This window comes from Marmota flaviventris, chromosome 11 (genome assembly GCF_047511675.1).
Source record: "Marmota flaviventris isolate mMarFla1 chromosome 11, mMarFla1.hap1, whole genome shotgun sequence".
Lineage (NCBI taxonomy): Eukaryota > Metazoa > Chordata > Mammalia > Rodentia > Sciuridae > Marmota > Marmota flaviventris.
The window spans coordinates 27699957-27977404 of NC_092508.1; the positions used below are offsets into that span (position 1 = coordinate 27699957).

At 39.9% G+C, this 277448-nt stretch overlaps 2 protein-coding genes, 1 non-coding gene and 1 pseudogene across 4 annotated transcripts; 2 read left to right on the plus strand and 2 right to left on the minus strand.

Annotated features, from left to right (window-relative positions):
- Nucleotides 1–10370: 10370 nt before the first annotated feature.
- On the minus strand, nt 10371–11764 carry LOC114097697 (chorion-specific transcription factor GCMa pseudogene; annotated as a pseudogene).
- Nucleotides 11765–52500: 40736 nt separating this feature from the next.
- Plekhm3 (pleckstrin homology domain containing M3) lies at nt 52501–228108 on the plus strand. Of its 2 annotated transcripts, none has more exons than XM_027941632.2 (8): nt 52501–52625; nt 71034–71947; nt 96669–97604; nt 121523–121668; nt 134759–134952; nt 154795–154858; nt 201615–201772; nt 221902–228108. In XM_027941632.2, the coding sequence occupies exons 2-8, from the start codon at nt 71338–71340 to the stop codon at nt 222077–222079; spliced, it is 2286 nt and encodes a 761-aa protein (XP_027797433.1). In that variant the 5' UTR covers nt 52501–52625; nt 71034–71337; the 3' UTR covers nt 222080–228108. The 2 variants fall into 2 exon arrangements, with proteins under 2 accessions (XP_027797433.1, XP_071474955.1); XM_071618854.1 differs by lacking the exon at nt 221902–228108 and adding an exon at nt 211096–211159.
- A 20370-nt stretch (nt 228109–248478) lies between these two features.
- On the minus strand, nt 248479–248555 carry Trnaa-ggc (transfer RNA alanine (anticodon GGC)). Its single transcript has one exon. It is a non-coding gene; the product is annotated as a tRNA-Ala (tRNA).
- A 17969-nt stretch (nt 248556–266524) lies between these two features.
- Fzd5 (frizzled class receptor 5) lies at nt 266525–273760 on the plus strand. The gene is made up of 2 exons (XM_027941885.2): nt 266525–267142; nt 267435–273760. Exon 2 carries the CDS (start codon nt 267696–267698, stop codon nt 269451–269453), a length of 1758 nt encoding a protein of 585 aa, XP_027797686.1. The 5' UTR covers nt 266525–267142; nt 267435–267695; the 3' UTR covers nt 269454–273760.
- Nucleotides 273761–277448: the final 3688 nt, after the last annotated feature.

Consider the following 277448-nt stretch of genomic DNA (forward strand, 5'->3'; position numbering starts at 1 on the left):
TCCTAGTTTGTAAAAATGTGGGGGTAATATACTTTTCACCTCATGAGGCTTAAAGGTAGATGAAAAGAGCTACTACTAGTAATTCTCTTACAATGATGCCACAAAGTAATTACTGTACAATAAGGATTTATAACCTTGCTTATTATTATTTGGATTGTATATTAGTGTTTTTCACAAAGTATCAATAGTGGGTTAAAGATCAACTGCATCAGAATCTTCCCCCCCACACCCATGCTTGTTAAAGTTCAAATTTCTAGACCTCCATCCCAGGTAATTATTATGCAGATGACATTTGAGAACCACAGTTCTAAATCACATGTTTGTAATACAGAATTACATCCAAAAACATGCACACCCCCATTTACATACTGCACTTTTCACTGGGAAACAACAGTGATCAGAATGGCACACCTGAGAGCTCATAATGGGAGAGCTGAAGATCCTATAGAATTTGTACAATAATTATCCCAGTAACAGACTAGCAGCACGTGGGTCTAAAGAGTGGTGGGAGCATGAGGACAGGAACCCAAGACACTAGGCAGTCTTCTGAAGTGCTCCAAATGCAACCACAGCTAGGATCCACTTTGAATGTTCCCAAGACCATGCAGATCACTGCACACAAGTATCAAGGATGCGGCTCCAAAACTGATTGGTAAAATGTCTAACATTTTCTAGAAAAAGAAATTGAAACAGTCATCACGCTGACATGACAGGCAATACCATTAAGGGATTGGAACTCTAAAATGTGATTGAAATCTGAGTGGTAGGGCTTGACTCTGAACTGTACCTTGTATTACAAACAAGAATCTCAAGTAGGGTTTCCCCAGACACAGATCATGAACCAGTGACTCAGGGGGAGGTGATTTATTACTAGGGAAGTGCTTCCAGGGGAAAAGATGAGGGAATTTGGGAAGCAAGACAATCTTTGGGAAGAAGCTGGCTGGGCCTGATCTTGGGAGAGCCCTGGGACAGAATTGCAAAGGTTCCAGATGCTTGAATCCCACATCAGTCTCTTCTGTCATGGGAAAGGAGGACACAGGACTCTCAGAGCCTTCTAACTCTCCTTACTAGTGAGGGGCAATCTGCAGAAGATTGCAGGGCAAGTTTAAGCAGCAAAGCCTACAGAAGCCAGTCTGAGCTCTGAGAGCTGCTAAAGAGGTCCTGTGGGGATCTGGGCAGATCAAAGCAGTAGGAATGAAGGGTCTACCTTGTAAGGTATGGGCTTAAAATGACATAATGACCATATGAACTTCTCATCAAGTGTCTGCTACTATTACTATTAGGTTCTGAAGATTTGGGTAATAAAAATGTCGTGAACTGATTTTGTCCTGTAGAACCATAGAAAGAAGGCATGACACATACCAGGGAAACACTGAGTAATTCAAGTTGGCAGAGACATGAGGGAACCAGAGTAGAAAGATTAGAGAGAAAGTAGTCAGGCAATGAGGCAACATTGATGTAGGATAGAAGTAAAACAAACAAACAACAACAACAAAAAAAAGTTACAAAGGAGACAAAAGGAAGCACAAGGAGATATACTTTTAATTTAAATTTCTTCGTGTCTTTCCACGCCTGTCATTCTCCAAGCCAGTCTCGGTTCCAAGGCCTGCCACGAGGAAATCTGTAAATCTTAGAGTTGCCATAGGTTTACTCACTTATGATAATTACCTTGTGCACTGCTAACTAGCCTATGCAATAAAAATATTAGGCAAATTGAGGTATAATATTTTTAAAAATCTATAATTTAGGGGGATTTCCAGTATTATCTGTTCATCAAATAATGGAGACCGTGTCAGCTTAAAGAACCCAAGAACAACCAGACTACCATAAATCAGACTGATGCCATTCCCACATACCTTCCCATGCCCACGTATCACCAAGTTTCTTTTTTTAAAAAAAAAAAAAAGCTGGGGACCCCAAAAGTGCATTCTCCTCTTGAGATGGCCCATATTCTCCCTTGAATGTGTATCTGCTTTTCTAAATAAATCTCAGTCTCTGACTGATGTGTGCTGAAATTTTTTCCCACCATCTGTATCAAGGACCTCAGGTGTCCTGAGTTGAGGAGCCCCTCTCCAGGAATTCCTCTTCTGGTGCCAAAATCTAGAAGGGAAGTGGCATTACTGATCAGTTTAAACTGAGACAGAATGATGTCATTAGAAGGCTAACAATGGGTGTCTGGAACCAGAGTTCCAAAGCAAAAGAGACCAGGAAAATGATGGAACAAGCAAAATCATTTCAAGCTCATAGAAGCAGAAAAACATTAAAGAGAAGCATCAGTATAAAACATTAGCCCTGCTTCTTCTACTCCAAGCAAGGCCACCATATTCTCCTCCAAAAGCTGCAGCATGTGGGCCATGTGGACTCTGAATCTGAAGAGGTTGTTGTACAAGAATCAACACAAGCTATTTAAAATACTTCCATTTTCCTGCTGCTCCTCTCATTTCCCTCCATCTGAATTATTTTAATGACTTCTTAACTTAGTTACCTATATCCAGACCTTCCAGCTTTTGTAAAACAATTTTTCCTCTAAAAAGAAAAATTGTAATATTGAATACAGTTGTTATTGTTTAGATATAAAGTGTCCCCCCAAATGCTCATGTGTTGAAACATGATCCCCAGCAAGGTTCAGAGGTGGGGCTTTTAAGCAGTGATTACTGCTCTGATCGCATCAGTGGATTAATCCATTTGCTGGGTTAATTCATTGACAGCTCAATGGACTCCTGGATGTAATTGGAGGCAAGTGTGGCATGACTGGGGACTACATATTGTCCTGTCCCCTTCCTGTCTTTTTGCTTCCCAGTTGCCATTCTCTTCTGCCGTGATGTTCTGCCTCACCTCAGATCCAGAGTAATGGAGCTGGCCAGCCAGGGACTGAATCCTCTGAAACCTTAAGCCCAAAATAAACTTTTCCTCCTTTTAGTAGTTATTGTCAGATATTTTGGCCACAGTGATGAATAGCTGACTAACACAACAATGTTTTATAATATGGGTTATTTTAGTTCTATTGTCTGCTAAGTTTATTTAAAGAAACTTTTATTTTAAGAGAGGAAGAGGTGAGGAAGAAAATAGTGACCAGCTGGCAATTGCTGCTATCATTCAGGCAAGAGGAGAGGGTGGCACTGGTAAAGGTGCAAGAGGCAGGGTATTGGCACTGGTAAAGGTGCAAAGTGGTCAGACTTCTAATATATACTGAAAGTAAAACCAACAGAAACTCCTGATGGGTTAAATGGGGTGCAAAAGAGATTTGGTCCAAGCAACTAATTAAAAGGATAGAACTGCATGCAACCCAAATAGGAAGGGCTGCAGGGGAAGGAAGAGTTGGGGAGGAAAGTGTCCTATTTTGGATAAGAAGAGTTTGAGATACCCATGATCATCCGAGAGAAGTTGTTAACCAAGCAACTAATTACATTAGACTGGAGTTCAAGTAAGAGGTGTGGGCCAGGCTCTGTGTCCCAGTGACTCAAGAGGCTGAGGCAGGAGGATTCCAAGTTTTGAGTCCTGGCAATTTAGTGAGACTCTGTCTCAAAAAATAAAAGGACAAGGAATGTAGCTTAGTGGCAAAGCGCCTCTTGATTCAATCCCAAGTAGAAAGTAAGAAAGGGAGGAAGGAAGGAAGGAAGGAAGGGAGGGAGGGAGGGAGAAAAGGAGGGAGAAGTGTGTGGGCTGGGTATAAATGTTTGCAAATTATTAACGAGGAGATGGGATTTAAAGGAGATGGGATTTAAAGTCATAAGTTTGGATAAGGTATCCAAGGTGGTATGTGTGTATGTGGAGAAGGCCCTGGGGCAACCCAGCTATAAGAGCAAGGCAAAGAAGAATAAATGGGGGGGGGGGGCTGGGGATGTGTGTATGTGGCTCAGCAGTAGAGTGCCTGCCTAGCACCACATAAAAATAAATAAATAAAATAAAGATATTGTGTCCAGTTATAACCAAAAATTAAATATTAAAAAATAAAAAGAATGAATGGGTCAGGAAGGCTACCTGCTGTAACAAAGCCTAAATAAATAAATAAATAGAAGAAAAAGAAAAAAAAGTACTTAAAAGTTAACTTTAAAGTAAGTTAACTTCTAAAAATAATTTTTGAAAATGATAATGACTGTTAACTAATTATTTATATAAGTCTGGGATCATTGAAGTCAGCAGGAACAATGTAGTATAATCACAGAAGTGGAATAAAATTGTTTTGTATCACTTTTTATCCCCCCCCCATTATATTAGAAAGTACTACCTACTGACTCATTAAGGAAAATTTAAAAACTAAAGAAAAATACCATAATGTCCATGTACTCATATTTGGTTAAAAGAGAGATTGAGACTTTGAAGTTCTAATAAGCACAGCAATAGGAACCAGGTGCATAATGAACTCCCTAGATTAAGTGAGGACAGCCACCCAACAGTACAGGGCATGCCCTGAGCTCACTAAAAAGGCAGAATCTTGGGATGCACCTCAGACCTGCTGCATTTTAATGAGCTCCTCAGCTGGTCCTTATATACACACAAGTTTGAGATCCCACGGCTAAAGAGTGCAAGTATATCCTAGAGTGATAGTGTCCCCCCACCACCAACCCCCCCTGCTGGGAGCCATTAGCCAAGTAGGTATGAGAATTTCCTTGCCAGCGTACCCCATGTTGCTTAGTGGAAGGACTCGTGGAAATAGGACATTTTGCAGTGACATTGCAGTTAGGTGACCTTGCTCAAGGACCAGGGCGGATCCGGGATTAGGGTGTTCCCGGTTTAGGATAATCGGGTTTAGGGCGTTCCAGGTTTAAGATTATTCCTGCTGGGAATAGGGCGTATCCTGCTGCCTGAGTTCCCCTTGAGTTCTCACGGGATTCAGACAGTATTTTGGGGAGAGAAGCCCAGTGGAGGTGGATTTGGGCAGAGAACGTGGATTTCCCCAGAACGTGATTGTAGACTGCTGGTGTGAGTTCGGGAATAAAGAGTTGCTGTTTGAATCTACAAGCTGTGTGGTGGCTCGTGATTGTGTGCCCAGCCAGACTGCGGCATTTGTGCCCAGCCAGACTGCGGCATTTGGCGTCCCGTGCGGGGAACTTCTGAAGCTTGGAGGTAAATGAAATTGTTCGCCCCTGAGGAAGAGCGAAAGAATGGGTGACCAATTCAAAAAACAATGTGTTCTTGTTTTGACTTATTTTGTTTTTATTTCAAGTTGCCTGTTCCTAGAACTTTCTCAGGCAAACTGGGGAAAATGGTTGACTCAAAGTTTGAAGTTGTTCTCCTCCGAGGAAGAGAAATTGTTAGAGAAAGGAGGCACCCCAGTAAGACCAAGAACAATTAGGGCATATGTTGATACAATACAAAAATGTAGCCCATGGCTTTTTAAAGACGAGTTATTAAGTATATCAATGGGACCATCATGGTATCCTGTAGAAGGATTTTTCTTCAACAAGAAAGAGATGGCTAGTTCTGTTTACTACATTTGTCTAAGATCTTGGTTTTTACAGACATCTAATTAATTTACAAAGCTAAAGTGTTAAAATATCAACCACTAAATATAAAATCAAGTACTCTTTACTTAACATGTGTGTTTTCATAAATTGGTAAATGGAAAAAAGGTTTAATATTGCTTTGGTCTGTGTCTTGAGTAAAGTAGATCTCACATCCTTGTCCAAATATTTCCTCCATTTTACCTTCAAGCCCAATCCTTATTTATTTATGATTTCTCTTAAACAACTTTTCGATATGCACTGTATTTTTTTCTTATCATTGTATATGAATACTTTTTCATGCAACTCTTGATTAATCTCCTTTAGAAAAGGAAAAAAGAAAAGATATCTATTCCAAATCTTGTTGACTGGCTTTTGCTCTTCTATCCCTCTCTCTATATCTATAGATATATAAGGATGCAGTCATCCCACTCATCTTAAAACATCTTAAATAAATCTAAGTATATTCAGAGATAATGGCAATGTTGTTCCTCTGCTGCCCTCCTTGCATTTGAAAGCCATAGCCCTGACCCTTAAAAAAAAAAAAAAAAGAAAAAAAGAAAAGAAAAAACACTAAGCAAGGCATCTCTAGGCTGCTTTGAGTAGCTGACTCCAAGATGTTTGTCTTCCTGCCTGAGCCCTTCTCTTTCCGGCTTCTACTGGAATATATAAACTATTGATATGGCTAACGAATCTAGTTGGTGTTCTCACACCCTTTGGACTTTGTTACACATTCCTGGAAGCCCCTCCTACCAGCACAGACCCCTGCCAATAAAACCAGATCCCAAAGCCCTTCACGGATCCACCAGATTCCAGCTTTACCCTCTCCTTTTCATTCTGATTTTGAAGCCACCTGCCTTACACTCTCCGGTCCTGGATTGGAAAACAAGATAAACCCTTTCTTAATTCATCATCTTTTTCATCAATGAAATTACATTAGTCCCTTAACTAAGTCTCAGCATCGCTCTCCATAGAAACCCACCATTCTCCACATTTCAGATTGTTCTCTATGTTCTATGGTTCCCTTTTTCCCTTGCAATAATCTTGTTGTATAGTACGTTTCTTCTTGTTAATCAAGCTCCACTTAAACTTTTTCTATTCCTCCCTCGTCTTCCATTGTAAACCTCCATTCGAGGATTCATGGTACATCATATTGCATTTAAAAAGCAGAAGTAACAATAACAAATTCAACAAATGACTACCAGAACCTTTAAAATAAGTTAGTAGTCACAACTACAGTTCACTAGACCGGTCCAGCTGGTTTCTTGCTGGAGGCATTGCTCCTGTATTCTCAATAGCTTGTGAACAAGAGACCTAATTCTGGAAATCAAACTGAGATTCCAACTATCATGAACTCATTGTGATGTGCTGGGAAGCCATTTAACCTCTCTGAGCTACAGTGTTTGTATTTGTGGATTTTTGTAAGTTATCATGAAGTCCAAATATTAATGAAGAGTGTCTTAGGTATAAAGCAGTTTAACTACAACTAATGCCAATAAAAGTGTATTTATAGACTTACAGTGCCTGGAATACAATAAATAAATAAATACTGTTCTTCAAACTCATCAAATAAATTGCTCAGTCTAGGCAATGCATTGTAAAGAGATTATTCCTAAAATGTTCTATTTTCTAAAGAAGACATCAGGATTGTGAGGGTCTAAGAACTATCCCCTTTCAATAGTTAAAGACTAAAAGAACCTCACATACATGATGCTTTCCAGTTAGTGAAAATATTTCTCACAAGGGTGCGCGTTACCAATCTTGAATTGCTATACATGCATGTACAAATAAGTAAATGCATTATAGTTAATGAGTAGGAAGATATAAATAAGGAAAAGGGAAGGCTAAAATGGACATTGGAGTGTTGGACTAAAATCTAAGGTTTCAATGCAAACTCCTGGCTTGATTGACAGATAGATATTAATATGTGTTTATGTGAGTTAGACATACACATATTTTGTAGTTCAGTCTGCTGAGAAAGTCTAGATACACTGATATTCAAGGCAATAAAAACACTCCTAGATCTTGGTCTCCAATTTTATTCTATTTTATTTTTTAAATTAATTTTTTATTTGTATATGGCAGCGGACCGGAACATTTTGCAATTCTTATTACACATATACAGCACAATTTTTCATATCTCTGAGTGTATTCAAAGTATATTCACACCAATTTGTGTCTTCATACATGTACTTTGGATAATAATGTCCATCATATTCCACCATCATTGCTAACCCCATGCCCCCCCTTCCTTTCCCACCTCTCTCCCCTATCTAGAGTTCGTCTATTCCTCCCATGTTCCCCCTCCCTAGCCCACTATGAGTCAGCCTCCTTATATCAGAGATAACATTTGGCATTTGGTTTTTTGGGATTGGCTAACTTCACTTAGCATTATCTTCTCTAACCCCATCCATTTACCTGCAAATGCCATGATTTTATTCTCTCTTTCTTAATATTTATTTTTTAGTTTTCGGTAGACACAATGTCTTTTTATTTTATTTTTATGTGGTGCTGAGGATCCAACCCAGCACCCCACACATACCAGGTGAGCGCGCTACCACTTGAGCCACATCCCCAGCCCCGATTTTATTCTCTTTTATTGCTGAGTAATATTCCATTGTGTACATATATGTCACATTTTTTTATTCATTCATCTATTGAAGGGCATCTAGGTTGGCTCCACAATTTAGCTATTGTGAATTGTGCTGCTATAAACATTGATGTGGCTCTGTCCCTGTAGTATGCTGTTTTTAAGTCCTTTGGGTATAAACCAGAGTGGGATAGCTGGGACAAATGGTGGTTCCATTCCCAATTTTCCAAAAACCTCTATACTGCTTTCCATATTGGCTGCACCAATCTTCAGTCCTACCAGCAATGTGTGAGTGTACCCTTTTCCCTACATCCTTGCCAACACTTATTGTTGTTTGCATGCATAATAGCTGCCATTCTGACTGGAATGAGATGAAATCTTAAAATAATTTTGATTTGCATTTCTCTAATTGCTAGAGAGGATGAGCATTTTTTCATATATTTGTTGATTGATTGTATATTATCTTCTGAGAAGTGGCTGTTCTGGTCCTTGGCCCATTTATTGATTGGGTTATTTGTTTGTTTGTTTGTTTTGATAAAAGGAAAACAAGATTCCTAGAATGGTTCATCCCAGGACTAGAGCAGAGAAAATACAAGATGGGTCTGGGGACCTTATGGTGCCAGAAAGTAAGGAAATGCTTAGAAAACAGAAAGGAAGGAAGGAAGGAAGGAAGGAAGGAAGGAAGGAAAGGGAGGGAGGGAGGGAGGGAGAAGGAAGGGAGGGAGGGAGGGGAGGGGAGGTTGAGGGGGACAAAGGGGACACAAGAGCCCACTTGATGATGCTCCTAATGATGAAAGCTGAAACAACTTAAATTGTTCTAGCTCAGCTTGTCCAGGGCTGATGAGGATTGATTGTAACTGCAGCCCTACAGGGAACTTTAAACTACCATGAGCTAGAGAGAAGAGGCTTCTTCCCTATCCCTTTCCTCACTGGAGCTATTGATGGTAATACATCTATTAACTCAAAAACAAAAAATCTCCCCCCGCCATGTAGTGCAATACACATTGTGATCGATTTAGAGATAAAGCCTAACCTACAGTGTTTAGATGATTCTCCCCTGAGGTTTTACTGCACAGGACATACTAAAATTATTTAAGCATCTATTTCTATATATCTATTTCTGGCTGGTTGGCACTGTGTGGTCTAACCCACGCATTGTGAGCAATGACAGAGCAGGTAAGAAGGACAGCAGTTCTGGGAGGCTGTCCTTCCACATTTACCACATGTCTTTCTGCCACACAGCCCATAATAATAATTGACATATATAGCCTGTTTCTGGTGTGTCAGGCATTGTGCCAGTCACATTCCCCTTGTTTGATTATTGATTCTTTTTTTTTTTTCTTTTTTACTTTTTAATTTTATATCATGTGCGTTTGTTACAAATAAAAAAAAATCATCTATTTTTAAAAATACTTATTTGTTTGCATTAACACACTTCAGCAAAGAGGAGGAACTGGCATTCAAATATGGCTAGCTAATCATGACCATGTTAATTGTACAGACTTTTCTTTCGTATTCTTCGGTACTGAGGATTGAACCCAAGGACTTGTGCGTTCTAAATACACCTCAGCATTGAGCAACATGCCCAGTCCCCAAAGATACTTTTCTAAGCAAACAGTTCTTACATATTATGAACTTGGCACTGAGCTAGGTGCCATAAAGAATAAACATAAATCGGACAGAATCGAATCCCTTTAAAAGGTGTAGTCAGCGAGGAGGAGGGAGAAGGACGTGAGTAATGTAGGAGAACACTGGAATTCTCTTCATGTGTCCATTTAGTTTTGCTGTCCTTTATGGAGTTAGTTCATGCTTCTTGTCTTGACAAGTCTTAGAAATCAACTAGAAAATATATATTTTATAAATGAATTTGATTACTAAACAAAGTATTAAATATATCAATTCTAGACTATCTTTATATACTTCTGCAGCTCTTTCTACCCTCTGTTTCTGGGTTCTGTCATTTTTTGTTATGAAAAAGAAGGCATGGAGGAGATCCTAAGCAGGTGGACTCTTCACATCTTTGCTCCATTTGATATGTGTCTGTGACAATGAAACCCAATAGGTAGCAGAGGTGCTAAAAGCCCCAAACAATGAGTGTGGGGTGGGGAGATCAGAGGGCATTTCACACAGCAGGCTGGGTAAATTTCTAGTCCTTACTGAGGATGGAAGCATTAGGGTGGAGGAGGCAAAAAGATTATTTGCATGAAAAATGTTTTGCCTACCACTTGTTGTGATTCCCATTTATCTGTAGTTATGTTTTAAAAGCTGCTTCCTAAGGAAATTCTTCCAGCCATTTCTCAAAGTAGTTTTTGTTTATTTGTTTGTTTTGTTTTTGTTTTTTTTGTTTTTTGGGGTTTTTTTTTGTTTGTTTGTTTTTTTGGTCTTTTGCAGGAGGGAAGGGATTGTCGAAAAATTTAAGTCATCTTAAAGGACAGAGGTTTAGAAGCATTTCATTATTGCAATGATCCAAACCCATATATGTCATTTCTTCCTCAAAATCCCACTTGGTGCTCTTGCCTGGCAGGGAGCATTGCTGGTGAGGATGGGGGGTGTAGGTGAACAGAAAGGGGTCTTCCTGTGGTGGATGGTAAGCGAGAGAAGGAACGTAGCTGTTGAAATCCGCAGGCACTTTCTCTTCATAAAGCTCGCCCCCTGGATTTGGCCATAATGGGTGGCAGCTAGTTTTGGCAGCAGGTGGTTCCAGGGGAATCTGCTGGGGAAAGTTCTCCAAAGAATTCTGGGAAGGAAAGAAGTCACAAGGCCAGCTGGTCAGAGGAAAAGGATAATTGGGACAATAGTTGTCATTGAGAGGGCTTCTCCCCAAAGCAGCGTTTTTATTCCATGCTTGCAGATTGTCATAATCTGAGTAGACTCCAGAGGCAGAAGGCTGAAACAGGTCTCCACTATTGTAGATCCTATTACTGGAAAATCTGCATTTTTCATACAGCTTAGTGGGGTCTAAGGTGGAAGTCGGGTCTGCCAGATCAGTGGTTCCCCCTGAACCATAACTCTTGGAGAAGGATAAGCAATCATTCAGTGAATTCGGCTGGGGAGTGTTAGCTATTAAATGTCCACTGTAACTGCCAGGCAATTGGACACCTTCCTGGAATGACCAAGTTAAAGGTAAACTTCCCTGACTTTGTGTTTCACCTGGAAGAGACTTGGATCCTGGGTTCCCCTTCAGCTTTAGGGAGACAGAGGCAGGTGCCCCATGCACTTTCTTCATTGCTCTTCTTGCCTCAGCTTCTAACTTGGTTTCTGGCTTTGGATGATCATGCTCTCCCTTTGACTGGAAGAATATGAAGCGACCATCGTGTCTCCAGAAGTTGGTGACGGGGAAGCCCCCATGGCCTCGGCAAGGAATCAGCTTCAAAGGCCCATTACAGTTGGGACAACTTTTCTTCTGCTGCTTCTGCCGGGCTTTGTCACAGATCGCAGGTCTCAGGTAGACCTTGCGCCCCTCCTTGGTAGAGCAGTTGTGGCCGCACACCACCACACCCAGACAGGACTTCTTGAGGATGTGAGAGTTGTGGTTGTTAGTGTTGCGCATGGCCCAGCTGCTCAGGTGCCGCTGTGCATTCCTGTCTTCTGAGCTGTATATGTGCTTCACATAGGAATCTGGCCACTCCTGGAACCAGTCGGTCTTTTTCACATTCTGTGGCAGTTTCATGTCATTAATGTCCCAGTTTAATACCTCTTTGTCTTCAGAATCAAAGTCTTCAGGTTCCATGATAAAGTCAGGTCACCCACACGTTTTCCTCTATTCAGTTTCCTTCAATTTGAACTTGAGAATTTGCTCTCAAAGGTTCTTGATATAGGTGGATCAGCCTTCTGACTTCTTATCCAGATGTAGACAATATTGTCAAGAACTCATCTCCCGTTCAGGTCCCAGTAAGTTCTGGTCATTTTCCTGTTCCCTATTCCAGGTCAGGGTACACTATGCTAATGAGCTCTGGCAACAATCCAATCAAAATCTAGATGCTCTCAGCTCAGGATAGGTAAAAGCAGCCTGTTTCTTCTCAGCAGCCAACAATGTAATGAATATTCTAAGGTGTGCTTCTGAACTTTCCCCTTCTTTATGTTGAGGACCTTGTAACTGAAATGGACATTGAGAAGAACCTTGTGAAGAAGTACAGATGTCTTCCTTCTTGTTTCACAGGGTAAGCCCACACAGATTCAATCACTGTAGATCTTCATTCTCTTATCATTTATCCAGCCTGTAATCCCAGTGACTCAGCAGGTTGAGGTAGGAGGACTACCAGCCTCAGCAATTTAGTGAGACCCTGTCTGAAGGCATAAACTGAACCAGGTGATTGCCCAAGACCTCTGCAGTGGGGGGCGGCCTGATCGAGGAGCAGGCAGTATGTGACACCGATTATTGATTCTTTTACAACAACCACATGAATCAGATAACAGTAGTCTCTGCACTTAACATGGGTACAAATTCAGAGATTAAAGGGTTAATCCAGTCTACACAAATAAAAAGAGCAGAACCAGATTTGAAGCAGGATTTCTCGGATTCCAGAATCCCCACATTTCACCCATAAATGATCTGCCTCTGTGCCAATAAGAAAACCATTGGAGAGAGGAAGATGGAGTAGGGGACGTGCATGTTATTCCCTGGACGTGGCATCTTGTAGCAATTTTCTCAAAGGCTGTAATTTTCTCATCCAAAGAAGAAACGACCCGAGGGAGAGGCAGGAAAAGTTCGCCATCTACTGGACTGGAAGCAGAGAGCAAGGAAGACAGGAATCCAACTCAAAAGTGAAATCTACTTGGGAGACTTCAGGCCTGGGAAACCCAAGATGGATACTGTCACTTCTGTCATTTCATTTAAGGTGGCCAGAAAGACCAGGAAAGGCATGATCCATGGAAAATCAGGCAAGAAATTAAAGCCAGGGAAACAAAATACTATTCCCATTAGAAGAGTGGGCAGGCTGGTAGACAGAAGTAGCTTGATATCAAGAAAAGAATCTGGGGTACTGTATACCTCTATTGCTTTGAGAACACTGAGTATAACACATGTGGGTAGTAAAAGCCCCCACACCTGAGAGTCAAGGTTCCTTCATCTTAACAAGTAAACTTTCTCTTCAGCTTAATGATCAGGTCAGAACCTGAAGGTAACAGGTATGGCTGATAGCTGGGTTGACGCAAGCCATGAGGGACTAAGAAGGATACTAGAACAGCAAGGCTATATATGGCATGAAACACGGGCTAAGAGATGATATACCAGTCACAACAATCAGATCTGAATACTGCTGAGTTAAGCAGAGAAATTTCACAGAGGATAAGTCAGTCACTGCCATTAAGGAGAAGGGGAAGGAAATACCACTGGTTGAGTACTTGCTCTGCACCGATCATGATAACAGGTTTGGGAATGCAAAGAGGAATAAGATGGGCCTTTCCTCTTGGGGAGCTCAGAGTCTAGCAGAGGAACCCAGCTCACAATTATCTCAGTGAGGTAAAAGTGTGTAGGAGACAAGGATGTGAAGGGCAACCAAAGCACCCTCCGTGGGTAGGTAAGGAGAATTCCAGAGCAGGATCTTCTATCTCCTGAGGGGTTGACGCTTGATGGGTTTTAAATTACACATAGGAATTTAGCAATTGAGAAAGAAGAAGGGGATTGTTGGCACATGAGCAACGTGAGGCACAGCGTAGTGTGTACATGGGAAGCTCCTCTCGGGAGCGCAGGGCAGAAGGGATGGGTGGAGGCAAGAGGTCAGAGCAGGGTATGAAGGACTTTCAAATAACAGGGCACCATGGAAGTCTTCCGTTAGCCCAGGTTTCCCAAGAACTGGCAAAGCTGAATATCAGGGAGCCACAAGAGTGTTTGCAGAGAACTGGGCCAGCTCCAGGTGGACTTGCCACGTCAAAAGAGGCAACTGGACTTCACTCCTGACCCCATGCTGTGGAAATGTGGACCCAAGGTGGCCAGACCTTCTCACTATTGATGAAAATCTAAAGTGTACTTTCAAATGCTACTATCCATCCCCACTCTGGTTCTTAATGTCTCTTAAATGTTTTGAAATCATCACAAAGAGAAAGCAAAACATACTCAGTTAAATTTCTGCACATTTAGGAATAAAAGAGAGACTTAAAATCCAGACAGTGTAATTTGGTTATTAATCCCTGGAGTCAGTTCAGCCTGGGTTTGAATTCTGGTTTTTCCACTAACCAACCAGGAGGTCATGGGCAATTTAGATAGCCTCTCTGAGTCTCCTGATACAAGACGGTTAGCATGGTTTCTGTGAAAGATAAATATAAATTGAATAATGTATTTAAGCATTTAGCACAGGACTTGGCATACAGTAAGTGCTCAATATATAAGCTTCTGTTGTATCTGTTGTATTATCTTGTACATTGTGCCTTGTATTATTGTCTAGTTTTTTTTTTTTTTTAAAGATAGAGTGAGAGAGGGAGGGAGAGAGAGAGAGAGAATTTTTAATATTTATTTTTTAGTTCTCGGTGGACACAACATCTTTGTTTTGTATGTGGTGCTGAGGATCGAACCCGGGCCGCACGCATGCCAGGAGAGCGCGCTACCGCTTGAGCCACATCCCCAGCCCCTATTGTCTAGTTGATGTGTCATTCTCCATTGTATAAATTAGACTTGACTTTTTCTTTATAGTTAAAGCACCACAAGTAACTATGATAACCGAAAGAAAGAAAGAAAGAAAGAAAGAAAGAAAGAAAGAAAGAAAGAAAGAAAGAAAGAAAGAAAGAAAGAAAGAAAGAAAGACCCTGTCTTCAGTTTTCACACCCATGGTAATAAAAAAGATATAAAAAGTCTAACTTTTTCAGCAATGGATTTTTGTAGACATTTGTAATAGCCTAACCTGAACTTATAATTAAAGATAGAATTGACTGCTTAAAGAAGATGCCTGAATGAACAAGTAACTCCATAGCTAAAGATAAGATGCTTTACACTTAATCCCCAAACCCTTGAGATCCAACTTTGCTTAGGGAGCATTTAACAGAAGATTAGCAGCTCCTGTTGATCTATCCTTAGCTCACATTTCTGTCTTCTAGCAGAATAGGAAAGGTAAGATTAGTCTATGTGGGATCAACATACAGAGAGTCCCAAATGAGATCACTGTTTTAATGTATTGGGAAGGATTCTCAATTTTAAGTGAGTGGAAACTACCTCAAGCTTGGTGCAGTGCCACATGCCTGTGGTCCCAGCTATGTGGAAGGGTGTGGCAGAAGGACTGCTTGAGCTCAGGAGTTCAGGGCCAGCCTGGGTATCATTTCTGGGTATGCCGGAACTGAGTAAATTCCTTGGGATTTAGAATGTTTTTTGGGAAAAAAAAAATTGGAAGGATTTAGAACTAGGTAAGAGCTTCATCTTGGTAAGGGTGAGAAGATTCTGGAGTGAAATTACTGTGTAAAGTCACAAGATTTTTCTACGTTGAACTGTCTAGAAAATAGAGCCAATGCCCAGCTATCCCTCTCCTCAGTTTATACCCCAAAAGACTTAAAAACAAAACAGGGACACAGCCACATCAATGTTTATAGCAGCACAATTCACAATAGCTAAACTGTGGAGCCAACCTAGATGCCCTTTAGTGGATGAATGGATAAAAAAATGTGGCATATATACACAATGGAATTTTACTCAGCAATAAAAGAGAATAGAATCATGGCATTTGCAGGTAAATGAATGGCGCTGGAGAAGATAATGCTAAGTGAATTAGCCAATCCCAAAAAAACAAATGCCAAATGTTTTCTCTGATATAAGGTGGCTGACTCATAGTGGGCTAGGGAGGGGGAGCATGGAGGAATAGATGAATTCTAGATAGGACAGAGGAGTGGGAGGGAAAGGAAGGGGGCAGGGGATTAACAAGGATAGTGGAATGTGATAGACATCATTATCCAAAGTACATGTATGAAGACATGAATTGGTGTCAACATACTTTATATACAACCAGAGATAGAAAAATTGTGTTGTATGTGTGTAACAAGAATTATAATGCATTCTGCTGTCATTTATTTTTAAAAAAAAATTAATTAAAAAAAAGAAAGAAAATAGGGCCAATGAACTTGCTGAACTCTTACAGGCAAGTACTGGAGTGATCTACAAGAAGTCCCATCCCTTTCAACGGCAAAGTCTCCCCATGTATTAGGATTCTTCAGAGAAACAGAACCAATGGGATATGCATATAAAAGATGAACTATGGGAATTGGCTCATATGATTATGGAGGCTGTGAGATTAAAGATTAAAGAGGAATCTTTCTTGCAAGCAGGAAAGCTGGTTGGTGGTGTGATCTCATGGGAAGACAGTCTGAAGGTTTGACAACCAGGAGAGCTGATGCTGTAAATCTCAGTTGGAACCCAAAGGCCTGAGAACCAAGAGTACTAAACGTGTTGGCAGAGAAAGATGGATGTCCCATTCAATGGCTGCATTCACCCTTCCTACATCGTGTTATTCTACTGGGGTCTCAACGCACTGGCTAATGCCTGCCTGTGTTAGCTTTTCATCTGTGAGGATGGCCTTAAGCTTGAGCCTAAGCAACTCCATTTAAAAAACTCCAGTTTGAAACCTGCAGTCTCACCAGGCACGGCTAACTGAGCCCTCCAGTATGCCCCTCAAGCACACTTCTCCCCACCCTGATAAACTCAGAGTGAAGCCTCTGTCAAGCTACCCTGGCTGATAAGAGGGAAAGGGGAAAAGATCAGGGTGGGGACCACCAGACCAGATGTTTTAACCCCAGGATAAATGATGTCACTGAGAAATCTGGTGGCAGCTGATAAGGATTGAAAGGAGGGGTCAAAAGCCCCCAAATTTTGTATTAGTAATAGAGCAAACGAACAGATATTCAGCCAGCCGATACTGGTGCCCTCACACTGGGAGCCTGTTGCTGATCCTCTGCATTTTCCTCACCATTTTCGAACTCTCCAGTCACATTTTGACCCTGGTGAGAGCCACAACTTCTCCCTAAGACCTTCTCCTCAACTGGCCGTCAACTCCACCCCAGGAGGAGCCTGCCTTGGTTCCTGATGGATCACCATGGTCTGAGTGAGTGTGCATCTGCTGGACTTAGAGCCTAAGGCTTGAGACTTTTGATCTAACACTTGAACTTAGCATGCAGAGGGAATATCTGTCATGATTAAGTGTGTCTGCAGTGCTTAGAATTAATTAATCTAGAATTGTTTGCTGTGAATTGATTACGTCTATTGCAGTGCCTAGCATTAAACATTGTCCTTTTCTTGATTAAAAACCTATAGAGTAAAATTGTATTGAGTGAATAAAGCAGAAGCGCGTGGACATTCTTTATTTCTGCCCCTTGACTGCATACACAATTTTTGACCCTCGAGATATCACTATCACATATGAAGATAATCAACTCAATAAGAAAAAGGGTTTATCTTGGCTCATAGTTTTGAAATTCCAGTCCACAATTGGGTATAACCATTGCTTTTAGCCCTCTGGTGGGGGAGGCAGCAGGTCGTGGCTGGAGCATGTGGTATAGCTAAGCCATATACCACATGGCCAGGAAATGGGAAAAAAGAAGAGGGATATGCCAAGGTCCTACTGTCTCCTTCAAGGGCACACCCCAGTGATCCTAGACTCCACCTCTTTAAGTTTCCACCACCTTCCAATGGTGTCAAGCTGAGGCCTAAGCTGTTAACAAATGGGCCTTTGGGAACATTCCAGATCCAAACTGTATCACATGTCAAGGTGGCGGCAGAAACTGGGAGAAAGGGGCACATAAATCATCCATTTAAAGCAATCTAACAAGTGTTTCAGAAGGAATACATAAGGACAAATTGCAATGACACCCCAGAGCTTCCTGGGTTCAAGCTCACGTGTAAATGTGTAGTCCAGACTCTTCTCAGAACTTTAAGTCTATTAAAGGGGGGGGGACAGGGACAAGAGCCATTAGGAAGTTATTACAATAACCCAGGCAAGAAACGACAGTGCTCAGAGGCGGATTCAGAGCTCATCATTACCCACTGGGATTACTGCCACAGCCTTCTACTTAATCCCTATTCCAACTGATGGGGTGTAGGACATGTTACCTCAAAACATGGCACCTTGGCACATTGAATATTTTAAGCCAATAGAATGTTCTGAGTAAATGGCAGAAGCAGGCAAGTGACTGTGGCCTTCCATTCGCCCTGTTTCCCAGAGCAGGTCAGAAAACCTAGCAAGCATTTTCTGACCTTCCCTTAAGGGTTATATGAGAGGTATTCCCTCTCCCTGTATCCAGAGGAAAGGAACATCTTATCTGCAAAGATGAAAGGTCACAGAGAAGAATCTGAACCAACAGGCCTGCTAAGTTTCCCTGGTTTATTACCATTAGATCTCACTCTTTAGGTGACTATCCATTCTTCACCAAACCTACCAAAAAACATTCATTTTTAACTATTTGTGTCTTTATTTTTTTCAATTATTTTATTTTTTAATTTAGTGATATTAGGGATTGAACCCAGGGGGCACTCTACCTGAGCTACATCCCCAGTCCTTTTTATTTTTTATTTTGAGACATGGTCTCACTAAGTTGTTGAGACTGGCCTCAAATTGTGATTCTCCTGCCTCAGCCTCCTGAGTAGCTGGGATTACAGGTGTGTACCACTATGCCCAGCTGAGTCTTTATTTTCTTATAAAGTTTTCTATGTCATATAAATTTGTAGTAGATAAATTTGCATGTTTTTTTTTTTTCTTGCTAATCTATCTTCTGTTACAGTACTTCCAGGGAAGCACTCATTTCCTGAGCAAAGAACTCAGTAAGGGTAAAGGGAAATTATTTTGTTCCTCCTCTACATGACTCTGTAGCATAAGTATCAGCACCCTCATTTTAACAGATGAAGCTCAGATAGTGGATGACTTGCCCAAAGGGCAGAAATTGTAAATGACTACGTACAAACTCAGCTCTAGTTCTTCTTTCTTTCTTTCTTTCTTTCTTTTTTCTTTTCTTTTTTTTCCTTTTCTTTTTTTTTTTTTTTTTTTTTTTTTTTTTTTTTTTTGCTACTGGGGATTGAACTCAGAGGTGCTTTCCCAGTGAGCCACATTCCCAGCCCTTTTTATTTGAGACAAGGACTTGCTAAGTAGCTGAGGCTGGTCTTGAACTTGTAATCCTCCTGCCTCATCCTCCCAAGTTGCTGTGGTGGCCCATGCCTGGCAAGTCCTAGTTTGTCTAACCATAAGTTTAGTGTTCTCTTCACCTTCACACAATCACCTCCCCAGAGAAAAGGAAGTTTCTGTACCCTCTCTATGTGGAGAGTGGAGTGGTCAGGTTGAGTGAGCATCGTCTGTGCTATATTCGTCATCTGTCCTATAGTTGTGTAGCCTTCAGGCTTTTCCAAAGAGCATCATTCACTTTTTCTGTACATCTTTATCAACACCAATACATTGAAATGTGTCTTTACACATTTCAGATTTGTTAAGGAAAAATAAATGGGTTGCAAAACAGTTTCCCAGATTCAATTCCTTTTACTATTTATATAATTTTTCACCTTCTTCCCTCAGACCTCAAAGCACTCAACTTCACACTCCATACCCCAATCCACCTATTCACCTCCAAGCAGGAAAGGAGCACGCACACACACACACACACACACACACACACAGCAGAAGAAGCAAGGAAGTCAAAAGATTGGAAGATACATAGAAAGAAGCCAATGTTCATGGAACCCAGAGATGGGAGTGGACATCAGAGCAGAATGGACTGCGGACTAGGAGACAACCCAAAAGCATTGTGGACTAGGAGAGAAACAGCCACACAAGGTGGAATACAACAAACTGCAGAGAGGAGCTGGGCAGCTCTGAGTCACTGCTTCAAGTCTCAAGTTCATCTTTAGAGCTTGCTTTTCTGACTGACCAAGCAAGATTATGCTCAGTTTAAGAGACATTGTGGGCTGGGGCTGGGGCTTAGAGGAAGAGCGCTTGCCTGGCACTGGGTTTGATCCTCGGCACCACATAAAAATAAAATACAGGCATTGTGTCTATCTACTAGAAAAAGTATTTCTTTTTAAAAAGAGACATTATTAATTATCACTTAGAATAATTGAAACAGCTTTTTCCCATTTTAACACAAATATAATTTGGGACCTTTGGAATCACTATTTAAAAAGCAATATAGACAGCAACATGGATGAAAATGTAATACACAATGTAATCACAAATGTAATATTGGGCAAAAAAAGATAAAAACACACAAATGGGTACATATTGTACAAGTTTATATTTTATAAAATATAAAAGCAGGAAAAATGAATACATGCTGTTCAAGCCACAACAGTGGTTACCCTCAGGTAGGGTAGGGACCAGAAAGGATTCTGCATTTCTGAGACATTCTGTTTCTTGATCTGTATACTGGTTGCATGTATGTGATAATTTTTGAAAATTTATTGAAGAGTATATACACTAAAATTTGTGCACTATTCTATATGTATGTTATATGAATAAAAATTATTTCTCTAAAATTAAGTAACATAAATTTTCTAAAGAAAATTTCCAGCACAGATGTTTTGAACTTACTTTTTTTTTTTTTGATACTGGGGATTGAAGTCAGGGGCACTTGACCACCGAGCCACATTCCCAGCCCTATTTTGTATTTTATTTAGAGACAGTGTCTCACTGAGTTGCTTAGTGCCTGGCTATTGTTGAGGCTGGCTTTGAACAGTTTCCTCCTGTCTCAGCCTCCCGAGCTGCTGGGATTACAGGTGTGCCCCACTGCACTGGGCTAAACTTACATTTTCTATTACTCACTGCAGTTAGCTAGAGGGAAGAAGTGTTAAAGACTCTGGACATTCAGCCCTTTAACATATATTTATTGCAGAATGATGCCAGAGAAACAGTCCCTGCCTCAGACAAAGTACAACTTGTAAAAGGGGAGGAGATAAATGCCACTCAAATAGGCACACAAATCAATATACGAGGGATAGGGAGGGGGGAGTTGAGAAAGGGGAGGAGCCATGTCAATCAAATAACCACACAAATCAATATGCAAGGATGCTGAGGAGTAGGGGTGGAAAGAATGCGAGAAGTCTGAGTCTAAAGGGTGAGTTGAAAAGGCTCTGGTCCAAAAAGATTGATACGTAGCTTTACCAAAAAGATTGATAAGTAGCTTTAGACGTTAGGCGAATGTGGTCCACTAGAGGGCGATCACAGACAGGCATTTATGGCAATTCCTAACGAGATGAAGTTTGCTTAGCCTCATCTTTCTTTGATAGTTTTGGAGGAGCACAAATTACTCAACAGAACTTCAGAATTCGAGGGCAAAGTTAGAAATGTAGATGCTGCTGGTTAGTCCGCCAAACAACAAAATGCAGATTCTTTACCAAATGCAGAATGACCTTAAAAAGAAAAAAAAATTAAAGGTTATTAAGGCCTGATTAAAGGAATCTATCTAAAGAAAAGCTTTTTCTTGACTTTCACACATTCTTAGAGAGCAGACTGCAAGACGGAGACACTCTTTTTCTTACTTATTAATACCTCCCCTCCACTACCAGGCTCCTTACATCTGCTGCACCCCAAATTCCTTACAGAAAGTATTCCATTGTGGATCTGGTATATGACAGTAACAGTTTCTCATTCAGGCAGCTAATGAACTAGTACAATTTTATATGCTATAGACAAACAGAAGGTAGGTATGCTGTGTCACCCTAGTGTAGCAAAAGTGTTTTGCTCAAAAACTTGAAGATGAAACGTCAAAAACAATTAGCCGAGAAAGCAAATCTAGTACTGATTCTGAATATAAGATGGATGAAAGCAGTTACACTGATTCAGGTGCTGAACCTGGAACCAGTTTGTATGTTCTATAAGATGATGTATTCATGGCAATTTTTAGAATAAGAAAAATGATAAGATTCTTTAAATTTTGTCTAATGAGAAATTCTCTTTTGCAACAAAAACAATAAAAAGGAAACTGTGTGTCATTTCAACTGCAAAACACTAAAACATACACAAGAAAATAGTTGAAAAATTTTTAAAGACCCTAAATTGTAATTTAAAAAAAATTTTTTTTTTCCTTATTAGAGATTGAACCCAAGGGCACTTCACCCCTGACCTACATCTCTGGCCTTTTACAATTTTTTTTTTCTTATTTTGAGACAGAGTCTCACTAAGGTTGCCCTGGAAGTTGCAGTCATCCTGCCTCAGTGTACCAGGTAGCTGAGATAAAATTGTTTTATAACCACTGAAGCTGGCTCTGATGGAAGAGAAATGTTATGAAATTGAGAGAGATGTTAAATTGCTTAAAATCTGTTTGATAGTAATTGAAGCATTAAGTAATCATGATGCAAATCTTGTTATCAAAAACAGACTTCTGTTTTGAGCAGTCTGCTTTTAAAAGACATTATAATCAAATTGCTTAATGCATAGAAATGTAATAGCTCATTAAATATTTAAGCAATGTTAGTAGTTGATGAGGTAGAAAACTTTTTTGCCTTGGCAAACAAAAATGGAATAGCTCAATTAGCAGAATCATTAATGGAAAGACTTTTGTAAAGGAAAATATGCTTTATCAGAAGAAATACACTGGCTGGAATATAGCTCAGCGGTAGAATGTGTGATTACCATGTACAAGGTCATGGGTTCAATCCCCAGCACTGGGGGAAAAAAAATAAAAAGAACAGTGAATGTCACCGGGGACTATTCCACCATGAAGTCAGAAATTGATCTAAAATCTGAATTAGCAAAGGCAAATATTGACTTTAAAAGAAAAATCAAAATCAGATTGGAAAGACAATTTTTTTGTTGTTGTTGTTACCAGGGAATGAACTCAGGGACACTCAACCACTGAGCCACATCCTCAGCCCTTTTTTGTATTTTATTTAGGGACAGGGTCTCAATGAGTTGCTTAGCACCTTGCTTTTTGCTGAGGCTGGCTTTGAACTCATGATCCTCCTCCCTCAGCTTCCCAAGCCGCTAGGATTACAGGCATGCACCATTATGCCTGGCAGAAAGACAATTTTTTCATCATTATAAAAAGAGAATGAGCTTATGATAAGTAACATATACCTTAATTTGAAGATGCTTCTAGACATGCTCTTAATAATTTAATTAACTTTAGCACAAAATTAAAGAAACATTCAACATATGGAATATGTGACATGAAACAAAGACCAAGACAATCAGCACAATTCATTCTTTTTTTTTTTTTTAGAATTTTAATATTTATTTGTTTTTTTAGTTTTCGGTGGACACAACATCTTTGTTTGTATGTGGTGCTGAGGATCGAACCCGGGCCGCACTCATGCCAGACGAACGTGCTACCGCTTGAGCCACATCCCCAGCCCTACACAATTCATTCTTTCTGTTTTTTTTTTTTTTTTTAACTTCTTTTTTGGAGGGAAGGTTTTTATTTTTTAATTAAATGAAGACTAGAAACTATCCCTTGACTGGTCAATCTTGTCTTAGAGATTTCAGAAATCTCATTTTTTAAATAAAATTTTAATTTTATTTTTAATGTTACATTAAAAAATTTAAATTGTACCTATTAATGAGATAACATACATGATGAATAGTATAATGAATATATAATGATACAATGAATGATTGTATAATATTTAAATTAGTTTAAATATATGCATTTCCTCAAACTTTTATTATTTCTTTGAGGTAAAAACTTTCAGAATTCTGAATCTCTGGAAACATACAGTAAATTACTGTCATCCAAGTCACCGGCTGTATGGTGGTACACCAAAACTGCTTTCCCCTAACTGTTGTGGTACCCATTGGTAAACTGGTCCCCATTCCTCCCCCTGCTCACTCTCCCAGCCTCTAGTAACCACCACTCAATGGTCAACTTCTATGAAATCAGCTTTCTTAGATCCCTCTGAGTAAGATCAGGCTGTATTTGTCTTTCTGTGACTGGTTTATTTCACTTAACATAATGATCTCCAGTTCTATATGCTGTCTGTCACAAAAGATAGGATCTCACTGTTTTAAGGCTGAATAATATTCCATGATACATGGGCCAAATTTTCTTTATCCATCCATCAGTTCATGGGCACTTGGATTGCTTCCACTTCTTGGCTATTGTGAATAGGCTGCAATGAATGTGGAAATGCCAATGTCTCTTGGAATTTCGTTTTAAGAAAAGATAACCTTTAAATTTTAAATGCTATTATCTTTCAATTGCTTAAATCATTTTACTTGGCATTTACTGTGAATTAATGTTCCCTTCTTTTAATATTTTATATTCTCAAATGCCAATATCAAGTAGAGATCATCAAAATGTACCATAGGGGCTAGGGTTGTGGCTCAGTGGTAGAGCTCTCTCCTAGCATGTGTGAGGCCCTGGGTTTGATCCTCAGCACCACATAAAAATAAATAAGTAAAATAAAGGTATTGTGTCCAACTACAATTGAAAAATAAATATTTTTTTTAAATGTAGCATAATCTTGTCCAAATATATTTGCCTATGGTAATAATAAACCACACAACTCTAGAATTTATTACCAATGTTTTAGTTCTTGAGTTTTGCTTGTTTGTGTGTTTTGTTTGGCAGAAAAACCTCAGAAACTTTTAGTATAACCCCATCACAGAAAAATGGCTCCTTGTTTACTTCGGTATCCAGTCCTTATTATTTTGAAACATACAAAGAAGGTGTTCTGGAGAAAGTACAGAATGACTTAAAATTTTGAGGACTCCCTGAGAATTCTAATTTCTTGTTCCAGAATCTTAAAGATTGATATCTATCAGGAATTTTCAAACACGGGGTACAGTACCTGGCATGAGAGTAGCTGCTCCACATACAGTTAGAATGAGTGGGTGTTATTGTGTCTAATAGTCATGGCGGTTCTATGCAGTAGATGTGAATGTGCCCACATTACACACTGGAAACACCAAGGTTTCCCTTGAGGGTGATGTGGGACAACTGCTTTAAGTTTCTTAAAAGTTCTGCTGTTTACTGAAACGGTCTATGAGGCACAGTCTTGGGATTCTCTTTTTTTAAATTTTTAATTAATTATTTTTTTTTAGTTGTTGATGGACCTTTATCTTATTTATTTATATGTGGTGCTGAAAATCGAACCCAGTGCCTTACTAGGCAAGCGCTCTACCACTGAGCTACAATCCCAGCCCCACGGCCTTGGGATTCTAAGGCCTGCACTTACATTTTTCTAACATAACCTCTTTCTTTTTTTTTTTAATTTTTTAATATTTATTTTTTTTAGTTTTTGGCGGCACAACAAACATCTTTATTTGTACGTGGTGCTGAGGATCAAACCCAGGGCTGTGTGCATGCCAGGCGAGCACGCTACCTCTTGAGTCACATCCCCAGCCCTCTAACATAACCTCTTGATCTTAGCTCTGAAGCTCCTTTTCCTCCTTCTCCTCCTTTTCTTCTTCTTTTTTTTTTTTTTTTGTACTGGGGATTAAACCCTGGGGTGCTTAACCACTGAGCCATATCCTTAGCCCTTTTTATTTTTTTTTTATTTTGAGACAAGATCTCACCAAATTGTTTAGGGCTCACTAAGTTGCTGAGTTTGGCCTCAAACTTGCCATCCACCTACCTCAGACTGCTGAGTCACTAGGATTACAGTCATGAGCAGTGGTCAGCTCCAAAGCCACTTCTTATGCGTGAATCTTTTTTTTAATTTAAAGTATTTTTTCAATTGTAGGTGGACACAATACCTTTATTTTATTTATTTATTTTTAGGTGGTGCTGAGGATCGAACTCAGTGCACTGAGCCACTACCCCAGTTGCTGTGTGAATCTTTTGATGGGAGAGGCTGAAACGAGCTATAGTTTTGTTTTAGAACCCAGCAAATCCTGGTGTCCCTGTAATTCCTTCCAATTCTGCTAAAAACTTGGACAATTTATTCTTTAGAGCAAAATCAGTTCACGTTATTTATTGCTGTGTCATAACTTAGGGGCTTGAAACAACAATTTATTATTACTATATTCCAAAACGGCACAACAAGGGACAACTAATTTCTGTTCCAAAATGTCTGGGGCTGGCTGCACCGTGCTCTCTCTCTTTCCCCTATTTCCACAAACCCTCTTCCTGCAGCAGCTTAGCTTCCTCCTTTGCTGGCCATCTACCCATAATCAGACTTCTTACCTGGAAGCTGGGTGCTCCAGTCAATGTCCAAGCATCAGCAAATGGAAGCTACCAGACTTTAAAGGCCAAGCCTGGGAACAGGGCTGGTGCCACTCTCACAATATTCTGCTGGCCAAAACAGAAGGGGAGGAGTCATAGGCTCCTTTTTCTCAGTGAGAATAGTGTCAAATAATGTGTGGTTATCGTTCATCCCCTATGCTTTTAATACCATTATTCTAAAATACAGTAAAGCTCTGTGATACAAAGATTTAGATGTGATTTTACTTCTGCACAGACCCATTCTCACAAAGCGGGTGGCCTCAAGTTCTTGTGATCATTTTGACGCTCAGTTCGGCACACAGAGCCACTGGGTTTGAAATTACTGACATGTGGCTAATTTCCCTTTCGTTTCTCCAGGGACTGTCTTTACTCTGTTTCACTGCTCCATGCCCCAGGAAGCAGATTCCTATTTTCTGACTCTGGTACTAGCTGAAGTTCACTGGAAGCAGGTGAGGATGAGTGGGGTCGCTGTGTTTGGTCCCCCACCTCTTTCTCAGCGGAGTCACTGTGGTTTGGCTTCATGATGCTACCTTCTCCTTTTGTTGACACCATTTTCTCTCTGAGTTTGCTCAGGCCTAGCATGGTAATGGCTTCCTGGTCCTTGCTAACTCTAGGGTACTGTACCACTCTCGTTTATTTCCCTTAACCTTGACTCTTGATTAAATTCTCCTAGTAGAGTATTTTCTTCTATTAATAGAAGCTGGGTGCGGTGGCGCACACCTGTAATCCCAGTGGCTTGGGAGGCTGAGGCTGGAGGATTACAAGTTCAAGGCCAGCCTTAATGAATTTACTGACATGTGGCTAATTTCCCTTTGTTTAGTGAATCCCATAGCAACTTAGTAAGAGAGACCCTGTCTCAAAATAAAAAATTAAAAAAAGGAATGGGCATGTAGCTCAGTGAAAAAGTGCCCCTGGTTTCAATCCCTAGTACCCACCCACCCCCACTTCAAAAAAACTAATGGAGATTGATATAGATGTTCTATTTCTTAAAGTGACAAATTGAAAATCCCCCCCTTTCCTTATGAAGATTTTCTACCAGTGTGTAGTTAACCCATTTTTCTATCAGGTTTTTGGTCTAATACCCCTCCATTTTTAAAAGTTCTTTACATATTAAGAATAGTCTATCCCTGTACATATTAAAAATATTTGTTTCCAATTAACTCATTTGTGTGTGTGTATGTGTGTGTGTGCATGTGTGTGTTCTGGGGATTGAACATAAAACCTTACACATGCAAAGTGTGTACTCTACCACTGAGCTATATCCTCAGCCTTGCTCAATGTTCCCTTAAAAAACAAAACAAAACAAAACTTTGTTTGTCATGTGTTTTACAGTGGACTTGCTCATGGGTAAGCAATAAATTGATTTAGGAAAAACTGACATGTCCCCTAAATCTGATGACTTTAAACTAGATATTTTAAATATACACACACATGCACAACAGATTCTAAAAACTCATCCCAGATGTGGAAAGGACCAATTTCATTCAATTCGGCAAGTATTTTGTTTCACCTACTGTTTGTAAATTACTATCATAGAATATAAGATGATTGGGTCGGTCTCTGTCCTCAAGAAGATAGCCACCTGAAGCAGGTGAGAAGCACTTACATAAATGATTGTAGCGAGGCTTCATAGCTTTCAATACAGCATCTTTCAGGTTAGCATCTCTCTGAGCCACTGAAATCTGCAGTCCAAACATCCATGTGCAGTATTTGTAAACAGCCCATGGTGGAAATGTAATTTGTTTGCACTTCATATTTCCTCTGGCATGCTGATTTATAGTCTTCAGGTATCCTGATTACCTCTCACATGAAGCCTCATTCTCAAAATAGTTATGGAAGAAGAAAGGATAATGATGAGACCATTTATTCATTCTACAAATATCTGAGTGCCTTCTACATGTGAAGCACTGCTCTGGAGCTGAGCACAGAGTGGATCACAAGAAAGACCACATCCCTCCTTGTGAAGATGGCGTGCTGGAGGCTGAAACAGAAAACAAGTTAAATGATAGAGCACAGTTCAAAATATAATAAAATTTTTAGAAAAGGGAAGGAAGGAAGAGAAAGAGAGGGCTGCCATGAGGGAACACCTTCCTGGGAGAGCCACTTAGGCAGACTTGAATTGCATTGATTAAACCACAGGAGGTCCTTGGAGGATCTGCAGAGCAACGGACATCATGGGTGCCCGCACAGCTAGAGGAGAAAGCCAGGGAAAGACATGCAGAAAAAGGCTTAAAGTCAGCTGAGCTTAGATCAGGGAGACACTCTAGATGAAAAGGATTTGGGATTTTGTTCTATGAAATGGGAAACCTTTCAGCAGGGGGATGACATATGTGATCTGATTTACATCTTGCATCTGGCTGCCATGGAGAAAACAGATGGTAGTGAGGGTACAAATGGGAGACCGGTTAGGAGTCATTTTGCTGATCATGCAAGAAATGACCAGAGCTTGAGCCAAGCTTCTTCTGGGGAGAGGAAAAACAGCAGAGAAATGGAGGAATGTGGGAATGTTTTGAAGGCCAGCTAACAGCACTTGCTAATGGGCTCAATTTGGGAATGAAAGGAAAAGAAGAATCAAGAGTGGCTCTGTGGCTATTGAGCGAGCACCAATACAGCAGATCAGGAAGGGCTGATGAGTGGAGAAGGAGCAGGTTTGGAGTAAAAATCGAGAGATCTCTTTTGGACTCCTAATTCAAGATACTTGGTTCCTTCCCACTAATTTTCTAATGTCCCAGCATAAGCTATGTTTTTCATTTCTGTTCTTCTCTCATCTCCAATTAGAGTTGTTCCCAGTAAGATGATTATTAAGTCAGGTGTCATAAGAAGTTATGGTAAATAATTATTTGATCTTTTCTCAAGGTCTTAAACATTATCATTATCATTCTATAAAAATGATTAAATCAATACTATTGTTGACGTTAAAAGCTGTTAGAGGGCTTAGTGATAAAGCACTTGCCTTGCATGCACAAAACCCAGGTTCAATCCCTAGGACTAAAAAATAAATAAGTAAAAGCGGTTAGAATCTAGCCAATTTCAACTGTAATCAAGCAAGGAAAAAAGCTCATAGAGGTCAAACTATGTTGTCTGCAATGGTTCACATGGTCAGGAGATGAATTTATAATTTGCAGCCATCTCTGTTCAGGCCAATGGTACAGATCACAGTGCTTTGGTTAACTGGTAGGCTGATGCCTCAAGATATAACCAAGCCCTGGTGTGATCTCTGAACTGGAATTGTGGAACATTTTCCTGTTGACAATACCCTGTGCCAGGGATGGTCACCGCTTCGTATTGTGGCCCTGCCACTGTGGGTCTTGGACACCACTTTATTCCCAGACAGTATCCCATAATTTCTTAGGTCAATTGATGGTTTGGGTTTTGTCTGTGGAACTGTGAAGTCTTTCAAACCCATCATGTACTTGAATAAGACCATAACAGGCTAAAGCCTATACAGTGTTTTACGATGTTCAGGTCAAAAACGTGCAAGAGTGCCAATTAATATTATCATTTACTTAATATTACCTTTTACTTAAACAAGACAATAAACAAAATATAAGTTTTTAAAAAGCTGTGAAGTTGGGCTGGGGATGTGGCTCAAGCGGTAGCGCGTTCGCCTGGCATGCGTGCTGCCCGGGTTCGATCCTCAGCACCACATACAAACAAAGATGTTGTGATCGCCGAAAACTAAAAAATAAATATTAAAATTCTCTCTCTCTCTCTCTCTCTCTCTCTTAAAAAAAATAAATTAAAAAAAATAAAAAGCTGTGAAGTGGATGTACTTTATAAAGTCCTTAGGATCTGCCATCAATTCTTTCCTGGATAATGAGAACCCTGATATTTTGTGAATGATGAGACAGCACAACACTCTGGGCCTCAATAGTGGGGAATAGGAGATAGGGGAAGGCAGAATGTCTACAGCCACTGTGAATTGTGTATTGTTTTGCATTTTGTGGAAAAAGAACAATGAGATTAGACCAAGTATGAATGATTTATGTTTTAAAGCATCATATATGAAATGTTTTCCTCCAGGAAACAAAGAGATTTTTTCTTATAAGAAAAATAATGCACATATAAACAAATTAAAAATACATAAAATGATCTTTAAAAGAACATTTAAATTAGCTATAACCACTACTCAGAGACTATCTGTTAATATTTTTACTCATATACTTCAGATATGCATGTATGTTTATGTGAATATATTTATATAGAGAAATCACCTTTTTAGGACTACTGACTTCTACGAGTATTTTCTTTAAAAGAACATGATTTGAAAGTTGAAAGATCAACTTCTAAAAGAACTTTAAAGTTATAGTGAAAGGTTGTCTAGCATAGGCATACCAATTACTTAGATTTTATAGCCTATCAGACATAAATTATCTCTTTAAGTATCAGTAGTAGCTAATGTCATTAACATAACAATAACCTTTAGTGAAATATTAGTAACAGAGGAAAGAACATCTTGCTGAGAGGCCTAAGTCCTAGCTCCAAGTTATGATTAGACACAAGACGATAAACTACTTCGAGTTTCAGTTATGTGCCCAATAAACATCTTGGACTAGATGAAGTCTGAGACCTCTTCCAATTTTAAAACCTTGTCCAAGTCTTATTTTGGAATATGGGCATTTGCTGAGATACATTTTCTGAGATGCAAATTTTTTACTTTCAAATATCTTATCTGCAATGCACCTGTTTTCAAGCTAAGGAAAATGGATCACATTTTGAAGAAAATGTGAAGTCTTTGAAGATGAGGCCTATTTACAGAGACCAATTTGTTTCTCTGCATTATTTTAGCATGCAACTCTATTCCAGAAGCCTCCCGACTATCCCAGGCTTCTAAAAGTGGGGGTAGAGGAAGCTTATTACCATGGAGACAGATGGGAGCAAATGGTCACATCATCAAAAGCAAACTAGGGATGTACAAAGCTTTTGTGATGCTGATCCTTTTTCTTTTTTTAAGTAAGAAGAAGAAGGGAAAAAAGGCACAAATAAAAGGACAGATCTCTCTCATTAAATCCAACACTAATTTAGTAATCAGCGAAATAAAGGTACCCTTGAAAGCTCGCTGCCAGAAAATACAGTACAACAAAGAAGCACAAAAGGTTGCTGGCTGCCAGGTGTAATTTCCAGGTACTCCAAGTGCATTTGGAGTCCCTGTTCTCTAGCTTTTCTTTACAGATTGGCTGTCTTCGTGGTAGATTTGAACTATCCATTTAGTCACCCTAGTGTGTTACCCAAATATTTAGAAGGAGAAAAAATTGCAGAAAAATAACCTTTAATTTTATGATTCTGTAAGGGAAACTTCAAATTTATAAGGTATGAAAAGCTACTGTTTATTGCCTATCACTTCGGATAAACTGGAAATAGTTTTGACAGCAGGATAAGAGTTAAAGTCAGGGTAAGAGTCCCAATTTATATACAGTAGCTCATATCAGAATATAACAACCATCAATTGGATTGCTTTTATAGATATCTTCATCTACCTATCTATCACTCCTCTCTCTCTCTCTCTCTCTCTCTCTCTCTCTCTCTCTCTCTCTCCCCGTTTTCTATCACACCCATCCATTACTCTATCTTAGTCTTGTAGAAGCTGCCAAAAACCTGAAGGAAGAAAAGATTTACACTCAATTTTTCATAAGTGCCCCCCAAAAGACATCACTTAAGAATGATTATACAAAAGGGAAAATTTGGTCAAGATTCTGTCTTGAACTTTCAGTCAAGGCATGATTATGGGATGTTTTAGAAATTAAAGTGATGTTTTTAAAGTGTTCTGTGCTATTTAGAGGAAAGTGTGATAGATATAGATAGATAGATAAATAGATAGATAGATAGATAGATAGATAGATAGATAGATAGATGGAATTTTATTTTTGTGGTACTACAGATAGACCCAAGGAGTGTTTTACTATTGACCTACAATTTAGCCTATTTTTTTTTTTTTAATTTTGAGACAGGGTCTCACTAAATTACCAGGCTGGTCTTGAACTTGTAATCCTCCAGCCATGGCCTCTTGAGTTGCTGAGATTACAGGTGTGTGCCACTGCACCTGGTTATATTATATTTTAAAATGTAAATTATGAGGAAAATTGTTTTGTTTTTAAAAATCTCCCTCTTTTTCCTTTTCCTCCTCTTCTTCCTTTTTTTTTAACATCAAATTTCTCCTCTTGGCCTACAGCACTGAGAGAAGACTATTCATAATAATAAAGACATTAATTTTCTTAATTGATCTATCAGTTCAATGCAGAGTCAATTAAAACACCAAAATGAACCTAAAAAAATACTAAAATTCATCAGGAAATATACATGGTGAATTATAAAAATTCTGAAAAATAAGAGTAGTGAGGGGCAATTAATTTTTAATGGTAAAATATTTTATTCTAGAGAAGAATGAGTCAGCTAAATAGAATGACCAGAAATAAACCCAAATATATGTACAAACTTAATGTGAGAAAAGGCAGATGAGTCAAATTTATGTGGGGTTTGATGGAGGAGGGAAGTTGATAAGTAGTGATGGGTAAACTCTCTAGGAAAAATAAAAAAAAAAAAATCAGATTCTTTATATCTCAAAACTTTCCAGAAGCTTCAAAGATTGAATTGTAATATATAGATAAAGAATATACATAATTCAAAACTTTGGTGAATTTATTTATGCATAATCTTGGTGTATAAAAGGACTTTTTAAGTAAGATACACAATCTCAAATCACTTAAAGAGGACAAAAAAAAAAAAAACTGAACATATAAAACTGGAAAAAAATGCATTATATTTGGCAAATAAAGAGATAAAGGCATTAGTGTAGGCCATCTTGTACAACTTGAAAAGTTGAAACAAATCAAAAGGAAAATGGTCAAATGCATTAATATCTTCATCTTATTCACAATTAAATAATGATAACTAAAAACAATTAATATATCCATACAATGAAGTTATCTGGCAATAAAAATCAGTATTATTAATAATAACCCAAAAGTATAAACAACCCAAAAGCTCATGAACTGGTGAATGGACAAACAAGATGGGATCCCACTCATTAACACATGGGCTATTATTCAGCCATGAAAGGGGGTGAAATTTGGATGCAGGGACCTTGGAAACATTATGCTAAGTGAAAGATGCCAGACACAAGACCATTGTCATATGATTCCAGTTACATGAATTGTCCAAATAGGCAAATCCAGAGGACAGAAAATAGATTCATGGTTGCCTAGAGCTGGTATAGATGGGAACTGAGGGAAGACTGGGAGTGATTGAAAAGGGGTAAAGAATTTCTTTTTGGTTTATGTATAACTCTGTGATATGCTAAAACCATTAAATTGTACACTTTAAATACATAAATTGTCTGGTATATGAATTATATATCAATAAGGTTATTTTTTAAAAGTTTATCTAAAAAAAACCATAAGGTGTGTTGAATTTGTTCACTATATTACAAAGCTAGTTAATAATGAATGTTGTAAAGTATATTGGATACAGATTTTCTCAAACTCTGAAGGTAGAAATGCAAATTGGTACAATTTTTTAAAGGACTATTTAGTAATATCTTTCAAAATTTAAACATATCACATCCTTTGATTCTTCATTTAAATATGAAAAAATTTCTAAATAGATGTACTTGCAAAAACTTGCAAAGATGCCTATGATAGTACCTTGTTTGTAATAGGAAAATTGGAAAACATGTAGATAGCCATTAAGGGAAGCTTTATACTGCCTTTAGTAAGTATTATAGGCTGCAAATATAGCTCAGTGATATAGCACATGCCTAGCCTGTGTGAGGATCTGGGTTAAATCCCCAGTACCAATAAAAAAATATAACAAAATAGTTATATATATAATAGTTATATATGAGATAACTATATGAATTGATATGAAGATATCTAAGGGGGGAAAACGAGTATTTATTGAGCATCTGCTATGTGACACTCTTCTATGTGGTTTACATGAAATAATACAAATAACTTACCTACTCCTCTTTGCAATCTTATATTTTTTTGTATATTTTTACCTCCAATTTTACAGGTAATGCTGCTGAGAGGCACAGAGATTGAAATAACTTGCCCAAATTGCTACTTAATGGTAGACACAGAATTCAAACCCATTTGATTACATGAAAAACTATAGCTGTACAGAAATGTGGCTTCATGGTTAATTATTCTTTCTAGAAGCTTATGTAAGTAACTGGTGAAGAGAGGGGACTGAACTGCCTCCTCACTGGTTGATAGAAAGTAAACTAACAAAAACTCCAGAGTGAGGTGGGATTGGTGAAGGGAGCTGGTTTTAGTTTGTTTGAAATGTTTTAGAAGAGAAAAGGTTTATTTGGCTCATGATTTTGGAGGTTCCCCTACAAGATTGGTTGAACACATTGCTTTGGGGCTCTGGTAGGAGTGTCTGACGGCAATGGTGGGGAGCATATGGTTGAGCAAATTGCCTGTATCATGAGCAGGGAAACAGAGCAAGAGAGGAAGAAGAGACTGGGGTTCCACAATCCCCTTACGAGCATGACCTCGATGACCTTCCATAAGACCCCATTTCCTAAAGGTTCCACAATCTTCCAGTAGGGGGAAGCCTTGGAGATGGTGATCCTGGGGACCAAGACTTTAGTACATGGGCCTTTGAGGGACTTCAAGAACCAAACAGTAGCATATCTCTATCTTTTAATGTCCCCACTACTGATTTAAAGCAGAATACTAAATTCATAATCCAGTTAAACGAACAGAATTTGTATGACATTCTTGGATATGAAAAATCAAAGGTCAACTCAACATGCCTAAAACTAAATGGCTAATCTTTTTAACTTTGATTTCTTCCTTAAATGAAATAGTGAGCATACAAATCTAATTTGCCTTTCTCAGGATGTCTAAGACATGACTATGTTTTCTGTCTATTTATGCCTGGCCTGCTCATAACCAGATTGCGGTCCAATCCAGCAAAAAACATCGTCCATGGTATTTGTTACCCACTGGTTTCATCATACCACTCCCTTCCTTACACTATAAAAGCCTGTAACTCTTCCAGGGAGGAAGACTTCATCCTTAGATCAAGTTTCAAGCCTGGTCTGGCTGAAATCTTTCTTTCCAGTATCATTTCCCACAATTTCACCCTCCACACCAGCTTTATTGCTTGCTGTGTAAGATTTTTGTTATTCCTAAATCAGTCAGTCTTCTTCATCTCTGCCCCTCTCTATCATAGTCTCTCATCAAGGTCTGATTTACTACCTATCCTTACCTACAGCCTTTTCCTGACCACCTGTTTAGGTTGGATATTGAATGTTCACCAAAGGCCCGGTGTAGGAGTCTTTGCTGCCAGCCTGTGGTGCTGCTGGGAGGCAGTGGAAGCTCTAGGGGGTGGAGCCTAGTAGAAGGAAGTTAGGTCAAGGAGGTCATGCCTTTGAAAGAGATATTGGGACACGAGTCCCTTCCTCTCTCTCCTTTGGCTTCCCAGCTGCCATAAGCTGAACAATTCTGTTTCACCATGCCCTCCCTACCATGATGTTCTGCATTACCACAGGCCCAAAGCAATAGGGCCAAGCAACCATGGAATGAACTATCAGCCAAAATATATCTTTCTTCCTTATAAGTTATTTATCTCAGGTAATTTGTAACATACCACCCCAATTTACTAAAGAAATACAATTACAACTTATTTCTCATAAGTGCATCCAGGAATACATGTCTTCATGGTTTACTTCACAATGGAATAAATGACAACCCCTCCGTACAAGCTCTGGATTCCTCTTCTCTCCAGGAAGCTCACACTATAGATTACTCTTTCTCACCCCTGTATCTTTTATTTATTTATTTATTTTTGCACCCCAATTAAATTTTTTTTAAAATTTGTTCTTTTTAGTTATACATGGCAGTAGAATGTATTTAAATATATTATATGTACATGGAACATAACTTCCCATTCTTGTGGTTGTACATGATGTGGAGTTACACTGGTTGTGTATTCATAAATGACCATAGTAATGTCTGATTCATTCTGTCTTCCTATTCCCATTCCCCCTCCCGTCCCTTCATTCCCCTTTGTCTAATCCAAAGTACTTCTATTCTCTGTCCCTCCCACCCCAACTAGTCTTACTCTGTGTTAACATCCGCATATCAGAGAGAACATTCAACCTTTGGACTTTTGGGATTGGCCTATTTCACTTAGCATGATAGTCTCCAGTTTTGTCCATTTACTGGCAAATACCATAATTTCATTTTTTATGGCTGAGTAATATTCCATTGTGTATATATACTGCATTTTCTTTATCCCTTCATCTGTTGAAGGGCACCTAGCTTAGCTATTGTAAATTGAGCTTCTATAAACATTGATGTGGCTGCATCACTATACTATGCTGATTTTAAGCCCTTTGGGTATATGCAGAGGAGTGGGATAATGTCACCTCTGTATCTTTAATCTCTCACTCCTACTGGTTCCTTCCCATCTCCATATTAAATTTTCCCCCAAATCTCCAATTACACATGATGCAGAAAATGTATAGCACAAAGAAAGTTCTGGTCTCTGTAAGTAAAATGCTGAGAAGGGAGTAAAGAGAAAGAAAGCTGTGGCTGTCGTTATGAAGAACAGTGTAGAGTTTCCCCCAAAAACTAAAAAATAGATCATTATTTGATCCAGTTATTCCACTTTTGCATATATCTAAATGAAAAGAAATCAGTATACCAAAAACATACCTACACGCCCATGTTTATTGCAGCCCTATTAAGAATAGCTAAGAAAATGTGGTACATACACACAATGGAATATTATTTGACCTAAAAGAAGACTGAAATCTTGTTACTTGCAGCAAAATTGATAATACTGGAGGGCATTACTCTAAGTAAAATTAATAGACACAGAGACATATATGGAAACTAAAAATAATCAACTTGAATAATGATTACTAGAGGTCATGAAGTGGGGGTGGACAAAGGTAAATTATAACAAACATTTTGGAAAAGAATTTCACATTAAAAAGTTGAAGATTATTATCTCCTATGTCCCAGAAATTCCATTCTTAAATGTAGACTACAAAGAATTTCTTGAATATGTGCACCAAGAGACATATATAAGAGTACCCAGGGTAGCATATTTATCATAGTCCATGGACTCAACTCAAATTTCTGTCAAGGGTAGAGAAAATAAGTAATATATGATCGTATCCTAATACACACATAAATGTATTATGGTACATATGATATGTTGAACAGTATCCTATAAAATGGAATATTTTTGAATATAATAGAACATTACTGAGTGGCAAAATGAATAAAACATGGCTACAAATAACAATGTGGATGAATCACATCTATGTTTGAGAAAGAGAAAAGCAGCCCCTGCTATCCAGGAGCAGCTCTGGGATTATCAGATGTCCACTCATGGGTAGACTTGGTGTTCCAGTGAATGTAAATAATTTCACATGACATAACACAAGACAAGGCCGTTCTGTTGCCTGTGATAGATGAAGACAAAAACAAGACTTCTCTGTAATCACAACTGACCACAGACAAAACATGGATAGTGTCCAAACCACAAAAAAAAATGACCAAATATTCTCTTATCTTAGCTGATATGATTGACTGCTGCTTCTTTTCCAGTTACAATTTTTGCCTTGGTCTAACCTTCCTTTCTTCTAAATAAGATTTAGAGTGATATCCAATCTAAGAATTACACCCCCGACTTCTTGACAGTATCCAATACCCAGCACAGCCTGCTTCCTTAAACTCTCCCCCAAACCAGTTAACAAAAGCCCAAGGCCTCTAAGTCCTAACACCCTGTTCCTGAGATGCTTCCTGCTTCCATGTTTCGCATCCCCTTCATTGTGATGAGTAATTAAATCAACTTGTTCAACTGCAGGCTAGTTCTTATTGGACCGGACTGTGTGGATACATTAAATTAAATGAAAAAAGCAAGTCCCCCAAATATAAAACCCCATTTAAACAAGGCCAAGAAAAGGTAATTCAAATTAAATTGTTTAGGAACACATTACCACGTAGGTGATAAAAACTACAGAAATAAAAGGGAAATGATTATGTCAGGTGTTGGTGTAGGGTTCGTTCTAAGGGGAAGAAAGGGACGGCCTGAGCTGAGCTAAGGGGTATTCACAGAGTGGATGCCTGGGAAGGATGAGCACAGGGGAAAGCCAGCTCCTACCCACAAATGGATCTGAGGGTCCTGAAGGCGACCTCTCCTTCAAATATGTCTGGGAAGAGGATCCAAACATTCTTCCATTCAATGGGGAAAGAACAGATGTAGGGAGAAAGCTTCCATCCAGACAGAGCATACTTTATTCCAGGATGGGTAAGAGAAGAAAGTACTGCAGCCTAGGAACGCTGTTGCCCAAGAGGAGGAAGGGAATAACTTCCAGATGAGTCCAGGGGAGAGCTTGCCCCCGGAATCCATCTACTGGAGGATCCAGAAGAAAACCACAGGGAACTGGTAGTCTTCATAGGATCTTTTTAAAAGGAAAGTATTATGAGTTATTAAAAGAGGGGAATAAAATGGGAAGACATTAGGATAAAATAAAAATACAATGTATTGGTCTGTGTGGGTTGCTATAACAAAATATAATTGATTAGGTGGTTTATTAACAATAGAAATTTGTTTGTAGTAATTCTAGAGGCTGGGAAATCCCAGACTAAAGTTTTAGTGTGATAGCGTGAGAATGATCCACCAAGAACAACGCTAACTCTGGTGTGATAGACTAATTGCCATAGGCCAAAATTATTTCATGTTGGCACTTTTTGTATCTTAATGTTTTTCCACTTGTGCCATTTTTCTTTTTTATAACCAAGCAGTGTTAAAATAGTTCATTGCCATATTCCATCACCATGAATAAATATCATAAAGTCCAGAGACTATCAAAACCAGAAGCAAGCCACTCCAAAGGCAAATATTGACTCTATTTTTTTTTTTTCACCCACTTGTCTCTCAAGTTCTTGAACCTACTTAGAGTTAAAAGCAGCAGTGGCCCAGTAGCAATATTAACTATTTACCATTTACTTAGTTTTTTTTTTTTTTCTTCCCCAGAAAATCTGATATCCCCTAGAGGAACTGTCCTCCCGAAGTACTCACATTCAAGGGTCCCAAATACATTTATTTTCAAAGCCAGAGCCCAGAAAATGTTCTGGAGCCTGTAGTAGTGGAATAGACTGTTGCAAACTCTTATATAATTTTTGTCCTCTCTCAGTTACTAAGAAAATGTGCAAACCTGCAAGCCCCAGTTAACATGCATCCCATAAACATCTCTTGGCTCTCATCCTGCAGAGGACACAGAAGACAAGGATCCTACTCTCAAGGAGCTGACAATCTAATGATTTGTGTTTCATAAAATCAATGAAACCACAGAATGAGTCTTAAACTTTTGAGTCCTGGATCCGTGCCACAAGCACCAACACTATTTGAGAGTCCTATTGGAAACGGAAACTTTGGGCCCTGCCCCAGTCCTACTGGATCAGAATCACTGGAGAGTAGAGAGACAGGAAATCTCTGCAGGGGGTTTTTATACACACTGACCTTTGAAAGGCATTATAAAATTGAGAAAAGAAGAAGTTGGAGTAGACTAGGAACAGGGGGAGGGAGAGATTCAAGGAGGCCCTCGAATTGAAGCTGAAGTGCAGGTAGCTAGAGTTTGGAGTAATAAAGGGCTCTCAGGAGAGCATTCCAGGCAGGAGGAACAACAGGAGGAAAGGCAAGTAGAATGCAGGTGGCATGCAGGTGGCAGAAGGGAACCTGATTAAGCTGAAAGCCCAGGAGGGCAAGGCCGGATCTTGTCAGGAGGTGGATTCAGAAAACATGTTCCCTGTAAAATATGAATATGAATATGTGTATATATATATATGCTCTGATCTCAAAGATAATTTATTTCTGTATGAAAGTATAAAACGCTAGAGAAGCAAATTATACAGCAAAATGTAGAACATTTCTCCATGATCTCCTTCCCAGCAAAAATTTTAAAAGGGTAGCATTTCGAAAATATTCCCCTAGAATATTTTTTTGTTCTTAGTCTTATCATCCTATTCCCACATACGCTAAATAAGATTGTCCTTTATTCTCAGCTTTGAAACTTCCTTTGTTTACATATTTTTGTTAGAGGTTAATAGTTCTCCATCGTAGTTGGGTTCATCCTGACATAATCATACATGGATGGGGTTTGACTTCAGTTCCCTTTTCTTCCCATTTTCTCCCCCTAACCCCTCCCCTCGCCCGTTCTCCTTCCTCTACTCTGCTAGACTTCCTTTCACTCTTGTGTTTATTTATATTCGATCAGTTATTTTTATTTACACAGAAAGGTGAAATTCCCTGTGGTATTTTTATATATGCATATAACATTATTTAAAAAAATAAATGCCTATTGCCTCCTCTTTCCCATTCCTCCACTCTGCCTCTTGATCTCCTTCTTCTACACCACTGATCTTCCCTGTATCTTTATGATATCTATTCTTCCTTTCTCCTTTCTTTCATTTTATTCAGGCTTTCACATAGGAGAGGAAACATTCAACCTTTGAGTTACTGAGTCTGGCTTACTTCATTTAGCAAGATGTTCTCCATTTCCATACATTCTTCTCTATGCTGAGTAGAACTCCCATTGGAAAAACATATTCTTATAATAAGACTTTCTTTGGTTTTTAGACTGTCCCCTAGATTGGTGGAACCCTGAGGCTGATGGATACAACTTGATTGTAATAGAGTGGTCTAAATCTAGGTGACCATGGTAAGTGTGAAATGCAATCCTGAAACTGACTTGTAGCTTTATTTTTGTGGTGCTAGGCACAGGACTGGGGCCCCTGCACATGCTAGGCAAGTACTCTTGCACTGAGCTCCAGCTCTAAGCCCTAACTTTATTTTTTTAAACAAAGAGGGGATACATGAGCTAGTCAGCACTCTGTATGAATCCCTGGCCCATTCAGTGTGAATCGGGTGTATCAGCTGGCCTGATGGCCTTCTCTGCAGGACAGCCCAAAGCCACAGGACACACACCTAACGCATGCTGTTAGTCTACACCCACTAAGGCCCATCCTTTTCGTTCCAACCAGTATATATAGAGAGATGTAGAGAGAGAGAGAGAGAGAGAGAGAATTTTTTAATATTTATTTTTTAGTTCTCGGCGGACACAACATCTTTGTTTGTATGTGGTGCTGAGGATCGAACCCGGGCCGCATGCATGCCAGGCGAGCACTCTACCGCTTGAGCCATATCCCCAGCCCAGTCCCCAGTTTTCTTGGGGACCACAGACAATGGGTCCACCCTTCTCTGTGCAAGCATGCCTGGAGCGCTGAGAAAATGTAATCATTGACTCCCCTCTTTACATAGATCCTCCATTCTCCTTCCTATGGGGTCTTGAGCATCATTAAGGCCTGTGTGTGTTCGTTTGAGATACTGTTTAAAAGTTGGCTCCTTAGGAAAATAAGAATGTGCTTCTAATTCTACCTTGAGGACTAGAAAAGTAGTCCTTAATCCTATAGGGAATGAAACTGAGCCCTTTACATTGATACAGGGAAATATAGGATATAAGTGGTCTCCAAATACAGCAGTCATGGGAAACTCTCAGGGAGCAAACTTTGGTTGATAATGAAGGGCTGGGGGTGTGGCTCAGTGGTAGAGTACTCGCCTAGCATGTGTGAGGCACTGGGCTTTATCCTTAGCACCACATTAAAAAAATAAACACAATAAAGTTATAATGTCCATCTACAATTAAAATTTTTTTTTTAAAAAAAGAAATGAGGTTTAGTGCTTTAAATCACTATCCACACACCACAAATATTTACTAAGCACTCAGGTCACAAACATTGTCTTGGGTACTGAGGATGTAATGGCACACAAACACAGACATACTTATTATTTATGGAGCTTATGGTTGTTATCTTGATGCTTACAATTTCACAGGAAGGTTACAAATCTAAACGCATTCTGATAAGTATAAAAGCTTAATTATTATAAGTGATGTAAAGAGGAACATATGGTACTTGAAATAAAAAGATGAGACAGAAGTCATCAATCTAGAGAGGCAGTAAGGGAAGACTTTACCGAAGGTCTGACACTGAACTGAGAGCTGAAGGATGAGTGGGGATTGCCAAGGCAAAAAACATTCTAGGCAGAAAGATGTGCAAAGGCCCTGTGGCAGGAATGTGCATGGCATGTTCATGGCACTGGAAGAAGGTCCCAGTAACTGAAGCAGATGTTTGCAGGCAGGTGTTAGTAGTAAGATGTTGCTGTAAAGGAAGAAAGGACCAGAGTATGTGTGGGGCTCCTAGCGCACAGTAAGAATTCATATGGGCAACAGGAAGCCTCTGAAATTCTGAACCAGGATTCTGTTTTGAAAGACTTGTCCTGACTATAATAGGAACATGGATGAGGAGGGCTGACCTTGCCTCTGGGAGACTTTGCAGGAACACTGCAGAGGAGAGCAGGTAGAAGCTTGGTCTGTGGTTGAGCAGCGGAAACGAAGAATCGTACCGTCTAAAAGTTCCCTGGGGTGCTGCAAGCTTTCAAGAGAGCTGGGGGCTTGCCACCCCTGTTCTAAAGCTGGCTGATTCTAAAACAGCAGTCTGTATTGAGGTGGTCATACTAAATTTGAAATGTGAATGTGTGATTGACTTCCAGCTTTGTGTTTTAAAGGAAAAATGGGGCAGGCAGTTTTTCTAGACAAGTGAATCCTAGAAAATGAGTAGAAGCAGCAGAAGAGAAATTCCTTAAGAGTGTCATTCTGCTTTATGACCACTGAGTGCTGCTGTTTCCAGTGACAAGTTCCCAAGAAACCAAAGGGGGAGCACCAGTGAGAGAAACTGGGCGGGGTTGGGGGGTTAGGGGAGGAGGGTAAGGGAATCACCTTAGAATACAAGAGAGCCAGGAAGACAAAGAGGTTTCCTAATTTTGACAAATCCGAGTCCTAAGCAGCAGGGGTCCACACCAAGTTTTCGTGAAGGTCATTTTGCAGTATGGTAACTTCTGGCTTTACTGTCAGCATCTCTAAAGACAGTCCAAGTAACACAGGGGCCAAGAAGGGGCTTTTTTAGAACCATTAGCGTCCTTCCTCCCCCACAGTCCCATTAGCGGGCCTTATTAAACCAACGCAGACAAAGAGCAAAGATGCCCTAGTTAATGGAGAGTCTCCGATAATTACTCTGCTCAGCCGCTTCTTTTAGGGTCTGAATGGTCTTTAAATAATGTTTCTCTTGCTGTGGTCATAGACAATGACCTAGCAGTCTGCTTTAAGCAGTGCCAATCCCATTAGCCAAAGAATAGCAAAGCTCTGGGTGAGTGTGCAGCGTGCCAAGGAGAGAGAGAGAGAGAGAGAGAGAGAGAGAGAGAGAGAGAGAGAGAGAGAGAGAGAGAGTGTGTGTGTGTTGGGGAGCTTGGCTTATGGCAGGGATCAGGTATACGTGTCCTTTCCTCCCTTCCTCTTTGTACCCAACTCTCCCAGGAATCAAACACACCCCTGTGTCTATTAGATTATTAGATTATCTATTGCATGCCACCCAGTCTTTTCTGAAAATGGCAAGGAACTCCCTCAAATACTTGACGAAGATGACGCTTATTCACTAAACATTTTTTTTCTGGAGGATATGATATCAAACATGTCCCTGTCCTCTAAGAAGTTCAAGTCCCCAAATCACGAGATTACATATCATGAGACACCTCCAGTGAATGCCTGCCACCCAGAATTGGAAAATGAAGAAAGTTTCACTGTAAAGAAAAAGAGTGGGGGAGGGGCAAATGTTGTAGGGGGAACCCCAAGGTCCTTGGGATGTCTTCCTCTCTAGCCCTCTTGGTACTGGCAACTCTTTTCTTCTGAGACTCAGAATACTTGGTTATATTTAAAGACAATTTATACCTGGGAATAGGCATCTGAATTCATCCAGGAAGGATCAAACTTTGCAATATGAAAGCAAGTGAATTCAGTCACGAGCTGCCCTGTCATATAGATGTACAAAATGACAAAGTCACCGCAGGAAATGGAACCTGCTTTTGCCCACCTTTGGAAAAGTTTTTTTAGTATTCTGGAGTGGTCTGAAGTGACAGTTTTTGAACAAACTAGGTGTGAAAAGAGGTTAGCATAGGAAGTTGTTAACTCTCCTTCCACAAATACATAGAGTGAGTTATGTGCACATCAGTGAGAACCACAGGCTCTGCAGCCACCAACATACATATGTCACCTGCCAACTCCTGGGAGAAATGACAGACTGCAGCCACAGGATCAAAGAGACATTTTCTGGTTCTGACTTCTAGAAGACACCATATGCAAAGAAATATTCTACTTGGCAAAACTAAGAGGCTACTCCGTTCAGTTCTCATACCCTTTAACTTTGATCTGCCTGTCATTTGAATGACTCTGATCAGCTTATGCATGGGGCTCCTTCAGTATTATTTAATTTAAATTTCTGATGTTATTAATTTTCAAAAGCATGAAATCACAATTATTTGAGAATTGCTGGCTTCCTGTATAGGTACCATTAACAACCTATCTGTGGGGTAATAGCTTTCATTACTATAATAATTATTTAAATAATTAAATAATTAAAGGTGCAAAAATAAGGAATAATCAGTAGAAATGAACTCAGTGATTTTGTTTGTTAGTTTTTTTTCTGGTGCTTTGTTGTTTTTTACAGTAGGGGGGTGGAACCCAGGGCTTCACATGAGCTAGGCAAGTGCTCTACCACTGAGCTATGTCCTCAGCCCTACTCTATTCTATGCTTTTGTGTCATTGATTCCGGTTCTGGGGCAAAGAACAGAATAATGGTATAAGTTTACCTGGACCTTAGGGTGATACAGGGGGAAGAATTTTAGATCATATGGGAAAAGGACAAAGAGATTTGGCTTTTAAGAGTAAGATCACTAGGACTGGGGATATAGCTCAGTTGGTAGTGTGTTTACCTTGCATGTACATGGCTCTGGGTTCAATCCCCAGCACCACAAAAGAAGAAAAAGAAAAAAAAGGATCATACCTTGGGTTAGATTTTAAATATGAAAACAAAAGCAAACACAAAAGACAAACAAAAAGCATCCTGAAAGCAACCTTAAAAATCACTTTTGAAAGCCAAATGGAATTCTGGAATCATGGCAGTCTTGAGTATTATAAATATAAATTGCTCATTAAGTCTTACTGTGGATTATCACTGTGCTTGGTGTTTGAAGAATAAAAATATAGCAAAACCTTTCTTATGACATAATTATCTTATCACAGCATCATATGTGCTAAAGATGAAATAGGATGAATCTTCAGTAGAACCTCCAAGTACTGCCCTTAGACCTGGAAAACTGGGTCACTGACCTGGGTTCTATGCTCCAGGGGGTCCCTGTAGACATCCTCTGGCTGCATCTGTCCCTGGCCAAGCAAGCAGCACTGGTGCTCCTGCCTTCTCAATTAGGTATCTAAGGTCTCAGAATTTCTTGACCCAAAGTTGGGGGGCTGCTCTAAGAGTTGCTAGGAATTTTCCCCAGGGCTTGTCCTCCTGGGGGTCGATCAGCTGTCAATGTATCTTTGTCATGGTTTAAAGGTATCCCTCCAAATTCATGTTTTGGAAACTTTATTCCCAAATTCATTTGTAAATGGTATTTCAAGGTAGGGCCTTTGGGAAGTAATTAGGATTAAATAAAGTCATGTGGGAAAGGCCTGCAGAATGACATTCGTAACTTCTTGTAAGAAGAGGAAGAGAGACACTGGCTAGCACTCTTCTGTCTCTCCCTGGGATGCCCTCTGTCATGTTATGATGCAGCAAAGGCCCCTTCAGATGCTGTCACCATGCTCTTGGACTTCACAGCCTCTAGATCTGTGAGCTAAATCAATCAATCTCAATCTCTCTCTCTCTCTCTCCCCCACCCTCTTTTTAAAAAAATTTTTTTTTATACTGGGGACTGAACACAGGGATGCTTAATCACATCCCCAGCCCTCTTTATTTTTTATTTTGATACAGGGGCTCACTTAGTTGCTGAGACTGACCTTGAATTTGGGACCCTCTGCCTCAGCCTCTTGAGTCGCTGGGATTTTAGGCATGAGCCACCACTCCTGGAATAAACCTCTATTCCTTATAAATTATCTGGCCTCAGGTGTTTTCTAAGAGCCACAGAAAATGAACTAACACAGTGCTCACAGCCTGAGGAGGGGCTGCAGCTCTGAAAATAGTAAAGTTTGGACATGGCAGTTAAGGTACTTACATATAAATGTGAGTCCTTGTGGTGCAGGACAGGGTGTGGGCTGGGAGACCGAGGGCAGCCAATCATTTTTTTTTTTTTTTTGTCCTAGTCCTTGTAAATATCAGGGTGTGCCTGCCATCAAGGACAAGTTGTAATGAAATGAACTTTTGCTTTTTGAAACTTTTTTGGCAATTGAGTTCTGATCACATGTCAAAGTTTTGTTACACTCTTGCTGCTAGGACAGGCCAATTCCACGGTTCACTCTTTTTTTTTTTTAAAGAGAGAGTGAGAGAGAGAGATAGAGGTAGAGAGAGAGAGAATTTTAATATTTATTTTCCAGTATTTGGCGGACACAACATCTTTGTTTGTATGTGGTGCTGAGGATCGAACCCGGGCCGCACGCATGCCAGGCGAGCGCGCTACCGCTTGAGCCACATCCCCAGCCCCACGGTTCACTCTTGTTAGGACATTTTATAGGAAAAGAGAATAGTTCATCACTTCTGGTTAAAAGCCATTATGGGGGCTTTGGTTATTATTATTTTTATTATTATTGTACTATTATATTTTGCTGCATGCAATAATATTGGAGACCAATATTACCAAGCACTATTATAAGTTCTATTGTGAACTAATTGATTCCTCCAGCACTTTGAAGTAGTTATTATTACTATTATTATATTTCTATTATTATAACCACCCCAAATGCCCCATGGGGAAACTGAGGCAAAAGGAATTAGTTTGTTCAGGGCTCAAGAACTCAATGCTAGAGCCAAGATTCTAATCATAATGCAATGCTGCTTTTATTCAATGTCCTCTGCTTTTCTATTTCAGTTCTGTTTATCCTTCAAGGCAGGCTCACACCCTGGCTCTTTCGAGTCCTATTTGTGCAGCTCTGTCTGATTTCTTGGAATTCTGGAGTGCACTCTGCCCTTGTTACTTCATGGGTATTTACTGTTGAAACTGGTGTCACTCAGCTTTTTTTTGTCGCTATGACCAAAATACCTGACAAGAGCAACTTAGAGAAGAAGTTTATTTTGGCTCACAGTTTCAGAGGTTTGGTTGGCTGATTTTATTGCTCTGGGCCTAAGATGAGGCAGAACATCATGGCAGGAGAGTGTGGTGGAGGAAAGCTGCTCAGCTTATGGCATCCACAAAGCAATGTACCAGGGACAAAATATAAACCCCAAAGGCTTGCCCCTGGTGACCTACTTCCTCCAGTCACACCTTACCTGCCTATAGTTATTACTCAGTATAAAAGTCCTTTCAAATGATTAAATGATTAATCTACCTGGTGGATTAATCTACTGATTACAGTTCTCATAATCATGAGCTTTTGTGGGATACCACATATTTAAACCACAACAGGACAGCAGGGAAGCTTCCCTATGTTTACATACTAGCTCTATCATCTAAGAGTGGAAGATGACTGCACTCTTGATTGAGTGGGAACATGACTATTTTTTCAGAATAAGTATGGTGGACTCTTTGGTGCAGCTATGCAAATCCAAAAAGGAGTTGCCTTGGCAACTGGGAGTACTGTCAGCAGACTGTCCTTAAGTGGTCATCCCCTTCAAGAATTGTGTCAGCTGCAGAGAACTGCCTTGTCAAAGGCTGTGACACCTCCCAGAGAATCCTATATCCAATTACTGAGGGATGTGGGAGCATAAACTCCTGACTTTCTGGGGAAATCACATGCTGGAGCCAGCTTTTCCTGACTCTTGAGGCCTGACTGTATACTCTACACTATGTTGTTCTGTGATGGTATGTCTAGATTCTGAAATTAGATATGATAGAGGTATTTACATCATGGAAATTGGTAAAGAAATTGAGGTTTTTGCTTTTTCAGAGTTGGTTTATCAGCACACCACTGTTCTAGGCCCAATCCAAGATTACTCTGCAGCTCTGAAGGATCACTCTATCTCTGAGATCTTTGTGGGGTTAGCTGAGGCTGTTTTGGGGCCTCATGGCTGTGTCTCTTCCCCTAATTTGACTCTCTTTCCTCCCTTAAACATATGTTGATTCCAAGGGCACTCCTTGCATGCCAAACTCTATCAAAGTCTGCTGTCTGAAGAATCCAACCTGCCAAAACAACTCTCAATGATTTTAAACTTTAAACTTTGCAGATTACCTAGGCATTTTATCAGGAATGCTGGACTTTTCCAAGAAGAAAGTAGAAAATATATCATACAAAAAGGTTCTATTCCATATCAAGATTAAGACAGCTTTCCTTTTATAAGGTTTTAAGTTTCTGGATGATTCTCTCAACCAGTAAGCTCTTAATAAAGTTTCCTGGTTAGTAGTAACCATTATACAAGCTACTATGAACCCATGAGGACAATAAATTTCTGCAGAATATGCTTGTTGAATGGCCACATTCAAATCTCCTGATGAAAGAATCTTTCTGTAAATTCTATCACTTATTCTTGATCTTTCTGGTTGAAAAGGCTTTAATAGGTGATAGTAGGGGGACTCATTGAATATTTTGCTTTGCTGAAAGCTTTTTAGTATTTTTGTTAATCTACTTGTAGGATTGATCATCCAAAGATTATGAAAAATGTATGGCTTGGCCACTGACTAATCAGAAAGAATCCTGGCTATAGATCAAGAGCTGGCTCTTGGAGAGTCCCACCATCCCAGCCAAAGAAGGTTAGGAATTAATCTTTAGGTGTTGGATGTGGAAGTTTCCTTGGAAAGAAATCTTAGATACCTAGAAAGCTTAGGGAAAAAATCTAGTTACTAACTTGTAGGGAGCAGTTTCAATATTTTAACAATGGGCGTGGCCTTGAAGGTGCCTGTCCACTGAATGGCAGGCTCAACGATTTTTTTCAGTGAGTAATTCCATTTGTGACTTTAAATTTTTCATCTCAAATAGTTTCAATTTATCTAAGGATAGAAATTAATTGTTATATTGCTCTTAATGAATACCCTAATTGTCTTTGGGCATGTTTGGGGGGATGGATGAGGTATATTTTGTTTGTTGGTTGGTTTTGGTACTGGGGATCTAACCCAGGGGCCTTTTACCATTGAGCTACATCCCCAGCTCCCTTTTATTTTTTATTTTGAGACAGGGTCTCAATAAGTTGCTGAGGGTCTCGATAAGTTGCTGAGGTTGGCCTTGAACTTGTGATCCCCCTGTTTCAGCAGAATATGCTTGTTGAATGACCACATTACTGCATCATGCATCACTACATGGCTTGCTTTTATTTCTTGAAAGACAGCATTGCTTTATTGAATTCTGGCTTGAACATTACTTTAGTAAATGAAAACTAAAAGGAAAAAAATTCTAACAAATGAATAGAATAATGGCATCTTCTTACCTGCCATTTGGTTTCATTTTAGCAAATATTTATTGAGATCATTTGCTAGACTATGATAAGTGTCATGGTAAATGAAAATATAAATATGTTAATATATCTGCTTTTTAGATGATAACAGAAGGAGATATAATGGATGAAACTCTGTCAATAAATCTGAAACCTCAATAAATCTGAAACATAAATAGGGGAATCTGAAGCAGGATAATAAGAAATGAAGTATGTCCAGGAGTTGTTTAAAAAAAATTGTGTCTGAAGTGTGGACTGGGAAGGAGGGAGTATGTGGAAGGTAAGTCAGGAAAGGTGGAGTGTCAACCAGGACACTTCCAGCTGTAAATGACAGAAAGCAATTCAAATTACCTTGAGCAAATGCAGACTTAATTGTGATGTAATTGTGAGGTCTAGAAGGTGGAGTTGGCTTCAGGCCTGAGGAGATCATGAAATTCAAATAAGGTTATTAGCTCTTACACTCTCTTTCCTCCACCTTCCCACTCTTCTCATACAAATTTTTCATCCCTTCTTTTATAGAAAGCTTTGGAGATGTCTAGGAAAGATGACCACTGGAAGCCATCAATGCATGTACTTTCTAACCTATGACCCAATACACAAATCACTTTCCATAATTTCAAACAGAAAAATTCCAATATATGATGACTGACTGATTGCCTGGGTTATGTGCCTGTTCTTGAAGCAACCATGGAGACCAGGGTACCATAGGTAGTAGGATGTGCCTAGCATTGATGACATGCTTATCCTGTTATTTAGAGGCAGAGGCAGTTTTCCAAAGGAAGTGGGAGCGCTGAGTAGAGAAAAACAAAGTCATGTCTCCAACATGTAGGATGCCAATAAGGTAGAGAGCCTCAAATGTGGAGCCTTAGGCTCTGGAATATGAACTCCCTTCTGGCAATAATAAGGTAAGAAAGTGGCCTTGGATCATGGCTGGAGTAGATCATCTTTTGAGTTTCCATTCTGTGTTGAAATTATTCTGAATTTGAAAAAGATGGTGGTCCTGATGTAAACTATAGACTTTAGGTGATAATGATGTGTTCATGTAGGTTCATAGATTCTAACAAATATACCACTGTGGTACAGAAGATGATCTGGGAGTTTGTGCAGATGTGGTGGCAAGAGTATATGGAAACACTGTACTTTCTGCTCAGTTTTTCTATGAATCTAAAAATAATCTATTAAAAAATGGTGGTGCTGCTGTCAACAGACAGCCTTTTGAATGAAGTCAAGAACTTAACTATTTTAAACACAGAAATGTAAAATGTCCCCAATTGACAAAAAGACCCACCAGTCAGCAGCTGCCTAGCTGAGATTATTCTTGATCTTGAAAGTTTCATCTTTTCTCCAGAGATCACCACTTAACTCTGATGCTGAAGATCTACATTAATGGTAGTAAGTAAAGTTAGTGATTTTGCAAACATGGCTTCTTTAATGCATTTTACTTGCCAAATCTTGTGCTTTAATGCATGGTGCACAGACCCATCAAAGTGTGGTCCATGAATGGCCTACATTATAAGTACTTGGTACTTGTTTAAAAAAATCACATAATTCAGGATCATATTGCAGGTAGACCTTCAAAATAATTATCTGCAGGTATATGACTTAGGAATTTTGACACTCAAAATGTGGCATCACCTAGAAGTTCACTAGAGGTGCTGAGATCCCAACTCAGATATACTGAATCAGAATCTGCATTTTAAGAGGCTCTCCAAAGCTTAAAGTCTGAGAAGCATCATCCTAGAAAATTCTGTTACACTAAATTTTGAGAATTACTCATCTAACCAAAGGCTAATGAGTGTAGAGATGATTACAACACAGTGTGATGAGTGTATTTACAGAGGAATGTGTGATTTCCTCTAGAAGTGCACAAAAGTAGTAAGCTCCATGTCAGGGAAGGTTTCCAGGAAAGGTGTGATAAAACATCACAAGGAGACGTCAGCCAGGCTAGGGGGCTGGGGAATCTCATCAGTGGGATCCACAAGTACAAAGTCCTGAAGCAAAAGAGAATGCTACAAGTTCAGGTAACAACAGCAAACAGTACCTCAAAGTGAAGGGTTTTGTAAAGAGTTTATTTAAATTCTGAACACCAACTAAATGAGATTAAAAAAAAAAACTCAGCAGTTAAAGATTTGCTTAGCAATCTTTGGGAGGAGGGGGTTGGAATCAGATTTTTAAATTTCTATGATGTCACTTTCTCTGACCCTTCTGACGATTTCTTTTTGCATCCTTTATTGATTCACCCATCCATTCAAACATATATACATGGGCCCTGTATTAGGTTCCTAGGATGTGGTGGTGAATGAAACCAAACTGTTCCTGCCCTCAAGGAATAATTTATAGGTGAGACTAGGGTGGAGTGGAGAAATTAATAACAGTATGCTGTGATGGAGAATAAATCAGGAAACCACAAGGAAGACCTGTTCCAATTAGACCTGAATATCCCTACTAGTGGCTAAAGTCACTAGAGCGAGGTGGAGGGGGTTCTATGAGAAGCATCCTGTCCCCATCCCATCCCCCAGTGTGTACACACACTTCTGTTTTCCTGGGAATCTTCTGTGGGGTGGAAGACCTCCTCTCAAAAGTACTCACTTTCCACAGGCTGGAAACAAGAGGAAAGAGCAGTAAAAACTGACTTTCATCCCAGCTCCAAACACAGTACTACTTTGGGAAAGAATTGAACTGCTCAAAACTGACCCGGTTCTGGTGTGTTCCAAGTGACACTTTCCAATTGCAAACATCCATCTTGGCGTTGGGAGGAGCAGTGAGGAGACTCTACGGCACGCGCCACTGCTTTTACAATGATTAAAAAAAAAAAAAAAAAAGGTGTATTTGAAAGTAAAGAGATAAGGAGGCCCCAGGGAGTGCGGTAGGGCCCTTCCCGCCCAATCAGTCTTCGCGGCCTGGAACCTTGTGTGTCGGGACCTGGCTGCCGGGCCTCCGGGGGAAGCATTTGGGAGTGGGACCGCGAGCAGCCGCTTGTAAACAGAGCCGGGCTGGGATGGTCAGCGGCCGGACCGGCTGTCACCGTGCGGCGGGCGGGCTGCCCAGGCCGGGACCCCGCCAACAGTAGGCTGCAGGCCCCGCCGCTGAAGGGAGACGAGCCACCCGGTGAGCATCCGCCTGCTTATGTGCTGCCTACCGGAAACGGGGAGGGCCAGGGATGGGGATGACAGCGTGGTAAATACCGAGCAGCTCCCCGGGGTAGCGGTGATGTTGCTGTTTCTTCTCGGCACACCGTTTTTTTTCGTGCGGGAGACTGCACTCCATGGCAATGGATAATGAGTGAAGGGAGATTACGTGATGCTCTGTTGCTCATTTTTTGTTTTTGTTTTTGGTGTGAATCAGGTAAATATCTGAGTCGAAAGTAGTTGATGTAGGCGGTCTTGCTCTGTGCGTTGCTTTTGGTCCCCTCTCTCTAAGGGTCATGGAAACCAAGCCTCAACAGAGCTTTTAGTCACATCAAGCCAGGCCACCCCGAGAACACAAGGATTGCTCTTTCTGACGACTCTGCCCATTTAAAATGTATAGTAAATGACACCACATGACTGATGACAAGCATGGGCTGGTCTTCTATGAAAGGATTACTAAGCTAAAAAAAACATCAACATAGGGAAATCTCAGGCCCACTTCTTAAATAAAATAAATTACTACCGAGAAATACTACTGGATGACAAATTGAGACTGCTCTTTATGTATATAGCTCGCAAAGTAAGATCAGTTTAAATTTACTAGGTTAAACTGAGATGGAGCCATGCGGTTGTAAACTTATTTGGAAGGTATTTTTCCTCTTTTTATTTTTTTTCTCATTGGAAGAAGTTAAAGGGAAATAATCCCCGTGTTTTAAAATTTCAATAATCACAGTGTATTGTGATTTGTATTTTTAAGATATGTTATTATAAAACATCACATGTAAATTATAATTGGTTTTCTTAAAATACTAAGTAGTGTTTGTCTCATTAACTTCAAGAAAATGCCTTAACAGAGACCAGGCTACATATATCGTCTCTAAAAGGTCAATAGACATGTGTCACCTTGATCGAACAGTCTAACTTTTAGGAGACAAATATTAGGTTAAATTGCACACAGAGACATGTTTTAAAATCATGCACCAAGAAATAATATTAATGCCTGTTGAGTTTATTTTTACAATGAATATTATCATGATGTCATGGTTCATAGCAAGAATTATATAAAGTCAGACTACTTCAGTTTAATTTTCTGCTTGATCACTTCCTACTTGTGTAATTTGGGCAATTTACTTAGCTTTGCTGTGTTTGTATCTGTAAAATAGAAATAATAACTATACTGACTTCACTAGAGTTTTTATGGGGATTAAGTTAATTTTTTAAAGTGCTTAGAACAGGGCCTAGGATATAGTAATTACTATGTACATATTTGTTAATAAATATATAAAGTAAGTACATACCCATGTTGAAATGTAGAATGGTGATTACCAAGGGCTGGGGGAGGGAGAGAATGGGGAGTTGTTCTTTAATTCAGTTTCACTTTTGCAAGATGAAAAGAGTTTTGGAGACTGTACAACAATGTGAATGTACTTAACTGAATGGTATTCTTAGAAATGTTTAAGTGGTAAATTTCATGTTATAATTATTTTACCATAGTAAAAAAAAAATCACAGTTGACAAAGTTAGGCCCTCGAGATCTTTATTGACATCTTTATCCCATCCACAGTTGCCTTTGCCATTGTGAAAATGCAGCTTCCAAGTAGTCATCAGGAAGATGAATTTATTTAGTGGATGCATGTAATTGGGATTCATCATAAGGAGTACAAATAAATTATATGAAACACCACCTAAGACTCTGGGGCAGGCACAATTCTAAAAATGCCTCTGCATCAAGATTGTTGTCCCTAATCCTTGGAACCTGTGCATATAAGATATCACTCCCTTGATTGTATTCTGCTATATGGCACAGTTGAATTTAAAATGAGTAGATTTCCTAGGTGGCCTAATCTAATCACAAGTGGAGGGCTTTCTCTGGCTGGGAAATCTGAGAGATTTGAAGAATGAGAAGGCTTAGCATGTTGTTGCTGTTTTAAAGACGGAACTGTATAGTTGAGAATGAGTTCAGGCAGCCTTTAGGAATTTAGAAAGTCTGGAATTACTGAGGGTGGCCCTCATCTGACAACCAGCATAGAAGTGGGACCCACAGAAAGGCCACAAGGCACTGACTTCTTTCAACAACACAAATGATCTTGAAACAGGATTCTTTACCAGAGTTTCTAGATAAAAGCCCAGCTTAGTGTGGCCAACACCTTAATTTATAAGAGAGACCCTTAGCAGAGAACCCAGCCCGACCCATCCAAACTTCTGATATTAGGAACTGTGAGGTAATAAATGGATGTTGTTTGAACTACTTAGTTTGTGGAAATGTATTATGCAGCAGTAGAAAACTAAAACAGACTCCAAGAGAAAAATGGCAAAAGAAATGAAGAGACTAACTACTCTTGTTTGGATCTGAATATCCCCCAAAGGCCCATGTATTAAAGACTTGGTCCCCAGGTTGGTGCTATTAGGAAGTAATGGAACCTTTTACAGGTGGGGCCTAGTGGGAGGCCATTAGATTTTGGGGGGCATGCCTCCAAAGGAGATTGTGGGATTCCAGATACTTACTTGTTCTTTTTGTTCCTAGGCTCATGATGTAAATGATTTTGCTCTACTAGGCATTCTGACTATGATGTGCTGCCTCACCACAGGCCCAAATAAAATGGGGCTAATCATATACTGAAACTTCAAAAACTATGAGCCAAATTAAACCATTTCTCTTTATAAGTTGATTATCACAGGTATTTCATTATAGTGACAGCAAGCGAACATACTATTCATAGAAGAAAAAATCAAAAGGCTATTAAATATATATAAAACATATTCTTTCCATTAATCAAAGAAAATTGAAACAATAGCAAGGTACCATTTTTCCAGCTCTCCAATTAGCATAACTTCTCATTCCCTATTTCAGTAAGGGTTCAATGGAGTAGACATTCTCAAATACTTTGAGAAGCACACAATTATTATGACCTTTCTGAAAAGCACATTGGCTAAGTTATGAAAAGCCCTAATAATGCTCCTAACTTTGATCTCTGTTAACATTCCTCTTCTGGAAACCTAATGAGGAATATTTTAAAGGTTAATATTCAAAGATGCTCAGTATAGCCATTTAGAAAAGTATTGGCAGTAACCTAAATATCCAATAATAGGAGAACAGTTAACTATGGTATCATAGAAAATATAGTATAATATAGACATTAAAGACCCTGTCTCTAAATAAGATATAAAATTGGGCTGGGGATGTGGCTCAGTGGTTGAGTGCCCCTAAGTTCAATCCCCGGTACTTCCCCAAAAGGGGTATTTATGACGAATCTTAACAGTGTAATAAGGTGTTGCCCAATTGTTACTAAGTGGGGGTAACAATACAGTAGAGAACTGTATCTATAATATGCTCTCAAGTATGTTAAAAAAAAATCTCACTGGTATTGGTGGCACACGCCTGTAATCCCAGTGGCTTGGGAGGCTGAGGCAGGAGGATCTCAAGTTCAAAGCCAGCCTCAGCAAAAGTGAGGTGCTAAGCAACTCAGTGAGACCCCTGTCTCTAAATAAAATACAGAATAGGTCTGGGGATGTGGTTCAGTGGTTGAGTACCCCTGAGTTCAATCCCAGGTAACCCCGCACAAAAAAAAAGAATCTCTATAGGTGCTGGATGTGGTGGCTCATGCCTGTAATCTCCGTGACTCAGAAGGCAGAGGCAGGAGGATCACAAGTTCCAGGCCAGCTTCAGCAGTTAACAAGACCCTCAGCAACTTAATGAGACCCTGTCTCAAAATGGGACTGGAGATGTAGCTTAGTAGTACAGTGGCCTTGTGTTCAATCCCCAGAATGAACGAATAAATAAATAAATCTATAGGGAAGGACCGAAAAGGCTAAAATGGGGCAGTGTTGAATAAACATTGCTTATTTTGCCTTTTATTCGTCTTCTGTGTTTTCAAGATGCTGAACAATATACTTGTAGCACTTTTTCTATAATCATGGAAGTCAATAAGCTATTTAAAAACCTGTCTATATTGTGGGGAACACAATGAATCTAAAACATTGTGCAGTCAAATTATGAGGATAGTAAAATTCATAAATATGTGGCAGAAATTGACCTTTTTAGAAAGTAATATGAGGCAGGAAGCAATAAATATTATTGGAAAGATTAAAAATAAAGTTGGATAATATTTCTTGTTATATAATCATTGAAACCTTTGTGGTGGAAAGGTAAAAGCAATAGAAAAAGATGTAAAAGCAATAGAAAAAGAAGGCACATGGCTGAATTTTTATTAAAATTCCTCCCCCCCCCCCAAGATTAATAGATTTAGGCTTTAGGTTATGGATCAAGTTTACTTATATAAAGGAAAAACAAAGAACTATGAGAAATTATGTAACCATTTGTCAAAAAGAAAGAGTTTTGCACATTAGGACTGAGAAACCAAGCTGGACATAGACCAGTATCATCTGCATTAGAAACATCCAAAGCTAATATTTATTGAATATTTATCAGAGATTTAACATACTCTAACTGTGGTTTGTACACTTTTGGAAGTCTTGAAGTCATTTGTTTCCCTATTTCAGAAGCAGGCAGATAGATGGTTACTACTCTAATCTCTACTTTCAGAAGACCTGATTTTAATAGGTCATTTGGGCAGAGATTTTAGAGTTCTCCATCTCTAGACAGTTTCCAGAAGTGCTTGGCTACTGCTGCTCCCACTTTTATTTTCCTATTGGCTTCCGTTTCTATTTTCACTTCACCCTATGCTTCCATACCCCTAGAGAAGTAGGAAAAGTGTCTGCTGGCCCATTGGCTGCTAGCCAGATGCTGATTTGCTTCATGGGGAATGTTAACCCTTTAAAAGAAGAGGTATGGAGGATATCTAGCAAGGAATTGCTTTTGTTGTTATTATTATTTACTTTTAGAGCAGATTTGGGATCTGATTCATAAAGACTTGAACTATTTTTTAGCTTTTGGTGCAAGTCAAATGATTTCATGAACATTACTGGTAATGATTAAGAGTGTGATAAAAAATGACCATCAGTAATAAAGTCCACACTGTTTGCTCTCATTTTGTTGGGTATTCTGGATCATAATAAACACTGAAAATCTCACGTAATTTACCTTCCAACTGACAAGAGAGTGAAAGCTTTATTTGGCCAAAGAGTGTAATTAATCTTGATGGCAGCATGAGTTATGAGCAAAAACCAAAATCAAAATATAGAGGTCATTGCATTGAGATGTTACACATGCTGTTTCCATTAACATTTCGTTTGTTTTTCATACTCTGATTAATTGTTAATTGGAGTTACATGTTTCAAATCGGATTACCCAATTATATGCCACATTTATGAGTATGGTAGAGATTTATTTATCCAATTAGCTTGATGAGTGTAGCCAACTTATAATTCCATTCAAAGTAAAGCTATGCTGTTCAGCATTATCCAATTCACTTGCAGACATTTATCTAATTGGGAAATTGTTAATTATTCACTTCACTTTGTGGTCTGTAGATGTGATTTTAAATGTTGATCTTCAGTCACAGAATGGGGAACATATATTATGGGTTAGAAAACATCAGAGATGTAATCAGCATTTTTCATGTCTAGGAAATTAGCTAAATGATCTCTTCCCATGTGTTTACCAGGACTTCAGTTTTCCAGAACAATTTTTCTGCTACCTTCAGGGGTCCATTTATTCACTGATTCAACAAATGAGAATTGAACATTTACCTTATGTTGTGACACTGTACTTAGAGCTGGGAATACAGCCTTGAACATGACAGGCATAGTCCTTGCCTTCATGAAGCGTATAGTCTTTGGTGGAGATAGAACTGACCATTTTTTGAATAATATAAGAAGCATTCTAATGGAGGAAGTCAGGGTACTGTGGAAGAGTATAGGAGGCCTGTTCAAAATGAACCTGGGGGGTTCAAAGACATGATTCCTCAGCAAAGACCTGAAGGCTGAATTAAAAATTAGTTTGCAGGTGGGGGTAGGAGAAGGGTATGCTTAGGGAGGGAACAGTAGTGGTAAAGGGATGAAGATGATGGTGGCGGGAAAAAGCACTCCAAGGCAGGCAAAACAGGATAGTTAAGAAGCATGTAGAAAATTATAGTTTGTAAATTCTTAAAAATTTTTTTTTAGTTGTAGATGGACACACTTTTTATGTATTTATTTGTATGTATTTATTTATATGCAGTGCTGAGGGTCACATCCAGTGCCTCACACATGCTAGGCAAGCGCTCTACCACTGAGCCACAATCCCAGCCCTTAGTTTCTAAATTCTTCATGGTTGGAGACAAAGTAGTGTTTCGAAGGGAGAATCGACGTAAGCCCAGGAAGGTGAGTGGCTATGAGCCTTTTCCGGTCATTTTAAGAAGTAGATGGTTTACCCAGAAGCCCTTGTAGAAAGCCTACTTTGATTGCAGTGTGGCAAATGAGTAAGAGGAAGATTAAGACTGAAGGGAAGACAACTGGATGGTGATGACTACACCAAGGCATCAGGGGTGGGGAAAATGGATAGATCTGGCAGGTATCGTGGAGGTAGAATTCATGTGAGTTGCTGAGGTGGAGTAATTGTAGGTGAGGGAGCTAGCTGCAAGGACCAAGGCTGATATTCATCTTTTGGGGGCAGATAATGATATCCTTCACTCTCAAAAATGCTGGGACAAAGGACAGCTTTGAAGGGCAGATGAGGAGTTTGGTTTTGTGCACATCAAGAATTAGGGAACCTACAGAAGGCATTTGCCTATGTGGGTCTAGCGCTCAGGAGAGTGATCTGTTCCTCCTTTGCTGTGTAGATTGGAGATCACTCAGGGAGGGCAGAAGAGGAGCAGATAAGAGGATTATAGGTATAATAAGAATACTCACATGTATGACATTGGCATAGAGGGGAGTGAGAGGAGCAGCTAGAGATGGAGAAATACCAGAGTAGGCTGGGGGTTGAGAGCAGTAGAGTGGGTGCTCTGTAGGCCACATGCCCAGTGGTTAGTGAGATGCGAAGGGAGAACCTGGATTTAGTAACAGAAAATATTGGTGCCTTTTGCCTGTGAAATTTCAGCTGGAGCAGAAACAGACTACTTCTGGGGGGAGAACATATGGGTGGTGAGAAATGGAGTTTGCAAGGATAAAGAATGAGTTTCTTCCAGAAACTTAGACAAAGAAGAGAGGAGAGGGAATGTATCCTCAGTGTGGAAGAGCTTGGGAAGCAAGAAAGGGGTTTATTTTTGTGCTGTTATTTGAAAAGATCTGTTCCTTTTAAGTAATACAACGCTTGCCCCACTGAATCCCTCCATTCCAGGGCCACCAAAAAAATGGAGGCAGAGCAACTCCTGCTGGCTTGGACAAGGCAGGAGGCACCCTTGAATAGGTTAAAACCTATCGTAGAGCTTTTAAAACTGATTGCTGTCACTACTTTGTGACTTTGTGTTGGTTTTAAATGGGAGAAGATCAAAGAGATGTGGTGACCTTTTCCTTGGTACCAGACAGACACCTGTGGGGATCCTTTGGCCTGATTTGGAGTTCATCAAGCACTACATTATGTTATATGACTTGTGCTCCAAAACCACATTTGAAAGTGAGGCAGGTATCTTTATTCACCCTACTTTGCAGACAAAGTAAGTGAAATCCAGGTTCCAGTGGCTTTCACAGAATCACACTTCTGGTGGTGGTGCATAGAAGATTGAGACTCGGGTCTTCTAATTCAAGATCTTATGGTCCAAAAGTAGTTGTCTTTCACCAAAAGGTTATATTTGATGTCTGTATTTTCATTGTAGTGTGGCATTATTATCTTTTAGTAGATTTAAAGTAAGACTGAAGATTGTGGGCCAATTTTTAAGTTTTGTTTGAATCCCATGTGTCTTGATATTTGTCACCCCTTAAAGTCAAGTTGGCTTTAGAAGGAGGTAATTTATTTGAATATGTCTTAATAGTTAAAATGTCTGAATTATCTATAGTAACATCCAATTTGAAAATATTTCTCTGTAATTCTTTTGACAGAAACATTTGTTTGCAAGTTCTTTTAAGCAAACATTTTTACAAGTGTTTCTATTTATTGGCTAAATGAAAAATGATGTCTTAGGGAAACATTAGTAAAAGGTTCAGGCAATTAGGACTATGTAAACATTTGCAAAAGCTCTTGTTTGGCTTAAATGAAGTCATAGTTATTATACCCTTGCAAGCATTCCAAGTAATGTGTCCAAGGTCAAAAGAGAATTGAGTTTAGTTATTTAGATAGAGAACAACTTTTTAACTCTGTTCAGGGGCTTCTCATCTACCATTCCCTTAGAGAACTTACAAGTGATTTTTTTTTTTTTTTTGTAAATTAAATATCAACTATTTCCCTGGGTGAAAAAGATGATATTTATCAATGAACTCCCTAAATCATGGGATTAACAAGTAGAAAGATTTAAAAATAAATGTTAAAGTGGCTGGTGTTTGACCCTAAAATTTGAAGCACTATGTGTGTAAAATGTCAGCATATTATTTTAGGATAATTAATTTTTTTTGAATTGTCATATAGACTGTGTGTGTATTTTAGGCACAGTGATTAGAAACCTTGCTCCTTAGACAAGTTGCTTCATCTCCTTACATCTCAATCTCCTTGTCTGTGAAGTGGTAATAATAATAACAGCTCTCTAAATAGTGTTGTTGTGAAGTGAGGATTTAACAACACCGTGTAGGTAAGGGGCTTTGTATAATGTCTGCCTTTTAATGAGTTAAATAATTTCAACCTTTAAAAAGTTAAATAACTATAAACCTTTTAACCTTTAAAAAGTTTAATAACTATTACTTAATTATTATTTAATCTGGTCTTGGCTTTGGAGCTATAAGAATTACCTTAATTTTGTTTTTAACCATTTGATTAAGTACATCATTCCACTTCTAACATATTACCATCCATATCAGAGGGAGCCTCTGCAGGACATTAGTTTAGTATAGTTCTAGTTAGTAGTCCCTAATCAAGGGCAGCTGTTTATATGCTTGTCATCATAATGTCAGGTTAAAACAATCAAGAAAATGTAGATTAGAACCCTAAAATTCAACTCCCAAATATTCACACATTGCAGAGTTGTTTTGTAAAAATCCATTGTACACTAATGATAATGATCCTTAATAGAAGATATTTAAGACCAGATTTGGGTAAAAATATTGGTCCTACTATTCTTGTCTTTCATATTTTTAAAACTTTCCCTATGTCCTATATGATGGGAAGATTTTTCTGGCCTGCATATTGAACATAGTTAAATAAGAAAGACTCATTCTGTTATTTTGCCTTATCATTTAGGGTCAAAGACAGTGTTTTGTCTGCATTTGCCAGCCTTGCTTGCTTCCTGACTAAATTGGTCATAGGCTGATAAGTAGCTAAGGTCATTGTCACAGATTAAGTACAAAAGGAACCAGGGGTGATGGATGCAGCCTATCACTATGGCAGACAGAGTTTATTGTTTCAAACTAGAGATAGAGATGAGTCACCTTTTTTGACCTGATCATTGGTTTGGTACTCTTGGGCTGCCATTTGACAAAGATCCAATCTTACTTTTTAGCAGGTTCAAGTGAAGCAGAGAAAAGAAAAAAAAAATCCTTTAATTTTCATGTACATTCACTGTTAAGTGCCCATAGGAAGTGATTTTGTGAATATGTGCTAACCCATAAGCTAATGGTTAAAATTGTAAGTATTCTTCCTTCTGCTAATCAGCTACAGTGACCTAAGAAGTTAAAGTCAACAAAAAGTGAATCATTTCCCATGACATCTCAGTCACCAGCAAAGGCCTTCTGTTGGACAGGAATGTTTCTATAGGTCAGAAACACTTGAGTAGTATGTGAAGAAGGACTTTACATTCTTGCCTTCTGTGTGTTTGCTCATGTAGAGCTCACTCTTTGATGAGACCTTGGAAGCTGTTACTATAGGCTGACAGCTTCATGTCAGAAGGAGCTTCATTTCTAGATCAGGTATGATTGGCTTTGTTTGTATGTTTCCTTTGTTTTTCTCTGAGATTATCTCTGTTTACATATCATTGTCACTTAATTCTCTTTCTTTTCCTTTGATTAGTAGTTTTGTCTTCCCATAACACCTTTTGTATACTTTTGCTGAGGCACTTTTTAAAATTTTTATATTTATTTATTTTTTAATTTTTAAATTTATTTTTATTTATTTATATGTGGTGCTGAGAATTGAACCCATTGCCTCACACGTGACAGGCAAGTGAGCTATTGCTGAGCCATAGCCCCAGCCTGCTAAGGCCCTTTTTATATTTGTTTTTGTGTCTACTCCCCACTAGCTATTAATTACTTCAAGGGCAGGAGCTGTGTTTTGTGTCTCTAGTATTTAAGTAATGTTTGGGTACCTGATCCATCCTTTGTAAATACTTGTTGAGTAAGAATAGTTGTATATTTAGGAATCAGCTCACTTCTAACAGAAATAATAATTATTTTAGATTTTGCAAAGAACTTCCACATGCATGACCTACATTTGTGCTTCTCAACTCTCTAAGGAAGATGGGAGCAAGTATTGGCAGAATTTCCCTTTTACACCGGAGGGCCAACAAGCTCTGAATTGGCCTGACTTGCTGGATGTCATTCATCTTAGAAGACAGTGCTGGGACATGGACCCTCTCCTGGTGTTAAAAATTTTGTTTTGCCCATTGCCACACCTTTGTCCCACTGAACAAACTCAGTATTAGCCTGGGCAGCTCATGTGTTGGGTTCAACCTACTTACTCCCTGTTCTACCACCAGGGCGCCTGTGAGATTTAAGGTGATTTAAAAAATAATTGAACTTGGGTGGCCCACAAGACTCAGTAATTAGACAGGGATTTCAAGAACTTCTTTTTCTTCCCCATGGGCCTTTACTGACAATAGATGAATCATCTTGGTCTCTCTTTCATCATCTTTGAAATAGTCCTATTACTTTACCTACCTCTCTCTTTTGAGATTACTACAAGTATTTATTAAGAAGCTTATCAAGCACTTTATAAACCATACTCTAAAGCATGCCTGTGAAAAATGAGTATTCTCAGTAAAACCAAGTGATTTTCCCATAGGTTAACTTTGAGGGGTTATGTGAGAAAAGTGAATGAAATTCAATCCTGTATTGGTTTTGGAAACAGAAACCCATTTTCCTGGTTCAAGCAGAAGATTCTAAATAGTTACATGGGCTGATAGATATCTTTAAATCTGAAGCTACTTCTCTAACTCTTTTAGGGGAGCTCAGATCTTGGGTTCTCACTGCACCTCCTTGTTATATTCCCAGTTGTGGTCTGTCACACATTCACCCTGTGCCAGCTAGCTTGGCCCCAGTGGTACTTAGGTACACCCAGCTAGTTATTTCTGTTGCAGTCTAGAAACGTGGTTTTTACAATGGAAGTTTTCACCTTTTTCACCCTGGTCGTAGGATGAAGTTTCCCGTTTGCTTTGAACTTACCATTCCCTTCCAGGGAGGCAGAGGGAGATGGAAAGATTCAGTCTGCATTTTTAGTCTACATAACTGAACTTTGTTTCTGTGTGTTTTGTTTCTAAGAGCAGGACACATTGGAGTACTGGTGGTTTTATGGAAATGGGCTTCCCAACCAGAAGCTTTCGGTTTTCCAATTCAGTGGTTGACATAGGGTTGTAATAACACTGCTGCTTTTGGTAGCAAAGCAGCCTGAGATTTGAAAAACCATGCTTATTTTAGCTTGGTTTTTGGGAAAACATCTTGGGGCATCAAATATCTCAATGAATTTGCAGGTGGAAAACAATAAACATGTGCTGAGATGTACTAAAAAAGGCTTTGAATTGATTGAAGTTATTTCAAAGGGAACATCTTATTACCCCAGTCAAAAGAGCTGGAGTTTTATGTCACTGGCAAATGAGACCCACCAAGTTGCCTAATATTGTAGTGGGTCACAAAATAATTTCTAAGTTCTGTAATAGCTGCTTTTGTTTCTATGAAAGGTCTGAGTGTAGTCTTTGCCACCTGACTTTTGTTATGTTATTTTTCAATCCTGGTTTTAATAGCTAGGAAGCTTTTTCTACTAAGAAAAAAATTAAAAGCTTGAATCAATATAATGTCTTAGAAAGTATGTCAAATTTTACTTAAGCAAACTTGCAAAGAATTCAAATATACCTTTGCCAGAAAACTATAGTTTTACATATCTTTATATATCTTTACAGATTTCATGCTCTGAAAATTTTGTTCTTTATGCTCTCTATCCAATTATTTATTCAACAAATATTTACTGAATATTCATTATGTACTAGCCACAGTTTTAGGCCCAGTGAGGGTTATAAAAATAGAATAGAGCTGAATTGCTGCTCTCAAGTTGCTGTAAATTCAGTAGGGTAAGTGTGTGACCTTAGTCAAGGTAGCCCCAGTTAAGCCTTGGTTTCCTCATTTGTAAAGTGGGAATTACAGTGCCCACATTTACACGTCCTGACACTTAGAGATATAAAGTATCATGCCACATACCTGGACCAAAATAGGATTTTGATAAATATGGTTATCATCATCATTATCTCAGAAAGAGGATAGGGCATGAATGTATGTTGTGGAGGTGGTACTAAGATATTCTGTGGCAGTTTTAAAAAAGAAGAGATCATTTTAGAATCAGGAGTAGAAAAAAAAGGTTGCAGAAGAGTTGGTATTTGAGCTAGGCCTTGAGGAGTGGATGGAATTTTAGTAGGTGGAAGTGGGGCAGGGAAGCTCAGTGATAACTGCTGGCAAAGGCTTAGAGTTGGAAAAGCATAAAAGTTAGCATTATCATTCCAGTTGGGAGAAAAAGAGAAGTGCAAAGTTGGACAGGCAAGCTGAACCAAGGTTGAGGATGGCCTAGAATGCCAGGTTGAAGATTTGAACCTTATCATTAATGGAAGTTTCATTGAACTTTTTGTTTTTGTTGCTGTTTCCCCAGTGCCTAGAACAGAACCCATCCCATAGTGGTCACTCAGCAAATATTTATAATTGAGGGTGATTTTAGACACATTAGGTTTAATTTTGCCATGAAGGAGGGCAAATAGAAATGCCTTACAAATAATTGGGAACACAGGGCCACATGCCAGGTCTGAGATTGAGGCTGATGGTAGAAATTTGGGTGACATGAATATAGAAGTCATTATTGAAATTGCACTTCTGGTTTCACTGACTTAAGGAGAACATGTAGCTTCAGCTTTAGAGAAGAGAGCTCAGGCAATGCCCACATTTCATTAGGAGAGCAGCAATAAAAGGAGGAATACAGAGATTAAGACTGAGTGAGTAGAAATAAGAGGAAATCTAAGACTATAGTGCCCATGAAACTCTGGGAGGAAACTTTTAAGGAGGGTTCATTAACAGTGTCAAAGATAGTAAGAACTTTGAAAAACTGTAGTGGCTATATAAAAATGAGGTCACTAGATAGCTGTGAAAGAGAAGTTCAATGGAGTGGGGTCTTATGCCAGTAGTAAGGTGTCCCTGGGGCTGGCCAGTGGCAGGCTTACTTGCTCTCTTTTCCTTCTTCTTCCTCCTCTTCTTCTTTCTCCTCTTCTTTTTCATTAGCATTTCTTGCTGTTCACTTTTGGAGCATGTATTTAAAGAGACAGTGTGACCAAACTATATATGTAATCTTGATTCCAATTTAATACTGGCTAAAAAATGGCTGTTAGTTTGCTTTCCCTGAGTCATGATATTATGACTGATTTTTCTTTTCCATATTTGTCAGAATTTTCCAGAATTTCTATGAGTACTTATTACCTTTAGAACAGGAAAAAAACACTATATAAATTATTTGAATGAATGGGATGTTCATCTCATAGCATAGCAATAGTCTTATCATTTGTTGGAATTTGAATACACTACAGCCATTTAGTGTTTCCTCTAAATGTATAAAAGTGGGATTCCATCTGTGTTTCTAGTTGTCCGTCTCATCTGAAAGCCCCCTGAGCTCTTTATATGAGGTCTGCTCCAGCACCACTTCCTAATCTGCTTGTGGCATGGCTGTGCACCATCAGTATACTTACATAGTCTTTATGACAAAACACCATGAAAAATCATAACCTCATGGTCCAAAGAGGTCATGTTACTATAGTCAGATCCTCTTTTGGTGGGTCCATCATGTTATGCATCTCAGAAATTTCTTAGTCAACCACAACCTTAAACGAAGTAAAGAATGTGAGAACCATGAGTGCTGACTGCCCTGTGACCACCCTTTGTTCTAATTTTTGAAAATGGATTAGCAGAAACAAGTTATCATAGGTATTTTGGCACTGCTTTTTTCTGCCCAGTCCAGCTGCTTCTAAAACTACATGGCCTCAGATACCTCCAGCATTCATTAAATTCTGATTACAAGTCATTTGGTCAAGGAAAGAAGTCAGCACTTTTGCCAGTGAGCTCAGGAGAACATGGCATTTCTGTGTGGGAGGGCTGTCTGCTCCACCTCTGTGTGGGAGGGCTGCTGTATTCATCCTGTTAATTAGCCATGCCTTCTGAGCATGTAAGGAAGATTGTCTTGTTAGAAAATAGCAATAAGCTGATTTCCTATGCTGTTACATTTTGATATATGCATGGGATTCTTGGGGTTGAGCTCTTTTATTACTGTGTTGACAGATGGACCTGTTTCTCAACTATGTTAAACAGGAGATATATTTCCCTTTATAGAAAGGGTATTCTATATAAATATAAGATAAATTATCTATAGGTCACTGATTTGGCTGAGAAGTAGTGTTCTATAAGAAGCCAGTTGCTGACTTTGCTTCTTCAGGCAGATGAATCTAGGGAGAAATCAAGAGCACATGGTTGTTGAGTGAAGTCCAATGGAGTGCTCCATACTTATATTGCAATTTGCATTTTTAAAGGCATACTGGAATAGCTACCTAGTGAATGATCCACATGCAAAGCAATTTGATATTAGCAACTTTGTTGGAAACAGGTAGTTGAGTTAGGCACCCAGAGGTTAAAAGGTTTGCCAGAGGCTACCCAGTAAGTGTTTGATTGAGCCAAATTTAGAACACAGTTCAATTGGCTCCTTTGCATTGATGCACACCACCAGCTTTGCATTGATGCACACCACCCTGTACCCACACACTGATGTTCACTTTGTCAGAGGAAGGATCACTTAATATTTTAACCTGTCTGAATATGTTGTTATTTTTTTTTTTATTAGCTGATTCAAAACCAAATGAGGCAGGCTAGTAAGAGGTATTCAATTACAGAGACTAAACTCTATTTAAGAGCAATAGAGCCCAGGAAAAGATGATGCCTGATAGCAAAAACAAAACAAAATGAAGAAGTTTGGAAAATGGAGCCCAAGGGATGAAAACAGATTGTGTGGGAGGATGAATAAGGCATTGTGCCTGCACAGAGCTCAGAGTGGGGTCTAGAGAAATTGTCCCATCATTTCAGTACAATATGGCAAACCCAGAGTGCCAGGAGATAGAAAAGATTCCCCAACCTAAACAAAAGCACAGAGGAGTAGAACAGTGAGGTGGCACTGGGGTGAGGGGATAGTCCGGGAAGGGTCATGAGTGCCATGCAAAGGAATAACAAAGTGTGTGTCATCTATTTAATGCCTTTACATATGTGCCAGACACTATTCTGTATACTTGGGATACCTTGGTGAAGAAAATGAGCTTAAATTCCTGGACTTGTAGAGCTTATGTTTTTTGTGGGGAGAGAAAAACACTAAATAGTAAGTAAGTAAATTAAGTGATATGATGAAAGGTGGTAAATGCTTAAGGAAAAAGGGCGCCTCAAGCCAGGTGATCAAGGTTAACATGAACAGTAGTAATAGTCATGTTGATAATATGTCATTATGATATATGATGAGAATGGCGCTTCACTCTGTGGTCTTCCTCTCCAAAACATAGTTCTGGTCTAATCATGAGAAAAACATCAAATAGATCCCACAAGACAGACATTCTATAAGATATCTTACCAGTTTTCCTCAAAACTGTCAAGGTCCTCAAAAACAAGCAAAATCTCAGAAACTGTCACAGCCAAGAGGAGGCTAAAGATACATGACAACTAAATGTCATGTGTTGTCCTGAATAGGATTCTGGAACAAAAAAAAAGACATTAGGTAAAATTGAGAGAATTGAAATAAAGTATGGGTTTTAGTTAATTCTAATGTGTCACTATTGGTTCATTTATTGTTACAAATGCCCCATACCTATGTAAGATGTTATATAAAGGAAACTGGGTGTGAGGTATATAAGGACTCTCTAATATATTTGTAATAATTCTGCAGATCTAAAACTCTTCCAAGATGAAAAATTTATAAAAACAACAACAGCAAAAAATAAATAAATAAATGCAGAGTAAGTGAGATCAAGAACCCAGGGCAGAGCTGGGGATGTAGTTCAGTGTAGAGAAGTTGCCTAGCAGAGATATGGATTTGCTCCTCAACATCACTTAGGGGGGAAAAAAAGAGTTCAGTATGGAGATGTTTTAGATTTAAGTAGAATACTCAAGGGGCAAGCCTCATTGAGAAGGAGACATGAATAATCACTTTAAGAGAGAGTTGGCCATGTTGGTATTTGGGGGAATAGTTAAAGACCTGAGGTGAGAACATGTTTCCCTGTTTAGGAATTAATACAATACCACTCACGGGACCTCTTAATCTCTCTGGGCCTCAGTGTCCTCTTCTGTGAAAGGCTGGGGTTGAAAGGATGATTTCCAAGGCTGCTTCCTGTTTAACAGTCTGTGGTGTTACCATGTGTGATACAAGATTTCCAAGGCCTCAGTTCTGGCCATCAGCAGTTACTTGCTTCTAACCAGCCTGTGAATACCCAAGCAGAGAGCACAAAAATGTGTTCCTAGATATTTTGACAAAGTTTTAAAAACCCACTTACCTTGCAAGTATTTATTTTCTCTCTAGCATGGTTTAAAGATTGGATTTGAAACATGAGGTTAAAAAAAAAAAAAGAATAAAAGAGTATCTGGAATCTTTTAGGATTAACTTAATTCTCTGTATCTTAGTATCTCTTCTGTAAAATGGGAATCTTATATTTTGTATTCATTTGAACTTCTAGTAAAGAAAGAACTAGAAGTTTTAAGATTGATTGTTTATTTCTTTTTCATAGTCTCTGGTGTATGAGATGCAATTGAAAAAATTCCAAGTTTCAAAATTACAGAAATACTAAGACCCTGTTACTCAATTCAAAAGTCTTAACTTTAGACTCGGGGGAAAAAAAAGAAAAAACAAAAAGGAAAACAACAAAACCTCTTTGTATCTAGAAAAATTTTATGAAGTACTAACAGTTCATATACAAATATACAAAAGTAAATTCATCATAGTCATTATCACTTTACAAGAGGTTAACTAGTTTCTGTGAATCATATCCTTGATAAATCTAAAACAAAGGTTTATATATTCTAGTTTCATTTACATATGTTAATCAATGTAGATTAGTGCTATTGATGTAACTGTTTAATAACCTAAGTGCTAAAAATTAATTAGCCATAAACATTTTCAAGTTTCAGGAAAGAAAGCATGTCTGTCTACCTTTGCAGCAACATGTAATGGTGTTACTGATTGACTAATTCTACTTGTTTATTCACAGTGAAAGAAAAACCTTTGTCTAGTTGTTTTGTTTATGTATTTGATTTTTGTAAAGGTACACAGGTATATGCAAATGTTGTGCACTTTTGCAAATGTGGCTAGTGTGACCAAGAGACTTTGATTTTACTAAATTTAAACTTAAATGGCCATATGTGCATAGTACTACTGTATTAGATTGCATCATTGTCAAGGTCTGCTCTATTTAACCTAATCTTGGAGATCTAGTGTTTCCCAGAGTTAGTTGGTTTTCCTGTAGGATTCTTTCTCCCCAGGCAGAGCTGTGAGGGGTCAAGGCTTGAGGTCTGAACTAAAGCCTGTGCTTAACCCATTGACGCCCCCAGGGTAGACCTGTACTCTTGAGGCCAATCCTGGAAGCCTCAGGGAGTTTGGAGCCTGAAACCAGTTCCCAAGAAGACTGGAGGAATCCTGAAGTCTTGGAGTCATCATAGGACATTATATAATCTCACCAGAGTCACAATAACATTCAGGTTTGATAAAGAGAGAGAGTTTCCTTCTCTACTTCCCTCTTGCACCTTTAAGCCCAGCAGATTATCAGTGCTTTCAAGGTTTGTAAAGCATTTACGACTTTCAGACTAATTATGATAGAGGCCAGTCACAGAAATGCTACTCTCTTTTGCTTACTATTTTAGGACAATGTATCAAAGCTTTCGCCAGGGTAGTCTTTTCACAACTGCTTTCAAAGGTTTCTCTGTGTGAGTAAAAGCTATTGGCCTTATTTCTCCTTATCAAGAATTCCATCCTGCTCTGTGTAAGTTCTAGTACAAAGCAAGGAGTGATGTGTCCTCCTGACAGTGGAACTTTGTGTACATGTTGTCCCCTTTGTGTTTGACTGCCATGGAAGGGTTGTAAAGATTGAAAAGTAATTGGGCAGATTTGAGTATTATAGTATTATAGTACTCTGAACCATGTACCAATGTTGTCCTATTTATTTTATTCCAGGAAATCAAGAATTGCCACTGCATTACTTTGACAAGCACTACCTGTTGTCTTCAAGAGATTTCACTGAAGAATAAGCTCAAAGAAACATCTCTCTCCCTATACCTCTGTTAGCTAGCAAATGTTTTCAATGACCAGGAAAACATCAATCACTCTTGAGCTTGGCCTGCTCTAGGCAACTGAACGAAGGTTCCTTCCAGTGGTTTTCATAGCTCTATTGCTAAAGTAACTCTCTTTGTTGGATGAATGTTCATGAAGCTCTTTCCTGAACTAGCTTAGGAGGCCTAGGCCTCTCGGAACCTGTGAAATGGAAGCTTTGGAAGTGGATGATATCAGCCCAGCATTAGAAGTTACTGAGGATTTCTTTAGTACTTTTGATAGCAAGCTAGAAAAGGCTGTTCAGCAAGAAGTTTATGGGATTCAGGAAGTCCCTGAACTGGTGGGACATGAGGTACTCAGTAACATAACAGACAATGGTGCTATGAGAAATGTTGCCTCCCTGGGCAAGGGGGGCATGATCTGGGACCACTGTAAGAGCAAGCTCATAGAAACCAAAGCTCAAAATGTCTTCCCTGCCAAAGAACAGTTTGTGGTCCAGAGAGGGACAACTCCAGATAATCTTTCCTGGATGGAACAAAAGGAAGCATCCACCTTTAATTTTTTCAATATCTGTCAGCGTCGAAGGGATAGACCTCGTTCTGTGAATGACTTATTGGATGAAACTTCTACTTTCAAGCCAGGGCATGCTCGATCAAGGTCAGATATTACCCAAGTGGACTGGCGCATGGTCCTCAAAACCATGCCTTTGCAGCAACAGCAGCAGCAGCAGCAACCTTCTCTTCCAGGCCCTCCCTTCACCAGGCCACCTTTTCTGTTGCCCTCACCAAGTAAGGTAGAAGATGCCCAAGGAAATACTGGTATGTTTTTATATTTGAGGTTTATTGAACAATGTTAATTTTTTTCCTTTGTCTCTCTTGCATCTGCTTCAGGAGAATGTTACAGTCCAGTATCCACATCTGGCTTTCCTTATTGAAGTTCTCTCTTCCATTTACGTTTGCATTTTACCTTACCTCTAGTCAATAGTCCTAGTATCTTCTTAAAAGGCATTTAGCAAAAAGACACCTATGATTAATTCTTCCTTTCTAATCTTGTGCATTAAAATCAGAATAGTCTCATATTTAATGAATTTTCCTTTGAGTATTGTATGTTACTGTGTGTTCACATTAATAGCTGCTGATTGGTACACCTATTGGGCTGAACCTTGTGTTGTGATGGATTTGAAGACCTGTGAAGAAAACACAGTTTCTGCCCCCACAGTGTTTCTGCTCTAGCTGAAGGCATCAGACACTAATGAAGACTCAAGAAGTTACTCAGTAATGAGAGACGGTTGATGGTCAACTGAAATGTTTGTGGGGAAACATCTGCTTTACTTTATAGCTCAGTGAGTGGCAGGGACTATAGAGGACAGAGGAGGGAGAAGACAGTGTAGACAGTGCAGACCTCAGGCTATAGGGCCTTGAATTTCACTTCTCCTCACATTTTATACATATACATGTGCACGTGTATGTAAAACGCACATACTTACACATGAAATTTCTCTTCTGTAAGTCCTAACAAAAATCTTTCCATTTTCCTTCAAGATAACCTCATTTATACAGACTATCCATTTTTATTCCTGATGATTCTTTAATCACTCTGTTTGACCCTTAATTTGGATGGCTTCTCCCCAATTAACGGGGTTTCTGTGTATGTGTGTACTTTATATTGTTTGATAGTTACTTTCATCTGTGGCATTGCTTGGCAGTCCATTGATACATTTTACATTATAATGTATAAAATTAGTTTGTAAGTGCAACCCGAGGCAAGAGTATAGTTTAATATGTATATTAAGGAAATGGGCTGTCCCTGCCACAGTGCTGCAGTTTCACATATAGTTCAAATTCATCCTTTTAAAATTCTTTCTTAGCCAGGTATGGTGGCACGTGCCTATAATCCCTGTGAGTCAGGAGGCTGAGGCACTAGGATCATAAGTTTGAGGCTAGCCTGGGCAGTATGCAAGACCCCATGTCAAAATAAATTGATAGATAGATAGATAAAAATAAATTACAAGTCAAATTCATGACTTGTAATTCCTTTCCTCCTCTCCTCAGTCTTCTTTACATCTAGCCAAGGGGGATGACCTTGGCAATAAAAGGAAAAGGACATTATGAAGCAATTATAAAGCAAGGATATGGGGACTGATCCAGATAGTAGAGGGAAAATGAGTTGCTAAGTCCCATCCGTATCTAGCAGAATGATGGCTTTGCCTTTGAGCTGCTTGGGTGCCTGTAACACGTGCACTCTTTGATTAGAAAATAACCTCAGCTGTGTTTTTGTTTCTTAAAATTCATTTAGAATTTTATCACTAAGTCTCCTTGACCATTCTAAAACCCTGGCGTAAGTCAAATTAAAAGGATGTCATATTTTTAACTTTATTTTTCCTATATTCTTCAGCTTTAAATTCAAGAACCAGACCTTACTTCTCTAAAGTCCTGAACTTTTCCTTGAGTATTTGACAAATATGATTATTATTCTTTAATTCTCAATTGAAAAAAAAAGTCAAAGGAGAGGGAGGAGGGGAGGGAAAGAGGAAGTAGTGGGAATTGAAATGGAGCCAATTATGTTATATAAATTTATGAACGTGTCAAAATGAACCCCACTATTATGTATAAGAATAATGCACTAATAAAAACTTTTAGAAAGTTGCCTATAACTTTATATTAAAATAGATCTAGTGAGTGGTATTTTGAAACAAACTGTAACAAATGGCATTTGCAGGTATTTGTATAATACATTCTGGACACTTTGGGTCATCTACAAAGTAGACATCCGAAAGGAATCAGCAAACTTGAGCAAAGGACATACTGAGTTTCAGATCCTTTTTTTCTGGCATGCTTTGGTGAGCAAGTAAGATAGGTCATGTTTTATTGCTCACTAGGTCAAGGGCAGGAGCAAGCAATGGCCAGTCATTCTTGGGCTGGGAATAAAGATAAGTTCTAGATTCATGGATGATCTCCCTCTCCAGTGACTAGTTCTCACAAGCATTTGAGGGGAGATGTGCCAACATCTGATGCATAGTAGTCAAAATCAGCTAATATCTTTGAGTAGAGTTTATTTCAAAATCTTTAAAATTAACCATACAAACTGAAGAGAGGCTCCTTGTTTCCCCTGAGACATATCCCAAAAGCAGAGGGAGGTGGTGTAGTATCTTGGCTAGAGCTGGAGATGAAGACCCATTACTTCTGGGTCAAGCCCGAGCTGCAGACTTCCATGTCCAACTGCTTGGTTAACATCTGTGTTGGACTGTTCCACAGGCACCTCAAACATGTTTATATTATATCCCAAAATGTTTCATAATCTTATCATCTCCCACTTCTGCTGTTCTAAGAATTAACAAAATTTAATGAGAGACTGGGGGATCCTGAGAAGAAATGATATTTAGTGAAATGTATTTATTTTGATGTGATCAACTTGGTTTTGTGTCCAGCTCTGTCATTCTTATGGGCTTTATTACTACATGGTCTTATATTTTTCTCCAGTTGATATTCTTTTTTTTATCCTGTCTTTTTCTGATCTCACTTTGAATAGTTTAAAGACGTATCAGGAATGACTTTCCTTCTCCTTGTCCACCTCTTCTTCTTCTCCTACTTTGTATTATCCCCTCTTCTTCCTCCCATAACAAGTTCAGAGGTCTTTATTAAGTAGGACCTCAGTGTCTTCTGCCACCATTGATGATGAACAACTGGCTCTTGAGGCATATCAAGGTAAATGATGCTTTGGGCACAAAGCAGATTCTGTTCTGGTGTAATGAGGGCAGCGGGTAGCTGTGGGTGGTAACAGCTATTTTGCTGTCTGAAGAAGACCTTCTGATCAAACAAATAGCATTTTAGCTAAAAACACTGACTCTGAACTTAGATTTCTAGAGTTCCAAACCTTCTTCTAGTCCTTTCTAGTGGGGCAACATAAGACAGGTTTCTTAATATCTTTGTTGTTCACTTATTTTTTCCATAAAATGTGGGCTAATAGTAATATACATTCAATTCTTGTGGACATTAAATAGGAGACATTAATACAGGAGAAACTGAGGCACACAAAAGCACTCTAGCTAGGCAAGGACTGTCTCCTGCATTTAGAATACTTACTGAAATACATGGCTACCGCAGAACTGGTCACAGTTCTTTGGGGGACTGGTGAATATGCAAAAGAGAGACTGTAACTTTGCCTTTCACACTCTTAAATATTAGCCACACAGACAGCTGAAGTGAACTGACCCCACAGATTTGGAAGCATAGAATAAGGGCCTTGGGTTTTGGCCCATCTTTGGGCCATCTTACTTAGAGGCCTGTGAATGCATTCTAGAGATTGTGTTGCCTCTGGCACAGGCAGACCCAAGGCTGACTCATTAAGAAGGAATGTTGCCTGGGCCCATTGAAGAAGGGTGCTGCCAGGGTGTCTGTGCAGGTCAGTGGGGGTGTGGCTTGAATCCAGTGTAATGACTGCTGTCTGCATTCCCTGAGAATAATTGGATAGTAAGGTCAACAGGTTAGGTCCTAAAAGTGATGGGAGGAAAGACCTCAGGCAAGGTAGTAGCAGAGGCAGTTATTTCTAAAGAACCTCCAGGTAGGTGGTGGAGAGTAAAACTTCCTCAGGGTCAGCTCCTTTCCTTACTGACAACCCAGTGTCTGACATGCCCTGGACAGCTGTTGACTGGGAATTACTTTGAGGGAGAGCCCTGATCCCACCACCAAAATGGCTGATTTCTAGTTCTAGCACACCTTAATTAAAAAGACATACTCTTCATTAGTATCCATACTTAACCCTCTTCCCCTCTGCATCATTGTCTGCTGCTCACTGAATATTGATACAACCACAGGTACTAGGAATTTCCCATAGGGTGGAGAAGGTAGAGTCCTAACATTACAGAATTACAATTCAAATATACACATACCTTTTAGGTAAGAACAACAACAATAAAATGAACATGGTGAATGTTAGATATGTTATATATTTGAAAGATAGGTTGTAAACACGTACAAATATATACTTGTCTCTACAAATGAAGACACATTGTAGAGGAAGGTGAGGTTTTATGGAACTCAAAAGTGTCTTAACTCTACTCCTAACTAACCATGTAAGTTTGGAAAAACCACTTATATCGCATGTTGCCTTTGGTTTACAAACCTACAAGGCAGTTAAATGATCTCCACAGTCCTGCCCAGCTCTAAAACTGTCTCTTTTAGGACATATTAGAATTGACCCTGACTCATGGTTGTGTCGGAGCTAATTAGTAGTCAGATCTGTAACAAAAGATCAGGTTGAAATATGGGTATGGTTGAAATTATTTAACACTGAAAATTTTCTGTGTGCCCTGCAACTCTACTTCTGGATTAACTGTAGTGGCAATTTTTAAAAATCAGAAATGTTAAAAGAAATCTTTTGCATTGGCTAGAGAGCTCTGAAATTCAACAAACTGTCAGAATCTAACTTACTTTCCCTCCCTGGCTGTGTCCACATTTTCATCTGCTTGGCAAGCACCATGGTCACTGAGCTTCTGTTTCCATAGGTCTTACTCTCTGGTGACCTAGTACCATTCCTATGCTTGTATTTTCTTGTTCTGAGTACTTCAGGAGAAGGTCTCAAGCAGAGATTTTCTTTAGGACTAGAAAAACCATGGCAATATAGTTTCTTTATCCTGGGTTTTATGTTACTCTGTTTCGGTTTCTTTTTTCCCTCCTGGTCTTTCACTTAAAAAAAAAAAAAAAAAAAAAAAGCCAAATATGGGACTTAAACTAAAATGACTGCTATTTCAATTATGATGTTTCTAAAAAGACTTGGAATCAGTAGAGGTGGGAATATTCCTGTGGGCTTAAAATAAGTGAGGTCACCAGGACAAGGTCTCTTGCTGAATTTATGATTCACCATTCAACAAGATTAGTCAGTACAAAGAAGTTGCTAAAATAGGCTATAGGAAGTTGATTTTGTATGGTCATAGAGTCTCCCTGGGTTGTATTGTTGATTGTTGGCTTGTGGCAGCTCTCTGGAAACCCTCTATGCTCATCGACAGTCTGCATTCTGATTCCTAACACTTCTGTATGGGAATTGTGAAAACAGTGTCTGATATTCTTTGTGGTTATTCTTTTAATGTCTTTTATCTTTTTTTTTTTTTTTGGCTAAGGAAAACTATGGTTATTAATTTTACAAACTGATGGAGTTATCTTCCTCAAACATAAGTCTTTTCATTCTTAAAAATGAACCCTGGCTCCCTATTACTTGAAAAATTAAGTGTAAACTTTATAAAGCCTTCTGGTTTCTTCCCAGCCTCATCGCCCACACCTTCCTCCATCCTAACCTTTTCTGCCAGTTTTTAATGTGCCATGTGCTTTCAAGTTCCTGGGCCTTTGCTTGTGCTATCTCTTCATCCCAGAATACTTTCTTTGCCCTTTTCACTTACCAAGAATTTTCCATTATCTTTCAAGGACCAATTCAAATGTCATATCCTCCATGAGACCTTTCCAGTTTGTTTCTCAATTAATATCTTTTTTGCCCTTTACCTCTGTTTCCCAAACACATTTTATTCTGTTGAACATTATTGTTAATTGCCTATCTAGCCAGTTTTCATACTAGGTTAGAAGTCTTTTTTTTTTCTAATTTTATTTTTAGTTGTAGATGGACACGATACCTTTATTTATTTATTTCTAGTGCCAAGGATCAAACCCAGTACCTCACATGTGCTAGGCAACTGCTCTACCACTGAGCTACAACCCCAGCCCGATTGGAAGTCTTTTGAAGATATGAACCGTATAGCAGAAGACTTTGTACTGTACCATATATAAACCAATGGAAGGTTGAATTCTAGTATCATTGCTTAGAAAATCAGGACAGAATAGTTACAATTTTTTTTTTCCCAAGAGGAAATGCTTTGTTTCTTTTCTCCTTACCTACACCTTGTGTCAAGTTGAATGAAGTTTGTTATTAATGTTTCAATGAGAACTATCATTAAATGAGGGTTAATGAGGGTTAACTTCATACACAGCCCTCTGCTAAGTATTTATTCCTTATCTTAATGAATATTCTCAGTAGTTTAACATGGTAGGTGATAATGTCCTGATTCTACAAATGAGGAAACCTGGGCTAAGAGACTTGAACCCACCTAAGGCCATCCACTAGGATTGAATCCAGAGGTGCTTTACCATGAGCCACTTCCCCAGCCCTTTTTAAATTTATTTTTTAAATACTTTTTTAGTTGTAGGTGGACAAAATATCTTTATTTTTGGTGTGTGCTGTTGAGGATGAACCCAGTGCCTTGCATATGCTAGGTGAGCACTCTACCACTGAGCCACAACTCCTGTCCCCTCCTTTTTTTATTTTATTTTTTTTTTAATTTTGAGACTTAGGGCCTTGCTAAGTTGCTGAGGCTGGCCTTGAACTTGAAATCCTCCTACCTCAGTCTCCAAAGTTGCTTGGAATACCAGGAGTACACCACCATGCCTGGCAAGAACAAATTCTTCAAAGAGAACAAATTGACACTGTAGTAAACCCTAGCCTTTCTTCTAGCTGGTGATGGCCTTCTGGTCTTGGGTTTTGTCATCTCAGCCATACTAACCCACATCCACAACTCCAGAGGTTTCTTTGTCCACAAAGACAATCCCCTCCACACCCAGACCCACAGCATCTAGATTTCAAAGACCAGAAAACCCATCACCATTTATTGGTGAGTGGACATTTGTCCTTTCCAACTTTCAGTTGTTCAAAGGAAGTTCATTTAAAAAAACTACAGCATCCATTGCCACAAAACTGAGCCTATTTTCTTACCCTTTATGTAAATGGATTTGAGCTTATGAGTCCTTTCCAAGAAAGGACAGTTTGCAAACTTAAACAAATGTGCACAAATATCTGTATAACTTCTCAATTTTGCCAAACTACTGAAAACATCCTCAGTGCAGTGTTAAAAATGTCCAGGTGCTGCAAGAAATCAGGCCTGTGCTGAAGTTACTCAGCAAGGCAAACTTCTGCAGAACGATGTGCTACAGAACAGTGAACAATCTGGCAAGCAAGCATGTGTAGGCAGGTAGTCTGTCTGCTTTTATCCATATCAGCACTGTGCTTGCTCTGATAGAAGGAGCTCAGGGTTACAATCTATGTGATTGGCTCTGAAGAGGGCAAAGGGAAGGGCTACAGTTAAAATGGCTAGACTGGATACAGGTTGGGAATCTCAAACTAGCTCTGATTGAATCTTAACATCCCACTTTTACACTTAAGCCTAAATACTATGTTCTGAAAATAGACCATCAGACTTTCTATTTCTTAGGAGTGCAAAGCCAAGCTGTTCAACTGGTGAGGGAAGGGTCTTTTTTGAAGGAGTCCACTCCTGGAGGACTCCCCCAACAATTAATTTTTGTAAAATATTAGAAAAAGTCCAGGGAGTTTGTAAAAAATCAGAAAATAAAAATGGTTTACCAAGTGAGGTTGTGCGTGTCTGAATTCCAATTACTCAGGAGGCTGAGGCAGGAGGATCACAAGTTGGAAACCACCTAGACTAATTGGTGAGATTTCTGTCTCAAAAAAATAAAAACGAATAGAGATGTAGCCCCATGGTAGAGTGCCTCTGGTCTCAATCTAGTTTCCAAAAACATAATTTTAGTGGTTTTTAGCATATTTACCAAGGTGTGCAACCATCACCATTATCTAATTCTGAGCCATCTTCACTACCCCAAGAAGAAACCCATGCCCATTAGCAGTCACTACCCTGTTCCCTGTACCTTTCCTGCCCCTGGCAACTACTAATAAAGTCTCTTCCATGGATTTGCCTATTATGGACATTTCACATAAATGGAATCACGTGGCCTTTCCTGACTGGCTTTAAAAAAATGCCCTAAATTCATTTTTTTAGGTATCAACAGCCAAAGACAGGAAGGGCAAGCAGGACATTTCCTCTGGGTCTCTTTCCCAGATGCTCCCAGTAGAACCTCCTCAGTGCTAGAACCAGGTCACATGCCCCACCTCATGGCATCTCTGGTAAAGGAAAATAGGAGTACTGATTGGTTTGAACAAATTATAATTCTTTCCATGAAGCAGGGTAAAGGCCATTGCCCCTCATCATATTAACCAGCAAACCTAAATAAAATCAGGGTTCTCTTCGCAAAGGTAACTGACAGGTTTTACACCAGAAGGGGCTGGGCTGATGGGATTTCTGGGATCCCTTCTGGTTCTAAGTTTCTAATATTCTGTAGATGGACAATGATATAAGTAATGGAATGGCATTTATCTTAAAATCTGTCATCTGAAGTTTTGTTTTTGTTTTTGTTACTAGGGATTGAACCCAAGGGCACTTAACCACTGAGCCACATCCCTAGACTGGGTCTTGCTGAATTGCTTAGCATCTCACTAACTTGCTGAGTTTACTTTGAACTTGCAATCCTCCTGCCTCAGCCTCCTGAATCATTGGGATTACAGGGTGTGCCACCACACCTGACTTTTGCCCCATGGCAAAGCATGAGGAGCTAACATTTATTATTGCTTGTGTTCTTGATAATTGCCATTCTGACTAAAGTGAGTAGTTTTGATTTGCATTTTTCTAATTGCTAGAGATGTTTAACATTTTTTCATATATCTGTTGATCAGTTGTATTTTTTCTTCTGTGAAATGTTTGTTCAGTTCCTTAGCCCATGTGTTGACTGGGTTATTTGTTTTCTTTAGTGTTAAGTTTTTTGAGCTCTTTATATATCCTGGAGATTAGTCCTCCATCTGAGGTGTATGTGGTAAAAGATTTTCTCCCATTCGTAGGCTTTCTCTTCATGTTATTATTTCCTTTGCTGAGAAGAAGCTTTTTGGTTTGAATCCATCCCATTTATTGAATTTTGATTTTATTTCTTGCATTTTAGGAGTCTTGTGAAGGAAATCATGTCCTAAGCTGACATCATGAAAATTTGGGCCTACTTTTTCTTTTATTAGGTGCAGGTACTCTGTTCTAGCGCCTCCACATTTGTTCCACTTTGAGTTGAGTTTTGTGCAGGGTGTAAGATAGAGGTTTAATTTCATTTTGCTATGTATGGATTTCTAGTTTTCCCAGCACCATTTGTTGAGAGGTTATCTTTTTTCCAGTGTATGTTTTTGGCACCTTTGTCTAGTATGAGATAACCATATTTATGTGGGTTTGTCTCTGTGTCTGGAACTGTAAATCAGTGCAGCCACTCTGGAAAACAGTATGGAGATTCCTCAGAAAACTTGGAATGGAATCACCATTTGACCCAAGTATCCCACTCCTCAATTTATACCCAAAGGACTTAAAATCAACATACTACAGTGATGCAGCCACATCAATGTTTATAGCAGCTGAATTCACAATAGCTAAACTGTTAACCTAGATGCACTTCAACAGATGAGTAGATAAAAAAATGTGTTATGTATACATAGTAGACTAGTACTCAGCCGTAAAGAAGAATGAAATTATGGCATTTGCAGATAAATGGATGGAGCTGGAGAATATCATGCTAAGTGAAATAAGCCAAACCCCCAAACCCAAAGGCTGAATGTTTTTTCTGATAAGCGGATGCTGATCCATAATGGGGGCGGGGGAGAGAATAAAAGAACTTTAAATTGAGCAGAAGGGAATGAGGGGAGAGGAGCCGGTAGTGGAGTGGGAAAGATGGTGGAATAAGATGGGCATTATTACCCTGTATACATGTATGATTACACTGCCAGTGTGACTCTGCACCATGTACAACCAGAGGAATGACAAGTTGTGCTCCATTAGTGTACAGTATGTTAAAATGCATTCTACTGTCATATATAACTAATTAGAACAAATTTTTAAAAAGGGGTTTGTGATCTCCTAATCAGGTTCACATTCAAGGAGGAAAATCAATCAAGAACTGTATTGATTGTGATCACTGTTGCCCACAGTAAAAAACTTACGTAGAAAAATATCCCTAAAATGATGTATCTAGCTATGGAGCTAGATATGTTAGGGATTTGTTTCCTCTGCAGCCTACACAGATAATCTGCCTTTCCCCCTAGGTTTATGAGGAGACAATGAATGAGATTTACTCTTTTTAGGTCTTCAAAGTAGCCATAGAAATATTATTACTTGTACCTACATCTTTTCTGACAGAATAAGTTTCTTAAGAAATACCGGTGGGATAACATCTGTGCACTGTGCTGCCCAGCACTATGCTAAGTAGGGCCTGTGAAGCATATTTACAGTGTACAAGACACAGTCACTCTTTGGTTCCATAGTGTCCTTCTCTTCATGTTTTTGCTATGCATATTTGTAGCAGTGTCATGACTAATGTGAATCTTATTAATTTCACTTCTCTCCTGTTCTTGTAATAAGGAGAACAAAGACCTAAAATTAGTTAAAAGTGTTTTGCCAGTTTCTAGATTAAACATAATTGAGTACTATAACATGAAATAAATGTGCTTGGAAACTGTTTTAACAACCAAAAATGCAAAGAGAAGAGTGATGATTGTGATCTAGAATGTCAAAGAAGTCTTCCTTGAGGAGAGCATATTTCAGCTGAGCTTGAGGGTTGAGCACAAAGCCCAGGTGCTAAGCACAAGTACACATGAGGGATGGCCAGGAAGTAGCCTGGAACTGGTTCATTTTGGATAGCAGTGGACTGAGGTTATGAATATATATATATATATCTCATGAGGTTATATTTAAGCCAGACAAATAAACTTGGTGTGATGTTTGGCAGAAAGCATTTGAAAATTTCCTGAAAATTAAGATTAGAAGGGCACTTTATTTTTATTTATTTTTATTTTTTATTTGTTGTTTTTAGTAATACATGACAGTAGAATATATTTTCACATATCATACATAGGGTAGTATAATTTCCCGTTTTCATGGTTGTACATGATAAGGGGTTACAATGGTTGTGTATTCATATATGAACATAGGAAAGTTATGTCTGATTCATTCTACTCTTTCCCATTCCCATCCTTCTTCCCTAGAAGAGCACTTTACAAGAAGTTCACAAGTTACCAAGGGTAATAGGGTGGCAAGACCCTCCTTTCTGTTAGCCTTATGCTGCCCCATCTAGTACGGGCAGCTGAACTAAAGTCACTCATGTGAATTTGGGGTGACAGAATACCTTTTATAAGCTTCAGGACGGCTTTCCCCAGCTCCTGGCCTTAGGCTCCCCAAAAAGGGAGGCAAGAGAAGGTCCCAAGAGGCTGACAAGAGAGACAGAGACAGAGACAGACTAGGTTTGGAAATGGGCTTTTTTGTGGTGGTAGTGCAGAAGGGGTAGCTTTACAAAGGAACAGGTGAGTGTAACTTAACCCCAGCAGGTGACTCCTACTCTTGGAGCCACACCTTGTTATCGGAGTTGGGGTAATACCCAAGTAACTGCCACCTGCTTCAGAACCCTTTGCTTCAGGACTTAAAACCATGTTCATCCAGGGTGGCTTCCCACAGCCTTATTTATCCAATGAAGAGACATGCATTAGAATACCACTTTTGACCTCTCTCCATTCCTTTGCACACTCCACCCCTGAGAAGGAGGAGTGACTTATTTGCAAGCTTACGAGAGGAACCAGGTAATTTGGCTCTCTCACAAGAAGCACTAATTCTGGCCAGCTCCTTCAGATCTGTTCCCACATGCAATCCACCATTTATGTATGGTCCCCCAGGAGGGGAGACCTGGAGCTATCCAAGGTTGCTTGTGACTCAGAGGTAGGTCTGTATAATCCTGGGGTTCGATTTATTGCTACATGCCTAATCCGCATGCTCTAATTGGCTCATATTTTTATTTCCATGTGTCTCAGTACCCACTGTCAATCTCAATTGGTTCAAAACTTGGGTGAGAAAAGGGGATGCTATCTACTGTCTCCACTAGCCCAAGCAGTAAGTATAATGTTGGTAGGTGGAAAAAAATCAGAGATACGGAAACCAATTAGAAGGTTCTTCTAGTTTATCATAATGTGAGGTGATGAGGACTCAAACTAGGGTGACTGTGGCAACAAAGAGAAAGTGGGACTTGTGAGAAGAAAAAGAAGGGCTGTAACCGAGGATAGCTGAGTATACATCAGTGAAGGAGAAAGAAAGCCTCACCTTTTAAAATGCCCTTTCCCCTTTCCTGCCTTCTTCGAATGCTGTCTTCCAAGTCCATCTCTGACACCGTCACCTCCTCAAGATTCTCAAGAACTTCTCAGGCAGAAGTTCTCTCTTAATTCTCTGAGACTCAGAGCCCTTTAGCTGTTCTTGTCAGAAGGCTCTGAGCACTTGGTGCACAGCCTTCTGGGCCTGTGTTTTTCTTTCCTGTGGGCTATAAAATGTCTCAGGGGTGGAATGTGCAAAGGCATAGAGAGAGGTCAAAAGTGCTATTCCAATGCATGTCTCTTAATTGGATACATAAGGCTGTGGGAAGCCACCCTGGATGAATATGGCTTTAAGTCCTGAAGCAAAGGGTTCTGAAGCAGGTGGCAGTTACTTGGGTATTACCCCAACTCCGATAACAAGGTGTGGCTCCAAGGATTTGTATCTGATTCATTTGGCATTTCCACAGATTCTAGCACAGACTTTTGTTGATACAGTCAACAAATATTTTTAAATTTATTTTTATTTTTGGTACCAGAGAATTGAACCTGGGGCACTTAACCACTGAGCCATGTCCCCAGCCCTTTTTATTTTATTTTATTTAAACACAGGATCTTGCTAAGTTGCTTAGGGTCTCACTAAGTTTCTGAGGAGACCTTTGAACTTGTGATCCTCCTGCCTCAGTCTCCTGAGTCACTGGGATTACATGTATGCACCAGTATGCCCAGCTTACATTCATCAGATATTTATGGAGCCATCCACTGATACATAGGGGTGAGAGTTATCAAGATCCCTGCCTTCAGGAGAAGGAGAGGGCACTTTGAAGGAAATAAAGCAAGGTGGTATGACAGAGACAGACTGAAGGGCTCTTTAACTTGAGTGCAAGGGATGGCTCCACTGAGAACAGCACCAATGAGGTAAAAAATTGAGAGATGTAAATAAAGCAGTGGAGTTGGGGGAAGTGTTCCAGACAGAGGGTGCAGCAATTTCAAGGGCTTTGCAACTAGAATGTGCATGACTTGTTTAAGGAACATAAGAGAGGATGTGGCGAGAATGAGAGAAGGGATGTGAGAAGTCAGAGCAATAGTGAGAGGCCCGATGACTATGAGCAACAAGAAGTAGAGTCATTGTAAGAACAGCCAGATTCTGCCATTGGAAAAGTATGATCATGTTCATATTTTTTTAGTAAAAACAGTGAATATTAGAAGATAGAGGAAAAGAGGTTAGTAGAGGGAGAGTTTTAAAATGTTTCAGATGACAGGTAAACAAAGTTAGATTGTTAAGTACCTTATAATGAAGTGTTCTCAAAGGTCTAGGATGTTACTATTGTGAAGAGAGATTTGGTCTCTGGAATCAAAGAAAGTAAGGAGAGGTGCTGATAAAGATCCTTAAACCAGACAGCAAATGCATAATGTAGATCTTTACCACCACAGTGACACCACAGCACTGTTTTCTGCTGAGTCTAGATGTGGTCTTAGCATCTTTCACAATACAGAGCTTCAGGCAGTTATTATCAGTTAATGGAAGATGCTTTCTGTCTCTGTTTCAGACAGTGCTAGACGGGACCATTACTTTAGGCCCAGGATTAGGGGAGCTAAAAGCCAGGCAGTCTGTAAGCAATGAGGTCCAGGAGCCCCTGGAATTAGAGTCACTGGCTCGAGGTTGTAACTGCTCCTCAGTTTCTTTTTACTTCCTTACTGATTTTCAGAATAATTTTATAAAATTTGACAAATATTTTATGAATGTGAAATAGTAGAGCCATGGGGGTACAGAGGAGGATGGTTATTTTCATCCTGAGGGTTTGGAAAGACTTAGGAATAGGTAAGATGTTATAAGAGCCTTTAAGTATGAGGAGAACTTGGTGAGCAGAGATGAAGGGAACCCAGGAAGGGGACCCATGAGAGAAAATGCGTGAAAGGTTGAGAGAGTTGAGCAATAGAAACAATCATCAGGTGGAATACAGATTCAACCTCGAGATCCAAGTAGCACTTGATAGAAACCACGAGAAATGGAGGAACATTTAAGCAATATTATGGAGATAGACTTGACCAAATCCAGAATGCAGAAAATTTACAGGACAAATAAATCAATTTCTTCAATAAACACATAGGTAGAGTTGAGGTATAGTTCAGTGGTAGAGCATTTACTTAGCAAGCATAGGCCCTGAGTTCAATCTCAAGCACCAAAAAAGAAAATTAAAATGAATAAATAATATGTGGAATAAAAAAAAGGAGGAAGAGGGAACTATTATAGATTTAATAATATGTCAACCAAATCAGTATATGAACTCAACTTGAACAGACCAGCTGTATTAAATGTTTGAGACAACCTGGGCAAGTTAGACATAGACTGGATATTATTACATAAGGAATTTGAGGGGCTGTGAAAATAGTTATCATATATAATTTTTTATTAGAGTTTTATAGTTATACAAAGTAATTGGGTTCATCCAGACAAACTCATACATGCATAGAATTTGATTTCAGTTTATGATCGCCCTTTCCCTTTCCTTTTTCTCTCTTGTCCTCTTTCCCCTCTCACCTTCTGCTTTGTCTACTAGACTTCCCTTTGCTAATCTATTAATTTATATTTGATTGGTTCTTTCTACTTATTCATAAAGGTGAAGTTCCTTGTCATATATTTATGTTTGCACATAACATGGTTTTTTAAAGAATTCATTCTTCATATCCTTCTCCTACTCATCCCTCCACCCTTATCTCTTGACCTCTTTCTTCTATATTATTGATTATCTCTTTATCTTTATGTTATCTTATCTTTCCTTCCCTATTTACTTTGTCTCAAGCTTTCACATATGAGAGAAAACACTTGACCTTTTAGTTTCTAAGTTTGACTTATTTCACTTAGCAGGATATATTTTCCATTTCCATCCATTTATCGGAAAATGCCATAATTTTATGCTTTTATGTTGGCTGAGTAGAACTTTAGTGTTCTACACACCCCACAGTTTCTTAATCCATTTATCTATTGACAGGGTTGATTCCATAATTTAGCTATTGTAAATTGTGCGGCTATAAACATTGAGGTGGCTGAATTGCTGTAGTATGCCAATTTTAGATCTTTTAGGAAAATACTAAGGGTGGGATAGCTAGGTCACATGGTGGTTCCATCCTTAGTTTTTTGAGGAATCTCTTTACTGCTTTCCAGAGTGGCTGTACTAGTTTGTAGCCCCACCAACAATGTATAAAGTGTGCCTTTTCTCCCCAAACCTCATCAGCATTTGTTTATATTCTTGATCGTTGCCATTCTTACTGGAGTGAGATGAAATCTTAGTGTAGTTTTGATTTTCATTTCCTTGATTGCTAGAGATGTTGAACATTTTTTCATATATTTGATAGTCATTGTGTTTCTTCTTTTGAGAAGTTTCTGTTCAGTTGGCTTGCTTGCTTTTTTGGTATTAAGTTTTTTGAGTTCTCTGTATATTCTGGATATTAATTCCCTATCAGGGGGTAGCTGGCCAAGGTTTTCTCTCATTCCATAGGCTCTCTCTTCATACTCTTTTTTTTTTTCTTTTCTTTTCTTTTTATTATTTTTTTAGATGCATGGACCTTTATTTTATTCATTTATTTGTATGTAGTGCTGAGAATCGAACCCAGTGCCTCACACATGCTAGGCAAGTGCTCTACCACTGAGCCACAACCTCAGCCCCTCTCTTCATACTCTTAATGATTTTTTTTGCTATGCAGATGCTTCTTAATTTGATGGCATCCCACTTATTGATTCTCAGTTTTATTTCTTGCACTTTGTGGGTCTTGTTAAGGAAGTCAGTATCAGCCCCTATATGATAGAGTGTTGACTCTGTTTTCTTCTAGCATTTGTAAAGTTTCTGGTCTAATTACTAAATCTTTGATCCATTTCAATTTGAGTTAGTGTATTTTTCTTCTTCTAAGGCCTTGAGGTGGAACATTTTTATTTGGGATATCTAATTTTTTAATGTAGGCACTCAGTACTATCAATTTTCCTCTTAGAACTGCTTTCATACTGTTACAGAGATTTTGATATGTTGTATCTCTGTTCTTGTTCATTTCTAAGAATTTCTTGATATCTGTTCTCATTTCTTCTTTGGTCCGTTCTTCATTTAGGAGAGTATTATTCAATTTTCATGTGTTATGTGGTTTCTATTTTTTTTGCTGTTGATTTCTAGTTTCGTTCCATTATGATCTAATCTGATACATGGGATTATATTGATTTTTTTTGGATTTGCTTCATAACCTAGAATATGATCTGTTTTGGAAAAAATTCCATGAACAGCTGATACAAAGGTAAATTTAACTGTTTGAGGGTAGAATAGTCTGTAGATGCCCATTAGACCCATTTGACTTATAGTGTTATTTAGGTTGCAGATATATTTATTGATTTTATGTTTTGATGACCTATTGGTAATAAGGGTGTATTGAAATTACCCAGTATTATTGTATTGGGATCTATGTGGGATTTAATATTCTGGAGGGTTTTTTTTTTTAAATGTAATTGGATGTGTTGGCATTTGGAGCATAAATGTTTACTATTTGTTATATCTTTTTGTTAGATTGTTCATTTTACCTGGATGTAATGGCCTTTTTTGTCTTTTCTGATTAATTTTTACTTGATATCTGCTCTGTTAGATATGAGAATAGCTACTCCTGCTTGTTTTCAAGGTTTGTAGGCATGGAATATTTTTTTCCATCCTTTTACCTTTACTCTGTAAATGTTTTTGCCTATAAGATGAGTCCCTTGTAAACAGCATGTAGTTTATTCTTGTTTTTTGATCCATTCTGCTAATCTATATCTTTTAATTGGGAAGTTGAAACAAATAACATTCAGTGTTAGTATGAATATGTATTTGTGGTTTCTTGCCATTTTGCTTTTTGCTGTATTTTATCCTGTCTTGATTCTCATTTAGCTGTTTATTCTTCTATTGAACTTCCTCTGTTTGACAATTTTGAGAATTGTTTTTTAGTTCCTCTGTGTGCAGTTTATCTTTGAGTATTCTTTGTGGTGCTGTATTGATGTTCATGAATTCTTTTAGTTTATTCTTGTGGAAAATTTTAATTTTCCCCTCAAATTTGAAACTGAACTTTGCTAAGTATAGCAACCTTGGCTGGCAGGGGTTTTTTTGTTTGTTTGTTTGTTTTTATTTTTGTTTTTTATAGCTTGCAGGTCCTCCTTGATTTTAGGGTCTGAACTGGGAAATCAGACGTGATCCTTATTAGTTTGCCTCTAAATGTGACCTTATGTTTCTTTTGGGGCTTTTAATATTCTTTCCTTATTTTTAACATTAGGCATTTTGATTATGATATGTCTTGGTGAGCTTCTCATTTGAATATGTCTATTTAGGATCCTGTATGCCTCCTATATGTACATGTCTATCTCATTTCTGATATGGGAAGAGTTTTCTGTAACTATCTCATTGAAAATGTTCTTTATACCTTCAGTTTGTATCTTCATGTTCTCTTCTATCCCAATGATTCTCAGGTTTTGTCTTTTCATGTTATCCCAGAGTTCTTACATATTCTGATCATGTTCTATAATTTTTCCCTTTCTTGCATTTTATGTACTCAAGATCATATAGCCTGTGCTCAGTGCCTGAAATTCTGTCTTAAAGGGCTGAGGTTCTGTTTTCTATGCAATCTGATCTGATTAATGCCTTTAATTGAATTTTTAATTTGATTGATCGTGTCTTTCATTTCTAGTAGTTCTGCTTTTTTTTCTCCCTATTTCAATTTATTAACGTGGTCTCTCATCTCCTGTAATTGATCTCTTAATTCCTTCCTTAGATCTTCTTTTAGTTCATTGAACATTATAATAATCAGTTTTTATACTTTCTTTGGGATTTTGTCCACCTCACTGTCAGTAGGATCCTTTGTTGGAAGATTGTGGATTTTGCAGGGAGACTTTTTGCCTGTTTTCTTGTGTTTTCAGAGGTCCTGGGCTTGTGCATCTGTTGAAGTAGATTCTCCTCTTTTTTAGGCATGTCCTTTGTTTGTGATTATCTTATTTATTCTGGAACTTCACTCTGTTTTTGATATATGAGTAGATGCCAAAGGGTGGGAACTGAGGTCCCTCTTGGATTGTTTCTGCTGGTTCTTTTTGTTGGTTTGGGGCTTTTGTCTCCTTACTTCTTTGTTTTGGAATAATGTCAGGGTTTAGATAGGATTAGATTATGTGTGAAGTAAAATTTTTTTGTTGCTTAGTTGAGATGTATTTCACAGCTGCAGGATCTACTCTGTAATCTTGAAGTGTCCCAATCTCTTTCTGGCCCCTCTTAGAGGGAGGAGGAGCCAGAAGTGGCATTAACATCAACAACAAGAGTACAGTTTTATGTTAAATGTCCAATGTCTACTTTGAACTCTGTAATACTATTTGCTATCTATATAGGAATGATGAGGTCAGCATTTAACAATAGTACTACCAATTACAAAATGTTAACTAGGTCAGGAATTCAACAGCAGGTGTCTACTATGTTGTCCAGTATATTTTTGATCACTCCAACTTGAATGGAGTGGGAATTACATAGTCTAATCATTAGTTTTGGTTTTTGTGTCTTCTATTCTTTGCATTAAAGTATGGCTGAAGATTGAGTGTCATTAATTTATGTATGGAGCAAAGTGTGCTGCATTTTGATTGAGTTTGGTTCAGCATCAGAATCTCTAACCTGTGAATTTTTCATGTCCCTGTAGGTTCCCAGTACTTCAGAGAATAAAGCAAAATACACAATAGTGACAACCATCACAAACAATATACAGCACTAAAGTAGAAACCCATTTCCTACTATGATATCTTCAATATTAAATACCACCAAAAATCAGGAATGGTGGGTTCAGCAATTGTCAACAGTAAAAACAGTAACTATGCACTAGATCTAGCTTTAAAGCAAACATCAAATGTCAACTATATTATCCACAGCAGTAATGACTGCATCAGCATTAGTCAATTAGTTCTGAAAGAAGGAACAAATACAGTTAAACAGAGGAAAATAAAATGTGTTAGAATTAGAAAAGAATTACAATTTCAAATATGAACAGAGAGGATGCAGAAGAGAGGTAGCTGGTGATGTTTATATAGAAGGAGGGGGGAAAACAGAAGAAGCAAAGCATTGGGAGGGAGGGTGGTAGGAAGGGAGGGAGAGAGAACAATAAAATCTGGCCATTAGAAGGAGAAGAGAAGAGAGAAAGAGAAACAAGAGAAATAAACAAATGAAAATAATACAAAGCTAAACCAAAATATATAATCCCCAAACCCCAAACCTTCAAAAGACAAGGCAAGGAAAAAAAACTACATTTTTAAAATGCTAAAAATGAGAGAAGAAAAAGAAACAAATAAGTATATGTATATAGGTCCCTGAACTAATCAGCACAGCATGAATACACACACACACACACACACACACGGGAAAAGACAAAAAAAAAAATTCTTGGTGAAGAATGAAGGAAACTTCTTCACTGAGGTAGTCAAAAAAGTTGACAAGATTGAGTGGTCACTATCTCTGTCCAACAGTCTTTTTTTGCACTTCTTGAGTTATGTACTGATAGAGGTTGTTAACCTCTTTTTGTTTTTGTGTTGCTCTCTGAGCTACCATTTGGAGCAGCCTAAGATTGAAGCTGTTTCATGTAAGACTCAGTTTCCCTTCTCACCAGAGTGAGTGGGAGAGGTTAGGTAATACTGTTAGTTGGCATTTTGTCCACTGAGACCAGTTCATTGCCCTCCCAGGGTACAGCTTCTGCGAAGTTCTTGGGGGCATTCTAGCAGGTCTAGTCAGGCCTCAGTGGCTTTGTTGGGTTGGGCCTTCTTTGGAGAGATTAGATCTATCCACCCCCAGGGCTAGACAGTGGCTGATCTCTGATATGGGTCCAATTCTCAGGAGCCCTATACTGATCATCCATTCACTGCTGCCCATGAGCACAGCCTTCCTGGGCTTAGTCCCCAAGTGTATTCACTCACACCAGCTTAGGCTCCTGGCTCTCTTCAGCTGCTCATGTGAGCCACTACCACAAAGGAGAAGCTAATCGGGCTCCCCTTCGCCCTACGCACTTAAATCCCACTGGCTACAGACTGTTCCTATGTTCAGCCAGGCACACCCTAGGTCACCCATTTGGTGCCTGCCAGGATATTGTGGCAGAATTTGCTCTGATCTCCTGCCTCCAGGAGGGAGCTGTCCTTACAGTGAGATTGCCTCAAAATGGCTCCACTCCAGCTCTCTCTGACCAGTTGAGATACCGAGTGTGCTTTTCAAGCACCACTGTACAGTACAGTCTCTGGATTAGCTAAATTTAAGCAGCTTTTTAAAAAATTTAAATTTTTTTTTAGTTGTAGATGGACACAGTACCTTTATTTTATCTATTTATTTTTATGTGGTGCATAGAATCGAACCCAGCCCCTCACGCATGCCTCACACATGCTAGGCAAGCACTCTACCACTGAGCTAAAACCGCAGCCCCTTGGCAGCTTTCTTTTGATCTTAGCTTTTTCCTTACCAAATCTCTCTTCTCCCCTTCCCTCTGTGGTGAGTTGGTGCTGCCATCGCCACTTTTCCATGCTGGGGTAGCCACCAGGTCAGCTCCAATGTATTCTTTTTTCTTTGTTTTTTGTACTCAAATTCCTGAGTCTGTAAACCACTTTGAATGTCCAAAATTGAATTTTAGTTCAATCCCTATTTTACCCACCTCACTGAGAAGCTGTACACCTACTGCTTTGGTCCCAAGCCACTGCACAACTTGGAATGAGGCTGTTCTCTACTCCGCAATCTTCCTTGTGCCTCATATATAGATTTTGAAGTTTGAATTTGATAGATTAGACATATACCCTGAAGTATTTACAGGTAAAATGATAAAATGTCTGGGATTTGCTTTCAAACATTCCAGAAAAAAAAAATAGAAAACGTGGAAAAAAAAAGAGTTGGAGAGGGGTGGGAGAAACTAAAAAAGAATGTTGGAAACTTGAAGGTTTCTGAAGCTAAGTGGTAAGTACTTAATGTTCATGTTTATTCTTCTACATGCTTTTATGTGTGTTTGAAATTTTCCATAATGAAATGTTTAAGGCCATGCTAAAGAGTGAACTTTTCTCTGTGGCTCCCTGAAACCTGTGAAGAGTTTTGGCCTGAGGAAGGGCATGGGAAGGGCTGTGAGACCTTAAAAAGCTTAACCTATGACAGTACCAGGAGGAGAAGGATCAGACCTTGATGAAGGTGGTGGCTATGAGAATAGAAACATTTTAAAGAACTTATAGAGAATATAACTGCAAAAGAGGTACTCTGGTGGTTTGGTAGTACAGAAGTGAAACAGATGCTGAACCAGAAAATTCCCTTCTTCCTCTTTAGTCAATAGCAATCATTGTCCTGGAACCAGTATACTGGGGACTGTAAGGACAAGGAGGAGAGGGAAAAGGGATCTTCACTGAGGAGGAACTGAACCAGGTCTTTGTACTAGATGAAGTGGAAACCAGTGGAGAAATGAAGAGTTCTGGGCTGGTGTTTTGTTTTTTCATGAGTAATTTCTGACTTGTAGTTTCATTGTAAAATTCATGGGTAAAATGGTTTGATCATCTGTCTCTATTTTCACTGGAGAAATGGGAAAAATATTGTTAATGATACAAATCACTTTTATTAGTTAAGATTGAATTATGTTGTTCATTTATGAAATTGAACACTTTACAAGAGTATTTGTCTTTAATCCCTAGTACCACCAAAAAAATAAAAATAAAAAAGAGAAAGAGAATATCTGAGGAGTTAAATGAGTTTATTTATTTATTTTTAATATTTATTTATGTATTTTTTTAATTTTAGGTGGACACATTATTTTGTTTTTATGTGGTGCTAAGGATTAAACCCAGTGCCTCACGCATGCTAGGCGAGCACTCTACCACTGAGCCACAACCCCAGCCCCAATTAAATGAGTTTAAATGACAAGGTCTGGGAAAACAAAACTTTGAGCTATAACAAATTAATTAAATTTTAAATTTATGTAGCTTCTAATTTATCAATAGAAAAAATATTAAAAATAAACCCTAGATCCAATAGAAAATAGCAGTTGGTAGAGATTAGAGAGAAACAGTAGTATTCCAGCCCTCTGTAGTCAAAGATAATTAGTACATCACATACAAACTATTAATAAGGTATGACATAACAAGACCAAGAGATACCCCAGCGAGAAGTTTCTTGATCACCTTTGCTGCTTTCTTGATTCTTATTTTTCAAGAGATTCCACTTTTAACTGCAGTGTATAAGAATAGACCATTTCTACGATTAATGCCGTGTCATTTTCTGTCTCAGTTTAACACACCATCTACAAAGGACTGAAGCTAAGGTCAGGGAACAGAGATAAGACCTGCTGTATCTAGTGAGAGGGAAAGCAGTGTTGGAACACACCACATTCTTTAGCCTTACTACCTTGGAGATTCCCTGGCAGGACTTATTCCCTTAACCAAGATGTCATCTACCACCCCTATGCTTATACAGTCAGAAAGAAGTAAGGTTTTGGTCAGATTTGCTGCTGGATTTGGGACTCAATTAAAATTGAACTTCTAATTCATGGTAGCTGTTATAAAAAGCTCTCAGGAAAGTAAAAAGAGAAGGCGGCAATTTCTAGCTAAAAGCAAGAGAGGTGGTTTGTATTTTACTCAGGAACTCATGGCTAAGCCGCTGGGTCACAGGAGGATTGAGGATAGAGGGACACATAGTTGTAAGTCTTATTATGGAGAAGGCTGAACTGTCATCAGTGCCTGATGGAAATGAGAGCGGGGAGGCGGCAGCAGTATCTCTAACAGCACTACCTCCCTTATTGCATTGTCAGAAGAGAAAGATAACCTGAGAATAGGCATCCATTATCTCTTTCTACAAAGGGATTAGTGTGGGTTGCAAGAAATTAATGGCTTTTGAGTTACCACAGAATTACTAATGAATGTCAGGACCAGAGATGTAAAGCAGATAAAATAGGCTTTTCTCTGCCTTATTTCTCTCCTTTCTCTTTTGGTTTGCTATGTTAAGATCAAGATCTTACTCTTTCTTTCTATAGTCAAAAGCAAAAATTTTATCCTCTGGGTGTATGACTTGCGTTCTTTAGGGAATGATTCAATTAGTTTTTGACTGTCTCCAGTGTGTGTTGGCACAGATTGAGAAACATCTCAGAAATTAAAACCTTGACCAGGGAGGAGTGCTTCCTTTTGCATGGCTGTCATTGTCATGTCTGATTAAAGTCTCCTGTGGTTCCTCAATTGACAGTCCCCTTTTACTAAAGTATTAAACTGGAATATATTGCCACTCATCAGGGATTACAGGTGGCTTATTTAGATAAACATATGAAATGGAAATGGAGAAAAGAGGAAGGCAAGAGAACTAGACATACTATGCACTGGACATTGTGCTAGAAGCTTGATTTATAATTCAACAAGTACTTATGAAACACCTACTAAGTACCAGGCATAGTATTGCATGCTATTGCATAAAAACGAAAAGAGAGCCAGGTGTGGTGGTGCGTGCCTGTAATCCCAGTGGCTCCAGAGGCTGAGGCAGGAGGATCTAGAGTTCAAAGCCAGCCTCAGCAAAAGAGAGGCACTTAGCAACTCTGTGAGACCCTGTCTCTAAATAAAATACAAAATAGGGCTGGGGATGTGGCTCAGTGGTCGAGTGTCCCTGAGTTCAATCCCTGGTAACCTGCCTCCCCACCAAAAAATGAAGAGAGCTTACTATGCAGTAGGGAAGGCAGACTTTTTTAAAAACAAACTTTAAAATGTATTTTTTTTTTGTTTGGATATTTAATTAAACTATTATAATGCAGCCTGTTAAAAGCCTATGAAAGAGGAACATAACTGACCCAGGGAGAAGTGTGTTCACATGAGGTGGGGGAGGGGCTGTGAGCTGAACAGACTCTTTTTCTGAAGGAAGGTAAATATGTAGTCCCTGGTTGAGGCAGTGGAAAGGAGCATTGCAAGCTAAGGGAGCAGCATAAGCACATTGAGGCTCCAAGAGAAAACTGCATGTAAGCAGAAGCCTAAAAAATGAACTGAAGGGGGCTTACCAGAGAGAGAGGCCCATGAACTGGCCTTGGGGACTAGTGGGTACTCTGAGAAATGGGAATTTGTGAGCAGTACATTTCACTGCTTTTTTTCATTGACCCTTCCTGGCATCATGAACTTAAGGAAGAATAAGAGAATCAGCAGGAATTCATTCACATGGCAGGTTTTCTCTTATGTATTTAATACTCTGTAGACTGTTACCTAGAAAGCAAGGAATCCCAAAAGAGTGTGATTGGTCCTAGGCCTACAGGGTATATTAAATCATTCTTTTTCCAGTATTGCAGTTTTCTGCACAGACTTCGTCATGTCACATTCATATCATACACCCCATTACTTACTTTTATACTCTCTCACCAAGGTAGTGCAGTTTTTAGATAAGAGATTTTTCCCTAGCTACATTTTGCCAATTAGATACTGTCCTGGAATTTTACCATTTATACTTGGTTTAATTTGAACCAGGAAGATATCAACCTTTGATCTGTTTGGTCTCTTGCGCCCACCTTCTTATAACTAATCGATACTTTTATGCCTCCTTTTTTTTTTCTTTCTAGAACACAAGCAGACATTCCCAAACATTCTGAAGAAGGGTTACCTGGAAATTAGAAAGGACCATGACAGTTACTGGCAAAGCTGTTACGCAGAACTGTCACCTTACAACTTATACTTCTATAGCCTCGATAGCAGTGGGAATCAAAACCCCTATGCCACGTACCAACTTTCCCACTTCCAGAGCATCTCTGTTTTGGGCAATCTTGAGGCCAGGATGGTAGACACCGTTCTCTATGACAACACTCAGCTACAGTTAAAGGCAGAGTCACCGTGGGAAGCTTTGGACTGGGGACAGAAGCTTTGGGAAGTTGTGCATGCTGCAGTGCCCGGTTACATGGGACGGCAGGATGAGCTGGCAAACTCACCAGGGCTCGGCCATCATGTTGACTATACACAGAATCATTGTTTACAAGAGAAATCCAACGGGCTGCTACCACCGTCTCCTGTCTTGGATAGCTCCAAACAGTACCAAAACATCCTCAAATCAGGGACACTCTACAGACTAACTGTCCAAAACAACTGGAAGGCATTTACATTTGTGCTGAGCGAGGCATACCTTATGGCTTTTCAGCCAGGCAAGCTAGATGATGATCCCCTGCTGAGCTACAACGTGGATGTGTGTCTGGCTGTCCAGGTAGACAACCTGGATGGCTGTGACTCTTGCTTTCAAGTCATTTTCCCTCAAGATGTCCTCCGCCTCCGAGCTGAGACCCGGCAAAGGGCTCAGGAATGGATGGAGGCTCTGAAGACAGCTGCCAATGCAGCGAGGAGTTCAGAGCAAAACCTGCAAGTCACACTGAGGAGCAAACCCAAGGATCAGCTGGGTGGGCATGAACTCAGGAAGAACAAACGTCAGTCCGTGACCACCAGCTTCCTGAGCATTCTGACAACTTTATCTTTGGAACGAGGACTCACTGCTCAGAGTTTCAAATGTGCAGGTACAGAGCAAATTTTCAGCTTAAAGCTCATTAAAGATCAATCTTGAGTCCTGTATTGGAATTTATTTTTTAAACATCCTTAATAAGACAGTCATAGATATCGCCTGTTTACAAAAAGCATTTCTCCTCCAAGGGGTTTACTATGTTAAAAAAAAAAAATCTGTCCATCCTCATACTACATTGATTAATAGAAACAGCTATGATATACCCCACTGAATCAAAATTACTTGGCTGAATCCTAACCAGACTGGAATTTAGGCTTCCTAAGTAGGATGTGATTCCATTTCCTCTGCCTACTTGCATAAAGTCATGGTGACTATGGCTGTCACAGATTTTCTCATGAGAGACATTCAGTCCAAAGCTAAGTACTCGCCTCCTTAGGCAAAGCAAATGTCCATAGTCAGTAACTGTCATTGATCATGACCTTGTCAAATCCTGTTAAAGTGGAATCTGGAAAGTCAGCCTTGACAGAAAATGTGGAAATAGCTAAAAGCAGGGTAGATGATTATTCAGCAGATGACTCCTGAGTCACAATGGATCTGTGCCTCACCATGAGGAAGCCTAGGTTTTTGGAACTGCTGTGTAAGGGTGAGACACAAAGTAGAGTTCAAGGCCAATACTCTGTTATGTCTGGAAACCTCAATACTGCTTCTCTCCTCTACTCCCTATTCTTCCTACTTCCCCCAAACCTAAAATGGGGGGGGGGGTATTAAAAATGAAATAAAAATTATTTCCTTTTTACTAACCCCACGATATTTAATAATAAATTTACTGTGATGACAACTTTAATTGGAAGTCTGTTGGGGAAGGTTTTAACTCAAGTCTATTAGATTTAATAATGCTGTTTAAAAACGAGCAAGAAATTTACCTCAAGCTGAGACCACATTTAAAATTTTATTCTTGCTCCTGCTTTGAAAAAAAGCCAAATTATAACAAAATGAAAATCCACATTTAAACAAATATATATATATATATATATATATATATATATATATGTATTTTAGTTGTAGATGGACAGCATGCCTTTGTTTATTTTTATGTGGTGCTAAGGATTGAACCCAGTGCCTCACATGTGCTAGGCAAGCACTTTGCCACTGAACTACAGCCCCAGTCTCAAAATTCACATTTTAAATATAGTTAGTTGTGATGATGGTCTTTTCTACTGAAGAATAGTTTACTTAAAGGGAGGGAGTAAGTGAATAATCCTTGCTTTCCCCCAAAGTCTTTAGCGATTGTGGAGCAGAAACATGCAGGGTGGGATTGGAGAGATGAGAAGCTCCAAGCCAGTTAAGAAGCCATACCAGGTATGTGCATGTATTTTCAGGTGTGACAGACCTTGTGTTAAGTCAGACAGCTTCTTGGAATTTTCTTTTTTTTCTGATATGGGGGATTGCACCCAGGAACACTCTACCTCTGAGCTACATTCCCAGCCCTTTTTAGTTTTTATTTTGAGATAGGGTCTTGCGAAGTTTACCCAGGCTGGCCTTGAACTTGGGTCCTACTGCTTCAGCCTCCTAGAATCACAGTGTGTGCCATCACACCCAGCTTTGAAATCAGTGTTGAAATAGGAGACACCAGTTTTAATACAGTTTTTAAGAAATTATTGACATTTCAGTGTCTTCTTATTCTGGTGTATATAGTATATTTCAAAGTTCAGGCATTTGACGGTAATTTATTGTGCTTACTATGGACATCCTGGAGTTATGATACACTTCTGTGGCATTATATTACTGAAAGTCCACAAATCTGTTGTCTTAATGGAATAAGGGAGAACAGCCCAGCTTAGTTTTCAAGGTAGAGACTGGCGTATCTGAATCACAAATCCATATAGTAAAAGAGTGAAGAAAAGTCTCAGGTGCTACTCGAAGGTTGTCACCCAGCTGTCATTTATTCACCTTCCTCTCAGAAGTTTGTATCCTGATGGAGTGTGCATTGCCGCCCCTGTTCTGTATGGCAATATAGTGTTCTTAGCCATCAGAGGGAAGAGAAATGTAAGACAGAGAGAGCCCACTGCATCCATCAGTAGGAGAAATGAAAACAGGAAAAAGATAAAAGAGAAGTGAGAAGAGACAGGGAAAGGGAAGCAAGGAGAAAAGAAGAAAGTATTATAGAATGAGCAGGAGTGGATCTTTCTGGTAGCTCCTTTGGGTTCTGTGTGATAGGATGCTTCCCTTTGCTGTCTAAATTTGGTGCTCACTAAATTTGGCTGATTGGAGGACAGTGGGAAAGGGTAGGGGAAGGGACTCAAGGGGGTAGGATGATAAGCTGCAGTTCATTTACTCTGCTTTTACCTTCATGCTTTGGTTTGGAACTAATGGGGGTACGGGTAGGTTTCTAATTTTGGGGTGAGGATAATGCTGATTTATATAGTAGGGCACATTCCAAAGCAAAAATTGATGTATTTCATTTAAATGTCACCTTTACTATCAGAGAGTGCTATATTCAGTTACTTTGTGATACATGTGGCTTACTCGCCTGCTTTTCATTCTTGATGCTAGCATATGGAATATTGGTTTCCAGACACAGGCAGGAGCACATTATCTCCTGTAGGGGGCAGAGTCTCAAAAGAAAAAGGCAAAAAAAAAAAAAAAAAAACTTGTTAAGCAGAGCTCTGGATGTTTTTTAAATTACTTGGGAGGCTGTTCATTATATCAAAGATTATTATAGCAGATGGAACAGTAAAAATTGACCTGTGTTTCTCAGAAACACAGTTAATTTAAACCAGCTGCTTCTGCCTTTTGTACCTTTATTGTCTAACTTAGCATCCTCGTAAAAAGACACATTTAGTAAAAAGTAACATAGCATGTTTACCTTCTAAAACACCCAAAAGTTCAATATATTGGTTGTAGTGAGTTTGGGCCTTATATACTAGTTTAAGGAGAAGCTAATTCACAGTATTACATGGCTTTAGTGTGTCTCTTTAAACTCTAAGTTCATATATGTATATATGCATATGAAGTTCTTCCTCCTTTAAATAGTTTGGATGAATAAACTTTAAATGTGGAAGATTACACGGAGTAGCTCCTTATTATGTCATTGAGTTGCTATTCAGGGGAGCCACAAGCACTGGCTTTTAAGTCTATAAAACAGTTGTTGGCCATAGTTCACTAAATTCTTTCTATAAGTGGAGACTTTTCCATATCCTTCTTTAAAATTTAAAGAGCCCCTGCAGAGAAAATGGACCACGACCATCCAAAAATGTCTGAGGTTATGGTTTTGAAAATATATGCTGATTGTAACTGTATCTTTCTTTGCATGTGCTTGGACTTTTGATAGTTATATTTGATTGTGTGTGATTACTCCATAACTTCCTTTCCAGCTCCTTGGCTGCCTGTGCTTGGGAAGCCCAACGACTGTGGTCTTGCTGTTCCTAAACTTACAGGGGTCCTGCCTGCATCCAGGGCCTTTTCGCTTGCTAGCCCTACTTCCTGAAATTTGAAAATTAAATTCTTCCATTCATTCTGTCATTTATTGTTTGCCCAGAATCTTGGGTGCACCCAGACATACAAGTTAGTATTGCAGGAAAGAAGATAAAAGTCCTTGTCCTCAGGAAACTTGCAGTCTGCTAGGAAACACAAGTTGTTTATCAAATAATTCAATCAGTGGCTGCCAAAAAGGCAGCTATGACAAGAGCCTTCTAAGTGGGGCCCACATATCAGAGAACTGTCAGAGGTGGTATGAGGTAGAATTAAATTAAATCATAGACCTCCAATCAGTTTTAGCCCACAAAAAACCAAAAAACAAAAAAACAGGCAGTTGATAAAGATGAACTTAATGTTTCACCTTGAAGTCACAGATTTTTGTACAGAGGAGCGCATACCAGAAATGATATTGTAGAACTGTTAGTTTGGAAGTGCTTTAGTCCAACTTTTCAGGAACACCTCTGTAGCAGAAAATGAGGAATGTGTTTTCAGTAAAATTGCTGGTTAGAATTCAAAATTATAGTTGGCAATAGGGCATCTGTGATGTTTTAATAGTAATGCTAAAACAAATAATTATTTAGCTTTTTAAAATATTTAGGAAGGATGTACATGGTAAGTGGTTATAAGACTATTCCTAAATGCTGTAGAGATTGGATTATAAGGCATCGACTGTGTTTTCTTTAGGAAGTTGACATGTGTACATACCTGTTTACACTCAATAGAGACATGGTTTTCTTGGCAGTAGCACACACAGATGTTTTTCCTATAATTTCTCAGCAATCAAGAAACCTAACAATTGAGTAGTACAATCAAAGAGCCCGGCGACTTGTTTATAGGTGTGACAAGAGTAGCAGAGCTCACCTTTGAAAGCATTCCTGTGTGACTGTTTTGTAATCTGGAGCTAAAACTGGATGACCCACTGTGGGGCAATGTTCCTGATTCTGAACTGAAGTTGAACATGTTAAGGAAGAAAACAGTGAGCCTCAGGGATCTCCTACACCATTTTCACAATGTTAGTTTTTATGGTTTTACTCCTTTGGCTGCTGTTTAACCTCTTGGGACTGCTGTTGATAATTACATCTCTCTGGCATTAAGAGCTTTTTGCTTTCCTTTTTCTTGCCTCCAACCCTTGGGAGGGGTAAACCCAAGGGGGGGGGGGAAAGTTTTGCTGTGAATTCTTCAGCCATTTAGTGCAAATTCCTGTAATTACCGGCATTGTGTCTTCTCTGAATGGCACATAATACAGCAGAAGCCATTCCTAATTGAGACCTTACAGGAGGTACAAATCCCCTCTTTGTTCAGCCTGACAAATTAGTGCCAGAAAGTGGCAGGGTCCAGTGGGAATCAAAGGCAAGAAACACAAAGATGGAACTTAAGGCTACAGTAATAACCCTCTCTTGTCCTGAAGGGAAAAAAAGTAATGACCAATGAAAAATGAAGGTTTTTTTTGTTTTGTTTTGTTATAAATTCCCTTGACGTGACAGCACCTCGGGGCTGCTCTATTTATTTAGCAAAAGTGATTAAATAGCAATACAACAGGGCGGCCCATTGTTTCCCTAGATGCCCCCCACCTCACAGACCCCTGCTGCCTTGGCTAATTGATTGACAATGAACCTCTGATAAAGAAGTATGTTGTTAGGACCTGGGATGGAGGGGAGCATCCCCCCACTTTGTGTGTGTGTGTGTGTGTGTGTGTGTTTCATTTTTGTTTGAATTGCACTCTAGTTTTTTCCCCTTTTCTCTCCCTTGCCTTGTCTTTCCCTTACCGCCCCCCCCCCCCCGCCCCCACAGAGATTCAGACAGGTAGAGGGGAATTCAAACTATAGCACAGCTTTTGACAGCTTCATACTTGGAACCAACTTCCTGGATTGCTGTCCCCCAGCTCCCAGAGTAAGACAGAACAACAGTGTGAGAAAGGGAGAAGGTGCCACTTTCTGGTACTAATTTGTCAGATCCCTGGCACTTTAAGGCCAGAAAAGTGGTGGGTTAGTTTTTCATGTGTAAGAATGGATATCTGAAACTAGTTTTTGCACTAGGACTTTCTCTTCAATTCCTTGCTCAGTTTAAAAAAAATAAAAATAAAAAAACCCACACATTAAAAGCATATACATGGAGGGGGAAGGGGTTGTTGTAGAGTAAGAAACAAAGACCAGAAGTTTTGTGTCTCCCCTCAGTCCTCAAGAAGCCAGGATTGATTATTTGAGGATCAAATCTGGCTGCTTATGGTGCAACTCAGTACCCCAAGGATGCTGTAAGTTGTGGGAAGGTGACCAAAAGCCTCTAGGCAGATAATTAATAGCTCCTGGTTATATATGCTCAACTAGCTAAGCTGAAGATAAATCCCTAATTTAGCTCTGTTACAGCTGCAAAAACAAATCATTTCAAGCCCCTAGGAAAGCAAAATATATTAAACAAACAGTATCGACCTTGTTAATACCACATGGCATTTCATGTGATAAATGAGGGCGTATTTCTGGCAAAGGCCTGTTTTATGACATCCTTTAGACATAAAGGACACCTTTACCCTAGCAATACAAGCATCCCTGATAGAAAGTATGAGGTGGTTAATTATTCATTAAATAGCTGCCAGACTGGAAGTAAGCAATATTTCTGTGTTGGGCCTAGTTAGTTACTTATTGGCCTTGGGGTAAACCATGCAGAATAGCAATTGTTAAGAAAAAGAGAAATTGAATCTGGGAGCTGATTATGCATGTGAAATTGCAGATCTGTTGGTTTCTAAGTGCCAAGAAGGGCAGTAGTGTATTACGCTCTTGGAAAAAATAAAAAAGAGGTTTAGGGTAGCCAGAATTTGTTTGCAATCCCATGTGAAAAATTAGGGGTTCCTTTATTGATCAGAATTCCAGATCTAAGGAAATGAAGATGGAAACAAAAAGAACTAGATTTTTCTTGATATTTTCAATTCTTATCTTTATTGCTATTTTGAAATTTGTCTCCCACTTAGTAGGAATAGCAATAAGTTGAAGATTTAATAGGCTATCTGCCTATTCCCTAAATAGACAATGAAGAAAAGACAATGAAGAAAAACTCAGATATGCCCCCTACAGCATATGAACAGCTTGGATAAGTGAGAATGTAATCTGTTGTTGCCTTCTCATATTGTATTGGACAAGTTAATTTGTTATTGTTTTCAATTGTTGTCTCTCAGAGGAGAAATCCCTAGGGGTATGTGCACTAACAGGCTAAATTTTATTTCCCCCACTTTAAATATGACCATGGAGGGGTTGCTGGTAGCAAAATCTTTAAGTGGAGTTTTAGTGGAGAGTTCATTTCAACAAGCATGTATTCATCCCCTTATGTGTGACACGTATTCTGGCAGGCACCTTGGGAATATGCAAATAGGAATGAGGTGCAGACTGTCCTCTTCAGAGACTCACAGAATCTTCCCTCCCAAAAGATGGTGAGGACTTGAAGTAGGTGAGCAGGAGTATGGGACTGGTAACCAGGGGGCAAACCATCATGGAGACTATTACATCCCTGATTCTGCTTATGCCAAGGAATCCATGTTATAGAGAATTTGAAAGCTCATAACTCCATAACCCATTTTAAATTTGTCCTTATATTTTCCACAGAATTTAACTCAGGGGAAATCTTCTTGGCTTTTAAAATAGTCTGTCAAAAATAAAATTTGAATTTCTATTGAGTGCCCATTATATAGTAGGTACTATGAGAGATAGTTACAGTACAATTATGATATGTAGCCCCCAGGTCTCTACTCTGAGGTTGAGGAGCCACAGAGGAAAATGGGGACTACTAGGCAACTAGGCCAGGTCTATGCTATACAGTGCTTAGTGTTTAGGAAAGCATTTGGCAAAATCCCAAGACAGAGAAGCTTGGGTTTTCAAGAGATTATAGTTATGCTGTTTTGTGAATGATTGGCAGTTTTACCCAAGGACTGTTGACTGATAGGTCCCTTTCAGCCTAAAAGGTTGTTGGTGAAGATACATGATAATAAGCAGCATAGTTGAGTAATTTAGAGCAAAGACTGGAGTCTTTTTGCCTGAGTTTCCAAATCTGCTGCTCACTGGCTATGTGACCCTGGATAAATTACTTAACCACCATGGACCTCCTTTTTTTCATCCCAGATGTGAGAAATAATCACATGTATTAGTTTGTAGTGCAAATAAATTGAGTTAAAGGGCTTAGAATACTATCTAGCATTTATAGTAAGTGCTACAAAATGGTTATTAGTATTTGACCACCTATGGTAATAATTACCAGGATAAAGATATCATAGGTATATTTACTAAAATTGTAGCCATTACAAAACTTGGTTGGACAACTAATGTAAAAATGTCAGAGTTGAGATCCTGAAATGCAAGCCAGAGGAATGGATCAAAACAACTGAGATGAAGTTTATAGTCCAGATAGTCCTGTCCTTACACTCAGAAGATCAACTGCATAGATACAAAGTAGAGGAAACTTGACCTTGCAGAGGTCATGCAAATGAGGCAACTGGGAAGTGAGCATTTGTGCTTCTATGGCTGGACAAATCAGGTCCAGGAAAAAGAGATAATATTCCCAGCAAGACCTCATCCGGAAATTTGTTATGGATGCTGCTTTTTTTCTTTCTTCTTCCTGTTACTGGGGATTGAACTCAAGCCCTCACACATGCTAGGCAAATGTTCTACCACTGAGCTATATCTCCAGCCTTTTTTTTTTTTTTTTTTTAAATTTGAGTCATAGTCTCAAGTTGCCCAGCCTGGTCTTGAATTTGTGATCTTCTGGTCTCAGCCTCTTAAGTCACTGGGATCACAGTGGTGAGCATAGTGCCTGCCTGGACTCTGCTTTTTGAGAACAAATGTGTGATGAGATAGTGAAGGGACTAAAAACCATAGCACTGAAATATAACCAAGGATAGGGATGACATAGTTTTCCCTCTGCATGTTTGAAAGCTGCCATTTAGAGAGAAAATAGGCACACTCTGTTTTATCTATTTCATAGGATGAAGGTAACTCAGAATGGACTGGATTTACCATGGTCATGGGGAAAATGCAAGACCCTGACCAAGGAGATTGCAAAACCTGGAAATCCTGACCTCAAGACAAGGTGCTTAACTTGTCTGATTTAGAATTTTCTCATCTGCAAGATAAAGAGATTTATTCATTCAGCCCTTCTACAAATGTTTATTGAAACCCTAGTAAGTACTGCACTATGCTATAAAGAAAATAAGACAATGCCATTACCCATCCTCACAGAATAGGAAGAATTAGAAGGCAGACATAAATAAGCAGTTGTGACACACAGTTAAACTACAAGGTCTTTGACTCTCCTTCCAACTCTTCTAGCTCTGTCTGGCATATTTTAGAGGGAATGCCCTTGCTCTATGCAGTCTCTCCTATTTCTCATTCTGTGATTCTTTGAATGTCTATAGAAGATTAGAGAAAATGAGATTAATGTTCTCCAGTTAAATCTCATTTAATAAGTAATACTTTATTCCTTTGGGGAAAAGTGAAACCAGTCGAAATATCAATGACTGAAAGAATAGGAGATGGGAATCCTTTTCCTGGCTCTGATGTCTATCGTTGGAGGAATTACTTTACTTTTTACAGCCTAAGTTTCTAGGTCCAAGAAATAATTTAAAATAAAAATAAATGGAGGATAAGAATGTGAAAACATGCTAAAATAGTAATGTGAGTCTATGAAAGAAGAAAGTATTATATAATTTGTATTTTAAACTGTTTCACATCCTGAAATTCAAAGAGATTTGATCACTTTATATAAGTAGGCCTTTTGATTTTATAGGATATAAATTTGCTTTTTTGATTTATTCCTGGTATTCTCATCATAGGAGTCACATGTTCCTCTTTGATATGTTTCAGAAGAATAAAATCATTTTGAATTTCAGAAGATATGGATCTTTTGATAGACCTTCCTGAACTTCATAGGCCATAGCTGTGCTCTTTTTTTTTTTTTTTTTTTAAGCCGTTCATTTCTCCCAGTCTTTGTTGCTATACTTTGGTCTGGAAAGTTCTTGTCCCTTTTTGTAGCTTCCTTTTTGGTTAACATTGTTCTCATCACATGCTCATTTCTGGCTAAACTTCTAAAGAAAGTGTTAATGTACCATTGGACTCCACATTGAGTTAAAAGTTTCTATTTACTGACCTTTCACTGGGAGAGAAGTTGGTCTAGGTATGGTTTTAGGATAGACTGGGGTAGGTCAAGATATTCCTTAATTTCTACTAGTTCCTTGCAAAACCTAAGCTTTTCATGGACCCGTTGAAAGAATTGTTTGAGAGTTTTCTAAAATCTGTTATACTATCTGGAGTGAAATAAATTGTCATTTTAAAATATATCTCTAGATAAGAAAATCTGATAAATTAACAATACCAAGTTATTTCTTGCCTTAATATTTTCATCAAATTATTCATTTATTCAACAAATATGGGCCACAAATAGTCCCAGAAATTGAGGTATGGGACTACCTAACTTAATTTTGTAGTAGGAAATACACGTATATGCTTTGAAATATGCCAACACTGAAAATATTTTAATTAAATCACATGAATAAAAAACAAAGAGCATAAAAGTCCTTTCCTTTCCTCCTTTCATTCTGACCTTTCCCAGATCTCGTCTCACCTTCAACAAGTACGATTTGTTATAATTCAGACTGACCCTAGTCATCCTCTCCTCATGGCTATTCCATGCCTTCCCAGTTCTTTCTCTCTGAGCACCAGCAACGTTTCATGACCTGCCCCTCTTGATTGCAGCTTACCCTTTGCAATCCCAACCCCCCCAACTAAGTCCAGCCACACTGCTTCCCTCTATTTCTCAAGTGCACCAGCTCCTTCCCACTACCTCAGAACCTGTGCGTGTGTGGGTGCCTCTCCCTCATCCCCATCACTACCCCCAACTTAGATACTACTTCCTCAAGAACACCTTCTCCAATCTCTCACACTGATTATTAGATTCCCTCCTCTCTAATGCTGATTTAGTGCCCCCTAACTCTAGTGCTGGTCATAACTGAGATTATATTGTCATTTGTGTTATTTATTTAATGTCTGTTTCCTCCACTTGGTGCAAATGCTATGATGGCAAGAGCTGTGTTGGTATTGTTTCATCTTTTGTTGTTGTTGTTGAGCTGTTTTTTATGTTGCCATGGCTAGCCTTGAGCTTGTGGCTCAGGCAGTCCTCCTGCCTCAGTCTCCCAAATAGCTAGGACTATAGGTATGCACAACTGTACCTGGCTCTGCATTGGTCCTGTCCATTGCCAACTCCCTGGTTCTGCATCTGGCACACAGTAACAAGTACATAGTAAATATTTCCGATCATCTTCTGTTTTGGACTCTTGCTGTCTATTCCCATCATTGGGTTTTCTGCTTTCACCATCTTTTCTATGAATCCTATATCATCTGTATATAAAAATCAACGTGTTCTCTACTTGATCATCTTGGTTGTTAAAAATTACTTTAAAATGATGGTACCAGCATTTACCGTTTGGCAAACTGGTTAAGATTTTGCAAGTTTCCAGGGACTTTTAAAAACATTTTGACTACAGGTCCTCTCAGAGCCTTTATTATACCAAAGTAAGGGATAAATAAGGAACATTTCCAAACTTACTTAACCATAATACCCCCTCTTAGTGGAACTAGGATTCCTCAACGAGGTTGCAAACCCCCTGCTCTGGGAACTGTATTGTTAGAGTTTAGTTGACATATTTGATATAGTTGTGCAATCAACATTTTGCAGTTCAATTCTAGCACTGTTAGCCCAGACCGCACAAGTTAGGGGTTCAGTTCTCCACAAGATTGCTCCCACTTTAGATGCCAGCCACAGGTTTAGGGTTTGGGCCACCTCCACTCTGACTGGATACAAGTTCAGACATTTCCTCAATGCACTCAGGTTTCACAACTTGCTAGGAAAAAAAAAAAAAAAACCCACAGAACTCAGGAAAATGCTATATTTAACAATTACAGTTTTATTGTAAAGAATACAAATTAGGAACAACCAAATGAAAAGACTCAGAAGCCAATGTCTAGGAGGGCCCCCAAAACATAGTTCTGTTTTCTCTCCTTATGGAACCAGGGTAGATTACCTTCCCATCAATCAGTGAGTTCAATAAGAAAGTTCCCCTGAGCTTCAGTGCCTGGACTTTTTTGTGGAATTTCATTTTTGTAGGTATAACTGAATCAATCCCCATGTGATGGAATTCATCCTCCAACTCCCTTCTCCTCCCTAGAGGTTAAGCTGGCTCAAAAATCCAATCCTCTTATCACATAGGTTGATCAAACCTAATCCTAAAGCTGTTTAGTGGTTCACCTATTAGCATAAACTCAGATGTTTTATCTGAGAGGCTCATAAATAGCGGACACTTGTATCATGTAGGGAGATTCCAAAGTTTTAGAAGCACTCTGCCAGAAACCAAGGTCAAACACTAGACAATTATTTATTACACTGTGGCAAAGGACACTGAATGGGCTATTTCCACAACAAAAATGGCACATGGATGAAGGAAGGATGAACATTGTATGTGGTTGCCCCTCAGAAAATGAGAAAGCCTCATTTAATTTGCCCTGTCCCCTCATTTCTAATCAACTACTGTGATATGGCTTTCTGCCCTTATTGCATCTACCTGGGCAAAGGAAGTTTCTGGTGGTGTTTTCCTGTGTGCTTCTAGAACCAAGCAACTTCAGAGACAGATAAGAAATTGACCAACTCCTGGCTGCCCAGCCTGCTGCAGCCTCCCTGAGCCCCAACTCAGGGTGGTGGGACGATGTCCAGAGATTTTGTGGTCCCCACTCTCTAACCCAGATACTGCACTCAGATCTCGGTTTAATATAGAGAATGTTTCCTTTTTAATAGATATAAAAGTCATTACTAAAATTAAATTTATTTCCCTTTAAATGAAAAAAATTTAACATGCTATATACCATTTCTAGAAGGAAACTAAGATTCTAAAACTTAAGATATGTGAGCTCATTTCAATTTCTTATAATATTGAAAATCACATTATAACCAGGTACCAAGGGTTTTGTCTTCCTCATATTTTTTTCAGTAAAATAAGTAAATCATGTAGAGCTGAACCAAAAGCTTTCCTGAAAATCACTACCCTTTCAAATCACTATACCTGTGCTTCTGACCCAGAGGAACAGACTTTGAAAGTCTTGGTCTCTTTCTTCATCTCCATCAATAAAGATGATCTTCTCAAGCCCCAGACTGTTAAACACTAGACAAAATTTTAGATACACTTGATGTGATGGCTAGGAGGCATCCAGATCCAGTAGACTAAGTAATAAATTAGGAGGACGAGATCTTGGTCTTCCCTTTGTAGCTGTGCTACTGGTGTGTTAAATAACTTGGAGCCCACCTTACCAGTCCTGTGGGTCAGCATCTATAGTACACCATGTTGAGGGAAGATTAAACTTCCTTGGCTAAGAACAATTCAAATGTTTTAAAATATTTGCTGAACCAAAATTAATGTACAATATCACTGCAATTTTGCCCAGAAAATATGGGGAGGTCCTTCAAGTGACCCCTTTAAGAGAAGTCTTTCTGTGGCCTACCCATGGCTTTTGGGAAAATGATGTTTTTCATCATTAAGATAAAGAATTTTAGCTTGAGCAAAAGGTGCTTGATAATGCAAATCATCCCCATCTCTTCATAATCTTTACCCAGTGTCTTGTGTGTTGTTACCATCACATTTGCCTTTCCTCCCTATTCCCGCTGTTGGATGCTGTCTGAGCCATCATCCTTAAGGAATTTACCAGGCTAATAAATAAAGAGGTCAGGAAGTTGGAGATCAAAATATCACATGTACTGCTTAGAGATCACTTCTATTATTATGTAATAGATCCCTAAATTAGACACACACCAGAGTCAGGCAAAATAGTAGACACACATGGTGTGGTAGCTGGAATCTCTAAAGCCAGGCACTTTTTCTAAACTTACCAGTCAGATGCCTTATTTCTCCACCCATAAGGGTTGGATAAGGGAGAGAAGCAGGGTATGTTACTCTAAGAAATGCCTTTCAAATGGCAACCTGAGGACCAGAGAATAGAAGTTCCCACTTGTGGCATTTTTCTGTGTCTTGCCTCCCAAGTCTAAATAATCGATTATTAGCAGCGTATCTTCAAATACTAAACATTTAGTTAAAAGATTAGCTTTGGAGATGGTCACATGTTTAGAGAGACAGAAATTAGAAGGTGTAAGGTAAAAGAATAAAGAGGAAAAGCAAACCAAAGGCATTCTCTAAATCCCATAGAACACAAAGAATTTGGTTTGGGGTGAAAATGAAGAAATCCAAGCATGGATTTATGAGAAGCTGATGAAAGTAATCTTTTTCACTTTGAGACTGTTCCTAGTACTACTCAGATCCACTCTCATGACTTTAATTTTATCAAATTGTTGTCATTACCAAAATAGCGCAAGTAGACATTACTCTAAGAGATGCTGTCGGGGTTTTTTCAAAGGTTTTAGCAAAGAAGAGGAAAGATTGTGTTTAAAGATACTGTAAAGTTCAAAGAGATGAGATGCTTGTAAAATATAAGAGAAGCAGGTGTTAAGAATGGGGAATGACGTGAAAGAGAAGTCAGGGGGATGCTGTAGAGGCACTGCATGTGATCAAACTGCAAACCTGATGAGATTAATGCAAGATGTGACTTCTAAATCCAAGCTGAGGAAAACCAAGTTTCAGAAACAGAGTCAGGAAAGACAGGTTGCTTCCCCCGCAAAATAATCTGAACTTCTAAGCCAATAAGAGTTGTTGGCCTTTCCAAGCATCCTAATAGAGATGTAACTGGGGAACCACAAAGAGAGTTAGTGGAGGTTAATAACATGTTAAATACCTAGGGAAATCATTGTCGAAAGAACATAATTGGGGCATACATTGGATTCTCTGAAACAAAAGGGACAGAGCAGGGTTGGGACTAGAGTAAGGTGAGTGAAGTCTTTGCTTTAGTCTTTTGCTTTAGAATTTAAGGGGTGTCCCAAAACCTTGGCAAACAAGATAAATAATATTTTAATATTATTAAAAATTAAAATTAATTCTCAACAGTCCATGATGAACAAAATATAAAAAGTTAAGAGACAATGTCATTATTACTGTTTTTCCTTTTGCATCAGTCTAATCTAACTCAGCACTGGTTTGGAGGAACATTCAAGTAAGACAGTTTATTTAATAAGATATCTTCCCCCAAAGTTCTTAGTGCATAAGTTCCACAAAGCCCATCCTTGCATTTGTCTTTTCACAAGGACAGTGAAGTTGATCTGTCTTCCCTGTCTGGGATTGTAGGAGAACACACAAGGAATCCTAGTATCCCCATGTTTAAGATTCAACTGACAGAGATAAACTGGGACAAAGGAGTGTCAGTCCCACCAGCAGCAACTTTCAGGTCTGAAACAGCATAGCTGAACTTTTCTGGTTTTGCACTTATTTTTCAAGTAAGAGTTCTTGGTTGGCAAGTGTTTTACCAAAAGGATTAGTATGCGAAGAGAAGAGCCCCAAGCCTGGCTCTAATCATCACTCATGGTCACCTAGTGGTACCATGTGGACAAAGTCTGTCTTTCATGATACTTCTTCAAACTAATTGAGCAGCAAGAATCTATTTTCTTACTATAAGAAAGCAGAGCTGGGGAAAAAACTCTTCCTCCTCTGTAATAGATGGCATACCCATTGCAGGCAGAGAAAAGTGACAAAGTAGAGTCAGTATATGGAAATCTTACTTGACCCTCTTGTCTTGGTACTGTCACTGGGCTTATCAACAGTGGCACTATTGGCATGTGGGGCTGAGGAATTTTTTGTTGTGCAGGGCTGTTCTGTGCATTGTAGGATGTTTAGCAGTATCCCTGGCCTCCATCCACTAGATATCAGTAACTCTGTCACTCCCTTTTATGACAATCAAAAATGTCTGTTGGGACAGATAACTCCCCTGGCTGAGAACCACTGGGCTGTCAAGAAACCAGGATTATCAACTATGTCCAATTTTCCTCATTCAGCTTTCTCTCACTTCTTTGTAAAATAATAAATGTCTTTTGCTGAAATACATGTTGATTCAGACCAATTAACATTTTATAATCTAAGACCTCTGCATTTTCATGGGTTGATTTAATTAAAAATAGTAGGTTATAGAAATAGAACCCTCACCAACTAACATTCCATATCAAATATATCTGATGCTTTCAATAACAAGAGAATATCCAATTTAATTTGTTTTGTACAATAAAGGGTAATCATTCTCAAAAAACTGAGCTCTTGACATCAGTTGACCTGGTAGCTCAAATTTTTAAACTCTGTTTTTTTGGAACGAATACGCCAAATAGCATTGCCCCCACCTCCAACCTCCTGCCCCTCTGATAGAGCTCATGTAATGGTCACAGCTCAAAACATCATTGGCATCTTTGTTGGTCCCTTTTCCAGACCCCTGACATCAGGTAGTTGCCAAATTGTTTGCATTTTGTTCTGTAACATCTCTTTCTCCCTTGCTGTTCCCAAGCCTACCACCTTATCAAGCACAAACTGGTACAATAACTTATTAACTGGTTCTCTCCCCTCCCAGTATTTTCTTACTAATTAATCCTCTCAAAACTCCTTCTCGAGACAACTCAGCTGTTCCTTTATCTTACTGATTAGTAAGGACCCCTCACCCTGAGCATTTGGCATTCTTATGTTTTAGTTTCACTTTATCACCCCAAGCTCTTCTCCCAACATCCGTCTACTTATGACCCTCATGTTTTCCAAACATACTCGTATTTTTCTGATTTCAGCCTTTACTGATATCATTTTTTCAAAATCTTTTTCTTCAAGGTCCAGCTCAATTGCCCACATACGTACACCACCTTCTTGATCTCCGTAGTTAGTTGTGAATTGCTTCCTCCTTTGTCTTTTTTTTCTACCTTGTAGATTTGCATTCTTGCTCCCCATCTCACCAAATGTGTTCAGAGGGGATGCTAATGCTGGTAAGGCCCTAGACCAAATTCATTAATGAACTGAACCATGTTCTTTTGTATAAATTAATTAATTTTTTGTTCTTGTCATTTTGTCATCCACAAGGAGACGATTTTTATATCTTCCATAAAATACCTGTGTGAAAATTCATTTTTATAGTTGCTTGACGTTGCTCATCAAGGGCCACTTCAGCCACTTCTGTTGGACTCAGACTTTTCACCATCTGTACAACTGTGGACAGAATTGTTTTATCACTCTCTGTCAATTTTTTAATTTGTAAAATGGAGATAATACCTACCTTGTAGAATTGATATGAAGATTAAATGAATACATTCTCATGTGCACATGCACAAGTGTATATTATGGAAGATGTCTATGAAGCACCATATATTTGTTTATCCATTTACCTATTATTATTATTTTGATTTTTAAATTTCTCATCATTCTCTTGAAAATCTCTGGGGAAAGGACAAACACAGAAGTAAATGAGAAAATCTAGTTATTGAACATTAAGAGGAAAACAAGATGGAAAAAAATATTAAATTTAGATTGACTTAAACATTCTAGAAGCTGAATTTATAACATTGCATTATTAACTTATTTTACACTAATGGAAACACTATTATTGATGTATCTTGCAAGAAAAATAAAAGTAATTTACCAACATGCCAGGCACAGTAGCACACACCTGTAATTCCAGCTACTTGGGAGTCTGAGGCAGAAGGGATTAAAAGTCCAAGACCAGCCTAGGCAACTTAGTGAGACTGTGTCTCGAAATGAAATTAAACAAATGACTGAGATGTAGCTTAGTGGTAGAACACTTCTGGATTCAACCACAGTTTACTGCCAGAAAATAAATAAATAAATAACTCAACAACTTAAATCATACCTTTTGGAAGTAAGAATCTGTTCCAGATTATTTTATTTACAACTCAAGGCAGATATCTAGTAGATAGAAAAGCAGATTCTCTAGAACAGTGCACATGTTTACTTAGTCACCTTAGCAAAAATCAAGATTTATTGCCTTTCAAGATAAATTTTGACTAAATATTGACTTTAGGTTCTCAATCATTGTTTACCTGAAAGGCCAATAAATCTTGACATTTCTCAATGTGAGTTAGAATCTACTTGGTATTTATTAATTTATTTCACACAATTTTTAATCTTAATAACAACATTCCATGAGATTAGACAAATATTGTAGAGTTTAGCAAGTTTATATTTTCAATCAGCAGTAATTGCCTACACATGATATTCCCTTCACTTCATATTTAAATATATTACTTTTAGCACTGTTTATACAACCTGGGCCCTACAAGTCAAAGCTGTTTTAGCTATGTAAATATTCAGTGCAAAACAAAAGCAAAATCTCACCAAATAGCTTACAGGATACTTTAAATTTTAAGCCAATTAGTATTCAGATTGGTTGTCTTCTTTAATTGCCACAGTTCTGCAGATTAATCAAGTAATACATTATTCTACTTCACAGATGACCTCTGTCTTAACAGTTGATATCTTTGGATCTGTCTTGGTCTCATCTGTTGCTCTGTCTCTCTAGATGTAATGCATCAATATGCATCAGATGCATCAACTCTTGCTGCATCTATGCCCAGTGCTAATACTCTCCAAGGATAACATTTACCATATTGCTGTGTTAAAAGGAAGATTCTTTAGGTACCTCCATTTTATTTCAGAGGAGTTATTTATTCCTGCTATATTCTTAAGGACATAGCTCGCTAGCAACAGCTGTAGTCCATTCTACAGTTGCCAGCTTAAGTTGACCTAAATGTGTGTCAGCCACAGTAGGAACAATTTCCTTTCAAGTATGATTTATGCTTTTGAACATGTGTCAGTTCTCTGACTGTACAGAAGAACTTTATGAGTCAAAGTTTCAGCCAACAAGGAGTGACAATTTCCCATGGATAATCTCTTGTTCCTATAAAATTTGTAGATGTGCAAAATATGAAATCCATCAGAAAAATGTCTTGTTCTGATGAACAGAAGAGAATTTCAGTATGTAGCATTGGAAATACCCAGTGAGTATATTTGAGGATTGTTTTAGCATGTATATTTCCTCCTATCCACAAAGTTTTAATCCCCTGGGAAGATAATTTATTACTAGGGACTTAAAACCTCATAGAGAAAATAATTTTGAAGCGTTGCAGTCTACAGTGGATCCATAATTCCAACAACCAGGTCATCATATTCATTATTAGCAATTACAGGTGGTACACAATTGATTTTTTAAAAGTTTTCCTAAGTAAATGCCTTTTACTCTATGGGTCACCACCTGGGCCCAGAGAAACTTGGATGCTTGAAACAGGAAAAGTTTTGTATCACTGGTTTCTGGGTAGTTATTTTTCAGTGTCCCTCACCCTTTGCCCCTTTTCATTCTACAATTGTGTAGAATTCCATATTCTCAGTTCCACTGTGCTAACTGAAATCACACGTGTGTTCAGTGTCTCTTACATCTCAGCTCTGTCCCTTCTGACTGTGGAGGATGCAAGTCTAGGGCCCAAGTTTGTTTTCCACTTCCTTTAATCAAGGTTACACTGAAAAAATTGCTTGTGCTGTGTCAGGCAGACCTATGTTTAAATGTTGCCCAGCTTTGTGCTAATACCAGGTTGAATAAACAGAACTTTCAATTTATACCAAATTTAACACTTTCTTTTAAAAAGTATAAGTTCAACACTTAACTACTTAATGAGCCAATGGTTATAGACTGTAATCTAGGAAAACTAAATTCTTCATGACTTTCCCCACTAATTCTTGTAAAATAGCAAGTCATTGAACCTCAATTTCTGGTTTCCTTCATTTTGGAAAATCTGGTCTCGAGAACCTATGATCAAAGCCCAGGTCTTTGAGCAACATTTTATGTCACACTTACCCCAGCTCACTGATCCCTGCCAAGACCCTGGAAGAAAAGAAGGGAAGGAGAGGGAAGTCCCTTCATCACTTCTGTGGACATCTTGTTCTACCCTGTGCAAATGGTTAAAGAGGGTGTGACACCAGGTTTTTTCTCTTTTTACACAACAGGTGAAAATTTGTCTTCTCACTTTGTTTATCTCTTTTCCTCCCTTTTACAAAGGCACCTTCTCTTTCTTTTATTTGCCCTTATTCTTTTCTAGAGCGTTTCTACCTTCAGATACAAAGAACTGGCTTTACCTTAAAATTAGGTAAAAGCTTACTTTAAGGGACGGGAAGGGGGTGGGGTAACTGACCAAGCTTAAATGCGTTCTGTGCATGCTCTCCTCCATGAGGGAGATTCACCTGGGCCCAGCACAGCTGATGTTACTCCCCTCAGAGACCTGTGGGTTCTCAATTCCTGGCCAGGAAGGCGGACTGAAGTTGGTAGCTATGAAGTAGCTCAAGATCTTGGCTCCTGCTCAAGATCTCAACTTCAGTAACACCACATTGTAGCCAGCTGAGCTCACTAGGTACTCTTGATAGAAGAAAGACTGTGCTTCGTGGAAGTTCATGCCAAAATTTCTGCTTCAACCCCCAGCAACAGATTCTTTGGGTGTCTTAGTGAAAGGCCATTTGGGAAATGGACTGTACATGCAGCAAATAGGATTTCAGTTAAATGGTGACATTTGTTTCCAAAAGTGTATCAGAGGGGAAGCTAAGCTCTTCAGAGCATGTGTTCATTAAAGATTTGAAGTGGGGTGGGAAGCAAAAAATAAAAAAATAAAAAGGCAAATGGGTTCTCTTGTGAGATAGTTTTTTGTTCCTATGAATTGAATACACTGAAAAGTTTCAAAAAGAGACTGGGAAGAATGTATTTGCTTTGATCTAACATGTAGAGTGTTCCCTTCTACAAATGCCCTTTAATTTAGAAACATTGTTGAAAAAATCTGTTGGAAAGTACATAAAAATATATGTAAATAAGCTCTAATTAGTTATTTCAATTAATTATTTTTTGTCCCTACTTTGCAGCTCTATTTTTCTCTCCATAATGTTGCTTTTCAGAATCCAGCTTTGGCACTCTCCAAAAAAATGTGTTTTTTAACACTCATTATTAAGAAAACACATTTTTTCCCCTGTTGAAACCTTACAATGATAAAGTAAAATCCAAGATTGTGTATCTTTATGGAGAATTGTTTCAGACATTTTTAGTCCATGATTTGCTAGTATGATATTAAAGGAAATCTTGCAGTTAATTGAAAGACCCAGTGTTTCTTTGTTGAAATAGATGGTATGTGTTGTTTTTTAGAAAATGAGTCTACATCAGGCCAGTAACTAGCCTCTAATCTTTTTTCCCAACCATCCTATGTTCTTTCAAAGACAAATACATTGGATTTGGGGGTGAAAATTTTTATTTCTTTCCAAGTTGAATGGAGTACTTCCTAGTGGAGATAAGAATGCTCTGGAAAATATATGTAAAATGAACTCAGCTTACATCTATACTGCCAATGTTTAGAAATTGACTAAGAACCTGAAATGCTGATTTTGAAAGCCTAGAAAGTAAACTATGTGACAAATAATGAGATTTACACTCAGCAGTCTGTGTGCCCTCTGCACTTTGGTTGAACAGAAAGTCTTAAGAGCTTGGAGGGACCTTGGAGGAAACCTAGAAATAAGGGAGCAGACCTTAGCTTTTATCCATCTGAGTCCCTGGTAGAGACAGGGAAGGATGATCATTAGAAATGCAGATTCCTGATCCCTACTCCAAATCTACACAATAGAATTCATTTAGAGGAAGGGGTCCAAGTATTTCACCACCATCTCCAGAACATTCTGGTGTTGAATTTGACAGTCTAATTTAGGTTAATCCCTTTATTTTGTGGCAAGGAAGCAGGCCTTGAGAGTTTGATGGATCAGGCTCACCCTGAGCCCTGGGGAAGAGGAGACCCAGGTCTCCTGACTCTAGTCTATACACAATGTGCGCAAAGCTGTCCCCAGGCAAATGGACAAGTTCAAGCTAACTTCTGGGTCAATAGGGTGATTTTAGCACTGAGAGAAGGATGGCATGACTAAATAGGGTATGAAGGTAAAGATACCCAGGGACTAGGGGTAGGAGTTTAGGTGCTGCTCCTCTTGTCTAAACTAAACCCTGAATGAACCCTAGCCATATGCTCTCATCTTTTTAGCTTTTATGAGCCCAGAGACCTCTCTGAAAAATTGTGAGAATGTTTGGCTTATTTGCTCAATAGTTGAACCCCCAGCTTTGGGCCTGTGTGCCCAACTGATTTAAACATTTTTAGGCTATGTGTTTTCTTCAAATGCATATTTTAATATTGTCTTGTTGCATCCAGAAAATTATAATAAAGTCATTAAAATCATAGGCTGAAGCCTAGCAGTACCTACTAAAGAATATATAAACATTTAGGAAATGCTTACTAATGTTTACTATATCCAAAATTCAAGCAACCAAAAAGCTAAAATAATTTGTTTTTTTAGTGTTCTATTGTGACAATTTAAACTATAATGATCCTGAATTTCTGCAGGATTCACCTTCTAAATCATTAGGAAAGATTGAATTCTATTCTCTGTCGCTTCAGTGTCGATTTAGTTTGGCTATTTCTAATATTTGGAAACAGCAATATTCTAGTGTCTAGGATATGTTAGGTTCCACTGAATTTTGTCCCATAGTTTATATGTGAACACATTTCATATACAGTTCATAGAATGGGCAACATATTTTAACAGGGATGGTAATGAAAGTGGGCTGTTGCAAGAGACAAGTGGTCAGATTAAAAGGATTACTTTTGGAATAGCTATGGGAAATTAAATTTTCTTTATGTGTATATGAGTGTACATGTGCCAGATAATACTTAGTTTATCATTCCTTCAACATAAACATTTATTGATGGTCCAGTATGTGTAAATCTCTGTGTTAAATGCTGTGGATAAAAATATATATATATCTGAGAAATTTAATGTGGCTGGCTGGAGAAGCCCATAGAAAGGCAAGACCATTTAAGGAGGCATGTGCTAAATGCCAAGTGAGTAACGCAGACAGTGAGTGCAGCAAAAAGCATTCCAACATCCACAGCCTGGGCTTGCGCGGCATCTCCTCTGTAGAGCAGGAACTTGTTTGGTTCTTCGTTATCTTTCATGCATTCTTTCCCCTTCCTCAGCCAGCCTGACAAACAGGAGCTTGTAATGATTTTGTTGCTGCTCAATAGTAATGAAATCCACTGGAGGATCAAGTTTTTGAAGCATAACACTTACATATTTACTTACTATTTTTCAGTACCTCTTGTGTTTACCAAGAGTAGGATCTAATTCTCTTTCTGGAAGATGCACCGTGAAGCTATCTGATTATGAATGTCATTTTATTTGTGATGGAAATTCCATTGGGTGTTCTGATACTTTTGTTTTAGGAGCTCATGTGAATCAGTATCTTTTTAGGTTGGCAGTTTGTTAAATAAATGCGTTTGAGCTCCTTGTATGGAAATGGAGTGCAACACAGATCATTACATGATTATTCTTGTTATTGAAACAGTAATTCAGTTTTCTGCATCATGAAATAGTGTCAGATCTCTTAGATCAACATAGTTTTTGGCACCCAACCGTGAGAAGTACCATAGTGGAAGGATTTCTGAAATGGAATCTGCAGATCGGAAATGTCAGAATAGTCATACTGTTTGTGTATTCTTGATCACCAGTTCTGGGGCTGCTAGGATTTTGTCCTTTGGGATGATCATAACAGAATTTCCATTCTCATTATGTAGGAGGTAGGACTTCGCTTCCAAAGAAAAATAATGGATACTTTGTGGCAGGGCCATGATTATTACCAGGGCCCCTGGCAATAGCTGGACAATGCTCACAGAATCACAAACTTTCTGAAATATGAAACGGGTGTTAGCAGTCACTTGCCAGCAGCCAGTGCTCTTGAATAATGGGCAGAATTTGTTGGCGTAGAGAGCAGAGAAGGTGTTGTATAAGGAGAAATAATGTGAGCTACTAAGTGTAGGGTAGAATGAACACATTGTGTTTGTTTGGGGAGTGATGTGGAGAGTTATCTGACTGGAATAAGAGGTTGTATCCCCATTGGAGAGTAGTGAGAGGGAAAGCTGGAAAGGTGAGATGGGGCTAGTCAACGGCCAAATTCCTTACATTGATTTTGTAAGCAAAGCAAGGCTACATATCAGATTTTAGAATCATTTTAGCATCAGAGAAACCTAGAGCCAAATCTAAACTCCACCGTTTATTGGCTTGATGACCTCAAACAACATGTGTAACCTAGCAAAAAATCTTCTTTTTTACATAGGTAAATTAGAGCTGATGATATCTTCTTCATACAAATGTTGTGTTGGTTAGGCCAGAGCCTGTATGAGAAGCTCTTTGCAAACTGCCTGGTACAAATCAAGTTTTTGCTCTGAGAAGCCAGGAGATAATGGTGTGTTTATAGAGAAACTGCTCTCTAGCAGCTGAATGAAGAAGCAATAGAATAGAATCAGAAGAGACCAGAGACAGGAGAGCAGTTAGGTGACACAGTAGCCCCCCAAGTAGTGAGAGAGGGTGGAGATGGTCAGACCAGGAAGAAGGGAACTCATCTGTACCCTGTTGCAGACTTTCATTTAATTTGTGTAGCCTTGTCCTCTGGTATCAAAGCACAACAGTCATAGACTTTCTTCTGCCTTGAACAGGCTGCCAGCGACCCATTGGTCTTTCCAACGGAAAAGCCAAGGTGTGCAATTACAGTGGCTGGTATTACTGCAGCAGCTGCCATGTGGATGACAGTTTTCTCATCCCAGCACGCATAGTCCACAACTGGGATACTTCAAAATATAAGGTAAGTCCAAAAACTGACTTAGTAGTAATTCAGGTGTCCACTTGTTGCAGGTAGATTCTAATAAAAGATAACAAAATAATTTGAAGCAAATTTAATTAGGTAGTCTCATAAGAGCTGCCAGATTTTATTTAATATTCTTACATATCTCTCAGATTAAAGGCTTCTTAACTATGACTCATTAATTTCCTAATTTTAAAAGATACATAGCAACTTAGACTTTTTGGCCTTGAAAATTAATGATAGAGGTTTAAAGAGAATTCTGATAGGCCATTTTTAAAAAATTTTTTTCTTTTTAGATTTACATGACAGTAGAGTGTATTTTGACATATTATACATACAGGCAGTATAACTTATTCTAAAGAGGATCCCATTCTTGTGGTTGTACAAGATGCACAGTTTCACTGGTCATATATTTATTTATATATGAACATAGGATAGTTATATCTGATTTATTCTATTATCTTTCCTATTCCCATCTCTACCTTCCCTTCATTCCCCTTTGTCTAATCCAATGAACTTCTGTTCTTCCCCTGCCCCTTACTGTGTGTTAGCATCCACACAGAGAGAATATTTGGCCTTTGTGGGATTGGCTTACTTTATTTAGCATTGTAGTCTTCAGTTTCATCCATTTACCAGCAAATGCCATAATTTCATTCTTCTTTATAGCTGAGTAATATTCTATTGTGTACATATACCACATTTTCTTTATCCATTCATCTGTTGAAGGGCAAACTTGGTTGGTTCCATAACATAGCTATTGTGAATTGAGCTGCTGTAAACATTGATGTGGCTACATCATTGTAGTATGCTGATTTTAAGTCCTTTGAGTATATGCCGAGGAGTGGAATAACTGGGTCAAATGGTGGTTCCATTCCAAGTTTTCTGAGGAATCTTCATACTGCTTTCCAGAGTGGTTGCACCAATTTGCAGTCCCACCAGTAATGTATGAGTGTACTTTTTCCCCACATCCTTGCCAACATTTATTATTACTTGTATTTTTGATAATTGCTCTTCTGACTAGAGTGAGACGGAATCTCAGTGTAGTTTTAACTTACATTTCTCTAATTGCTAGAGATGTTGGACATTTTTTCATGTATTTGTTGATCATTTGTATTCTTCTGTGAAGTGCTGATAGGCTACTCTCTCTCTCTCTCTTTTTCTCCTCCTCCTCCTCCTCCTCCTCCTCCTCCTCCTCCTTCTTCTTTCTTCAGTGCTGGGGATGGAACCTATGGCCTTGCTCATGCTAAACAAGACTCTATCACTGGGCTACCCCTGGTCTTTTTTTTTTATCTTATCTCCAACATCACAAGGTTATGGGATGATAAAATGGGAAAATAATGTATGAGCATGAGCATCTGGTGATCTTTGGAGAAGGCTTATATAATCCCAGATACTTCTCATGGTGGAGTGGCTGTCCTCCCCATATAAAGGTCTGTCTTCAAACACATTCAGCCCCTGGAGCTGGAGCCATGAGAGAAGTTATGAGGTCTTCTAGGTGGTGGCCTACCGAAGGAACACTTTTCAGAGGCGTCCTCAGGCTTCCATGTGGACTGTTGCTTATTTGATAAGGAGAGCAAGTGTGAAGCACTTTGTTCTTTGTTCTTTGCACAGAAGAGCCAAGGAGGCTGCCCAAGAAGTACAGGTAACAGGTTGTTTAGCTATAAAACTGCAAGTCGACCATGATGGGGAGAAGACTCAGGCCTGGGGGCACTCCAACTCAAAGAGGTAGAGAAAAGAGGAGGACCAGCAAAGAAGGCCAAGAGGCCACGAAGGGTAAGCAATGAGGTAGAAGAAGCCCAGGCTATCTGACAAGCCATGTGAAGAAAGTGTTCCCAGGTGAATCGTGACAGATGCTGATAGGTCAAATAAGATGAGCAGGAAGAATTGACCATCAGCTTTAGTAATGTGGAGGTATTTAGTGATTTTAATGAGAGCAGTTGAATGGAGTGGTAAGAGCAGTGGGTTCCACATAGACAAGGAAGGGACAAAAGACAATTCTTCTGAGAAGCTCTGTGCTAAAGGAAAGGAGAGATGGGGAGAAATTCAAAGAGAAGTGAGTCAAGTTAGGTTTGATTGTTTTTGTTTTAGTGGAAAAAAATAACAGCACATTTTCTCTGCTGATTCAATCCAGGAGAGAGGGGAGAATTGCTAGAATGATATGGTTGAGTCAGTGAGGGTAGATTCATTGTAGACAGGAGGGTTTGGCCATCACTTGGAGCATGGAATGAGAAAAATGGCAATCTATGCATGTGGGTGAATGGGTAGGTAGATGTGATATTTGGAGCTTATAGAAGCCCTTCTATCTGCACTAGTATTTTCCACCAATTTGTTTCATTTCATCATCAAAAGAAACTAAGGACCCAGATCCAGTTACTCTGAGAATTGCCTTTACCTTCTACTTCATAGGGAAAATTGCATGATTGGGTAATAATTCCATCAATTCACCAAAAATCTTGTCTTCATCTACACACATCCTTTTTGCCCTCCTTCCAACCACAGAGGACCACTCTTAGAGAAGGTCCATTCCTCTGCTTCTGATCATGGCCTTAACTCCTCTCTTCTCCGACACAGTTTTGACCAGTCGAGTTGACCTGTGACCGTTTCCTATTCTGCTGGACTTGTCTGGTATATAGTACTTGAGCAGGTAGACCATACTCTCCTGGAATTCTCCCACCTTGCCTTTGATAACACACACTTGGTTCTCTTCCTCCTTTCTAACTTCTTTCTCAGTTACCTCCCTTGGTTCCTTGTTATTGGCATTCCTTGAAACTCATTCTTTGGTTTCCTTTTCTCACTTTATACTCTACTGGATTATCTCCCTCTATTCTGTTTGTTTTGTTTTGGGTACTGGGGATTGTGTTCAGGGGCACTCAACCACTGAGCCACAGCCCCAGCCCTATTTTGTATTTTATTTAGAGACAGGGTCTCAGTGAGTTGCTTATTGCCTCACTGTTCCTAAGGCAGGCTTTGAACTCAAGATCCTCCTGTCTCAGCCTCTGGGATTCTATTCTGCTTTAACTACTAGGATTCATATGCTGATGATCCTACTTTTAACTCCAATTCTACTTTGCTACTGAAATTGAAGACTGTGGCTTTAATTGCCCAATAGACATCTTAGCCTTAGTTTTCAATCTAGTAGTCTTTGATATATATGAGTTAACTAGCTGTATTGTTCAGCATTGTAGAATTTGGCAGATCCAGCAATCTAACTCTCTACTGGAGTGGTACTCTAAATTTAGAATTCTGTTATGGGTTGGGTGTAGTGATGCATACTGAGTAATCCCAATGACTTGGGAGACTGAGGCAGGAGGATGGCAAGTTCAAGACCAGCCTCAGCAACCTAATGAAGCTCTAAGTAACTTAGTGAGACCCTGTCTCAAAATAAAAAATAAATAAATAAAAGGTCTAGTAATATAGCTTAACAGTAAAGTACCCCTGGGTTTAATCCTTGTAACAAAAAAAAAAAAAAAAAAAGAAAGAATTCTGTTATGGTCCTGTGTCTTGCCCACAGAACAGTGAATCTTGTATGCAAGACACTTACTTATTTTTATTGTAACTTTGTCATCTGGAGCAAGTAGGTGGAGTCTTTGAAGCCTAAAATGAACATGAAAATTGTGAGCAGCCAATTGTCCCTGGGCAGCTCTGTCACCTGTTTTATCCAGCAGCCAAATTTTCACTGTCCTTAAGATTCCTCATCCCAATCCTTCCTGGCATCTGATCTTGCCTTCTACTGCAAGGAAAAATGGAGGTTATGAGATATTAATGGGAATATCTATGAATCTATCTATATTTGTATTTGTCCTTCCTACTTTCTCTCCTAAGCTGGGAAAAAGAACAGCACTTTCTCCCGTTCAGTGATCATCCTTCCATGTGTGCTCCAGATGTTTTTATCCAGCTAGTGGATCCCTGTTCATTCTTCAGAGTGAGTAAGAGCACATCTTCTGGTGAAATCGCTGTTGCTCCAAATCTCTCCTCATTTGCTGCATCAGTGGCTGTCTCTTCTATGTCACCATCACATCAAGCATGGGTCTCAAAAATTGTGCTTACTTAGGGGTTTAATAGCAGAGGCTTAGAGTTAAACAGGGATTTGTCCAAAGCATACCTCTGCCTCTTATTAAGTGCTTACTTTTTGGGGAAAAAATAACTCAAATGGGATTGAGTCTCAGTTTCATAATTTATAAAATGAGCACTAACTGTCTGGGTTCAAGTCTTGTTTTTATTGCTTATTAGCTCTGTGACCTGGACAAGTTATTTGACCTGGACAAGTCTCTCTGTGTTTCAGTTTCCTCATCTGTGAAGGAGGGTAATAATACCTCACAGGGTTACTACTGTTCAGTGGGTTCAAGCATATGCTCTTAGAATAGTGCCTAGTATCACTAGTATATGTCAAAGAAGCATTTGTTCTTCTTGTAATTCATAATTTACTTAAAAGAGTTGTGTGAATCGGGATAATAGAAGGAAGGCACTTATCAAATGACTGTGGTAAGCACTTAATGAATGGAAGTTCTTTTCATTGTCATCACGTCTATTCAACAGTCAGTTGCTTGTCTTTTTTTCTCTATAACGAAAGCAAGCTTCTTGGGCACAGGGAGAGTATCTTAGCACAGTTCCTGGCACACAGTAGATAGGCATGGATGTATACTGAGTGAATGGAAGAATGAAGCCTGTCCTCTGACATGTCAAACTCAACATGATCACATTGCTCACCAAATGTCTCCCCAGGTATACATTGCCTGCCTTGGTGAATAGCCCCATAGTCACCACTGCCAGATCTGGGAGATATTCTGGCCTCCTCCTTCTGCCACACCTGCTCTTCCTAAGCAGCCAGCATCATTTGCTCAGAGCTCAGCATCATTCACAGGAAGGAAGTTAATAGCCTTCTAATGGTGCTTCTGAGCCTCACCTCTTCTGGTCCTAATCTTACCCGGGGTCAGTGCCTTATACTCTCCTAGTCTCAGTTTCTTCACCATTACAGTGAAGATAATAAAAGTCCCTGTTCCATAAGGTTGCTGTTTGTTTAAATAAATGAGTCACAGCACCTAGTGCAGTGTCTGGCACATAGTAAGTGCTCATTTGGGACAGTGTTTACCATAATTGCAAGAGAAATACCATTCCCTTAGCTGATGTACAAGATGTTGCTGCACTCCTGTCCCTGCCTGCCTTTCTAGACTTTCATCACCCCCACCTCCATTGGTCTCTTCATTAAGATCACATCGTTCTTTCCTGTTCCTCATCAAGCCAGGCTGTCTCACACCTCTTGGCTTCCTTTTGTCCTCACCCAGCCCAGCAAATCCTAAAAGCCATCTTAAACCTCATTTCCTTTCCTAATTCTTTCCTTCCCTTCACCAGAAAGAGCTATCATGCTCTCCTCTTTACCTTATACTTGACACTGAATATAGGCTATAAATATATTGTCCACGTGTGTATTAGATAAAAACGTAGCTAGAGGGAAAGAAGGCTGGTTAAGTTTGGTTTAGATTAATATGTTCGAGCAGGGCTTTGACAGTGTAGAGAGCAAGCATGTGAGGCAGTCCCAGCCCTGTGATCTGCTGAGAACTTGGGCTGGTAGCACCTGCCAGCAGAATCCACATCAATTAGTGGAGCAAAAGCAGAGAGAGGTGGCACTAGCTGAGAAAATGAAAAAGTCAGAGATGGTTTCCAAAGGCATGGCATGGAAGAGCAGATCCAGGTGTGTTTGGAGTGTGCTCTGAAGACCACGGAAACAATCAACATAGAGCTGTCACTGACACTTGTACTCTGTCTATAAAGCAGGCTGTTGTATTGTGGCAGTCATTCAAGTAACTAGATTTGATTTTGAGAGGATAGGTAGCTAATTGAAGATATCTGCTAGGTACACTCACTTCATCCATGCTGCCTATGATGAAAATCTCCTTCGTCAGACCACTCCTTCCAGCGTTCTCAGTGGACCAGGGAAGATTTTAAAGCAGGAACATAGCTAGCTGATTTTATCTGGATCAGCTCTTACTGGCATGAAATAACTGTATTCCATTTACCAGTGTCTGTCTCTTTACTCAGACACCAGGATTTAACTTAATGCTCCTAATTGTGAGGATCAATTTGGACCTATCAGTTTCTAAAACCAGACATCGTTCTGTTGGATCTGCTTGCTTCCTTAATAGCAAGTACGTGACTGGCTTAAACATCCATTTAAAAGAGCAAAAAAAAAAAAAAAAAAAAAAATGGCTTTTCAGAATGGAGTAAAATCTGTCATCTTAAGCATTTCCTTGTCTGTCCTCTGGAGTATTAATAATCCTAATTATTTTTAAAGCAAGATTTCATCTATTTTCTGGTATATATCCTGCATATTGAATTGAGCTTCAAGATTAAGAAGCTGCTAAACCCCACCCTCAAATTCTATGGCCATTTTCTAATGAAATTCTCTTTAATGGTAACCTGCCTGCAGTTTAAAAATATTAGACATGACAAAGAGGTGGTAGGCAATGTATTTAGTTCAGCTCTTCCCAAACCTTTCCCCATAGCTGTGCACTTTCAGAATTGTTTCTATGAGTGTGTACCAGCCCGAATATTCACATTCCACTTAGCTAGGGGTTTTCCGTGTTGCATAAACCATTTCTATCTCTACATCTGAAGAGGCAGTCAAGGCAAGCTCTATGGCCCTTGCAGAGCTGGAGAACAGCTTGATGATGGGAAAAAAGCACTTGATTGGAGCCATTTAGAGAGTTTGAGAACAAATTGTAATTAAACTTAAGGTCTTCTGATTCCTCCTCCGTTAGCTGATAGTCCCTGTTTTGTTAGGAACAAGAAGTGTTGTGGTTGGTATTGATTTTGTTAAGACTCCAGCTATGATATTTCACAATGGAGATGGAAATAAATACTGGGAGGAAATGTTATACCAAAGCAAAAGAGGTTATTTTACTGTGGCAAGATTGTGGATAGTTTTTTCTTTCCTGATTCTTATTCTCCAAATTTTCAGTAATGTGATTATGTTACATTTTTAATTTTGTAAATTTTAATGATCCCTTATCCATTCTATTTAAGAAAAATATATATTAGAAATAAGCCTTTTTAATGCCTCAGAATTATAATCATAAATACAAGCGATCCTTCTGTCCTGTGATAGAGAACTTCAGAATTTGATGTGGTTTTTCCCTCTAGATCTTGCACTGCTTATACTTACACAACTGTACTCTTATTCTTTATTGTTTGAATATAATATTCTTTCACAAATTTCAAGATTCAGAAAGTGAAAAAGAGCATGCATATATAGATAATTTCCCTCCCTCCCACCCATCCACCTTCCTCAAGCAACCAAATTATTCCCTTACCATGTATCCTTCAGGATATTTTACATACATGTGCCTTTTCATATAAAAATGACAATACTCAATGTAGTATACACTCTGTGCTTGGAGAGCTTTCCAGTTAGATCATAAAACTCTTCCTTGGACCTTTTTTTTTTTTTTAAATTTGTTTTAGTTGTAGATGGACACAATACCTTTATTTTATTTTTATGTGGTGCTGAGGATCAAACCCAGTGCCTCTCACACATGCTAGGCAAGTGTTCTACCACTGAGCAATAGCTGCAACCCTTCCTTAGACCTTTTGATGGTCATTTCTTTGGTCTACTGAATCACACACATACGTCTAACCAATCATTTTTTAATGAAAATTTAAATTTTTTTTCAGTCTTTTACTGAGAACAGTAATTCAATGAATAACTTTGTGCATCATTTTGAATATAAGTTCTCTGATTCATGAATGAGACTATATGTAGATAATTTCCTTGATATAGAAATGTACATTTGTGAGTTTGGTGGATTTTGCCAACTTGCCTACAGTCAGGGTTGTTCAGTTCAGTTTTTACCTTCTGTGTCCTTGCAGGTACCTTTCTTCCTTTATTACCGGGATGTACTGTCACTTCTGTTGTTGCTTTTCTTCCTGTAGCTGCTCTTTTCCTTTCTTCTTTATTGACTCTAAATATGTTATGAACTTAGAAACAACCAAGTTGTTAGAATTGTATCTAAAAGTAGGAGTGTGTGGTTCAAAGTCATGCCTAGAGGGTTGTAGATTAATCATTTGTTTGTTATCATTCTAAGCAATTCCTGCACCTATGAATCAAACCTTTTATTCCAGAGAAGGGAGAAAGACAGTAAACAAGTATACAAATAAGTGACTTTTGCATAAAATAAATGTTATTGAACTTTAGCTTTTACTTTAGAGTTAAAAGCCAATGGGAGCCTACATACCAATATATATTGAGGGTCTGTCTCCATTTACAGCCTACTTGCTTTCTCTTTGACAGGGAGGAAGAACAGAGAAGGGGCAGGGATCACCTCTACTATAAAACCATAAGCTGACAGGTTCTGGGAGAGTAACGAAAAATAAAAAGAACTATGACCGTAAACAAGCTGCACAGCACAGAGCAGGGTGTCCAGAGATCTGAGTTCCAGCTTTAGTTCTGCCACAAAATGACCATAAATAAGTCACTTAAACTCTAGACTCAATTTTCTCTTCTATTAATTATGGATAATAGATTCATTTGGTATATTTCAAAGTTTTGTATGTGTTAATAAATGTTATTGAAAAAGAGAGCTCCATGGGAAGGCCATCAGGCCAGCTCTGTGAGGCTTGGCAAAGGAGTCCCCTTGCTCCCCAACACAGCACAGTTCATCAAGCTCACAGCTTGGCAAAGAGGATGGAGTAGAGTGAAAGTAAGATACCCCCTCCTCTCATTGGTAATCTGGGCTCAGGCAGGATCTTACGTCCCACTCCCCTACCCCCTTTAAGCCCAGCATAACACTAAAGAGCTGCCCTGTCTGTAGTCAAATAAATCTGGAAGTGGCTAGATTAAGTAGGATTTTTCAGTGTGACATGTCCCCAGGTTTTAATGTGCCAAAAAACTGCACTTTGAATCACCAATAAAAGAAAGTACTGTGTGGCATATTTCTTTTTTGGAATTTAGAACATCTTTTTTTGTGGGACTAGTATTCCTTGGAACGTGAAAAGAAAAATTGAACAAGATTGTCTTTACCTGTCCTTGTTATTCCAAGATTATGTTCTCATCTGGTTTATTTTAATAACTTCTCCCTCTTTAGTAAAAATTAAGTCCTCACCACTAACACCGCACCATCTCCACACTGTTATCTATGGTTAGCCATTCCCTTGGCTTCATTACATTTTTTTTTTTTTATCCAGGGCTGTTTTGTGGAGGAACATACCAGCACACCATTCCACAACCTCTCCTTCAGGATTACTCAAACCTAAACTGAATCTGAGAACTTTGTTTTTAAGTGGTCATTGTCACCAGCATAACAAAACATGGATTATACTAGAATCTGGAACAACTGCAATTAGTGTTCCAATCAAGTGAGATATGTGCTTTTTAAATAAATATATGTGTAAATAGCAAATTTAGGATAATTATAATGTGATTGTGCTGCTGTCTTCAACTCCTGTTTGTCAGGTGGAGGGGCCTGTTTCCACCCAGATTTTCTCCTTCTTGCCACTCGAATCATGCAGATGCAGGCCTTTGAGTGGGTTCATAAACTGCAGCAGAATCACAGTAGTGGCCCTGAGTTCTTATGGCTTGAACCATAAGTTTATGAATATTGCTGTCAGTAGCTGCTGTCAGTAGCTACTTACAAGCTACAGCAATGTGAAGAGATTCATTTATGTGCATAATGTGATTATCACTACTAAATGTTAAATATTATTTGGTAATACTAATAGGCTAAAAGGTTTAAAAAAATGAACCACTGACCCTGTAAAATGGATTCTGATGTGAATGAAGTGAGATCATAGAAAATAGTGCCAGCTAAAACCGTTTATTTTTTAAAATAAAGGACTCATCCATCTGCACCTGATTCATGAGCTGAGTTGTTATTTACACCAGAAGCACCATCAAGCAGTTCATGTTTTTCATAATTCACTTGGCAAGAGTAGGACAGTAGCTCTTAGCTCTTATTGGAACATATTTGGTGTTCACATATAACTCAAGTAATATTTATCTTAACAAGAAAGAAACTTTCTCGCATGTAAACTTTATCACCTAAGAATATCATTGGCTTCTTTCCCTAAGTAATTTTTTAAATTTTCTTTTTAAAAATCCTTTTCATTTGTAATTGAGTTTGAGAGTGGAATCCTTATGCCAGTATGAGGGGTTGTTTAGAATTTAAGAAATCAGCAGAGATACAGTGCTCTATTTTGCAAAATTAACATTCCATGCCAAATTTTGAGATTTCTAAAAAATATCCTCACTAGTCTTAGGGGTCGAGTCTCAACACGGAGAACATGTTCTCAGCCTTGTTGCCCCAGGTGGCTGCTGTGGTGGATTTGTTCACATGCCCGAGCCGTGGCATCAAGGGCGTTCTCCATGTACTCAAGGCTGCCTAATCACTTGTGAAGGCAGTGCCTTTGAGTTTATGGGACTAGCTCAGCTTTTGTTTTCTGTCATCTCAGTTTATGAATACTGCTGTCAGTAGCTGCTGTCCCATTTGTCTCACTGCTTTTACTGTCTCTGTAAAAGATTTTTTTTTCTCTCTCTCTCTCTTTGCTCTTGGGCTTAAGTACCACCTGAAGAGAGAAGCCTTTTAAGGCCTGGGAGACTGGCCAGTGCCCTTTGTCCTTCTGTTCACCTACTAAAAGGTAGCATTGTTAACCTAATTCAGCAGGGCCCGGACTCAGTATAAACACTGTTCAGTAGAGCCAGAAAGACTAATTGAATTGTACAATACATCATTTTTTAGCAACAGTTTCAAGTGGTTGTACTTTATTTCCTAGAACACTGTCGGTTTTTTCCTCATTGAAGACATTTAGATACAGCAAATATTTAAACATGATAAATAAAAGATTTGATCCAATTCCATCTTTCCTTACTGAATTGCAAACCACCTGAGGACCAGGCCATGCCTGTTTTAACCTCCAGTGAAGACCTGCCTGCTATGGTGTCTGGCATGTACCTGTGTCTATATGATTTAAAAATAAGAGTGAGGATTACTTCATTCAGTCACCTTGTTATTTCCAATCTGGTTAAATATTCAAAGGTTTTGGCTAATTCCAGGTGCCCTTTGTGACCCGGATTTGCAAAAACTATAAACTCCTTTAACTGTGTACCTCTGCAGGATGCCATAAAATCAAACAACAAATAGTTATCTCAAAAATAATTATTTTAGGGAAAAAAATTATTTTTTAAAATGATGCATATTTTTGCCTTCCCATAAATAACATAAACTGTGTTATGAATTTAACAATATAAAAAAATGATAATGTTGAATTTTATACATGTGTACCTAAATGTATGTTTTTAATCAACGCGCAATAGCCATATATCTAATGATCGCATGTGAATTTGAGGGGGTTTATGATTGTGTCTGCCTGTTGTACTCTCTTTGGTCCCACCCTGACCACCAAGTGAATTTCTTTCTATTCATCTTTCTGGACCCAAATCCAATGTCTCCTGTTTTTCCAGGCCACCCTGGCTCCTGGCCCTCTAACCAGGAGATGTAATTTATTCCTTCTTTAAGCTAGCAAGGGGCCTCATCCATACCTCTGTAGCAGAGGATAGGGTATGTGTAGTTTTTGTTTTAAATATTTGTCTTTTATACTAAACAAGGAGCCCCTTGAGGGTGAAAACTGTATCCTATTTATCTTCATTAGTACGCTTCTTGTCTAGAGTGTGAAGCATAGTGAATTTTCAATTTTCTTTTTAATAAGCACAGTTATTTGTCTTAATGCTGAATTCCAGCATTACTCCTAGAGAAGTGATAGAAACTTTTTGGAGATATTTTACTTTCCATAAATAGAAAATGAGCCTACTCAGTGTATCACTAGCCAATTTACATCTTAATAATCAGTGAATTGGCATTTAGAGATTCCAAAAAATTACCCAAATATTATGCATTATTTAAGCTACTTCCTCTGTGTCTCTGATTAATTGTATTTCCAGTGCACTATTTATTTCTACTGATGACAATGATATTTAAAAATCAATTTTCATAATCTTATTTACTACCAGAAAAAGATATAGAGTTGGATGGATATGTTGGTCAGAGTCAGCACAAAGTCAAAGGTGTTCTAATCAGAACAACTTACTGGGCATTGAAGTATTGTGTTCAAGCCTGTTTTCTATTCAGTCACATTATTCTGCATGTAATTTTTTTTTCTTTTTCTTTTTCCTTTGAAAATATCCTTTTATTCCTTTTAATTTTGTAATATGTGTGTGGTTTACTTTTTTTAAAAAAGTGTCTACTTATTTAAAGAGTCATGGACTAAAAATACATATATGTAATTTTTTTTAGAGAGAGAGAGAGAATTTTAATATTTATTTTTTTTTAGTTTTTGGCGGACACAACATCTTTGTTTGTATGTGGTGCTGAGGATCAAACCCGGGCCGCAAGCATGCCAGGCGAGAACGCTATCACTTGAGCCACATCCCCAGCCCCGATATATGTAAATTTTTTAAAATCAGTGTTGATTTTAAGAGGATCCTAATTAATTCTTTTTTCCCTTACTTTCCATTTTGAAATAATCACAGATCCATAGGAAATTGCATAACCAGTACAGAGGTCCTGTGTATCTTTCCCTCAGTTTCCTCCTTTGGTTACATATTAATTAGGTAACTACCAAAAGATATAAAAAACAAACTAGGAAATTAACATTAGTATGATGGGTCGCCATAGTTCAGTGTCATTTTATCACGTGTAGTTTCTTTTTTTTTTTTTTTAGAGAGAGAGAATATCTTTTTTTTTTTTTGTAGATGGACACAACACAATGCCTTTATTTATTTATTTATTTTTTGTGGTACTGAGAATCGAACCCGGGTCCCGCCGGAGCTAGGCGAGCATCCTACCGCTGAGCCACAATCCCAGCCCACAAGTGTAGGTTCTCATAATCAAAATACAAAGTTAATGAACTTTTTCCAAGTTTTACCAGTGGAGTTTCCAGAAGAGAGAAAGGGAAGCCAAAGTTTGTATTTTGTTTAAGTATGGGCTTTTTAAAAGGTGTGTTCAGAAAATAATGTTACTTTGGTATGTAAGCTTTGGTTCCTAGTTTGAGCTGGTGTGGAAAGCTGATGATTGGCCAGAACTGACTGCCGAAGCTTGTTTTGTAGGTGTCTAAGCAGGCCAAAGAATTCCTGGAGTATGTGTACGAAGAGCCCCTGATCGACATCCAGCAGGAGAACCCCATGCTGTATCTCCACGCCGAGCCACTGGCCACCGTGGTGCGGCTGCGGCAGCGGCTGAAATCGCTCCGAGCCTATTTGTTCAGTTGCCGGGCAGCGGTGGCAGAGGATCTGCGTCGCAGGTAAGAGTCATAAATGTTTGATGGCTCCGGGTTGCTTTTCCTTCCTGCCCAAGGAGGATGGTTAGAAGATCTTCAAGGACCTTTCCAACGTGGACCTACTGAAATTCTGTGGGTCTGCCTCTGGGCTGGTCTTTGACTTTCTCTGAGGTCCTCTATTTGTCAAGCAAAATGGAAATCACCTCTCATCATAACTGAAGGGTTTGAACCCATGATCTAGTGCGCAGGACATTGAAGCCTTCTCTTACCAATATGTTAATTTGAGATAATAATCACAAAAGTGTCTTCACTGGTTCTTTATGTAGTGTTTTTTCTTTGTTTTTTGCTTTTCTTGGGGGAAAGTTACTTTTCACAATTTCAATTGTTATTTATCACCAGTAAACAAGCATATTTAAAATATTTAAAAACTAAACATCATTTTCAATGGGAAGTAAGTGGGTGGTTGTTCAAAACTTATTTTCCACACAAATACAGCTCCATAACTGATGCTGGCAGGAGAGCTGGAATTAAAAATACACAGGCCCAGAATTCATTTTTTCATCATTCATCTTTTCTGACCAATGGTGCAGACTGCTTTTCCATAACTGAGTTAGCTCATAGTTCATGGCACACACAAGTCCCAACCAGGCTCACATCCTTAAAATAAAATTGAAGTTAAAATGTGCTTGCTCTCATAAAATTCCTCCTTTTACAGTTAAATTTTATGGGCATTTAAATTCTCACTCTCAGTATATACAAACTAGCTTATACTTGAAATAATTGTGATGATGTTCATAAGTCCCTAAAATACATTTTAATTTTTCAGTTTTAATAGAAATGACCAGCAGCATACATCAGTCACATTAAATGGAAGTAAGCCTACCCACACAAGAACTTTTGGAAAGAATTAAAATGCTAGAGTTTGCAATTTGAGTTCTGATTAGATCTAAAGAAGTTGGCATAACTCTAGGCATCTGAAGAAGATATTTCAAAAAGAACTAAATGTAAATAGTGAAGGATACATAATATGTAGACGAACTCTCATAAAATAATAATGAAAAGGCAGCTGCCATCAAGCAAAATACTTCTCAGTGGTAGTCATTCTTTTACCTAGTTGTTTTTCAGTATGTGCCAGAAAGTGGTTGGGATTTATTCTTAAAAATGTAGGCAAATCTTAATTTTAAAAGATCAGGGCTTTTTCCAAAAGGCAATAGAAGTATATGTCTCAAGTTAATTTACCAACTAAAATAGGTACAGGATCTTTAGTGTTCAATGTGTGTTTGTTCTGTTATTTTCTGTAGCTTTTGGCTTTGCTCAAAGCTTTTCTTGTGCCAATATATTTGTAGGTTATATGAAAATCTACATGTGGGAATCATGTTAGGTACCTTTCTGCTGTTTTGCTTTGGTTAAAATATTCCAAAGCACAGCACACATTTAGAAATTAAATAGGAGGTCGTCTCCTCTCATGGATGACTAAGAATCCCGACTCTATTCCGGCAGTCTGGTGGTTTACCACCGTGTACTGTGCCTTATGGCCAGACCACCAGGAAAGAAATGAAAGTTTTAGAAATAGGGCAATCCCAAAGCTGTAAGAATGAAGACAGCAGTCCTTTTTTCCTTTCCCTTCAAGTCCTTTCCTGAACTTGTTCATACCATTATATGAAGCAATGCCTGGATCAAGGTATTGAATGGCTAGAGGGAGAGAGGCAGTGAAGAAGGAGAGAGGGATGAATGTTAAGTGTCACTTTAGACCACTGAGCAATTGCTAATAGTACAATTTGGGGGAAGGAAATATCTTTAGATTCTTTTTCTTACTCCCCTATTTGTCACTTAGCAGAGCATCCAACACATCCAAAACCCTCAAAAATACTTGTTGAGTGAATGAACAAATGGAAGAAAAAAACAGATCAGATCAATAAAAAAAAATTAGTTCTGTTTCTGAGATATCTCTCAAATTTGTATGCTCTCAGGACTATTGCAGTATCTTTCTCACTAGTCTATCAATTTTTCTTGCTCCAATCCAGTCTTTGCATTAGATAAATTATTAAAGTACAGGCGTGGAATTAAAAATCTACCCAAATCTAGCCTAGTATATTGTTATTTTCTCTCAAACATTCTTCACTTAAAGAAAAATTTAATTATTAGCCATATTGCATTCTGTTGTGGGAATTAAATGGGTTTGTACAATTGAAGTGTTTAAAGTAGTTCTTGTACATAGCAAGTACTCAGGAAATACTATTATTGTTGTTAATACTGCTTTCTTTTCTTAAACTGTGCTTATATCTGGCTTACAAAAATCTTTAATAAAATAGAATGTTTCAATGGAAGTGGGATGGAAGGCTAGCTGCGCCCAAGACTGCAGTTTCTGAAGAGTCAGTGCATACTTTAGCCATGTGGTTGTTTCATTAACAGAGTCTCCCTAAGAGCAAACAATGAGATGTTTATTCCTCTAGAAACTTAGAGGAGGCACACATTAGTTCTTAAATTTTTCATTTTTTTTTTTAGATTCCCACCATTCAGATGCTATTAGAATAATGTTTGGGGTACCATTTCTTTGCAACTGAGGACAGAGAGGAGTCTGCTGGTCATCAATAACATTTGTTACAGCCTTTACAGGGGAGGGATTTGTGGGAGGCTGGTCTTGTCTTATTTCAAATCTTTTTGACTCATGTTGAAATATGACTAGTGGAATAATCTCTAAGAGGTTCTCTGAGGTGTCTGTGCTTCCTGCAGCAGCCTCCACTTAATATCAACTCTGCCTTCTTTGTCCATAAAAATAGCTGTAAATTAGAAGAGGTAATATGCTAAAATTCTGTTGCTAGAGGACACCTCATACCTATTTCTTTCACTTATATATGGAATGGAATTTTCAAAAACAAAATGAGCCAATCATAACCTTTAGAGATGACAGACTTATCCGTCAATATTTAAGGTTCCTTTTGTTTCACCTGAGGATACAACATCTAAAGTGGGGATGGTTAAAACAATGAGGGGAACCTTGTAGACATGACTTTTATATCCCTGATAGAGATTGGAAGAGGGAAGAGTTGCTGGGGCACTGGGGGTTAGGAGCAAGGAGCAAGAGAATACAGTTGTTATCTAGTTGTAAAAGGCATTCTCTCCTGACTGGATTTTACCTCAGTATAAGAGTGGCCATTAATCTCTAGCAAGTAGGCCCAACATGCTGAAGACCTGTCAGCACCATATAAACAGCATAAAGCAAACTGTTAATATTGCTGTCGTGAGAAAACCGAAAACAGACTGATTAATCGTATTGGCGTTCAACAGCCAGGGAGCCAACTTTGGTCGTCGCCTTATTAGGGAAGTCACAGTTTGCTTTTAGGCCTTTCATTATTATGACTGTCCGTTTTCATCCTCACTGTTTTTGTTATTGTTGTTAAATGGACGCCTTGTTCTTAAACCCATACCGAAAGTCTTGACTGGCAGGGGTGATTAGTTTTGCAAAAGTCAGTGTCCTCCTTGAAGCCTAAAATGTTTACAGTGCTGACAGTTCACTGTGTCTGACGACTCCCAGATGGCGACCCTGCTGAATTAGTTCAAGGCCTAGTTAACTTCTCATGAGAAGAATTATTTACCATGTCCACACGCGAAGGTGCATGAGGAACTCTGGAAAATTGTGGCTTGCTTGGCAATGTCAGGACACATCCGGAGCAGCAGCCATTAGGAAAGTCTTTAGGAGGGACACTGAGAAAGCTGCAGGGTGCTCAGCTGAGCACAGGAGCAGTAGGATATGTGTAAATCAGAGGTCACAAATAGGCACCTCAGCTGCATTTTGTTAGGCTTTACAGGAACAGCACCCACCAAGCTTTGAGATGACGAAATAGTTGCCAACATTTAAACAATCAGGAGTTTTTAGGACATACAAAATGAAGCTTTCTGGTTCCTCTTGGGAAATCTGAAGCTCCAATGTCACAGGGCTTCCCTTGTTCTTGTGTAGCAAATACATTGCTGCCCTTTTTTTCTTAAACCCAGTGCACTTAATTCATTTATGTGGTGCCTGGGCCCATAGGCATTTGAGGTTTTGACCCTGGATACATGTCATTAAATAGTAAGAGTAACAGAGTTTACTGATATTTCAGTTATTAGTTCCGTGGCTCTTATGGGAGGTCCATCTAAAGGGGGGCAAAAGTCTTAAATGTGGTTCTTTCACAAAATAAACATGAAGAAATTTTTAGGATTCGAAGAAATAACACAAGGTCATCTTTAAATTGCATTAGAATATGGGCTGGGATGTCCTAGTGCTTGGTTGGGCTGTTACAACATGCTCCAGAGGCATTTGCATTTGCAGGATAGTGACTTGAGGGACTGGCAGTTGAAGCAACATCCTATAGCAATTCCTTGTCACCACAGAGCTAAAGATTACCAAGTCCAAGTGGGACAAACTGAGAAAAAGAATAAAATGGGGGCACAAACGGATGTAGTTGGTATTGTAGGCCCTGAAGTTAGCCTTGTCCCTTAGCTTAGGGCTCTCCTCTATCTCTTATAACCTTCAGAGCCAGTTGTCTTGCCTATAGATGGCAATAATATTCCACCTCATAGGGAAAGCCTGAGGATTAAGAGAGTTAGTGCCCAGGACAGAGTACATGCTTAGCAAATATTAGCTGCTGTGATATATATATATATATATATATATATATATATATATATATATATATATATATATGTATATATACACACACACACACACACACACATATATTTTAGTTGTTGATGGACCATAGTTAATTAATTAATATGTGGTGCTGAGAATCAAACCCAGTGCCTTGGCAAGCTCTCTATCACTGAGCCACAATCCCAGCCCAGCTGCTGTGATTTTTATTATAAACATATCAAAATTCAAAGGAAACAAGAGATAAGTAAGCAGGTGGGAAGAAGCAAAAAGAAGTGAGTCTAGAAGCATCAAAGAACCTGGAATTCAGGGCTTTGCCATGACTTCCTGTGCAGAGCATGCAGCATTCACAGGAGTCATTAGATGTGGACTCTGATTCTCCAGTGGTGATACAAGAAGATCCTTCAGAGACTGGGTCCCTCCTTCTAGCACATTTAATTAATGGCTTGCTCTCCAGTTTTCTTCACCTACACTACTGCTTTAGAAAAACCACCATCTTCTGCTCATACTGCCATCTAAGCTTATATCTTTGGGCATTCCTTTGCCAAAGCTCTCAGATGTCTCCATTTTCTCTTTGCCCACTCACTTCTCACTAGATCCTTTACAGCCTGATGGTGATCGCACTCTGCTTCCACTGCGGCTTTCTCAGGCTCTCTTTTCCTTGACCTTCTGGCCACTGTTGGCCACCTTCCTCGTAGACCTCTCTTCTTCCTGCCCTTCTTTGTCCTCCAGCCTTTCTGCACCTCCCCCTTCTCTGCGCCCTTATTGCTTTCATGTCTTGCTCCTGCTCCCTACAACTAGGAATGGCCAGTGCCTCAGTGCCTTTCTGCATGCTCCTCCAGCCCCTACATGAGCCAATATGGCCACTTCATGAGGGTCAGAAGAAGCTGCACTTCCTCTGGACACTTTGCATTCATCTTTAGGGTGAATGTCAGGATCTCTCTATAAATCTACAGTGAAAAGAGGGAGCTCACCACTACCTTGTTATCGCTTGCTGGCTGTCTAATGGACGTCTCCACTGAAGTTTCAAAGGGAAGTCATTGTTTTACTCTGAAAAGTATATCTACTGTAGTCAGGTCCATTTCAGTTAAGCATGGCATCATTCTCTTAGTTTTTCATAGTTTCAACCTTGACATTATCCTAAGCTTTGCTTTATGGTTTCCTAGGAGCTATCTAGTCATGTCCTTCCTTTACTTTTCTTTCCCATTGGCATCCCCTTTGCCCTTATCCTCAGCATCTTACTGCTAAAATTTCCAAACTGGGAATCCTACCTCCCGTGACTCCCCTCTGCAGTCCATCTAATATACACACTATCATCAAGTGGTCTCATTGGACAGTGGGTAGTTGAGCTACCTGCAGAATGTAGGATATCTTATCTGACCTACATACACAACTTCTTCTCTTACTCAGTCTCCACATGGATTATAGCCACCTACCCTAGCCAAAGTGACGGACACATTTTTCCTAACATAGCACATGCCTCTCCTCTCTACTTGACTAGGCCACTCTTACTTTAGGCCAGCTCCAGTTTTGCCTCTTTCCACCTTAGCTCAGAAGCTAATACCTTCTCTGATCTCTTCCAGTGATGATCCACTGGACCATTCATTTGATACCTAAGTGCCTGAGTAACTTGTGTGTTTATTCTTTCTTGCTGATTGGACTGGATGGTTCTTAAAGACTAAGATTGTCCTATTCTTCCTTATAGCCTAAAAATAGAAGACTCTACATGCTAGCTGTGCAATAAAGGCTTATTAATAATTTTATCATCTCATGTTTGTAAAATTGCCTACTATATGTAAGATAATTGTGATTTTTATCAATTAAAAGGGATTTTCCCAGATTTTTTTTTTTTTTTTTGTGTGTGTGTGTGTGTATGGGGGGAGTGTTGTTTGTTTTGGTAGTGGGGATTGAAACCAGGGCCACTTTGCTTCTGAGCTACATTCCCATCCCTTTTTGATTTTTTTTTTTTTTATTTTGAGACAAGGTCTCACTAAGTTGCTTAGGGCCTCGCAAAATAGCTGAGGCTAGCCTTGAACTTGCAATCCTCCTGCCTCAGCCTCCCAAGTTACTGGGATTACATGTGCCACTGTGCCCAACCTGTTTGTTCTTTATAGCAGCCCTTTTAGGTAGATAGAGAGTGTTTAGAAAGAAAAGAAAGAACCATGACTCTGAAATGCTGTGTGACTTTCCCAGCGTGATAACATTGGTGAGCAGCAGAATCCAGCTAGAACCTGGTTTTCTGAGGCTTAGTTTGCTGTTTCCCCAGTGAATTGCTGCTGGTGACAGGATGTCCAAAGGTCTCCACACTCTTAAGAGAACTACTTTTTATCCTCCTGAAGCCTTGATTGAGGTCATTTAGCAGAGTGTGAAGATGGCAGGAAGGTGGCTGACAGGGAGAGGAAGCTGGGATTGCCAAGGTGCTCCGTGCTCACCGGCAGGCCTGCTCAGCGTTTTCTGTAGGTCATGTTTGCCAGGCCTTTTCATTTTCCAGACATGAAACTTAAAACAAAAAATCTATAGGGTGGCGGTATATATGTCTATAGCGAAAACAAACATAAAAACAAATAGTATATATTTCTCACTATCATTTTATATATTAAATAAGAAACAAGAAAAATAAACAAACAGCCTAAGAAATCAAACAGCTTTTTAAAAACAAATAGATTGGAAAATAATTGATTTTTCCCCCTCATTTTCACTTGGACTGCTTGCTAAAAACATTACTTAGACTGACACCAGCTGTTTGGACTAGGTTTTCAGAAACCTCATTTTAAGTCATATTTTTCTCTTCTAAGTACTGAAATAATCCAGTGCAGGGAAATTTATGTGATGCTTGAGTACTTCCCATTCCTTATCAACAAAAGTATGATTTGGAGACTCGAGGTGGCTGGTAAATCCAAAGTTTCCATTATGACATAAATTTAAAAATAGTACTCTCCAACCCTAATTGTGGGCAATAGGCACTATGAAGCTTATTTTCCCAGTTTCTTAGAGCAGAATTGTGTCAGTTTTAGGGAATGTTTGGTTCTACATGTTTGTCAAGTTTCATCTTTGGCTTAGATCATTTTGAAGCAACTTAACAGTTTGACTTGGGAATCTCAAGGGAATACTGTTTAGTTAGCTTTTTTGCTTCTGTGATTAAAATATCTGACCAGAACAATTGTAGAGGAAGAATTTTATTTGGGAGCTCATGGTTTTAGAGGTCTCAGTCTGTAGACAGCTGGCTCCATGCCTTGGGGCTCAAGGTGAGGCTGAACATGATGGTGGAAGAGTGTGGTGGAGGGAAGTGGTTCACATGATGATCAGAAAGCAGAGAGAGAAAGACACATACACACACACACACACACACACACACACTCCACTCACCGGATATAAAATATATACCCAAAGCCACACACCCCCAATGACCACCTTCTCCAGCCATACCTTGCCTGCCTTCAGTTACCATTCAGTTAATCCATCAGGGGATTAATTCACTGATTGGGGTTAAAACTCATAACCCAATCATTTCTCCTCTAAGCCTTCTTGCATTGTTTCACATCTTAGCTTTTGGGGGACTCTTCACATCCAAACCATAACAAATACTAAAAGTGACTCTTCTACCTCCTAACCCACCTTTTCCTGTCTCACATTTTCTTTCAAACTATGATTATATCCTGCCTGAGTTCCCACCAAATTATTAGTTTTACCAAGCAATGAGCAATTTCTATCACAAAGACCACCATTTTTAATTAACTTTATTATGATGAATGCCAGGGGGAAAAAAAGTGTGTGTGTGTTGTGTATGTTTGTGTCCTGTCAAATTCTTGTTGCTTCTTCTTTCTTCAAGCAAAGTTTAGCAACTTGCTCAGCTGTTAGACCAGTCCCCATAAAAGTCATTCAATTTACCAGGACTCTTTTCCTATTCCTTCCCTTTTTACCCCAGAAAGACTATCTTTCTAGTGACTTCACTGGAGGTAAGGCTAGGTCCAAAGGTTAAAATGTTCTTTGGATGTGTAATAACATCTTAATAATCCAAAACTGAGCTCCTCATAATATCCCTGACCCACTCCCAAACTGTCCTGCCTCTGCAGCCTTTCCCACCTCACCTAATGGCACTTCCATTGATTTACTTATTCAGGCTAAACACCTTCCTTGCCAGGAACCCTGTGAGTTTTAGATACAAAACCTCGTTACTACTTCCACTTACTAACACTTGGATCTAAGCCACCATCATTTTTCTCTTGGATTATTGTAGCAACTGGTATCCCTGCCCCACCCGCTCCATCTGTTCTTAAGTCTATAGCTAGAGTTCATGTGTACATTAGATGTTGTCACTTCTGGTCCAAACTCTCTGATAGCTTCACCTCTCACTCCACTTAAAAGCTAAGGCCATACAGAGCCTCATTCCCCTTTACTTCTTTGCCTCACCTCCCACAACTTCCCCCTTATTCCTTCTGTCCCAGTCACACCAGCCTTTTTTTGTTGGTCCTGGGCACAACCAAAAAAGGCTTCTGCTTGGGTTTTTATACTTGTTTTTCTTTCTTCAGAAAACTGCAGAGTTTGCTTCCTTAACTCCTTTAGATCTTTAGGCAACCATCACTTGAAAGAAGCATCCTTGACCACTCTATTTTAAATTGTTCCCTGCACCTGTCTGGTTTCCTTGCTTATCACCATATAACATAGTATTTCATTTTGCCTGTCTCCCTTTCTTGGCCATCGTGTATAGATGTGGATGCTTTGGTTTGCTCTCCCCACTCGATGTGAGTCGCACAGGTCATGGCTCTTTTTCTGTGTTACTCACTGCTGTGTCCCCAGGGCCGAGAGCAGTACCTGACATGGAGTGGGGGCTAATAAATATCTGTCAAATAAATTGATCAAATAAACGAAATACTGTTATCAAGGTTCTGCCCACACAATTTGGTGAAACTGATTTTTGTTTTCTTATTGCAGAAGATACTGTTCATCATAGAAAATACAAATAAGATAGCTATCCATTATCCTTTCACTCTGGTACATCTTCCAGACCTTTTTCTCTGCAAATGCTTTCTACCCATTAAAATGGTTTCACACTGTACCTACAATTTTGAAACTAATCATTTTATTTAGTATATTGTGAACATCTTTTTATATCAGTAAATATTTGTCCACAGCATCATGAATCACCAAGTGAAAATGGTGTTTTGATGTGTGAGCATACCTACCTATCACAGATCTTTGGAGTAAATGAAGCTTTTTATTCAGCATACTCAACAAAAGATTGCATAAGTGATATAATAATAAATGAGCTGGCAGAATTTTTTCATGTTAACATCTCCTCCTTTCACTGTTCCCCAAAAGTTAGATACATTAGGTGGAAGAATTATCTGATAGAAAATATTGCATGCTGTTGTGAACCAAATATGCTTAATTTAGTAGACTAATTTATGAAGAACTTGGCAGTAATTTTTTTTTGTACTGACGATTGAACCCAGAGGCATGTTACTACTGAGCTACATCCCAGTCCTTTTTTTTAATATATATATTTTTTAGTTGTAGGTGGGCACAATACCTTTATTTTATTTGTTTTTATTTTTATGTGGTGCCAGGGATTGAACCCAGTGCCTCACGCATGCTAGGCAAGCGCTCTACCACTGAACCACAACCCTGGCCCCCCAGTCCTTTTTATTTTTTATTTTGAAACAAGTTGCCTAGGGACTCGCTAAGTAGCTGAGGCTGCCTTGAATTTGCAATCCTCCTGCCTCGGCCTCCCAAATTGCTGGGATTATAGATATGCACCACCATGCCCAATTTAGGGTGGTAATTCTTAAAACAAAATCTACATAGATTAAACTTTTTATGTCTCTGAACCACATATATGGAATATCTTATAACCCAAATCTGAAATCAAAATGTTCAAAGTCGGCTTAATATTGAATTTTAGAAGAAAAACCCATTTTGGCAATCATTTTTTTTCTTTTTTTGCTGAATTATTTTCATTAAAGACTAGTAATGATTAACACTTCAAGTGTATGCATAACACCTCTAAGCTCAGAAAATGAATACAACTCTTTATGTTCTCTGGGAGATTTAAGGTTAGCCAGGCTTCTATGACTAGTTTTCAAGTTAGTCAATTTGAAAAGTCATTAGCTATAGTTGGGGCAGGAGCCTTACCAAATCAACTGCATGAATCTATCAGGACTCAGAAACTACTAAAATATAGGATGTAATTTTTTATGTTTTCTAAAGTAACTGTTCTTCTCATTCTACTTCAAAAAATTTATTTTCTCTGGGATGACCTCTAGCAGCATGGTTTTCAAATCATCTATCTTCCTCATCTCCTGACAGCTCCTCCCCTTCCTTTACTTTCTTCAGAGGTCTTATTTGGCCAGTGTTACACACACATACACACACATACATACACATGCAGGGAGCTACTGGCTGTTCACAAAAGAGTGCCATTCAGTGCTAAACAGATTAATAAACTCTGAAGAAGGAAATCTGAAGAAATTATATATGTTAATTTTACTAAGCTATAAACATACATAGCTTTTTACTGTGAAATTCTTCAAAAAACTTAGGAAGTGGTTTTGTCTTATTCCAAGATTAAAAGAAATACACGTAAATTATTTAAACTCATTTTCTGAGACAAGAAAAATCTCATCATAGGAAAAGTATTAGGTTCCTGCTATTGTTAAAAAAAATATTTAAGAATTTGAGCTAGGATATATGACAGCTAGGATATAAGTTGTCATTTTTATAATCAGACTCCAGAATTATCATTACCAAAATTACTTCCCAAGTATTTCTACTCTAGGCTTTAGATTATTGCTAAGAAACTTAAGCACAATTTCTGAATAAGCAGTTAAGAGACCCTTATTTCCTATAACTACTGCCAAGATATAATATCTGGTGCAATCTCACCACTTTTCTAACCAATGAGATTAGCAAAATGAGGTATCTAGAGAAATGATTGAAGCTTGTTTCTTCCACGTGAGTTGCTATCGAAATATCTGCCTTTGATTTAAAATTGTTTTCCATTAGCTCAGAGCATGGCTGGACATATGAGTCCTATCCACATCCAGCCTAATGTAACTATTTCAGGGAGAGTTTGCAGCTCCTATCAAGAACACAAAATTGCATCTCCCTGGGGATGCTCCATAGTGCTTTTTGCTGATTTTGGTGGGGGTATGTGTGCCCTCGAAAGGCGAGAGACTGTGACACTTTCAACTCCATACAAATTACCTGCTCTGGAGCACATATTCTTTAAAAAACACAGTAATACTATGTGAATAAATGGTTTTCTTTTTAAAATTATTCCTTATGCACCTCCATCTGTATATCCATATTCTTGTTTTAGACCCTTATCATTTAGAATCAAATCCTGGAGGTTTGCATTGGGTATTATGTTATTTATTGTTTGATTGTGTGTGTGTGTGTGTGTGTGTGTGTTTTGTGAGCCTGTTCTTTAAAGCCTGTCTAAGCTGAAATATTTTCATTACAAAAATTTTTTTTTCCACTTTATCATTGGGTCTTTAAGTATCAGTTTTACATCTGAAAGAACTGAGCTTCAGGAAAACAGTGATGTGTATTATTAAAACTAACAGAATCTTGCAAATAATCTACATACATTCTTCAGAGCCTGACCCCATCCCTTTTTTCTCATGACCATCAGGGGCTGGTGGGAATGGGGTCAAAGTCTTCAGAAAGTGGTCACATTAAATGAGTCTTGATTTATTTGACTTAATACATAGAACAAAATGGAATGAGATCCCTTTACCTTTTTTGTTAAGACTACTGCCTTTTATTTCATAGGCAATTATCTCTGAATGTTTAACCCCAAGTACTAGCTACTATAGGACTCTGAATCATATATGACCCTTTTCCTTTTTAATTTTCATCTTTTCTCATCTTTCTCATTAGACCAATCTATAAACAAGGCATAAGTTACTTTCCCAGTATGTCAGGCCATTCTAAACATGATAAAAATAGAAAATATTGGCATTGAAAATGATTTTGTTAGTTGATTTTCATGATCCTGTAGCAGTTTTCTTCAGTGTTCTTTGGTACCAGGAGACTTGATAATGCCACCTGCCAGTGATGTGATCTCCTTTGATGGATGAGAGAAGTGTGGAGTTGACCCCTCCTTATCTCTTTTGTCCTTTGGCTTGGGTGTCAGGGCTGCCCAGATGAACTTGCACCAGCATGAGCGGGGCTGTGTACATGGTTGGTCCGCTGTAGAAATGCTGCCAGATCTGATGATTAATAGGATTGTGGTTCAGCAAGGTCACTTAATGCATAGAAAGCCCTAAACACAGCAACCTCATCAGAAAACAAAAGACAGTGACCTTTTGCAGCAAGGATCCTATTTACCAAAGGATGGCTAAGTCAGATAACCTTCAGTGAGTTTGCAGCTTCTGGGTCCTAATATGTTGAAGTTTGGGGGTTACTTTGGAGAAATTAGTAATTATACAACATTTTACCAAAATTTGAGGCATTTCAATTAAGAAAATACTGTGTGTGTATGTGTGTGTGTGCACACACGTTTGCAAACATGTATTTGAAGGAGCTTCCAGCTGGGTCTGCATTCCATTTCCTGTAGGCCTTTCCAGGGCCAGCCTCTGTCAGTTTCTCCTACCTCTGTCTTCAGGTTCACTTCTGTGCTAGCTTCTTTATTCTGGAATATAAATATGCCCAAGTCTCTCCCATCTTTAAAAAAAGAAACATTTTCTTAATCCTACATCTTTCTTTAGTGATGGCCCAATTTCTCTCCTTTCCTTTAAAGCTGACTTCTTAAAAGAATGATCCACAATTCCTACCCCTCTGCAGTCTGGCTTCCCTCCTCCTGCTCTGAAACTGCTGTCTGAGATTATTGATGAATTCCTCCTTTCCAAATCTTGCAGCACTTTCCAGGCGTCATGAGAGATTTCCTTGTGTTATTTGACCTCCCAGTTGCCTTGAATGCCATTGACCCCCTTCCTTCTTGAAATTCTCTTCTTCCATGGCTTCCATGATGCAGCTCTTCTGCTTTTTCTTTTCACTGTCAACCTACACTTTCCAGTCTTCTTCCTCCATCACTTTTTAAATGGTGCCATTTGGCCAGGGTTCAGTCTTCTCATTTCCCAGTGTGCCATCCTGGCCTCTCCCTTAGTCTCTTGGCTTCTCCTAGAACTTCTAGGCTAGGGGCACACAAATCTCCTCCCTGAACTCAGGTGACTCCACTTGGACATTTTACAGACAATTCCAGTCTACTCTCCCAACAACTGAGCTACCCTTTTCCCAACAAGATGGCTCCTCTTCGTTATTCCTATGCCAGCATACAAAATGGCCTTTTCACACTTGACCTACCTAGACCACTGTGAATACCCCAGGCTTCTTCCTGGCTTTTACTTTCTATTAGTCAACATGATCTGCAGATTCAGCTATGGAAATCTCTCTGATGGTAGGCCTGTCTCTCCAACCCTGGGGCAACTATTTTAATTCTGTTCAGGCCTTTATCATTTCTCATGTATCCCTCCAACCAAGAGATCTTCTATTCACTCTCTTCTGTACCCTCTATCCTTCTAGTCACAAGCTAACTACACATTCTCCTGCTTGAGACACTTGGGTGTACCTCATCTTTTGGGGGGTGGAATCTTGGTGCATGGCATTGGAGACCCCTCATGGCTTGCTACAACCTAATTTTCTAAGCTCACCTCCTGCAGTGTGCCTTCTCAAATAGGCACACACATATAGCTCTTTCTTGTCCCTAGGACACAAGTCCCAAGCATTGTACTCATCCTGGCCTCTGAGCTCCTATCCCTGCTGCTCCCTCCACCTAGAATGTATCCTACTTATTCCCATCAACTTCAGCTTCTTAGTTCTCAGAGGCCTTTCCCAATCAGGTGTCCCGCCAGCTTCCCTCATGCTACATAGATGTCTGTATGTTAAAACTATGTCTTTCCTAAGTCCGTGAGGGCCCAGCGCATTGCCTGGCACATGCCATGAATGCAGCATCTATTTATTGCAATGAAATATGTGCTGGTTTTAGGTTCTTATTTTAAATTCTTAACCACAGTGAGAAGTCACAGATATTGCATTACATTCATGGAAGATAAACTGATCACAAGTGTTTTCTGAGAATAAAAGTAATCACCCATTCTTTACTGAATACACTAATAGTAAATTTAATGCAGACATGACTATCTTTTTTTAAAATTTTTATTTATTTTTTTTAGTCATACATGACAGTAGAATGCATTTTGATATATAATACATACATGGAATGTACATACATCAATCATATTGCAGACATGACTATCTTAAGGGAACACCAAGCTTTGCATCCCAGACATGAATGGTTGCTCCCCAGCAGGGTCCCTGAAGTGACTATGTCCCTTGGGAGCCCCATATTTCTCTTGTCAGATCTGCCTCCGGCAGCTTAATTCTACCTGAACAGGCCTGAGCCTTCAGGTTTCTCACAACCCCTTCTACTAATCAGAGTTCTGAAGAAGAGGCCCTAGGGAATCCCAGCTTGTTTAGTCCATTTCACCAAGGGTTCCTGTCTGATGGGCCAACTTGTAGAATTTAATTCACAGCAGGGAAGAGCCCTGGGTCACCAAAAAGGGAAGTTGCCATGGTCAACCTTTTCCTGAATTTGATTTTTATGTCCCTGTTTGCCCTGCCTACCCCTGTGGTTGGCCTGTCTGAAGAAGATATTCAGAGAATATATTACAAATTCAGTCTGCCTCAGGGACAAGAGGAACAAGGGGCAGTGAGCCCTTATTTGGCCCTGCCTTAGAAACTGTAACCTCCTCTGACAGAAGAGCATGACCCTACCTCTAAATAGGTACAGAAAACTCTTTTATCCTTTTATTTACATTAAAAAGCATCACTACAAGAGACACAGTTTAATACCTCCCAGTTGTCCCTCTCAGGAAAATTTATTCTTCCATTTGACTTCAGTGCTTTTATGCCACAACTTCCTTCCTCCAGGGAGAAGAGCTGATTGGCATTATCTGTCTTAAAAGTCTGTTTTTTAATGGTTGTCACTAAATCTTTTGGACACAACATCTTCTCCAGACACAATAAGCTTGGTTCCTTTATCTTCTCTGCACATATTACATTTTCCAATTCTTTGTGTTTATCATGATCAACCTCATATAAATTATGGTACTAGACATTGAAGAGTGATAAAGGGAGACAGTAGACAAAGTGTTCTTGGAGAGCTCTTGGAAAGGGAAAGGGAAAATAAACATACATGAGATATAGTTACACACTTAGCAACATTAAATAAATATATAGCGAACTTCACCTGTACAAATAGTGTTGAAGGAGTATTAGAGATGGCCATGTTCAAAGTGAGTTAGTTATTGTGAAAACAATAATGAACAATGTTTGGAAGTAAGAAGGACCCAGAAAGAAGACACTGGAAAGTCTCTTTTTTGCTCATCAGTTATGTGCATTGAAGAATCCATCTCCAGTGCCTGACACAGGCCTGGCTTATTTAGGCACTCAGTAAGTATTTGTTTGATTGGATAACTTAGTACCCTAGTTATCTAGAGCATAAAGGGCATGCCAGTAGGATTTGGTTTGTAAATTTGCAAATAATTCTTGTATTCTACATACAAGATATAGACATTTTAGAAATTTGTAGAGATTTTAGAGTAGAGAAAATTTTAAGTAGCAAAACCTAACAGATACGCTGCCCTCCATTTCTGCTTGCTATAGATTATTTTAGTCATCTCCCTTCTGACTCTGTCCAGCTGACTTGTCTTCCTGAAAACCAAAAGAAGAGGTAGGAGCTAATCTTGAATGACAGTTCAGCCACTTATTTGAATCACACTGTTGCTGTTTCTTAGTATGCTACCACATCACTTTCATTTTACTCTACCTAAGGATTTTCATTATCAATTACCTTTCAAAAAGATTATTCCTCACATTCATGTACTCCCAATCACCCTGTCCCCCATACTAGAACATTGTATACTGCTACCCTCAGAGTCCCTCTGAAAGACTGTCCTCGGTTTCCATTTCTGCACATATGTTTTGAGTCTCAAGTTGCCTTGCAAATGCTTTAATACATTCAACAACAACAGCAATAAAACAATAATATCTAAATGTTCTGTTATATTCCAGACTGAATCCTGAAACAGAGATAGGGCATTAGTGAAACAACTGATGAAATCTGAATGAAGTGTAAATATAATAAACATAATAATTAATATCTGAGTTTTGACCAGTGTTCCATGGTTATATAAGATGTAAACATTTGAGTGAAGCTGGATAAAGGGTATAAAGATGTGAACATGTTACACAAAAAGAGGAAACTTAGACACTGAAGTACATATCCAGTCCTGATTCTTTGCAAAATGTATTTCTCAAGCATGAGAAAAGTTGAAGACCACTAAAGTATACTTTTAGATAGTTCTGGATATTGTAAAGTAAACAAATTAAAAACAGATGACCCTTGTCCGTGCTCAGTCCCCTTCCTGTTAACTCTCTCTTGGTCTGTTTCATCCATCCCCACTACTTTTGCTGTCCCTGTATGCTGATGCCAGTAGTGCCCTGTCTCTTCTGCATCCCTCACACACTCATCCATACTTGTTGTCCCCTACACAAGCACTCAATATTCAGCATGGTTGTCCTCTTCCTTGACAATCTGCCCTCCATTGGCCAATGGCACCACCATTCTATCACCCACACCAGCCTACTTCAGTCACCTTCAACTCCTTTCTCCTCACCCATTCTAAACATTGTTAATTCTTCTTCCAAAAGCCTCTTGTGTCTACCAATCCCCCACTTCTTTCACTACTTGTCATTAAAAACATGTAAGACCTTGTCAGGTATAACTGCCTACAGTCTCTCCATCCCCCTACTGAATTCAGAGGGCACAATAAAGTGCATTTTGACCGCTTCAAAAAAGTCATTTGACTATACTGCTACTGGCCTAAACAGTAACAAACATCTATCTGGAAGAAATATGCATGCTATAGCTAAATAGGATGGTTAACTCATACCTCCCTCCCTCCTTCTTCCACCCCCAACCCCAGGAAACTGGAAGGAGACCTATGGACTCAGAAATCCTGGCCTTGAATCCCAGCTTGTGACCCTGGGCAAATCAGTCTATGCCTGTGAGCCCATTTCCTCATATGTGAGACAGAACTTGTACTTAATGTTCAGGACTATTGTGAGGACTGAATGAAATGATGTGTGTTGAGTGCCAAAGTGGGCTTCTCTTACTGTTCTTAAGGTACCATAGGAATAGGTCTCTTGATCATCTTTGTCATGTGTTATTGCAAATGGAGGTTGTTTTGTTCTATTATTTAGTACTGATTTCTGGGCTCTACACATATATAAGCCCTGTCATTTTCAAAAGATCCCTGAGTGATTCTAATAGACAGCCAGGGTTATAATCCACACGTTATATCAGTCCAGAAGTATGTACTCCATGCACAACTCTTACCATCTTCTATATCCATGTTATGCCTTGCCCTCACTCGGCTTCCTGATTCTTGAACTCAGATCTTATTCACAGTTGTCCCCCTAATGACTGGCATAGTGTTTGACATGTAATGGACAGTCATAAACATTAACTGAATGAGTTGGCTTTTTTTCATTTAATAATAAGATAATTGCATAGTAACGTTAGACAAAGAAAATGCCAGCACCATGAGTTTCAAGTATGTGTGGTATTTTCCAACTATCTATCTATACTTTGGTACCTTTTTGCTTGCTCATTATCCATTTCTTTAAAATTTATTTATTTATTTATTTATTGCAGTACTTAGTACTGAACCCAGGGCCCAGAGCCTAATACATGCTAGGTACTTGGGATTGAACCCAAGTATTTATTTTTTGTTTTGAGACAGGGACTCACTAAGTTGCCAAAACTGGCCTTGAATTTGTAATCCTCCTGCCTCAACCTTCTAAGAAACTGGAATTATAGATGTGTACCATTATGCCCAGATCAATTTTTTTTCCTGTTCACACACTGTCATCTCTCCAGATGCAGTGGATTGACAATAGCAAAGATATGGATTTTGTTCGAGAGCCCCTATTTAATATATTTTTAAAATTATGTTAATCAGCTTTTAGTCACTGTGACAAAATCTTGAAAAAAACATATTGATGAAGAAAAGACTTATTTTGGTTCATGGTTTTGGAGGTTTGATTCATAGTCATTCAGCTCCATGTTTCTGGACCTGTGTGAGGCAGAGCATCATGACCAAGAGCATGGTGCAGCAGAGCTGCCCCCTTCATGCTGACTGTGAAGCAAAGGGAGAAAACAAGAAAAGGACCAGGGACAAGATATACTCCTCCAGTGTGTGCCCCTAGTGATCTACTTCCCCAAAATAGGCCCCACCTTCTGTAGTTTCCACCATCACTCAACAGTCCTTTCAATTCTGAACCTTTCAATGGACTAATCCATTGATGATACAGCTCTCATCACTTCCCAGCCTTACCTCTGAACACTGATGCTTTGGGGACCAAACCTTCAACACATGAGCCTGTGGGGGACATTCCAAATCCAAACAGTAACACTCATTATTCTCATCTGCACTTAGGTTTTAAATATTATCATCACTATACATTTAAAGGATAGTTCATTAATGTGATATCAATACCACAGTTCCCCATTAATGAAAACCATAGAAGGTTCTGACATACATGTGGGTTGTTAATCCAATGTTCCTAAACTCTGAAATTAATTTAGGTATGCAGTATTACAGCTAGAAATCTATTTGGAGAGATTTCAGTTTCAGTCACCCTTATTATATAGTGCAGAAGCTGAAGTTTCTGGGGCTTGGGGACTTGCCCTAGTTCATACAGCTTTTTAGGGACACAGCTGGTATGGGAAAACTAATGCCCTGGTCCTCAGGTCTAGACCATTTCACAGTACTTGTAGTATTTACAGTAAAAATGAAAGACCAGGTCTAGAGATGGAGCTCAGTGGTACAGTGCTTGCCTAGCATGTGTGAGGTCCTGAGTTCTATTCCCAGGACCACAAGAAAAAAGAAGGAGAAGGAGAAAAGGGAGAGGGAAAGGTAGAGGGAGACAACAATGACAATGAAACTCATACTGCCATTTCTTTTCATTCTGGGATCTATGTTAGAAAAATATTTGAGGAAAAGAAATTATTGTGAGTTTCTTAATAGATTTGGAGAAAAAAAGACTTGGAGAGTAGGGGTAGAAAGGCAAGAAGTCAGAGGATAAGAATTCTTGAATAAGACTTTGAAACTTATGAGAAAAGGTGTCTGTGGCAACATAATTTACTTGTGTATCTGCCCTTTTTTCAGAATTTTCCCCAGAGAATACCTCCTTCAACAGATCCACCTGTATTCCCTGGCTGACCTGCAGCAGGTAAGTGCTGAGGGGCCATTGCATTTTTCATTTTCTTCTAGGGAATTGTCTGTTGATTATGGTCTTGGCACTGAGTCCTGCCATCACTGGGGTCATGTTCATCACAATCCCTTATACTTAATTTCTGTTCAAAATGGGAGGGAAAAAAACAGTATAAAAAGATACTATAGGACAATAACAATTACTAACAAGAAAGTGGAGAAACTGGAGCTCTCATGCATTGTTAGTAGGAATGTGAGTAGTATAGCCACTCTGGAAAACAGTTGGCAGTTCTTCAAAAAGTTAAACATAGATTTACCATATGACCCAGTGATTCCTCCCCATAGTATATACCCACATGACTTAAAAACATAAATTCAGATAAAAAAAATCACACAAAACTGTTTTGTGCAGCATTATTCATAACAGCAAAAAAACTGGAAGAGACCAAAAGTTCATCAGCTAATGAATGGATGAACAAAATGTGTCTATCCATTCAATAGAATATTATCCATCCATACAAAGGAGTGAAGTGCTGATACATGCTATGACATGGACAAACCTTGAAAACATCATGTGAAGTGAGAGAAGCCAGATAAGAAATCATTTGTATTTTATGATTCTATTTAAATGAAATATTCAGAATAGGCAAATTCATAGTGACAGAAAATAGTGTTGGCTATGATCTGGGGAGCTAGAGGGATAAACAGAGACTGCTAGTGGATGTGGGATTTCTTTGGAGGGTGATAAAAGGGTTCTGGAATAAGTGATGGTGGTTGCACAATTATGGATACTAAAAATCAGTGAGTTGTTTACGTTAGAAGAGTGAATTTTCTGGCATGTGACTTTATTTCAGTTTTTTTTAATGTGAAGAAAAACTTAATGATTGCATGTGTTAAGCCAATGATTGTGCTCAAGCCAAACAGATGAATGACTTTTAAAGTTTAATAAAACACAACAGAACATTTAAGAGTCAAATCATTTTTTATACTTTTGTTAGTACATGTCCTTTTAATGGTTGACCAGGTTTGCAGCCAGGAAGAAACTAAGGTTTTGTGTGTCCAGCCCTAAGTTCTGAGTATGTTAAGTTTTGGTTTATCATTTAAATCAACATCTTACTCCCTAAGAAGCTGTCAGACACTAAATGAAAGCATTAATTTCCTTCTATATATGTACTGATTCTTTCAAGAGTCAGTTAAAAAGCGATTGTGACAACTTTCAGAATATCTCAAACTACTGTGATTCTGATCTTCTGTTGTTTTCTTCTCTGGTTGTTTCACCCAGAAGGAATGAGATCCACTTAAAACTGTGTTCATATCCTTTGGGTGTTCTTCAAACTTGAAATTCTTTTTTAAGGTGTTGTGTGTGTGTGTGTGTGTGTGTGTGTGTGTGTTCATTAAAAAAAACTGAAGACTTTTGTGTTCTTTGTTCCTCTGCAGGTAAGAAAGTTATTTTGTTTTATTATTTTTTAAAAAAAAAATGTGTAGTTGCAAATGGACAGCATATCTTTATTTTATTTGTTTATTTTTGTGTGGTGCTGAGGATTGAACCCAGTGCCTCACACGTGCAAGGCAAGTGCTCTGTCACTGATATACGGCCCCAGCCCAAGAAAGTTATTTTAAATAACAGAAATAATTTTAGAACATTTAGTTGAAGAGGTCTGAGAGAAGCCTGGGGCTTTAATTTCCACTCATGTGTCAGATTCAAACCTACTGGAACATATCAGTTTGCTCCAACTCCTTCAGTCCTGCGTGTTCTTTACTGCACAAGCAAGCTTTACTGCACTGGCTGCACTGGATAGGGGTATATTTTTAATTACAATTATGCTGTGGTGTTCCAAGAATAATAATCAGCTGAAACACTCAATGTGCATTTCCTGTTACTTTCTAGCAGTCCGTCTGATCATAGTATGAGGACCCAGACTCTATCACTTGAGAAATGGGTTTAAAGGCACCAAACATTCTTGTAAAGGTGGTTTAAAATAGAATGGGTGGCTCCAAAGTGAATACTCTTTGAGGAAGCCTTTCAGAAACGAGTTTTGATATTAGATGAAGAGAAAGAATCAGAGTAATTCCATATTCATTTTAGGGTATCAAAGTAGTGTGTGCCCGTTTGGAATAATAAAACCTGCTTTTTAAGGCTTTCCTGTACCCTGCTGTCTTTTTCTTCTTCTTTTCTTTTTTCCCCTTATAATAATCAAACCATACGTGCCAAGCAGCTTGCTTAAATCAGTGCTGGTGGTGTTCTTGGTGGCCAGGCCATTAGCCCCCGGAGCCCCATAAGCAGCTTAATCAGTTTTCAGCCTGGTAGTAAAGTGATAGAGGCAATCAACAGCTTATCAAACTCCCCGTGGGTGGGGCAGCTAGAGCTCAATGCATCCATTTACTGAGCAGCTCACTCTAACCCAGGTCTTTGTGCCTGGCTTAAGAGCCCCAAACTTATCATATTTAGAGGAAGTTTAATTCAATTACATTTTCTGCCTGAGGTGGGTTAAATTGGATTTAGCTTTTGATCTGTCTGCATTTTGACTATCTGCACTGAAGGGCACCCCCTACCCCATCTTCTTTCAGTTTCTGGGTAAATGACAAGCATGTTTTCTAGGTTTGAACTGATCTTGAAAACACATAAGAGTAAGAACATAAGGAGAGGGAGAGAAAAAAAAATACTTCTGCTTTGTGAAAGAGCTAGTCAATGGTAGCAGGAAACCCTACCTTCCTGACCCAACCACCAGCTCCTCGAGGCCCTGGGCCGTTTTCACATCTCCCTAGCTGCTTTGTCATCCTGTTTCAGCTTCAGGAATTTAAGAATAAATTATTTTCCCCTGTTTGATTTCATTCCTCACTCCCAAAGGTTTCTATAAGAGCAGATTTTTCTATCTTATAAAATAACTGTAGAAAAAGGAATTTTCATGTACAGATTTTGAAGGGAAAAAGAAGATAAATTAAACCAAGTGCTTGAAGAATCATAGAAAATGACAATACAAATATTCTTCCTAAATGCACAGATTTCTTTCTACAAGTTTCTCTTGAGTACATTTGAGTACATTTTTCCATTACTTTTTATTTCAAAAACAAACGTTTTTCTTTGAAAAGAAAAAAAGATAAACCTTTAATGAATATGGTAGAGAGATACGTGATTTGTAGAGAATTTAAAAGTATTATAGTATGCAAAGCACTAATAATACATAAAGGTGCTGAAAGGATTTTGGTGCCAAAAAATTTGCCACCTTCTTGTCTTTCTCCAGATTCATATTTATAAATAATAGTCTCTAAAGTTTTAGTAAATAGATTTAGTCCTCAATTTGGCTGAAGATTTCAAGCTACTTTTGTGCATCTATTTTTACAGTCAAGACAATTTCCCCCCCGCTTTTCATTATTTGAATTTATTGCCCTCTTTGCATGTATTCTTTCTTACTCTTATACACTTGGATAGGAGGAAATAAATAGCAAGGGTTGATGATTGCCTAGTAAAGGAGATTTTTTTTCCCATTTGTTCTGGGAGCCACAGTCACCTGGCTACTGCTCACTGAGCATCAGTTATTGGCAAAATTTATTTGGATGTTAAGTAACTAAATTGCTCTCCGTGTATTACTAGCATACACATCGAAATGGTAGTAGCTCAACAGTACATTGTCATTATCTACTGTGATCAATTGGCAGCATTTAGCCTTAGCCATCACATGTGAAATAGAGACAAGAACCCCTCTGGCCTAGTGGCAGGGCCAAGAAAGCAGCAGCATAGAGAGGTGGAGGGTCTCCAAATCTGAGAAGTTCCTGAGAATACGAGCTTGATTCACTCATTTCTTAAGTTTGGAATTCCAGATAAATTTCTGTTCTACAAAGTAGATAATATTAGAAGAATATATTCAATCTGTGCACTTTGAATATAAAATTAACATTTACATTTTCTGCCTGAGGTAGGTTAAATTGTAAAATAAAATCCCTTTTTTTTTTTTTTTTGTTAAAATAAAATCTTACGAACAGAAACATTCAGGAAGTATGAATGCATAGTGGGTTTTTGAAATGACAAAGCAGTTTCTTATAAAGGAAATCACTAACCATATGTGAACAAATGGTCATGTATTGGTGCATATTTTTAATGGGGAAACTTCTTTTGAGAGCTTTTCCTTGGTTTGATGCTTTGAGAAGGGGAAATAGAATAGAATTTATGTTTGGTTATTTTCAGTCTTTCCACCATAATCACAAATCAGTGGGAAAGTTTAGGTCAGGAATTCTATAAAAAGATATGCTCAAGTGAGGCAGTGGGAACATACCCTTAGTGCCTTAGCTTTCCCCTTTCCACAGTGACTGTGTAACAAACCATCCCTTACTCATGTCCCTTACCACTGATAAAGAAGTTCCAAATTTTACCAGTATATGTAAGTTACTATTCAAGAGTTCTAGTTGTTCTTATGGTGCAAATCAGAACCTTGGTTTAATATGTCATTCCTTGGACTGTGTAAATGATAGGAGAATTCTTCTAGAGTTCCTTCTACTTGCTAAAAGAAAAGGTCAAATTGACTTCTAAATTCTGTCTACCTGTGCTCTTGCAATAAAACCTAAAATGCATATTAATGACTAACTCTTCTGGTGTTACTCACCTTTGGGGCATTTGTAAGTTAAGTATTGAATGATTCTATTTGTACATGATTCAAGAGAAAGGATACTGGATGGTCCCTTGGGGGAGGCAGTTGGTTAGAGTAGCCCCTCTCCACCTACTCCCTCCACTGCCCACCACCTCAGCTACACACACACACACACACACACACACACCTCTGTGAGACAATCTAGCGGGCTGATTTTCCCATTATTCACCTTCTCAGAGTCCTGAATTTCCAAAGTAGGCCCTTCCTTAAAGTTAAGAAGTTTAGATTCTACTTAACATAATATATATTGCCCAAGAAAATAAATTGTTACTTTGGCACAGATTCATTTGTCTTGTTAATAAATTGAAAACATAACATGATATTTCAGGAGAAAATATTTCAACAGATAAGTCTTAATGACAGGTAAGGAAGGAAAAGTCTAGAATTTGGAATAAATGGGAAGGATGCCAAAGGGAAAGACCTACAGCACCTGATAGCCAAGAAAAGAGAAGTAACCAAATGCACACTACCTTTTTAGAGTTGCCTAGGTCCCAGCTGTTTGTTTTATTCTAAAGCAATGAACACTTACACAAAACAACTGACATAATTCATGGAAGATGTAAATGTTCAGTGAATCACTGGGAGGCTGGGTGGGTAGATCGGTAGATGAATGTATGCATACATATATATCTGCATACACTATCCTGAGATCACTAGCTATCCCTCTAAGTGGAACTTAATTTAAAATTAGCACCTAAATAAAACAAAATTACAAATGTTCATCTGAGTAATATCAAATGAAAAATTGCTTTTTAAAAGTTTTTTATTGGGGCATTGAAAGATACATAATAGTGAGATTCATTATGCCATATTTATGCATGCACATAATATAGCTTAATCAATCTCACTACCTAGAACCTTCCCTTTCTCCTCTGCTCCCTCTCCCTGGTCCATTTGCTCTACTCTACTGATCTCCCTTCTATTATTACTATTTTAATTAGTGCATTGTGATTTTATATATAAATGGGGTTCATTTTATCATTTTCATATATGGACATAGCACAATTTGGTAGTGAATTTCTGCTTTTTAAATTTTTTATTGATTTTTAAAAAATAAATGACAACAGAATGCATTACAATTCACATTACACATATAGGGCACATTTTTCATACCTCTGGTGGTATATGAAGTATGTTCACACCAATTCGTGTCTTCATACCTGTACTTTGGATAATGATGTCCATCACAGTCCATCATCATTGCTAACCCCCTGCCCCCTCCCTTCCCCTCCCACCCCTCTGCCCTATCTAGAGTTCGTTTATTCCTCCCATGCTCCCCCTTCTTACTCCACTATGAGTCAGTGACTTATATCAGAAAAAACATTCGGCATTTGTTTTTTGGGATTGGCTAACTTCACTTAACATTATCTTCTCCAACTCCATCCATTTACCTGCAAATGCCATGATTCTGTTCTCTTTTATTGCTGAGTAATATTCCGTTGCGTATATATGCCACATTTTTAAATCCATTCGTCTATTGAAGGACATCTAGGTTGATTCCATAGTTTAGCTATTGTGAATTGTTCTGCTATAAACATTGATGTGGCTGTGTCCCTGTAGTATGCTGTTTTTAAGTCCTTTGAGTATAGACCAAGAAGAGGGATAGCTGGGTCAAATGGTGGTTCCATTCCAAGATTTCCAAGGAATCTCCATACTGCTTTCCATATTGGCTGCACCAACTGGCAGTCCCACCAGCAATGTATGAGTTATCTTTTTTCCCCACATCCTTGCCAACACTTATTGTTGTTTGTCTTCTTAATAGCTGCCATTCTGACAGGAGTGAGATGATATCTTAGAGTAGTTTTGATTTGCATTTCTCTGATTGCTAGAGATGATGAACATTTTTTCATATATTTGTTGATTGATTGTATATCCTCCCCTGAGAAGTGTCTGTTCAGGTCCTTGGCCCATTTATTGATTGGGTTATTTGGTTTTTTTTTTTTTTTTTTTTGGTGTTTAGCTTTTTGAGTTCTTTATATACCCTAGAGATTAGTGCTCTGTCTGATGTGTGAGGGGTAAAAATTTGCTCCCAAGATGTAGGCTCTCTATTTACCTCACAGATTGTTTCTTTTTTTTTTTTTTTTAAGAGATAGATAGAGAGAGAGAGAATTTTTTTAATATTTATATTTTAGTTTTCGGCGGACACATCTTTGTTTGTATGTGGTGCTGAGGATCGAACCCGGGCTGCACGCACGCCAGGCGAGCGCGCTACCGCTTAAGCCACATCCCCAGCCCCACAGATTGTTTCTTTTGCTGAGAAGAAACTTTTTAGTTTGAATCCATCCCATGTAGTGATTCTTGCTTTTAATTCTTGTGCTATAGGAGTCTTATTAAGGAAGTTGGGGCCTAATCCCACATGATGAAGATTAGGGCCTACTTTTTCTTCTATTAGACGCAGAGTCTCTGGTTTAATTCCTAGGTCCTTGATCCACTTTGAGTTGAGTTTTGTGCATGATGAGAGATAAAGGTTTAATTTCATTTTGTTGCATGTGGATTTCCAGTTTTCCCAGCACCATTTGTTGAAGAGGCTATCTTTTCTCTCATGTATGTTTTTGGCACCTTTGTCCAATATGAGATAACTGTAATTTTATGGGTTAGTCTCTGTGTCCTCTTTTCTGTACCATTGGTCTACCACTCGATGTTTTTGTGCCAATACCATGCTGTTTTTGTTACTGTTGCTCTGTAGTATAGTTTAAAGTCTGCTATAGTGATGCCACCTGCTTCACTCTTCCTGCTAAGGATTGCTTTAACTATTCTAGGTCTCTTATTTTTACAGATGAATTTCACTGCTAAGGATTGCTTTAACTATTCTAGGTCTCTTATTTTTACAGATGAATTTCATGTTTGCTTTTTCTATTTCTATGAATCTCTGCTGTTTATATGTCAGAATAATAGTGAGTTTTTAAAGTTGCAAACTTTATGAACACCCACTAAAACATTCTTGAACTAACTCTTCATTAAGTTTTTTGCTGGTCCCCATACCCAGAGAGCTGTAAATTGTCACTTGTGTGACCTAATCATTTGTCAAAACAGAAATACTACAAACAGGGCTGGGGATATAGCTCAGTTGGGGGCTGGGGATATAGCTCAGTTGGTAGAGTGCTTGCCTCATATGCACAAGGCCTTGGGTTCAATCCCCAGCACCACAAAAATAAAAATAAAATAAAAAAAAGAAATACTACAAACAGCAGTCCCACCTAAGCAGCTTCACAGTATGTTCTAGTTAGTGAGTAGGGTCACCAAAAGTCGATGCCCAAGGCATGTCAAGGCAACTTTTTGAAAACATACTTTGCTGAATTCTTTAAGGATGTTATATCAATTATTTTGCATGGCCCTGTCCCAACAAATAAACACATCATCAGAGAATGTTGTTCTCTGTAGGCACTCTTCAGAGTCAGTGGACAAAGGCCGGGCCTAAGTGGGCACTCAGCACAGCTGCCCTTTCACCAAAGAAGTAACAGGTGATGACCTTTATTCATACTGGGGCCAATATCTTTGAATCCAGAGCCTACAGGAACAGCGCCTCAGTGCCCACAACCCAGTCACCAGTCCCCAAGCTTCAGGAGCCCAAGGAACTTGCATTCATAGCCTCTCAGCAGCTCTGAGCCCTGTGCCATTGTCCACCCAGGCGTTAGCAGGCAGGATAACTAATTAGGAGCATTCAGATTTAACAAGCAGAAAAACAAAGTGTGACAGCTCGCCTGTGTTGTTCTGCGGCCAGTGCCTGTGTCTGCAGTGGCCGCACTGCCTTCACAAACCCCTGAATGCAATCTGGGGCAAGACTGGAATGAGGCTCCATTAAAACATCAGCCAATCTGTTAGCTACTTTTTCCAGGGTTAGTCCAACTAATTAATGAACTAGGAAAGAAGACCATAAGTTATTTGGGGGACAAGTCATGCCTTTTAAATAAGCGAATTTTTACAAAATGAATGTGTATGTTTTCCTCAAAAAATCTTTCCTGGGCAGAGGGAAGGGATCAAATGTTATTCTTTGAAGGCTCCACTAACCCTTGGCAGCAGAGCAGATGGAAAGTTGCTGCTTCTCAGGTGAGCAGGTGTCTCTAAGTAGGTGCTGAACAGTTCATGCCTCATGCTCAGACTCCCAGGCTGTTTCAGATTATGTGGAGAGGAGAAAGGGCAGAGTGACAAGCCCTGCCAAGGACCAGGATTAGTGCCAGACCAGAGATCCTCAGCCTTTAGCATCTGGACCACTTGCTGATCAAAACTACTGGCTTTCTGGTGTTTTGGTGATGGGACCAGGTAGCCAAGGGAGTTAATGCATGTGGTTAAGAAGGTGACAGTGCAGACTGTTCTTTAGACAAGCTGGTTAGCCATTGCCTTGAGAACACTTTCCTAGGTACCACACCCAACTACAACCTGGTTCACAGATGTATTAAAGGGTTGGGGGAGGAGAGCAGAGCCTGGGGCAGAAAATGTGATGGCTAAATGCAAAGTTACTGCCCTTTTTATGTGAGAGTGTTGGATGGAGGGCCCCATTGTACAGGAAAGAAAGAACTGGGTTGAGGCTCCAGAGCCCCTCAGGGGTAACACTTTCATAGTAGACGAGAATGAAGCCCAGAATTGGAGGGTGTTCAGCCAGCACTAAAATCAATTTCTTGGGATCCCAGACTCCTGGCTCCCACTTTTGCTTTGGCTTCTAGCCATTTGGGTATTGTTACTATTCGGTTTTGTTATTGTTGTTATTTCCCATTTATCAAAAAGCAATCTAATACCGGCTAAGTAAGGGCTTGTTTTCAAAGGAAATGGCAGAATTAAACTATCTCCTGTCTATCTGCTCAGGCCAACAGAAATGTTATTACCCCCCACAGAAATGTTATTAGTCACCAGGAACAGGTAAAAAGGGCTTGGGTCAAAACCACTCCATTACATGATCAGAGAAACTATCATTGGTTGATAAAGCATATTTCTATGTATTAGTTATCTGTTGCTATGTAACTGATTACCATGAAACTTAGTAACTTAAAACAAGAGTGAACAGCACTTGTCTTTCACAGTTTCTAAGGGCTGGGAGTTCAGGAACAATTTAATTGGGAAGTAGTCTGGGGTCTGTACTGAGGTTGCAGTTGAGATGTTGGTTGGGCCTGTAGTTACAGCTAAGGCCAAGAGGCCCTTTCCCAAGGTAGGTGGGTGAGTCCCAAGCCTGGCGAGCTGGTGCTGGTGGTTGGTGGGAGGCCTTCTGCTTCCATCCACATGGTCCTCTCCACGGGCTACTTAAGTGTCCTCATGACATGATAGCTGACTTTTGAATGTTGTGAGAGAATGAAGCTATCCTTTCTGTGACCCTGCCTTGGAAGCCAAGATCGCATCATTTCTGCCCCAGTCAGTTCACTAGAAATGAATCCCTGAAGCTGCTCCAGGGGTGCAGTTGATTAGTACATGGTGCATAGACAGCAGAAACGGATCACTAAGTCTGATCCACGTTTAAGGACCCGAGAATTAAGTTCTGCCTTTCAAATGGAGGCATTTTTTAAAAAATACTTTTAGTTGTAGATGAACACAATACTTTTATTTTATTTATTTTTATGTGGTGCTGAGGATCAAACCCAGTGTCTCACACATACGAGGCAAGCACTCCACCACTGAACTACAACCCCAGCCCTCAAATGGAGGCATTTTAAGAGCATATGAATATATTTAAAAACTACTATAATAATAGCATCTCATATCTGCATATTGGTTTACACTTTAAATAGTGTAATTCCAAAAACAACTTTGTGAGGTAGACAGGCCTGCCTTTTTAAAATTTGCATAACCTACATGATAGGCAAAAATACCAAGGCTTGGGAAAATGAGCTGGCTTGCCAAAACTGCACAGCTTCTGCTCAGTGAATGAGCTCTGACTGACAGCCATGCTTTCTTACTCTTTGTCCAGGGTCCTCTCTGCTCTACCAGATGGGTGTATGTACATAAAAAAACAGATCTCCACTTATGTAATCTTGTACTTGCTGTGTTTATGGCACAAAGATATAAGGGGAATGGATAAAATAATGTTTGCAAAAAGCACCAAGAAAAGGAAAATATGAAGTCTGTCATGATTCCTGTAGTTACTTCCTATACATAGCCTGGGAGGCATCAGAAAGCATCGGGTCACCTGTCATACAGGATCATTCACAGGGAATGGCCTTGGGCCCCAGCAAAGTGTTTTGGCACTTTCCCCTCACTTTTTGTTATCCTGGTCAGAATTCCCTTATGCTACCATAGCCAGCATGAGAGGGGGCCCTAGGAATCCCTGATTCTTCCTTGCTATTCAATTCGGTTCAGCAAATATATGTTGAATGCCCACTGTGTGCTAGCACTGTGCTAGAAACAGAAGAGACAAAGGTGAATAATTCAGTTCCTTCCCTCACTGAAGTTACTGTCAAATGAGAGAGGCAGACAAGCTTCCTTTTTCTTTTTTTAAGTCAGTGGAGTTGAATACAAGGTAATTGGGAAACCCATCTAACCCATCGCAGCAGATTGCATTTGCAGTGTTGGCCATAACAGTATCTCCCATCCCACACTCATGCATACACTATGACTTTAACACCTGCCATTGAAAGTGGGGTCTTTGTTCCCTTTCCCTGAATTTGGTTGGGCCTATGACTATGGAAGTGTTGCTATATGATAGAAGGCCAAGTCATGAAAGGCAATACAACTTCAACCTAGTGTTTGGAGGATGCCCACTCTTGGAACCTAGGCTCTATCTCACAAGGAAATCCAAAGTAGCCCACGGGCAGGCCATTTATGGTCATGGTAGCTGACAGCCCAGCTGAGCCAAAGCAGCCATCACCCACCAGCAGATATGTGAGACATGGGACTCTGAATTACACAAGATCCTCACCTTCAAGTCTTAATCAAGGCTACAAATGAGTCTACAGATATTTTGGAGCAGAGACAAGCCACCTCCACTGTCTGAACTCCTGACCTATAGTATCTGTGAGTATAAGAAAATTATTGTTTTCTACCACTAGATTTGGGGTAATTTGTTTTGTAGCAATAGTAATTGGAACACCCAGTAATTTGGCTGTCAGAGTGGGCTATCTAGAAGCTGTGATTATAAGTTAGATGTGGAGCCTATAGACATGAGCCAGGCAATGGGAATGGGAAGAGGAATTTTAGGGTTTGGTGGCCTCAAACCCCTCAATGACCTAATCCACAGTATTTCTGTCATGGAGGCCAGCAGGAGAAAATTTTAATTACTGACTATTTTATCAGCTTTTTCACTGCTGTGACTAAAGGACCCGACCAGAACAACTGTAGAGGAGAAAGAGTTTATTTGGGGGCTCAAATGGTTTCAGAAGTCTCTGTCCATAAACAGCCGGTTCCATTCCTCAGGGCTCAAGATTAGGCTGAACATCATGGTGGATGAGTGTGGTGGAGGGAAGCAGCTCACATGATGATCAGAAAGCAGAGAGAGGTCTCCACTTACCAGATAGAAATATATACCCCAAAGCCACGCCCCCAATGCCCTACCTCCTCCTACCACACCCCTTCAGTTACCACTCAAAATTCACTGATTGGGTTAAGGCTCTAGTAACCCAATCATTTATTCTCTGAACCTTTTTGCATTGTCTCACATGTGAGCTTTTGGGGGATACCTCACATCCAAACCATAACACTGACTTTGACATTTCTAAAGAACATTCTACCTGCAAGCTTCAGCATTATTTTGATAAATGTCTTAACAAAACATTCATGGGATAAGTATAATGGTGTTGCTTCATTTTCCTCAGAAATGAAAGATTATACAATGTACCTAGAGCTGAAGAGAATAGAGTTTTAAAATCTTTCCATCCCACTTGTGCACCTCAAATGTGAGCCCATTCTGTGTCACCAAACTCCTGCTGGGCCTTCATTTAGCAAATATTTATTAAGCGTGTACTATATACCAGCAGCTATTCTAGCCTTGATATTGAGAGAGCTCATTTCTCAGAAAAGGACTGATGATATCTAATGATTATGACCAAACTCTTGCACTCTACTATGTGTCAAGGACTTCCAATAGAGGCTTCTCATGACTCTGTTCAGCCTGGTGATGTTCAGTGGGATTTTATCCCCTGGTCCTTATGCCAACCATCCTACCACATTTGCACTTGGTCTTCAAAGGGCCAGAGGAATAATAAGAAGGCCCTATCTAGTCAGGTGTTGAGAGCTGAGCACTTCTAGCATAGATACACTCATTTGACAATGCCCCCAAGATGGAACCAGAAAGTACGGCAGCTCCATAAGACAGCATCATCACAGGTGTCCTAGCAGACACCATTGTCTGCCTGTGAGAAGAGCTACTCTACCCATTTCTTCTACCCATGGAACTTGCAGCTTTTCAATAATATCACCCCACCTTTCTGAGGGAAAACTTAAAAGCCAACAGGGGCAGCTTCTCCTTATTGCTGTTTGGTTTTTATCTTAATTTCCATTAAAATCCTAGAGAACCATCAACACATATGCCCCTGGAATTTCAAATAAAGAAAAGGTATAGGGAGCAGTACTGGTCACTCAAAAAGCTTCCAAAGCATAACAAGTCCAGGCTTCCTAGCCAGTGAGCAGATAGATTTTTTATACTCTCTTCGAGAGTTAGTCTTTTACATATTCATCCATATAAGAAGAAAGTAACAAACACCTATTACATATCAGGCACTTACTGTAACAGGTGCCAGGGGCAGGATAGAAAACTGCCCTCTTGGAGCACATTCTCTCCTGACTTTCTTCTGAGGGGGCAGCAAATGATAGCAGCAGCCTACTAATCCATTCCCCAGTTTAAAGGAGAGAAATGCAGCTTCAGAGCAGAGCTCTGTTGATTGGGATTCCTGCAGAGACCAGGCGAGTGGCATCAGTGCCCACAGCAGGCTTGGGGTGAGACTTCAGGTTGTGATGATGAACCAGAGGGCACCTCCTTCTGGAGGGGCAGCTATTCCTTAGTAGCCCCCGAGTTGTTCGCTCTACCCATTTTCCAAGAGAAGCCGGAAATCCGTATTTTTATGTGAAATTTCTCAATATTTAAACACTCTGCAGGCCAAACAAAACACAGCCACCAGTTTTGACCTCTGCTTTATAATAGAGAATGCCTGCTTTTGTTCCGTCAAACTAATGAATGCTCAATTGCGAGAAGGAATTTGGAGGTTAGTGTTAGATTGTGCTCCTCAATAGGCTGCAGACCCCATCCCACACCCTTAAGATACTAATTGACAGACTTGCACAGGCTGACATCTGGGCTCTCAAAGTGGACACACACAAGGAAACAGGCAAGCTATTCCAGGTCACTTTGCAAGGTCAGGGCAGCAATGCAAACATTAGAAAGGCTGAAGACGAAGGTCAGGTGGCAGCAAGGGAGCCCTACAGTGCCTTGAGCTGTTGGTTAATAAATCATATTCGAAAGGTATCAGCAGCCTCCCTCTCCCTGGCATTGCTTTGTGAGCTGGAAAATTAAATAGAAATCAAAATTAAGATGGCTGTCAGGAGCTTTAGGAGACCAACACGCCAGTGTGAGGCCAACATGGGATGAAGTTTCTCCCTGGAGCAAAGGTCTTCAAGGGGGTGATGATATCTGACACTGGGCATCGCAGAGGGCATAGCTACTGCAGTAGTGATGCATGGAGCTGTGGAGCCTGCCTGTCCATGTTTGGTGCCTGACAGGCAACTTTGAGCAAGTCCCTTCCCTTCATTCTTCGAGCATGAAGTACTTCATCTCTAAAGTGAGGATAACAGTACCTGCCCCCAGCAGGTATTATGAGGCTTAGTACAGGTGAAGCACTTAGAACTCTGCCTAGAAGATGGGACTTTACTAGTGGTACACTACTGGTATTAGTGTTGCTGGGAAATGTGGGTTTTTCTTCAGTAGCTCCCAGGAGCCTTCTTCAGAGTCACAGAGCCATTACATCTGTAGACATTAGATTATAGCCATCACCACAGATATCATACTTGCTGTATCCCAGCTTTGCCTATTAGATTCTGCAGGGGAATCTAGGCAACAGGAACCTTCTGTAGCTGCAGTTTCACAGTCACCTTATGGAGCAGCAGAAAAATGCTGGGTGGGTTCCCTCCTACAGGCAATGTCATCCTACAGGGGGATTGCACCTGGAGGGCCCTCACCCTCAAGGTGATGCCCTCTCCCAACAGAGTAAGTCAGGCAGTCCCCTGGGCTTCTCACCTTTCTTTGCTATTGCCCGGTCTTCAGACCATGTACCTGAAGGTGAATTTCAGCTTACCAAGAAAGGTGAGCGCCTCCCACATCTTTTTCTTTGAAGAATTCATGCCCTTTGGGTGGGTTATGCATAGTTCTCTTCAATGTTAACAAAAAGCAGTCTTCTTGTAAATTTTGTAGAATCATAAGAGTACACATTTTTGTGCTTAAGGAAACCACTGTGCCCATACTGTTTCTGAGCTATAGGAGAGGCTTACTAGACTGAAATGTTGGCAGAAACAAAAAGAAGCCCTGTTTCTTCCCACCTGCAATCATAGTTTTACTAGCTTGTAAAGCACACGCAGAATTTGCAGTACATTCTTCTCTTGCAGTAGGGGAGAGGCCCTGCTGTGAATGTAATTGGCTTTCTAGCTTTCTTTAACATTGAGGTGGAGGGAGCTGGACTGAAGGGCCTTTACTCTTAGAATTAACCCATGTTGAATTGTGTTTAAATTCCATGCATCTCCCTGAATGGATGTGTTCCATTAAGTCTTAGAAGTGGCTTATCTCAGAATATATCCCCATCTGTATCAATTCTCCTCACTTTGTTGAAACTAAGTTTCTTTTTCTTCTCGCTTTCTCTCTCTCTCCCTCCCTCACTTTCTCCCTCCCTCCCTCCTTCTCTCTCTCCCTCTCTCATCACTCAATCTCTAATGGATTTTTAACTTAATCTTAAAAGGGATTATTTTGAACCATGGTAACCCCTGTTAAAGATATATGGCATCTTCACATGACAGTGTCATATAGTACATCCCATTTGAACCACGTTTTTCCTCTGACTTTGGCTTTGTAGGATGTCTGTTCCTCAGAAAAGGACCACAGGCATAATCTAGATGGAAACTGTCTTACTTTACTTCTAAGATCCTGAGTTTCCTCTTGTATGAAGTCAAAATATTGGATTAAGCAATCTTTACAGCCCCTTCCAGCTTTAGGGCCCTGGTTCCATGATTCTATGATCCATGAGAAGCAATTAAAATGCAGAAGCGGCTCCATGTGTCTCTACTTCCTGGGGCTTCCCAGCCAGTATGCATAGTGCAGCCAGGTGCAGCCAGAAACCTGGAATCAGCTGGATCTCTGAATATGGGCTCAGTACCTTCAGTTCTAAGCGACAAACAGAAAGATTTCTGTTTGACAAAGGTCAGCTGTTCTAACTTCTTGTCATTAAGTAGAAGTTTTAAGCATTTTCACAAATATGATCTGAAGGAGAGCTTACAAAAACATGTTAAATATACAAGCATTGCTTGATTATGAGAACAGATTCTAAGAAATGCATTGTTAAGCAACTATGTCATTTTATGAACATACTATGTACTTACACAAACCTAGATGATGTGGGTCAATCACTTGACATGGCCTCTAGCTACAATCAAGAGATACGGTAAACCCAAAATGTGTAAGACTGCTGCCAATTTAACATGGCAGGCTGTTTTACTGTAAACCTTTTATAAAAGTTAAACAAGTAAACTCTAATGATAAAAAATATGGACAGTATAATAAATACACAAACCAGTAACATAGTTGCTTACTATCATTATCAAATATTGTAAACTGTATGTAATATATTATACATGCTATATATATAGTCTTACATCATTTAACAACATTGTTTTGTGAAATGTGCCAGTATACCATTTTGTCATCATGCAAACCAGGCTGGATAGCTTAGCACTAGGAGGTATAATCTTATGAGACCACTGTCATATATGTGGCCTGTTGATGACTGAAATATCCATGTGGTACCTGACTATACTGATTTTACTTATTCCTTAAAGACAAATTGTCTTCTTAGTACTTCACAGTTCAGTAGCAGTTAAACTAATATCTAGCCCATAAAAGTTAGCTAATAAAAATTTTAAAATGGCAGATAACATGCTATTTCCTTCAGAAATAAGTAGACCTAGTCAGGTTAGTGTTCTACTAACAGCAGAGAACCCAGTACAGGTGTAAGAGGTGGGACTGTTTAGGAACTTGTGATTTCAGGCACACTGAGGCAATGAGGCTTTGTAAGAGAAGGTTTAGAGTAAAATTTGTGTTTCAGGGGAAGGAGATGGAGGAAGGATTCCTGGCTGGAGTAGAGGTCAAGGGTGCAGAGAGAAAGTAGGCAAGGCAGTCATGGGTAATAAAACTACTGATTTGAGTTTCACCTTTTTCTCTCCTCTTTGCTTACTGCCTGCTGGGGACAGGGACTGATCATGTGGAAGACAGGCAGGAGGAGCTAGAAAAACCGTGATCCTAGCCTATTTATTCTATCCCTGAGTCGTAAAGGCACAGGCACACTGAAGACAAGGGACCTACTCATTCCACTCTCCTTTTACAGCAGTTAGCCAAGAGGGGAGAAGGAGGAACAGTCAGAAAACCCAGGACCAGGGAGAAAACAGTGTGTTCTTTACCAAGTCACGTAATATCTCTGGTGCTTAAAATCTTTGTCTGTAAAGTGAGAAGGTTGTTCTAAGTAATTGGGTTAATAATTGCTCCCCATTATTATGTGCCCAAGAAATGTTACATACTTTTTTATTATTGAGTGCTGACTCTAAGCCAGACCTGTTCTAAATCTGCATGGATTATCTCACTTAACCCTCACAATAGCCCTTCAAGATAGGTACTATTATTATCTACATTTTACCAATGAGATTAACTTGCCCAAAATCACACTGCCCAAAATGAAGGAGCAGGGAGTTAAACCCACTCTGTCCTGTTCTAGTACACACCTTGTTTGGGGTTTTTTTAGTTGTGTTGGTTTGTTTGTTGTCAATGTTGTGTGAAGTGTTTCAGGCTTATCAAAATATGAAGAAGAACAAATACTACTAGCTGCATGATTGCCTTGGCAGTTGAAGTCCCCTCACTGGAGAAATGAGCAGTTGCTCATGGGACTGCTTCCTTTCAGCACTAATGTTCTCTCTTTGTAGAGGCAAACTGCTACCAACAACTGCTAGCAGCAAAGCAAAGCCCTTACCAAGCCAAAGCTCCACCAAGCCTTTCCCTGGGTGAAAGGAGGGAATAATAGGGCAAAAACAAGAAGAGACATAGGCAAATGCACCCATCACTAGCCACAGAATGCCAGCACTATGCATGGCAGATAACTCAGTGCCCAGAGAGACCCAGTGTAGACACTGTGATCTTAACTGTCAGTCCCAGTTTCCTGCCAGGTTCCCTCTTAATAGCCATAACCACTAAAATTACTTACCTATCATTTTAACCAGTGCCATTTTGGTCAAAATATTTCCATTGTGTCCATATCAATGACCTGTAGTCATCAAAAACAGCAAGATTCTAGAATAAAGAAAAGGGATAGTTCATAGAATATACTTTAGTTCAAAAGGGAAAGCAGGCTAATTACATGTAGATTTATAATTCTAATTTGCTTTTTGGTTTTGTTTTTCAAAAATTGGGGGTTGAGAGCTGGGGTTGTGGCTCAGTGGTAGAGCACTTGCGTAGCATGTGTGAGGCACTGGGTTCAATTCTCAGCACCACATATAAATAAATGAATAAAATAAAGGTTCATCAACCCATCTAAAAAATGTTTTTAAAAAATTGGGGGATATAGCTCAGTTGAGAGTATTTGCCTTGCATGCAAAAGGATCTGAGTTCAATCCCCAGCACCACAAAAAAAAAAAAAAAAAATTGAGAGGTTGGTGCATTCTGTATTTATAACTATGACTGACTTATATCAATGTCCTCCACTCCCACCGCCCATGTACATTCATAACTGTGATTAATTTTAATCCTTTCCCCTTCCATTGGTTAGAGTCAGCATATACACTTATCAAAGATGATTCTTTGCTGCTTAGGATTCCATATGTCTGGAGTATTGCTAGCATCCCTCCCGCAGAATGTGGTTAGAACACCCAACTCTTCTAGAATTGCTGTCAGCCTCAAGGTTCCATTCTGGAAGGAGAGTGAGTAAAATTTCTGATGCAGCTGATGTTTTAGGTGTGTATATAATTTAGCAAATTGTTGACCACTCAGCTCTTATTCAGTGGTCACAAAAGGAATTAGCAACCCTCCCCTGCTACCCCAAAACCCAAAGAAGGAAGGGTGTTACTTGGCTTTGGCCCAGAGGCCCCTGATACACAGAGTCAAACAGCAGCACAATGGTACATTTTGGCCACAAAAAGGCTTTGGGGTGGCAAAAAGGGCCAAAATAGTTGTGGCATAAGTTGGCCAGGATATTAAGCAAATCCGAGTTTAATTTCATATAGAGATAACTCTTTTTTTTTTTTTTTCCCAACTAGCTGCTGCTGCTATCTCTGTCTCAAAAGGGTCAAAGATTTCAGCTAGGAGTTAATCCATGGGGGCATTCAAGTTCCAAGTGATACATGGAATGGTCTTTACATAGGCTTCCACATTTGCCTGGGCAAAATGGAATAAGAATGAAAAGGCACAGGGGTAGCTGAGGGAAGCTGAAAATGGATCTTGAGGTTTGAATTCCTTCTATGAGTTTGCTTAAGCCACATTGCCTGAGCTTAGAATAGAGAGGCAGGCAGTCTGTCTCCTTGGGATAAGGAAGGATTTGGAACTCAGCGACTGTGAGGTCTTGGCCCCTACTGTGTTTTCTGGTTTGTTTTGTTAGCAGGAGCAAGTTATTCTCGTTTCTTGCTTCTGGGTTTTTCTTCAGCACACTTTAAGTGCTGAGCCTCCACCCCACTGATGGCAATGGTTGGATGGAATGGGATAATGAAGGGGTGGAGAGAGAAGTTGATTCAGCTGCTTAGGATGAGGGAGGCAAAAGTGCCTCAGTCCTTGGAGCTATCTTCTGAATCCATGGAGAGAAGGGGGATCATGGGGCTGAAGTCATCTCGGTCTAGGAGAGAAGCTAAGTCCTTGTGAGGACTCAATAGTTAGAAGAACCAGCTTACGGTCGAAACTGAAATTCTATTATCCATGAAATGGTTAGCAGTGGAGGAGAAGCTATAGTATTTAGAAAAGTAATCAGTGCAGCATAACAAACGAAAATGACTATGATATATATATACCTAAAAAGGGTTAAAATGGTGAATTATGTTGGGTATATTTTCCTCTATATAAACAGAAATACCATCCCCTTTAAAATAAATGGTTATGAGCACCTCAGGAAAGTCCCAGTAATCCTTGACCCATGGACTCTTTTTACAACCTTTTTTACAACCTGAGAATTGGTGAAGTGTTCAGTAACTATGCACAATGATGCAGTGAGTTCAAAATATGGGTAAGACAAGGCACACGTGCTAGGTGATTGTGTGCTGAAAAAATCCTCTGGAGTGAGAAGAGAGAAACACATTTAGGAGGAAACCATCAGCCCTTCATAGCCAGAATCTAGAGGGACCCACCCAGCAGGGTGTCCTCAGGTCCAAGCTGAGAACACACGGAGGTGAGACTGTTTGATTCTTGCCAAGTCTCTGTTTTACCCTCCCAAAATAAAATGTCTTCTGGGTTACTTGGTTCTTAAAAGGCTTGCAAGAGCCTTTCAAAATAGTCTATAATTGAGAAGATTCTATCTTGGATGCAAGTCTTTATCTTTTCCATCCTGGAAAAGAACAATACCTGGGTGAGAGGAAGTGCCCAGAAAATAAGGAATGGATGAACTTGTCAGTTATAGAAAGAGGAAGATGGGGAGAATGAACTCATCAGGGGTTCATTCCATCCAGCCACATTATGGTATAAGTGAATATTTGTGAACCAAAGACCTCACTAATGTTTATCATTTGCTTTTTCTTTAGGATGGCTTGGTCCTGAGTTCAAGTAAACAGTTGGCTTTCAAGTAAATCTTTGAATAATTCTGGCATATGGGGTAGCTTCTGCTTGCTGTCTGAATGGCAGTTTGGCATAATAGTTGAAGGCATAGAATCTGGAGCCAGCTGACCTGGGTTGAATCTCAGTTGTGTCCCCTTACTTCTGGCTGAGCAAGTGACTTGAATATATTATGCCTCAGTTTCCTTCTCTAGAGAGTAAGGATAACTGACAATCTTACCTTACAAGGCTGTAAGTTTAGATGAAGTATAAATTTGTAAAGTGCTTAGAAGAATTCTTAGCACAGATGCATGCTCTTGTGTGCTGTTAGAAAAAGCCCCTCTCTGTAGTAGTAACAAGATTCATCCAACTAATAAAACTATCACAAGGTTTTAGCATGCCCCCATGACCAAGACTCTTTCTTTCCCTGTGGTTTTTATTCTGATCAGTAGCTAAAGCTATCCATGAATAACAAGAACACCTTAACTGACATTAGAAACTGTCTGAAATATTATAAAGGGGATTCCCTGTGTGGACAATTTCATATCTTAGTTCTACTGCTACTACCAATCTTTTCTAATTTAGGTTACCTCAATTTCTATATCTCTGACATGGATAATAATTTACCTCACATGACTGATAAGGAAGCTAATAAAATAAATATTGAGATTTTATTGAAGGTTGTTAGTAAGTAATTAAGTGTAATAAAAATGCGTTTTCAAATGGCCCAGCAGAAATCACCAGTGCTGGCTGACATTTTAAAAAGTATCATGAAACTAATAGTAGATTTACTTTGGTCCTCATACCCTTTACAGCAATATTAGCAAGCTAAGTGATTATGGCCCAATAGAAAAAAAAAAAAAAAAAGACAGTATGAAACCATCATGTTACAAAGCTGAAAATGCTTTTTAGTAATAAATGCTTTAGTAATAAATGACATTCTGTGCACATGTGAACATATATATGTAAATATACATGCATTGTCAGGTATTTAAGGAAATTGTCTTCTTTCCAAAATTTGAAAATTCTTGGTAACTCCAGTTTATTTTTTAACACACATCCTCAGCTGATTGTAACTGCAACCTTGTGAGGCATGGGGACGCTGTGTAATTAATATTGCTTGTATTAATTCTATCACCTTGTGATAAAATTATAACGACTATAGCAAGTTTGCAATTCTTAAAAAATGAGTGAGAAGATAGTACAATGAAAAGACATTATTACTATATGTATATATGTGACCAATATGATTCTGCAACATGTACACTCAGAAAAATGAGAAATTATATCCCATCTATGTATGTCAAAGTGCATAAATGCATTCTACTGTCATGAATAACTAATTAAAACAAATGAAAAATTATTTTTAAAAATGAGTGAGAAATAAAGAAGAAAAAATAATATCCTGTGAATGGGGCAGGGCTGGGGGTAGCCAGAGGAAGGCAGTTCTGCTGGGGAATGGCTTCAGAATAGGGAGAAGAGAGAACCAACTGCCTCAAGACATGTTATTTTTCCTGTGGCTTCTTGCTTCGTTCCACCCCCACCTCTTCCAGTCTGAGCTCTGAGTACCGTTGAATTTTCACCACAGAACTTGGCTAGGCCTCCTAAGGGACTTTCTTTTTCCCATCTTTCCATAAATTATAGGTTTGCACATGAGAACAGAACAGATGATTCCCATTATGTTTGGGGTTGGGTTAGGAGTGTGTGTATGTGTGTGTGTGTGTGTGTGTAAAAAGAACCTTCTGCCCACTCTTAAGTGCATATCCTAATTCAGGGAGGTGGAGCTTTTGTTAACACCCACAAATTGGTCACCCCTACCTTTAGAAGGGTGGTTTTAACCTGGTTTCCTTGACCGGTTTTGACTGCAGGCATTTAAATAAGAAGTCATGACTCTGTGACAACAGGGCCTTGTGGGTTGTTCACCAAATCCCCAGCACTTGGAATAGTCCTTGGCATACTGAAAGCTTCTCATGAGTGTATGTGGAGAACTAATTTTAATAGCAAAGTGACATTTCTAGGATACTTTTACTTTCATAAATGACCCAGTCAGATCATTATAAAGGAATTAGATAGATCTCAAAAAATTAATTCATCCGAGAACATAGGGGTTATAGAGTGTAGAACTCACCAAAGGTAGAGCCACTGCTAATAGTTAAGTGTAGGGGGTTCCAATCCAGGGCAATCTTTTTGCTTAGGAACCTAGACCAGGTGCAAGCATAGTAATGGATTGGGGGAAGGAGTGTACTACACTGTATCTGAGCTTATTCTGTCTTTTTTTGGTATCGTGAAGTACTTACATCAAGCCATCTCAAAGAACCAAGTCCTAGGAAAACTGTGCAAAGGAAAATGAAGAGATGTGGCCTCTAGGGTAAAGGGAATAGAATGTAATTTACTTCAGGATCTGGAACATTTTATTGCTTATAGACAAGTAGGAGTAGAGTGAAGAAATTATAAGAAAAAAATATACCTCTGATAGTACCAAAGGAAGAAGAGAGATAGGAAAAAACAGATAACATTTATGAAGAATGGTCAGGCACAGTGGTGCATGCCTCTAATGCCAGCAGCTCTGGAGGCTGAGGTAGGAAGATTGCTAGTTCAAAGCCAGCCACAGCAACTTAGCAAGGCCCTAAGCAACTCTGAGAGACCCTGTCTCTAAACAAAATATAAAAAGGTGCCCAGGGTATGGCTCAGTGGTTTAGCGCCCCTGGGTCCAATCTCCAGTATGAAAGAAAGAAGGGAGGGAGGGAGGGAGGGAAGAAGGAAAGAAGAGTTAATGTTTGATATACAATTCAATAAAAAAGTTGAGGAACCTGCCTGAAAGAGCAGAGCAAGCAAGGATGATAATTTCACTTACTCAGAGAAGCCTAGCAATGAAGATGTCAGTGAATAAAAAAGAGCCAAGCTTCAGATGGTGGCTCATAACAGTAAAAAGGAAAAGCTGAAGTCAGTGCTCAGGTTGAGAAGCTGGAGGAAGAATTAACCAGTTAGCTGTGTGTGAAGGTACATGCCTATAACTCTGGCCACTCAGGAGTCTGAGGCAGGAGGATTGAAAGTTCAAGGCCAGACTCAGCAACTTAATGAAGCCCTAAGCACCTTAGTGAGACCCTGTCTCAAAATAAAAAATAAAAATGGCTGGGGATATGGTTCAGTGGTTAAGTACCCTGGGTTCAATCCCCAATACCAAAAACCAAAAGAAAAGAAAAATAACAGAAAGAAAGATTGAGTAAGCTGAAGTTGTGTAGAGAAGAGGGGAGGTGAGAAAGATGTTACCAAGAAGCATGTGGTAGAGATGGAAGAGAAACTGACTGAGGAAGACAAATATTTTTATAATTCAGATCTTCCTGAATGGGACCACAGTCAAGGTAGGCCCAATATAGGGTCTAGAGATTGCCATAAATTTCCAATGTGAACTTATCTTATAGTTTAATAAGCCAAATATGTGCTTGCCCATTATCTCCTGCCCTAACCTTGACCAAGGCCTACTAAATTAATACCCTCTCTTTCTACTTGACTGCCCTGGCAGTGCTGTTGTTCTGTCTGTACTAAATATAGTTCCAGGGACAAAAGGGATGAGACACATGAAAGGCAGCAGCTTTGGATATGTTAATATATGTCTTTCTTGTTCAGACCAACTAATCCATCTTAGAAGCCCCCTAGAATTACTGCTTTTTGATGTTAGCATTTTATTTGATGATTTATTGATGAGTAAGTTCTCCCTTACTGTATTTCATAATATGAATTAAAGTATAATATGTGTAGTCACTCTGAGGATTAAATCCTACGTTGATTCTGTTGTTTACCCTAAACAAATGAGACACTGATTTCATAATTAAAAAGCTAATATACTTGGACAGCTTTGTTTAAGTAGTGACTTACAGTTAAGATCCTGAAAGCTTTTCTCTGTGATGTGACATTTTTGTGTCAAATGGACTGACTACTATGCCTTAAAAGCAAAAATATATCATTCAGATTTGTTGTTGACCAGGTAAATGAGGCATGAAAGGAAGCTTAAGCAAAATGAAGAACAAATTGCCTTAGATACATATGTATTTTTATTTTTATTTTTTTTCTGGTACTGAAGATTGAACCTGGGCGCTTTACCACTGAACTACATCACCAGTTTTTTTTGTGTGTATGTGTGTGGGCGGTGAGAGGTGGGTACTGGAGATTGAACTCAGGGGCACTTGACACTGAGCCACATCCCCAGCCCTATTTTGTATTTTATTTAGCAGAGGGTCTCTCGAAGTTGTTGAGGCTGGCCTCAAACTTGACAATCCTTCCACCTCAACCTCCAGAGTTGCTGAAACTATAGATGTGCAGCATTGCACCCAGATAGGTTCATTTTAACTGAACTTAGCAAAATAATTGCCATTCTTATTTTCTAGCTATATATTCTTTTCAGAAATGTGTTATGATATTGCTCTATTCCTGGTATCGTCTAATATAGGCCTGGACCAATATCCTAATATGGTGTTTCCCAAGATGTGGGATAATAAGAATAATAGCTGACATTTTTAGCTTTTATTATATTTCGACTACTGTTCTAAGAGTGCTTCATATATCCATTTATTCAATCCTCATAACCAACCTACAAAGTAGGCATTATTGGCATCCCCATATCATAGGGGAAACCTTAGGCAGAGAAGGTAGGTAGCTTATTCAAGGTCACCAGCTAGCTGAGGAAGGCTATTTTAGATAGTGCTCTTAATTAGTATGCAAGGATGCCTCTGATTCCTGAAGCGTCTACCAAGATGATGTGAGCTGATAAGTACGTGGGCATGGCTTAAAAAGACATGGAATTACATAATGAGAAAATTATTCCCTTTAGTTCCCTCTATTCTTCAGGTTAAATCAAACAGAAACTTTCATTCTGGTGCTGGTATGACTTGAACCCTTAACACCTACTAATCTCCCTTTTCTACAGTGTTTGCAATCAGTAGTGCTGCCAGTAAGTAGTCAGGGGACCAGGGCCTTCCGGTGTTTGTGATAGTTTATGGCAGAGGATACTGGTTTTCCACTTATGGTATTTATATAAGCCTTTCATCTTAAATAAACTATTAAGTACACAAATGATTCAATGCAAATAAAGCATCAAATAAATAATGACATGGGTGGAATGCAGCTAGGACAATATTGCAAAGATCTTCACATGTCTGAAGTATGAGAAACACTGCTGCAATTCTTCCATACTATGCTTCGCTCTAAAGCAATGGCTTTGGCTTTTAATGACTTTTAATATATAAATTATTTCTCTCTTTATCCTTGTTAGGATCCCCTATCCTTTTATCACAAAAATCCCAAATTCCCTCTGTGGGTTTGAGACTCATCTGGGATGCAATTTTTACCAAATTTTAATAATGTCACATACATATATCCATTTCAGAATATTTCTTTTTTTCTGAACTCCTACGGTTCCGACGTTCTCGGTCTTAAAATCCCCTTTCATTTTGTGAAGTGATGGTGATAGTAGATGACAGTTTTTGTTTTGTTTTTAGAATCTTTACTCACAAAATTAAAAATTGGAAACTTGACCAAAAAATCATGCTTATTCTGAAAACACAAAATCTGAGTGCCACTCGTCTGCTCTTCACCTGTGGTATAGTTCTTCCTGGTTGCCTAGCAGTCTTGAGTACTACAGGAAAGGTGGTATGGACTCATGCCAAGCTTTCTTTCTAAAGTGCATTCAAGAACTTTCTTCAGGGAAATTATTGAAGAGCTCCTGCTAGTGAAACTCTCTTATACCCAGTCCCTAGGTTTATAGTTTTTCTGTCAGGATAACAAATAAATAATTACTAATAAAGCAATTTTAATAATATAATCTTTTAAACATGAGGTAATAGCTAATTATTGTAAGTAATCAATCCATTGGAATAATTATACAATTGTTCTTCAGTATCCACAAGGAATTGGTCCCAGCACCCACCACAGATACCAAAATCCATAGATACTCAATTCTCTGATATAAAATGGTATGGTGGCTTCCATATAATAAATCAAAATCTTTATTTAAATCTACTTTAAATCATGTAGAGATTACTTAGAATACCTAATACATTGTAAATGCTATGTCGATATTTGTACTGTATTATTTAGGGAATGATGAGAAGAAAAGTCTATAAGTGTTCAACACAGATACAATTTCTTTTTCAAATATTTTCTATATACAATTGGCTGAATCTACAGATGTGGAGCCCACAAGTATGACTGGCTACACTAGCTAAGATATGTTTATTTCATATTTAGTTTCAAAATAGAAAGTTCAGAGCACAATTAAGAAATAGCTAAATGATCATTTTGGGTTTTTTTTTTTTTTTTTTTTAATGCTACTGCTATTGCTTCTGGGACTCAGGAGAACAGGGAAGCTAAAAACCTTGTACAGATTTTTAAAAATCTGTATTATTTCTTCATCTCTGCTTCCTCATTTTTTACTTTGATAAACATGTAATTTTGCATAGGATTTCAGAGCTAGTCTCGAAGGAGGCTGGAGATGCTGATAGATTTGCAAAAGGGAGAGAAGTGCCCCTGTCAATGCCTTTGGCTGAATCCCAAACAGGAAGTTAAGTTTTAAAACCCCAGCAAGACTGAAGCCAACTTGTAAGGATCTGTAGCAGTCTTATTTAACCAGGGAAGATTTGGCAAGCATAAGACCATCATGCATCAGCTAACCCAAAGCAACAGGATCCTCGCTGTAAGGAAAAGAGTAGGAACTCACTGGAGATCTCTTAGACCAAGACATTTCCAAGCCCCTGGATCACATAGTGGACTTAGGATATTATTGGATGGTGTGGAGCTTTTATTTCAATAACTCCAAGGCATCTGGGCGGCCCTTGTCCTTACTTCCATGCCTCTCCTTATGCCTTAAAGGATCTTCAAAGAGAAATGTGAAGGTTCCCATCATCATCTACACAAGGACCTCAATTTCAGCACACATGGTGATGACTCATTTCTGTTCTGACTCTAGTCCCCTTATCTATCTGGGATTTTTTATGATCCAGGCCAAGAGGACCTGGAACAGGCCTATCAGATTACTGTCATCTGTTCTTTTGGGAGTAAACATGCCCCAGAGTACATGCAGGGGGTGGGGCCAGACTGAACTATGTGAGCACCTAGGCAGGCTACTAATTTGTTATCTTATGCATCGATACTCTTTAAACATATTTTCAATATGTATTTAAATAATAATCAATGTATTGGAAAGTAAGGGGAAAAGAAAGGAGGGGTGTATTTCATGCTCTGACAATAACACTACCCTTTTAACTTATTTGGAGAGGGATTCCCAATACATTTTTCCATAACTCTGAACTGGATAGTGTAGTCATTTAGTCTCTCCAGGAGTACAAGCAGCAAACATGGATATAGTTACAAAGTCTTGTTCAAAATAGATTTGAGTTATTTTTTCTGACTTTCATGTCAGCAAAAGCTTTCTAAATTTTCTATACACCAGATCCTGTCATTTGAGACTAGAGATAGTTTTACTTTTTCCCTTTCAATCTGGAGTTTGTTATTTCTTTTTCTTGCCTGATTGCCCTGGCTAGAACTTCCAGTACAGATGTGATGACAGCAGACATCCTTGTCTGGTTCTTGATCTTAGGATAAAAACATTTAGCCTTTCAACCATTAAGTGTGATATTAACTGTGAGTTTTTCACAGATGCCTATATCAGGTTTGAGGAAGGTTCCTTCTATTCCTAGTTTATTGAGTGTTTTTATCATAGAAAAGCATTGGGTTTTGTGAAAAATTTTTTCTGCATCTATTGAAATGATCATATGGTTTATATTCTTTAGTCTATTCATATAGTCTATCCTATAGTTTGATTTTTAGATGTTAAACTAACCTTGCATTCTTGGGATAATTCCCATAGATCTTAGTGCATAATTCTTTGTGTGTGTATGTGTGTGTGTGTGTGTGTGTATGTGTGTGTGTGTGTGTGTGTGTGTGGTTGCTGGCTTAATGTGTAATTTTTTTGATAGGTTGCTGGATTCGGTTTGCTCATATTTTGTGTTGAGGATGTATTTCAAACTTTTCTGTAGTTATTTTCTATAACTTTTTGTTGCTATTAGTGATTTTTACCAAATCACTCTATTTTAACTTTCGAGTATTTAAATCAATTGATTGAACCCTGTTAGTTGACTGCTAACTCAGATGACTGTCAGCTACTTCAGTTGCTCGATATATTTTACTCAGGTGTTAGACTGATGTGGCAAACTCAGTCATAGTGAACCATACTTTCTGAAATTGTATCAAAATGCTCACTTAAATAAAGATATTTTTGAAAATTTTACTGTTTTCTATCCTCATGTGGGACTGGTTCATATTACCAGTAACTTAAGGAATGACTGAGCTCTCTAACACCTTATTTCTGCTTTCGTTGGTGATAAATTAGCAGAGTTTGTGTTCCAGAGCTTCTGGACCACACTTTAATCTAGCTCTAATAGTAGGGGCCTTAGAAGAACCTCACCATTGAACTACAGATACTTTGATGCTTAGTCCCTTATAGTCAAAACAGATCTAAGACCACAGAAAAGAGCTTTCTGGAATTCTTTCCATTTCACATTTTGCCAGTTGTGGTTTTGGAAACAAAATAAGAGTGGCCCCTTATCTTCTCCCTTTCAGTTGCTTTCTTTAGGAGAAAGGAGGCAGAGCACCCAGCCTAGCACATAGTACCCTGGCTTGTCCACTGGTGTAAAGGCACAGGTGTGGAGCCTCACAAGTTCAGAATGTATGGTTCACTGTGACTGAGTTTGCCACACCAGTCTAACACATACCAAGACGCAGAGTTGAAACTGCCTTTTAGTCTGAATGAACTATATCGTCAGTGGAAAAATTATTTTTGTTATTTGATTTAGAACCATAGGATTAGCCAAGGTCTCTTAAACTGTTGCCGGGAGAGAAAGAAAACGAGAGAGAGCAACTCTGATCATGGTCTGAGAGCCAGGCTTCTGTCACCAAGCAATAAAGAAAAAAGCTCAAGTAGCCCTTGCATAAGTGGGAATTTGTGGTTTCTAAAGCTGCCCATTCCCCAAACGACTAAAATATGTTATTGGCATTTGGCAATGTTTTCTATGTTTTGCTCTCCTTAAATTTCTTTTTAAAGGGGTTTGAGTTTAAAGGCACAACCACTGAAAAATGCAATTTAATCAAAGAGCTGTGAAAGGCCAAGCCCAGAGTTAACCCCAGGATGCCCTGTGTTGTTTTGTTAAACCAGGATTGGAACCAGACTTATTTCCAGGATGTGTCTAAGGGTGGGTAAGAGGGAAGCAAAGGAGGAGGCCAAGGAAAGAAAATGAGTAAGCTAGACTGGCCCCAGGATGGTGCTGCCACGCACCAAGGCCCTTTCCTCTCTCCCTCCTTAGATTGAGCAGGCTCCATGGTTTACACTGGCAATAATGGGAGAAAGGGAAGGGAAATTGAAAAAAGGGAACCAGAGCTAAAGGAAAGAATAAGAGGACTCCGTGGTGATGGTACTTCTCCTGTGCCTCAGGCTGTTGCCGGACAGAATACAGAACTTCAAAGGGCTTTATTTTTGCCCAAATTCGCTTTATAAAGAGTTGTGGCTTTTTTCCTGATTATAAAAGTATGCCAATCAGAGAATTCGGGAAGACTGGACAGTTGCTAAAGAGAAAACAGTCCTGCAGACAGCATAGCAAAGAGGTTCAGACTCCAGTCCTTGGTAGACCTGAGTTTGAGTCCTAGGTCCTCATCTATAAAAAATGTGTCAATAAGATGCCCATAAAAGCTGGTGCGGTGGCGCATGCCTGTAATCCCAGTGGCTGGGGCTATATCTTGGTTTTTTTTCCCAATGTGTAAGTCATTTCAGTTTCATTTTTAAATAACCCACCCCTTTCATGTTGACTTTTGATGAATCATGTCATATTTATCGTAATCTAATTAGATGTGTGTTTTGGGATCTGTTTCTGAGCAATCCCTAATATTTCCTCAATAGCAATTTCAATGTTAGTATTATTATTATTTGAATTTTATATTTTGTTGGACTGGTACCACAAATACATCCTCACATTGTTGTTTTTAAAAATTGTCTAACTTCTTATTCCAGATCAATGTGGGAATCATTTTAACTATCATGCTTACTCTGAGTTGAAGTTTTGTACTGTTTCATAAATGATGGGAATTTTTAGTTTGGGACTTAAAAGAAACACACATGTAGTTATATTTTTGTAAGAGAAGTAAGTTAAAGAATTAACTTATTTTATAATCCTAAATAAGATTGAATGATCAAAACCAAATGTTGCCAAAACTTGTTAAGAAGCAGTTGCAGACCCAACCACTTTTTGTCAAGTTGTGAGATTTATAGATTGTACATTAATATCCACTTTTGATGCACAGAAGGAGCTGAACGTGTATCAAATGTTCAGTATTCATGTATTTTTATGCTCATTATCAACAAGAATGTTAGCTATTCCAGTGAGAAAATGCTTTTCCAGATCAATTCAAAAATTACCCATTATGGCCTTTCTGGCTACCCACAGAATTTACCCTCTGTTGTCCTCATGTTTAGAGAGCTAACTACTCGTCGCCCAGGAATTACACATGTCCCAGGAGCTCATGAATCACACATGCCCTGCACGTCCTCCTAAAGCACTTACTTGCGGTGCTTGACTGGCAGCCACTTCTCCATTTGCCCTCTGTGTTCTTACCCTTAGACCGTAATCCTATCTGGTCAAAGACTGTCCATTTTGTTTGGACAACGTTGCAATTTAAATGTTTGGATCCAGGGCTTGCAGTAGGAATGTTTCAGGAATATTGTTGGATTTGTTTTGTTTTTTGTGGTTCTGGGGATTGAACCCAGGTCCTTGCCCATGCCAGGCAAGCTCTCTACCATTGAGCTATTTCCCAGCGCTTTCTTTTTCTTTTTTTATTTTGAGACAGAGTCTTGCTAAGTTGTCCAGGCTGGCCTTGAACTTGTGATCTGCCTGCCTCAGCCACCCAAGTAGCTGGGATTACAGGCATGTGCCACTGCACCCATCCAGTTTTAGCTATTTTAAGACAAAGGTTGAATGTACTTAGACCTAAAATAGAAATGTGACAAAAGCCATTTCTCCTTAACAGGTAATCTGTTTAGACTTGTGGATGGTGGCTGAGCAAGAGTAGGCAAACTGAGGATCAATGTCAAATATTCCTTGGGAATAAAGTGACATTTCAGCCAGGTGTGAGAGGAATTGTGGTTGAATGGGAAGAGATCAGATGGGCCTGAGTTCCAACTCCAGTTAGGATGCATATTGACCCTCCGACCATAAAATCCCTAATCTTTCCTTTTTTTAAAATAATTTGTCCATTATAATTTTACATGACAGTGGGATTTGTTGTGATATATTCATACATGCACATAACATAAATTGATCTATTTAATTCCCCTGCACTTCCCTTTTCTCTCCTCTCCTCCCATCCCCTGATGCTCATTCTCTACTAGTCTCCAATTTTCATGAAATTCCTTTTTTGCCTTTTTTCTCTCTAGCTTCCACATATGAGAGAAAAACATATGACCCTAATTGTTCTATGTCTCAGTTTACTTATCCATAATACTAGTATAATTGTACTTATTGTGGAAAGTCACAGTAAGAGTTTGGGGAAAAAAACTACAGAAAGCACTGAGAGCTCATATATGATAATAGCAATAAATGATAGTTGTTACAATCATATCTTTTCTAGGGAATAATCAGGCATCATGAGAACAGAAAATGGAGGCATGGTAGATAAAGATTGAAGAATAGCTGTACCAAGGACATAAGGCATGTGAAGAAGTTGGCACCTCATCCTATAGGACTTAAGGGATTTTTCATTAAAAAAATGCCAGCTCAAGACACTAAAGCATAGTAATTAGGGCTTGGCCTCTGGGGGGTCCAGTTCCCTACTGTACACTTCCAAGCTCAGTGACCTTGGATTTATAATGTAACCCTGCTAAGCTTTACTTTTATCTACACATTGGTAATGATAGACACTGACATTTTAAGAATTTTATGAATGATAGTAATAATTTTTATTATTTATTTAATGCTCACTTAATGCTGCTAATGTTCTAAGCACTTTGTACATATTATCTTAAAGTGGATAATGAATTAAAAGTTTAGGAGAGTGATTGGCACCTATTCAATAGTCTATTACTGCTATGGGGATGGTGGCATTGCTGATATTATTATTATTATTAGTAGTAGTAGTAGTAGTAGTAGTATTCCTCCTCTTACTGTGTGGTCAAATCTATATTTTATTAAGATTTTTCTGGTAACAGCATAGAGAATGGGTTGGAGTGATTAAAACTAGAGACCAAGGGAACAGATAGAAAAGTTTTACATGTACATCTTATAATTAATTCATTGAGGTGTATCCTTAAGATTCGTGCACTTGGGCTGTGGGTATAGCTCAGTGGTTGAGCACTTGCCTAGCATATGTGAGGCCTGTGTTTAAACCCAATCACTGAAAGGTGGTGGGGGTGAAGGAGGAAAATGTGCACTTTAACTTAAAAAAGAAGTAACCAATGAATGTTTTCTCCTCGTTTACATAAGCTAGTCCACAACTAACTGCTTGGGGTTTCAGTTAGCTAAGCTCTTCACTAAAGAAATGAACTGTGATGGACTTAGTAAAATCTTTCTTCAGTTACCCACAATGAAAGTGGACAGGGAACACAAGGAACACTGAAACCTCTACAACTCATACAAAATGCTGTCCTGATTGAGAGATTACCCTTTGCTAGAGCTACCAACAGTAGCCAGTGAACCTGAATGACAACCATCTCTCCTGGCCCTGTGCAGAGGTGCTCAAGGGGTAACAGACAGACACTTGGAACTGTCTAAGGACATTAGGTGCTAGACTGAGTCACAGACTGTCCACCCCTAATTGGCTACCCACTGGCTTCCTTCCTAAATAGGACCCTTTTCTATTTAGATTTTTACCAAACCTCTGAACATGTCCCAGGTGGGAATGATATTCAAAATGCTTTTCACTTTGAACCTTATCTTATCTTTGCATGTCCCCCTGTTGTAAAACCAAGGTTTTCATTTCTTTCTTCAGACGAAGTCTAGTGCAAGACAGTCTGTACATTGACTTATTCTTGGATTAACATCAGACTAAGTGGTAAAACTTAGTTTGGAATCAGGTAACATACTTCCCCTGCACAGAAATATTGTAACCTCTCAATGGAGGGGAAATGAATTTCAAAATCTGATACCAATACGGTTTCTCCTCCTTTTACTGTTCATTAAAAAACATAGTCTGAAACTGGTACAACTTATCAGACCAACCAGGTGATCTCGATCAAGTAATGTGCTTGAGGCCATGGAGCCACTGAGAATAGGTCATCTCTGACTAGGGCAAGAAGGAAAAAACACTGGCCCAGCAAAGCTGGATCTTAGCTGGTAGAAGACATTTTTTAAATATTTAAGTGAATTATTAGAAAACACAATATTCATCCCAGCCGATTGCTTACTTACTAACTCCCAGTCTAGTATTTAGAAAGATAAGATTAAATGTCTAGAATTCAGTGATAATTATGTAAACAAATCCAACTTTAAATTGCCTGGTATTAGATATGGCTGTTGATGCTTTGCATTTCTTATATGTCATTCTAATTGAATAGGCAATGTTACCTTCCAAACTTGAAAAACTCATAAGTAAAAAAACTGATAAGGCAGGCAGGTCTCCTTAGATACAAACATCAGGACTGATGTAATCATGACAGATTTGCTGAAAGGAAATTTTGTGAAAATAAATATGTTATTAGGAAAAAGTGAAAACATAGGTTATAAGAGAACAAAAATGAAGGTTTTTTTAAACATTTTTATAATGTTTACATATGTGCAATGCAAATTATATATTTCTACAATCATGCTTTGTAGAGCTGTCATTGTGTATTTTACAATTTGAACACTTATTATTATAAAAGTGACAATTGATATTTGTTATTTAAAAATTAAATACAGAAGAGTGTATGTGTGCGTGCGTGTGTGTGTGTGTGTATGTTTGTGGTACTTCACACATGCTAGGCAAGCACTCTACCACTGAGTTACAACCCCAACCCCAGAATTACATATTTTTCCAGAATTATATTTTTATAGTCTGTTCTCTCTCCTACATCTCATTCTACAGAGGTAGTTTTTTTGTAGCCATTTTATGTCTCTCCAGACATTTCTTAACATTTACAAATACTGGTTTTTGGTGGAATTAAACTTTACTACCTTCTCTGACTTGACCTTTCTACTTACCAATATACTGTGGATATTTGGCATATATACACATTCAGTACACAGAAAAATTTACCTCATTCTTTTTATCAGCTATATAGTATAGAGTTAATTTATATGTAAGGTGACTTAGGTTTAGTTGGATAAGTTAAGTTTGGTAACTTAAACCTCTGGGTTCATTTTAACCTCTTGCAGGTTTACCCAGTGCCTTTGTTAGGAGCTATACCGCTGTGAATACCTCTACATCTCCCTGTGTGCTATGTGACTGTGTCTAGTGTTAATTCATTAAACTAAGACTGCAAGGTCAAAGGGTATGCTTGCTTTGCAGTTTGATAGACACTGCCAGTTTCTTTCTGAAAAGATGGAACTAGTTTTGTACCTCCCCTGAGTATCTTGACAGTATCTTTTCCTGTACTTATATTAATTTTGTATATTAATATTTTTAATTTTAGCCTATTTAATAAAAATAACTTAATATGGTTGTTTTAATTTCAATTTTTCCATAGTTAAAAAAAGTACTTCTGTAGAATGAGATGCAGGAGACAGAACAGACTTTAAAAATATAATTCTTGGAAAAATATGTAATTCTGGGGTTGTGGTTGTAGCTCAGTGGTAGAGTGCTCGCCTAGTATATGTGAAGTACCACAAACATACGCACGCACCACACACACACACACACACACACACACTTCTGTATTTAATTTTTAAATAACAAATATCAATTGTCACTTTTATAAGTGTTCAAATTGTAAAATACACAATGACAGCTCTACAAAGCATGATTGTAGAAATATATAATTTGCATTGCACATACCACTATCGAATCTTTTGTATATTGCTATCAGATTTGTAATTGTTGTGAATTACCTATGTAGCCTGTTTTAAAATTATATTGTTGGTCTTTTTCTTATTAATTTGAAAGAGCACTTTGTATATTAATGAAATTAGCACTTCATATAAATAGGAAAAATAGGCATTTTTTATCATTGTATGTTATAAGTGGTATTTTGTCTTTACTAATTTTTACTTCATATTCACATTTATCACTCATGTAGCTTCTAATATTATAAAATGTCTATTTCTCATAAATGTTTTTCTAATATTTTATCTACTTTTTAATTTAAAAATACCTATATGACTTTCTATTTGTAAAGAAATCTTCAGTTAATTAGGAATTACAATTTTTATGACACAAATAAGGAATTCAGCTTTAGTTTTTCCCCTGATGGGTAACCAGTTGCCCAATAACATTTATTAAATAATGTGTCTGTACCCACTTTATTGTACACAAAATTCCTACATATTTGAATCTATATCCTGGATTCTACACATGCCCAGATATAGGAACACCCATAGCACTCCAGATACTAGTCTAGAAAAACAAGATTGTGGAATCATAACCAGCACTGTGTTGTGAGTGGTGTTTACTACTTGTTAACACCTTCAGGCAAAAAATAAAGATGACCAACAGTCTTAGGCAACGGAATGCAAGCTAATAAGAGCACCTATTTCAGTTTATGCGCAGGGTTTGCTTTTCTTCATCAGTGACCTGGCAGTTTCTCAGACCATAGCCTTCTAGCCTGGAATTCACTTTAGCTTCTCACTTAATCTCAGTCAATGCTGTTCCCATAAAAGCTGTTAAGTACTAATAATGTTGAGTGCTTATATTGTACTTTTTATCCCCAAAGTGCTATCTAAACATTGACTAATTAAATGCATTGATGAGAGGAAGAGATTTTCCGAGGAAAACTGATATCTGGTTGCACACCTGTGAGGGGATGATACCTAAAAGGCCTTACTTCCTTCTTTGAATGGCACTCAGCAAGCAGGGGAATAAAAAGCTGGTGACATTATTTCACTTCTGTTAAAAATTTCCTGGGGTATCTTCTAATTAGTCTGGTTAAACTCACCTTTTATCTGTCTCCCCAGATATTCCCTTTCTACATTCCTAGGGCTATTCAATGACTTCTTTTGATGTTTTCTCTGTTCATTAATCATAAAATCATAGAATTTTCAAGCTGAAAGGGATCCTTATTGATCAGTTAGTTTTGAATGACTTAGCACAATCACTTTATTTTGTAAATGAGGAAACTGAGGCATGGAGAAGTTATGTGACCTACAAGAAAGGTCATATTAAAAAAAAAAGAAAAGAAAAAAGAAAGGGTCATACAGCTTTACTCAGGACATGACTGAGAATAGAATCCAAGATTTCTTTCTCTCTCTCCCTCTCTCTCTCTGTCTTTTTTTTTTTTTTTTTTTTTGTACTAGGGATTTGACTCAGGGATGCTTTACCACTGAGCTATAGCCCCTTTTCATTTTTTATTTTGAAACAGGGTCTTACTAGATTGAGGCTAGCCTCAAATTTGCAGTCCCCCTGCCTCAGCCTCCGGAATCAATGAAATTATAGGCATGTGCCACTGCACCCATCAGAAACCAAGATTTCTAACTCCCATTTCAAATCTCAGTTGGCTGCAACCTTTTTTCTCTCTCTTCAGGAGCATCTGTATATTCTTTCTCTGGTCTTCATAACTTCTTTCCCTACAGCTCCTTCCCTTCTTTGCTTTTGGTCTTCATGTTTCCTGATTCTTATGGTTCATTCCCTTATAGGATCAGTGTTGCTTTTGTTTTTCTTCTATTCTCTATCTCTTTAAAAGCAGGCTCTGTTAAGATGTCTCACCTTGGCCACCACTGAAGTCCTTTCTGAGAAGCTATCTTTCTTCAGTTTCTCCCATATTCATGTGTATGCAGAGTTGCTTTCTTTTGCCTTGTTTTTTCCAACTAGTTGCATCTCTTTTTAATAAAGTTCCTTCTCCAGTTTTGGTAAATACATTAGGATTTAAGTTGATAGCAAGTCTATTTTTGTCACAAATTTTGGGTTGCTTTATGCAACTCCCAAGTAATTCAACCACTAAGATACTACCTAAGATCATCACTATAGTCAAAAAAATGCACAAGATGTGACCATTTCAGAGAATTCTTACACTATCTTTCTGTAAGCCAATGGCGCATCCAGTTCAGATCAAACCTGTGGGGGTACACATGGGCCTGCCTGGGTTGCCCATCCTGCAACAGAGACAGTCTTAGAAATTCTCCATCTTTACATGGTAAGTCAGTAGGCACACAGTGACCTCAGAATTCCTGAATTGATCCAAAACTGGGCTGCACACTGACCCCAGATGCTCTTGGAATAGGTCCTTCCTAGTAGTGAAGGGTTCTTAAAAGGGAAAGTGAGGGTCTATCACCGACCTGCTGGGCGATCTGAGGCAGCTCCATCACCTCTCTGGGCCTCAGTGTTTTCATACATCAAAAAGGAAACTGAGTTAAGAAACACACACACACACACACACACACACACACACACACACACACACATACTTGGGGCTTTTTCTCGTTTACTAGTCAATGAATCAGTAATGCCATAACTAGAGCCAAAATGAATAATAAAGACAAATTAAATTTCTTTCAAAGATATACTAATTAACCCAACAGAGAAGCAAAATTCTGATCATTCTTGGGAATTTTGTGGAACTGTCTCAATTTGAATCATTTAAATCTCTTTCCCCATATATGATACATATGCACCCGTATCCGACCATATGACCTGTTTTGGGCTCAGAATATGTGAACCACATTATTGTCTTTAGTCTTTGTAGATGCTTCATTAAAGTTCTGTGGAGTTATTGCTTACCTGAGCCACACCCCTTGAGGCACTTAAGTGCAGAAAAACTGAAATAAGTCCCATTCCATGTATTTTTTCTGAATAAGAACTTCATACACTGGCTCCATCTTTGCCATTCTAACCACTGAAAAAAATTGAAATTGAAATTCCTTAAACTTTTATCCCTTCAGATAGTTTCCAGTAGGAAACAAAACATAATATGACAGGAATGGTCATGGCCACTCACAGGTCTACCCTGTTATATTAAACCACTTAGCTTATCACACAGCTTCCAAAGCCTTAGTAGAAGTTGTCACATCTACAAGATCAGGTAAGAGCTCATTGCTGACATCTCAATCCTCAGCACAGAGCTTGAGTAACCAAAATCTAAGTCCTATTCAGCTGACCCAAAATGGATAGGGAGAAATGGAGAGAAGTTAATTAGAGAAGACATAGTTTGTATTTATGTACAAACATTCCCAACATTGAGCTATGATAAGAAGCTCAAAGGAAAATTATGAGAAAATGGAGTTTGAATCAACTTATTGAAATAGAAGGGCTGGGGTTGTGGCTCAGTGGTAGAGCACTTGCTAGCATGTGTGAGGCACTGGGTTCAATTCTCAGTACTGCATATAAATAAATAAAATAAAATCCATTGACAACTAACAAAATATTTTTTTAAAAAGTAGAAGTATTTCATAAACTTTTGGTGGTATGCTTTTTATTTTCTATTTTTAACAATTTGTGAATGGAAGGATTATACTTTAGAATTGAATGAGGGTACACACAGAGGATGTAGTGTGTGTGAGGGTTTTCACACTTGAGCAGAATCCATGGGCTCATTTTTCCCAACTTCCCATGAACTCACCTGGCCTTACTGACTAGACATTACTCTGTCTACCTAATTATGCTGAGAAATGGCACACAGAGACAAACTGCAAGCTTTCATGGTTGTCTAGGTAAGCAAATGTAATTATACTGGAAATTATTTCACAGTGTGTGGCAATATTGGTTCTGCCATTACATCAAGCTGACATGTTCCTAGTGAGTGCCAGGTGGCTTTGTTCAACATAAATTGAGTCTTTTGGTTAGACTTTTAGAGAAGGAGCCATTTGTCAAGTGCAGCAGCGTCTTCATCTGAGTATTCTCCCCAGTTGTCCAAAATCTAGATGTTACACAATGACTCATTTTGAAATGGAAGGTAACTTGACAAATCAGAGGAAGGGAATTAGCCAATGCATAAAGAAATGTGATGAGAAAGAGCCTTTTCTGTTCTTTTTTTCTGGTCCAAGTTACTAGTGCTCTGTTTCCTTTCCCCTGTAGATTTTGAATTTTGTGGTGGTGCCAAGGGAGTGAAGGTAAACCAACATAAAAGAATCATTTGTGCCCTTTTCCCGAGCCCACAAAGCTCTATTGGCTGCAGACCTCGAACATGACACTGCAATTTCCTGGTGCCACACATGAGTAATAAGCAGCTGTTTCTGAAACTGTGGTTTGGAGAAGGCAGCACTAGGTTATTTTTTAACTTAATTGTAATTTTTGATTGGTGTGCAAGAAAGTAAATCAAATAAAGTCTGTTGTCTTAGTCTGCAAGAAAGCCATAGGCCTCAAATTCCAATGCTGACCATCTTGACCAGAATAGAAAAGGGGGAAAAATGTGTATCCCCAGGCTGGAAGTTCAACCAGGCAGCTTTTGCACAGGAAGAATAAGCATATTTGGTATATCAGCTGACTGGATTGTGGAAGGTGATATTTGTCAGTCCCTGGAGTTCTGGAAGTACCTGAAATGATGGAAGAAGATATCAGCTTGATGCTCATTTTGTCCTTGTCCCACAATTGTGATGATATAATTTTAAATTACAAATGGAACGTATATTCTTTAAACACCCAGTCAGTTTGACATCTCTGAAATAGTCCTATATGCACATTCCCCAAGTAAATGAATCAAACTGGTACCTTCTTTAGGATAAGAAGTTAAGTTAATGGAAAACAGAAACAAACCCTTTTACTCCAATTTGGACATTTACCTTTTGCTCAAGGAAATAGACAGTTTGGTATATGGGAAAGGTGGAGGAGGTTGAGAGCAGGGGGCAGAGGAGATGGGGTGGGGACTACATGTGTTTTCTGCTAATTACTTTGTTGTGATTTTGTTTGTATAGTCATGTACTTTGGGAAAAATAAATGGAGAAATAATATCATCTCAGAGGTCTATTTCTCCATCGCTCATGACCAATCCAGTTTACCAGGCTGGTTAACTAAAACTACCAGCCTTCTAATGCTAAAGATGAAGTATTCTTCCATCATTTGATTGGTTGTTATAAAGTTATATTAACCTGTGACTAATTTGATTACAAACAGGAAAGGAATAACAAGGACAATTTCCAGGTGTTGCTAAAATGTTATCTTACACTAGTGATTCCAGTCAGGTTTGAGATGTGCTAAGTGTATCCCTCCAGCATTTTGGCCTTGGCCAAAGCATGTTTGTCCAAACTCTGTTCTCTTATTTACAGCAATACCAGGGGAAGTGGATTAGATGGCTTTACCTTAATTTCTACAGATGTCATCCAAACTGTATAACAACTTGATGCCTTTAAAATAATGACAGACGAAGTTCATACTTTGTTTTCGTATTCACTATAAATCTCAAGTGTCTGCAAGGAGAAATGAACAAGTCATAGAAATTTTCTATTTGGATTGTTAGTAATAAGCCATTATTTATTGACCACTTGCTCTAAGTCAGACACTGTGCTTGGTGTTTTCAGTACATTGAATCTGATCCTTCCCTTGCCCCTGCAAGGTGGATATTATCCTAGTTTTTCAGTTGACAAAACTGAGGCCCAAAGAGGTTAAATAACTTCCCTAAGTCTCACAGCTGGAAAATTGATGAACTAGAATTTGTACTGAAGTCAGCTTGCTTATTCCACTTGCCTGCATTGCTTCCCAGAGACAACCAAGTTCTGATGGGGTACTGAAAGACCTTTAATGTCAGCCTCTTTAGGAGACTTTAATGAGTCAAACTATCATGCACTGGAAAATACACCTAAGTTGTTGAGAAGCATAAACTGACCTATGATTATGTCTATGCCTTTAAAAAAAAGAAAAAGAAAACAGGTTTTGGCCAGTTTTATTAAGGAGGTGGTTTATTTTGCCTTGCTCAGTCCTGGCTTTTTCTCAGTGATATTAGAATCCCCGGGGTCAAACCTAGCATGGATACCTAATCAGAAGGATCCCCCCACCACCATTCTGGCTATAGTGGACTGCTGTCACTCTGGTGAGGCATACCAGCTTAGGGTGGACAGAGCTGTGTCCACCTTCTGACCTTTCTCATAGCTGTGTTCTTGGCCAGGAGACCCTGTTGGACTTTGCCCCACCAATTGTCAATTTCCAGATCCAACGACTCTTTTCTATTCTTCATTCTCAGTTGGAACCTGATGGTATTAGTCTCCTTGAGCTTTGGTCTTATTTGAAGCTGCCCTCTTGCTAGGGGTGGCTCTTCATCAGCACTTAACCTTAAGGTTAGGAAGTTGGCATGAATAGTACAAGGTTATTAGCAGTGGAGGGGAAGCTGTGGAAGAAATGACAATTGATTTATTTTTGAGGATTCAACCAAAATAAAGATATACCTTATTTAAAAACAAAACCTAGGAAATAACATACCTGAGCCCACTTTTCATAATGATGAAACTTCTAGACCAGAAACCAAAATAACTGGATTCTATTCCTAATGCCACCAATAGTCATATTCAGAGACAAGATTTAAGCCTTTTAAATATCTTATCCCTGGAAAATTATAACATTTTCCTTTCTATAATATTAAAGGAATGTTTGTAATTTCTAAAATAAATTTAAGAATATTACCTCAGTTTTCTGGAGAAAGAAAATATTCCAGCAACTTTAGCCATGTGGAACCCGGCCACCAACTTAAGCTGACAAATAAGAAAAGCAATTAATCAAGTATGAAGAAGCAAAAAGGATTCCTAAATAAGTGATCTGCCACCTGGTCCAGGCACTGTTTATGCTTTTCCCTAAACCATATAACACAGTGACTGAAAATGCTGTGACACAAAGATAACCCCAAAATATGACTGCCAACAGCTAAGGGAAAGGACAGAAATGCATTCTGGGTTAGTCAACGAGAACTGACAGGGAGGGACTCTTTCCCTTCAAGCAATTTACTTTCCTTTAGTTGCCCCATGTAAATTTTCCAGGTTTGTAGGTACAAACGGTCAAAACTCATTATTTTTGTATGGTCAATATGATTGGATAAGCAAATCACTCACATATTAAATAATAGAACAGAGCACAAAACAGCAAAATTAAATATTTTGATGTGAAAGTAAATAAGGATAAGCATAAAAGGTCCATGGAGCTGAAGTAGCCAAAGATAGCTTTTCAGATCAAACCAGAATAGACCTAAGCCATGAAGCCTATGTAAAATTTAAATGAGTTTTAAGAGGTAAAACTGTCAATAGAGGAGATGACATGAATAAGGGCTCAGGAGCAAGAGAAAGCATACTTTGTGCAGGGAAATTTTGCTTACAACACAAGATGAGTTTTTGAAAAATGGAAAATAAGTTGGGATCAATAGTGTAGAGTCAACTTACGGAGACTCTTGCACACCAAGCAAAACATAAATCCCAGTTTTGTGCCATTTATCCTTGAATCAGGTGTTTGAGACATTGTAACTCAGTAAAATTTTATGAAATGAATGTGGAAGAGTTTTTATTAGTGAAAAAACAATAATTCACCAAAGCCTTGAGAGAAAAGATGGTATATGATAAAAGTGATGTATAAAACTAGATTATCTCATTAATCTAGAGATGGGTAATAAGAGGATTGGGTAGGATGGGAAAAAAAAGAGACTTACAGTGGAAACACTGAAAAAATACCATAAAAATACCACATGTTGTATGATTCTATTTATATTAACTAGGCAAATTTATAGAAAAATAAAGGGCAGGGAAAGATGGGGAGTAATTACTAATATGTGTGGGGGTTTAGAAGAAAGTTGGTGAAATGTCTAAAACTGATTCTAGTGATATAGTTATGAATAAACTAAGGATAATCGAGTTGTAGGGTTTGGAGAGATTTTTTGTTTTCTGATTAGGGGGGTGTTTTGTTTGTTTTACAGTGCTGGGGTTCAACCCCAAGGCCTCAAACATGTTAGACAAGTGTTCTACCTTGAACTACATCCCCAGCCCTAAATTTTAGATTTTGAATAATTGAATTGTATGATATATGAATTATCTGTCTATAAAGCTGTTACTTAAAAGAGGGAGAAGAAATCAATAACATGGTAAATGACAGGATATTTGGTGGAGAAAATGAGTCATTCACAGTAGACTTCATACTTTAAATTTGACTCTCAATGAAATAACAAGAACAACCACTAACACTATTATTGTCACTTAATATTGTTTTAGAAGCCATAAATCATGCAATATGACATAAAGCTTAAGCAAGAGGCATAGTATTAAAAAGGAAGGAATCCATTTTTTGTTTTCATAATACCCAAGAAAATCACCTAAAAATGATTACCATTGATGAAAATGAAGTAATATGGTCATGTATAAGATAAACACATATGTCAAGATGTTCTAATATCCCAGCAAAAGCTAATAAAAATATTATTCAAAAGGGTTAACCTTGAAAGAACCTACATAATACATGGGAATGGTATGCAAGGAACAAAACTGGTTTTTATTAAGTAATAATAAATGAAGTTTTAATAAAATACAGACATGTAGCAGGTTCTCTGATAGACTATTATAAAGATAGAAATCCTCAAATTAATTTTCAAAAAATTCACTAAAATCCCTAGATAGGAAATGGCAGTGTATAGTTGGTGAAATATTACAAGAGCCTTCAAAATATTCATACACTTTGCCCCAGTGAAACCTTCTTTCAGGGTAGAGAAAAAGCTTCATGACAAGATGCTCAGTCCTCCTTTATATCCACGTGAAAACTCTCATGTCTTCCTCAAGGTCTTCTCTTATCCTTTTTTTATGGGGGGCAGGGGGTAGAGTACCAGGAATTGAACTCAGGGGCACTCAACCACTAAGCCACATCCCTAGTCCTATTTTGTATTTTATTTAGAAACAGGGTTTCACTGAGTTGCTTAGCACCTCACTTTCGCTGAGGCTGGCCTTGAATTTGCCATCCTCCTGCCTCAGCCTTCCAAGCCACTAGGATTACAGGCATGCCCCATTACGCCCAGCTTCTCTCCTCCTCTTTACTCACTTGGTTTCCATACTCTTCAAAATTTTGGTGTCTCTCTTTAAATGAGTCATTAACCTTGGTTGTTTAGAGTGGAGTAAAATAAGAAAACTAAATTCAACCTGAAGTATCATTACCACAATTTAGAAATTACTCCATGACACATTGGGAAGTGTTTAATGGTGGTTAGGCATATGATTTGTTAGTGGTTATTTCTTAGAAAGCATGTGTCATGTGCCATAAGGAGCATGCCTAAAACTGGGGTTTATCAGAGTCATTGATCCACAAAGAAGAGAAATGAAAGGAGGTCTATCCTCAGCTTCCTAAAGTTATGGAGGCAAGAATAAGTTGAATAATGGTGGAAAACACTTGTCTGACTCCAAAATCAGCTAAGATATTTTCTACCCTACTTGTTAAGGAAAATAATTCCACTCTTAAAAAGCTGTTAACTTGATTTTTTTCTGTTCATTTTCTGCATTTTAGTGCAAAAATAATGTTGTTAATTAATTGTTTTTAAAAATGCAAAAACATGGGCTGGGGATGTGGCTCAAGCCGTAGCACGCTCGCCTGGCATGCGTGGGGCCCTGGGTCCGATCCTCAGCACCACACAAAAATAAAATAAAGATGTTGTGTCCACCAAAAACTAAAAAATAAATATTAAAAAATTCTCTCTCTCTCTCTCAAAAAAAAAATGCAAAGACACAACTTTATACAAAGTAACAGATTGCTTCTCTGATTTGTTCTGCTGCCCTGAGTTTATCATTGTTTTGATTATTTGAGAACACTGTGGCATCATCCTGATGTTTAAAAACTATCTCAGTTTCTAGCTGCAGTAGAGCTTCATTGTTTTATAAAGGGCATGATTACCTTCTCTGTTTTTTATTTTTTATTCCCTGTCACTACTACTTAGTCACTTGACATTATGATTTCTTGGTGTACATTTCCCTCAGATGTTCTATGTAAAATTATAATTTTAACTATGTATTCAGTTGAAAGAAGGCATCCGGCTATTTCTAAATTAAATCTAATCTTCATTTTTTCTTATATCAAAATCCACATGTTATGCATTAATGAGAGAAGAGTAAAGGCAGATTTTTATCTTGTTGGTGTGTGACATGCTGAAGTCTTTGAAGCCCATCAAGTTAATTCAGTGATGAGGGATCTGATTGACCATGGGTTCCAAACTCAGAGGTGTTTGCAGGTGAGGTGACAGTGGAAGAGCAGCATATGCAAGACACCAGGGCCTGGTGGGGCTTAGGGGAGCAGGCAACCCCTACTCAGAATCAGGTCAGAATTTAGAGTAGTTTTGCTAGATCTTGTGATTTTTCAAAAGAAGGTTAAAAATCTGTGTTTTATGAGCAATCTCCCAATTTTTAAATTGACTTTTTTTTTTTCCTTTAGTGCTGGGGACTGAACCCAGGGCTTCCCACCTGCTAGGCAACTACTACTGAGCTACATCCTTAGCCCTTTTTCTTTTTGTTTTTGCTAATTTGCTCAGGAAGCCTTAAATTTGTGGTCCTCCTGCCTCAGCCTCCCAAGTTAGTGGGATTACTGGCATATGCCACCTCATCCAGCTCCAAATTGGCTCATTATTTTTAAACACTAGAGTTTTTGTTTTGTTTTGTTTTTACAGGCTGAAAATGGCCCTCAAACTGCCACATTGCAGCCTCTTTCTATTATTGTACTCACCAGCAGCTAAGGAAACCTGTCTTTCCACATTTGCTTTGTGTTTGAGGGGGAGATGATGATAAAACTACCTCATTGATTTATCAGAGAAAAAGTATTACTAAATGTACCATATAAACTTCTACATTCACCTTTTTCCTATATGTTTCCCATCTATTTTAGGAAACCTACCACACTGCTCTTATACCAATACCATAACTGTGAAGTTGGTCTATTCAAGTAGAGTTCCCATCTGTTGGTCCTCAATCCCCTACAACCACACTATAAAAAAAGAGAAATACAAAAGAAGCTTCAGCATCTTCATTTTCCAGCTTCCAGTGGTTTAAACCCGAGTTCTTTTGGAGCAAAAATACTATGTCTTTTCTTCCTCAAAGTTGCTGAGAAATTATAATTAGAGGTTTTCCTGTTGTGTAAAGGAAAGGAATCCCTTTCCTGTGTCTGTAAGTCTTCTGTTCTCAACAATTTGCTTCCCTGTTCCATTTCTCTTTCTGCAGGTGATAGAGGGAAAGCTGGCTCCGTTCTTGGGCAAGGTCATTAAATTTGCCACCTCACACGTGTACAGCTGCAGTCTTTGTAGTCAGAAAGGGTTCATCTGCGAAATCTGTAACAATGGAGAGATCCTCTACCCTTTCGAGGATATTTCTACAAGCAGGTATGAAATATCTTATCTTATAAAACACCCCTTACTATGTTTTGCTGTTTTATTTGGTCAGATCCAGCTAACTTTTAGTCAAGTACTACATCTCTGCCTCTTATCCGGGATCAGGTTTCCCTTGTTATTAGAGAAAGTTTTTCACCATTTGGTTTTCTGTATTTATTTCCAACCCTGTCTTGGCTACCTTAATCCAGAATAAGATCACAGAGTTGCAAAGAAACATCACCTAAGTCTGTCTTTATTATATAATGAAGAGTATTCAGATTCAGATATAGAATGAAGACTGGGGATGGAGAATCCTCTCCACCTTTTCAGGGTGGAAGTTGCCCTCACAGAGGAAGACCAAAACTGGATCAACTGCTACAAATACAACCACTGAGGACCCTGGTGAACATGCCTGCTCACCACATGCTTTTCTCTACAGATGCGCTGCAGTGTGGTGATGAAAGTTTTAGGACCCAAAGGAGAGAAAAGTGGGGGTTTTGTGGGATTATTTTTCTAACCAAAGTAATACTGGGGCATCAGCACATCCCTTGATTGATGGATGATTTTTTTTTCCTCCACTAACTGGAGGTCAGGGTTTTTATTACTGCTTTTCCTGAATCACAAAATGATACATATCACTTTTCCTTTCATTCCCAAAGCATAATAGAAATACACACTGCTTGTGTGTGTGTGCACTGGCTTCTTTGGCCATGAATGTCATGGCTCATTTCCCACCCTGCAAGGCTCACTTACATTGTGGTTCAGAACAGAAGGAGAGGCAGGCAGCCAGGGAAAGCTGAAGCATGTAGAGTAGAGCTAAGATGGTAAGAGTTGATTCAGCCCTTTTGGCTTCCTTTTTAAACCCAAAGACTATTTGTAAACATTCAGGAACTTGGGTTACCCCACACATGGAAAGATGGACACATAAACACATAGGAACATACATGTATACACACACACATACTCACCCACTTACACACACACACACAGAGTTCAGCCTCCAATACTTAATACAGAGTTCAGCCTCCAATACTCTAGTTCATAGTCTAGAGTTTAGATGCCTTTTTTAAATGTACACCGCACAGCCCTTCATGGGGCTAAGGAGGGGTAACTAGGTAAAACATATTTTTAGGGCAGTGAAACTACTTTGTATGATACTATAGTGGTACATACATGCCCTTATATTTTGTCAGAACCCAAAGAACGGTACAACACAGAGTGAACCTTTATTTAGACTGTGGAATTTAGTTAATAATGATATATCATATTGGTGCATTAATTCTAACAATTTTACCACACTACCATAGAAATGGAAGATGGTAATAATGAGGGGAAGGCAGGTGGGGGTATATAATGTGGCAAAATTGTATCTGTAAAATATGTGAATCTAAACTTTTCTATCAAAATTTTTGAAAATATGTCCATATGAATTTTTTACTGTAAGATCAAAGCTGAGCAGACAGTTTTAAATAAAACTTCACTGGAACAATTTTAGATTTGCAAAAAGAGCACAGAGTTTTCCTATACCACATACACAGTTTCCCCTATTAATAACATCTTACACTATTGTGAACACATGTTACAATTAATGAACCAATATTTTTATATTAATAGCTAAAGTCATAGTTGTTTTTTTTTTAAGACTTCCTTAGTTTTTACCTAATATCCTTTTTCTGTTTCAGGATACTACATTTAGTTGTCACATCTACTTACTTTCCTCTTGGCTATGATAATTTCTCAGGTTTTACTTGTTTTTGATGTCCTTGATAGTTTTGAGGCATACTAGTTAAGTATTTGATAGAATCCCTCTGTTGGCGTATGTCTGATATTTTTCTTAAAGTTAGATTGGGTTTTATGGGTTTGGAAAGGAAAACCACAGAGGTAAAGTGCCCATTTTCATGACATCATGTCAGTGGTTCATACTATCAACATGACTGATCCCTGCAGTATTTGCTCCAGGTTTCTCCACTGTGAAGTTCTTTCCCTTCCCCTTTTCTCCATACTGTACTCTTTGGAAGGAAGTCATTGTGTACAACCTGCACTTTAGTGGGGAATTATGTTCCATGCTCTTGGGATCAGAGCAGATACAAAATTATTTGGAATTCTTATGCATGGGAAATTTGTCTCTTCTTTCTCATTTATTTTTAAATTGTTTATTCTTATCAGTATGGACTCAGGCACAGTTTTTTTCTTTAATTTAGCTTATTCAATAATTCTTCATTGCTCAGACTATTCCACCAGCTTTGGCCATTCACATTCTAAGTTGGCTCCTGTGTCTCTTTGACACATTCATTATGGGGTTTTTGTTTAGAATGCATTTTTTGTTTATTTGAGGTTTCTTTTGTTGTTTTTAAGTAGAATTTTCTTATTTTCTGGCACTACCCTGTTCCAGGCTCATGCTCATCTCTTGTGTTTCTTGCCCTGGTCCAAAATGCAGCCAACTATCCAAGGAGACCTGGTTCCTTTTATTGGAGAATGACTGTAGAAACTGAAGATCTGAGCATGAGATTTCACATACATTTTTAAACTCCTCAGTTCCAAAACTTGTCCCTTGACTGGGGCAGAGGTGCTACTCTCTATCTCCTGTCTTTGTTTGTTTAAATTCCAGAATATGTATCTTCAAAGACTTTATGTGATTATAAGTCACCACCAGAAGAAAGAATCACTTTTCAAAGTTAGCTGTGGCTGTAGTTAGAGGTACTGGATTCTCACCAAAATAACCAGATTATCATGCCTCTGGGCTGATAGGGATCTTTACCCAGTGGGAGAGAATATATATGAATTTAAAATCCTGCTTCTCCCTTGGCCATCACAGTTCCTTAAGCTTGCAAAAAATATCTGAGTCAGAAGTAGCTCTGACCAGCTTCCCTGGAATTCCAGTTTGGTAATACTTTTCAAATTAAGCTTCCTCTTGGTATTCAGTTTCCAGTTAAATGCTAGGAGAAGTTTATATAGGCCTATGGGAAAAAGCAAAAGGAAATATTAATAAAAGATTTACCAAAGGAAACCTTTATAAAAATACCAAGTTGCTAATTAAAAAATAAGTCCATAAAGATATAGCAACTAAATTATTGTGATAAATAAAATTGAATAGTGGGTTAAATTTTAAAATTTGTGTATAACTGAAAATTTTATGAATGAAGTAATAGAATGTCTGAGGTTTGACTCAGAATAATCTGATGATGGGTAAGGGGGGATGGATGTAACTGAAAGAGGTTGCCATAAATCTATAATTGTTAAAGCTAGATGATATGTACACAGGAATTTACCATGCTATTCTATTTTTTAACATATTTGAATTTTTCCCTATTAAAGCATGTTTTTAAATCTGTATGTAAAAATCTTAGGAATGAGGTAATGAATTTGTTACCATATGTCCTTGACCATATGCTAAATTCAATACCTCCATGGCCTCAGAAATATTCTTAATATCCTTATAGATCCAAATATCATTTGAATAGCATAATTACATCTGGGTAAAAAGCATTTCACAAGTATTAGAACTATGTGTTCTTTTAATAAATGATTTATCAAATGTATTATGTGTGAGCATTAGTCCAGGTGCTGGAGACACAGTGGGCATGCACACTCCTTGCTCACAAATAGTTTGCAGTCTAGGGAGGGACAGATGAGCCATCAGCAGTTCTGTGAAAGTGTGGCTGGAGCACAGAGGGAAGTGGGCCTGCAGCTCTAAGAAGGGCTCATTGTCCATGAGTGAAGTGCATCATAGGTAAGAAAGAACAGGTTCCAGAATTTCAAACAAATTTAAGGAGCTTTAGTTGAGGTCTAAAACACTGATGATATAAGTACTGCCCCAAGATATAAGGCCAAAACATGATCCCAAATACATCTGACTCTGAAATCTGTGCTTTTTCCATTATATGTCATTGCTTCCACTCTACTTGTGGCCTCCAAACCTTTTCGCAGCACACCCGCTAAAATTAATTTGAAAAAATTATGTGCCTCTGTCTTGAAAGTAGCCTCCAATAAAAGTGCTCATTTGAACTGTCCCTTCGTTTGCTCCCTTGGGACTTTTTGTATTTGGAGCATACTCTAACCAGCCATGGTTACATTGGGATGGGAAAAGAAATGCCTTTCTTTTGTTAAATGGAGGAAGGACTTTTGTGACAGAGAGGATGGCCAAGCTCTCACCTCCTGCACATCCCTAGGAAGCCCAGTTGGCTATGGAAGCTGAGGATCCCTGACTGTAACCCTATTTGTTGCTCCACACCAGCCTCCCCTAGAAGATAATGCTAGCAGTTTTACCTTGTGATATCTTTCTTCTCAAACACAAATAATTACCTCTGTTTAGCCTAAATAAGAAAAATCTCAAATCCAAATTGCAAGATTTTAAATACAATAGGAAGATCCTGAATTGCAAGACTGTTTCACTTAATCCTAATCCAGTTTTTACCCTCTAAAGAAGGACAAGGAAAACACAGGGATAGGAGAGATAAACATTTCGTTACAGCAACTAAATCCCACATCCTAAAGAAATAGGAAAAGCAGCACATGCCCTCCTTGAGAATAAAAAATAAGGGATCTAACTTTTAAGAACAGACTGATACTGCCCTAAGTTATAAAAGAAAACAATGAAATGCAAGCAAAGAAGTCACATAAATCCACAAAGTGACCCAGGATTTAGGCTTTTTATTATTTTTTTAAGTCCTTAAATTGCTTCCTCCACAGCTTTCTTTGCAACATCATAAATCAGTTCCATCCTTTCTGTCCTGATCCATTTGGCTTTGTTGATTTCTTCATATGACATACAAGTCGTCCACAGTTCGGAAAACATTGCACTTTAAGGCTTATGACCCTATAACCTTTGGGACTGTATTCAAATGGAGGTTTCCTATAAAATTTTGCTTAACATTGAGCTTGGTGCCTTCTGTATAGTAAGCATTCCATAACCATTTATAATGTGGTTCAGCTCATTCAAGTATATCTAAATTCATCATTTTAAATAAACTAATTAACTAAGGGAATTTCAAATATTCCTAAAGACAGAGAAGCATAGCAAAAGCTTGAAGTAACATTGCAGCTTAACATGTAAGGTTGGAACAACTGACTTACCACTTAAGGTATTTCTCTGGCAGGAGCATCGGCCTCCCCTAGTCAGACTAGCAATATTCGCTTACTCTTGGAATGGCATTAGAGGTGGGGTTCTTCCTGTGTGTTAGAGGGGCATCTGCAGTTCAGTGGTTACTCTTGTAAAAAGGTTTGTTGTTTTTTAAAACATCAGAGTTCAAAGATGCAGAATGAGCATTGCTTGTCAGTTTTCCTTTCTGTACAACAGTTGGTCATTCCCTCTCCTCCTTTGAGAAATAAAGATGGCATATGCAGAACCTTGCACTTATTAACGCCAGACTCTTACCAGTTGAGTTAACATACTGTGCCACCACTTCCAGTCTGCACACATTTAAAGAACATTTCCCATATTAGTTGGCCTCATAGAAAAGACCATAGCAGGTGAGTTTCTAACAGAGTTTATCTTCTTTTTCATGTTTAAAATCTATTTTATCAAGGTAGCTTACAGAAAAAGAAGGGCTCCTAAGGTACTTCATCTAGGCCCCAATTGCTTTCATCCATCTGGCCAAACTCCAGAACTGTCCAATTTGCACTGAAGAACATAGAGACTCCTCCCACCAACCTTGACCTTTTGAATTGGTCTTTTTCATTTTTCATTTCATCAGATCCATACCACCCACCTCTGAGGACCTAGGCTTGTTGGGGCATGAACATTGTTCTTTGCATTGGCACTTTCTGCCCTTCTTTAAGCTTCATGTACACATGAATCCTCAAATACCTGATTGTGATGAAACCTTATAAAGGTTTGTTTAAAAAGAAAGAGCCCATGGGCTGGGGTTGTGGCTCAAGTGGTAGAGTGCTCGCCTAGCACATGTGAGGCACTGGGTTCAATCCTCAGAACCACATACAAATAAAATAAAGATGTTGTGTCCACCTAAAAAACTACAAAATAAATTTAAAAATTAAAAAATAAAATAAAAAGAATGAGCCTGCTTTATTATATAAAGTATTGAATCACTTCTTCCCATAGAAGACACTGAGATACATGATTTTTCTCAGCATAACTAGAATAGTTCATTAAGAACTATGTTTCTGTGGCTCTGTTTGCCTTTGATTTGTCCATGTTAGCACAGTACATGGAGACGGCTCCATGGGGGCTGAATATGGAGATGGCTTTGCCTAAAGTTGTCACTTACTTGTGTTCCTAAAACAACATTAAACCCCAGATTTGCCAGCAACCTTACAAAGACTCATCCATTTTTCTGGGGAGCCAATTGTAATATGCCGTTTTCTTGAAGAGTGGTTTTTTTTAATATTTATTTTTTAATTTTCGGTAGACACAACATCTTTATTTTATTTGTATTTGTATGTGGTGCTGAGGATCGAACCCAGCGGCCCGCACATGCCAAGCGAGCGCGCTACCGCTTGAGCTGAGAGTTTTATGGTAAGTGTTCAGGCATAAACTTTTGGGGAGGAAGGGGTGCAGGTGGAACAAAACTTCAGCAGAGAAGGAGAGGGAAGCACTACCCAGAAGATAGTTTTCCCCCTGGGGTTCCTATTTGTTCAGCCTTCGATTTTGTGAGACCTTGGACAAACAGACTGAATACCTGGATTATGCCCCCCATCTGGACTGAGCTACACATGCATTACATACCCTTTCTCACTAATCAGCCTGACACATTCCTTTGTTGGTAAATGGTTCCAAAACAAACACTGTCAGTGCACCTAATTAGCAGGTTTGTGGGCTGTGCTTGGCAGTCTTGTTACATCCTGTTCAACAATTGAGGACAACAGCTTTGAGCGGTCAGGCTTACTGGAGGGAAGAGCTTCCCCCAATGTATATACTCGTTTAATGATATTTCCTTTCTGTGGCTTTTCTTGGGAAGCAGCCACTCAGTGCGTATTGTAATGAGGTGTGGGATCTTAGAAACAGCTAAAGGACATTTGGACTCCTCTTCATAGGTACTTTTTCTGGGGAAGCACTAACTTCCATCTGCTTATTGCGCTCGCTGTCTCTCTCTCTCTCTCTCTCTCTCTCTCTCTCTCTCTCTCTCTCTCTTTCTCTCTCAAATTAAAGAAGAGTGTTTTGAGGAACTTTCTCGATGGTCTTCTAGCACCAACGGTGGAGGATAGCCTCCTGCCTGTGATTTAGAATTATCCACATTCAAGGTGGAAGGGACTGTGGAAACATCTAGACATTTTGGGAAGGGCAAAACCAAAGCCCAGAAAACTCATATGGCAGAAACAGGGCCATGACGAACCAGGATGGGATTCCACTCCTCTTAGGCCATATGACTGCCCATTCTTTAATGTATTTGTTATATCAGTGAAGGTTTTCTTTGAAAACTCTTCAGCACAATGCTGGTTTTTAACTTTGGTCAAAGAGTAACTTGGTAAATAACATTTCACCTTGGCCTGGTGGCTCCTATATTCACTTGTCAAAACGTTTCAGAATGTCTGCTAACACAGACCAGACATTTGGGAAACTCTTAGGGCTGACCTGACCCTTTATGCCATTAAGATACTTGATAAATATGGTGCATTTATAAACACAGTACTAGCTGGTGAGGCCACCTCTGTGTTCAGAGACCACTAGGTCATTTTAGTAAGCAGCTGTCATCTCCACCTAGATGTGTTTCTTACCAAGCTTCCAGTTAGATGTTTGGTTAATATTATGTTAATTATGTTAATCATCTTATCTTTAAGCATTCCAAAAACCTAATTTTTATTAGAGAAGTGTTCTTCGTTATTTGACTCATATTTTAACTGTCTAACTATAGAATTAATTGATGGTCACTATAAAAATTTGAAAAGTACACAAAAATATGAAGAAATTCTCTATGACTTATTCTTTTTCTACCTATATACATACATATATGAAACTGAAATGATAGTTAATATATAATTTTATATCTAGCTTTTTATCACATTATATTTGACCCAGGAAAATAATCATATTTAATCTACAAGTTTTTATTGATGGGTACTTTTTAGGAAAAAATTGTAATTGGCTCTAAGATCATTAAGATTTATAATATATGGAGACAAACTAGTACATGGAAAGATCATTGGAAAAGGGATAAAGAGGTCTAAATGTCATTCCTAACTCTACCACTAACTTGCCATGTGATCTTTGACAAGCCATCACCCCTGTGTGCCTACATACCAAACATATTGCATTTTTTAAAATTCTCATTGACAAAAAATATAAGAGCTTTGCTTCAACTCCATAGCTTAGCATTTTTTATTTGTCTGATAGTTTGTCATGATGCTTTCAGTGAAATTGACTGATTTTAATACTGTTAACCCAAAGAGATTAAAATACAAATTCTGATTGTCATTCAGGCCACCATTTTGAAAGATTGTAAGCTCCATGAAGAAATATATGTTTTTGCCAGATGTGGTAGCACATGCCCATAGTGCCGGTGGCTCTGGAGGCTGAGGCAAGAGGATGACAAATTCAAAGCCAGTCTCAGCAATTTTGAGAGGCCCTAAGCAACTTAGTGAAACCCTTTTCCAAAACAAAAAATAAAAAGAGCTGGGATGTGGTTCAGTGGTTAAGTACTCTTGGGCTCAATCCCTGGTAACAAAACAAAAATTCTTTTAATTGCTTTATTTTAATTTTGCAAATCTGTAGTTGTTAACATAATTTGTTCAAATAACTTTCAAACTGATTTCAGGAAAATTTTTACGTAAGTAGACATTACTAAGATATGAGTAATTTATTGAGTGATGGCTAACAATCTATCATATGTCAGGAGCAGATGTGTTTTACTGGGCCAGTAGAAACTTTGTCAGGAGAGAGACCATGTCAAAAATTTAAGCTTTGAGCTGGGATTGTAGTTCAGTGGCAGAGCACTTGCCTAGCATATGTAAGGCACTGGGCTCAATTCTCAGCACCGCATATAAATAAATAAAATAAAGGTTCATCTACAATTAAAAATATTTAAAAAGAAAAAATTGAGCTTTGCTAAGCTACTTAGATAATTTAATTTACAGAACATCTTTTGGGTCACTTTTTAGTGTATACTTTTTTGCCAGTGAGACTGTAAATAAGTAACCTGAATACACAATAGGGAAAAGAAGAAGTATTTACCTTTCCATACAAAAATGTTGACTTTTCAGATTGAGCAGCATGTTTTGAAATGAACTGTTTTATGCTTTAGGATTAGAAAAGGTAAAGTAGTATCTTTGTTTTGTCAGTATATGTTTATGATATTTTGAGACTTTTTCTATACAATTAATTTTAGGAGCCTAATAGTATTATGTCATTAAAATTACTTAAAATTTTTTTGTTTTGTTTCCAGGCCGAGGTTGTAGCTCAGTGGTAGAGAGCTTGCCTAGCATTCATGAGGCACTGGGTTCGATCTCTGGCACCACATACAAATAAACAAATAAAGTAAAGGTATTGTGTACATCTACAACTAAAAATATATATGTACTAAAAAATATATATATTTTTTTGTTTTAATGTCAGCATCTAATTCTATTATCATCTCTTTATTAGGCACCTTCAGTATTCTTAATATTAAACCACCCAGCAGTGTTACAGCAGGAAGCATCTGCACGTGAGATCTACAACTATCAATAACTGTCACTCAGGCCAGGCACAGTGGTGCATAACTTGTAATTCTAGCTATTTGGGAAGCTGAGGCAAGGGGTGCTAGGCTAGCCTGGGCAACTTAGCAAGACACTGTCTCAAAAAAAGAGGAGGGGGCACTGGGGATGTAGCTTAGTGGTAGAGCACCCCTTGGTCTAATCCCCAGTACTACAAAAAATAATAATTATCATTATTACCACTCATTCAGTTCCTGATGCTTTCAGAATACTTATTATAGAGATAAAGGTACAGTTCATAAATGTTCACACTCTGTATAAAAGTTGCTATTTGGATTGAATCACACTGGAGCATAGAACCTCTGAAGAGCTAGAGGGAGCTTAGCAATCATCTTCCCATGACTCCCACCTCCATTGAGGCTAGAAGCCCCTCTGACATCACAACTGTAGCCACTAAGATTCCCTCCTGAATCTCCATGCAGTGCCTTTTCTGCCTTAGCCTGTTGCCACAGCACTAGCTCTGAAATTTGAGAGTCTTACAAACCATCCATAAGGACAAAAGGCTCTACCTTTTGTGGAGCCCCATTTATTTTGGGCATGGTTGTTAGAACTCACCAAAACAATTAACAGGAAGAATGTTCAGCCTTTTGATTAGAAATTGGAAAAGAAAGGGGTTGGGGTTGTAGTTCAGTGGTAGAGCGATTGCCTAGCATGTGTGAGGCACCGGGTTGGATTCTCAGAACCTCATAAAATAAATAAAACAAAGGTCCATCGACAATAAAAGAATATTAAAAAAAGAAATTCAAAAAGATAATATTAAAATAAGTAATTCATGTAAAACACAGAAATGTGGGAATTTTCTTATTTTAGAACCAATAACATAATAGAAAAGCTTGCTAATAATGACCCTGAGATTTGCCTAAAGCCAGTCTTAGAAACATTGGAAACCATTAACTTGAACAGATTTTACTTAAACTAAAGATCTAGTTTGGCCTTGAGAGTTGGGAAGGCGAAGTATGATAAAGCCTTTCTTCAAAAAACGAATTTACATGCCCTTGTAAATTCTAGAAAGGAAATCTTTGATGGTAGAGGAAAAGGACATTTATGAAATTAAAAGACTTGGCGGGAAGGCAGCTTATATCTGTGATTGGAAAGAAAATCCTCCAAATCTAGAATGAAGAGACAAGTGAATTTTCCTTGGCAGCAGGGAAGACACAGTGTCTAGAGTGAGGAGAGGGTGGGGTCGGGAGCAAAGCTGAGCAGCCTTTGGTGAGCAAGCATGGTGTTCACCAGCACAGCGGTGGGGGGTGGGGGGATTTGGAAAGATCTGATGCATGCATGTCCAAGCTTCAGCCAGAAAGAGGACTTTTCCCTTCCTCAGCTTTCTTGAGAGCATATTTAAGATGGTCTGTTTAAACGCAAGAAATTTAGTCAGGGTCTAGCCTTGGAAGGCACCTAAGGGTGATTTTAACGCTTCTGTGCCTCTGTCGTAGGCTAAGCCCACCTGAAGGTGTCTCACCTCACTTTTTCTCACAGAGGGATTTGCAGCTTTTGCTCAGGCCACCCACCACCCAGAGACAATGAAAGATAAAGAGCCAAGGTATTGGTTAGCACAGCTTGTCCCTGCAGCCTAAGCTAAAGGCTTCCCCCATGAGGGACTGTGTTGTTCTTTTTGAGATTCTTTTTCTTAGCACCACTAGCCTAGAACACACTGAGTGTTAGAAAACTCTGTAATGCCATCTTGTTAAGAAACTGTCTTGGGCTGAAGAAGCAGCTCCAGGGTAGAGCACTTGCCTGGCATAGGTGAGGCCCTGGGTACCATTCCCATCACCACTGGAGAAGGGAGGGAGTCATGTTGGTGACAGGAGACAAATAAGGGAATAATCTAAAATAATGACAAAATTCTTCAGGCCTTTTATTTGACTGCCTTTCTCCTAAAATGTGCATTAATGACCAATAACTTATTCCTAAGCAATTAATCATGCTGCTCATAAAATTGGTCTTATTTTCTGGACTTTTGCATTTTCTAATGTACCATGCTTGAAAATTGCTTTTATTTTGGCTCTGCTAAACGCCTTGTACTTTGAAACTCAAATGTAATATGTAAATAACAGTGACTCCCATTCAGTGTGTTAGAGTTTGTTATTATAAGTATTATAAATTATTGTTTCTTTTAAAAGGCATACTTCAAAATATGACAGTTAAATTTCTCAGTTTTGCATTTTAAAAGGTGATACAACAGAAGTACATGTATAAACTAAGATTATTTGTTTTAATCTGCATTTGCCTAACAATAGTATCATATACAGTTGCCTTTGTCTTAGATGTAGCAAGACATTTCTAAACATCCCATGGGCTCTAAGGAATTTTGAACAACTTTAGGAATTTTTACAGCAAACCATTGCTCTTATTTATAGTTTTCTGTGGCTACAATTATAATAAATTCTGGCTTTTCCAGCAATGGTAGAAAATATTTAAATCTTCCTGTAGTTCCTTTACTTTTGTCTTGGTGTTTCCATGCCTAACATGCACCCAGTTCCCTCCACTGCAGCCACTCCAGTAACAGTAATAATCTCTAATAGTAAACAGAGTTTCCTGAAGTTATCACAAGAAAAGGTGGGCACTTGTTATTTGAAAATGATAGGAACTTCCAGGTGAACCTTAAAATAAAAACTTAGCAGTTACAGAAACATCCGTGGTTTCCAGATCCCAAAAAAACCTTGTACATTGAGTTCAAATCTATTATGATTTTGTACACATATAATGTGTGACATATATGTCTGACTGAGAAGTCCTGTCACTACCCATAGATTAGCAGGAAGCATTTTTTAAGCATTTGCACAAAAGATGACAGTTAATGACCCCAGTGGGATAGCAAATTAACAAATGAATTAATTAACCCTTGTTTGCCTTCTATTTTGAAGCCAGATTTTAAGTAAAGCTTTTGTCAAAGGTATTAGCTGAGCTTGGTTTACAAACTCCAAAGTCCAAGACCTGTGAAAGCCAAATGCTTTGTGGGCTGCAATCAGAAAAAAACCCCTCCTTAATTGCCTCAGGCTTAAAGGGCAGATAAAAAGATCATTGCAGGACATACCAATTGTCCTTCCCAGATTTGAGGCTTAGCAGGTATTTAGGTATGTGTTGAATAACTTAAAGGACCTTGTAGCTAGTACCAGGAGAAGGAAGGCCAGATTTCAAATCAAAGACTGGAATCAAGTCCAAAGTTTTCACTCTGGTTATTATTTGATATTGTATCTAATTATTTGCAGACAGACCTGTTAAAAATGGGAAAACAAATAATACCTTACTCAGAAAGCTATTGTGGGGATTAAAAAGATAATAATTTATGTAAAAACATAGACAAATGGCCAGGCAGATGTTGCCTAGTTTAAATTTTTAATTTTGTTCTTACTGTATTTGCATTGCCATTCAGAACTAATGGAATAGCTTTTCTTTTCTTTTCTTTTTTTTTAATTTTTTTGTAGTTTTAGATAGACAGCATGTCTTTATTTTATTTGTTTATTTTTATGTAGTGCTAAGGACCGAACTCAGTGCCTCATATGTGCAAGGCAAGCACTCTGCCACTGAGTTACAGCCCCAGCCATGGAATAGCTTTTCAAACTAGCACATAGGCACCTAAATTTGCCAGACTTAGCCAAAGGAACTGGATCTTTTCCAGTCTCATACAATTCCAGTCAAACCATATAGATACATTTTTAATCCTACCACCTCCCACCTCCTGCCCTAAGCCAAAGTTGGGAGGCATATACCATAAACAATCCCAAATGTGATAAATGTAGTCTGTTTTCCCCTCTGCATGGATCCATTGTTTGTAATCCAAGATTTCTAGATCTCTTGTTCATGTCCTCCCCATCCTGCCTATTTTCCCTAAGTCTCTTGCATTGCCAAGCAAAACAGAGGGGGTATTTGGAGAGTCCAGATTCCTGGTCAGCTTAGGGCAGACCTTTCTTAGAGATGGCACCCCAGGAAGCCTCTCTGAGGCCTTGCACTCTCCTCCTAGGTCCTCAGCACCCAGCCACAATCAATTCTTTCTGACATTTATGTTAATCTTTCATTATTTTAATCTTCATATTCCTCCAAGGAGAATAGCTCTATTAAATTGTATTAAATCTTAACATTTGTTTAAATAATTTTAATTTTTTTTCCTGAGAATGTTTAGTAAAATGTTCTGTGTATTCTTCCAAAGTGTCATGTATAGCTTAAACACACAGGTTTAAGCTATACATGACACTAGCTGATTTCCTATCTAGGGAAATTACAAACTGTTTGCTTATGTTCATTTACTTACACAATAACAGCAAAAAGCACCAACCCAATGCATTAAAATAGCCAGGCCCCAATAACTACTTTCCTTAACTAAGACATTTAAGTAATCATCTTGGTTTCTTGGAAAAGCCAATAATAGCTAGTGGCCATATGGGCACCTTCCATAGTCGCTCTACACAAACCGCACTCGCATGCCTGATAGCATGCACTTATTTCTGCACCCCACCCTATTCGTGTGGGCTCTGCAAAGTGGAAATCAGCCAAAGCTCAGCCCTGCTCTGCAGGCCTTTTGCTCATCAGAGATCTAACCAAACTGAAGCCTAAATTTCAATCCAAGTGAAAAATCTGAAGCCATTGCCTGGGCCAAAAATAAAAACACAGCAGGAAGAGAACCCAACATGAACAGAGCAGAAGCATTTCAGTGACCTCAGCTCAGGGCAGAGGCCTTTAGCAGTTTCCTGTGACCTCCCTGAGTGCATCCAGAATCTGGAAGGGTGCAGACAAAGCCATCGAGCCTGTCTCTAATTGGCCTCACATCATCAGCATTCCAGAACAGGAAACTGTCTGCAGCCAGGAATTCTTGCTTCTTTGCCATATTTGAGATGCAAACCTTTCCCCCCTGAACGTATTTAGTTCTATAGTTTGTAGCAGGACTGTTTTCCTGAATTTGATACCATAATAAGAACATTGTGTCTGTTCAAGCTCTTGGTTTCTAGATTGTGAACCTCTGCCTTACTTACCATGGGTCAGTAAGTTAATTTTTAGGTCAAAGACTGTTCATAAAATGTACAGTCTCCTTCCATGATGTACTTGCTAAGATGCAAAGTGAGATTTGTGTTTCCCTGAAATGATGGAGATGCTCCCCTGAACTTATCCCAAGAAAGGGGACCAGTTTGCCAGGGCACACACAGATAATTAGTAGTGTGGTCCCCTGCAGCTTCCATGGAAGCAGAACTCCAGTCTCTCTGTCCTGGTACCATTTGTCATGGTGTGTCCAAGCCTAACATGCACCCAGTTTCCTCCACTGCAGCCACTCCAGTAATTTAACAAACACTTCATATAGGGTGCTAAGCTGGTGTTGCCTCCAGCCAGCATTTACTGTTTCTCTCTCTTCTCTTCTCTTCTCTTCTCTTCTCTTCTCTTCTCTTCTCTCTTTCTCTCATACATACACAAACTCACACAAGCTCATGTTTAACAATCCTATTTTTTTTTCCTTGGGTAAAGTGAGTATACACTATGGTTGGGCTGGGAGAAGCCTTAAAGGAATTTTCAATGTTTGTCTGGAATTTTTTGAGAAAGGGACAGAGTCAGCTCCTTTTGGCCACACTTCTTATAGTCACAGCTATATATACTAATTTATATATGCTATTTTATAGTTTGATTAAAGCAAATAAATAAAAATAATGCATAATACCTTAAAGCCCCATCTCATTTTGTCCCAGCTTCTCAATTTGAGACTTTCTAAGGAGGAGGCAGGAAAGCCACATTCACATTAATTCATCCACAGACCTTAGAGCAAGAAAATTTGGAGAGAAAAAGGTGTTACTGAAAAAGGTGTTACTGAGAGTTGTTTTTTTTTTTTTTTGTCATACCCAAAACCTGCAAGTTGGAAGGAACCTTACATATTATATAACCCAATCTTGTTTACTCCTGTAGAGACTGAGGCTTAAAGATGAAGTAATTCACCTGAGGTCCCTGTGACACCAGAGCCAACCTGGGCCACGGCCTTGGACTCCTCACTCCAGCGGAGCTCTGCCCTGTGCAGTGAGCAGCCTGGTGAATGTTCTACCAGGCTCTTTTTCATTACAGGAGTTACTGAAACAACTGTCTCACAGTTGCACAGGAGCAATCTATTTTATGAAGCAAATGCAAAAGTTTTTCACTTAGATTTGCCAGATGGTCTGAGAAGGGCATGAAGATGCAGAAAACGCTGCAGAGAAATAGCCCAGAGAGTCTTGGCCAAAGAGCAACTAAATATCACTGAGGGCCAATCATAGAGAGGCCTTTAGGTAGAATTGAAAGGTCCAAGTAAGTTGGTAGAAAGTTAAGGAGTTACTGAGCAATGCACAGCCTCGTGTTGTAGGTATTATTGACTTCTTAAAAGATGTTCTAAATTTTAGAAGCCACAAGATAGTTAATGCTAGTGAATTTCAGGTATTTTAATCAAATGATGTGTTTAAAATAGATATTTATAAAAGTTATTGAATAAGTGTACTACATTGGATCTTTTTGCTTGATAAAAGTATAAGTCAATAGGTAATATTTGTAAAATTCAGAGGGAGGGAGGATTCTGTTTAAGCACCCCTTGGGCACCCCCTGGTGATGCCTTTTTCAGATATATTAGGCCAGTGGCTCTCAATAGGGATGATTTTGTTCCCCAGGGGCATTTGGTGGTGTCTGGAGACTTTGCTGGTTGTCACAACTTGGAATGGGAGATGCTGCTCCTTGCATCTGCAGGGTCAAGGCCAGGGATGCTGTTTAACATTTAATGATACCCGGGCCAGCCCCTCACATCCAAGAACTATCTGATTAAAAAGGTTAATAATGCTGAGGTTGATGTCCTTGATTAAGTGGAAGCAATGGATATGCTCAAGAAAAAGTGGAAAACCCCATGGCTGACTTTGGTCAATAGCAAACATGTCTCCCTGCACTTGCACCCTCTATGACCCTGGGAGGGGAGGACGTAAGGGCTTTGTTCTCTGTGGTGGACAGCAGCAGCCACAGAGCAAGGAAGCTGCCTACTGCCGGGATGATGACTTTGACGTGAAGATGTGGCTTTCATTGGTTGTATCTACAGAAACACCAAAAGCCATTTCTCTTTCATTACCTGTTGCAATTTTCAGCAGAGATGATTACATTGGTAGATTGGCCTTATATGAAAAACATGTTCCTGAAAAGTTTATCATAAATAAATACAGTCAGGAAACAGAAAACACTCAGAAGCCAGCAAATCTTACCCCCCGCCCCGCCCCAGTTCTTGGGATTGAATCCAAGGCACTTTACCACATCCCCAGGCCTTTATATTTTTATTTTGAGACAAGTTGCTGAGGGCCTCATAAGTTGCTAAGGCTGGTCTTGAACTTGCAACACATCTGTGTCAGCCACCCAATTCACTGGGATTACAGGTGTGTGTGCAGCCCCCTGATGCCAGTGAATCTTTTTCAAGTGAAAAAAATCCCTTTAAATAAAGTCCTGTTCTCAAAGAGGAGCACACCTATAAATTACGTTTTTAATGTAAATGCTTTATTTTTCCAGCATGTTACTTTTTTCTGTGTATGTGGAGCGCCAAAAATTTTATGTCATAAAGCAATTTCTTTCTCCTTCCTTTTCCTGTCCTTTTTCTTTTCCTTTGAAAAGAAAATCAGGGTGGGGGAGGATTAACTATAGATTGTCTGAATTGGGGAAGCTCATTAATCAATCTATCCATACTACAGTTGAAAAGATGCCTGCTGGGTTACAAATTGTTAGAAAATTGGACTTGGTTCTATTTTGAAATCATTAATTTTTTATCTCATACTTTTTTTCAGTTACTGACCTTTGGATAGAAAGAGCAGGTGCATTCGATCCCTCCATAACCCTATGGGTGTTTTTGCACCAGAAATATCCGATAACACTCAATCTCTTCACTCACTTGGGCCTGGTATCAGCAGAGATAAGGGAGTGGCACTGAAGGGACCCTTTTCCTTCATCAATCACTGCCCTAGGGCCACATCCCTGGATGTATAAATCCCCAAATTACCCAGCAGGACAAAAGGGGCATAAAGGAGGAAATTTATTTGATAAAGCTACCATTAGTGTCACTTTAGTGATAGGTGATTACAGAGGTGTGATGGGCAGGGGAAGCCACTGCCTTTGAGGAAGGGCTTGTCAAGAAAAGAGACCTGGGTCTGACCTTCATCCCCACAGACAGGAGGGAAGAGGCAGGGGAGAGGGAGAGACTAGAGGTGACCCTGCCATATCCAGTATTCCACCAGTGTCAAGGAGGTGGATACTGGAGTCACCTGTGAAGGGTGATGTCACACACCATTTGTGTGGCTTTCCACATATTTGCTCATTTTAGCTTCACAGCAACCCAGTGAGTAGGAAGGAGGTCACCATGAACAGCATGCTATAAAGACCAAGAAAGTAATAACTTACCACTCAGCTACAAAGAAAGTTCTGTGATTCAACACAGGTCTTCTGACTCGGAGCCCTATGTTTCCCTGCACAAGGGCACATGTGCTTACTCAGATGGCCAGTAAGTAGCTTGATGCTCAGTGGGAGACATGGCTGGGCTGCCAGGATCCTTGGGTTCCAGCCACAACTGTCTTCAACTTTGTCCCCAGGAGACAATGACTAACCCTTTTGGAATCTGTTTTGTAATCTGTGAAATGAGGGGGTTGATTGAGATGTCCTTGGTCACATAGGTGAAGATAGTCCCTGCAATGACACAGGTGAAGTCTGCAGTGACGCCCCACAGAAAGACAGCAGGCAGCCTGAGGGGCATTGGAAGGGGCAGTTCCAGTGTGCCCTGTACCAGGGATTATACCAAGCACCTTCCCCATGATCTCATTTTAGGCACTCAACACCCCAACAAGACAGATGCTGATATTACCTCCATTTAGCAAATGAAGAAACCGGCACCTGGAAGGTGAAGTAACTTGCTCAAGGGCATTGTTTAGTCTGCTCAGACTACCATACCAAACACCACAGACTGGGCAGCTTAAACAACAGAAGTGTGTTTCTCACAGATCTGGAGGCTGGAAATTTCAGATCTGGTGCTGGCAGGATTGGCTTCTAGTGAGACTACTCTTCTTGGCTTGTAGGTGCCCTGTCCTCCTGTGGCCTTTCCTCTTAGGCACAGGGAGAGAGAGAGACTGAGAGCAAGCCTTCTGATGTCTCTTCTAAGGTTCTGTGCCTGTTGGATCAGGATCCCAACCTTGCACTAATACTGCCTAAACACAATGTCTCCAAATGCAGTTACACTGGGGGGTTGAGCTTCCACATATGGACTACAGTGGGACACACTTCAATCCATATCAGTGGCCAACAGTGGGAAGTGATTTGTAGATCCTTGTCTGCTCTCCTACCCACCACTGCATTTCCCTTTGCTTGGAGAGCCGAGCCTGGGCATGAGGACCTTAGGGTGCTATGAAGCCCCTATCTGCTGTCTCTCAGTTAGATCTCCTTCCTAATGTCTCCTGCCAAGTGACTGCCTCCTTTCCAGGACATGAGGTTAGATAGGAATCCTGAATGGTGCAAGGGACAAGTTGTGGCAGACTAGGAAATAACACCCCTAAGATCCTGAGCAGATGCTCAGGACTGAAACTAGAGGTCCTGTGGGAAAAAACAAAGAAGGCTGAGGTGGATGGGACCTGGAAGAAGGGTTCCTCAATCCCTCTTTAAACCCAGTCCAGTGCTGGACCCCCCCACTGGCTGCTGCTAACTGAACAGAATAATACAGGCGATTCCATGGGCTCCTAGGATGAGGTGAAAGTTGCTTGTCACTCATGTGTGGAAAGCTGAGAACTTGATCCACATCAGCAAGCCACTCACTGGAGCAGCTATAGTTGAGCTTGTCAGTCATTATTAAAAACTTCGCAGTAAAAACAAGCTATTCAGACTCCTGTGCAGGCTTCCACTAGACTGAACAACAAACTAGTCATCCACCTGGAATGTCTCCCCTCCATAAATTACAATATCTGTCCTGTCATTGGGGAAAAGAACACACTTTCTTTCCTACTCTCTGGGGCTTCCTTGTTCATTCTTATGTTGTCAAGGTAGGCTTTAGAAAGTGGGAAGCTTTTCCTAATTTTTCAAAAAAAAATTGACAAAGAGTAATAGACCCCAGGACATCATTGAGAGAATGGAAATGTGTCATTTTACCTCCTCAAACTGTCAAATCAAGGCAGCAAGTTAACAGAGGACCACTTAGCTCATTATAACAGAAGTAGAAAGCTGTATCCTCACAGAGGTGGTGCTCAGCCTGCTGTGAGGTGCGAGTGTTTCTGGTTATCCAAGCAATTCTCATTTTCTGTCACTTTTCCTAGAGTCACTACCCACCTTTCCTCCTCAGTGGAGAGAAAACAGGTGCATGGATCTTCCAGTGCTGCCCCTTGTCGCTGTGATAACATAGTCACTGGACACCTGCTGATTCCCCACCATTTCTCCTCCTGTGGGCAGGGACGTCCAGGATAGTAGATGTGTCCCCATCTGCTCCCTGAGTCCGCACACCTCAGCGTGTCACCTTCTTCACTCTCACACATCGTATCGCTGGTTGGCTTTCACAGGTGTGAAAGCTGTGGAGCCGTCTTCCATTCTGAATGCAAAGAAAAGTCTGTCCCCTGCCCGAGGTGTGTCCGCAGAGAGCTGCAAAAGAAGCAGAAGTCCTTCTGGCAGAGGCTGAATGTGGACGAGAGCCTGGAGGAGGCGTGCACCATGTTCGAGCTGTCCTACCAGAACACCTGACTTGCCGTCCAGGCCACTCACCCTGTAATGACCTGGCCAGAGGCTTCCGAGGGGACACCTACACCCCTGTGAGGAAGAGCACCCTCTTCAGCTAGATGTAGATATATATGTTTATTTATTTATATACACACTGTATGTCCTGTGCGTAGGTCCTGTGTAAATCATTGTCTAACAGGTCCACAGAGCTGCTGTGGCTGAAAACCTGCCGATTGCTGAGTTACACTTGGCCATGAATCTCAGCTGCTTGCTCCCAGCAAAACCTGGTTTACACACAAGGCTGTATAGTTCTGACCTTTTTTTTTTTTTTTTAAGTTCTTCTTATTTCTTTCTTCTTTTTCTTTTTTGGCTCTGAGGACCATTTTGTTACACAAGACATGGGAAGAAGCATTTCCTGCAGAGCAACAGAACTTCGGGTATTTTTCTGAGTTATTTATTTTTAGCTTTCTCTGAAGCCAAGGGAATTGAGGCAGGCACCATCATGCTCTGTTTCATTAGGAAATCTCCAAACACAGGGGTGCTCCTGGATTCTTCCAGGACCAGTGTCCTGGACAGAGGTGGGGATCATCCCAGCAGAGCCGCACAGTGGGAAGCTGGGAGAGTGTGCTTCCTCTGACAGAGAGTGAAGCTCTAACTCAGGAGGAAAGCTGGTTCTGGTTTTAAAGTTAATCTCAGAAAGTTTTTTCCTGAGAAAAGAGGAGAACTCTGTGACCAATAACTGTATGTTGGTCTGTTTGCCACTACAAGTCCCAATGCCTGCCTAATGATGTGACTCTCCACCATTTTTGCCAGGTTGTAAATGTGACTCTCTTAAAACAGTTTTCCAAGGGTATTGTGGGTGATTGTTATGATTTTTTCATGGTGCTGGCTGGAGAAAATGTCCTAGGATCATCATTAAAGACATCGGAGCCTAGACTCGTAGGTGGAGTACACGGTCCGTGTCTGGGAGGAGACGAGCTTCAATTTCCTTTCACAGAGTCCTGCCTGTGTGGGCAGTTTCTACCCAGGCCTTTGAAATGCTTTATTTCTCAATGTTCACTGCACTTTCATTTTGATCTTTGTCGATTTAACCACTCTTGATTTCTACATTTTTTAATTATTTAAGAAATCAGAGTATCATTTTGAAAAGCATCTACTTTAAGCTATTAAGAAAATTTCAAACTTATAAATAGAATTAATGAATTAAATCTAATATTGTTTAAATAAGTAGATAGACACATATATAATTGCCACCTTAAAGTAAAGCAAAAAGTGCTAGTATAAATAACATATAGAAATAAGAAACATAACAAATCGCTTAGCTGTTTGGCAGGATAGTGGCCTCACACTGCAGAGCCCTGGTAAGAGCCAGCATAGCAGTCTCTGTGACCCACAGCAGGTAGGACAGCACTGGAAACTGAACGGCTCCCATTCCTTCTATCTTGACCCTTTCTTGAACAAGAAAATATGCTTCTAATGGAACAGTTCTCAGTCTTCCTTATGAGAAGATCCTGTATCTTTCGCCCTGGCAGATGTCACCCATGCCTTTCTGGTTTGGTCATTTCACCATTGCAATCTGGAGAGTCAGTGGTTTCCAAGGTCCATGGTACATCCAGCCCCACACCTTGCTCCATCCAGAGACCAGCTCATGATACTTCCGTCCATTTAGAGGCATTTCAGACTGACTTTTATGCAGTTAGCTGTAAGCATTTCGCCTCCCAACCTACGCCTGTTTTTTCAGCCCCAGACCACACATTTCAACTTAATAGTTCGGCACCAGGCATGCATTTATGTTCTGCTAATACAGTAGCTGTAACCAAGGCATGAAACTTGTTAAAAGGCCAGGGCCCTATTCACGAGACACCTCATGGTGCCTTTTACTCTTAGAAAAGTAGGTTGACTCCCCCCCAACACACACACACTGTAGTTATAGAGAATGTTGCACACAAAAGAAAAAGGGTGGAAAGTCTCAGACACTTGGCAACCAGGCAAGCAAATTTGATCATCTCCTTTCCTCCTCCCCTTTGTGAAATACAGTATTTATATTTTCCAGCCTCAGAGAAGATAGCAGAACATGATCTTTCACAAGAGAATTATAGACCTGCTTATTATAAAACAGATGTGCTCCCATGGCAAAGTGCCTTCTCCCTCCGCCTCCAGCTCCCTGTCGCTGTAGCTTACTTTTGCCTTCGCTGTAATTAATGTATCTGTGATTCCAACTGTCAGCGAGGCCTTCCCAGCCCACTGAGATTGGAGACGGGAAGTATGATGCCCCCTCCCCAACATCTTCACTCTATGTACAGAATTTCCTGTCCCAGACACCCAGGATCAAACTGACAAGAGTTAAGGGTGACATTCTGAATCCCTGCTCTAAACACCTTTGTTTTTTTACCAGTACCCGTTTAGAGGGCTCTGCTAAATATTAGCAGTCCCTGGGAACAACTAAGAATTTTCCATCCCCGTCATATTCTGCTTATTTTCAAAAGGGAAAAAAATAAATGTGCTATCACCATCAGCTACCCAGAACTGGAACTGTGTCCCCACGGCTTCTGTTTTCTCTCCTTTTTGTACAACCCTGACAGCCTTGTTCGTGCCAGCCACAGGCCTACAACAACACTCTGCCACCACCACCAAAATCTAATAGGACAGAGTAGAGCCAGCTTAGGAGCGGGTCTGCCATGAAAATTCAAAATTGCTGTTTTGAGTCCCAAATGTAGTAGAGTGCATGAACGCCCTTACTGTTTTCAGCCCTAGCAAATTCCTTGATGCAATGTTAGGTAATTGTTCCACTGCTTAGAAACTGTCAAAAAAAAAAAAAAAAAGGGCAAGTCTGTGGATTTCCAACTTCTTAAGACCAAACTGATACCTGATTTTCCTCGTGTTCCATTTTTCATCCCATGGTAAATATACTGCACGTAAAGCATAGGAGAAAATGGCCAATTAATCTTCTAGAGCTGGCGGCCAAGTTCAGGGAACTGCTTTTCACTGAAAGGCCCATTCCCTGGTGTATAACTTGAGGAAATCCCTCCTACCAGTGCCAGAAACTCATGTGTGAGACCGTCCAACCCTGGTGAAATGTTGGCATCCAACCCCCCGGTAAAGAAGCCAATTCCTAAAATAGACTTCAGTTTGCACCGCTGCAGGAGAGCCTCAGAGCACTTAGGAAGTGGTCAACTAGGGTGGCTGTCTGGGGCTACCCCTTCCCAAAGTTAAAATGTCTCTACATGAAAACCATGGAAATCCACATCCCCTTCTGCTTCACTGTCTTTTCAGAGGACTCACAGTCACTTTCCTGTCATAGTGGTAAGGGTCATCTTGTTAGGAGCTGAGGGTAACCACTTCTCAGTTCTTTTCAACTAGGCCTACCCCCAAAAGAGAATATGGCTGGTGCTTGGGATTTGTGGTGCCCGACCCAGTGGTACCCTTCAGGCTCCTGAAAAGGAACTGTGCCATGATTCCCCCTCAGCTGCAGTGGGAACCAAGGTGTCTCTATCATCTGATTACTGAACACAGCCTGTGCTGGCCAGGTCTGGACTCCATGCTCATCTCTGCATGTTGAGTGCTCACCCCAGCTGTTAACACCAGATAGTTTCGTTCTGTACCTCCTCAAAGAGGCTTGGCTTCCAAACCTGGGGCTTTGTTCTGTATCCATTGGCCAAAAAAGGCCACATATAAATTAATTGTCAGGGTGAGGCTGGCATGATGACAGGCATTATTTGAGGTCCATTCCACTCTGGAGTCAGGGTAAAGCCACTGCTGCTGCTCATATGTGTGTGCAGAATTATTCTTCTCCATTATCTGCTGCACTTTGTTTTTGAAATAACTAGACTATGAAATAAATCTTCAATTCTCTATTCCAATACTGCCTGGCTTCAATACAGATGTTATTTTATTTTATTACTTCTCATAGTAGATTGAGTACAATTTTTTATTGCACTTTTTATTTCTTGAGCTACCTACTTTTTTTCATACTTTGAAATAATGTGGAAAAGTAGAAAAATTGGGACACGACTGAAAGAAAAAACACTGCTCTCTTTGGCATGCAGGGAGTCATTGGCAAATCCCTCTGCTTTCCCTTTCTGGGTGCCGTACTTGTCAGTGATGGGCATCAGGGACTTCAGATGTCCTGCTCCTTGTACCACTCTTCTGACCCAAGTTAGTGCAACCAGCTGCTCTAGGTCGAGTCCGGGGATGGGTGAATAAGTCCTGCTCAGTTAATCCAGACAGACAGATGTTGATTTCTATAGTGTGGGACAGTGTTTTGACAGTTAAGGCTTGACACCCAGCAGCCTTTTTATCAACAGACTTTTCATTTCATTGGGTTCAAAAACTCTGACTGAGGGTTTTTTCTCTAGTACGTTTTTGTAGGTCCATGGCTGAAGTCAAATCCAAGCCATTTGTTAAACTTTAGGTAAAAGCAAAACAAATATAAGTGTGGAATATCCTCCTAAGCAAAGCCACAGTTGTCAGGGGTTTTACTTACAATGGGTTCCAAGTGGCCACGTTACATGGCCCTGTGCTCACATGGGTCCTCTGCTGTGCTAAAAGGCCATTAAATGAGATAACTGCTGCTTTGCTTTGGTTTCTCCCATGGGATGCTCATCTTGTTGGAAAGCACTTGAATGAAGCCAGTTGTTGCCCAGGGTAGAAAATTCAGGCACCTCCAGCAACTCTCACACAGTGAGGATTGCTTCTGACTGGCCATGAACCACAAACCAGCCCCTCTCTCGTTCATTTGCTCTTCCTTGTCCCTAGTCCTGAATCCCAGCCCAGATTCAGGGCTCACGGCTAATAACCCACCCAATGGACCACTGGGCCTGTGGCCCCTTCTCCATGTTGGCCTTTCCACTTGTTTCTCTTCCCTGTAGGAGTGCCTTATAGTGCTGTCTAGTGCTTCTAGTCTATCTACCTGACCCACTTGAAGCCTGCAGGACCCTTCAACTAAATATGGATCCCTTCACCTCTTCCTGGCTGGCTGCTCCTCACACAAGTGCACCTGCAGCCCACATACCCCGAGATGCACGAAAGACCTTCCACCTTTGCTTAACCTGGTGCCTTAACCTCATGCATAAAGGGATTCACATGGCAAACATGGTTACAGTGGTACAAGCATTGGCTTCTTAGTGCCATTGGCGCTTTTACTAAGAGACACAACCAATCAAGGTTTTAACTTTGTTTCGTACTGTTTCTTAGTCACTCTTTTTGATTGCTTGCTTGCTTGCTTTCATTAACCAAACTCAGGGGATGTCATCTTGTCACCAAGGCCAATGGAGAGAGAAGTAAAACCAGCTATCCAGAATTGAATCAGTAAAATCAATGAACTTAATCTTTTTCAGGTTCAAAAATTACACAAACACAAGGAGTTTCTTTTCCTTTACTGTATGAAGATTTTCTTTTTATTTTGCCACCTGTTTTCCACATGGGAAGTGGAAGCCTCGTGGGTAAATTTTGATGGTAATGTCTCGGTGTGGCATGGGCAGTCCACTGAGCTATCAAATTAGGCTTGTGCTACTAGAGGCCTATGTTCTGGCTTTGGTCACCTATCAGACTTCGACTGTGAATAACTGTTAGCCACCATCGAAGAAGTAAGGAAAAAAAAAATCTATTCCTAGCAAATGGGAAAAGGAGAGGCAATGCCTAGGTTGCAAATGCAGAGTGTGATGTGGTGCTACAGAAGAGTTTCGCACAACTTGTTCTCAGGCTCCTGCATCAGATCCATGGGTTTTCCTCATTTCTGCTCATGCAGTACAGAATTGACTAAAATTTTGGCTTTGGGCTATTGTATCGCTCTCTGTTAAGCTATTTGTCATAGCTAATGTGTTAACGTACATATGTGTTCTTTTTTTCTTGATTATGTTCTCTTTTGTTTTGGCATAACTTATCCATATTTTTGTTTACATAATTTAAAAAAATATCAGTAACTGTAATAATATAAAACTGAAGTTGTGCTGTTGACAAGAACCTATTGCTTTTACAGTCATCTGTCACATAATTTAAGTGCACCCATTCTTAATATATAGAATTATCTTGCTCAATAAACAATTTAGAAAGTACTTTCTCTTCTCATAACAACTTCACTAAAATACTGTTTTTGAGAGGTGGTGAAAGCCCAAGACAAGCCCTGGATATTAGTTCAAAGTCAAGATTTGAGGTTTATTGGAAGTGAGCTACCAGGACTTTAAAATATCTCTTAACAGTAGCCTTACAGATGGTCTTTGTTTTTTTGTTCCTAAATTCATCAATCTACAATATTCTCATTAATCCTTCCCATGTTTATAAAAAATGGATTGTCACTTGTAAAAAGACACATGTTGTGTTAGCCTTATTTGCTGAATCGAAGCATGATTGCTTTTAGTTATGAGACAAGCTGCCCCAGCTCATGCACTGAATGCCCTAACCAGCTCTTCCCCAAGGCTTCCTGCTCTGGTTTCATCTTTCCTCTTCCGCACTCTCCAAATTAAATGAACACGTGCCAGGCAAAGGAACTGGTTCCATGTTTTTGGAGTGAAATAGCAAAGTGTAAAAAATAAAGAGTCGGTGTTTATGCTCCAGATAGCAGCCCTCTGGGAGTTGGGAGTGATTGAAAATGAGTGCAGCTACCTCCTGCCTGGGCTGGCCCTTACCCCTCCACCAAAAAGGCGGTGGGGCACAACAACCGTCCACCTGGAACTTTTCAAAAGCACCATTTAAACTCACTTTCCCAAAGAAGGACATTGAAAAGAGACTAGAACAGGCACCTCTGGTAAACATTTACCAAAGGTGAACCCTGAGCCTTACTCCCTGAGACACACCCAAACTGGGTCATGCCCAGCCTCTCCTACCCCACCCTCAGGAAGCCAATCAAGTCTCACGCCCACTCTGTCTAAGGAATAACTGGACTTCATCCTCACACAAAACCTGCCACAGTCTATGATAAAAAAGAGACAAGTTAATGTTTCACTGCACCAAAGTAGACACACATTGTAGTCCGAGCCCAGATTCCACTACTTCTCAGGACAGGTGAGCTTCCCCCAGTTGGAGTATACTAGTGTGGCCGAGCAACTCCAGATAGTTTGGGCATCACCAAAGAGGAAGATATGCAAAGATGCTGTCAAAGTTCATCTCCCCCCACCCTCAGGAGACAGTGATTTGAATCTCCCTTGTTTTCCTGTTCTGTTCTTGATGATAGCTCAAGAGGATGGCTTAAGGCAGTGGTTCCCACATTAGAAATACAAAAGTAAGAGCAAAATGTCAGGTGTCCTCACAGACAGTTGAATCAGGATCTCTGAATGGGGCCTGAGTATTGTATATTTTATAAAGTGCCAGGTGTGGGCTGGGATGGAGCTCACTGGCAGAGCACTTGCCCAGCACGCACAAGTCCTTGGGTTTGATCCCAACACCACAAAAAGAAAGGAAAGGAAGAACGGAAGGACTCCCTGGGTGATTCTGATGTATTCTGAAAGTCAAGAACCACAATCCTAAATGAAGTAGACTTGAAATAAACATTGGCTTGGCATATGGCAGTCAGCAGCGGGACAGCGTCACAGGGATTATGGAAGGACTCTAGAGCTTTAGTTGCCTTCCCCTTTTCCTGACAGAAACGAATAGTACTTTGGAACTTCTGCTCAAAGACTATAAATGTTTTCATAAAATCTTACCTTTATACCCCTTTTATTGTCTGTCAGGGTGCAGATAGCTTCTATTAATTCAGTATATACCAACCTCTAGAAAGCCTGGTGAATAGAAGTGTCATGACTGCAGGTGACTAAGCTGGCCCACAAAAGAGCCTCGTAGTGTCCCTTTCATTTTTTTTATTCCTGCTGGCAAGGCTGGGATCATTCTTCAGATGCATACATGTGAGAGTATGCTTCAGGCCTGGGCCCATCCCAATGTACACACACCTCATCACTCTGAATGGTAATGTTTAAAATGAAAAACTACCAGATGCCTTTTGCCTAGAGAGGCTCAGAAAATTCAGGAAATCTTGCCCGAGTTCCAATTCCCCTTGGTTCTATAGAAGAACTAGGCTATAAAACAAACCAGAATCATTCCAAATCCAGGTACCTGTTGAACTGATGATGATTTTCAATTTCAACTGCCAGATAACAGGTGAATGGAAACTTAGAAGTTCTTGTCCTTCTTTATGAAGTCAGTATCTTAACTAAAGGCAAGTATTGCTCCCTGATGGAGCATTTCAACAAAGAGTCCAGAGTCTCTTACCAAAGGTGTCATCTGCTCCATGCCCCCGATGCTTAATACTCAGGAACACCCACAGCAGCAATAGCTTGCTACTAAATCACTGCAGGAAATAAGTGTGAAGGGGCCGGAATGCAACTTAGGAATGAACTTAAGTCTACCAGGGCCTTCCCTAGGACTTCTTCCAAAGCAGCATCATTAGAAACCACATTCCTGATTGGGCAGCGGGGGGAGGGGCGGGAATACTTTGGATTTAAAAAAAAAAAATTACATTAGAATCTGATTAGGGTAGAGGAATCTTCTCCCAGGATAACAAAGGTCTCTGGTACACAACACCCAGGAAGCGCAGGCAAAACACAGCCAACAGAAAAATATAGTTCATTCTTCCCTCATTTGCATCTATTCCCTTATATTTTGGGCAGAAAAGTCTAGCCAGAAGAACAAATGGTTCCCATGGCTGAGCATATAGAAATTCTGATTTATGTGTACTGACATCCAATTTACCTGGACAATAGGGAAATTCATTACTCCACCACTTTTATTTCATATTCCTCCATTAAGAGCTATTGGTTTTAAGCAAATCAGCTAGAGTTCATGAGTTCATACAATATTTCAGATTCTGCCATGCAACCTCAGGCAGCTGTTGGTCTGGGGAAAATTCCTCCAGCTTTTGTCCATACTCTCCCAATATGATCTGTTGTTCTGAGGCTGAAGAGCTGCTATTAGCACTGTAATTTTTCCAAATGAACATTGAGCTAAATTGTCTCAAATGTATAAAGAAACATCTCTCACTGTGTTATGGAAAATTGCCTCCCAAATTACAAGACTATACAAAGCACATATTAATTCTGGGCCCAAGGACATCCAAATTGCCTTGGATTCCGTGCTGCATTGTGGTAACACTCTTAATAATGTCAGGCTCAGGATATCACAAGGTGCATGCTGTTATGAAAATAAAACGGAGTTTTTCTCCATTAGGATCACCCTACACACACCCAAGCCCAGCTAGAGGTATTTTGCTCTGAAATAAATTCTAACTGCACAAGCAGGGAGTGAATTTGAATTCTAAACTGTATCAACACCCCCCCACACCCCCAAGATGGCTTTCTTACTGCTGCCCAGGAGTGAGGCAGCCTAGAAAGTAGATGGTGGCAGTCATTGTGCCTAGGGAAGATGCTACCGAGGCGTCAGAAGTAGCTCCTGCTCAAGCACATTCAAGCCCATGCCAAGATCAAGGGAGATCAAACCCAAGGCCTCACGCATGCTAGGCAAGTACTCTAACACTGAGCCACGTCCTCAGCCCTTTTTATTTGAGACACAGTCTCAAAATAAAAGCCAAGAGGCCATCCCAAACCTAGCCAAATCGATGGACATTCCTTGGTATCATCTCAATTCCAAATAAAATGTATCTAATTGTTTCAGAACATCTTTTCTTGTTTTGTTTGAATAGCTGGTCTTTTTTGAAAAATAGAAATAAGAATTCAAAGTACTCCTCCTGAAACCTTGATAATATGTGAAGAGTGGGATACCTCCATAGCATCTCTGCCCCCTTAAGAAAGATAAGGCACCCCCAGTCTTCCTCTGAGGGCACTATCCCTTCTCTTCTCATTCAGGTAGTCCTGCCTGTCCATCCAAGTCCCTTCCTTCAGGGTAAGACCTTACATGAATCTTGGCAGCAGGAATTTAAATTTTGTGGGAAGCTGGGCGTGCATATAGGAAGGCAGCTTCTAAAGAAGATGTTAAAGAGAGTGTTAAATAACTGACTCATTGAAACAACCTGCTCAAGAAATAGGGTGAGATCCTACAGAGTTGAATGGAAAAAGAAACCAGCAAGCAAGAGTTCTTGTCTAGTCCCTAGCACCGTGTTGAGAACCAAGGCATTCTGAACCAACAAGCTTGTCCTCCTAAGCAAGAGCATTGCTCCATTCCTGACCTGTCTCCAGTGTCACCCCAACCCAAGGATGGATGTTAGGATTCAAACACCCTTATTCGGTTCTTGTCCTGGGTGAGTATTAAATATTTGTGAAATAAAATTAAAAGGCTCAAAATTCTATGAGAGAGGATTTGCCTAGTAGATCCTCCCAAATAAAACAAGCTGTCCAGATATTTTCTATAAATGTCATTGTTTGCACCATGTTTAGATACACAATCAATCGTTTTTTCCATCAACATAAATAACTATTTGATTAAGATTGTTATCTAAAGCAGGCAGGAGGAGCCCACGAACATTTTTCATTATGGTCCAAATTTTTCAACTTTAATTTCCCCTTTTGTTGATCTCGGGCCACAAAAAGACATAGATAATGGAAGAGATGGAGTTTCCTGCTATGATGTGAACACAGGACCACAGCCAAAGTGACCATTCTCAAACTTCCATTCACGAAACAGCAGTGTTAGTAGGAATGTGTTGGAAATGCACGTTCTCAGGCCTCACCTAGAGCTACTATCAAAGACACTCAGTGTGGGGCCCAGGGATCTGTATTTTCATCATCTTACACACACACACACACACACACACACACACACACGGGATTGTACTGCATACTGAATCTGAGACCTACTGTGTGCTAGGGGAGCTTTACCAATAATTTGGCCCTCTCTGCCCTCATTTAGGGAGCAGATCTTTATGGAGCCTCCTGTATGCCAATTCTCTGTGAGATGCTGAGGATTCAAAGACACAGAGACACAGCCTGCCCTCCAGAAGTACAGAGTAAACTGCTGCTGGGAGATCAGCTCTCATGAAGGTGGGAAGGACAAGCTCTCAGTCCAGCCCTTAGATTCCTGGCTTTCATGCTGGGTGAATTTGGTCAAGTTACTTAACCTCTGTGAGTGACTAAGAAGCCCCATTTCCTTATATGTCTTTTCTGTGAGGGTAATAGAAGTAGTCACATTATGGGATTGTCGTGAGATTTAAGTAAAATAATGCATACAAGACACTTAGCAGTGGCTCAGTGCACAGGAATGGAGGAATCAAGGTCAGGGTCTATTATTTCAGGGTGCAGGGAGACTGTGAAAGAGGGTGTGTGTCTAGCCTTCCTGAGCAGAGAAAGCTTCCCAGGAAGGCACGGTTGGGGTTGGTCTAGGACGGTGAGTCATTGTGTATAAAGGAAGGGCGTGGGCTGGAACAAGGTGGCACTGGACTCCAGGTGACCTTCGTGGATTTCTGGGGCATTCTCCAGCAGGCCCGAGAGCTCTGGAAGCATCATTTGGCTTTGACTTTGCTCTTGTCTGCCATCATGCCCAACTCCTCTTTAGAATCACTTTATAGGTCAGCAAAGGGGTAGGGATGTAGGTCAGCAATAGAGTGCTTTCCTAGCATGCATAAGGCCATGGGTTCAATCCCCAGTAACCCCCACCAACACACACACACACACAATTGTACAGGATAGAGGTCAGCATAGCCTTCCATATCATGTCCTGGACTTCCCTGGAGTCTGATATACCATAAGAAAATAGCTAAACCTCTCCTCTTTCTGGCTCTCACAGCCCAGAAATGTGGTTGAAATAGAGACACCACCACAGACCAGTCTCAACACTCGGCTTTCAGTTCCCTGTTCTGTGGAGAGTTTTTCTCTGAGCCTTTTCTCACCAGCCTCTTCCATCGTTCCATTTGGTGGCAGAAACCCAGGAGTCTTGGAGTCCTGGTCAGGGAAATGGGCTCTACCTGTTTCCCTTCCCCAAGAAGGGCCATCACCCACACCTCACCTTCACCTCCTTCCCATCCCACCACCACCAGGGACCTGAAACCAACTGCAGCACAGTCTATATTTTTCCAAAAATAATTCTTTTCTCCTTGGATTTCATTATTAATTTAGAAAGCCCAGCACAAACCAGAGTGCTGGGCCCCCTCTGTGCCTCCACACCCCCCTCCACCAGGAACCTGGGCCTCCTGTCCTCCACCTCCTCCTCCTCTCCTTTTATTTCCATGGCTCTCTGATTGGAAAAGAGCGGCCCCCTTCTTCCTCCCCAACTCCACAATTGTCACCGCCAATTAGTGCATTGTTAGGACACACAATGGCGTTACTGTAGCCAGTGGAATGGGAGGCCTTTGTGCTTCTCCAACCGGCCATGGGGGCAGTCAAGTTTCATTTAGAGACTTAAAACACAACACCAGAAGAGAAGTAAAAAGCACCCAGAAAAAAAAATTAGTGGTGTGGGGGGGACACATATACACACAGAGAGAGAAAAGAAAAAAGAAAGAAAAAAAGGAGAAAGTGAAGACAAAGATGAAGGAGAAGAAAGGCTGTGGCAACTAAATGTTGAAAGGGGGAAAGAAAAAATCTGCTATTCAGGGTTAGCCCCGACTCATGAAAAGACCCAAGTGGTCGTTACACACTGAAGTCTCCCCCTCAGAACACAAAAAGGACTCAAGCTTAACAGTAATTAGTGGCCTGATTGTGCTTGGAACACTGTGTGTCTTTAGAAGATCTTTCCAACTTTTATACTTTTTTTTTTTCAGTCTTCTCCAATAAAGAGGATGGGAGGAGAAAGGTAGGGGCTGGGGAGAAAGTAAGGGACCTGCGAGCCACATTCTCCCAGCCGTCTGGGGTGGGGGCAATTCAGCCTTTCTCTTTGACAGGTAAATTGGATTTTATTCTCTAAAGCTTGTAACTAATTATAGACGGTATTTTCCTGTAAGAATGTGACATATGGGTACATTTTAGAGTCACTGTTTTATTTGTCTCAAGTACCTTTCAAGCAGCCTAGCCCTTTTTGCAGCCCAGAAGATGCCCCCAGAGGCCCAGTGTCTTTCATCCAGAGCCCACGGGCTGTGGATTTGTTTGCTTTTTTTTTTTTTTTCCCCTGTCAGCAAAATTTCTATATCTAGGAGAATCTTTCCTACTTGTAAAATTAATATCCCAGTTTAAAGAGCGATCAACCTGAGGAGGCAGCCTTTGCATCTGAGTGCAACTGTCCCCTGTACCTGTGTGTTGGTGACATCACCTCCTGGTCTTCTTCCTCCCTCTTCCGCCTCACCTATCCCTAAAGCAACCAGACATGCTCCTGCTTGTTAGAGCACAGAGCAAGGGATGTTCAGAAGGGCAAAGTGGCCACCCCAAAAATGGGCTCAATCAGTGGACACCCAAGTTCATCCTCACTATTATCCTCCCACCTGCCCCCAGCACATCTCCTAATTTCTGGAAGTTCAGAGTTACCTCAACAAGTCTCCCTTACCAAACAAGAATGTTCATGTGTTGCTGTTTTTTTTTTTTAAAAAAAAAAACAAAACAGTAATTAGTGGCCTGGAGTCTGATATACCATAAGAAAATAGCTAAATGTTTGGAGCAACCTAGCTCCATGTGGCCAAGCCATGACTTGTACCTACCTCACTCTGTGACTTGTGTTTTCATTTCCCTTCAAATATGCCTCTCTTTCCTCAGAACTGATGCTTCCCCCCCCCCCCCGTGCCTTTTTTTATGAATAAGCTATTTGGAAATATCTGCTCATGGAAGGGTTAAAAAAATCTCCCCCATCATTAGATACAAGAGCATCAGAATTTACTGGGAGGGAAAGTCAGGGAGGGGACCACCCTGGATGTAAAGACAAGTTCTAACACACATCCCACCAACAGGTGACAGTGGGAAGGTCCCTCTTGACAGGTGAGCCTCAGCTTACTTGTGTGTAAAAGGCGAGTCATTGCGCTCATCTTGAGGTGTTGAGGTGAGGATTCGAGACTTCTATCAATGGGAGGGGCCCTGGCACTGAGCACCGCTGGCTGCTACTGGAGGTACTGCACAGTGTGATTCTTTTCTATTCTTTCCTGCTATATGTAGAATTGTCCTGGGCTCTTGGTGACTATCTTGACACTTACTGGCTCCACAGCCATCAATGCCCCCAGAAAGGCACATCCTCATTCAGCCCTCTGATAATGGCTCATGGAACATCACAAGTCCCCAAGTCAGGAAATGCAAATCTGAAGGGGATTGTCATGAAACCAAGGATGATTTTGCTGCCTCCAAATGCTGTATTGTGGGTCCGGTGTGGTGGCGCATGCCTGTAATCCCAGCAGCTCGGGAGACTGAGGCAGGAGGATCACCAGTTCAAAACCAGCCTCAGCAAAAGTGAGGTGCTAAGCAACTCAGTGAGATCCTGTCTCTAAATAAAATAAAAAATAGGGCTGGATGTGGCTCAGTGGTCGAGTGCCCCTCAGTTCAATTCCTGGTACCAAAAAAAAAAAAAAAAAGATAAATACTGTATTGCTAGGTAGGGTGAAGAGGGGGATTTATTGGGCTCCCTCTAGATTTGGGTCAGAGAAAACGCTGCCTCTGTAGAAAACAGAGTAAGGGAATTCCCAAAAGAGTTCTTGGCCAGGGGCACGTGACAGGTCCATGAGCCACTCCTGCTTTACCTCCATTCTCAGCCTTTTGCTGTGGGTGAGATAATGGAAGCCCAAAGACTCTAGAACCTGCAAAGAGGGAGGCACAAGAGATATCCATGGAGGGTGGCCTGGTCACGTGCTGCGCCACCAGGGTCCCCTCATCAAGTTCTCCACCTCCAGAGCTTTTAAGGCCCCAGTTCCTCGCTGCCCACTGCTGTGCTCTTCCCTCACCAGCTTCCTCTAGACCACTTGGACCACTTCTTCACCAGACTTCCTTCAGTGGGGGCGTGGCTCAGTGGATGTGGCTCACTAGACTTCCTTCAGCTGGGGGCGTGGCTCCACTGTGGCCTTTGTTCATGCAGCCTCATCTTGCTTCATCTCAGCTTAAAAATTTCAAGCTCCAAACTGTCACTAGAAAGCATTTGATAATATGGTCCTACTTTCTCTTTAACTTCTCCTGCCACTGGGATGGCTTGCTTTGTGGACACATAACCTGGGCATCTGCTGGCTTTAATGCCCACCTGCTGCCAGCTTGAAATTCTGAATAATTTTGGACCAAAGGTCCCTGCATTTTCATTTTACACCAGCTTTGCCTGTGGTTTGCATGCATTGCCCTGGAAGCCTGTGCTATAAACTTCATCTCCAATTCAACAGTATTAAGAGGTGGCACCTTTGAGACCCGAAGAGGCTGTGAGTGCTCTTCCCTCATGAACGGAATCATGCTGGCTATAGAAGGGCTCAAGCTGCGAGCTCAAACTCTGCCTCCTACCACAGGGTGACACAGCCAGAAGATCCTCACCAGACACCAACCCCTGGATACTGGACTTCCCAGCCACCAGAAGTATGAAGAATCATTGTTTTCTTTATAAATCGCTCAGTTTGTGGTCACAAAGCAGACTAAGATGTCCCACAAATATAGTTGCCAGTCCTGCCACCCTCAACTTCCCACTTCGTATTTCTCCTCACCAAACACCCTTCCATTTTCCAAAGCTTTTTGTAATCCCCTCTAAATCTAGTCACCCTTCTAGTCACCCTTCAAATCTTTGCTTATACATCTTTCTTTGAGAATCTTCACTGATCTCCTCCCCAAATAATTTATTGCCCCTTGGCAAATGTCCACTTTTTAGCTTTTTATAGCTTATTCTTATTCATTTCCTGCCTCAATTTAGAGATTAGGAATTCCAAAAGGGTATAATTTGTATCTTCCGCAGTTACCAGGGTGTCTAGATTTTGCTCAAGTGACATTGAACCAAGTGGAATATTTAAGAAATAAATATTTATTAAAGTGTCATCATATGTCATCTTATAATAGCACTGAAAACTTGGGACTTAATGAATTCAGCTTTCACTCCAGTGACTTTACCTGTGCATCTGTACAGATTTATAGGACTATATCCTCACTCTAACCTTACCCAGGGCCCTCAGGGTAAGGTTAGTCACTCTTGTGACTGATACAGGGAACAGTAGGTTGCATGGGGACAATTTCAAAGGTGGAGCTGCTCCCCACTGTCTGGGACCAATTAGGCAACTTCTGTTATGAGGTTTGTCTTAGAGTAACACCATCCAATAGAATGTTCTGGAATGCTGGAAATGTCCTGTAGCTGCTCTGTCCAGCATGGTAGCCACTATTCATGTATGCTATTGAGCCCTTGAAATATAACTAAAGCAACTGAGGAACTGAAGATTTAATTTGATTTCATTTTAATTAGAAGTAACGCTTTGCTTCATGATGGAGATATGCTATGAGAAATGCGTAGTTAGGCAATTTCATCATTGTGTGAAATCATACGATGTATTTACACAAACTGAGACAGCTATGACATCAGTAGGTGATAAAATCTCACGGGACCACCATCATATATGCAGTTCATCATAACTAATCAAACATCATTATGTGGTCCCTGACTTTAAATGCACATATGCTTATGTGGCTGGTGGTTCCCATATTGGACTGCACGGTCTCCCACGATGTTACTGATCCTTGTCATGAGCTAAGAAGCACGTAAGCTTACAAACTTGTTGCTTCAGAAAGATTTTTTTTTTTTTTTTTTTTTGCAAATGAGAAGCCTTTGAGTACCTCTTAAGAAGAAAGTTTGTCTGTGGAAAGGAAAACAATCTTTTCTGACTTCCCTGAGTGACACCAGCAACTTCTCTCCACACACATACAGACAACCACATCTGGGACTCTCCCTGCTGTAGCTATATTTGGTCCTACCTGTGAAATGAGAAAACAAAAAGCCTTCCACACCTGGGGGGGAAATACCTGTTGGGGTCAAATACTTCTATTATGGTTACCAAGGGCAATAAGACCAGTTTACATTCCTTTCCTCCAACGTTTTCAGAAGATTCCTATTAAGGTGAATTACAGTTCTCCACAGGTCCTGTGCAGTCAGGATCACAGCCCCAGACATGATACTAGCAGAAGGTCATCGGATGCTGGCTTGTTCAACACTAAGTGAAGCAGAGACGGAGAGAGAAAATTCCATTTTTGGAGGTGCATTGTCCCACATCCCCCCACCAATACACACACACACACACAGAACTCCTGTGACTGATACAGGGAACGGTAGGTTGCATGGGGACAATTTCAAAGGTGGAGCACCTGGGTCAGTCAACCCCTCAGCAAACCTAATGACCAAGGATCAGGACTGTACCTGCAAATCACAGAAGAGGGAGCCCCGCCCCCGGCCTCTTCATATTTAAAATGATCCACAAAGTGGTAGAAGAGGGAAAGCCTCTAGAAGATTTGAATTATAATTCCATATGCTATTTAAAATATCATCATCAAAAGGATAAGTTCATGACAAGGCTCCAAGAAAATGTGGGTCCTTCTCCTCCCCTCAGGCTGCCATCCTGCAAGTTTAACAACTGGCTCTGGATCCTGCACACTGCTGTTTCAGAGTCTCCTCTTCCTCATCTGTGAAATGGAAGCACAATAGCAATACTGCTGCGTGCTGAGGATCCAAGCCCAGCCTGAGCCTGAGCACATCGTGAAGCTCCCTTGAAGGCACTTGATCAAGTGGAAAACAAACGATACTCACTGGCTCCCCAGCCGGGGCAGGAAAGTAGCAGCCACTACCTACAGGGAGCCATCTTCAGAATTCCAGGGGCAGAAGAAGCCAGAAGGATGTGAGCTCTCCCAGGCCCAGGAATTGGCCCGTGGGCCTGGCTTGGTCCCCACTCAAATTCCAACTGTTCCAGAAGAAATGCGAGTTAGGCAGCCCACTCCACCCCTGCACTGAACACAGAGGCCACTTAAACTGTTTGCTCAAATCCAGACCTTTCTTTGGAGGTAGATCAGGTTACTGGCCAGGTGATTATTGTTTCTAATGGTCTGCAAACAGGTTCTCACCCGTTAACCCCTCCAGCCTCTGGGAGTACTTGACAAGCCAACTGGGCAGAGGCAAAGCAGGCACCACCCTGGGAGCTCCATGGTTTGACAGACGCGCAAAGAACTGCTGAATTTAGTAGGGTCCTGTGCCAACGGGTTGAGGCCCAACTCTAAGCTGTGCTCCCCAAATAGCCTGTGGCTCCTCCCAGTGTTCTCAGATTCCCAGGAGGACCTTGAGTTTAAGCCAGGGGCTGGAGAACTCATAGGTGTGCCAGGCATTGTTCACAAAGTAAAGAAAACAGGCAAGTTTGAGAGGCATTAAGGCCTTCCTGCCTGTCAGACTGAATTCTTGAGCCTCCACTGCTGATCAGTGTGAGCTTGGGCAAGTGACTTAACTTCTCTGTGCCTCAGTTTCCTCATCTATACAGTATGCATAAAAATGGAATCCTCCCTGTGGTGTTGTGTGGCAAAGTGTAGATAAGGCCTAGAGAGCCCTTAGCAAGATACCAGCACATAAGTAAGTACACAATAAACAGTAGCTGCGGTTATTATTTTAATAATATTTTAATATATGAAGAACTGTTGTAGTTAATAAAATGCAAGTTCATTTTCAGACACTGCACTTGAATTTAAAAGTCGTTTTTCTTTTCTGCGTACTTTCCTGTTCCATAGATTTCAAAAGGAGGAATGTCAATGGGTGTTCAGGCCTTCAGGAGGGGTCCTCGTTCTTGGGGTACACTGACCTAGCCTCTGAGGGATCAGCGCTTCCCCCACACCCAAGTTTGCACAGTGGACGTGAAGAAGAGGCAGGTGGAATTTAATGAACACCGTCCAAGGGGTCAGGAAAAGAGACGCAGGGAAGATGGGATGGGAACCTAGATAAGGTGGGAGTGGGGACTGTCTTAAAAGTAGAGCAGTGAGGAAAATATGATGTCACCAAAACATTCTTTACCCATGAATGGCACCCACAAAATCATCCGAAGTGCTCCAACATGGAAAAACAATTAATAATTAACAAAAGAGCAGGAAATTATTGAGACTCAGAAATGGCTGTTTTTAATCTCATGCCTCGTGGCACAAAAACGCCTTCCTTTAGCACTATGTGCCGCCACAGAGCAGGTAACAGCACAATGTTCAGGAAAGTTCTGAGGGGAAGTCATCCATATCTACCTAGAAAGGGTCTCCAGAAGGTTATGGAATGAAACGAGGAACAGCAGTTAACTCCAATGTGAAATTTGGATATAGGAAAGTAATAAATGTTGCTTATTTCTTTATTTCTTATAATTTTTCAAGTCATGTACTATTTTTATTTTTATCTTTGAAATTTAGACATAACTAAATTGAGGTGCACAGATCTTAAGTGTACAGTTTGATCAGTTTGTTTTGTTTTGTTTTGTTTTTTTGTACTGAGGATTGAACCCAGGGGTGCTTAACCACTGAGCCACATATCCAGCACTTTTTTGTATTTTATTCAGAGACAGGGTCTCGCTGAGTTGCTTAGGGCCTAGCTAAATTGCTAAGGCTAGCTTTGAACTCTCAATCCTCCTGCCTCAACCTCCTAAGCTTCTGGGTTTACAGGCATGTGCCACCCTGCTCAGCTAGTTTGATCAGTTCTAAAATATACATCCATCCATGTAACCCCCACTCCCATCAAGAAAGGAATATTGAGGGAGGATAGAGAGGGTGCATGGAGGCAGGAAATATGGTGGAATGAGATGGACATCATTACCCTAGGTTCATGTATGACTGCACATATGGTGTGACACTACATCATGTAAAGTTGTGCTGCAATTCTGCCCAACGAATCAAAATGCATTCTGCTGTCATATATGCCTAATTAAAACATTAATTAATTTAAAAAGAAAAGAAAGGAATATTTTCACAATATAGAACTTCAAAAAGTTCCCTCATGCCCCTTCCAATTAGCCCCCCAACATCTTCCTATACCTCTTCTGTTTCCCTATCCTTCTAGCCCTGCAAGCAAACACTAAACTGATTTCTACTTTTCCTCCCATATGCTGTAAAACTTATGCAACAGATTCATAATGAGTGCTCTGGTCTCTGGTTTCCCTCACTTGGCACAGTGTTTGGAAGATTCACCCATGCTAATACACATATCAGTAGTTTATGCCTTTTTATTGATGAGTGGTCTGCCATTGCAAGGACCTCCCAGTTTGTGTATTCCTCTGTTACAATGCATCAGGCTGTTTTCAATCTTTAATTATTATCAGTCAAGATGAAAAAAAAAAAACTGACACCTAACTCTTCTTAAGGCCACAGCTTTTCTCTCTAAGATAAAAATCTAGAAGTAGAATTGCTGGATTAAAGTGACTGCTTTAATTATTCTTACTTTTACTCAGGGCCTCATAATCCAGTGTCAAAATAAAGTGAAGGCAAAGAGAATTGGGGAGGTGGGGGGGGGGATACAAGCTGGGATGTAGCATTTTAGATTGAGAAGGTCTCAGAAATTGTGACTTGGGAGACCTTGCCCGAGCCTGGGCTGTCCTGGAAACCAGCTCTTTGTGTAAGTCAATCACTCTAGGTCCCAGTTCCCTCATCTGTACAAGAGCAATGTTGCTAAAGAGATGGAAGGAAGGAGACATGCCAAAAATGAGGTGGCTTGGGGGTTGGGGTTGTGGCTCAGTGGTAGAGCGCTCGCCTAGCACATTTGAGGCTCTGGGTTCAATCCTCAGTGCCACATAAAAATAAATAAATAAAATAAAGGTATTGTGTCCAACTACAACTAGAAAATAAATATTAAAAAGGGGGGGTGGCTTGTTGTCAGATGTCTTGCCCTGGCTTTGAATTGGGGACACATACCACACCCCCATCAGGGAAAAGTGAGGAAGAGGATGCTTGCTGGGGCTTCATGGACATGGCTGGGAAGGAATGAATGAGCAGCTTGTCTAGATCCAGGAAGTTCTCTTCAGTTCTTAGCCCACCGTTTATCAGGGTGCATTCCCTGCCTTTTGCGCCTATTCCTCCTTCCTCCATAACCCAGACGGCAGGAAATCCAAGCCAGGTTTCACATGCCCATAATATCTAAGTGCTCAGGCAGGATGAACTGGGGTGCAGGTGTGAAGGTGGACTGAGGGGCAAGCGGGCCCTTTGGCAACTGTAGAAGGTGAGACTTCAGCCTTGGACCCTCAGCCAAGGGTGGCTCAGCAGAGGCTGATGAAGAGCCTGGGCAGGTCGTTGGTCATCATCTACATTGACCCCTAGTTCCTCCTGCTCCATGACCAGCAGGAGGTCAGGAGACCTGTGCTTTCACTTATGTCTCTTCAAGTTCCCTGTCAACAGTAATGGTCCACTGAATATTGATGGAGGAGGGAACAGTTGTTCTTGAAGCTTCAAGTTGGGGAGAAAAGAAGCTGAAGAAACATTTTTAAGGCATTGCAGGAAGGCTGAACTGCCCCAGTGACCTAATGTTAGAATTGTTAGTTCCAGAGTGTTAGATTTTCCTGCTGAACAATTCCAATATGTTTAAAATTCCAGTAAGCCTTAAAATTCTAAGCCCTTCTCCTGGAACGATCCCTTTGTTTATGGGCAAGAACACTTTCCCTCTGTTTCCCTGCCTCTGGCAAGATTTTAAACATCATTAAGGCTGAAAATACATGGTACAAACTAGAATTATAGAAAGTGGAGAGAAAAAGAGGAGAATGTGTCTTTATTTTACTGATTTGTCCCTTCCTGGCTAGTGGGGTGTTTGTGGCTCTGATTATAATAATTTTGTCTGGATCTATTAGCTATTATTTTATCAAAGTGCTTTACTATTGTTTTTGTTCCTTGTTCACAAAACCACAATCTTGGGAAGGAGACGATTGGGCAACTGGGAGAAGCACAGGAATAGGAGGGAAGCCGAGATTCTGGATGTGACTACAAAGCGAAGGCCTGAGGAGTAGCCCTGTCTTGCTCCTTTCTGAAAGTTGCAAGGAGCCATAAAACCACTTGCTTTTTGTTTCAAAAAATAAACACAACCTGAAAAGTAAGCTTGGATTCTCGTCCTGCCCTCTACCAACCGAGGAAGGTGGGACAGGCTGCTTCACATCCCAGCCCTTCAGAGAACTCCCATTCAGCAACCCGTGTTGTTTCAGTCAGCTTTTTTGCTAGGTCACTAAATGACCCAACCAGCACAACTGTAGAGAAGGAAAAGTTGACTTAAGGGCTCACAGTTTCAGAAGTCTCAGTCCATGAAAAGCCAGCTCCATCATGGTGGAAGAGTGTGGCAGAGGGAAGCAGCTAACATGATGATCAGGAAGCAAAGAGAGAGGTCACCATTGGCCAGATACAAGTATATACCCCAAAGCCACTGTCCAATTCCCTCCTCCTCCAGCCACACCCTACCACTTCATTTACCACTCAGTAATCCCTATCAGGGGAGTAATTCACTGGGTTAAGACACTTACAACCCAATCATTTCTCCTCTGAACTTTCTTGCATTGTCTCACATGTGAGCTTTTGGGGGACATCTCGCATCCAAACCATAACACAGGTAAAGCAGGCTGACTGTAAAGACAAGGAAGTGTGGCATAAGAAGTCACAGTAAGAGGTGCTGAGGAGTAAGGGGTAGGACGTAGAGAACAGTAACTCAAGGACCTCCCCAGGGAGTTACTTCTTGTCTCTTCCAGTCTTCTCTCTCAGTATCCTTGTTGCTAGTTTCCCAGTTTTCCCAATGGAACAGCATGCCTGTGCCCACCGCGCGCGCACACACACACACACACACACACACACACACACATTTCCTGAAGAACTCTGTTTCCCTGGTCTGCCATGCCCCCACTTGTGAGGGGCCAAATGGTTCCTGGCGAAGTAACGGGGCCCCAGGTGGACAGGGTGCTGCAGGCCAGGGAGAAATGCACATCCCACTTCCCAGTAGGCCTATTTGCATTTAGGAGATTACTTAATTTCATTTTTAAATGGGGCCATATTATTCCTTGGAGGATTCTTATAAGGATTAAATTAACACGTGTATGTTTAGTATACTGCTAGCACCTAATAAGTGCTCCAATATATATTTGACTTGGAAAAAAAAAAAAGAAAGGGCAGAATGATCAATGGGTGTTCGGGAGGAGCTTGGAAAAAAATTTTATCCAGGGAAACTTAGACGTGGGCAGTAAAGGATCCATGAAATCAGGGATACAGTGCCAGATATACTATTGGCATTTGATAAATAGTTGTCCAGTGAATTACTCCAGGTGACAAGAGTTGGAGAGCAAACTATAAAGTCCTGTGATTGTTCTGTTCTTTTATTTCACTGGCATTAGTAAGTGCTAAGCATGGCGGCAGTCTCCTGGGGAGATAAGGAAGCCAGACTCTGCCTTCCTGAGATGTGACAGAAAAGCCAGGTTTGGGGATTGTGTTTGGGGTGAGGAGGAAGGTGAATGAACTGGAAAAGTACGAGGTAAGCTGGTAGGTGGGAGTCCAGCCAGGGGCTCTTGCTGTGGCTTGTCAGCAAGAGGCATGGCCACGAATGTGGCCAGAGGTGCCAGGGGACCATCTCAATAGGTGGAGGGAGGGAGAAGATCTCAAGATAAGTTCAGGGTTTCAAGGTGGGTTTTCTGTCCATGTGTTGGCCATTGGAGAGTGCAACCTCACTTGCCATAGCCATGATGAGGTGCTCTGCCTGGGGGAGGATGCTGTCCCTCAATCTGGAAGGCAGTGGCCAGTGTCAGAGACCTCTTGGGACATGACTCCCCATATTGTGGGAGTTAGCAGAGCAGGGCTTTTCCCAGTGCCCCTGAGAGCTGGCAAAATGGTAAACTACCCGCTTCCCTCTTGACCAGAAACTCTGCTCTGCTCACAACAGGGAGACGGAGAGTCACCTTGGCCTTTAAGTGTAGAGAATTCCCCTGTGAGACACAGATGACACAGGCTGAGACCCAAGGCCTGGAGGCTTTTTGAAAGGCTCAGGAATTGGAATGAGCTCAGAGGAGCTTAACCAAATGTCAGAGAGAGGCACCTTTCAGTGTACAACCTGCAGTTTAATTGGTGCCTCCTTAATGTGGCATTAACTGTTCCCATCTCACTCCATTTTATTTACTTTTCTCTCTTACACCACATCCCTTATGTTGGAAGATTGTTATCTATCCATCATTTAACACCCATTGATTGCCAACATGCTGGAGATACAGAGAAATAAGACCGAATCCCAGCTTGGCAATAGTTATCCAAAAGCTAAATGTGATTATAACCTTAAGAATTTTGACCCACCAAATTCAATTTACAAGAATTTATTCTAAAGCTATACTTCCACAGGTACCAAAATTTATATGTAAAACCACAATCCCTGCAGTATGTTAAATAACAAAATTAGGGATAGAGATGTCTACCAATAGTGAGCACATGAAATAGATTGTGATAAACCTAAATAATAAAATTCTGGGGCTGAGGTTGTGGCTCAGTGGCAGAGCGCTTGCCTCACAAATGTGAGGCACTGGGTTCGATCCTTAGCACCACATAAAATAAATAAACAAAATAAAGATATTGTGTCCATGAATAACTAAACAAAATTTTAAAAAAATAATAAAATTCTGATTGTCAGAAAAAGGTTGATCTTTATGCAATGTTAGGGAAATATCTCCAAGAAAGATTATTTAGTGAAACGATGTAAATTATAATACTTTTTTTTTCTTTTTGATACTAGGCGTTGAACCCAGGGGCACTTTGTCAGTGAATCACTTCCACAACCCTTGTTATTTTTTATTTTGAGCAGGATGTCACTAAGTTGCTTAGGGTCTCATTAAATTGCTAAGGCTGACCTAGAACTTGCGACAGCCCACCCCACCACCGCCCCCACCCCGCCCCCCGCTGCAGCCTTTTGAATTGCTGGCATTACAGGTGAGTGCTGCCAACCCTGACTGATTTTTAAAAATATATGTAACTTCATAGAGAGAGACCATCTAGATTCTATAGCTGAGCTGTACAACAGGTAGCTACTGAAATGTGGCTTGTCTGCACTGAAGTATGCTACATGTTTAAAATACACAGCAGATTTTGAAGACTCACTACAAATACAGGAATGTAAAATATTTCAAAAATTTACTTTTGAGTATATGTGAAACAATATTTTGAATATATGGAGTTTGATAATATATGTTGAAATGAATGTCACCTTAAAGCTTTTTGGTTTTCGTGTGACAATAAGACAATGTAAAATCTGTGGCTTCCAAGTGCTTCTGTTGGACAATTGCATCCTAGGGGAGGGGCTGACAGGGCCAGATCAAGCTGAATTATGTTTTTGTACATTGTGTAACTGGAACACAGCCCTGCACATTTGTTTAGGTATCATCTGTGGCTACTGACAAAAACTTTCTCCTTTGACCGAGTCTGAGTCATCTTTTCTGAGTTCTCTGCTCCACTGGGCCGACCTTGGGTTTACCTCTCTGTCCTTGGAGAATCCAATTTGAGAAAGAATCCTACTGAATTGGTTTACTGAAAATTCCTCGCCCTCGATATCCTATCAACCTCACCTAACTTCAGCAAGAATTCCACTGGATTAGTCCAGCAAGACTCCCCCTTACTCCCAATGTTTTCCTCTTGATAATTTTTCATCCACTGACCCCTATCTGCTCCTTGGTTTTAAATCCCCACTTGTCCCCATTGGAGTCAAACCTCATCTCTCTCCCCCACTGCAAAACCCCATGCAGTGGTCCCTATAACTATGGCAATATAGCCCCCTTCCCATCTCTAACAAATATGGTGAATAATTTCTTTTTAACATTACTTTCCTGCTATAAGGTGAAAGTCAAATGGTTGCAAAAACATACAACCACAAATCTAAAAATATTTATTACTTAGTTCTTCACAGGAAAAGGATCTCAGCATTAACCCAACCATGATTCTAGAGAAATCTATAAAATCCACTGTCTACCATGATTACCTTTGGGGGCTGCGATTAAGGTAGATTCTTAGATTCCCCCTTCTCCCTCTTTAAGAATATATTATTTTCATCAACAGGAGGAAAAAACAATTAAAAGAAACTTTAAAAACCTGCCCTCAAGTGCTGCACATTCTAATACGGGTGGCGGGCAGGAAGCAAGTAAATAAGTCAAGAGTCAAGGAAAGGTACAAGTTCAGTAACTTCTTTTTTTTTTTTTTTTTGCAATGTCAAGTATACAATAATAATAGCCAGCAATTGTTGAAGGCTTACTGGTGTTGGCCACTGTGTATAATAGTCCCTCCTCATCAGAGGGGGATGGGTTCCAGGACCCCTGCAGATTCTAGAATGGGAGAATGTTCAAGTCCCTCACATGAAATGGTGTCATATTTGCATATAACCTATACACATCGTCCTGCATACTTTAAATCATCTGTAGATGACTTATAATAACCTAATCAAATGAAAACTCTGTGTAAATAGTTGTTATGCTGGGGCTGGGTTGTGGCTCAGAGGTAGAGCGCTCGCCTACCATATGTGAGACACTGGGTTTGATCCTCAGCACCACATAAAAATAAAATAAAGATATTGTGTCCACCTATAACTAAAAAGTAAATATTAAAAAATAGTTGTTATGCTGTATTATTTAGGGAATGGTGACAAGAAATTTGTACATGTTCAGTGCAGATGGATTCAGGGTTTTTTTGTTTGTTTGTTTGTTTTTGTGGGGCTGGGGATTGAACCCAGGGCCTTGTGCATGCCAGGCAAACACCCTACCAACTGAGCTATATCCCCAGCAAACTTATTTTTAAATATTGATTCAAGGTTAGTTGAATTTGAGGCTGTCGAACCCACAGATATAGAGGGCTAACAATAATGCTTTCTAATTAGTTGAATTAAATGATATTTAATCACAGAATCCTCATTTTATATTTGAGGAAATTGAAGCCCAGAGACATTAAAACTTGCTGAACTAAAGAAGTCCAAGCTCTTAACCAGGCTGGACCATACTGGTCAGTTAGCCTGGAGAAGTAGTGTCCATAGAACCAAAGAAGCCCTTTTACTTCACATGCCATCTCTATTTCCCTAAACTGCATTTCCTTCTGTTTTCCTATTGTAGTCTCAAATCCAAGAAAGGTGGTTTTGGAGTTACCCTTCTCTTGGAAGCACTAAATGCCTTTAAAAATCTTTTCATTATGGCATATCTTGTTTGTAAACTACTACCACAATCCAGAAGCAAAAGGCAATTTTCCCATCTTGCTCCTTCCTTCCCCATTTCCCTGGAAGACAGCCTCATACTTCAAGCATAAATCATATCTTTTGTAGAAGCAGTACACAGTGATACTATCAGGAGTCTTACTTGTATCGCTCAGTATAAAGTGGTTCTTTTTACACAATTGCACTCATAATCTACTTATTTTTTAGACAGCTGTCTACTATTTTAGTAATTCCTTTTTAATGAAAACATCAGTTAAAGTTCTGAGTGAATTCTAGAAAAACACTTTTAAGAACCACTTCTTTGCTTTAGGAAGTGGGTTTATCTTCATGACTTTTCATTGGGCCCAATAGCAGACTAAGTACAGCTCTGAATCTGTGCTGCAAGAATGGTGCCCATTACCTTTGGGGGGCAAGGTATGTTCTGGGGACCGAACCAAGTATGTATGTTACCACTGAGCCACACACTCAGCCCAGCCCATCAGTTCTGCCTGTGACAGTGTGGGGACGAAGAGCCAGGGCATAATTAAATATGATTCTCTTTGACCCTCGTGTTCCTGCACAATCAACAGCATTATACACCTGTAAAACCCAAGATAATAACTGTCACAGTAATTATGACCTGCCAGGGAGGTAAGCGCCTGTTGTGGAATGTCAAAGTCGTGTCCGGGCAGAGTAGGCTGAGGAAAAATAGCTTAGTGTCTGCCTCTCTTTTTCTACTTTTGCAGCAACAGTCTAGCTTGGACCTCTTCTCCTTGTCCCTGGACTCCTGTTGTGGTCTCCAGGGGCCTCCTAAACTGCAGACAATCCACTTGGCAGAGCACAGCCAGATTCTACTGCTTTGAGCACATTACCCCTGGCTCAAACACCTGAACGAAATTCCAGATCTCTATCTCGGCATCCAAGGTCCTCCGGCGTTGCCTCACCTGCTATTCTCGTCTTATCACTGAGTCACTGTGCCTGTCTCTGCGTCTCCAGCCAAAGTAGTCCTCCTGCCCCCAACCTGTCACGCTTTCTGCTAAGAAAGCCTCCTGCCTGGTGGCCTTGCCTGGCTCCCACCGTGGCCTGTTCTACCTAATTCCTTTCTTACCTTGAGTGAAATTCTCATGAAGACTGCTAATCCTCTCAAGCCCAAACCTCTCCCTCAGCCCAACATAAGGTTGATTAAACCCTCGGTCTCTGATCATATGATGCATTTGTTATTTTCACATGTAAAGATCAGTACACCACACCTAGAATGTACTAAATAGGAGAGGACCTTCCCTCTTATCATCTTGTACCTTCTGTACATCGGACCTGAGCACCTTTCATACAATATATTATAAGACTTGGCACAGGTTGATTAAGTGGAAGCTCACTACCTCTGACCCAATAAGTCAAGCCCTGGTGATCTTCTCTTCCTAGAATCCTCTCCCATCAGTGTTTATCACACCATCATCCCTAGATAGCTGCCTCCTCTTCCTCTCCCTCCCAAGAATGCTCCATAATTTATATAACTGTTTCCCATTGATAGCCACTTATGTCCAATCTTCTAAAAGAAGAAAAAAAAAACTACCCTGAATAATCTTGTGCATCTGTATTTCTGTAGAATAAGTTCTAAAGGTAAAATTGTTAGAACAAAAGAAACGTTCATTTTTATTTTCAAAATATATTTTTAAACTTCCCTCCTTGGGGATATATAATAATTTACATGCTTGCTCATAAAGTAAAAGAGATAAGTAATTATGTTTAATGTTTTCAGTGTTGAGAAGAAACATACTTAACTATACTCTTATTTTTGTATATTAGGCTTTGAGTCTCTTTAATAGAGAAACCTACTATAGCCCTGGAAACTAGACCTTGAGCCTTTGATTTCTAGGTCTCATAGCTTCCCCATGAAACAAGAATCAAAACGCATCACCTAACTACTTTCTTTTTTATGGGAAGATATTGAATTTTTTTTATGTTGCTGAAAATCTTTTTTTATTATTCCTAACTACTTTTTATATAGAGATGTACTTCTAAAACAATGTATAAAAACAACATTGTTTGTAAATAAAATTAACTAATTAATGAGAGGAATCAGTATAGCACAATAGAAACAAAACAGATTTTCGAACGGGTCTAATTTCTTTCTGTCTCAAAAACGGTGTGACTTTGGACATGCCACTTAATTTCTCCAAGCCATACTTTCCCCCCTCTGAAAAAAATGTCTAATGTTATGTATTTGACATGACTGACAATATGTGGAAAATCCATTTAGCCTTAGCTGGCAGCCCAGTAGGGACCCATGTCTTGTTCACTGCCCCACCTTCAGAGCAGTCCCCAGAATGTACCATGTACCAGTCCCAGAATGTACCATCAAAACCTAAGCTAGTTGGCTTGTCATGGTCATGCAGTAATGACCAAGAAAAGGTAAAGGTAAGGAAGCGGGGAGCTTGGGCAGGTATGTGCATATCACCTGGCCTATTATTTCTCCCCCTGATCAAACTCCTCCTCCCAGGTAGGTTTGCTCTATTCCAAGTGAAGAGCTATCAGGAAGCTGCTTTCCATAAGCAGTTTTGGGGGTCTCTCTCCTTCTGTACTCATTCATGTACCCCACACTTTCAGGACAGCTTCTTTGATCAATGGAGAAAAGAGGTTCTATTTTGTATTTGGGCTTCAAGTCTACCTCTCGGCCTTAATCAAACATTCTTCAAAATCGCCCGGTTCACAACTAAATAGATCTGCCCCATTCATTTGAGTGTAACATTTTATACCCAAATAAAATACCCTCTGAGCTCTCTCCTACCTCCCCATCCCCTTTCTTAACTCTGTCATTGAAGATCTAGGACCTATTTGATGTTCTGACATTTTCTCAAGTTCTCATATTTTGTGTCTGTATTTTATGTTGCTGAAAATCTTTTTTTTATTATTCCTAACTACTTTTTATATAGAGATGTACTTCTAAAACGGTAGGAGTCAGAAAAGTAAAATGATATTTCCAAGTTTTACGAACTGAGTTAAAGGTGGGAGTGGATTGAACTCAGGTCTTCAGGATCCAGGTTCACTCTTCAAGTCCACATAGGTGTGCATTTTGCAAAGTGCCTTTGTTTCTAGTTGCTCGCATCATCATCATAATAGTCTCAGAGGGCATGGCACTATAACAGGCTGACCTGTTATCTCTCCTATTGTCTCTCACCAATAGCCCCACAATTCAGAGACTGAAAAACCACAGTCCCCTCCCACTCCAACTCTTGCAGCTGCAATCCACCTGACAGCTAACTAGGTAGACCTGCTGATCATGGCTGGATTTGCTCCTGCCTCTCTGGGCCAGCTGAATGGCCCTCTTCTAGGCTAGTCTGGGCTGGGCTGGGGCAGCTTCCTTGGGGCCTCCCTGCCCCACATATTTCTCATCCCCTCTGGAGACCAGCAGACTAGCCCAGTCATACTCTCCTTGTAGAAACAGCAGAGATGCAAGAGAGCAAGCCTCTGCTTGTATCACATCTGCTGAAATCCTGTCGGTCAAAGTAGATGTTAGAGGCAGTGGATCAGGAATATACTCATCTCTTGATGGAGGAACTGCAAAGCCACATGACAGGGGTACTGCTGATACAGGGAGGGATAAAGAATACAGGGCCCGAACGCAAACCACCCCAGCCTTCTGACATCAAGCCCTTCTGGATGAAGCTATTTTTTTCCCTTGCCTCCAAGTTTAGTTTAGGCTCCTCCTCAATACAGTCTTCCCTTCACTTAGGGACCCAAGCACATAAGTGCAGCAGAAATGGGCACAGGAGGTGCTTCCATTGCTGGAGACTTGGGTGCAAAGGCTGCACTAGGCCTCCTCCACAGGGGAGAAGGAGAAGGAGGTTGACAAGCCAGCACTGGCTCGCACCTCCCGGCTCCAGCCCCCACCCTAAAAGCTTCTTAGAATGTGATTCACTGCTCTGGTGAGAGAAAAATAATTGAGGGTGTAATTTATACTGGGAAAATTGCTCTGGAAAAAAATTAGAGTGAAACAGACCAGATACTTTGATTCAAAGGAAGTTTAATACCAAAAAGACGAAGACGGATCAGACTGCAGAGTAGCTGTGTACCTGCAGAGGCCAAAGAGATCTAGACGGAGGAGAAGAAAAACAACAACAAGAAACTATAGGATGTCTTAGAGGAGAAACATGGGAAAGCCTCAGGCCGCACATTTCCTGGGATCGGATTTGCTCTCTGGACGTGCTCACGGCTCGAGCATGTAACACCAAGTTTTCATTGAAAACGTCTCAGAGAGATTTCTTTCACACACCCTGCCGCTTCCCTTGCCAGAATAAATATGCTGGGAGGCTGATCGCATATGACACTAAATCCAAACAAACGGAACAAACTCAGGGAAACCCGAGAGAGAACCTGGTTTCCAGCTCGGATACCTTTGTGATCGTCAGCTCTCTATCTGGTTTAGATTAGGAGCTCACTGTGCAGACTTGTACAGTTACACGAATAATAATATTCACATGTGAATATGCTGTGGATGTTAAGTAAAATAATAATGCTAGCCACAAATTGTGCCAACAAAGACCACAGGCTTGTGTGTCTAAGGGTGAGGAGAAAAAGATCAGAGCCCCCCTAACACACCCCCCTCAGTCCCAGTCAAGACTGCCCTTGCTTTTCCTCATGAGTGTCTGAACTTTCTTTGATTTCCTCTTTGTTCAGTTTAAGATCTTCCCCACATCTTCTTTTTGGATCCATTTCTTCATATGTAAAATAAGGAGCATTAACTAGATGATCATCAGCCTCCTTTCCAAAATCCATAGGTGATTCTGTGATTTTTCTGGATTTACCATTCCAACTTATTACCTTGTACTTTGAAAGAATGAAATTGATGCAGCATTTACTTTGTCCAAGTATTTAATAGCAGAGGTAAGTTGGCACTGACATTTAAAACAAAAACCACAATGGAATTACACCAAGAAGAATCCCTACAAGTCAAGTGTTGCCGGTTACTCACTTTGTGCCCTCTGGCAAGTTACTTAATCTCTTTATGCCTAGGTTTCCTCATCTGTAAAATGGGGAAAATAAGAGAACCTATTATTATTGGGTGTCCTGAGGATTGAATGAGATAATGCATAAAGGATTTAGTGAGGGGGCTTGGTACATAAAAAGCACCCTAGCAATGTTTTATTATTATTATCTGCAAACGTCATTTTGGCAACTCACAGGATGGCAGATTTTCTTTCACTGAGAGGTGAACGCTGAGAAAAAGAAGAGTTGTTTATAAATAAAGGATCTTGTTTAAAACAACAGCAACCACCTTTTCCCTCTTTCTTGACTTGCTGATGTGAACTAAGATTTACACATGTCTTGGGGGTATGCAGCAACTGGGGTTGAGGCATAACTGTAGTTTGGATTTCTTTCTTTTTAAGAAATATTCTTTTTTAGTTGTAAATGGACACAATATCTTTATTTTCATTTGTTTGTCTTTATGTGGTGCTGAGGATCGAACCCAGGGCCTCATGTATGTGAGGAAGCACTCTATCACTGAGTTATGGCCCCAGCCCCGTAGTTTGGATTTCTGATTCACTAATTTTACTTTTCTTGTCCTGGTGCATTTGGCTTAGTTCATGTTCTGTTCTTACCTCCAACCAGAAAGGCAATTTTTCTCAGTCTTGGCTGCACATTAGAATTGGGAACGCTTACAAAAAAAAAAATCCTCTGCTCATATTTTCTATGCTGTAGAAGTCAGGATAGTGGTTGTGTGTGTGTGTGTGTGTGTGTGTGTGTGTGTGTGTATGCTCATGCACATGTGTGCATGTGGGTGGGGGATGACTGAAGCAAGTACAATTTGTGCTTCTGGGATGCTAGTGAATTTCTGATTCTTAAGCTGAGTGAGTGGTGGTTGTACAGGTAACTTCAGTTTGTAAAAATTCATTGAGATCCATACTTAGGGTATTGTGCACGTTTCCACATGTATAATATTCTTCAATAAAATGTTAAACACCAATCCCTATGTCGAAGTTGCACTGAAACCAATTAAATCAAAATCTTTAGGGGAAGGGCCCTGGCATCAACCTTTTTGTGAAACTTCCCAGGTAATTGCAATGTGAAGGCAGGTTTAGTGGCAGCAGAGGTTCTTTCTGGCCAAGCAGGCTATAGTCTTGATACTGGCATCAGGCTGATACCATAAACTTGGAACAGCTAGGAGTTGGTTGGACTGGCCTGGGATTGGTTTGGGCAGGCCCAAGATCTGAAGGCCATTGGGCAGCACAGTGGAGTTGAGAGCACTGGATGTGGATAGAATCTGGGCTCAGTCTCCAGCCCTATCACTCACTGGTTAAAATACTATGAGGTAGTCTTGCACATAACCTCACAGAATTGCTTCTACTCACACCACGACTGGCTCCTACATTGAGACGAATGTGCCTTCCATTTATCAAGGGCTTCATAAATGAGTTATCATGATTCAATTGTGCAAACTGAAAAGGAACCCAAAATAGGTTATTCATTTCAGCAGGGCTGCCAGGCAGTTTTGTACATTTTCATTACTATTACTCCTATCACTTACCCTGTGGCACTGGAAGGACGAAGTAACAGTTTGAGTATAAATAAATGGTTGTTGTTTTATATCACACTTTAAAAAAAAAAAAAAAGCTACGAAGCCACAAAAAGACATGAGGGATTTAAATGCCTATTCCTAAATGAAAGAAATCAATCCAAAAAGACAACAAACTGTATGATATTATGGAAAATGCAAAACTGTAAAAACAGTAGTAAGATCAGTGGTTATCAGGGGCCTGGGGAAGGGAGGGATAAATAGGTGGAGTACAGTAGTTATTTAAGGCAGTGAAACTATTCTGCATGGTATTTTAATGGTTGGTATGTGGCACTGTATATTTGTCAAAACCCTTAGACACATACAAGTTCTTTACTGAATATTTGATTTGCAAATATTCTCTCTCAGTCTGTGGCTTTCTTTTTTTTTTTTTTTCTTTCTTCAGTGCTGGGGATTTAACCCAGGGCCTCACACATGCTAGTGAAGTGCTTTGTCACTAAGCTATACCTCCAGTCCCGACAAAACCTTAAAACTATACAAAACAAAGAAAGGACGCTAATACACACTATGGACTTTAGTTAATAATAGAGATCATATTGGCTCATTAATTATAACAAATGTACTATACTAATATAAGGTGTTAATAATAAGGGAAACAGAGTAGAGGAGGAAGGAGGTATATGGAACTCTTGTAATTTTATGTAAACATAAAACTGCTTTATTAAAAAAAAAAAGGTGCACTCCATTGTTTGACAGTTCTATATGCACCACTTACTTAACAGGAAGCATCTTTGAAGAGTGCCTTTGGTCACCAAGCAATGAGGCAGCACGGACCAGCACGGGCGAACGGTTTTGAAGTCAACAACTCTCAGTCAATCCTTAGCTAGAATGTGAGAAGAAAGGGGGACAGAATGTGGCTGGTACCCATATTCGCCTTTTTAGTACAAGCAAAGATTTGTTGAGTATGTGAAGGTGGCCCAGTGGGGTCCACACCTCCTTGGGAAACAAATCCCACGTGATTTTGTCTTAACCAAATAGTCTAAACTACTAAATAATTCATCCTACATGATCTTCAGTTTCCCTATTTCTACAACAGAAATATTATTTGTCATAAATGTTGCTGGGATGTTTTCAAACCTTGCTTGACAGGCTTAACAAAAACCACTAAAACACTCGTACCTAGTCTGACGATGATGAAGAAGTGGAGCATACGAGCCACAGAAACATGTTATTAAGGAAAGCGAGGAAGAGTTCTTCTCAAAAAGCTCTTTTAGGCCTTAGAGATTGTATTACTTCCACTGCTGAGTTTTCTCTACTTGTTACCTGGAATTTTGTCTAAGGTATTTACCCTCCATGAATTCTAAGGACCTCTCAGGGGTTTCGTTAATCTTGCAAATAAGTTTCAGTTGTGCCTTGTTGTGCTCTTTGTGGACATGGATAGAGTTTGTCAATCCACTAGTGAAAAGCAATGGTCCTCCCAATATGGAGTAGCCCCTTGAGAGTGGTGATTCTGTAGGGAATTCTAAGACCAGACACAGAAGCATTTCCTTCACTTGAAACCTCTTAGTAAGTGGAAATCTAAGTAAGTGGAAAACTAAGTAAGTGGAAATCAGGATGCAGTGCTGAATTAAGAGGTGGGTTAAATCCCAAGAAACACTAAGAATCACACTGTAGAAGAACCAGCAGGACAGAAAATGTGAGAAGAATTCAGGCCAAGAGAAATTGAACGCTTTCTCTCAGAGTGACTGGTTTTTCCCTTCTGTGTGACAAAAGGGATTGGGGAAAGAGTTCAGGTTGCCTGGGATTCCTGTGACTAGCCCCTTTGCATAGCTCACTGGGACAACATTCTTTTTTTTTCCCTGCAAGGTGACCATGCAGCAGAAGCTGTCACCCATCTGTTCGTTCTTGTCACTCGGAATAAAGTTGTCCCAGCACAAATGTCCAACAATGCCATGAGATCTACCCCTGGAATTGATAGGCTCACAGAAGCAAGTCCAGGGAACTTGGGTCAGCCCTGGGAGGCAGAGGATGCAGGCTGCCAGACGGTCACTTAACAGTCACAGCAGGAATCTGGGTTGGGTAATGAAGTCTAATTGAGATTTTGGTTTTGGAAAAAAATGTCTTTTTGGTTGTTACTCTCTGTAGCCCCACCACGGAACTGAAAAGGCCCGTTCTTTAGAGTACAAATTATTTCTTCTGAAGCATTTGTGTAGCAGATGCTTCTAAATGACTGGCAAACAGAATTCATAGAATATTAGAGGCCAAGAGCCCCACAGATCACTCTGGTTGAATCTCCTCCTTTCCTAGATGATGAAGATGGGGCCCAGAGAGGTTGAGTGTTGTGCCCACAGCCACTCAGCTGCCTTACAAGCTGAGCCTTGAATTCTCCTTACCCCGTTCTAGTCTAATGTTCTTCCCAGTATACTGTGCTCCATTTACCAGGGCTACAAGAAGAAACCCATTGCCTCTTGCAGAATCTAGAAAGTATTTTTTTAAAAGCTTGGAACTAAACCTGTGACTAATTAAAACAGAGTGTTCCACCACCTTTAAGTCACCAGCTAAAATCCACTGCTCCGTGTCCCAGTGCGCCCAAGGCCTTCTGTGTGACCAGCTCAAAGAGAGATTATTGTCTCAACTCAGTTCTCTGTGTCTAGGTCCCCACAAAATGGAAATCGCTTTACTTGGGGAAGAACAAGAGGACAAGATGAGATGAAAAGGAAGCATGTTTAAAATGGATAAAAGAAGGTACTTTTTTTTCCCCACTGCACACAATTGACCTGGGGAACTCACTGCAGCAGGATATTAAGATCAATGGTGAAGATTTGTGTTTTAAAAGATTAGACATTTCACATGCATATCATCAACAGTGGGTTCAATAGGATGAAAGGAAGATGGATAAAAGTTCCCAAGCTTCAGTGCATAAGTTGATCACCAACTGGGTCAGGTAAAAAGAAAAACTTGTCTCCCCGATCATCTAAGATCTCATAGGAAGGCAGATGTGGGGTATTCCAATTACCGCTACTGTATAACAAAGCACCCCAAGCTAGAGGTGTGAGACAACAGACGTTTGGTTTCATTCTGGAATGCAGCGGATGAGGAAATTAGTGGAGGGCAGAGCAGGGATGCTTTTCTCTGCTCCACAATATCCAGGGCCTCCCCTGGGAACTCATAAACAGCTTGGGGGACTTGGGGCTGAGGACTGGAATTATCTGGAAGATCCTTAATCTGTGTGTCAGACACCCGGCTTGGGATGACCTGAAGGCTCCCTCAGCTGGGACTGTCAACTGGGGCAGCTACAATGTGGACTCCAAGACACAGAGTTCCAACAGAACCAGGCGGAAGCAGAGTGGCCATTCATGGCCCATCTGTGGAAGGCCTACTGCACTGCTTCCAACATATTCTGTTAGCCAAAACCACCGCAAGCATACCAAGGTTCCAGAGGAGGGAACCAAAGACCTCCTACCTTCCTCCTTCATGAGGGAATGACAAGGTCACGCTGCAGGACACATGGGATGGGAGAAATTTTTAGAGCTATCTTTGAAAAAGGCAATCTGCTGGGGAAGGGTCTGGGAATGTGTGATATATACAATTTAGTGGGAGACTCTGATATATGAAGGAACAATCATAGTTGCAGTAAATAAATCACAAGGTAGTTATGGCCTGCCCTTTTAATCCCATCATAGGAGTTTTTTTCCCTTTTATGAATATCATTATACTTTAATTTTTGGTTCACTTTCTGTCTTCCCAGGAGGCTGGAATCTCGGTGCATATGACTAGTTGCTTGCTATATCCTTTGTGCCTAAAAGAGCACCAAGCACATAACAGGTGCTCCCTAAGGACTGACTGGAAGAGTGGATGAGTAAATGGTAGAAGGGCCGAGGAAGTATAGGCAGTGACAATGTCTCACCTTCACAAGTGAATGGGTTTTGATGCTTTGAAAGGATGAATAACAGTTTCTTTTGTTAAGAAAGAAAGAAAGAAGAGAAAAGAAAAAAGAAAGAAAGAAAAAGAAAAGAAGAAAGAAAGAAAGAGGTTATTTATTGTCCTTAAACTCCTCCAGAGACTTCCATTGGCCAAGTGTAAGTAGGCACGTTCTCATCCCAAGTATACAGGCTGCATGCAGTAGGTGGGAGGCTTTTGGTGGTAAGTGACAGAAGATACTGACAGCACTGGCTTAAGAACTAAACAATGGGTTGGATTATATGAGAAGTCTGGAGGCAAGCAGCCGCCACGCCATCCTTCTGCAGGGTGTTAGCTCCCACATGGCTGCAACACGGCTCTCACAGCGGTAGGCTTCACATGTACAAAGAACAGCAGCCAGCAACAGGAGAGACTATTTCTTCCTCTTCTTCTTTTTGGTACCAGGGATGGAACCCCAGGATCACTTTACCACGGAGCTGCATCCCCAGCTCTTTTTATTTTATTTTATTTCTTAAATTTTGAGCCAGGGTCCCACCAAGTTGCTAAGGCTGACATCACAATCCTCCTGAGTCACTGGGATTACAGGTGTGTGCCACCACGCCTGGCTGTTTCTTCTTTTGAGTAACACCTTTCCTATAGCCCCTGGACAGACTCACTTCACATTGGTCCTCTTCCTTATCCACCAGGATTGTCCCCTGTGCACTGTGTGACAGAACCGAGAAGAAGGGGTCCAAAACAGTCAGTTGTACCAATCCTGTGTTACATCTTGGGGCTTGGACTGAAGCTGTACCCTCTCTAGAACACATGGCTGTGCAAAGAAGGGTAGATGTCTAAAAAAGCAAACAAAACCAACTGTGATTCTGTTAGGAAACAGAAAGGAAAGGAGACAGCTCATAGGTTGTAATCAATAGTGTTTGCAATGTTAAGCCTAGAGAAGGTAAGTTTCTGCTATGATCTGTTTGCTCCTCCCAAACTCTTATTGAAATTTAATTGCTATGCCATGAAGAGGGGGGACCTTTAAGAGGTACTTAGGCCATGAGGGCTCCCTTGTGAATAAAGTGGGTTATTATAATGGGCTGAGTTTGCATCTCTCTCTCTCATCCTTCTGCCTTTTACCATGGGATGAAGCAGCAAGAAAGCCCTCATTAAATGCAGACTCGATTTGGCCTTCCCAACTTCATAACTGTGGCAAAGAAGTTTCTGTTCTTTATAAATTACCCAGTCTCAGGTGTTCTCTTATAGCACCACAAAACTAAGATAGGCTCTGATTGCTTTGTAGATAAATATCGCTCAACACTTTTGTTTATTCTATTGTGTGACTTTTGCTCATCCCCTTTGTCCTTCTGCATTAGTGGTCAGTTGAATACATCAAGCCCAATATCAATGAAGGAGTTTATATGTAGGGTGTACATATGAATCAAATTAATGAAAAAAATACTTTGATCAGACATGAGTGCACTTTCAGATTAAAAAAAAAAAAAAGCTTCATTTTGATGTGTCTGTTACTCTGAAACAGCCTACTGTACCCAGCTGTTTGATACTTGAGCCATGCTCTATCCTGGCCCTGTGCCCTTTGCTTGGGATGATTCCTCTTGTCTAGGAAGTCCTCACTTTGTAGTAAACATTGAGAAGTGACACTTCTGGCCTCCATTCTGTTCTTTGTCTAATAATCTAGTTGAGGAGATTGGAAACCTCACAGCAACACTTCCAAAATTCCCTTGTAGCTAGGGTGTGGATGTGAAACACCCTCTGTCAACCAGGTGCCCTCTTGTGAGATTTGGAGGCAGATGAAAAGAGAGGCCATGCTTTGGCTGCTGTTGTTGCAGCAAGTGGGGTCAGAGAGGTCATGTTAAAAGGCAGCTAATGTTTCTGGGCTTGGGGTCCCTCTGAGGGGCTAGTTGCCAGCTCTGTGGGTGTGGAAGGCAGCTGTGGTGGCAACAGCACTGTCCTGATTGTGGGATCATAGCTACTGTGGTGCCCTTGAACTCAGCACTCCAGGGGAAGTCCCTGACTTCTACCCACCCCTTCCCGGCCCCCAGCCCTTTTTCAATTGTATAAGCCCCTGCTTAGTTCTCAGGAATAAATCTTTCTCTGCTTGAAATATCTAAAGTGATTTCTATTAGTAAACCCAACACATATTCAGCCTTCCAGACAAGTCTGGGTCTTTCTTGAGCCATGAGGTTAGGCTAAGTGCCTCCTCGGAGCCCCAAATGCCCCACTTTGCTGTCCATGCCTTCTTATCTTTGTGTTTCCAGCACCAGTGCTTGGCTCACAGCAGGTGCATAGTCAATGCTTAGTGAACTGAAGCTTCCTCTATCAAGAACCAGGAGGCTCTGAAATCTAGTCTGAGGGGCATCCTACCTTATGCTTGATCTGAAAAGTCCAAAGAAAAATTGCATCTGGATTTATATTGGATACTAGATGAATCCAGAGCTGTTAGCTTTTCCACATGTTAACCACCCTAGACAGCAGAATTGAAGAATCTACCTAGTCCCCAGGAAACAGATGCTAAAGAACAAGGGAAACTGCTTATCTCAAGATGTACCATCTGATGGGTCCCATACTTGATGAACGTGTCCTGCCAGGCCTACAGCAAGGCCTGCAATTGACAAGAGCTTTGGACTCAGGGGGACCCCAGTTGGAAGGTATGCAACCTTTGGCAAATTATTCAGCCAAACTGTCTGAACCTCAATTTCTTCATCTACAAAGTGAAGATAATAAAATCAATCATACAGGACTCTTGGAGGTCAGAGACTATATATGTAAAATGCTTAACACAGGGTACGCGTACAGGAAGCACTTCATAATCCTCAATGACTGTCGCCATAGTGATCCTCTTGGTTAATACATTCTACCATAATTATGTTGCTTTACCTAATTTCCCTTCGGCCTAAGCACATTCAGATGTAATCAGCCTCAAACACACTTCTCTACTTCTTTCTCCTGAGGTATTCCATTTTACATGCTGATGTGATTAATCCTTTTTTTGTAGAAGATCCAGCTAAGTCCACTTTGGGGACTATACCGAGGAGGCACCAAAACCACTTTTTCAGTGGTTCTCAAGTCTAGATGACAATTTGAATCACCTGGAGAGTTAAAACAAAACAGCAACAAAAACAAAGAAACCTAAAAAGGTCTAGATTCCTCAACCAGAAATTCTGATTTAGCAAGGTTCTTAAAGCTCCCCGGGTGAGTGTAATGTGCTGCTGAGACCTCTTGATCAATGTGAGAAAGATTAGTACTTCTATTACCTTGGGGAGAAAAGGAAAGCTGTTGCTTTTACTTTTCTATAATCTCCATCATGGTGTGGGAGGGGAGAAGACTAAAGATTATAGTTGGAATATTCCACTTATAATGTGAAAAAGACAGTCTCATTATCAACCTGAAAGATGGCTGGTGGTGCTAATCCTGGCTAATATAAGGGGAAGAGGGGCGAACAGAGACACAGTAGGACATGGAAGGAGCGCATCTGGAAATACCTGTGAAGGAGTCAGGTTAAAATGTGGTGTCTAGCCTGGCCAGCTTGTGTGCACCTGTGGCTGCTGATGTCAGGTACACGCACTTTGATCCGGAGCAAATGAAATGATCTCGGCTTTGGCATTACATTTAGTAATAGCTAAGTGCCAAAGATAGCTGGTGATGGCCGGGAGTATGTTCAGAAATAAACTACATCTGAAAAATATAACTATTCCTTTCTGTTGTGAAAGTAATATACAAGAGAAAATTGGGAAAACAGAAAAACAATGAACTCTCTACGTATAAACTAATAATAGTAGTCAAGATTTATATAGACTTATGAGGTGCTAGACATAGCTCTAAGCCCTTTATCAAATAAATTCATTTACTTCTGACTTCAGTTCAAAGAGGTAGATAATTATTTCTAACTCCATTTTACAGATAGGAAGGAGGGCCTGGAGCTGTTAAGTGACTTGACCAAGGGTGCACAGCTGGTAAGGGCAAAGCCAAAACTGAACTTAACAGAGTATGGGCAGCCTTAGAGATATAGTTCATATGGTCAATACTCAAGGATACAATGCCAGTTGTAAAGTCAAAAAAGCGAATGTTGTCTGTCATTCACTCATTCATTTATATCATATTTAGTGAAAGTATCTATATTTAGCATACCACTGGCCCCTCAATTATCAAGATTATAAATAGTAATCACAGGGTACCTGTTCATTCATACAGCATTCAGAATAATAGATATATAAGCAACATAAACTAATAAGATTAAAAATGTTATAAATATTTTCTGATGACAAAATCCAAAATCAATATTTCAAAACTTATGGAATGTCATACACTTATGAAATTGAATATTTGGCATTATACTATAGACTTTTGACAATTAATAAACATACCTTGAACAATAATTTCATGAGTTTGGCTTGATAGAAATAAGTTTAACATAACAGTAGTATATTCAACTCAGAAATTTCATGTTTGTTGAATGACTGTATAGATAGATAGTTGGAAGAATAGATGAGTAAACTGATAGATAAGAATGCTTGGCAATGCTCTAAGTGCTTAAAAATTGCATTGGTATGGGCTGGGGACATAGTTCAGCAGCAGAGCATTTGTCTACCGTGTGCCAGGCCCTGGGTTCCATCCCAGCACCACCATACAACACATACTCAAAAAATTAAATAAATTTCATCTTTTAAAAAATTAGTGTAGAAAATTGTGTGTTCTTTAATTTTAAATTTAAAAAATTCTATATATTAATGATGCACAACATAATGTTTTGGTATGTTTGTATACACTGTGGAATGGCTAAATCAAGCAATTTAGCATATGCATTACCTCACATAGTTACACACCCCCTCCTCTCCACCCTGTGGTAAGAACACTTAAAATACTGTCTTAGCAATTTTCAATTGCAACATATTAACTGTAGTCATCATGGTGTATACAAATTTTGATTTCTACCCTTTCCATGTACTAAATAAATACCTTTAAGCAAGTCATTTTGGTGCCAGTTTCTTCATCTGATTGTTACAATGATTAAATGAGGTAAAATTACTTAGGATCCTACCTGAGATATGTTAAATATCATATTTTAAATTATCTTTAAATTGAAGTAACATAGGAAAAGAAGAAATATTAAAATGATACAAAAAGCTATACAATACAAAAATAAATCTCTTTCCACTGTATTTTCTTCTATTGTTCCTATTATTAGAGCTCTCCAAGCAAAAGTAAAATTTGTGCTGTTCATTAAGAAGAGAGGTTTGTAAACCAGTAGACAACATACTTTGAGTCAGAACCAAGTGATATAACACAAGTAATCTGGCTAAACTCCAGTATGAGTGATTAACATTATCCAACTTCAAATAATTTTTATTATTAGCCAACACTTGTTCATCCCCAATAATATGCACGTTGCATATAAGGCACAGAATGAGCTAGGCCTCCCTTGGCATGCTTACAGGCTGCACATACTTTCCACTGAGGGTGCCCCTTTCTTCTGGACTGCTATGCCATAGCATTTCAACTCCCACTACTTTCAACCGGGGCATCTGCAGACCTCGAAGGCTAAGTGATTCCAAAACCCCAGAGATAAAAATACGAATACCTGTAGAATTCCAGAAAATGAACGATGTAATGTACTCTGTAAACAATTATTAATAGTTATGGTGTCTCTGAGGCAATTTACTCCTTTTAAACTGTAAGGCTGATATTAACACACATATTCTTCATTATTTCCCATCAAACTTTGTTGAGAAGCAGAAGGGAGATGGCTGTTCTGAAATTTAGTCACCTAATGTGTACAAATGTGAGCCAGGACAGATGATCGACAACAATTCACATTTGAATCTCAGTCACTGAGTCCAGTCCTGAGTCCTTCAAGTGTCCCCAGGCCCTCTGCCTATTTTGCCTTCCGCCCTGTGGAAGGAAGGGGTGAGAGAGCTGGATACAATTTAAACCCTCTTCTTAAGTGTGTGAATGAATGTTAAATATGCTAAACACCTCAGTCTTCCAACCTAATTAGAACGCGTAGAAAAGAGGCATTTGTAGGACATTTAAAACTTCCAGCATAATAACCCATCTGAAGTCCAACAGGCTGATGCGCGCGCCCCCCACCCTCGGGGCGCGCAAGTGCGCAACTCAGCAGCAGGCAACTCCCCAGCGTCCTGCCCAGTGCAGAGCCTTGAGCCGTGGGCGATTCCGGACCTGCCTGGGATTATAAATCCCGACTGATAAGGACTAACATCTTTCAAGTCTCCCAAACCCAGAAAAAAACAAAAAAAAAACTTTCTCGTCACAATAGTAGGATTTTGTTACGATATGCAAAAGTAAAGGTCGAAGCCTGGGAAATTCCGATAATATGGGTGTGTGTGTGGGGGGGGGGGGGGTAGTGGTAGAGACCGTGAATGCCGCTCCCAACTAGTTGGGTTCCAATCCTAGAACTGCGATTTGAGCACCTACTGTGTGCCAAACGCTCGGATGCGGCGGCGAACAAGATTGTCGAGGTCACCTCTTTTATTACCAGTTCTTTTATTACCAGGTCAAGTTGCTAAGTCTCGTCTTCTTCACCTCTAAGGAGCACTTGCCTCAGGGAACTGTAAGGATTTCGGGTCTTGCTTTAAGATGCAAACGATTAACAGGTTGTTGGGGATTCAAGAACTATTAGCTCTTCTTTCACCCAATCTAATAACTCGAAGGAGAAAGACAGGTGCCGCAGCTAAAAATGATTCTTTGAGTAGTTGTTTATACAAGCGCTGGACTCTGTAAAGAAACCTGGTGGGAGCCCTGAATGCGATGGTTCGTAATCTACCATATCGCAGCAAAGTGAGTCCGGAACTGGCGAGCGCTCGCAGAGAACTCCGGAGGGACTTCTGGCCAGGGTTTCCCGCCCGGGTTCTCAAGGCGGCGTGATTAGCATTCGCCCCACCCCCACCATTTGCCGACTCACGATTGGCCAGTTTTCTTCGGCTGCCGGCCCAGGGAGGGGCCAGAGGGCGCCTAGGGAGAGGCCGAGCCCGCGGGGCAGTGGGAGGGGACACGCGGAGAGCTTGGCCGGGTGGCCCACCACTCGAGCCCAGGCTTGAGGGGGCGGGGCCGGGGCGGGGCGTCCCGGCGGGCATTAGAGGCAGGTGACCCGGGCAGGGAGGGAGAGGGCAGTCAGCCCGCGGCCGTGTCCCCGCTGCCGTCTGCGCTGCTCGGTGCCCACCGAAGGTGGGCGGCAGGGTGCGAGAGCGCGGGGGAGGAGCCGAACAACCCGTTGCTTCCCGATAGCACAGCCACCGCCCCCAGGAGTTCGCTGGAGCGCGGAGCCCCCTGCAGGGGAGGAGGCGAGCGGCGGGCGGGACGCGGCGGCGAGCGCGCACCATGCAGTCCCGGCCGGGCCAGCGCCGGCTGCTAGCCGTGCTGTGAGGCGGCCGGGTCTCCTGGCCACCGCATTCCGCCTTCCTCCCTCCCAGGTGCTGCCAGGCGCTCTCGCCTTTGCTCCGGCACTCGGACCCGGGTGGAACACACGGCCTGCCTCTGCCCCACTCCGCCTGGAACATGACGGGGGGCCCGGAGGAAGAGAAGGCGAGTGACAGGCCTGCGCCGACCCTGTTCGGGGGGCGGCCAGCTCTCTGAGACGCCCCCACCTGCTACCATGTGTCGCCGCCACGGTTACCCAGCCTGTCGCTAAACTTTCCCGGCCTCGGCCCGACTCGGAGTTGCGTTTCAGGAGCCGAGTATCCCAGGGACAGAAGACCCAGGCTGGCTGCAGACATCTGCCCCTCTCGGCGAGATCCTTAGAGGTGAGAGCCCGCGCCTTCTCTTTTGCCCTGTTCTCCCGGTTTCTCTGCCCTTTTCCGGGGGCTGAGCGCTCTGACCCCGAGGCACAGCCTGGAGGGCCCGGCCAGGAAAAGGAGGGTGGTGAGAGTCAGTACTTTGGTTCGAGGAGGTTGAGGGGAGGAAAAGAGAGTAGTTAAGTTAGAGATTGGAGACTGCTTTGGGTACGGAGACTGCTTTGGGTACGGAGCCGTTGGGACGCCCCTCCAAGAGGAGAGGTTGCAATTTTTCTCCCCCCCGCCCCTTCTCTTTTAAAAGAGCCCCTTCCCTGGAATTGGAGCCCTAACCGTCCCTCTCCAGCCCTATCCTGCGAAGAGCTGAGTGCTGGCAGCGGAGGCAGCGCGTTCCCGAAGCAGTTTATCTTTGGACGGATTTCTTTAAGAGAAAAAGAAACCAACAGGTTGCCAACCCCGGCGTCACACGGGAGACTCCGGAGAGGGAAGCCCCAGCCCCGGTTTCCTCTGCCTGCCTTGGCCCCTCGCGGGCTGCGGGAGGAGAGGAGAGGGGAGGGAGGGGGCGATGGCTCGGCCTGACCCGTGCGCGCCGCCCTCGCTCCTGCTGTTGCTTCTGGCGCAGCTGGCGGGCCGGGCGGCGGCCGCCTCCAAGGCCCCGGTGTGCCAGGAAATCACGGTACCCATGTGCCGCGGCATCGGCTACAACCTGACGCACATGCCCAACCAGTTCAACCACGACACGCAGGACGAGGCGGGCCTGGAGGTGCACCAGTTCTGGCCACTGGTGGAGATCCACTGCTCGCCGGACTTGCGCTTCTTCCTGTGCTCCATGTACACGCCCATCTGCCTGCCGGACTACCATAAACCGCTGCCGCCCTGCCGCTCCGTGTGCGAGCGCGCCAAGGCCGGCTGCTCGCCTCTCATGCGCCAGTATGGCTTCGCCTGGCCAGAGCGCATGAGCTGTGACCGTCTCCCTGTGCTGGGCCGCGACGCCGAGGTCCTGTGCATGGATTACAACCGCAGTGAGGCCACCACGACGCCCCCCAAATCCTTCCCAGCCAAGCCCACCCTCCCAGGCCCGCCAGGGGCGCCGTCCTCCGGGAGCGAGTGCACAGCAGGGGGCCCATCTGTGTGCACGTGCCGCGAGCCCTTCGTGCCCATCCTGAAGGAGTCGCACCCACTCTACAACAAGGTGCGAACGGGACAGGTGCCCAACTGTGCGGTGCCCTGCTACCAGCCGTCCTTCAGCCCAGACGAGCGCACGTTCGCCACCTTCTGGATTGGTCTCTGGTCAGTGCTTTGCTTCATCTCCACTTCCACGACGGTGGCCACTTTCCTCATTGACATGGAACGCTTCCGCTACCCGGAGCGCCCAATTATCTTTCTGTCAGCCTGCTACCTGTGCGTGTCGCTGGGATTCCTGGTGCGCCTGGTTGTGGGCCATGCCAGTGTGGCCTGCAGCCGGGAGCACAACCATATCCACTATGAGACGACAGGCCCTGCGCTGTGCACCGTCGTATTCCTGCTAGTCTACTTCTTTGGCATGGCCAGTTCCATCTGGTGGGTCATCCTGTCGCTCACCTGGTTCTTGGCGGCTGGCATGAAATGGGGCAATGAGGCCATTGCGGGTTATGCACAGTACTTCCACCTAGCAGCGTGGCTTATTCCCAGCGTTAAGTCCATTACGGCGCTGGCTCTGAGCTCGGTGGACGGGGACCCGGTAGCCGGCATATGCTACGTGGGCAACCAGAACCTGAACTCCCTTCGCGGCTTCGTCCTGGGCCCACTGGTGCTCTACCTCCTGGTGGGCACGCTCTTCCTCCTAGCGGGCTTCGTGTCGCTTTTCCGCATCCGCAGCGTCATTAAGCAGGGCGGCACCAAGACGGACAAGCTGGAGAAGCTTATGATCCGCATTGGCATCTTCACGTTGCTCTACACGGTGCCCGCCAGCATCGTGGTGGCCTGCTACCTGTATGAGCAGCACTATCGCGAGAGCTGGGAGGCGGCTCTCACCTGCGCTTGCCCGGGCCCCGACGCCGGCCAGCCGCGTGCCAAGCCCGAGTACTGGGTGCTCATGCTCAAGTATTTCATGTGCCTGGTGGTGGGCATCACGTCGGGCGTCTGGATCTGGTCCGGCAAGACAGTGGAGTCTTGGCGGCGCTTCACCAGCCGCTGCTGCTGCCGCCCGCGGCGGGGCCACAAGAGCGGGGGCGCTATGGCCGCCGGGGACTACGCCGAGGCGAGCGCTGCGCTCACTGGCAGGACCGGGCCTCCGGGCCCCTCTGCCGCCTACCACAAGCAGGTGTCCCTGTCGCACGTATAGGAGGAGGCCTCGGCCGAGGGACCTGTGCTGGGAGTTGAGGGAGGGGGTTGTTTTGTTTCGTAGCTTGAGAAGGTCACTTCCGTTTACCTTCATGGTGCTGATGCCCCCTCCCAGGACAAATTGGAGAGAGGGAAAAGGGGCAGTTTCCAGGGAGCATCTGTCCCAGTTCTTAAAGGGGCTCTGCTCACGTGTATACTGATTTGCGTTTCTTACTGCCGCCTTTAGAGGAACCCTCTTTTTAATTTATATGTATTGTTCTTAATTTTTAACTGTTGCATTTTGGCAACAAAATTTACCTTTGCTTTGGGGGCTTTACAATCCTAAAGTTGGCATTGTAATGAGGTTCCATTTGGTTCAGGTTTCTTTGAACTGTGTGGTCTAAATTGGGAAAATGTATTTCCTATACGTGTGTCTTTTAAAAAAAATGTGAACAGTGAAAGTTTGGGTTGCTGTGACTGGAAAGGAGTGGAGTGTGCTTTTTCAACTAATTTCTCCTTCCTCTGCTTTAAAGTGTCCAAGCTGCTTTAGAACTGCTGCACGTCCTGGAGTACAGCCCCAAGTCCTCCCAAGGAGGGGAACATAATGTGCTAGGGCCTCTCCAGGTTGACAGGTTTAGGTGAGGGAGTGCCTAGGGATTTTGTGTGCATCCTTAACCTTGTCAGTTGAGCTTTGGGTTCTTTGCAGCATTCATTTTCATTCCTAACAGAACCAGTGTCCTGTCCAAGTTAGAAGTAGCAGCATAGAATGTCCGCCATAAACATTTGCAATAATAAGAGCCTAAGAGATGGTGATTGGTTGAGCGTGAATTCTAGACTGGTGAGATGGTAAGCTTTGTGCCAGAGAGGGGGTGGGTGGTTCTTAATAAGCTTCTGTGATCCCTTATTATTTTAAAGGAACTTGTGTTACAATTTTGGTGAAAGTACACCCACTCTCTTCTTCTGGAAATACTTAGGGATTGTTGCTAAAGAGGGCTCCCTTTTAAATTAAAGGACTAAAACGGATATGCTTCCAGTAATTAAAGTAAATTTCCAGCTTCTCTTATCTGCTCCCTCACCCTGCCTCCTTTATCATGTTAAACAGTCTTTTTGCTTTTCTTATTCCTCCTCTCCTGGAGAGCTGTGATTAGAAACCACTCCCACCCTCCAGTGAAGTGCTTGAACTGGGGGAGGGAGGCTGGCTACCTGTGAACAAACATTGGCCCCAAGGAGGGAAAACAAGTGTCCCTGGACTCAAGGCTAGTTTTTGTCCCCAAAGCAGCAATACAGTGCTCTCTGCAGTCTCTGAAAACAAATGAGACCCACAACATCCTTGCATAAGCTTTTAAATATGATTTAGTGGAATGCCATTGCAAGAAGAAGCCCCGCTCCCCACTCCACTTCCCACCCCACCTTAATTTTCCTTTTCCTTTTCTGAGAAAAAGAAAGGCCTATGACACACTTGCTGTTACTAGGTTTGCTTTCCTAATGTTTAACCATTCCTTCATATATGAAAGCCTATATCTTGGTGAATACACACACACACACACACACAAACACACACACACTTCTTTGCCTTCAGAAGTTATGTTCTCCTAATCTGTTTAACCATTCATTCATGAAGAGTGTGAGGCCACCACTGGGAAAGGGGTGACAGTGCATCAGCCAGAAAATACCAGTGACCAGGACTGAGAGGAGAAGAAATTTAATGGCCAAAGCAATTAAAGATTGAGAAAGCTTCCCTAGGGAAACAACTGGAATCTAGGCATTTGAGCTTCATTTGAAGCAAAGTTAGAAAAATTTAAGCCTACATCAGTTTTCCTTCATGAGTGTTGAGTAGACAAATACATAGTTGCCACAGGGAATCAAAATAGTTGGTGGAGAGAAGTCTAGTACCATAGCTCCAAAGCTGATCACATTAATAAAATCGTACTGCTCTTGCCCAGCTCATTCTCTGAATCAAAATTAAAAATCCCGGAGATTTGACAGAACCGTGTATACATAGCTACAGAACTTTGCGCATATCTTATTCCTGTATTTATTCAGAAGCCTCTTCCTAGAACCTTGCAATGGATCTCCTGCCTGGCCACCAGTTCCTCTCCTTTTTTCAAATGAGATCACCTTGACCTCTTCCCTCATTTAACATGTCTTCCCAGAATCTGCTGCCTTCAGATTTGGGCTATCTCCCTTCCTTCGAATCCAGAAATGATGCACTAAATCTAAAAGTTGTGGGATGAAGTGAGTGGATTCACACTTTTTTTTTTTATTGTTGCAACATCCCAAACCTAAAAACAATTAATTTAACCTGCAAAATTAGATAGTTAAAACACAGATGCTAAGCCAAGGGAGGCAAGCAAGATAGATTAGGCTTTCTGAGATCTAGTTTCAGAAGCACCTTTTATTCTCACCCCTGCTCTCCTTTCTTCCCTCATTCACTAAAAGAGACAAAGATAATACCCCCCACCCCACCCCCTTTTAGTAATCAGCCAACCCACCTAGGGAGAATACTGCATCTATTTATAGCCACTCCTTATTTCTACCCACATACTTATTTTTCCCTGTTTTGCATTTTTGTTATAAAAACAAATCATACTCATGAAAACAGTTATAAAATGAAAGGCTATGGGGTAGGTAGTTCAGCAACTTCTTCACAGCCACCCTTGTGAGGTTGGAATGTAGGGGCCCTGTTTCTATCTCAGATCCAGTTTCTGGACTGTCCCTTTCACTGTCCAGTTTTAAGCAGTGTCTCACTTCACAGGTTAGTTGGGGAGGATCTAGGTAGAAAATTGCCTGCAGGAACTAATGGGACCTCAGTGGCCAGATTGTGGGAAGTTTTTAAAATTTATATTATTTCCCTCCTCGAATTTTGAAGTTGCTAAATTGGCTGGAAATCATTTTTCTTGGTGCCTTATTGGTTTATTCACACAAACCTTTTGTCAAGTTTCCATGTGACTATTGCCGATGACCAGGTCCTGTGTGTATGTGTTGTGTGTAATTGTGTGCACGAACAAGCTTAAATAATATGCCGACAGCACTGTTTCAAAGTTGGTATTCATTAGGCAGTTCCCTCCTGGGCCAGGGCTGCACTAATCTTGACACGGGCTGCCAGGAGAAAACCTCATGGATCACACACCGAACCTTAATAACAGCATCGGTGACCTGCACTCTCTGGTACAGAATGGGAACCCCAGAGCTAGGAAGCGCAGTTGTATATTTTAATGAACTGCTACCCCTGCTAAAGAAGCTTCTTTCACTTTTGTGCTCTACAGAAAGACCAAGGGGGGTAGGAGGGACAAAGCTTTGAATAACTGCTTTCTAACACCGAATGTGGCAAACAGGATGGAGCACATCACAAATCTAGGCAGGTGTGAGGTACAGGGACTAAGAATCCCTGCTCCCTCTGCATGCCCTTTTTTGTCTCCAAAGTCTAATCAAGTGATTCTGGGGAAGAAATATGCCTGGGTTGGGGAGGGTGGTTCTGAAAGAAAAAAACTACCAAGACATTAAAGAAGGGTGAAGGATAGGCAGGATGTAAGTTAACCTGACTCAAAACTCAGAAGCTTCTAGCAGCCTGATGACAATTACAGGATTTATTTCAGCCAGCATGTCTGTCCATCTGTGGCACATCTTTTAAAGACAATATTACTTCATGTTTTTACAAACTGTATGTACAGTATGTATGTCTTGTGGGTGTGTATATACATAATATATATTATATATATGAGAGATTTAGTGATTTTTGATACGGGTTTGGTGCAGGTGAATTTCTTACTGAGCCAAATGAGGCACATACCGAGTCAGTAGTTGGCGTCCAGGGCATTCAGTACTTTTTATGACTTCCTAAGTGTGTAGTGCCTACCCCATGCAGTATAGTCACTGTCGTCAAATCCAGAACTCGCATGAGCCAGCGATATTTTATTTGTAGACAATCAGTTTTAATCTATAAATTATTACTGACAAATGATTATAATTCTGAATCCATAACACTAATAAAAAGAAACCCAGAGCATCATAAAGAGGTTTTGTTTTGTTCCTGGAAGTAGAGCAGCAATAGTACATGGTTATGTTAGTCTCAAGATACTTAACTTGCTGACCTTATTTCAGAAAAAATAATTTGTATGAATTCTATTTGTGGGAAGATAAAATAATGGTTTGAGATTTTTATCAAATATGGAGATTAGTTATTTATGAAAACAAAGAAATGTCTATTTTTGTTTCTTTGTTCCCAATTAATGTAGATAACTTTTAAATGCATTAAAGCAATGGTAAAGAAAATAAACAGATGCCCTTGAAGTCTCTTTCTCATTTATGGAGAGACTCTCTGCTTTCTAAGATGGTCTGAGGAGTGGATTCTAACTTTGTAATCTGGTTTTTCAGATGTTCTTAAAATATAAACATCAAAGTCTAATAAGTAAAAATTGAAGCAAATTCCAGTCACCAGAAGCAGAATGAATTAAAGCATGTTTTACTGGAATATACTTTGTTTCTCCTGCCCATCCTGTGATTGTTCAATTATTCATTTGAAGAAATGAAGGGAGCTCCATGGAAAAACAGAGATATTGCCTGTGTTCTGTTTTATAAACACTCTGTCTACACACTGAACCTATTTGGAGAGAGATGATGCAATACTGTATGTATTTGGTTAGGGGACGACTCCCAAAATTGCTTATCATTCAGTAATTGGATTCACTACTAGGTATTGAGCTCTAAATTCATCAGGGAGCCTGGAGGAGAAGATAGAAATTGATTTAGCGTCCATACTTACCTGTCACCTAAGCACAGATGTTTAGTGAGCCTGAATACTATCGCCAGTGCATCTTCTACTGATTGCTGCTTTGGCAAAAAGGAAAATTAGCCACCGATGTTCCAAATACCACTTCATTTTAATGCCTGGTATGTGAGTGTTCTCTAGCAATGTTTGGAGGCAATGTGAGAAAATGTGTGGGAAAACAAAGGTAATTAAGGGTTTAAAATGTCAAGGGAGACAACAAATCCATTTAGAGGTGGGAATAACAACATGAAAGTATTTAATTCAATGTCAATGGACATTGAGTGCTATGGACTTTTATTAGATTGGTACATAAGTTAGGACAGGGGGGGGTTTCGGGGAGGGATATAACAGGTACGCATGATGCTGACAGAAAAGCAGTTACAGGTACTTAGGTGTACAGGACTAGCTGGCTCATCTCTCCCTTGCTTTCTCCTGGCTCATTTTTAGCCAACTGAAAAGGGAGAGAGGGGTACTCACAAGCTGGAGCAGAGACTTTAGAAAAAGTTGGAGAAGAGGTGAGCCCAGGATAATATCATAATGCTTCTATTAGTGATTTATTTACAGAGCTCTTCAGTTTGACGATGGAAACAGGGTTGAAAGGCAGAATGGTTATGAGCCTAGGCTGGGGAGTCAGACAACTGAAGATTCAAATCCCAGCTCCACTACTAATGGGTTGTGATTCTGAATTTTATCTCATAGTATTTTTTTCTCATCTGTGAAAAGGGGGAAATAGTGGCAATTGTATCTTAGGGTTCAGAAGACTTAAAGGATTAAACCAGGTTAAAGCAAGGTTAAGGTAGTAAAGCTAGGAGGCAGAAGATGTTCAGGCATGGAATGGAAAGGGAGTTGAGAGGATGTTTTCAAATTTGAGTCTGCATAAGAATCACTTGCGGTTCCTGTGAAAAATGTTAATTCCCAAGCCTCAGCCCCAGGAATTGAGATTTAGTAGCTCTGGGACCAAAGAAGCTCCCCCTTCCCCCCCAAAAAAACTTTTAATTTTGGAATTTTTTGCAAATCTAAAGTTATCCAAGATTTTTAAAAGTTGCAAACGTTACTCATCAGCATCGTATATTTGTACAGGATGTTATAGTTGTAACACTTGTTACAACTAAGAAGTCAGTGTTGGCACATTACAGTGACCTCCAGGCATCAGATTTTCTACCAATGTTCCTATCTGTGCAGAACCCAATCCAGGATACCACTGCATTTATTGAAGATTCATGTTTCACAGGCACTTTTGGCTGATGAGGCAGGTGGTTTGCAGATCAAATCTTGAGAAGATCTGGGACACTAAAAGGACTGAACAAAATCAAATCGCCCCATCCCCTAGCTGAGGAGTTGAATGCAATTTTAAAGCAGAAGGGGGTGGAGTTTTGGAAATGGAATCCTCTCCATTAGTTCCCTTAAAAACAAGATGTCTAATGCCAGTTGAAATACCAGATTTTGGAAGGTGGCAGATACTACACCTAGTCTTCAGTCTAGATCAAAGATATATGCTTAAGGATGTGAGCAGCTCAGGGGAATTGCTAAGAACGAGTTAGAGATAGCTGCTTTGGGGAAAACAGGACTCAGGTGAACAAAGAGACTAGGGGGCATGTATGCCATATAAAAGCTTTATTTTCTTGAACCTGGTGCTAATACTTTGGAAGTCACAGTAAACAATATCAAGCATTGCCAGGTTGGAGGCTAGCTGAAGGTCACAGGGTGAAGCTAGAATGGACTGCTTGTGGGAGGGTCCCAAAGGGCTGAAGCAGCAGGTGAGTGAACACCTTTAGAGGAATCAGCTCTCACACTGAGCTACATACAAGAGACACCATCTTGGGATTGCAGGTAAAGGATTGCATTGAGAAGATGAAGCAGTAGATTGTAAGACAAATTTCTGTGTCCTTTGAGGTATTTACAGAAGATACTACTTATATCTTACTAAGGACCTTAGGGTCTGGGACTATCACACCAAATCTTCCTAATCTCATTGAAATTGCTTAGTCCTTAAAAAACAGTTAAAATAACCACCCATCCTTTTACCCCACTGGATTCCAGATTCCTCTTAATTTCTGATTTCACTTTCCTGAGGTGCAGGAAGAACAAATAAAGCACAAACTGGTATTCTTAAACTTTATCTCACGGCTAAGGATGCATTTTCCACTTGCCAAACCCATATAGAATAGTTCAGTGAAAACTGCCTTAGAAACCAAATGTATTGCCCCTTGTACTAGGGAAAGGAGCCTTACTGAAGAGCTCCTGGATCTTTTGTATTGTTTGCTGGCAGTGTTAGGCCTTCAAGGTTAAGTGTCTGGCTGTTAGAATTATGATGATCTAATGATAGACTGCTTGACAATCTACAGATTTTGCATGCAAACAAGCAGTAACTTGGGTTATTTTTCTGCCAGCTGTTAAGTACTTTTCCAAGTAGTACTATTCTCAAGAATGGGTGAGGAAACAATTTACTGTCATCTTAAACATGGTTAAAGAGAAGATTTTAGCTTGCTTGTGTGCAAACTAGTTTCCAATAAGACTAAATTGTTTTCTAGTTAATATATTTTTTTAAGATTTCCTTTTTAGTTGTAGATGGACACAATACCAATCTTTGTTTTTTTTAATGTGGTACTGAGGATCAAACCCAGTGCCTCACACACGCTGAGCCACAACCCCAGCCCCATATATCTGCTTTTTTTAAACCAAAAAAATACTGCATTTAGAGCTATAGGAAACTAAACCAAGAAGTCAAACTGATACAAAATCAGGATTCAATGCTATTGGGTTTCAGTAATATATGGGCATATTGGGAGGTAAATAGGAAATATGAAAATAAAAAGCTTGGATGGAATCTGATATGTGAAAAAAAAATTTTAAATATATTTTTAGTTGTCCATAGACCTTTATTTATATGCAGTGCTGAGACTCGAACCCAGTGCCTCACACATGCTGGGCAAGCGCTCTACCGCTGAGCTACAATTACAGCTCTGATTTGTGAAATTTTTTAACCAGAAATACCTAGACTCAAGTTGTGGTGTCAGGATGAACCACATAAAATTACTCACAGGCAATTACTTTTTGACCTGCAAAAATGGCAGTTTCACTGGGTTTAAATATGTATTTCAAATTTGTTTTTTCCTTGTCATGAAAGTTCACAATACACCAATTAAAATTTGAGGTCTATATTACAATCTTAAAAATGAAGCCAAAAAAAACCCACCCCAAACCCCCAAATGAAAATGAAGTTGAATCCAGGTAGATATTTCTTTTATC

Excerpts from the sequence above, each read along its gene's own strand:
- Fzd5 (XM_027941885.2), top strand. The coding sequence starts at position 267,696 with ATGGCTCGGCCTGACCCGTGCGCGCCGCCCTCGCTCCTGCTGTTGCTT.
- Plekhm3 (XM_027941632.2), top strand. The coding sequence starts at position 71,338 with ATGGAAGCTTTGGAAGTGGATGATATCAGCCCAGCATTAGAAGTTACT. Across the intron at positions 97,605-121,522 it reads TCAGAGTTTCAAATGTGCAG|GCTGCCAGCGACCCATTGGT; the intron begins GTACAGAGCAAA and ends TGCCTTGAACAG. Across the intron at positions 201,773-221,901 it reads GAGGATATTTCTACAAGCAG|GTGTGAAAGCTGTGGAGCCG; the intron begins GTATGAAATATC and ends TGGCTTTCACAG.